The 285,556-nt window shown below is 44.0% G+C and overlaps 4 protein-coding genes and 1 long non-coding RNA gene across 9 annotated transcripts; 4 read left to right on the top strand and 1 right to left on the bottom strand.

Moving 5' to 3' along the window:
• Positions 1-70,667: 70,667 nt before the first annotated feature.
• On the top strand, positions 70,668-150,262 carry CBFA2T2 (CBFA2/RUNX1 partner transcriptional co-repressor 2). 4 transcript variants are annotated; one of them, XM_081196260.1, is made up of 11 exons: positions 70,668-70,822; positions 132,402-132,545; positions 133,774-134,015; positions 136,489-136,578; positions 137,727-137,908; positions 138,529-138,779; positions 139,462-139,547; positions 140,444-140,639; positions 144,124-144,195; positions 146,032-146,219; positions 147,197-150,262. In XM_081196260.1, the coding sequence occupies exons 1-11, from the start codon at positions 70,795-70,797 to the stop codon at positions 147,488-147,490; spliced, it is 1,773 nt and encodes a 590-aa protein (XP_081052386.1). In that variant the 5' UTR covers positions 70,668-70,794; the 3' UTR covers positions 147,491-150,262. The 4 variants fall into 4 exon arrangements, with proteins under 4 accessions (XP_081052386.1, XP_081052385.1, XP_081052387.1 ...); XM_081196259.1 differs by having other exon boundaries at positions 146,029-146,219; XM_081196261.1 differs by having other exon boundaries at positions 70,669-70,797; positions 146,029-146,219.
• A 5,646-nt stretch (positions 150,263-155,908) lies between these two features.
• LOC308588100 (BPI fold-containing family B member 4-like) lies at positions 155,909-184,687 on the top strand. Its single transcript, XM_081196376.1, has 16 exons — positions 155,909-155,918; positions 160,876-161,141; positions 170,325-170,511; positions 171,724-171,828; positions 173,383-173,529; positions 174,185-174,245; positions 175,238-175,301; positions 176,033-176,124; positions 177,089-177,256; positions 180,170-180,211; positions 180,812-180,967; positions 182,185-182,252; positions 182,421-182,463; positions 182,999-183,062; positions 183,193-183,269; positions 183,915-184,687. The coding sequence occupies exons 2-16, from the start codon at positions 160,901-160,903 to the stop codon at positions 183,936-183,938; spliced, it is 1,539 nt and encodes a 512-aa protein (XP_081052502.1). The 5' UTR covers positions 155,909-155,918; positions 160,876-160,900; the 3' UTR covers positions 183,939-184,687.
• Positions 184,688-190,847: 6,160 nt separating this feature from the next.
• On the bottom strand, positions 190,848-283,604 carry NECAB3 (N-terminal EF-hand calcium binding protein 3). The gene is made up of 13 exons (XM_081196592.1): positions 283,295-283,604; positions 251,480-251,504; positions 248,184-248,292; positions 229,342-229,367; positions 228,738-228,835; positions 206,390-206,526; positions 204,694-204,815; positions 202,271-202,350; positions 199,759-199,815; positions 198,148-198,260; positions 196,488-196,565; positions 196,124-196,215; positions 190,848-195,468 (listed from the first exon to the last, which is right to left on the bottom strand). The coding sequence occupies exons 1-13, from the start codon at positions 283,409-283,411 to the stop codon at positions 195,440-195,442; spliced, it is 1,083 nt and encodes a 360-aa protein (XP_081052718.1). The 5' UTR covers positions 283,412-283,604; the 3' UTR covers positions 190,848-195,439.
• LOC308588354 lies at positions 212,388-216,455 on the top strand. The gene is made up of 2 exons (XR_014008629.1): positions 212,388-212,835; positions 216,022-216,455. It is a non-coding gene; the product is annotated as an uncharacterized lncRNA (long non-coding RNA).
• Positions 219,053-222,556, top strand: ACTL10 (actin like 10). Of its 2 annotated transcripts, none has more exons than XM_081196563.1 (2): positions 219,053-219,209; positions 221,108-222,556. In XM_081196563.1, exon 2 carries the CDS (start codon positions 221,198-221,200, stop codon positions 222,314-222,316), a length of 1,119 nt encoding a protein of 372 aa, XP_081052689.1. In that variant the 5' UTR covers positions 219,053-219,209; positions 221,108-221,197; the 3' UTR covers positions 222,317-222,556. The 2 variants fall into 2 exon arrangements, with proteins under 2 accessions (XP_081052689.1, XP_081052690.1); XM_081196564.1 differs by having other exon boundaries at positions 219,085-219,183.
• Positions 283,605-285,556: the final 1,952 nt, after the last annotated feature.

The following is a 285,556-nucleotide window of genomic DNA, read 5'->3' as shown; positions in this document are numbered from 1 at the left end:
ATCAGTGCGGAGCCCTAAATGGAGCAGCGCTGGCCCTTTGAAATATGTGGCTAAATCGAAGGGATTTAACCTTAGCTCTAGCATCTAACCTTAAGAGCCTTTAAGACTGGAATCTACAATCACCTGACTGCACCACTGTGCAGCGCCCCAGCATTGTAGCTGCCTGGTAGGATGAAATTCAGCAGGTAACATCTCCCCCAGTTTTGCATTTCCATGTGGGGAAAGGCTTTACCTGTTGATTTTTATTTATTTATTTTTAAAGGCATGCTGGTGAGGGTTCCTCCAGATAACTAATTTATTCTGTAAGTATCCTGATTTGTTTGCACAAAGCATATGCGGAGGTTAGATTATATTTTAAGCGTTCAATCTAATTTGTGTGGTGTTTATACGACTTCGCGTTAAACCTTCATGCTACACTTTTCCATGCATTTCCTGTTTTTTTCTTCTTCTGGATTTTTTTCTTCCTAAAGCAGACTTATTGTACCACAGTGGCAGCTTTAAATCCACTTTAATTGTGCAAAGCAACATTTCCCGGTGCGAACTTAAATCCCTCTCATGCTAGCCTTTCAGAGACGCCCTGTTACTCTGGCAGAACAGAGCACCTCCTAAGCAGAGGGAGATCACTGTTGGCACACTTTGTGTTGCCTTTACACTGCTGCAGGCAGAAGCCTGTCTCTTTCAACATTTGTCAGATGAAAATAGGCACACTTGTTTTACATTACTAACCACAAGAACAGCTTTCCACTGTGCCAAAGCCAAGTGTCAAGTGCAAGTGATTTCAGTCAGGTCCCATGGCCGACACACCCTACTGAAGAATTTTTCAGTTTCAGAATATACTTTCCCCTACCATCTAAAAGGGACATGGGTGGCGCTGTGGCTTAAACCACAGAGCCTAGGACTTGCCGATCAGAAGGTTGGCGGTTCAAATCCCTGCGACGGGGTGAACTCCTGTTGCTCAGTGCCTGCTCCTGCCAACCTAAGCAGTTCGAAAGCATGTCAAAGTGCAAGTAGATAAATAGGTACTGCTCCGGCAGGAAGGTAAACGGTGTTTCCGTGCAGTGCTCTGGTTCACCAGAAGCGGCTTAGTCATGCTGGCCACATGACCCGAAAGCTGTACGCTGGCTCCCTCGGCCAATAAAGTGAGATGAGTGCCACAACCCCAGAGTCGGCCATGACTAGACCTAATGGTCAGGGGTCCCTTTACCTTTACCTTACCATCTAAAAAATAACAGTGATAGGGGGCAAAGTACATCAGAAACATCTGAGAGCCATTGTTGTGGCCACACTCCTTCTCCATAGACCACACCTCTCACTGGTCCTGTTTCCATGCTGACTGTTTTTGCCTGCCTGACATATGTCCTTCAACTCTTGGGATGCTTTGTGCTTGCCTGGATGGAGAATAGAGAGAGGGATGTGTAGAAACCAGCCTACCAAACAAAGGTGAAGTTAACATGCATTTATCTGCCCAGTCTTGCCTCTGGCCCAGCCCCCATTTGCCTCTGGCCCAGCCCCTTGAAAGGTTGCCCAAAAAGGATTGTGGCCCTCAGGCTGATAATGATTCCCCGGTCCTGTCATTAGTTCACAATATTGTGATAACAAAGGCAGGGGGAAACGCTGCTTTGAGCTCCTTCGAGGTGGATAAAAAAATGCAGTCTTGTAAGACATTGGTTTTGTTTCTAACTTATCACAAACTGATAACGTTCTTTAGCATGCTGTACACATTGAGTTTGAAGGCTCGGTACGTGCTAGTAATGTTTAGTAAGAAAGATGGCATCATATGGAAAAATGTGATGCACTGTGTTAGGTACACATTCAGGATACATCCGCAACTGGTGCTCTTTAGGCTCTGTGAGAGGCTGTATGCACTGTCAGGAGAAAGCTTCCCTACAGCAGAAAAAAAGAGGCAAGACTCAGAGGTGCCAGAATATATGAGGAAGTTCAGTAATTCCTGACCTGTTTCCATGGAAACTTGCCTTAGGGGCAGAAAAGCACTGCTTTCATTGGTATATTCTAACAGGACAACTTATAGTGTAAGATCACTTTCTCCCATATATGCCTGCATGGCCCTAGAGCATGGCTCGGCAAACTAAGGCCCGGGGGCCGGATGAGGCCCAATCGCCTTCTCAATCTGGCCCGTGGACGGTCTGGGAATCAGTGTGTTTTTACATGAGTAGAATGTGTGCTTTTATTTAAAATACACCTCTGCATTATTTGTGGGGCATAGGAATTCATTCATTCCCCCCAAAAAAAATATAGTCTGCCCCTCCACAAGATCTGAGGAACAATGGACTGGCCCCCTGCTGAAAAAGTTTGCTGACCCCTGCCCTAGAGAGCCTCACTGGGGGGCTTTCTCCCAAGTCACCCTACCTAATGAAGGGTGACAAGTACGGTAGTTACCAGGGAGAGTGTCTTTTTGGTGATGCCATCCCAGTTATTGAATGTTCTCTCCAGAGAAGCTCACCTGGTGCCCACTCTATGGACTTTCAGATGCCCTGTGAAGACATTCATGTCCCAGGCATTTTAATTACAGTGGATATATTTAACTGGTGCTTTTAGATTCTTGCACCAATTTAGTCCTTTTTCTGGCTTTATGCTTCATAGCAGTTTTAGCTGCTATGTCGTTGTTAGTTTTTTTATCTTATTTTTTGCTGTTATTTATAATTGGTTTTACAGTATTGCTATTATTTGTCTAAACCTTGGGCCACATTTCATATTTTTAATGGGATTGTAAGCCACCCAGAGAGCTAAGTTATAACAATAAATAAATATGTTTACTACCCACACCAGCAGGTCCCAAGGCAAGTAACAACAATTTAAAATATGGGCAGTTTAGAAATGCAATGGATGAAGAAATAAAAATCTCGCATTGCCATTCCTACTTCAAGAGGCAAAGCGATGCACTCAGGAAAGAGCTTCTGTGGTCCCAGGAGACCATAAGCCCAGGTGCACCATAGGAACTGTGGTGTCTGCAATTTCATCAGCAGAGAGGACCAGTTAGAACATCTGTGTCTTGGGGTAAGGTCCATTAATACTGCACTCCATGTGGGTTCTCCCTGACACTGCTTTTCAGGTCACTCCGTCCCAATGCTGTGGGTTGGGGTTTTTTGCTCTTACCTGTTTTGTGGAGACTTGTGGAGTTTGCATAACTGAGAGCAAGCTCTGTGCCACTTTCCTCATGGCTGCTGCCTGCCCACTAATATGCTGCTTTTGTCTTTTCAGCACTTCACATTGCATGACAGAGTGGCGATAGATTTATTGTCATGGCAGAACATGAGCCATGAACCGATTTGCTATTATTGTGCAGTAAGGTAACTTTAGACTCTGGGACTAAATAGGCTGGGGAGAGGCTCTTACCTTAGGTGCCCCTCAAGTCAGCTGCCTCCATATTTACACAGCCTTTCCTACCTTTAAATGCACTTTAAATGCAGCCTTAGACAGGAATTGCCATCACAACATAGCCTTGCCTTCACAGGTGATTGTAGTTTACCCCTCACAGAGTTACAGCTCCCATCACCCTTAACAAATTACCGTTCCCAGGATTCTTTGGGGGAAGTAATGTGCTTTAAATATATGGTGTAGATGCGGCCTAGCATTTTAAATCAAAGCTGGAGCTCTTCCCCTGACTGCCCCACTTCTCTAAGGATAAAAATATAAATAAAAAATGCCACATAAGCTTCCAGTGAGCTCCTTCAAAACAAAACGAAATCTGGTAAGCCTTGCACCCCGGAACTTCTCTACTCAGAGATGTGGTGTAAACATCTCTGTTTCTACAACCCCAGAATTTAATGGAGGTTCCTAGAGCTAGGATGGGGAAACTGTGGCCTTCCAGGTGTTGTTCGACTATAGCTCACCTCATCCCTGACCATTGGTCAGGCTTGCTGGGTTTGATGGGATTTGGAGTTCAACAACCTCTGGAGAACCACACGTTTTCTGTCCCTGTCCTAGAGCAATGGTGGTCCTCCATTCGTTGTAGGAAGTGGTTCAGGAGATGAACGCAGGTATACAGAATTGTAGGTGTGTGGGATGGGATAGGGAAATATTGGCCCCTAACCTTACCCCTCTGTCTTGTAGTTGACATTCCTCTATTCCAATTATTCCCAGCCTTTTCAGTATGACAACCCACAAGTCCAAATTTACTTGATATGCTTACCCATTGATTTATTGTCACGTGAATTCTGGGTCTTGCTGGGGCCTCATGCATTTTAACTGCGAGTTTCCCTATTTTATAACCAAGCACAAGTTTACTTAAGAACAAATTTACTTAACACCCCTATTAATGTGGAATTTGTTGAAATATTTATAGTACCTACAAAGTTATTCACAGTTTTGTTTATGGGAATGGAAGAATACCAACCATCTAATTGCACAGTATTGCTTCATAAGCTATAAATATTTATTCCAAAAACATACTGTTACACAAGCAGTGCTAGATATAACAAACTATAGATATTTTTAATGTTTTGATTCATGAGGAAGTCCATTTTGGCAAGTATCAGTGGGATGGTGGAATTTGCATTTTGCCAACGAGTAGGTTAAGTGTGGGATTTGATGCTTGTCAGACAAAGTCTCAAGTTTTTATTGATACATAGCCTGCTTTTCCATGTTGTCCTCATAGCAGTCATTGCTGAAAAGACCGTCTTGCAAAGATATGTCAGCAGCACAGGTACTTCTTCATCAGCAAGCTCAGACTATTCTGTGGTCACTGAATATTTGAAAAACTCACTTCCAAAAAATTTTCTTTGAGAGGCATAACACATTTACTGTTGTTGTTTTTGTTGTTGTTTAGTCATTTGGTCGTGTCCGACTCTTCGTGACCCCATGGACCAGAGCACGCCAGGCACTTCTGTCTTCCACTGCCTCCCGCAGTTTGGTCAAACTCATGCTGGTAGCTTCGAGAACACTATCCAACCATCTCGTCCTCTGTCGTCCCCTTCTCCTTGTGCCCTCCATCTTTCCCAACATCAGGGTCTTTTCCAGTGAATCTTCTCTTCTCATGAGGTGGCCAAAGTACTGGAGCCTCAGCTTCACGATCTGTCCTTCCAGTGAGCACTCAGGGCTGATTTCCTTCAGAATGGATAGGTTTGATCTTCTTGCAGTCCATGGGACTCTCAAGAGTCTCCTCCAGCACCATAATTCAAAAGCATAAATTCTTCGGCGATCAGCCTTCTTTATGGTCCAGCTCTCACTTCCATACATCACTACTGGGAAAACCATAGCTTTTACTATACGGACCTTTGTTGGCAACTACTTTTATATACACACACACACAATTCATACACAGCTTAATAATAATAATAATAATAATAATAATAATAATAATAATAATAATAAACAAACCACCTCAAAGCAGCTTACGATGACAATAATAATAATAATAATAATAATAATAATAATAATAATAATAATAATAATAATAATTATTATTATTATTATTTATTTGTACCCCGCCCATCTGGCTGGGTTTCCCCAGCCACTCTGGGCAGCTTCCACAGAAACCAAGAATACACTAAAATCACACATTAAAAACTTCCCTGAACAGGGCTGCCTTAAGATGTCTTCTGAATGTCAGGTAGTTATTTATTGCTTTGACATCTGATGGGAAGGCGTTCCACAGGGCGGGCGCCACTACTGAGAAGGCCCTCTTCCTGGTTCCCTGTAGCTTCGCTTCTCGCAATGAGGGAATCGCCAGAAGGCCCACAGCGCTGGACCTCAGCGTCCAGGCAGAACGATGGGGGTGGAGACGCTCCTTCAGGTATACTGGACCGAGGCCGTTTAGGGCTTTAAAGGTCAGCACCAACACTTTGACTTGTGCTCGGAAACGTACTGGGAGCCAATGCAGGTCTTTCAAGACCGGTGTTATGTGGTCTCAGCGGCCGCTCCCAGTCACCAGTCTAGCTGCCACATTCTGGATTAGTTGTAGTTTCCGGGTCACCTTCAAAGGTAGCCCCACGTAGAGCACATTGCGGTAGTCCAAGCGGGAGATAACTAGAGCATGCACCACTCTGGCGAGACAGTCCGCGGGCAGGTAGGGTCTCAGCCTGCGTACCAGGTGGAGTTGGTAGACAGCTACCCTGGATACAGAATTAACCTGCGCCTCCATGGACAGCTGTGAGTCCAAAATGACTCCCAGGCTGCGCAGCTGGTCCTTCAGGGACACAGTTACCCCATTCAGGACCAGGGAGTCCTCCACACCAGCCCGCCCCCTGTCCCCCAAAAACAGTACTTCTGTCTTGTCAGGATTCAACCTCAATCCATTAGCCACCATCCATCCTCCAACCGCCTCCAGGCACTCACACAGGACCTTCACCGCCTTCACTGGTTCTGATTTGAAAGAGAGGTAGAGCTGGGTATCATCTGCATATTGATGGACACCCAGTCCAAACCCCCTGATGATCTCTCCCAGCGGCTTCATATAGATGTTAAAAAGCATGGGGGAGAGGACGGAACCCTGAGGCACCCCACAAGTGAGGGCCCAGGGGTTTGAACACTCATCCCCCACCACCACTTTCTGAACACTGCCCAGGAGGAAGGAGCGGAACCACTGTATAACAGTGCCCCCAGCTCCCAGCCCCTCAAGACGGTCCAGAAGGATGCTATGGTCGATGGTATCAAACGCCGCTGAGAGATCCAGCAGAACTAGGAAACAGCTCTCACCTTTGTCCCTAGCTTGCAGGAGATCATCAACCAGCGCGACCAAGGCAGTTTCAGTCCCATGATGAGGCCTGAATCCCAATTGGAAGGGATCCAAATGGTCTGCATCCTCCAGGTGTGCCTGGAGTTGTTCAGCAACCACTCGCTCAATCACCTTGCCCAAGAATGGAAGATTTGAGACTGGGCAATAGTTGGCCATACTGGCCAGGTCTAAAGTGTTGGTTTAAAGCAGAGTCTTGTGCCCAACGGAAGGATGAGGAGTACGTGCTGCATACTCTATATTGCTTTTATTTACAGTTCAAAGCTGATATATTACAGAAAGACATCTTGCCTCTGCCGGAGCAGAAAAATGCATCCTCTCTCCTCAACAGCTCGGAGAGAATCACACAGAGAAAAACAGGAAACCAGTGTACGTCACATCCAGCTTCCCTTTCCCGTGAGAAACTCCAACAGTACAGACTGTGGAATGTAAACACCTGTCTCGTGACAAGCCCTTTCGCTGCACAGTGAAGGAAAGCAGAAACCAACATCCTCCCCCTTTCTGTGAACATCACTGGGCAGCGTGTTCGTACAATATCAGTACAAACCCAACTTCTGCACATAGGTACAGTGTTGATCCCTTGATACAATCTTGGACAATACATCAGCAGGAATTTCATTACCTGGCATATAGGACACCGTTACGAGTCCCTTCTGAATACATTCCCTAGCATGTTGCAACTTTAATTGCAAGTGCTTTGTGCTTTGCTTACAACCTTCAGACTTCAGCAAAGCCAAACATGCTTTGTTGTCCTGGTAAACCTGGATTGGACATTTGACAGGAATTTTCATATCTTTGCACAATTGTACTAACCATTCACAATCTTTAAGTGAATAAGACAGTGCATTCAGTTCAGCTTCACAAGTACTTATGCTAACTGTTGTTTGCTTCTTGCATGACCAATCAAACAGACCCTGATTGTACATGTAGCAAACTCCAGACGTACTTTTCCTGTCTGTAGTGTCACTTCCAAAACTTGCATCTGCAAAAATCTCAAGACCACCAGACTTCTGATTGTTAAATCTCAGTCTGTAATGCATAGTGCCTTTCAAATACCTCGCTATGTGTTTCAGAGCTTTCCAATCCTTGACACTAGGATTGTTGACTTGTCTGCTTAGCAAATTACAGCTAACAGCAATGTCTGGTCTTGAACATCTGGCAATGAAGTTTAGCTTGCCTAGCACACTTCTGTACAGTGTAGTGTCAGAAAATGCTTCTTCAGTGTCATCTACCTGATAACCTGTTGTCATCGGTGTGTCTACAGGGTTAGCATCCATCAGGTTTAGTTTGCTTAACACATCAGCAATTTTCTGTGACTGGTGTACTAGAATGTTACCATCTTGATCTTTCTCTATTTCCAGAGATAGGTAGTTGTTTACCTCACCAAGATCTTTCATGTCAAAGTGCTCTTTCAGTTGAGCTAGGGCGTTATTGTACATTGCGACATCTTTCCAAAAGAATAATAAATCATCAACATAAAACAAACAGTACAGTTTCTTTTGCCCTTCCTCTTTGACAAATACACATGGATCAGCTTTCCCTTGCTGAAAACCTAGAGAAAACAATACTTCAGTGAGTTTTGTGTGCCAACACCGTGCACTTTGTTTGAGACCATAAAGGGATTTCTTCAGAGCACAAACAAATCCCTGTTTTACCTGTACGCCATCAGGTGGAAGCATATAAAGTGATTCATCTAGAGATCCGTACAGAAAAGCTGTATTGATATCATGGTGACTTATGTGTAGATTTTCCTCTGCAGCTAGCTTGAGCATAAGCCTAATGCTCTCATATCTCACTGTGGGTGAGTAGGTCTCGTGATAGTCTTCACCTGGTACCTGTGCAAAACCTCTGGCTACCAATCTGGCTTTGTGTCTGACTATCTTGCCATTTTGATCTGTCTTCGCTTTGAAGACCCATTTGCTTCCAAGCAGTTTCATTCCTGGAACTACTGGAACTAGTTCCCATGTTTTGTTCCTTTCTAAGGAATCAAGCTCAGCCTTCATGGCATTTAACCATGGCTCAGCTTCCTTTGAATCCAAATCCTGGATTTCTTGGAAACTTGAAGGTTCAAATACCTTCTTGGAGCTTTTAACAGCTGTTACTGCTATCGTAGCAAACTCATCAGCAAATCTCTTTGGAGGTTTGCCTTTTGTGGCTCTTTGTGACCTACGAATTAGCCTTAAGTCTTCAACACTCTCCTCTTCCTTCTTAGGAGAAAAACGACCTATTGTGAACAATGGTTCCTCCAATTCTTGATCAGAGCTTTCAGAGGGTCGCATAGAGGCTTTCGCACTCTTGAAATCCTCTGAATCACCTGATTCAGTTTCAGATTCAGACTCAGAACCTTCATCAGTGGGTGTGGGTTGTTGTGGTTGCTTTTGACTATCCTCAGTCTCATCACCGTCATCAGGATAACATTGGAAAATTCCCACATTCTCCCCCCACTTTGCATTGTACTCAACACTTCTCGTGAGCTTAATTGTCTTGGAGTCAGTCATCATTATTCTGTAAGACCCTTTCTGATAACCTAGAAAGATACCATGCAATCCACGCTTGTCTAACTTGGAGTTTTGTGGTGAGTGAACCCACATGTCCGAACCAAAAATTTTCATGTGTTTGATGTATGGCTTCTTGCCAAACATCTTCTCATAGGGGGTACAACCAATCGCTGAAGATAACCTGCGATTGTAACTGTAAACAAAACACGAGAGAGATTCGGCCCAATAACTCTCTGGAAGATTGGCATCATGCAGCAAGGTTTTTAACCCTTGAAGCAATGTCTGATTTGCCCGTTCCGCAAGTCCATTCTGCCATGGCGAGCGAGGACTAGACAAATCGTGTTGAATTCCTTTCTCAGTCAGAAAAGCTTCAAACTGCTGAGAAGTGAATTCTCCCCCGCGATCACTGAAAAGAGTCTTTATCTTCTTACCATGCACATTTTCCAACCAAGCACAGAATTCCTTGAACCTAGGAAAAGCCTCTGATTTCTGCTTGAGATTGTACACAAAAATATACCTAGAAAATGCATCAATGAGAACCATGAAGTACCTATTTCCACCCAAAGAGGGCGCTAGTGGTCCAACCAAATCAGCATGAACAACCTGGTATGGTTCCGTAGCTTGCCTACTAGACACCTTACCTTTCGCAGCCATTTTCACCTTGTTTGCTGCGCATGCTTTGCACTTCATGTGGTACTTGCAGGGTTTAATAGTCATACCTTCAACCAAGGCAGGCATTTTAGATACTGCCTCAAAATGTAAATGACCAAATTTTCTATGAAAATCATGAATACATCCTGCATGCAAACTTTTGTTAGAACCTGCAATGCAACAAGTGTCATCCTTTTCAACATCATCATAATACAAAACAAACAAACGATCAACATATTCAGCATGCAATACATAATCATTTTTCTTTGTGATGATGCACTTCTTGTTCTTGAAGGACACGTCAATGTTCCGCTCATTCAACTGTCCAACGCTGAGCAGATTATGTTTGGCGTCTGGCACGTAAAGCACATTCTGTATCGATAAGTCCAAACTGTGAAGAACAACAGTTCCGTAGCCTTTACTGGGAATAGTGTGGTCATCCGCCTGGTGAATCGCACCTTCCTGCGGTGTAAAAGACACAAACAGTCTCTTATCGTTGCACATGTGGTGGGTTGCCGCTGAATCAACAACGAAGAAAGATCTAGACGTCTTCTGGACCTCTGCAACCTTTGGAGTGAAGCGTGAAACCATAGCCTTGTGCTGCGTTGTCCTAGACACCGGACCTTTGCCTTTGCCTCGGCCTTTTCCACGTGATGAGCTTTCGCTGCGCTGCTCTGTCTTGGCCCTGGGATATCTGCATTCCCTCTTCATATGGCCTAGACGTCCACAAGAGTAGCATTTCACTGCCTTCAAAGCTTTGGCGCCATCTGGTGGTTCCACTGCACTAAGGGACGACGTCTGTGAAGACTCCCCCTTGCCCATGCAGCTAGCACCCCGGCGATCTGCTTCATTCTGGATCACGGCAGTAACAAAGTCCACTGTCAGCTGAGCGGTTGGCTGTACAGCAATCTGGGTTGCAACAGACTCCCAACCTGAACCCAAAGATTGTAGTATCATGAAAGAATACACAGCCTCTGGAAAGTTGAGTCCTCTCTGTTGCAGCTCATGTCTCAGATTTTGCATCTCCATCAGATGTAAACGCACATCTGCACCTTCAGCAAGAGCCATAATATGCAGCTTGTTAAAGTAAAACATGGTAGATCCAGCTTCTGTCCTTAAGTGAGCCTCTCTCAAAGCGTCCCAAATTTCTCTGGCTGAGGTCTTATCACGCAATAGACAGAGCTCTTCTGGGGATACTATCAATGTAAGCGTTCCCCTAGCTTTCGAATCCTTAGCTTCCCAAGCATCTGTAACTGGAACTGGGGGGGTTTCTGTAATCACCTCAAACAAACCCTCTTTCCGCAGAATTGCCTCTGCATACAGTACCCAGTCGGCATAATTTTTCTTGTTGAGCTTAGGAATCCCACAAGCATCCTGAAGTGCCATCATGACTCTGGCATTAGCCTTCAGCGTCATATATGCTGCTTTAAATCTTGCTGCGTCACTGCTGCAGCTGCTTCATTCCAAAAGCGCACTTAAAAGTTACTTTCGATTTCCCCAGCATAGTAACTTGAGCCTGGGAGCCTTTTGCCTATTCCCGGCAAAAACGGCTTTAAAAGTTCAAAGCCCAGCCATAAAGTCATTAACTAGAAGCTGGCAGGCTGCCCGGAGCAGTAGCACATACCTCATCAATCACTTTTACGCGCAGAGCAGATACCGTTCCGATCTGTCCCTCTGCATTCCGATCCTTTGCCGGCACTCCGATTCGACTTCTGGAGCCCATAACCACGTGTTGGTTTAAAGCAGAGTCTTGTGCCCAGCGGAAGGATGAGGAGTACGTGCTGCATACTCTATATTGCTTTTATTTACAGTTCAAAGCTGATATATTACAGAAAGACATCTTGCCTCTGCCGGAGCAGAAAAATGCATCCTCTCTCCTCAACAGCTCGGAGAGAATCACACAGAGAAAAACAGGAAACCAGTGTACGTCACATCCAGCTTCCCTTTCCCGTGAGAAACTCCAACAGTACAGACTGTGGAATGTAAACACCTGTCTCGTGACAAGCCCTTTCGCTGCACAGTGAAGGAAAGCAGAAACCAACAGGTGTGCCTGGAGTTGTTCAGCAACCACTCGCTCAATCACCTTGCCCAAGAATGGAAGATTTGAGACTGGGCAATAGTTGGCCATACTGGCCAGGTCTAAAGATGGTTTTTTAAGAAGCGGTTTAATAACCGCCTCTTTCAGCGGATCTGGGAATGTTCCCTCACAGAGGGAAGCATTCACCACCCCGCAAAGCTTTTATTAGCCAGGATGGGCAAGGATCAAGGAGACAGGTGGTTGGTTTCACGCGTCCAAGCAGCCTGTCCACATCCTCGGGGGTAATGGATTGAAATTGATTCCATGCAACTTGACCAGACAGGCTCTAGCACTCTCCTGCCCCAGCCCTGCTCCCACGGTGGTGTCTAGCTACTTCCGAATATGAGTGATTTTGTCTGCAAAAAACTTTGCAAAATCGTTGCAGGAGATCTTGGGGTCTTTACAAGGCCCCGGTGGTAAAGGTGGTTCCGTTAAATTGCGGACCACCTGAAAGAGTCTCCTGCTACTATTTTCTGCAGATGCAATAGAGGCGGTGAAGAAAGTCTTCTTCGCCGTCGCTATCGCCACTTGGTAGGCTCGACGTTGAGCTCTAACCTGTGTCCGGTCAGATTCGAAATGAGTTTTCTGCCACCAACGCTCTAGCCATCTCAGCGATTGTTTCATCGCCCTCAGCTCCGAAGAAAACCACGGGGCTGTCCAGGCTCCATGCAATCGGAGAGGGCGCTTTGGAGCCAGACAGTCGATAGCCCTGGTTAACTCCGCATTCCAGCAGGCCACCAGGGAATCAGCTGAAAGGCCATCAACATGGGATAAAGCATCCCCTACCACTCTCTGGAAACCATTTGGATCCATTAAGTTGCGGGGGCGGACCATCCAAATTGGTCCCACCTCCCTGCAGAGGGGAAGGGTCGCGGAGAAGTCCAGTTGCACCAGGAACTGATCTGACCATGGCACTTCTTTTGTTTCACTTTTACTTGGTGTCAGATCACCCACATCACTAGAGGTGAACACCAGGTCTAAGGCATGTCCATGACTATGAGTTGGGCCATGGACGCCATGCTTTCCACGAGGTCCCGAGTGGCTCCTTGTAAGGTCGTGTCGGCATGGATGTTAAAATCCCCTAGGACAACCAAACTAGGTGTCTCCAGGAGAACATCCGCCACGACCTGAAGCAGCTCGGACAGGGAATCCTTGGTGCAGCGGGGAGGTCGGTACACCAAAAGGAATCCTGTACTGCCCGTATTGCCCAACTTCCAGAACATGCACTCAGAAAACTGGGTCTTCCCAGTAGGACGCCTGATGCAAGCTAATGACTTCCTAAAAATCACTGCAACCCCCCCTCCCCGCCCATATGACCTGGGTTGCTGTGTGTAAGAGAAACCTGGAGGGCAAGCAGCGGCAAGGACAGGCCCATCCGCTTCCTCCAACCAGGTCTCTGTCACACGTGCCAGGTCAAATCCTCCATCCACAATCAGGTCGTGGATGGCAGTGGTTTTATTCATCATTGACCTGGCATTACACAGCAACACCTTCAGGTCATGTGGGTTTCCCCTGTTGATTCCAGTATCCATCCGGTCAAGGCCAGACAGTTCAACAAATCTGAATGCCATCACTCAGACTTCTCTGTTCCTTAAGCTGAAATGCAATGGATAAATTTTGACCATGCAGGCTTCAAATCTCCTGTGGGTTAACTATTAACCCTGGCAGCAGATCCAGTGGCAATGTGCCACAAGGTGCTTGTGCAGGGAGTTGTTTTGGGTGATTATTACAGCTTGCCTCTGATGCAGAGGCTCCTCAAAACAACTCCCTGTATGCACAGCTTGTGGCAAACTGTCACCAGAGAGCAGTTCCCAGGTGTTAATATGTAAGACTCAAGCCTTTCTGACATTCAGTTACAAGTGTCAACACAGCATTATGATATGCCAGCAAAGCAAATAGTTTTAAGAAGCATTCCTTGTGCCAGTTAGGAGCAATTAAGATAAAAATAATAATTTTGGGTTTACTTATAAAAATCCCACAACCCACTTTCACAGGATTTGAGGCCCACATGTTAGGAAGTACTGCCCTGTTCCACACTGTAACACACAGCTATATTATAAAACTGTACGTTCCAAACTATATAGGCAGCCAAAAAGTTTTGTTTTGCAAGTAAACAAGGTTCTGCTTTTTATTCATCCTCCTCTTTTGATCCAGAGGTTGAGAAATCACCAGCTTGCTTTTAAGATTCGTGATTTTTCTTTTCTTTTCTTGAAAACTAGGGATGCCAAAATAACTGGTTCAGTGTGAAACAGTGCAACATGCACAAAGCTCTTTTGAAATTCTGCCTTCAGTTGAGATGATCACTTGAAAGCCTGAACTGTGATCTCTTTTGAAAATCTAGTCCCACCTCCCTCTCTCTTCCTCACTCAGGTGACAGCAAGAGACCTTTCAAAGGGACTTAGATGACTGCAAAGTGTTGATACCATGGGGATTTTAGACTTAGTGTCAATGCATTAAAGGAAGAATGTTTCTATGAATACTGTCATTCATATGGTGAAAGCAGAGGGCTGTCAGCTAACATATAGCAAAGCATTTAGGATAATGCCTTCTTAATGTTCAAGAAATGGAATAAATAATTTTGATAGTGAAGGTAACAGCTAGGGGATTCCTATTGCATTGGAAATTGTTGGTCCTGGTGGCGCTTTTTCTTCTGGATTATTATCTACAGTGCAAGCCTGTGCAGGTCTACTCAGAAGTAATGTCCATAATTTTCAGTGGTACTTGTTGTTGTTTAGTCGTGCCCGACTCTTCGTCACCCCATGGACCAGAGCACACCAGGCACTCCTGTCTTCCACTGTCTCCTGCAGTTTGGTCAAACTCATGCTGGTAGCTTCGAGAACACTGTCCAACCATCTCCTCCTCTGTCATCCCCTTCTCCTTGTGCCCTCAATCTTTCCCAACATCAGGGTCTTTTCCAGGGAGTCTTCTCTTCTCATGAGGTGGCCAAAGTATTGGAGCCTCAGCTTCAGGATCTGCCCTTCCAGTGAGCACTCAGGGCTGATTTCCTTCAGAATGGATAGGTTTGGTCTTCTTGCAATCCATGGGACTCTCAAGAGTCTCCTCCAGCACCATAATTCAAAAGCATAAATTCTTCGGCGATCAACCTTCTTTATGGTCCAGCTCTCACTTCCATACATCACTTCCATACATTCAGTGGTACTTACTCCCAGGTAAATGGGGATAGGGTTGCAACCTAAAGGACTAGGCTGGGTCCTGGCCTATATATTTCCCAGCATTCTTTTTCATTAGCATAGAGAAGGGGAATGTGTGGCTCCTCAGAAGTTGGACTCCAATTCCCATCAGCCCCTAGCCAATGTTCAGGTATGACAGGAATTGTAGTCTTGCTATGGCCAGAGAGCCAGAGCTTCCTCATCCCTGGGGTAGCAGGTAGTATGACAACCTTGTTAGATGCAAACGAATTATCAGAACTTTAAAACACTTTTGAAACGGTTACTGCAGGGATTGATGCCAGTTTCCCTAGATCAAAGAAATAATATATTTTCATGCTGTCACGTGGACAGGACAGAAGACATTTGCCCTGCGGCCCTGAAAACTACTTATTCACAAGAATTACTGTTGACGTCAACTAAAAAGCAAAATCACGAGGGCAGAGAAGCACTCCTGTAGTACTTTGGCCATTTGTTTTATCAATTACAAATCACCATCAGTGGAGCTGCTTCCAAGTAATTGGCTTTGTTTCAAGGCTGCTGCCATAGATTGAGGAAGATGAAGATGAAACTGGGCAATTGCACCACCACCTCCTGACACAAGAAACTGACTTACGTTGAATGAAACTACTGGTTTATCTAGCGCAATATTGTCTACTGCAGGGATGCAGGAATCTGTGATCCTATAGAAGTTGTGGGACTCCAACAGCCACAGGCCAGCAAGCCTATGGTCAGTGGTCAGGGTTGATGTAGTTATTCTCCCAACAACATCTGGAGGGCCACAGGTTCCTTAAAGGTAAAGGTAAAGGTACCCCTGCCTGTACGGGCCAGTCGTGTCCGACTCTAGGGTTGTGCGCCCATCTCACTTAAGAGGCCGGGGGCCAGCGCTGTCCGGAGACACTTCTGGGTCACGTAGCCAGTGTGATGAAGCTGCTCTGGCGAGCTGGCACCAGCGCAGCACACGGAAACGCCGTTTATCTTCCCGCTATAAAGCGGTACCTATTTACTTGCACTTAAGGGAGCTTTCGAACTGCTAGGTGGGCAGGAGCTGGGACCGAAAGATGGGAGCTCACCCTGCCGCGGGGATTTGAACCACCGACCATGCGATCGGCAAGCCCTAGGCCCTGAGGTTTTACCCACAGTGCCACCTGCATCCCTCCACAGCGCCACCCGCGTCCCTACAGGTTCCTTAGCCTCGTTCTATTGTGAGGAGCAACTGTTCTTCAGGCTGTCAGGCAAATTTGTACCTTAGATTATTTAAGCGTACATACCTAAAGATGTTTCATGGGGATAAAATTAGTGGTATTCAACTAAATTTTACTAAGAGGAATTAATTGACACAACTTAGTCATGTTCGTTGATTTCCATGGGTCTCCTTTGGAGTGAAACTTATTGGACTGCCACCCAATGTATTTATTCATTTTCTCTTTGGTTTTTATATTGTTGAAATCCGCTGTGATACATTTTTTATGATGCAGCAGTAGATAAATATTTTTATAAATAAATAAATATCTAGTCCAGCAGGCTGTTCTTACAGTGGCCAACCAGATGCCTGCGGGAAGCCCCAAAGCAGGGCATGAATGCAGCAATGCTTTCCTGCTCATGATTCGAAGCAACAGGTACTCAGAAGCACAACACTTCTGCTGCTGGTAGTGATATGGAGATAGCATGGCCTTGATGACTAATAATCACTGGAGGCCTTCTCCTCACTTATGGCCATTTCAGACATCATGCACACCTGAGGTGGCTTTAGATGAACTCATGAAAGCAGGTGGCATGTATTTGGAGAGTTGTGTTTCATCTACATTGGCTGCAGCTCCTCTACCAAATCTGTATTCAGTGGCGAAGTCAGTGTTGAATAAGGTGTGAGTGAATGGCCCTTGCTTTGCCCAGACAGAAGGGACCTGTGCTCCTGTCACCTTGGAGGAAGAAGATGCAAGAGATGGCTGTCATGTTGCTCAGCACATTATTAGAAGGTACTGTTTGTCACCATTTTGACAGGCGGGATGGGAAAGATGCATAATTACTAAATCCTCTTTCAGCTGCACGTAGAAGCAGCTTTTATTTTTCTTTCTCTTATAGTTAAAAAGCTGGGGGAGAGGGGGGGAACTGGCTATGCTCATGAAGCACATCTTGCTAACAGAAAGGCTCCCTTCTGCATCCTCGCTTCTGCTGTGTATCTTATATATCAAGCTAAAAGATCGTTCAGGCACTTCAGCAGTGACATTTCATTAAGCTCCATTTCTCCATATTAACTCAGAGCTCTTTTGCCCTCTGATGCGATTGCGGTGACTCTGCTGAAGTGTTTGTCATAAGTTATTCGTATTATCCGCCCAACTCTCCTATCATGAAATTGCTCTGCCACGCTAATCCAGTGAAATGGATGCATATCTTTTTTAGGATGGGAGAGCATTTAAATGCCAAAGCTGGCTGACAGATTAGCGGAAAGCAAACACGGCAAAGAGTCTTGAGAATCTTACAGAGTAACAATATCTACTGAGGCATAAGACTTCATGGGCTAAAGACCACAGCATATCCCTCTTCCCTCCCATTCCCTCTTTCTTCATGAGTCATGTCTTTTCAGATAGTGAGCCTGAGGGTAGGGACCATCTCAGAAATGGTAAGCAGCTCTGAGAGTCTTTTTGGCCACATGGTGGAATATAAATGCTGCAGATAGATGATAGATAGATAGATAGATAGATAGATTCTCTGCAATGCATAGAACAAGTTACTTTTGTGGTTAAGCACAACTTAAAGAAGGAAAGAGGCTAGATCTATATTTGACATCTACAAGACCACCACTGTCAAGTTCAAGATTATTCCATGGGCTCTGTTCCCCACCTGCCAATGTTTTTTTGCTTGGAGCAAAACATCTTCTTTCAGGCTAGACTAGAGGTGACTAATCGGAAGCTCACAGCCCAGATCTGATCCTCAAACCACCTTTGGTTTTGGGTTTTATTGTATATTCTGAGAAGCCAAAGGATCACTACACATTGCCTCTTCTTGATGTACCCCTGCAATCATTCCTAGCCCCCACAAATTAATAACCTCTCAACATCTGAACATCTGCACTCCCTGCCTGAGTGTACTTTGCTTCTAGCTGACTGCCAACTTCATTACACAAACCTCGGTGCTCTGTGAGAGGGTTGGATTGTTCAGCCCCATAAACCAGTGGTGCCGTCAGAACAGGGCTTTAGGACAAAGGTCCAGGGCCCCGCTCAGTGGGGTGAGGTGGAGGGGAACAGGGCTGGCTTCCCACATTTTGAAGCAAAAGCATTACAATCAAAAGATTGTTAAACCATTATGCTCAGAGTATAATGTTACCCAAGGGACGTGGGTGGCGCTGTGGTCTAAACCACAGAGCCTAGGGCTTGCTGATCAGGTCGGCGGTTTTAATCCCGTGATGACGTGAGCTCCCGTTGCTCGGTCCCTGCTCCTGCCAACCTAGCAGTTTGAAAGCACGTCAAAGTGCAAGTAGATAAATAGGTACCGCTCTGGTGGGAAGGTAAACAGCGTTTCCGTCCGCTGCTCTGGTTCTCCAGAAGTGGCTTAGTCATGCTGGCCACATGACCCAGAAGCTGTCTACGGACAAATGCCAGCTCCCTTGGCCTATAGAGCGAGATGAGCGTGAACCCTAGAGTTGCCCGTGACTGGACCTAACGGTCAGGGGTACCTTTATCTTTACCTTATAATGTTACCCAACTGCAGAGTTGCCCCAAACTGGTGTCTGGAGCACTGTGTGGAACTATTGGAAAGTAGGCCAATAGATAGAAGCGAGTCACTTTTGGGCTAGACTAGAAGCGAGTCACCTTCTGGCTAATTGTAGTACTTGTAACAAAGGCTGCAAGATTGCGGGGGGTTCCAGGCACACAGCTGTCAGGGATTGGATTCAAGAGGGCGAGAGAGAAGGAGGAATGGTGGAGATGACCCCCTCCCCTTTTCCTGATGCCACTGGAGAAGGCGAATGCAGCATTGATTTACAGCAGGGGTTTGAGGGAAGTCACAGCTCAGATAGGCGAGGAGAAGAGTTGGGAAGTGTTAGAAGAAGGAGGGGTGGAAACTCTGGCAGAGCAGCCAGCTGACACGTTGTCACTGGAGAGTATTTCTGATCCCCCTTCTCCCGGAACTCTGCGTTCGTTAAGAGTGCAGGAACAAAGGAATCAGAGACATTTGGCCACGAGTGGCCACCATAAAGGGAGATACTGTTGCTAGGAAGGAGAGAGGAGGAGCCCAGTTTGGAGCAACGCCATGATTAGGGTAGACGGAGTTCTTTTGTCTCTTGCTGTTATGAATGAATAAACTCATTAAAAGGGCCTTTATCTTGTTTCTCTGCTTCTTGCTGCCAACAGGAAGGAGTGGAATTCCTGAAGCCCTGACAACACCCAGGGTTGTGTTTCCGTTGGGAAGTCAAGGCACAGTGGAGACCAGGGGCTTTAAGAAATATGATTTGTTGCACACGTGTTTACACCTGGGTCTTCTTTGGAGAGAGTTCAGAGCATCACATCTCAGGAGGGTTTTGTTCCCCACAGCAGGGCAGCATTGGAGTTCAAGGCATCCTGCACGCCAACTCTGTGCCTCTGTCCCACCCAGCCAGGATCGTGGTTCTGCCTCATGTGGCCTCTGTCTGGAGTCCTGGCTCTACCCCCTTCTTCCCAGAAACACTTGCTAGGAAAAAAACCAAGCCTTGTGTAATGCAACCCCTTTTTCCCCTGTGGGCTCAGCCTGCCCCCTCCCCTGTTTTCCTAGACTTTGGAGCTGAAATCCTAAACCTTTCTCCTTCCACAGTAACCATGGGAACTCGCCCCTCTGTCCACAGGCAGAGAATTTCTTGCCCTCATCATGGTTTTCATTGATGTGTTAATGACTTGCTTCCAACACCTTTTGTCACTGTTAATGACTTCTATTGCAGGTAAGGCTCTGGCCAGACATTTTTCCTTCAAAACTCCAAATCTTATCTAAATTCTACCCTGCATTAATTTCTAACATTCACTAACGCTAGCAGTTATGAATGCCCTTGCACCCCTAAACTCTGCTACTCCCAGATCTGTTATAGCACCTTGCTTCTTTGCAAGACTCCAGGCATAGAGAAGGAGCTGTGTTCAAAACCTCATGTGTATTTATAGAAAAAGGGCTAGACATTTCCCCCTAGTAACATTAATTAAATTAACTGCTACTGACATGAAATGAAGAGCTTGTGATCAGAGAGTGGAAAAATGTTCCCACTGAGAAGAAATTCTCAAAAGTCACAAAACTTTCAAGGGAGTTTTGTGCATTCAGAGACCAAATATTCTTCCAGAGGTCAGGGGATGGGGACTGCATTACTGTATTCTTATGCCTGGTGGGGCTATCAGTTCACGTTATTATTTGTGTAAGGCAACATCAGTTGCCATTATTTCTTGTGAATGCTCCAATGTGTGTCAAGATCATTAGCATAAGAAGATAAGAACATAAAAGTGTCTGCTGGATCAGGCTGTTGGGCAATGTAGCCCAGAATCCTGTTCTCACAATGGCCAACCAGTTACTTATGGGAAGCCTGCAAGCAGTATCTGGGTGCAGCAGCATACTACCTCCGACAGGTGAGGGCAAAGATGTGCCACCTCATCTCAAAGTCTGGATGTTTTCGCATTACTAGTGAGCAGTGATCTCAATGTATTTCCTGATGTACTGTATGTTGAAGTATTCACTGGGTCAGTATCTGAACCAAAACATGGCCACTTGTGCTGGTTTCAGATTCGCAGTATCACCATTGTGAATATCCAAATTAGCTGTTAGCCAACATGCCTTTTCAATACCCGTGAGCTGAACATGATAGTAAAGCAAACTGATATTAATCAATGGACAGACGAGTGGGACGGACACACAAAATTTGAGCAACGAAAACATTGTGTGAATTTCCTACTGGCACCCAGCTAGGCAATTCTCATGATATTTTGTGTGATGAACCACTGATGATGATTTTACTATTTATACCCTGCCTATCTGGCTGGTTCTATCTGGCTGGGTTACCCTGACGGCACCTTTAATAAGTGTGGGAGCATTTTTAAAGGGTATTGACATAATCTATAGAAAGACCATTGTTATCCAGATGCTTTATAAAGAGTGTCTGTGTATCAGGTGGAATGTCTCCATGCTCTGTTCTGGACAAAATATGTTCAGGATGATGTTCAGGTGTGGAAGCATTCAATAACCCATAAAGTTTCGCTGTAGCCTTTAGGCTCCCCCTGCTGGTCAAAAACACAATGTTTAACAGAGAAAGATAGGCTTGAGAAGAATGATTGATTACCCAGTATGATTTGGATGTGATTCTTTCCCTATGTTGTTCATCATAATTGATACCGGTAGAAATCTGGGCAATTATAAAATATATACATCACATGCCTAATAGTTTAATAATCCATTGGGGTTTGTGCAGAACATCATGTTGTTTTCTTTGTAGGGACATGAAAACCCATTCTAAGTGTGTATTTAGTATTTTAAATAAAAGCCAGTGTGATTCAGTGGACAGAGTGATGGGGTTGAAACAAGGAGAACTAAGTTCAAATCTCACTCCATTACAAAGCTTATTGGGTGATTGTTCTGTTAGTATGTCCTGCCTAGCCAACCTCACAGGGTTGTAGTGGAAATAAAATGGGATTGTTTCATGTAAACCTCCTTAACCTCTTGGAGGAAGGGTATGATATAAAAAATAACAGGCGGCATTTGTTACAAATAAAGAACCCAGACTAAAATTGAATTGTCCAAGAAACTTTGTGGCAGATGTGAAGTTTGCGTGGTTTCCCCTCATTGGCATTGTTTGTGCTGTGCTGCTGGGGAAGGAATGGCCACTCATCCAATAGGATGTAGGAAAGCAGTAGAACCAAAATGAATATTTGCAAATATTTGAAATCCCCTCTTATACACAACCATTATAGCACCGAGTCACAAAATGCATGCCAGAGCACAGAAGGGGGTGAGATATGATAAGTTTGTCCGGGATGCTCCATACTTTTGGCATGGGGAAGTCTTCTGCTCCATCACCTGCCAAAATATCAGGTATGAGCAGAGACATCTTCCCAAGAAACAACTAATCCCATGGTGCCGCCTTAGTGTGGCTCCAAACCAGAATTCCCATGCCTGGCCTTGTTCGCTTTTTGCTTCTCTCGTGATTAACAGCCATGTGTGAGGAAGGGTGGGGCTGTACTATCACTGTTGCCCTGTCTTCTTCCATCCCCAACACTGCTATCCACACACTGGGTGAACTTCTGAAGAGAGGACTATGACTGTGTAGGGCAAGCTGTGTCAGTCTGGGAAGGACAGATTAGGTACTTTCTCAAAACTGCAAACAGAATCACATTTTCCCCCTTGTGTTTAGTTTGGTCCAGATAAATCTCTCTCTCTCTCTCTCTCTCTCTCTCTCTCTCTCTCTCTCTGTGTGTGTGTGTGTGTGTAGGGTGAAGTATGTTTCTAATTTTAATCTTGGGGGGAAAAACCTTTAGGAATCATTTAGGGAATACTGTACAACACACACACTTTGAGTTAACACACACAAAGAATAAGAAAAACTTCACAGTTGTTGGATTTCATAGGATAAAGAAGCAGGGCCTGTTGTCGACTTAATTCTGCATTGGATTGTGGCCTTTGCAAATGTTTCAGACATTTACACCAGAGTTTAATGGCCAAGTGACTTGGTAAATTTCTTTTTAGATTTATTTACACAGCTAATCATGCGTGTGTAACTGGCACTTCCTCTCTTCTTGTCTAGAGATGGCTGTTGGGCATAATTACCCTTTCGAGCTACCAGTCAGAATGCGAGGGATGTCATAACCTCTTGTGGGATAGGATTAATTTGACATTATCTAGATTATTAAATTAGAAGGCCTTCATCCCATTACTGGCATAAATACTGAGTGGGATCCATTTGCTGGTGTTCAGAATCAGAACCAGCTAATCCCTTCAGGGATCTCTAATGCTTCCCATGTTGAGGAAATAATCTTTTAACCACATTTACCGTAAGAAAAAAATGGGAGCCATTTCCATGTGTGTGTAAGAGAATAAAAGCAGGGAGGGAGACATTTAAAATTATGATTTTATGCCCTGACTTTTTCCATCATGGAAGTTAAGATGGCACACCTGGTGTTTGGAGAGTGAATCCTATCCAGATACTCACTAAAGCTAGACCTGCTTAGTTTCAAGAATATGCTTTCAGGCTATGGTCTGTGAATACGTAGAGTTATATACTATTGATGCTTCTACTACCTGCCATTTTTTTGCACTCAAATTTTAATGAAATCAGTGGATAATTTCATTCTGCCTTTTTTCCTGCATGTTGTATTACATTTGATTTTTATTCTATTGTAATCAGGGCTTTTTTTCAGGGGGAGCTCACAGTTTCAGCACCTCTCAAATGGGCACTTTTGCCATTCTAAGAGAGCGAGGGAGGTGTTCATGACAAGTTCCAACACCTCTTTTTCTAGAAAATAGCAGTGATTGTATTGTTTTATATTTTATTGATATAAAGCAGGCATCCTGAAACTCGGCCCTCCGGATGTTTTGGGATTACAACTCCCATCATCCCTGAGCACTGGTCCTGTTAGCTAGGGATGATGGGAGTTGTAGTCCCAAAACATCTGGAGGGCCGAGTTTGGGGGTGCCTGATATAAAGCATGTGGGGACAGTATATGAAAAGGACATCAGGCGTCTAAGGTTGAATGAAAGTTGTAAAGATTTCTCAACAACTGGTCATGCCCCTCCTGCCAGCTTTTAAAGACAAGATAGGCACACTATGACCTGTGCTTTTGGTGGCATGCACTTCTGTGGAGTCCAATGCCAAGAGCAGAGGCAAACCCAGTTATTGGTGATGAAACAGGAGTCAGCTCCTCAGGGTCCTTCTCCTCCAGCTGCCCAGCCTCCCCCCCCCAGCTGGTTGATGCCCCATTGCTAGGAAATTTGTCTACTCTGTGGCTCTCTAAAGGTAAGGGGGGGGAGGTGCTGTCCCTTCTCTTGGGCTGCTCCCCACCTATGTACTTCACACTTTCCTCCTCTTCTTTCTCATACGAGAGCAATTGCCACCCCTGCCCTGAGTCAGTCAGAATCCCAGGGCTCACAGCAGCAAGCTAGAGAATTAAAGGGTGCTCTCACCAACCCTACATTAATGCTGTAGAGTTTATTGGCAAGACTTATACATACTGTAATATGTGTTTGTGTGTGTGTACCTGCATGTGTTGCCTTGAAAGCAGAACTTTGAAGCAAAATGGGATCGCTCTTAGAATTCAAACAACCGAATTACAATCCTGGGATGTTGCCAGATTTTGAATTTGTGTGAAATTTAATTTTGTCTCCAGTAATAACTGAGATTGTAGGACTCTTGGTATGTTGGGCTGTAAGTGATCCCTAGAGTGGTGGTGGTGGTAGTACCAGGTACTTGGAGAACATGAAGCGGTGTAAGAGGTTGTCTGCAGCCTGCCCCTTTGCTGTGTTAAGATCCCAGAGAAAGAACCCAGATAGGGCCAGGAAATCCTGTGGGCCTGGCTAGCGAAGGCAGAGTAAGAGAGCTGAATTCTGCTGCATCTTCCCTTCCCTGGTTTGTTTATTTATTAATTTTCTATAGGTAAAGGTAAAGGGACCCCTGACCATTAGGTCCAGTCGTGTCCGACTCTGGGGTTGCAGCGCTCATCTTAGGCCGAGGGAGCCAGTGTTTGTCCGCAGACAGCTTCCGGGTCATGTGGCCAGCATAACTAAGCCACGTCTGGCTAACCAGAGCAGCGCACGGAAACACCGTTTACCTTCCTGCCAGAGTGGTACCTATTTATCTACTTGCACTTTGATGTGCTTTTGAACTGCTAGATTGGCAGGAACAGGGACCGAGCAACGGGAGCTCACCCCGTTGCAGGGATTCGAACCGCTGACCTTCTGATCAGCAAGTCCTAGGCTCTGTGGTTTAACCCACAGTGCCACCCGCGTCCCTGATTTTTTTTTTCTATACCACCCTTCATTTGAGGATCACAGGGCTGTTTGCAATATTAAAAGCAGGAAAACGTGCCACATAAGGATAAATGAAAACAATATCGCCCCCTGTGTCCCAGTTTAAAAGGCCATAGATCGTTCAATTAGCCAAAGGCCTGGGAGAAGAGGAATGTTTTTAGGAATGGCACCTAAAAACATGGAATGAAGGTACCAGCCGAGCATCCCTGGGGAGGGCATCCCACCAGCAGGGAGCCACCGCAGAAAAGGCCCATCCTCTGTTGCCACACCCCAGAAGAAGACACACAAAGAAGGGCCTCAGATGATGATTAAGGAATCATAGGATTGTAGAGCTGGAAGGGATCCTGAGGGTCATCTAGTCCAATGCCCTGCAATGCAGGATCACAGGGTCCTGGTTGAAATACATGGGGAGGTTAAGGAGACTAGAGGGACAATGATCTAAAACCTATGGGTGGTGCATAGGTATGGTTGGGTGCAGTAGAGGGGGATCGTACCTTGGAAATGACCTATGTAACACGCCAAAATGCATCAGTGCAGCGAGAGGGAGGCAGGCAGGAAGAGAGAGATCGAGCGCACCATTTAAGGCTGCCAGCAGAGGTCGGCCAAGAGCTATTCTGTGAGTCAAGAGGGAAAAGCCTGTGTGTTAGATTGGAGCCTATTCCTCTGGGAATAGTGATGTTTGTCATTGCTGGGCACTCTACTACAGAACAATGTGGGAAGAGTTCTGTGAGTGCACAACTCCTGAAGAGAGAGTACAGATTTAGAACAGACCTCCAAATAATGCAGAGGCTTTTTTTAGCAAGGATGGGGAACATTAGCCTTCCAGATGTTGTTGTTGGACTACACCCCCTTGACTATTGGTCATGCTGGCTGGGGAGGGTGGGAGATGCAGTTCAACAACATCTGGAAGACCAAAGACCCTCGTTTAACCACTCTGAGAACAATAGCTGTCCTGTGCAATGAGCAGCACTCCTCCAGCTTCTCAGGAAAGAACCCTCTAGACTGACTCCACCCAATGGTCATTGGCTCCTCCTGGGCTGGAAGGAATATAAGAGGTTTCTTGGCTCAGGTGCTTTGCTTGAGCAACAAGCTCTACCTGCGCTCTAGGTGTCTCTAGCCTTGCTCTGATCCTGATTGCTCTTCGGTTCTTATGCTTGGCTTGTTCTGCTGGTTCGCCCTCTTTGGTTCCAGCTCTTGATCCACTCCAGCCTGCTGTCATGGGACCAGGCCCTGATGGACAAATACTACGTTTATTGCTGGGGGGCAGAATTTATATCAAAATGATAAGAGAAAAGTCTCAGCAGACTTCAGATGCTGAAACACCTGAGACTGAATGTTAATTACTGAACATAAATTGATTACAACTTCTCAGGGTTCTTGAAAAGTGCTATTACCAAATGTGAAGGCACCTAGTAGCTGAAAACCCAAGTTTTTTAAATATCTATCTATCTATCTATCTATCTATCTATCTATCTTTTATTGATTTTGTTATATAGTTATATAAATGGAGAACAATAACTGTGAGAGAATAGTTCACCAAGCAGGCATAGGCAACCTCTGCCCTCCAGATGTTTTGGGACTACAGATCCCATCATCCCTGACCACTGGTCCTGTTAGCTAGGGGTGATGGGTGTTGTAGTCCCAAAACATCTGGAGGGCCGAGGTTGCCTATGTCTGCATTGCTGCTTAGTACATAATCAGGTTCACAGATGCTGAAAACCCAAGTGACTCTTCTGAGGGTCTGCCTGAGTCTCACAGCTCGTAAGACTGGCAGCAAAGTTAAACCACTCAGATTGGCGTTTGTTCCAATCAAGTTATTTGGAAGCCCTTCAGATTTAGAGATGAGTGACTGATTACCTGAGCTACAGATGTTTCAACAGTGCTGATTTATTTAACTGTTTTAAGCAAAAGGGAGTTGGGTGGGTGTTGTCATTATATAGCTTAGTTATTAGGCTGCACTAGACTTAATTATATTGGAGTCAGATGTTTACTCTCGTCGTTCAGTTCTCGTTAGAAGGAGATAATAATTAGGCCACTTGCGCACTTTACACTTAAAGCATTATACCATGGGCCCCCCAAAGAATCCTAGGAATGACAGTTCCTACAAATTGCATGGAAACATCATCGGTCCTCCCCGCCTCCCCATAAATTTCATTGAGGTTTGAACGAAATTATACAAAACTTAATCTAAATAAAAACACAAACTGAAAGGAGGAAAAGAAAAATGAATAAGAAAGAAGAAAGACAGAAGGGGATTAAAAAAGAAAAAAAGAATTTCTGATTCTTCACCTGTCAACTATATACACGCAGTGAGCATTTTGGCGCATCCAAATGACGCATGATTGCTGACGTGCAGGTCCTTTTAGACCTGAAAGAAGGCCGAAGGGGGGCAGAACAGGGGGCATAATGGGGTGGGGCATAATGGGGTGAGGCCTGCTTATACCTGGCCTACCGACACACCTGGGGGCCCGGGACGGAACCCTCATGCAAAATGGTCACCGCCTGTGTAGAACATGATTCGAAACATCCACTTCCAAGATAACACCCAATAATTCCAGTTTCTATAGACCAAGGAAACACCAACAATCTTGAGGATCTCATTTACATGGCAGCATTTTAATACATAAGAGGGTTGGTTGTTAAACTACTCCCACACTGTATCTCTGTGAGGGGAACAGAGGTTCCTAACAACCCTTAACAAACTATAGTTCTGAGGATTCTTGGGGGGAATCTAGGACTGTAAGAGAGGCATCACAGTGCTTTAAATGGTTCTCCTCTAACTTCCTAACTGGTGTGTCCTCCAAGCCCTGTCTGATGCATCCCTGCATTGTCCTTGACATGTCCTGTTCCTGTAGAGTAGCCTATGCAACAAGGCAGTGCAGTTGTCACAGCTCCAAGGAGATCTCCTAATGAGCAACTTGCTGCCCAAACATCTGGGATCTGGCTGGAGTCTTTTATGCCTAGACATCCAAATGCCCCTCTCAGTCTTCTCCATCCCTTGAAAAGTGGAAGGTATGAAAGGTCTAGGCCTCTGGCCTAGCACTCTGTCTGTCATTACTCTGTCAGTCTCTCCTACCCTGGCTCCCTTCATATATATATATTTTGGGACTACAACTCCCATCATGCCTCACCATTGGGCTATGGTGGCAGGAGCTGATGGGATGGGAGTTGTAGGCTGAAACACCTGAAGAGACTAAGGTTGGGAACAGTTACCTTATAAGGTTATGCCGCATGCACTGCCTGCATTGGATCCTGCACCTGTGCTCCCAAACTCCCTCTCAAAGGTGTCTCTGACACCTTGGTTCAGGGTGGTGTCTGTCTTTTGGAGCTTGGGGCGTGCCCAGTTCACTGGTGGCCCTTGGGCCTGGTGACTTCTGCATTAACACCACTCAGCTTCGGTGTCCAGGTCACTGCTGACTGTCAGTTCCAGTCAGGTACGGGAGTACAAAGGGTTCAGCACCATTCCCCCTTCTTCAGCATGTGCCACTCTCCACAGAGATAATATCAGAGAGGCTGAATGTGTTATTCCTTTTAAAAAGGAAGAATGGAATTTGGGTGGGGTGGGGGAGCGAAAAGTCCCTCTTAAAATATTCTTTTGTTCCTTTGAAAACAGATGTTTTCATTTGCTGCTCACTAGATTTCATCCAGAGCAATTCCCTAGTAATTTCTTCAAATCACAGTAATTACCTCATTACTTCGATATTAATAGAATTCATATGGCACAGAGCAGCTAATTGAAATTAGCCCACTGCTGTCTTTGCTAAGGAGAGATTTGCAGGCGCTGAAAATCAAGGCTTAGTCCAGATAATGAGGTGCTGTCTGCAAGCCTGCAGTCGACTCCTATTCACACAGCAAGGGCTTGGAAAGGTTATGCCTGGGACTTGGAAGGTGATGTGTCTCCTGCTTCATGAGGGGGAATTATTTTTAAAATGCTTTCTTCTTCAGGGAAAGCAAAGGGGTGGATATGTGGGATTAGCACAGTTTGAGCCACTATTCTCAAAATAACGAGGCTGGCTTAAATAATGATATATATGAAAATAAAATATGTTTACTTTTGTTTAAGGGTGCCTTTTGAGTTTTCACCAATAACAGTTTTCCAGGCTTGGTTTAGTAGCAGGTGGTATAAAAGAATAAAAGCTGCAGTATGCACAATCAGCTAACATTTGAGAGTTTTAAAACTTTAATGTCTGTGTATTAAACAAGCAGAACAGAAACAGAACAATGCTCTAATCCCCATTGCTGTTACCCACCCCATCCCATTTTTTAACAAGTGATTTACCATCTAAACATCTTTTGGCCCTCCAGATGTTGCTGAACTATATTTCCCGTCAGCCCCAACCAGCATGGCCAATAGTCAAGGCTGGTGGGAGTTCTAGTCCAACAACATATGGAGGGCCAAAGTTTCCCCATCCTAGGCATAGGTCTGTTTACACAAACATGGGGTGGGAGGTTTAAGGTAAACCAATAGCATGAAGATGAGGAACTTCTAGCCTAGCCCTAGAGTCCAAATGTGACCCTCGCCCAAGATTCTCTTTCTGGGTCCCCTCCCCAGGCCACACTTAGCAATTATCGCTTTGTTTTCTCCTTGAGTGCTTTTGCCTGGTTGTGTGGTGTCCTTGAACTTGGATTAAGCCTGTTGCTTGCTTCAATTGAGAATAGAGAGGGTTGTGTGAACCTGTGTAGCCAACTTTACAAAGGTAAGATGTACATTCGTTGCTGCTCCCAGTTTGCCTCTGGCCCCACCCTCTATTAGATTGTGGATGTGGTCCCTGGAAGGTTGTGCAGAAGGGAATGCACTCCTTGAGCTGAAAAGACTTTCCCATTCCAAGGTTACTATAATACTGAAGCAACAGAGTATTGCTCTAGGCTGGAATTTAAGAAGTATAAGAGAACTCAAAGGGTATAAATCAGCCTTTCTCAACCTGTGGGTCCCCAGATGTTGTTGAACTACAACTCCCATCAGCAAGGCCAGAGCTCAGGGATGATGGGAGTTGTAGTCTAACAACATCTGGGGACTCACAGGTTGAGAACCACTGTTATAAATGAAGGCTTGTGAGAAATTGTCCAGGCAGGGACAAAGAGAGAGGAAGAGAATCCCTGATATTCCTCTTTTCTTCTTCACTCAGTCCACAGCCAGCTTAATCTAGGAGATGCTTCCAGAAAAGGCACAAACAGAAGGAACCAAGGATGCTCAGTTTTGGATACCTTCAGACTAGGTGCAGGGCAGGGTGGGGATCAAAGGTGGTGTAGGGCTTGATTGCCCATTGCTTCAAGTTACCATAAGATGGACCAACCACCCCAGAAGGAGCACGGCGTGTTCCCCACCAGAGGTACCACCCCTCCCCTAACACACCATAGATGACAACTCCATTATTGACCCTTGGCCATGCTGGCTAGGACTGATGGAATCCAACAACGTTTAGAAGCCTATGGGTTCTCCATCCATGACTTGGGGCAATAACTGTATTTTGCACAGCTTGAAGCATTCTCGGTTCAAGAACTGCCTGGGTTTGAGTGCCCATGGTAGCATCCAGAGATCAATGGATGGCAGCAAGAAGGTGCCTACTTCCAATCTTACACACGTGATCCTCTCCTTCCCTAGCCATGGCATTTACTTGTACAAGTGGCACTTGCATGTTAAGAGTGTCAAGGAGCATGCTTCATTTACTGTATTCAGGATCTTTTTGTCATTTGAGGAAGAGAGGTGCAAGATTCAGTTGCCCAAACATTCTCAAGCCTATAGGGCAAGGGCAAGGAATTTTTAAACCTCCAGACTTTTTGGTATGCAGCTCCCACCAGCCTCAGCCAGCATAACTAATGTTCACAGGCTATGTAAAGTCACAGGTTCCACACCCTTGTTATAAGTTCTCAACACCCAAGGCCTGCCACCCCACTACATCCTGCAAATAGCCTCTTTGGTCACTTGCATCTGGGTGATGTGATTGCTATTAACATAAAGCTTCTCATGCTGGGTTAACCACAGAATAAAATAGCTATAGGGTAGAGCCCCAGTTAATCGGAGAGATTTCTTCTGCGGCTCAGACTATGGGCACCCAAGACAGATATTTTAGACTTTCTGAATTTAATGCTACACGGATAATTAATAGTTATTTTCCAAGATGAAAGGGAAATAGAATTACAGTGTGGTGAGTGAGTGTAGACAGATATACATAGGTACTATTATCATGCATCGTGTTATTTTTGTGGCTTAAAAACATCCATAGTAAAATGCTGACATGTTAATGAGATCCTAAACACTGGCAATGTTTCCACGTGCTTCCTTGCAAAGTTATAAACTAGCTCTCACTGTAACATCTCTAGAGGAAAGTCTTGTTTCCTTAAAAAACAACAACCCCAAAACCACCACCCTTTTTATTTGAGCCATTGCAGCCAAAGATCTGCTTTATCTGGCATTGGCTGACATCTTTTATTTATTATCAGCTTGAAGAAGAGCCCTGGCGCCTAATCGGAATAAAGAGTGTCCTCCTTCTCCTCTCTCCTTACGGGCAGCCAAGTGAGAGCTCCATTCTTCACAGGAAAAGATTCATCTGGTGGTTATTGATTGCAATTGTGTGCGCTGCTTTTCCGCCCTCTGCCAGGGGCCCTGGGTTGATAAGAGCGCTCATGGCATTGCGAGCTGGATCAGGAAGAGGACACTGAGTGTGCATAATTGGGAAGATCCTGCTCCTTAACACAAATTTATTCATTATCAGCCTGGGCAACAAAGGCAGCACATTCACCGAACATGATTGTCCAGACGTCCCCACCTCCCCGGAGACTGTCTGCTCCCCACCCCTTTACTTCCAGAGCCCTTGATTGAATCCTGCATTTCCCAAATCCCTGCCAAGCTCCAGCAGCTTCTAGGTATCTTCTGGAGTTAAAGAGGATCATGCTTGGAATAGGTTTCTCCCCACCTGCTCCTCTAGTCAGATGGCTAATGACCCTGGAGACAAAGGGTCTGGTCACTCTGCCACCCTGCTTCCTCGGTGCTTTGCCCCAACACATGTCTCTTTAACCTCTTTCTCGGGGCCAGCTGCTAGGAAGGCACCCTCCTTTGTTGTGATTAATAGGGGCCTGAATCACATGATTAAACAGACACATCTCCCCATCTGGTCAATGGCCCCTTGTTTGTTTGAGACCCTGTGCCCTCTATGAAAATGATATTAACCCCCAGCAGTATAATGCAACCTCCCACCCCTCCTTCAATCTGCCTTGCTATTGAAGATGGCTTTCGGGAGCAGGAGACCCAAACAGCCGCCATTCAGATATTGACTCTGCCAAAGTTCATGGCTAAACTTCACCCTGTCTAGCACTAGGCAGAGAGAGAGAGATTTATCATTGCCACTTGACACGGTCTCATTAGGTCGTCTTGAAAGCCTTGCATTCCCTTAGCTTTACTATCTGCGTGGTTACCCTCTGCCTTATTCACATTGCCTTGCAACTGGTTTCATCAGTTTTGTTCTGTGTGTCTGGAGTACCTGACTTAAGTCAGAGGAGACCCAGATTCAAATCCCTACTCAGCCATGAAGTTCGCTTGGTGGCTTTGGACCAGCCACTGTCTTTCAGGCCAACTTCGCAGGTTTGTTGGGAGAATAAAATGGGCGTTGTTGTTATTGAGGGCGGGTATTGCTGCTTGGAAGAAAGCCAGGATATTGATGTAATAATGTACAGTGGTACCTCGGGTTAAGTACTTAATTCGTTCCGGAGGTCCGTTCTTAACCTGAAGCTGTTCTTAACCTGAAGCACCACTTTAGCTTATGGGGCCTCCTGCTGCTGCCGCGCTGATGGAGCCCGATTTCTGTTCTCATCCTGAAGCAAAGTTCTTAACCTGAAGCACTATTTCTGGGTTAGCGGAGTCTGTAACCTGAAGCGTATGTAACCTGAGGTACCACTGTAATTTGTTTTAACAAGCATCTGTACACATGTAAAACTGATACTTTCCCCCTAAATAATTGTGATACTGTGTTATTGAACTGCTAAAGCCAGCTGTCCCCAACCTGGTGCCCACTAGATGCTTTTGGTGACAATTCCCAATGTGCCTGACTATTGGCCCTGCACCTGGCCCTGTTGGGAGTTGTTGGGGAAAGCTGAGAACGGTATTAACAAGAGATGTCACTGACCTATACGTATTATCTTCAGGTGTTTGGAAATATGACACCAAATCACCAAATAAACTGGCATGTGAAAGGCTAGTAGCTTGTTTCAGTTAAGGCAAACCTTCAGCTTTTAGAAGTCCACAAAAATATGATGACAAATGTGAAGAAATAAACTGATAGTGATCATTTAGAAAAAGAGACTAATTAAATTTTGTGTAGTGTTCCTTGAGTTTTGTCCCCCCTCGCCTCTTTTTCTCAGCTCTTTATTATTCTTTATTGTTACAAATTCAATTTGTAATTATTCTAGGAATAAACTGTACTTTTAATATACCAGACATGACATTTCCATGGTATACCAAGTTATACATAATACATCTTTTGTTTGTAAAGTAGCCGAGTGACTGTCAATATGCAACAAATACCAAAAAAATGAGTATTGCACCCACCCACCCAATATTTCCAACCCTCCACAAAAGCCCCATAGCTTCAAAATGTCCACACATTTCCTGAAGAAACAAAGGGGCTTTGGATGCCATGGATACAAGACCACCTCTGGGCCATCCCTGGAATGTTCTGTTTCAAGGTGAAATACTGGCAAAGACTCCACTGGCAGTAGTTCTATGTCTGAGGAGGTTTTCATGGCCACACCAGGGTGCTCTCCATCTTCCACTTGATCCTCTGATTGGGATTGCATTCTTAGCCTATAAGTATGACTAACTAAAGTTGTCTTGTATTCTTCCATTGTTTAGCCCATCTCCATATCTCTTCCTAACCTTAGTCTACTGTAGACTGTACACTTCACTCTCTCTCTTTTTGTAAAATGCTATAGTTATTGTTATTGTTGTGAAATTTATTATTATTATTATTATTATTATTATTATTATTATTATTATTATTATTATTATTATTACTTCTGCTACTAGTACACTGCGGTGATCTGGGACATTTGTTATTCATGAAAGCAAAGCCAAAGCGATCCCCCACAGTCTTCCGGAATCATCCGTCTCCAAGCTGCCAAGCCAGTCACATGGGAGAAGTGTGAGTGTCCCATTGTCAGTCTGCAGAAGGGAGCCTGTCACTGAGGCCTGCTTTGTTTGGACCTCGTGCAATGGCTCAGGAAGCAGAAGGACGGGAAGCTGCAGTGGGGTGAGCTCACAGTGAGAGCTTGAAATGAAGTGGCGATGGATAGAGGTGGCAGCAGCTGCCATACCAGCAGATCTGCTCTTCCTAGCCAGGCACTTAAAAGGGAGCCTGCAGAGAATGGAAACATTTCCAGCAGGGGCAGCACCTGTAAAGACGACATCCTGAATACTGAGGGAAAGGGGAAACTAAGGATCACACACGGAAGTCTGTCCCAGGGACCTCATTGGGGTTAACTCCCTTATAATAGTGTTTAGGACTGTAATCCAAGTTCATGAGGAAAGTTTCTAAAAGCTGGAGAACCTAACTGATTTAAGCTGATCAAGTCTGAAAGACAAGGAGAGTATCTTGACATCTAAGCTGCATACACACATTTCAAGCACATATTTCCCCCCTCAAATAATTCCAGGCACTGCAGTTTGCTCCTCACAGAGTTATAATTCCCAGCACTCTTAAAGGAGAGTGCCTGGAATACTTTGAGGGGGGAAATGTGCTTTGAATGTGCTTTAAATCTCTCTTGTTTTACAACCATTCTTAAACAGCCATCATGGAGGAGAGCTGCTCACAACAGCTAATCCTTCCTTGGTAATGGGATCCCTAAACTGGTATTTGTTCTTTGTGAGTAGGAAACTTAAGAATGAGAAGGGTTTCCTCACTATGATCCTAAATGGGGACATGCATTTTAACTCCCTGCCCTCCGCTCCACCCAACACACACACACACACACACACACACACACACACACACCAAGGGTTACTTTGCAAGCTTCATCCCTTCCACTATTCCATCTACCTGCTGTATGCTATAGTAGCCATGTGTCAACTTGACTTGATTTAAAAGTCAAGAAGTGTTTTTGCTGATGGCACCCTAAGACCCATAATTGTCCTGCAATACGTTATCAGCTCCTGCAAGTATGTGAAGTGGTAGTCTGTGTGCTGCATGGTGCTGTAGTGTTCATGTGCATCTATTTCCTTACATGTTCACTAGAGGAAGATACATCTATTCATCTACTCCAGAGTTGGACAATCTGTCGGCCTACCGAATATTACTTGACTAAAGGTAAGGCAAATGACCCCTGGACTGTTAAGTCCAGTCAAAGGTGACTATGGGGTGCGCTTCAGGCTGAGGGAGCAGGCATTTGTCCACAGACTGCTTTCTGGGTCATGTGACCAGCATGACTAAACCACTTCTGGTGCAACAGAACACCATGACAAGTGCCAGAGCGCATGGAAACACCATTTGGTCATGTAGTTCGGATGCCTGATTATCGTCTTTCAAAACAACTATTCTGTTCCTAACTTAAAAATGGAAAGTGCAATACTGGTGGTCAACAAAAGTGGTTGAAAGACTCTCTCAAGGCAAATCTTTAAAAATGTAGTATAAACACTGACAATTGGGAAACACTGGCCTGCGAGTGCTCCAGTTGGAGAACAGGCTTTATTAAAGGTGTCATGGACTTTGAAAATGCTCAAAATCAGGACTAAAGGGAGGAACATGCTAAGAGGAGGCACACTTGGCAAACCCTCACCATGATCAACTCCCGCTAGGAAACCTATATCCCCACTGTGGAAGGACATGTGGATTCAGAATTGGCCTCCACATTCACTTACGGACTCACTGTTAAGACCATGTTTATGAAAGACAATCTTACTCGATTATGAGTGATTGCCAGAGAAGAAGAGATAACTTGACTACAACCTCCATCATCTTTGGCTGAATCCAACAACATTAGGAGGGTCAGAAATTGAACTGAATTGAATTGAATTCTAGCAAATTCACATTAACAAATTGTAAACAAGGCACCCACAAAGGCAGCAATAAGGGCAAAATAGGGTCACTAATCATTTACCAAAGACATGGACCAAGGAATAGGGATCATCCCTGGAAATCAACTGCACCATGTGGAAATCCCTTGAAGATGTGGAAATCTGCCTGGAGACAGACAGTCAGTCAGGTCATGTATCTGCAGCAGTGACCAGCGGAGGAATGACCACTGGAAGGAGCACAGAGAGAAGAAATGCCATGGTACATCTGCAGCAGCACAACCAGACACCTTCATCTGCCCAAGCTGCAACAAAACATGTCTCCTGTATCAGCCTCTACAGCCACAGCAGGTGCTGTAACTCTCTGGCGGTTTGACGTCACCCCCGAAAGGCGCATTCCTCCATTGTCTCTTGAGACAGATGGATGACAACAACTGGAGTCTATGCCTCTGTGAATTCTATTTCAAGAGATAATACCTGTAGCCTAATTGATTTGTATACAGTACGATGATGTAAAGGTTGATGTGTTATTGATGAAAATGGAGGCTGGTTTATTTGGGTCAATGGGGCATTGCCCAGCCAATGTCCTTCCACTCTTTACCAGGCCCCAACTTCCTGTCTCACACAACAAGTCCAAGGGGTGGCTCTGCCTGACAGCTTCCTCCTCCTTAGTCCCTGTGTTGCCCCTTGTAGCAGAACTTAAGCAGGGAGAAGGGTGAGGGTGAAACTAGAATTAGCTGACTCCGTCTTTCATTGATTGTAGCTCCACCTACCATCAGTGAATTCTGCCCTACCAGTCCCAAGGGCACCACCCACCACTGACTATTTATTTTCATAGATTTGTTATCCCTACTGCCCTAATAGTTCACTGTTTGCCTATGAGTTCTGAATACTTTGGACATTATTTCATAGCAATTCAGTTCCACAGCTGATAGTGGAAAGATGTTATTTTTTTCTTTTCACCTGCTTTCCCGCCCCCCAGGGCTAATGAACACCACCAAACTTCATTTGGATCCAGACTCCCTAGATCAAAAGTTGCCTTCATTTTTTTCAAAAATTCCCTTCATTTTTGACATTTTAATCATGCCACCCTGGTTCGGGAATAACAGCAGAAGACAACATTGTGCAAACACAGGCACATCTCTCCGGAAGAATTTATTTGCTTTGTGGATTTCATCCTGCACACATGCTTTTTAAGGAGAAAACAATCTGGGCTAGTGGCAGATTTAAGTGACAGCAGGGTCAGCTGGACCAATCTGTTCCCAACCTCCATCTTCCATCTGTCACAGGGCTCCAAACGCGCTCCAAATGCAGAGCAATCCTATACGTACTCCCGTTACACTGTAGAGGGATTTGCTGGAAGAGTGGCTGCTGTAGCCAATGTGTGTACTGCTCAGGAGGGAAAAACACAACACATAAAATGCAGAAATGGCATAAAAATGATACCCAGGGCTGCAATGCCCATAAAAATTCTGCGGCGCACCAATCAGGGTGTGTGCTGGTAACAACACACACATGTGACCACACATGAGCAAGCACAGCTGCACTTGCTGCAATGCCATTCTCTGTGCAGCTCTGGTGCATACAAGAAGAGCCCTGCCCTCCTTTTGCTTCTGTCCACTTTAGCGCCTTGCAAAATAAGTCTCTGCAAGATGCATTATAGCCAGATGAGGATCCCACCTTGCCGTGAAGACATCATAATTGCTTGCCTGGGGAAGTAACAGATTTAACTCTCCATTCATGCAAAGGCTTGTCCACTTTAAAGTAGGCAAGGAGTGGAGTCTGTGTTACTAGAATGACCTTCCTGGAGAGATCTGTCAGGCTCACTCTTTTTGGAATCTCTAAGTTGCTGTAATGAGAGAAATGACTTCTGATCCTACAACAGAAATTCCTCTACCTGTGTCAACCCCCTTCCCCTCGAAAACTGCTCTGAAGGGTCAGGAAAACCCCAGAGCAGATTTGGGAGGGGGGGAGAGAGGGGACTTAGTTGGATACAACCCCTCCCGCTACACCTTTATAACTTTATAAATCTGTCATGGTCCTCCTTAGCCATATTTCCCCCCCCCCCTTTTTTTTTAATTGCAACTTTTAAAGTTTTTTTATTCATAAGAAAGGTGCTCCATCCCTCAGATAATTTGAGTTGCTCTTTTCTACACTTCCTCCAGTGAATCCTTCCAAGAATACAGTTGTGTCTTAACTGTTTGATAGCTGGCCTACAAAAAAACATTCCTGACACAGGTTCTGAGGACCGTTGCAGCCCAAATGCGTCTGAAATCTACACAGTACTTGTGAATTACATTTGCAGCCAGATTGATAGCAAAGGCATTTCTGCTATACTATGGCAGGAAATTGTGTGTGTGTGTCTTGAACTTCTGTTGCTTAGACAGAAGAGTCAACAGGGAAGTGTACAGAGGCCTATGGAATGTATAAACTGAACATTTTAGGCTTGTTTCAAAACTGTAGTTTGCCCACATTTGGTAGGAGACATTTTGAAAGCAGGCAAGTTTCTAGGGGGTTGATTTGTTTCTCTAATTTTTATTCTTGCCAGTGTCCTTTGTATGACATACATCATTGACCCTGTTTCTGAAGGCTTTATCTGATCTCACTTTCATCCAGGTTGGATAGCTAATCCATTGTGTGTGCCAACTTAATCATGCCTATAGCAGAAAACTGATGTCGCAGGTAAGGGACTGTGATTTCAGAAAAAGAAGTGTGATAGATGCCTGGGAAACCAAGAGACTGCTGCTGTTTTGTTTTGAATTATTTTTAATAAAATTTTATTGGTTTACAAAAGTATATGCATTGTCTCTTTCCTCAGGTTGTAAAGTTTTTTTCTATATGTCAGTTACAATGAGAGACATTGGTGTTGTATGCAGAATAAGGTTGGAGAAAGAGAAAAAGGAGGTGGGAGAAGTGTGTATGTGGGGGTTGTATGTCAGCGTCATTTGGGTAGGTTCTCTTTCTGTTTATTATATTTCCTTGGTAGTGAGAGAGGTTGAGTTTGGGGGTCCAGGGTGTGGTTGATTGTGTTTAGTTGACTGCAGTGAGATGTGTGTGTGTGTGTGTGTGTGTGTGTGTGTGTGTGTGTGGAGGGGAGAAATTGTTTGGTCAAGTTAGCCAGATTGATTAGTATGCTGTCGGTGGGTTCTTGTTCTTTTCTTGTTGGGCTGTATATGTGATAAAGGGGAGCCATACTGGGGTGAAGGCGTCCTCTTCTATTTGTTCCCATGTCAGTTTGTCTGTTGGTTAGCTTTTCTAGGAAGCTAACCAACGATTTCCCCATACGATTTGGTACCAGTTGTCCATATTCACTCCTGTCAGGTCTCTCCAGTGTCTGGCTATGAGGCTTCTGGCTGCTGAGAGTAGGTGAGTTATAAGCTCTTTATAATGTGAGTGGTCATTATGATCTTGGAAAATGTTCAGTAGGGCCAGTTCTGGGGTGAGTTCTAATAGCTGTTTAGTTATTTTGCATATTTCTTGCAGGACTGCTGTCCAGAAGGGTTGGATTTGGGGGCATTCCCACCACACATGGAGGTATGTGCCTGTGGAGCTGCAGCCTCTCCAACATTTTGTGAGGTTCCTGGGCATATCATCGCGAGTTTCCATGGAGTTAAGTACCATCTGTAGGTGAGTTTCTGAGTGAGTTCCCTTCTTTTGGCTGTGATGGATTTAAACGGAGGTTTAGACCACATTCTGGTCCATTGGGAAGGGTTTATTTCATAGCCTATGTTGTCTTCCCATTGCTTTTTCAAGGGGTTTGTGGGATTCTGGAGCAGTATTTTGTATATTATGGATACCACCCCTTTGCTGTGCCCCTCTGCTGTCAGGAGAAGATTTCTGAAGGTGGTCAAGGGCCTAGCGGCTGCTGATTTTACTGCTGGTTTGTTTAAGGTGGTGTATAGTTGGTGGTGTGCTATCCAAGGTATTTAGGTGTCCCCTAGTTTGTCTTGTATTTCTTGTGTTGGTGTGGGTTTGTGGTTTTTGTAGAAATCTTTTAGATAGTGTAGACCTTTGCCTTGCCAAGTTTTTATTTGGAGGTTTTGTGCTGCATGTTGGAATAGTGGGTGATAAGCCAGGGCCTTATTTTTCCTTCCATGCTTTAAGCGTGGACTGTGTGAACCTGTTTAGTATTGCGGGGATTTTCTTTAGTTTGTTTTGGAGAAATGGATATGCTGTTGTAGGGGCGAGACTGCTGCTGTTACAAATGTTCTTGTATATGATGAATGCAGAAACCAAGAATGTAGAACAAGCCCGATAAGGAAACAACCTGAGTTTGATATACAGTGCTTTTCAAACTTGCTTTGTGGCTGCACTTTGTCATGTACCACACAATTAGGAGAAGTGAATGTTTGAAAGCCTTGTTCATAGTAATCGTAATCTTGCTTTTCGGCTAACAAAATAAGCATGACCCATGTGCCCCTGCATGCATATGTAAAACCTGATGAATGAACACGCACAAACCATGAGATAATTTAAACCCAGTTTAGAAAAATCAATAGCTGCACAGACACTACTCTTCTTCTCATGTATGGCCAGATATGGTAATGAACTGTATAAAGCAATCTGTTTTTTAAAAAAATGTTTGTACATGGTAACAGCCAGCTGTGCATGAAAATACCCAGACTTCTTAAACCATACACTCCAAAGCCATATTAATATCATCTGTAAGGGTGCACACACCCAGCAGCTCTAGGAAAAACTGTTTTGTGAACCATTTGCTCATATATATTTTATAGAACCCAACTTTGCAAATAAGAGTTATCCCAAGTGAGTGATCCACATATTAAGCTGAGCTTTGCACAAGCCTTTTGATCCTGACTGGGTCCCTTCTAATTAACCATGGTTTCCCATTCTATCTGAGCCTGGAAGCCATGGTTACCAGCTCTGGAACAAGCCACAATATCTACCCAACTTCACACCATGGTTTACCCATGTCTGAAGCGGGTAACCATAATTTCCCAGTTGAGATGCAACAGGAAACTAATTATAGACTTCCTGGTTTAATTGCAACTCAAAGCAAAGGCAAAAGGCTTGTTCTTGTCATAGCTCGACAAATCAGTATATAATTGTCTGAAAATGGCCACTGACTCTACACGCAGTAGCGGGGCAGGGGGGATATCTTTCAACTTGTCTGATAGAACAATCTCCCTTCTCCTCCTCCTGCATGGTTTTTTTTTGGGGGGGGGTTATCCCATCCACCTTCCTGAGGCAATTTGTGGGTGCATGGGGAGAAAAGAGAGGAGCCTTATTGTGCTAGTGGAAGTCATAGCGCAGGCATTTGCTAGCAGGACTGGCCAAAGCTCTAGATACCTCAGTCATTTCAAATAGTATTTATCCAAAATCTTCACAGGAATCTTAACAATCTTTGGAGAAAATAATAAAGCCTGTACTTGTACAAATGGCCATTGCGGCCATAGTTTTCCAGAGTGGTAAGGAACAACTTTGTACCAGAAGAACACTCTGCAAATAAATAAATTCAGCTTGAGGGCATCTTCCAAAGCCTGCTGTGCCTGCAGTTGGTATTTCTTCAACATCTCATTCTGAAACCTGTGCACCTGGCTCACCTTTTGATCTTTAGCAGGCCTGGGCTCATTAGCACCTGTTCAATTGTGAGTGCTTTCATTATCCAGCTGGCTTCCCCGCTGACACTCATAATTCTCACAAGGTTAGGCACTCAGTTCCAAGCACAGTTCCAGAATTCTGGCTGCTGAAAGCCTGGACTCTGGGATTTCTTAGGCTCTGGACAGAAACCTTGCCTCCTTAGCCTTCCTCCCTCAAGCTTCAAACATTTTGCCTCCTACACAGACCTGACCCAGCCCCACTTTTATCCATCCAGCTCAGCCCCAGCCCATTGGTTGTGCTGATTCTGCTTGTCACAGCAGTTTTGCAACCAGGACAAATGGGCACTTTAAAGAGATTGGTTCAGGTGTAATGTCATAAGCAAGATTGTGCAAACAGGGGACAGAGGTTCTGCTTTGCTGCAGAAGGTCCCAGGATAAGCTGCTGGCATCCCCAGACAAAGTAGGGACCCAATAGCCAATGATGGGAAAGGTTGTTGCCCAAGTCTCTGGGGAGCTGCTGCCCACCTGTGTGGACCATGCTAGGCTAGATGAACAAACAGGTTGACCTTGCAGGCAGCTTCCCATGATCCTATGCATGTTTCACATCTTAAGTAATGAAAGGTGTACTAGCTAAAGCAATGATTCAGGATGTCCCCTGTTCAAGGCTCACCTATGCCACCAGGTAGCCTTGGCAGGGGCAGATTTAAAGCTGTGTGAGCAGTGCTCATGCACTGGGCACTGATTTGAGGGGGGCGCCTTCTCAGAGCCTGATAAATGAAGTGCTGGGTTTTGGGAAGAAGGTGTGTGGTTCTGACAGGGTCCTAGAGTCCTACATTCTTCCCAAAGCCTAGTTAGCACTTCACAGGGAATCCAATGTAGGCATCAGGCGTACCAAGTTGAATAAAATATTGGGGGACCCAAGATAAGCCCTGCCATAATTGATCACAAGATGCAGCACAAGCACACCATTTGAATGGCAATGCGCATCAACTTGGGGGGTGGCCCCCTTGAATATTTTATTGGGGAAGCTGAAGGGACCTTGGGCCCTAGGAGCTGGCTCCTATTGTAGGCATCCAGGCCTCTCTATGCAGCCATCCAGACACTCTCTAAGTCACACAACCTCCCAGGCGACACCCCTCATCAGCTGTGCCCTGGTCCTCCTGCAGCACTTTAGGTTGGTGGGGGTGTCCTTGAACTGCGACAATGCCTCTTGCATTCTTGAAATGAGGAAGGAAATGTGTGCTCGCATACACACACATCCACAAAGCCTCTAGCCACTGGCATGCAGCCCCCCCCCCAAGTTTCCGCATGAGGGAGTTCCACCTTGTGGAAGCCCGTTTTCTCTCTTTCTCTCAGTCCCCCATGTGCAATATGAGGGATAATAATAATAATGGCTTACCTTACAGCATTGTTTTACAACTAGGTGACGCATTGATGCTGCCCATCAGACAATAGCAGACTGAGCTGCTGGCTGCCTGGTCCCAATTTTTCTCACTAGGGTGAGGTGCACTGTTTTTCTATTTAAATTCTAGCAATTATTTCTAAATTGGCTGAGAGACTTCAAAGAAGTGTGACTAGCCGAAGGTCACCCAGCAGCTGCATGTGGAGGAGCAGAGAAGCGAACCCGGTTCCCCAGATTACGAGTCTATTGCTCTTAACCACTACACCACACTGGCTGTGTTTTGTAGTTGCTGCAATTCCCAGGAAGGGAGCTTAGAAGATGGAGACCTGTTGCTGTTGTGCTACTTAGGTGAGAGCTGTGATTGATGATTTAACTGCCTTCGGTCATCAAGATGGGCATTGGGTCCAGATGGCAGGACAGACGACTAGACTTTTTCTAAAGCCCTTCCAGCTTCATATATGCTGCATTCCACCACAGGGATACCAGCTGTGCATCTCAAGAAAAAGAGAGAGAAAAAGATGTGCTGCTCAGACATCTGGCAGCTGCATCCCACATGAAGCAAAGCTAAGGACTGGGGTAAACAGGATGCGTTGAACTTCGAGCTCCCTCCCCCACAGGAAAGTGACATGAGCTGAAGTGACATTGCCCCATATGTGGGCACATCAGCAAGCGCCCTCTGCATCTGCAGATTTCCTGAGACCAGAACACAAGAGAGCTTCTTGGAGCAACATGGATAATCTGCATCATCAAAAAATACAGAACCTGGAGTTGAAATGTTTTCAACGTCGTAATGTTGTCCACAGCAATCCTACCCCTGCAGAAGTGTCTTGCCTGGTGGGGCAAAGCCGCCAAGCTCACTTCCCTGGCGGGGTGTCACTGGTGCTTACTGGAAGGGAGAGGGTGAAGCGTTAAGGTGGTTGCAGTGGCGCTCCTGCCAATGTACCTATTAACTTATTTTAAAATAATGTTGTTGTAGTTTTAGTGTTCCTTTTAGCTTCCTTGGTGCTAATACACCGAATGGAAATAAAGTGTTCATTATTTTATCTAGAGTAAAAAAATAATATTTTTATTTTTTTTAGAAAAGCAGGTTATACATTTAATTTTAAAAGAAGGGGGAGGAAGCAGGTGTTCTCCATTTTTATCACTGCTAGTCCATATGAACCAGAATTGGGAAAGAACATCTATTGCACTTAAATGGCACCAGTAGCTCACCTTTCCTCTACCCCAGAACCTCTATCATTAGATAATTTTTTTGGGGGGGGGCCTTTCTTCCTAGCCCTGACTTTGGGAAGCACCCTAATAACAGATCTTTCAGCAGCATAGGAAGAACTTCTTTTAGCATCCATTTTAGAACTGGACATATATAAACTCTCCAAGTCAAGAAGCCTCTTCAGCTGTAGTTGCAGCTTTGCAATAAGCTAGAAACTTCCCTCCGCCATTTTTAGACAGCTGTAGATTAAATGTCAGGTTGTGTGTGTGTGTGTGTGTGTGTGTGTGTGAGTGTGAGAGAGAGAGAGAGAGAGAGAGAGCTCAAACCAAATTTTCAGCTTGCATGAAAATAGGGTTTCCAAATTATATATTACAAAATCCCCAGAAGGAAATTGATTCAGAGATGTATAAAGCTGAGTGACAACCCAGCTCAGGAAACTCTCGTACCATATGGCAGCCCTGAATGGTTATTGCAGTGTTGAGATGGAGCTGACCAGCTGGGGAGTTAGTGGTTGTTTGCAATGGTAATAATGGATATCAGATGGTTGGTGTGGAGGAGTTTGTATATGAGAATAGACAATAAGCCACACTGTTTGTCAGGAAATCATTTTTTACTTGGTTGTTGCTGAATAAAAATAATTTTTTTTAAAAAAAAACCCTGCTCTCTTCATCTTTATTCACCCTCAATCTGTTGCTGTATTTCATACAGTAGGAAGCATGTTGCAATTAACAGAGCTAAATGTTTTCGGTAAATCTGGTAAAATTGAACAGTGGAACAACTGCTAAGGATCATTTTTGTATAAAAGAATATCAAGAGACTCTCAAAGCAGACTTGAGCCAAATTACCAGATTGGTATATGCATGAGCTTTATAGGATTAGGAATTAAACCAATTTGGGGCAGGGAATTTGTGGGTGGGGAGGGGAGAAAGGCTGAGTTGTTATTGTATCCCAGAGACTCTCTAGCTTCTTGGTGAAGGAAGGATGTTTAGCCATTTCTCAGAATAGCAAGTAAATGTCAGATGCTTCTCTAAACCGTAAGCTTCTGCTGAGAATCTGGAGGCTCTCAAAATGCCAACTCTTAAAAAGTGAGGGATTTTTAGTAGTAGTAGCAGTAGTGGTAGTATTTGTAATCTACTGTGCAGCCGGAAGATCCCAGGGCAATAAACAAGCAATTAGTGAAAATACAACACAGCAGTATTGCGTAAAACCCATAAAACCAACATCATAAAACAGCACTCCAAGCATGGCACATGGCAAATAAAGATGTGAATCATACAAGACTACTATCTGAATGGATACTGCTGCACCTTTTACACCTAAAGCCATCTTTAGCCCATGGTCTCAAGTAGTACTACTCTGTGCCTTCTGCATAAAGCTACCAAATGCCTCTTATTTTAAGGGAACCTTTTATTGATGCTATTATTTCTCATTTCCATGATACAGTGGTACCTCGGGTTACAGACGCTTCAGGTTAGAGATGCTTCAGGTCTCCTCTAACCCAGAAATGGTACCTCGGGTTAAGAACTTTGCTTCAGGATGAGAACAGAAATCGTGTGGCAGTGGCACGGCGGCAGCAGGAGGCCCCATTAGCTAAAGTGGTACCTCAGGTTAAGAACAGTTTCAGGTTAAGAACAGACCTCCAGAACAAATTAAGTTCTTAACCCAAGGTACCACTGTACCTCTCCGTGTGTAAACTCAGGGGCATAGCTAGCTGCTCTGGCACTCGGAGCAGCGGGGGCGGGGCGATCCACCCACAGGGGTAGCAATCTGTGCATGGGGGCGGTGATCCGCTCTGGAGGGTGGCGCTTCAAGCTGCCCACAGAGTCCGCCTGGCAGACGCAAGCCCCACGCTGCAGTTTTGGGCACCGTGGGCCCGAGCTACCGTGTCACTCCCAGGAAAGACGCGTGGCTTGGGCGCACTGCAGACCAGGCCCCACAGTAAGTGCTGCCCCCTGTGGTGTGCCATTTTGTCACACCCCCCCTCAAGGATGACACCCATGGCGGACCGCACCCCTACACCCCCTTTCCTACGCCTCTGTATAAACTGCTTCACGGTAATAATCTCAGTCATATTTAGAGGAAATAGCCCTTATTTCAGGTTATATTCCCACAGGTCCTAAAGGATGTTCCTTATTTTGAAACTATTCATCTCAGGTTCCCACTAATAACAGACTCCGAGCAGCCTGCCAGGGCCTATGTGCCAATTTGCAAAGTTAATACCAGTGTTGACTTTTAGGCCAGCCCTACTATTTGGGACACAGAGATGGTTGCTTCAGGCAACTGATTTGGAGTGTCACGGAAGGGACACAAATTGCTTGCCAGACAGAATGATCTCCCCCTCCTTGTATACTGTTCTAGGTGTTCTCTTGACTCTTCCAAGCACATTTGGGGAAGTTAGAGGAGCACATAGGGGAACAAGAGGTGGCAAAGTCTCAGCTCTTGTGCAAGAGAGACTCATTGTGCTGGCTTAGTTGTCTCAGACCCTATGATCCTGAACTAGGAGCAGTGCCAAATGTTGTTCTTCCTTAAGTTGCAAAATGACTTGGGCTGATCCTAGTTTTTACTATGGAATCAGTTGAACGAGGTCTCAGATTAGAGTCCATAACATGTAGATCTGCAGGGACATGGTGCAGTTTATTACCTCCGCCAGAAACCAGCTGCAGAGAAAGTATGAGTGACTCACACCTGCTTTCCAAGATACCAGGTAACCCCCTTCTTCAACCTTCCTACTTGAGGTCCTCTCCAGCTAGAGAAGATTTCAACCTGGGACTTCCACTCTTCGTTTGGGCATGAATCAAAAGGAGCATGCAGTGTTGGACAGCAATTTTATCATATACATCAGCGTCCAAATCCAAACTTAGTGTTTAATTGGTAGCGAATGATCTGAAGTGTTCTGCTGTCACACCTCGACTGCCCTAGTGTCCTCCATAAACATGAAATGGAGCATTCTCCTATTGCACTTGGTCCTGGCTTCTACATTTTCCAAACTGCTCTAATTCAGACTGCCATGCAGAGGGTGTTGTCAGCAGGAGAGCTGGTGAACTCTGCCGACAGCCTGTCAGAAGCCAGATGTCCAAATAAAAAAATTCCTTCCTGTAGCACCTTAAAGACCAACTAAGTTAGTTCTTGGTATAAGCTTTCGTGTGCATGCACACTTCTTCAGATACACTGAAACAGAAGTTGCCAGATCCTTCTATATATTGAGAAGGTGGGGAGGGGTATTACTCAGAAGGGTGGTGGGAATCGGAGATTGGCAGATAGCTGAGATGAGCCTGTTGACGACTCTTAACGACTGTAATAGGTCTTACAGGAAAAGGCAAGGGGTGAGGAGGTGAGAGATGGCTTAGTCATGTATAATGAGATAAGAATCCAATGTCTCTATTCAGACCAGGTCGCTCCATTGTTTTAAGTTTGGTAATGAGTTGTAATTCAGCAGCTTCTCTTTCCAGTCTATTTCTGAAATTCCTTTGTAGTAAAACAGCTACTTTGAGATCTTGTATAGATACTTATAGATTCTTATACCAAGAACTAACTTAGTTGGTCTTTAAGGTGCTACAGGAAGGAATTTTTTTATTTGGACTATGGCAGACCAACACGGCTACCCATCTGTAACAGAAGCCAGATGGTACGTGAAGTAGTCATTTATCTCATTTGCTTGACTGCAGCCTGAAACACAGTTTGGAAAATGGTTAGATCACCAAGGTAATCAAGACTGTGTAAAAAAAAACCACAACACTCTTCAGGACTTATTAAAAAAACTAGAAGGAAAATTTCTTTCTTTCTTTCTTTCTTTCTTTCTTTCTTTCTTTCTTTCTTTCTTTCTTTCTTTCTTTCTTGGGGTTGTAGCTGCCCCTTTCTAATAAAAGGGGATAATTTGAGGTTCAGTGGTTAGAGTACAGGGTTGGAATGTCTTAACGCAGCCATAAAGTTCACTAGGTGGCCTTTGGAGAACTAGCAGAGTATATAGGGCTGGAAAAATTAAATATCATTTTGTGGCTAAAATTATGTTGACCTGTTGGTATTCCTCAGAATCCTTGTGAAAGAGCGGGGAATAGATTTTTGAGCTTTACTTATCTCTGATAAATGATTCCAAACCTTATCTCTAATGAGAAATAATACTTTAGGGGTTAAACGAGAAACAAAGATTTGCATTTCAAGAATGTTTTCAAGTGAGTTGCCAAGGATTAAAATGGACCAGAAGTAGGAGTGTGTGGTAACAGACAATACCCAGGGAAACATCACCACACATGTAAAAAGAAAACTCTCTCACACAATGCACTCCAGCACATCCACAGTTAGATAACATGTGATTTTATATTGGATTTTTGTTTCCTTTGGGATTCTCAACGGATTGGGGACATCTGCATTTAGTGGTGTGCAGGGGCTGTCTGTCACCTGAGGAGGCTATTGTGTGGACTCTGCAAAATAAATAAATAGAGAAACAAGCAGATTCAAACCCACATTGAACTCCAGTGTGGATGGGCCCTCACTTTCTGTAAGTGAAAAGCAGTCATGAGGAGACCCAAATCAAATCAAAAGCTGCAGCACTGGGCTATAGGAGGGATGGTTTGTGTAACTCTTTTCCCGGCGCCAGATTCCCCAGCCTAAATTGCCCTCACCCCATGGAAGTTCTAAGAACTAAATAAAATTCAACTAAAGCCCAAGGTAAGAAAGGTAAAAGGTAAAGGACCCCTGGATGGTTAAGTCCAGTCAAAGGCGACTATGGGGTTGCAGCACATCTCACTTTCAGACCGAGGGAGCCAGCGTTTGTCCACAGACAGCTTTCCATGTCATGTGGCCAGCATGACTAAACCACTTTTGGCTCGACGGAACACTGTGACGGAAACCAGAGCGCACGGAAACACTGTTTACCTTCCTAACGCAGCGATACCTATTTATCTACTTGCACTGGCATGTTTTCTATCCTGCTAGGTTGGCAGGAGCTGGGACCATTGCAGGGATTCGAACCGCCGACCTTCTGATCACCAAGCCCAAGAGGGTCGGTGGTTTAGACCACAGCCCCACCCACGTCCCTTAGCACAGGGTCAGCCAATATGACAAATACAATGTGACAGGATACTTAGATATGATCATCTCTTTGCTCCCGAATATTAATATTATTAGGTCACTCTGGGGGGGCAAGTGACTGTCCAAAGTGACTTACAATCAAAATGATAAAATAAAAAAATTTCTTCCAGTAGCACCTTAAAGACCAACTAAGTTAGTTCTTGGTATGAGCTTTCATGTGCATGCACACTTCTTCAGATACACTGAAACAGAAGTTGCCAGATCAGTCTGTACCTGTGCAAGTTTCTTGGTGAGGTTGATGGACTTCCATTTCAAAATGGTGAGGTTGATGGACTTCCAAATCAAAATGATAAACTATCACTCAACAATGAGGTTGATCCTAGTTTTTACAATGCTCCAGTTAACAATACATAGTTGTAAAAAACATAATTTATTGTGATCAACAGCATTTATGGAGAAGTTTTAGTTCAGGACAGCTGCCATACAGTGGAAGCTTCAAATGGCCAATTTATCACTTGGAACTTGCAGTCGTCACACAAACACACATAACAGCAGCCGTATGATTCCAACTCAATGTGTATTTTCAAGGAGGGGGCCTGCTACTAGAGTGAGTAGGTATAAGTTTTATAGGTAGCATGCCTCACTGAAACAGGACAGGATATTTGTCTATAGGGTTAGCCCCCTTCCCCTTTAACTTAATTGAATCTGGACTAATTCCAACACACTCTTCTCATCTGTGGCTCCTTGAAGCACTGTTTGCATACAGGCACCACACCCCTGCACATATACTAACCAGCTGTTTTGCCCTGTTTGGTCTTTTCTTTCTGAGTGGCCAGAGGGGGTCCTAATGAGTGCTGTGTACACAGCAATGATGTCAAGAGATAGCCGGGTGCAGGAGCAACAATGGGTTCATTTTACAGCTCTGCATGATACGTTTTCCAGAAGGTTTTGTATTTCTTGGAATTACCTTGACCAAAAGCCATGTGCTTAACCCTGTGTCTCAGGGCAACAATCCTCCACAGGAAACCAGAAAATGCGTGCAACTGCTGGGCAATTAAAAAGTGCTGAGAAACCCTGAATGTAAGTATTAGGAATGTAAGTATGCATCTGTCACTGATCAGCTGTGTTGTTCCATAGTTATATTTCTTTTTTTTTCCAGCCCAGCTGATTTTCCATTTCCAAAATAGCATCATTTTTTGAATCTGAAGAAAGAAAACAATACATTTTTTTTGGCACTTATAACATTTCCCATTTAAAATGCAATGTAAAAGAGTTGGTGGTCTAAGGCTGCAGTTCTATACTCACTTACATCTGAGTAGATGTGTGTATAACATTACACTGCCATGCTACAGTGTGAAATATACTGGTCAAGATCCAAAGACTCTGCAGTTTGAGAGAGGGGCTGGCATCCTTACCAGCCATCTGCAGCTCCTTCTGCCCATTGGAACCTGGACAGTCTCATCAGCTGCCAGAGGGCAGGACTCTGCTAATCAGCAGAAGGGCTGCTGCTGTGTGCTGACATCTTCACTGTTGTGGAAGGCTTAAAAGACACACCATCAGGAAGTGAAACGAGAACTTTATTGTCTCTGTTCAACAAGAATTGAACAGGGACAGGAAACTGACCAGTGGCACCTAGTGGCTAAACCTTATAATGACAGTATCCACACATCTCTCCCTCCCCTTTATTTAGAGAAACAATTACAGAACAGCAACAGCAAACTGCTTACTCCACCCAGGTACAACTAAAACGAATGCCATCCTGCAACCAAACAATTGAGATTTGCATCCACTTTGCACTACGCTTGAATACTGAACTGAAGCAGGATGATTTGGAGGTATTTTGACATCATTTAAAGCAAATAAATGGTCCAAGTTGAAGTAGAGTGGTCCAGAAACTTCAGACATGCTTCAGAACAGCTCCCAAAGTAGATAAATAAAGACGGCATCCTCCTGAAAATGGCTGGAAGGAGGGATTTTACCCCCAGCAAGGACCTTATTGCCCCATGAATCCTTAACAAGAAGCTCCCTCACCCCAGCCATTTTTGGGGATGTCACTTTCATTTCCCCCCATGCAAGTCTATGAAGACAGCATTGTCTGAAGTCTCTAGGTGAGGCAACTGTTAGGATTTTAGACACAAAATTGTGGGCAATATGCTGAGGTTTCCATGTGTGTCATGAGTCCAGGCTCTTTTTATAGCTACAAAGTGCTCCCTGTTGTGTAAAGTGCTCATTCTCTATGGTTTCCCCTTGCATACAGTGTGTATGCAATGAGGACGCCAAGATATTGCCCCGTGTCATGTGCCCTGTCATCTGACTTGTGGTCTTCATATATGGGGTTTATATACTGTTGGCGATGTGCTGTGATTGGATGTTGAATCACACCATGTCCTATAGTATGTCATGGCAATGGGGGTGAGGTGGAAGATGGGGGGGATGACTATTTTTTATTTCCCCTTCACATTGAAACCAAGGAAAAGGAAATTCATTATACCATATCCAAGGGTGGTGCAAAGGCCTGCTCTCAATGTAGTCTGGAATAAGTGTGCTCTTCCTCCATGCTACCCATATTCTGCCCATGTCTCTACCCAGTTCTCACTACTCCACTAGTGTAAGGAACAGTTCTGTCCATGGAGTTTGTTAGGGGATGACATGTTAGGGAAGTTTGGATGGAGGAATTATTTCCAGTTTTGCCCGCACAGCTGGCATCTGCCACATTCCAGGACCCCCCCCCCCAAACTGGTGGATCTTTAGTACAAGATTGCACCCTTAAAATCTAAATCAGGAAAGATGGATTAGCCTAACAATAATGTACTGAAATTTTCCTGGGAAAACTATTTGAAGGCTTAGAGAAAAGCTGTCAAAATATGCACATTATCTAATTCTATCCAATCTCATATGGAAAAAGCTTTTCAGGCATCTGAGTTATGAAGTAGCAACTGAAGAGATGAAAGGAAGAAATAATGTAATTATCCCACCATCAGAAACTAGCTCCACATGGGCTGATGATGCCCCCAGGAAGAGCGGGCTGGAAAATATTCTGAGGCTCCCAAGTTGTTAAAACAGTATTGATTTAACAAGGCTGTTTCTTGTTACACCATCTATTTGTGCTGATGCCTCTGACACCAGCTAATGTACTGCTTTGCGGTTTCAGTGTGATTTATGCCACCTTTTGAGCACCCAACAGCAAAGGAAATTGGATGCTTAACATCGCACCTTCCCACTACCAGCCTTTGTTACCTCTGAGTAACTGGGCAGCCTGATCAGATAGATCACTGCTACATTTTGTTTGCACCAGAATAACCTAGTCACACCAATGAAGCAGAATAAATGCTTTGCTGCAGCCTCCGCAAATGTATATGCAAGTCTTGTAAGAAATTGCAGAAAACATAGTCTGTGTTCCTTCCGTGAAACACAAACTATATCGAAGCAAGCTGTCTAAAAACAGCATGGTGAAGAAAGCATAGGTCTGGTTGCCACTATGATTATCAATAATGAGATCCCAAACCCAGTTTCTGCTCAGCAGACTACTGGCTGAAAGCAAAAGTTAATAAGCTTATAAGGATAAAATGTCCGTTCTGAGTCAGACCGTTGGTGCATTTGCACCAGTATCATCTATTCAGATGACAAACAGTTCTCCTGGGACTTGGGTCAGTGGTCTCTTCAGGCCCCTATGATCCTTTATTTGGAGATATCGGTGACTGAAAATGAAAAAAATCTACATACAAAGCAAGTGATATACCATAATGGAGATACAGCAACTCACACTTGGATTCCTGAACATTATTTGCATAGTACATTACAGGTGTCTTCCCACTAAGGTGCGACCACGTATGTGCACTGTGGCAGAAAATGAATGAAGTAATTTAAATTGCAAAAAGGCATGAAAATAGCAGCAGCAGCAGCAAGTGAATCTGATGGTGAGGGTCACATGACTCAAGACCAGATGCTGCAATCAGAAAGCAAGGTATAAAAGGGAAGCAGAGTTGAGGTGCTGTGTCTGCTCAACTGCCCATGCTGGATGCTGCTGGACCTCCATGGGACTTTAGATGCATGTACTTTGACATACTGACTGGCCATCAGGTATGCCAGGGGTTCAGGACAGTCTCAGCCAAGGACCCAAACCAGCACTCCTTAGGAGCTCAGTCAGCAACCAACCCTGATCAGAACCAGTTGTCTCTTCTCTTGGATCTGTCCAGAGTACTGAACAATAGTTCAGTTATCTCATGCCATTCTTGTTTTCAGACCTTTGACTTTAAAGGGGATGCAACCACTGACAGGAACATGGCTGGAGTCTATAAGATTTGGCCTAATCTGCTCTTCCCCATCTCCCAACTTGGGAGAAAGGCGGGATAGAATTTGCAATCACCATAATTTCCATCCTGCTTGGGTTGTTGCTGCATATTGCAGCAGGGTTGTATCAGTGCTACCAATATACTGGCATAGCGGTGTGCCAACACATCCATGCAGTTGAATCAGTTTATTTTCAGTGTGTAGGCATAATTCAAGTTCTGCCATTGGAATGGGGCTTCTGCCACGCCCAGAAATGGGGAATCAGTGGCCATTCAGATGTTGCTGGACTCCAGCTCCCATCAGTCCAGGTCACCATGGGCAGTAGTCAGGGATGATGGGAGATGCAGTCCAGCAACATTCTGAGTATGTACAGGATTGTGTCTTATGTAAAACAGTCAGAATGACAGATGATGTGCAAGTATTACTCCCTCTGGCTTCTTAACTAATTGCTTATGTTGCAGTGATTCTGATAAATTATTCATTTTTCAGGCAGGCCTATTCAAAGCTTAACCTATTTTAGGAGATGTGCTAGCTGCCTACCTTTCAGGCTAGGAGCCTAGTAAATTTTGGAAGGAGGATTTGCCAGCTAGAGCCTACCCATTTTGCAACAAGAACCAATTTGCAGTTCCAAGAGCTAAGTTTAGACCAGATCTTTAGCACAATCAATCTACCTCTTCTTCTGATAAGAGAGCAGAGGAGCTTAGTGCATTGCAAGGGAATTCCATTCCATTTCCAGTTGAAACAAGTCCCCTCATTTGTCTGGAATCCAAGGCAGCTTTTACATCATTTGGCTTGTTGGGCGAGAATGCATTCCACAGCACTGCCTTCCCTAGTGCCTTGGGGAGGCTTTCGCCATTAAAGTGCTTAAGGCAAGGAGCTGCACAAAGGATAGCTATTGTACCACATGTGAAGTTATCAGCAATTCATAATTCATATGGACTGTTCATAGTTCGAGAGCTCGAACATAGAGAAAGCTTTTTACTGATAGCAGCCTCTCCATACTTGGGGAGAAAACAGAATAATGAGTTTGAATAAACTTCAATAGCTGGTGCCTCCAGCTTTTTTATTTTATTTTAGTGACGTATTGGGAAAGGGGTTTGTTTATTATTACATTTATATCACACTTTTCCTTCAAGGAGCTCAAAGTGGTGTACATAGTTTTCCCTCTCCTCATTTCAGCCTTGCATTATCACCCCCCCCCCATAAAATAGGTCAAGCTGAGAGACAGTGACCCAAAACAGGTATTGAGGGATGCATGTGGGGTTGGACTACCCTGCTCTAGGGTCTATGCTGTTTATGCCGACTGGTATGAGTTTTCCAGGGTTCTGGGCAGGGTGTATTCTCAGTTCCACCCAGAGACCTGCCTTCACTTCAACAGGAACAGCCCCTCATTCCAAACAAAACTCCACCCATCCTCTTTTGAGTTAAGGAGGGAGACGTGCAGTTTAGTCCTATTTTCTTACGGATTCGTCTCTTTACTTTGTAGGCCTAGATAAACCGCTTCCGGGTCCAGTGTTTATTTTATTTTATTACAGCTGGTCTAGCAAAATTGCCCACTTCTTGAAGGCTTGTATTTCCTCTCAGACTCCCAGCTGACACACTGTCCCAGGTTAATAGGTTTACTTTGTCATGCCTAGTAGGTAATGGTCTCTGCAAGTGGGTGTTAATTTGTTATTCTAAACCAGCAGCTGTGGGGTGGGATAGAGAGAGCAGGTGGCAGCCCAGCAGCCAAGGGCAAGGCATTGGAGGGGAGGCAGGACTATGAGAGGAGGAGGAGGAGGTTACTCATGAGTTCACTATGTCCTGCATTGACGGATTAAACATCATGTGACACCAGACCTTGGATTCATGCCAAGTCTGTTTATTCTATTTAAGAGGCATGTTTTTCCAAGGAATTCCAGTAACTAAATTTTGCACCTAATAAGTTGTTTGATGCTTAACTTGTTACTGAATCTTTTTGCTCCAGGTTTTGCTTTGCGCTCTCTCTCTCTCTCTTTTAAAAGAACAAGTGTTTGGGATTTCATTGAAGAGTTGGAATTTGACAATTACATTCTGGAATCCCTACGTAAATCTTATAGTCGAAAGCCAACATAAGAAGGCTATGATTGGCCAAAAAAAATAAAAAAAATGAGTCAAGGGTGAGAAGAGACAAAGAAGAAGAAATGAGATTCACACAGAAGTCATGAATCAAATAACTACAGAACAAATTACAAAACTGCACAGACAGAAGTTTTCTGTTACTAGCAAGGTTTTTTACTTTTAAGCAGGTCCAAATAAGCCTTTATACTCTCAGGCTGTCAGTCTTTCCCCCTTAACCTTTCCCATTGCTGGGCTGAGCAATAATGAAAATGAAGGAATTGACAGAGGTGCCAACTTTCTTGGATTAAAAACTACAGTGAAATCCAGATTAGAACAGGCCTAGGAAACCTGGAATAGTTTAGGCCAGTGGTTCCCAATTGGTGGTCCACAGACCCCAGGCAGTTTGGGTAACCCACTCAGGGGGTCCATGGCACCATTCACATAGCAAAAACTACCATAGAGATATCAAAATTTTCAAAAGTCCATGACTTTGCAAAATGGGGGGTCTGCAGTATTTAGCTAATTGGGAACCACTGGCTTAGGTCATGCACCAATTCCTAGATGATAAAGAGATTTTAAAGGGAAAAATAAAGCCAACAATGGCATATTGGTGCTTTCATTTTTAATATCCTGGCACTGATGAACAGAATCTTGACCTGCATATGGAATATACTCCACTTGTAAGAACAAAGCAAGTACAAATGATAATTACACCCAAGGCCAGTCCTAAAAGCATTGGTAACAAAGTAAAAACAAACAAACTCTCCCCCCCCCAAAAAAAGAAACCTGGCTGGATTGGCAGTTGAATATTATTTCAACATTGCTGATAGGATATATATGAATATTATTGTTCCTCTGCAACATCATGACCTGTGACATTGTGCCACCATCGCAAGTCGACAGAGGATGTTGGTGCCAGTGGTAGCAGATCAGGATGGGATGGCCACATTACAAAAGACAGCCTTCAGTACCCAGAATTCAAGGGCAGGGCACAACATGAAGTAGCGCAGAAATGGGGAAAGCTGAGCCAAGGCAGGAGAAGGACAGTTGAACAATGACAGATCACAGGTTTGCCATGCAGGTCTCTGTTTAAATCTCTGATATCTCCACATAGGGCTGGGAGACGCCCCTGCAGGGAGAGCTGCTGCTAGTCAATTAATAGTATAGAACTAGATGAACCACTTGTCTGACTCAGTATATTCCTATTTTCTTGGATCATTCATTTATGGGCCTTCCCAAATGGACTGGGACACTGCAAATTTAACAACGATATGCAATATCTGGTAGTGACTTCTTTTAAAGGACCGTCACAACTATGCGGACCTTTAGGATTTGAGTGACAAGCAAGTGGTTATACCACCCACCTCTTGTAATGAGTGTGGGTAGTGAAGATACATTTATCTACCAATGTGTTGGCATAAATAAGTAGTAGCATTTCTATAATTTTTGGTTGGGTAAGAGTTTCTTCCCTTTCACCATCAAGCAAGGAAAAACACTGCTGGGAAATAAAGAAATATATGTAAAATATAATGACCAGTCATCACCAGAAATAGAGAATACACTTGTAAATCAGGTTTATTGACTAGCAGGAGGGAGCTATAACCTTGCTCACTGATTTGCTGGCTTTTACTATTTTAACCTTTGCTCACTGGCTATTTAGCTTCACTGCCCATCACCCTTTGGAAGTCTCAGCCGGCAGGCAAAGAGGGCAAGGATATAAACTGATCAGCTGATTAATGAAACAAACTGTCTCTGGGCCCCAATCTGGAGAGCAGAGGGACTTCAGTTCCCCTCGGGTCATCAAGCAAATTTCCCCCCAGGAAAGAACTGTTGTTCCCACCATCTGCTAGGCAGAACACTCAGAATGTCTATTTACTTTTCAAAAAGCAAATACTAATTTCAGGATGCTGTTTATGTAACAAAGCCCATATAGCTTTAAGCCATTGCCTTCTTTTCTGGGTGTCACATGGCATTGCTGTGTATTTAACATTTAACTGTATGTTGTTTTGCTGCTGGCAGATGGCAAGCAGTCTGCTAGGCTAGGCACTGAGATAGGTTGCTGCCATTCTGAAAATGAGAGACTGGGATGCAGCCTGCTTTTGAACAAAACCGATAAACCTGTCTGTTTGCAAATGTGAAGATGGGTACCTGAAGGCTGCTGATTGTGGTAATGGAAGCCAAAGGCAGTTATCTTCGTGGTGCAGGGATGACCTCCAAGTCCAGGCAATTACTAAAAATCATCAGGCTGTGCTAATAGGCTGATCTCAGAGACTCAGCAAGTGTCCAAAGCAAAATCACATGTCTGGTCTGAAGGGAGTCATCTTTCTAACAGTCCCTTAGCACCAATTAGGGAGGGCACGTGTGTTAAATAAAAAGTGGAAGTGCCTCACCTGAAAAGGAGAGAGGTTTGCATAAAATTGGCCTATACTCATTTATACATAGGGACGCGGATGGCGCTGTGGGTTAAACCACAGAGTCTAGGGCTTGCCGATCAGAAGGTCAGTGGTTCGAATCCCCACAACGGGGTGAGCTCCCGTTGCTCGGTCCCAGCTCCTGCCAACCTAGCAGTTCGAAAGCACGTTAAAGTGCAAGTAGATAAATAGGTACTGCTCTGGCGGGAAGGTAAACGGCGTTTCCGTGCACTGCTCTGGTTCTCCAGAAGCGGCTTAGTCATGCTGGCCACATGACCAGCTGTACGCCGGCTCCCTTGGCCAATAAAGCGAGATAAGCGCTGCAACCTCAGAGTTGGTCACGACTGGACCTAATGGTCAGGGGTCCCTTTACCTTTAATTTATACATATTGATGCATATTTAGAGATAATTAATGTAATTTAAAATATAAATTATCTCACCATAGTAAGGAAGACCTGGAAGGCTGTGTGTCTGCTCATGAACATCAGAACATAATGAGAGCCTGCTGGATCATGCTAGTGGCCCATCAAATCCAGCGTCTTGTTCTTACAGTGGCCAACCAGACACCAAAGGGAAGCCCACGAGCAGGACCTGGGTAAAACATTGCTCTTCCCTCCTGTGGCTTCCAGCAACTGGTATTCAGAAGCATACTGCCTCTTGGAATATTGATACATGCTGCCCCATCTCCAAGTGGTGTGAGATTCCAGGGGTTGCAGGAGCTTATCCAGAGTTCATGTTTCCTTCAGAAATTAGGCACAGCAGAGACTGTGGTGTCTTTATGATCTATGGTTTTATTTGCACATATATACAACCCGCACCTAGAAGGAGGGATTGCAGAGCATTCAGATCCTATGCAGGTCTGGCTTCCCCCTTAAGGGCAGCATTGGATTCAAAGGACAGCAAAAAAACAATCTCCTGTGTCTCTTAGTTCTAGCCTGTAAGTGCCAGGTCCCATGAAGTTCTGCCCCTCCTTCAGTTTCTCACTGTTAACCGACTCCAAGGATATCCCCCCAGTCTCAGTCATTCAGTGCTGAAATCCTAAACTTGGCCTTTGCCTCTGCTCACTATCACCCAGGAAAAAAGGGGCCCCACTCCCCCTTGATGTCACATTGCATGCTTGCCGCTGAGCACCCATGGGCTGGGGCCCAATCAGCACCTTTGTCGTCAGCTATATCAGAGATCCTGTTATATCATCTCAAGACATAATTTCATACTCCAAGCTGTCTTGACAAATGCAAGGTGGTTCTTTCAAAATGAGATTCAGAAGCAATACAAAACACAGGTGAGTGAGAAGATTAAATATTTTAATACTGTATTGGCCCGATTATGAGACGCACCTGCAAATAAGCCACACCTTTAAAATTAAACCCCTTCCCCTTCCTCACAGAAGCTTGCGTGCCACTGCCCCTTGCTCCCAGGCTGCTGGGGGGTGGAGCCGCGTTGCTTTGCCGGTGGCCTCCCCCCCTTCCCCCTACCTTAGGCAGCTGGGGGAGGCTTGGGAGTGGCGGGCGGGTGGGGCGCCACTGCCCTGCACTCCTGGACTGCTTCCTTGGGGGGGGGGAGTCATGCAGTAAAGTCACGAATATAAGCTATACTTTTCACGGCCCAAATTTAGGGGGGGGGGGAGTGTGGCTTATATTCGGGCCAATACGGTACATACCAAGCAAGCACTTCCATCTGCCACTTGGAAGCCCTCAAAAAGTGGTGAAGCAACTCCCCCAGGTAGCCTCAGTTTGCACGGCCCTGCAGCCAATCAGTCCATGCACAAGCTTCAAAGAAACTCTGCCCAAACCATCCGATTTTATAGATAGCCTATGTGGCTTGCCAGGCTGGCTACGTGCAGATCATCCATTAGCCACCCCCTCCCAATGCCTCACTTTCTCAAAACAATGCCCAACATCAAAGAAGGTAACCGGCACTATCCACAACTGATTAAGGCAGCTGTGGGGGGGGGGGCTTCACCTTCTCCCAACGTTCTCAGGACATTAAAGACTGTTCTCACACCATCAAAGAACTTAACAAGAGTGAGGGAGGGGGAAGGAACAGAGGCGGGAAGGGTAACTGTGTCAGATCACTAACTCCGCAATACATTTTTGTCTTCTGGGTACATTTCCCATACACAAGCTAATCACAGATATGGGCTGCTTCTGTTCAGCTAGTCTCTTGGAAGCCACCTTCATCCTCCTTGAATTCAGGAGGAATTCTAATCTCACTCAGATCATCAATTGAAGCCTTATAAGTGCTCCTTTGGCAGAAATAAATCAAGCAAATCAAGATATTGTGCGTAAGTAACATGCTTTATGTTGGCTGAGTGACATTTGTGCAGAACTTAGAACATTTAGAGAGCGTAGCACAGCTTGAGGGAGAAGCATCTCAGTGGGTTATTCAGAAGGTGGGTCAGACAGGAAAACACATGAATAGAGATCATGTATAGGATCTAGAATCTAGACTGCATATTTCCTGTGTAAGATAATGCCTCAGAAAGAGACACATATTTAGAATGCTTAGAATCAATTGTCAAAAATGCTTCCATTCAACCACGAGAGCAAGAAAGTTACAGTAATATACCACATCACCATGAAAATATTGGAGTCTACTCTACAGTGAGTGTTCTCTTTGCTTCACATTGTTATTTTGATTATGTAGATTATTGACCAACTGAATATGGGTAAGATGCATCCAACCAAGCTGTGAAAAAGCTGAATGTTATATTCTGGCTGCAGTCAATGTTAAAAAAAAAAGTTAATAATATAGAGCACATGTGAGAGGGTTTTGTGGGTTTTTTTGGTTTGTTTTTTAAAGAGAGAGTTGGAAATGTTTCTATTCAGTTTTATTTTTATCCTCAATCTACCTTCCCTCCTCCTGGGTAATTCTGAACAGATGCACGCTTACAGAAATAAAAGAAGCCCCACTGTGGGTCTCCCACTCTCGGCAGGAACCCTCAGAACCTTTTCACCCCTATACTTAAGGGACATTAGTCTCAACAGAGATCGGCTCCTCCTCTTTGGTCGCTTGGCCTCATTTCGCTCCCTGGAGAGCAATCTTTGCCAAGATTAGCCTACTTACCTTCCCTGTTAAGATTATGAGTTATGAATTTTCACAAGCCCTATAATGAACCAGGTGTGCAGTTTCCAGAGCCAAGGCTGTAGTTGTGAAGTACTGCGGCTTGCGGATGTGCCATTACTGTTTTAGCAAACAGCAGTCACCTGAACTATTACTGATATTTTGGTGGTGGTGGGTGTTTTTTTTAAAGTACCCTCATACTATAGCTAGCACGATTGCTCGCTAGCCAGAGAGAGAGCATCCAAGTCAGGGGTCAGCAACCTTTCTCAGCCGTGGGCCGGTCCACCGTCCCTCAGACTATGTGGTGGGCCGGACTATACAGTGGTACCTCGGGTTACATACGCTTCAGGTTACATACGCTTCAGGTTACAGACTCCGCTAACCCAGAAATAGTACCTCGGGTTAAGAACTTTGCTTCAGGATGAGAACAGAAATCGTGCTCTGGTGGCGCGGTGGCAGCAGGAGGCCCCATTAGCTAAAGTGGTGCTTCAGGTTAAGAACAGTTTCAGGTTAAGAATGGACCTCCAGAACGAATTAAGTACTTAACCCGAGGTACCACTGTATTTTGAAAAATAGTAATGAACGAATTCCTATGCCCCACAAATAACCCAGAGATGCATTTTAAATAAAAGGGCACAAGCTACTCATGTAAAAACACGCTGATTCCTGGACTGGATTGAGAAGGCGATTGGGCCGCATCCGGCCCCCGGGCCTTAGGTTGCCTACCCCTCATTCAAGTGGATGTCCTCGGACATGCTCTGCTCTCAATTTGCCTATGAAAGTCAAATATGGCATTGAAATGAGACACGCAACAAAAAAGTTGCAGCGTCGAGCAGTTCTGTTCATGGAACTCTCTTGCAGGATTCACAATCAGGAAGATTCAGCATTCTATGCTCACCGCAGAGGCAGATTTAGGGGAGCACGATCGATTTGGTTACACTGAGCACCAAGCCTTTGGGGTGCTGCAGGAGAAGCGGAGAGGGCACTCAATTTTGGTGTCCTACAGGCCGCTGCTGAAATTTGGGACTCCAAGGTCTGTCACCGCTCACTGAGCATGGGGTCTGTCTGTCCCCTCTCCCGCCAATGGTTCCACCCTGAAGATTTGTCATAATTCTGCAAAATGTAGTTTGCCCTGAAGCCTGCTGATGTCTGGATGGTGCTTTTTTTGTCTACTGGAATTGAGATTTTCGGAAGCCTTTCCCACAGATTATCTCAGTAATCTTTAGGACAACAATCTCGAGAGATAGCTAAGTATTATTAGCTCTATACTCCAGATAGGAGAGGACAGCTGAGAGATAAGGACTTGCCCAAGGCCATCCTATAAGTTTGTCATGTGATGTTTGAAGCACGTATTTCCTAGTTCACAGCTCTTAGACACCACAGTGCCCAACTCTTTATTTTTTAAAAAATAATATTTATTGAAACTCAAAAAAATTTAAAATTACACAGAAAAAAGACAACATTACAAAAAAGAGAAAAAAAGACAAAAACACAAAAAGAAAAAGAGAAAATAAAACCATCACTTTCAAATTCTACAATTTCCGTTACCTTCTTTCCATGACCACCTCCTCCTCCTCCCATCTCTTGTATCTTATTAATAATTGTCACAGCAAATCCTTTCCATAATTCATAATATTTTATCATTACGTTACTTTACACTATTATCATCTTGTCTTATAAAAACGACCTTAAAGCTTAAAACTTAAATCTTTTTTGCCAACTTCTCATAACCATTACCTTTTTGCCAAATTCTTTAGACATTTTTACAAGAGCCAAGTAATTTCATCTCAACATTTCCCCAAAATTCATAAAACATTTCTAGTAGTAATAATTTAAAAAAGATACAATAAAATAAAAGCAATCCAATCTTATTCCAGCGTCCCCTCCCCCCGGTCCCGGGATTGTCAGTCTTTTTTTGTCCCATTAGTCTGGCACATTAACCTGGTGCTCTTATATCCGAGGCCTTTAAATCTCTTCCATGTCCCTTTCGCAGCTCTTCTTCATATTTTCCTTTCACTCGCGGGAACTCCAGCTTAATAGTGTTTTTGACCCTTTTCAGCAAATCAACCCTTTTCTCACAGTCCAGATTAAGCTCCATGTGATGTTTAAAAACATATTTCAAATTCCCTCCAAAATTGAAAGTCCCAACAACTCCAAACCTCTGATGGCCCATTACCAGACTCGGAAAGTCCAACCATCCCTGCAAAGGGGGGTCAGTCCAACCCCCCATTTCCAGTTCAATCCAAACTTTATCTTTCCAAATCTGTTTTTTTCCAAGTTCATTTATAAGATCCAAAGGCTCATTTTCCTGCTGGGCCAAAAGTCCCTCCATCCCTGGCGTCCCAGATTCAGCAAGGTGTCCCAGAGGAACACAGTGCCCAACTCTTTAACCAAGCCTAGTAAAAACTGTTTTACTCACTGCACTTTAGTCTGTGCCTCTACCTGAAACATGCAACTGCCATGACAAATGATTTGCATTAATATATTATTGGATTTCATCCCCAGCGGAGAGCATTACTTTCTGTCCAGTTCAATGCAGAGTTACAGTCACTGAAATAAATGGTTTTAGCAGCTGCAGGTACAAACAGGCTTATGACTCTTTTAAAGAAAACGAGGCTGCGATCCTTTACCCACTTACCCGGGTGTAATGCCAGGACTTAATTTTGAGTAGACACATACAGGAATTGCACTGTAAAACAGCCCAGTATTTACTGCTGATTGGTTACTGTGTTAATGATAATTTCAAACAAACTTTGAGTGGAGGGAGATATCTCAGCTGGTTAGAGCATGGTGCCAATAGCGCCAAGGTTGCAGGTTTGATCTCCATATGGGACAGCTGCATATTCCTGCATTGCAGTGGGTTGTATTAAGTGATTCTCAGAGTCCCTTCCAATTCTCTGATTCTAAATCCCAATCAGAGACTATGCTTGAATAGCTGGCCAGAACTAAATATAATTATGGATCGGGCTAAATAAAAAGGTCAGTGCTTCGAGATGGGAGTTTGCTTTGGGATTGGTACTCCTCATGCAAGGGGTTTTTGGGGGGATATTTTGCAGCAAATTAAGTCCATTTAGAAGCCACCCCCTGCATTAATATTACATCTGTGTTTCTAATGCTATCAACAGTGTCCAGAAGAAATATGCAAATTACAGGCTGGTCTTCACTGACCCTAATTCAATTCATTGACGCTATCCCTTTGATGTGTTTATTTATTTTAAAAACACTATAAAACTATATTTTTATATAAAATATGGTAATGAAAATAAAACACATCCCTCAAGCTTTTTGTGGGCCAGCATTTCCTTGTTTAAACAGGCAAACATGGTTTCATTATCAAGCAAAGCAGAACAATTTAATGTGGTTGATTCAATACAGCAAAATATCAGTTTAATAGCCAGCGGAAAATGTTTAGCTCTGTCCTATTATTATTATTTGTTTAAACATGTATACCTTGCTTACAATCTCATACTGATATGACTCTTTCTGCAAAATGCAATAAAACAGATAGTGAATATAATGTTACTTTTACTTCCAGCAATTGGCCAAATCTCCCCCCACCCCATAGTACTCTCTTATTCCTATGAAGGCAGAGTATCCTTTTAAGTGAGTTTATTTATTTATTTTAAATTCTGTGTTTGTACTAGCAGAAAACTAGTGTTCTATTATATTTCTGAGAGCAGGGCTATCAGGTGTGGCTTGGCTTGCCTGAGAGGACACTTGGCCAGTATCTAGGACTTGACAAAAGAGAGTTAACAGCACATCATATTCAATTGATATGTCTCTACGGGGAGCTAAGACAGTTGAAAGAGAGGAGGCCAACACCTTGACCCCATTCACCTGGTTAGAAGGGAAGGGGGGGAAAGGTGTGGCCAAGCTTTCTGACAGTGAAAAAAACATAGGGATTGTTAAAGGTCACAGCCACACCATCTGTTTAAAGCACTATTTACTCCTTTAATAGTCATGGAGAATCTGGGGGATATAGCTTGTTGTTGTTACTAATAATTATTAATTACCCTCCCTGTGCTTTAAGATCCCAGGGCAGGTTACAACAATTTAAACCCAATGTTAAAAACAGTTTAAAACAACCTACAATCAAAAATAGGGTGCATCCTAATATATATATATTTCAAGTGTCAAACGCCAGGGTAAAGAGGTGACTTCAGCATTCTTAGAAAGCTGTATAAGGCCAGACACAACTCTCTGGTGAGGGCCACTTAGAGGATGCCGCAGAGGGTGCCCTTTCCTGGGTCAGGCCCCACCCCAAAGATTCTGAGGCCAGTGGAACAAGTCCAAAACCTACTGCACATTGGGTAGACATCTTCACTGAGCTAGCCACTACAATGCTGTGACATTGTTCCTGGTCAGTCACTTCTGGTTCAGATCCCACAAGTATATATGTGAAATTTCCCCCCACCAACATTCATCACTTTACATTGAATTGCATTTGCCATTTTACCACCCATTCACTCAGTTTTGAGGAGCTCCTTTTGGAGCAAACATTTCTGAGCAAACAGGCAAACGGATTGTGCTATAAGACTGTAATCATATGCGCAATCGCTTCCAGGTAAGCAAGATAAGATTGAACTGCAAGGATGCCAGCTGTTTGCCTTAAGGAGTTAAATGTTACTCGCATATCAAGACTGGTGACCATAACAGCGACTTCTCCAGAACACACTTTTTAAAAGGAAATGGCAGGCTTGGAGGTGGGAAAGAAACAAGAATAACAAAAAAAGGAGTTAATGGTTATGACCAGTGCCGGATTTACGTATAAGCTAAACAAGCTATAGCTTAGGGCCCCACACTCTCCCCATGCCCAATATACTTCTTCTTAATTGTATTTCATTATTAATACACTTCTTCTTAATTGTACTTCAGTTCAACAATTACCGTATTTTTCGCCCCATAAGACGCACCGGCCCATAAGACGCACCTAGTTTTTTGGGGGGGAAATAAAGGAAAAAATTTTTATTTCCCCCCCAGGTGCGCTGCGCTACACCAGGAGCTTGGGGCGTGCGGAGCTCAGCGCGCCCCAAGCTTCTGCGTGCAGGCAAGGTCTCCGCTAGCGTGGGAGAGCTGGGCGCCTCTCCCAGGGCTAGCGGACCCCTGCGCTAATCCAGAAGCTTGGGACGAGCTGAGGTCAGCGCGCCCCAAGCTTCTGCGTGCGCGCAAGCAGTCCGCTATCCTTGGGATAGCCGCGGGGCTCTCCCAGGGCTAGTGGATCGCTGCGCTACACCAGGAGCTTGGGGCGTGCTGAGCTCAGCGCGCCCCAAGCTTCTGCGTGCGCGCAAGCAGTCCGCTATCCTTGGGATAGCCGCGGGGCTCTCCCAGGGCTAGCGGATCGCTGCGCTACACCAGGAGCTTGGGGCGTGCTGAGCTCAGCGCGCCCCAAGCTTCTAGGTGCGCGCAAGCAGTCCGCTGCCGCCCTAAGCCTCGCGCACCCGGTGGGACCTCCTGCCGGGTGCGCGAGGCTTGCAGACACTCGCCCGAAGCAGGGAGAGCCCTCCGGAGGGCTCCCCGTGCTTCGGGCGACAGGCTGCCTCCCCAAGCCTCGCGCACCGGGCGGGACCTCCTGCCGGGTGCGCGAGGCTTGCAGACACTCGCCCGAAGCAGGGAGAGCCCTCCGGAGGGCTCCCCGTGCTTCGGGCGACAGGCTGCCGCCCCAAGCCTCGCGCACCGGGCGGGACCTCCTGCCGGGTGCGCGAGGCTTGCAGACACTCGCCCGAAGCAGGGAGAGCCCTCCGGAGGGCTCCCCGTGCTTCGGGCGACGGGCTGCCGCCCCAAGCCTCGCGCACCGGGCGGGACCTCCTGCCGGGTGCGCGAGGCTTGCAGACACTCGCCCGAAGCAGGGAGAGCCCTCCGGAGGGCTCCCCGTGCTTCGGGCGACGGGCTGCCTCCCCAAGCCTCGCGCACCGGGCGGGACCTCCTGCCGGGTGCGCGAGGCTTGCAGACACTCGCCCGAAGCAGGGAGAGCCCTCCGGAGGGCTCCCCGTGCTTCGGGCGACAGGCTGCCGCCCCAAGCCTCGCGCACCGGGCGGGACCTCCTGCCGGGTGCGCGAGGCTTGCAGACACTCGCCCGAAGCAGGGAGAGCCCTCCGGAGGGCTCCCCGTGCTTCGGGCGACGGGCTGCCGCCCCAAGCCTCGCGCACCGGGCGGGACCTCCTGCCGGGTGCGAGAAGCTTGCAGACACTCGCCCGAAGCAGGGAGAGCCCTCCGGAGGGCTCCCCGTGCTTCGGGCGACGGGCTGCCGCCCCAAGCCTCGCGCACCGGGCGGGACCTCCTGCCGGGTGCGCGAGGCTTGCAGACACTCGCCCGAAGCAGGGAGAGCCCTCCGGAGGGCTCCCCGTGCTTCGGGCGACGGGCTGCCTCCCCAAGCCTCGCGCACCGGGCGGGACCTCCTGCCGGGTGCGCGAGGCTTGCAGACACTTGCCCGAAGCAGGGAGAGCCCTCCGGAGGGCTCCCCGTGCTTCGGGCGACAGGCTGCCGCCCCAAGCCTCGCGCACCGGGCGGGACCTCCTGCCGGGCGCGCGAGGCTTGCAGGCATTCGCCCGAAGCAGGGAGAGCCCTCCGGAGGGCTCCCCGTGCTTCGGGCGACGGGCTGCCGCCCCAAGCCTCGCGCACCGGGCGGGACCTCCTGCCGGGTGCGCGAGGCTTGCAGGCATTCGCCCGAAGCAGGGAGAGCCCTCCGGAGGGCTCCCCGTGCTTCGGGCGACAGGCTGCCGCCCTAAGCCTTGCGCACCCGGTGGGACCTCCTGCCGGGCGCGCGAGGATTGCAGGCATTCGCCCCATAAGACGCACCCCGATTTCCCCTTCATTTTTGGAGGGGAAAAAGTGCGTCTTATGGGGCGAAAAATACGGTACTTTCATAAAATACCTATTTTGTTATGTGCAACTGGCTTTAGATATCTATTAGGTCCATAAATTACCATATAGCATATATTTAACACAAAAAACAGCAACAATTTGTTGTTGACAAAGGAAAGCTGGACATATAAAGGGCTCCATTACCTTCAGTAGCTTAGGGCCTCATCAAACCTAAATCCGCCCCTGGTTAAGACTGCACATTTAAATACATTGAACCTAATAAGTGTTCTGCTGGAACAGACCATATACCCATGTAAACCACCATTCTGTCCTCGGCTTCACTACAGTGGCCAATGGGCTGCTTAGGGGAAGCCCCAAGCAGGACGTGAGTGAATTAGCCCTCTCCTGCCGTTTACCCTCTGCCCCAGCAGCTGGTGATCAGCAGCATATGGCCTCTGATACTGGTGGCAATATATATTCATTATGACTAGTAGGTGTGGATAGCCTTATCTTTCTAATTCCCCTTTCAAGTTGTCAAAGCCAGTGGCTATCACTACATATTGTGGTAGGAAGTTCCATAGTTTAACAAAGCGCCACATAACTAAGAAGTTTCACTTCAAGTTTCACTTCCTCCTCCTTCCCAATCATTTTTCCTTTTGTGCCATGTAACTCTTTGTATAATGATGTAGCGGTCTGAACAGACAAATGGTTTCCTTCCCCTCTAAAGATGTTAACTAACTCAGCACTGCCATTTTTATTTTATCACTTAACACTGCTTCTGTGCTTATTTTCAATACATTCTGGCTCTAATTGAATTGTCACTGTCCTCCCTGCATTTAATTTAACTCTGACCCCAGTTGCTTACAATCCCCCTCCTTACAACCTTGTGTGCATGCATGTGTGCATGCATGCTGGAAGAATCAAGACAGATAAAAGAAAGTACATTGCTGGAACTTGGCTACTAGCCATGATATGTTCTGCCTCCACATTTGGGAGGCTGCAGTGCTTCTGAATACCAGGTTGCTGAAAAACTCAGGAGGGTAAGAGTCAGGGACGCGGACTTAGAAAAAATATTGGGGGGGCCCGGGAAAGCTCATGAATAATAAATAAGCTCATGAATATGCAAATAAAGTGGCTCCGGCCCTAAATAGGGCAAGCTACGCCCCCCAGCCAGCCGATTGGCTGGCTGGGAGGTGTGGCCAGTCGGGATTCCCCTGTTCTCGCGGGATTTCCGGCAGTGCCTCCGATTAGGGCGCGCGGCTGGCTGGCTGGCGAAGGAGCAGGCGGAGGGAGGAGGAGGCGGGGGACGGCGGCGGCGCTCTGCTGAAAGGGCGCCCGCCCGAGATTATTGGGGGGGCTGAGCCCCCCCAAAAATTTTTTTGAGGGGGCTCGAGCCCCCTCAAGCCCCATGGAGTCGGCGCCTATGGTAAGAGTGCTCTTCTGGTCGAGTCTTTCCTGAGGTGATGGTTTCCCACCAGCATCTGGTTGGCCTCCTGTGATAACAGGATGCTAGACTACATGGGTCCCTGACTTGATCCAGGAGGCTCTTCTTACATTCTTCTGTACAGTGGTACCTCGGGTTCCATACGCTTCAGGTTCCATACGCTTCAGGTTACAGACTCCGCTAACCCAGAAATAATACCTCAGGTTAAGAACTTTGCTTCAAGATGAGAATAGAAATCGTGCTCCGGTGGCGCGGTGGTAGCAGGAGGCCCCATTAGCTAAAGCGGTGCTTCAGGTTAAGAACGGACCTCTGGAATGAATTAAGTACTTAACCCGAGGTACAACTGTACATACACAGATAACGCTTGACGAAGTGGGCTTATGCCATAAGAAAACGTTAGGTCTTTAAGGTGCCATACAAGGCTCTTGGTAATTTTACCTGGACTAACAGGGCTGCTACCCACCACACATTAATATTATTTATCAATTATTATTATTTTCATCTGAGGATCACAGGGTGTTTTACAATGTAAAAACACAAAAATACAGTCATACCTCAGGTTACAGACGCTTCAGGTTGCGGTTTTTTTGGGATATGGACTGCCGAAACCTGGAAGTACCGGAATGGGTTACTTCCGGGTTTCGGCGGTCGCGCATGCACAAAGCACTAAATTGCGCTTTGCGAATGCGCAGAAGTGCCAAATCGCAACCCGTGTGTTCACGTTCGCAACCTGAGTGTCCACTGTACATACCATAGGAACAAACAAAACAACATTCTCCCTATAGTTTAATAGGCCATGGATTGTTTAATTAGCCAAAGGCCTGGGAGAAGAGGAATGCTTTTGCCTAGCGCCTAAATATATGCAACTAAGGGACTAGGTGAGCCTTCCTGGGGAGAGCCTTCCACAAGCGGTGAGCCACCACAGAAAAGACCCCGTTTTCATGTTGCCACCCTCTGGACCTCTCATGGAGCGGGCACAAGAAGGGCCTCAGATGATGAAATGGTCGGTTTTATTTGGGATGCTTTTTCTTAGCGATTGCCAGCAGCAGCAGCAGCAGCAGCAGCAGCCGATTTCGTCTATCCAGTGGGGCTTACTTCCGAGTAAGCATGCCTCGGATCGCGCTGTAAAACTCCGGCTGTTACTTGAGGGTAAGCCCCAGTGAAAACTCCCCTAAAGAAGGGAAGGGTGGTGCCGATGCGGCGTCTGCAGCGCACATGGCCCGCCGCCTCAGGCCGCCCCCCCCCCGCTCCTCCCTCCTCCAAGGCAGCCCTCCTCCCCTTCGGTTCCTACGGAGGGAGGAGCCGCGTGACGTCACGGCAGGGGGCGGGGCCGAAGCGGAAGGGCCTAGCGCGGCGCTGGCCGCCCTCGCCGCCTCCCCGGCTGCGCTCCCGTCGTGGCCGCGCCGCCTTCGTCGCCCCGAGTAGCACGGAACAAAGGGAAGGAGCCGCTCCGGCTGCGCGATGGTGGGCATCCCGGGAACCTCCCAGTGTAAGGCGCGCCTCTTCTTCCCCATTCCGGGGGTTGGCGGGCCCCTCCGGCTCGAGCGAGCGAGCGCCGTCCCACCCGGGAGAGCTGCCCGCGGGGCCCCGGGCGGGAAGGGAAGGAGGACTTCGAGGGATGGGGCGCTTTCCTATTACAGTTCCGTTATGTCTTTCCCCTTTCTCCTTCTCCCAAACTCCCTTCTTGCAAGCGCTTCCTCTACCCCTCGCACACTCTTCTCCCGTTCCCAAGTCAGATCCTCCTCGCCTTCCCCTTCCTTATCACGCTTTTCCAGGAGGCTCCTTTGCTTCCCATCTGTGGTTTCTCCTCCTCCCCATTTCTTACTCTGTGGGCTTCTTATCTCCTGCAAGGTCTCGGGATGCTTTTTTCTCCACCACTCCCGTTGTATTTAACCTGGGGCCTCTTATGCTTCTCTTATTCGCATTTCGCTTATTTTTCTTAATTTCATGTACGGTACTGATCGTTTCATTGGGATTTAGAAGTGGCGCTTTCTGGAGGAGACCTTTAATTTCTTTCCATTTCCCTCTCTCACTCTCTCTCTGTGCATCTTTGTGCGTGTGGTGTCCGTCCGTTCCATAATAGGGGTGGTGGTAAGGTTAAAATAAAAGTTATGTTTTTGAGAAATCTTAACCATTCCCCACGCCCCTGACTCTTAAAGACTAGTAAAGCTGCCCCTTAGTACTTTGTCTGCAATTTAAAGGATTGTTGATGAATTTTTCTTTTTTACTATGATTGCATCCCAGAATTAGAAAACTGGCATGTAGTGGTGTTCTAATAGCTCTGTATTCAGTGGAACAATGTGTGCAGACCCAGCCGATGCAAAGTAGTTAACTAAAGTAATCATGGTAGCATAAGTGGGTAGAATCTGCATGTTTTTACAAATGTATCCTTAGTATACAGAAATTGCATATGTGCTTTGGGGAAAGAAAAAGTATATTCATCACTGTACTGCCTGTCTTAATATAGGCTGTAGAATGGCTTTGCGATAGAAGTCATTAGAAAAAAGTAAAGTGTTAGATGTTGGATGTGGGACACACACAAGAAATGTGTTCTGCTTACAGTGCAATTTACACTGTAAACCTCACTATCTCATGCTATGGGTTAGGCCAAGGCTCTGATTTTTAAAGTTTGAATGTCAGGGATGGGGAACCTCTGGTCCTCCGGCAGTTGATGGACTCCTAGTCCCAGTCCCATCAGCCTTAGCCAGCTTGACCAATGGTCAGGGATGTTGGGAGTTGTGTCTATGGGATGTCAGGGGTGCAGCTGACCCCCTAGATAAAGTAAAACAGTAGAAATACTTAACTGACCAATTCACATCTGTTTTGCCCCCTCCAACAAAAAACCTGGCTACGCCCATGGTTGTGTCCCTTCAGGTGATGTTGGGCTACAGCTTCCCCATTGCTGATGTATATGGTTACATTAAATATTTTTTAGTGGCTCTCTGTGTATATGAGTGAGTATGTGTGAGTTTGCACTACTGAGGAACCGAAGAAGGTCAGTGAATGAGCAGTTGTGGAAAACAGGCAGGTAGGAAGAATACTCCTTGGTTTGGAAGGAACATGCATGTTGTTCAATGTTTTAAGGCCCATGTGTAGAATTGGGGGCTATGCATCAATATGTTTTGGGCCTTCCTCTTGATCCTTTATCTTTGTCCCCTACAGGAAATTGCTGAACTAGAATTTCTCAGTAAACATGAAGCTGTTTGCTTAGGTCTCAAGTCAAATGAGTGCTTTTATTTCTCCCACTACAGGTGCTAATAAGCATAACAAATCTAGGATGATCACCTGTTATGACTTTGAAATAGTAGCTGTTCATATCTTGTATGCCAGGGTTAGAGTCCATGCTAGACTTTCAGGATCTACTTTGGCTTTTTTTTTTTTACCAGAACTGTAAGATCCACCAGGTAGACCAGGTGCAAAATAGTGGTTTGGGCAGGCAAACATGCTCTTAAGAATGAAGGAATAGGGTGACTCTGAACACAAGCTCAGCCTGTGAATTCACTCCTGGTTTTCCCCAAGTGTTATCTCTTTCAGCAATTTTTTAAATAGTTTTTTTTTAAGTTTTAGTTTGTTAGTTTTTGTTAGACCATTGGAGTCAGAAATCCTTGCCTGTCTACTGTAAATTGCCCAGAGATTTGCCAGTACATCGACCCCAGTTCTCCACGCACTCCTCTTGTATACATTTAAAGTTGCATAAAATTGTCATAAACCCTCATGCACACACACTATCTGACAGTTGATGGTAACACTTCACACATCTGAGGAATGAGCTCTAGTCCATGCAAGTTTATGCCACAGTAAATCTGTTTGCCTTTAAGGGTACAGCTCTACTCTTTGTTTTTGCTACAGTAGACTTAACACAGCTACCCCTCTGGAAGTTCTTAGACACATTCCTAAGCACTGCTTTCTGCAATGCATTTTCAGTTCAGTCAAGTCACATCTGTTTCTCACTACCTTGCCTGTTCTGTCCCAACATCCACAAAAACATTCCCATTTCTGTTGTGGCTTGCTTCACCATAGTGTTTTTCTTTGTCCAGTATTCTGATCCATATGTTTTAAAATAGCCCCCCCCCCCGCCCCCATGCTATGCAGGAGAAATGTGTGCAAAGAGAATTCAGAGAATGGTAGTAAAAGACGAAGTGTGAGAGATCCAACCATCTCTTTTTATCAGCAAATTTTCTTTTCAGGTTTGTGGGTGCTTCTATTATCATCCTAGTGAATTCATTTCACTTAAGGTGTGCACAAATACATTTGATGTTACTCTGTAACCCTCATACATTTGATGTTACTCTGTAACCCTCTTGTCACGCTTTTTGCGCCACGGCTGCATTTTCTATATTCGTGTGCTTTCCACATGAATTCTAACAGTTTTATTTCTTGTTAAAAAACGGTTCTCTCCCCTTTCATAAGTGAGTGGCTTGAGGCTCTCAGAGGTCTGATTATGCGCCAGTTTCTCTGTGGCATAGAGGTCTGGCTATTCTCTGGTGTTTTGTTTCTGTTGGAAACAAGATAGTGAACTTAAACTGTGGGTTTGATCCAGCCCTTCCTGTTGACTAGCAGATGGCTCCAAGTCTTCTTCGATAACCCCAGAAATATCTTCTGCAAGGACCATAGCCTAGTTTACTTTCTTAACCAACATATTAAAAAGTGTATTTGCAAATGGTTCTAAGATGTTGGTGGTGGTGGTGATGATTATAATAATGTTTAAAAATGCCGCAACCCCCTGAGTTGTTTGCCAGTGTGGAGCTCTATTTCTCTGTGTCATCTGCGTTGGGTGAGGCTGGGCACATCCCGGATTACTGCTTGGACACATTGGTAGGCTGGATGAGGGCCAATAAACCAAGTCAATAAACAAGTCAATGGTCCTGTGGTTGAGGGCTTCATAAACCTGGCCAGAGGTTTTTCAACCTTTTTGGCTCCCTTGACCAACTACATTCTTTCTGCGGCACCCCTGTGGGACTCAGGAGCCCAATTATGTCACCCCTTGCCTGCAGAGCTTGCAACCTCTCACCCTTTTTCGAACACCCTTCCTTCCCTCAGCCTCCCCTCTGCTTGGGAGTCCTCTGAGCAGCCGCAGCTGTCGCCCCTGTCTCTGAGCTGCCCCTCTGCCCCAAAGAGAGTTGCCTCCTGACACTGCCCCACAGGGGCCTGGGCAGCACCCCTGGCCAGCCCATGAGGCACCATTTGCCTGGGGTGCAACAAACAGCTGTGCAAGCCTTTGGGAGGCAGAGATGCGAGAGGGCATCAGAGGAGGGAGGGAAGGAAAGGGGCAGAGGCACACTGGTTGAAAACCACTGACATAGGCTGTTCTACATGAGGTTGCACTGCCTCTGAAGTGGCAGATGCATAGTTTGGGAGTACTCCTAGATCGAGCAGTATTACTGGAGGTTGAAGTGGCCTCTGTGGCTAGGAGCATCTTTTGGGATAACAGTTTTGCTAACCATGATCAGTAAGGTAAAGGTACCTCTGACCGTTAGGTCCAGTTGCAGACGACTCTGGGGTTGCGATGCTCAACTCGCTCTGTAGGCCGAGGGAGCCTGTGTTTTCCACAGACAGCTTCCGGGTCATGTGGCCAGCATGACAGAGCCGCTTCTGGCGAACCAGAGCAGCGCACGGAAACGCTGTTTATCTTCCCGTCGGAGCGGTACCTATTTATCTACTTGCACTTTGACATGCTTTCGAACTGCTAGGTGGGCAGGAGCTGGGACTGAACAGCAGGAGCTCACCCCGTCGCGGGGATCCGAACCGCCAGCCTTCCGATCGGCAAGCCCTAGGCTCTGGTTTTGACCACAGCTCCACCCGCGTCCCTTGATCAGTAAGGTTTGCACATTGTATCTGTGCAATGTCTTTCTTCCCTCCCCTTCCTCCTCCTCTTCAAATGGGCTGTGCTGCTTTGAGGAATGGGAAGAAGAAAAACCAGTGAATCTTACTGCACTGTAATGCAGCAAAGGACATCTTTTTTGCGTTGTGTTTTCCTGCTGAGGAAAAGGAAACAATGTGCTATTTATTTATTTACATTTATATACCACCTTTATCTTCCAAGGATCTCAAGGTGGTATACATGATTCTTCTCCTCCCCATATCATCCTCACAACAACCCTGTGAGGTAGGTTAGGCTAAGAGACTGTGACTGGCCCAAGGTCTCCCAGGTCAAAGTCCAGTACTCTAACGATTATGCCACACTGAACCCTGAACTGAACAGAAGTTGGGAGGTAGGTTAAGCTAAGAGACAGTAAACTTACCCAACGCTATCTAATGGGCTTCAAAGCAGTGTGGGAATTGGAAATTCGGTTTCCTCTATCAAAACTCAACATTCTATCCTCCTCATCAGACTGGCTTATTTATGAGCCTTTTTCTGATGACTTATTACATTGTATTTTGGAAGAGATATGGAAATGTATTGTCCTCCCTTAAGAATGTGGGAGTAAGTTTGGAAGAACAAAGTAAATTACATTCTCTTAGGAGATCTGCTTCTTGATTACAATGAATCCTTATGCACTTGAAAAGATAATGCCTCTGGGCTCAGAATACTGTCCTTTGTAAAATATTCAGAGGAATATAGAGGAAGTTGAAATGTGTCTCACTTTGTGATGGTTGTGCTGATTGTAGAAACAGAATCATAGACTTAAAGAGTTGGAAGGGTCATCTAGGTCAGACTCAACCCCCTACAATGCAGGAATCTCAGCGAACCTGCCTATCCCTTGAATAACAATTTGTGGTTTAGATGCAGGACCATCATTAGGATCTAACTGTGTTCTTTATTGAAGGAGATTGGCTACTTAAGCACAATAACTTTTTAAAAAGGTGTTGCAAGTTCCTTAAGTGGCATGCTGAGTTCAGGATTATACCTTTCTTGGGTGGGATGGAGTGGGGAGGGGGGTGATGACCGTCTCCAGGGTTGGGAAACTGTGATGCTAATTGCGAAAAGCCCCTGAATTTCAGTGGGTCTACTCTGAGTAAACCTTAGTTGGATAGAACCCATATTGTTGAATTATTTATAAGAAAAGCCATTTGATTTCTTCTGCTTTTCGGCTGTCTTCTTCTTTTAATCCGCACTCCAAAAACTGTGAAGGCTGTCAACTCTTTATAACAGAAGGCTTAAGTCCTATGAGTAACAAAGAGCTTTCCATTTAGCCTTTAGGCTAAATGTTGCTTACCTCTTGGTAGCCATTTTTCTAAACCAAAAATTGTAACTTTTTCTGGAAGGATCTTTATTCCAAACTGTGATCATTTTGGTCAGTGCAATCTCATTTTAAGTATATATAAAGTTTAGCCAAAGTTATAATTCTAACTCCAGAAATGCAGTGAGTGTACATTATAAGTAGGGATGTTGCTTCAACTTTTAAGATCTAATAGAGTCAATACATTGAGTTCATGCAGTTCAGCTGCTTGACCTGCTGATATTGGTTCTGCGCTAAGATAAACCTATTGACTTTAACGTTTTGTTGGTATTGATAAGGTGGGGAAAAGAGGACAATTAAACCTGGCTTACAGGTTCGAAGAGCCAAAATATCAATTTTGTACAAAGGTCTTGTCTTCTGTAGAAAGGAGCAGCAATATGTACTAGATTAATATTCTTTAGATCCAGGAATATTCTTCTTCTTGAAGGAACAGGACTCCCTGATCTAGCTATGGTTCCCCAGCTATGACCACTCCTGGACACAGAAGATCTGGCCACAAGTTAGTCATCCTCTTGTAACATCCCAACTGCATAGCTGGCAATGTTTTCCTTTTTTTAAGGGAAATTCCCTTCTTCGGAATAGGATTCCTCACAAGAAAAGGGAAAAGTTGACAGCTATGTCCATCTGGGTTATTGCAATGTGTTATATATAAGGCTCCCTCTCAAAATGGGTTGGAAGCTTCAGTTAGTGCAGAATGCAGCCACCCAAGTTTTGACTGGCACTACATGCTTGGCTCACATCTAGCCTGTTTACAAAGAATTTCACTGACTGCCCATTTGTTCCTGGTCCCAGTTCAAAGCCTGGTGCTTAACTATAAAGGCCTAAATTGGCTTGGGACCATAGTACAGTGGTACCTCAGGTTACATATGCTTCAGGTTACAGACTCCGCTAACCCAGAAATAGTACCTCGGGTTAAGAACTTTGCTTCAGGATGAGAACAGAAATCGTGCTCTGGTGGCGCGGCAGCTAATGGGGCCTCCTGCTGCTGCCGCGCCGCCGGAACACGATTTCTGTTCTCATCCTGAAGCAAAGTTCTAAACCCGAGGTACTATTTCTGGGCTAGCAGAGTCTGTAACCTGAAGCGTATGTAACCTGAGGTACCACTGTACTTGAAGGAGCAATTCCTTCCATACCAACCCTCCTGCATACTAAGGTCGTTGACCAATAACTTTGGCCCCATCTGTACTATACATTTAAAGCAGGATCATACTAATTTCAACAGTTCTGGCTTCCCTGAAAGTATCGTGGCAACTGTGCAGTTTGTTAAGGGTGCTGAGAGTTCTTAAGAGACCCCTCTTCCCCTTGCAGAACGTCAGCTTCCAGGGTTTCCTGAGAAGAGGGATTGATTGATAAACCACTCTGGGAATTGTAGCTCTGTAAAAGAAATAAGAATTGCCTACCAGCTCTCAACAACCTTAATAAACTGAAGTTCCCAGGATTCTTGGGGGAGGGGGGGAGACATGACTGTTTTAAGTGATATGAATACTGCTTTAAATGTATAGTACACATGGGGCCTTTCTCTATATAAACATCTCTGCTGGAGATGAGGCTTGCATAAAAAGGGGCTCTTTTGGTAGTGGTGTGTCCTCTATGGAATTAAGTATGTGCAGAACCACATTGCTATCTTTTAGGTGTTGGGTACCCACTTTTTATTATTCATGCGAGCATTTAAAAACATTTCCACTATTTTAGGTTTTTTAGTACTTTTGTAATAACTTCCCCCCTGCTACTTCTGGCAAACTGTCTTGAAATATGTAGCATTTCTTTTTATTTAATTTGTATACTGCCCTGTCTCTGGTAACAATTTCTTGTTCATTGAATAACCCTGGTCGGTTGCCATTATCCTCCTTGGAAATTGCAAACTGCATTGGGCAGGTTTGGGTTTTACAGTACTTCTAAAATACTTAATTGATTTCAAGCAGTATAAAATAATAGCAGACGCAAGGTGGTGGTGGGAGATTATTTGCCTAGGCTTCTTACTAAAAGTTGATTCAGGGAGGTACAGAAAGGAGCAAGTGAATCATCTAGTCCAACCCCCTAAAATGCAGGAATCTCAGCTAAAGCATCCATGATGATGAACAGTTGCTCTGACTTTGGGTCTTGGCACTCCACCTACTGCCATCATAATATTATCTTACTGGGTGTTGGATCTGAAATCTAACTGGCAGATTAAAATGTTAGTATTTTCCATTTCTCCACTGATCCTTTAAGAAGTAGCTAGCTTGAGTAAATGTTTTGCATGCTTTACTGAGCCGAAATGTTTCATCTGAAATACAGTGGAGAAATCCTCCTGGCACTCTAAATGCCAAGATACAATGTCAGCAGAGCCGTCTTAATGTTGGGCTTTATTGGACAATATATGTTCACTCGATATCATCAGTGTGTTCTTCTGCTCCTTGCTTAATCCGTTTCTCTTTATGGTCCCTTAGGAGGAGGTGGACTCCTCCTTCATTGCCCTGCGGATCACAGGAGCTTGATACACTTCACAGGAAACACTGACTTGGTTCACATGCCGTTCTAAGCTAAACTATGGCTTACTGCAAACCTGAATGAATAGGCTCCCAGGGAGGAGGTGATGGCCGCTTTGCTCCTCCCTGGTGATCCTGCTGCCCTGGACTAAGCCTTTTGGAGCAAGCAGAACATGAGCTTAATCATCTTCTCCCAGTTTCATCTCCCAGCAACTGGTATGCTGAGATGTAATGCCTCACACCCCTGATACTGGAGGTAATATATAGCCACAAATGACAAGTGGCTATTGATAGACAAATTCATGGAGGATAAAGCTAATTCCTTTTGAAAACTGTCCAAGTTGGCAGCTATCACTGTATCTTGTGGTAGCAAATTCCACACTTTATTGAACCTCATCAAGGCTGTAGACTAGCTCCTGGCTGGCAGACTTTTCACAAACCCCATGGAAGCTGCGTTAGGTTTGCCAAAGGAAGCGTGAGAGATAATTATTCTCCCCCTTCTTCCTTCCTTTTCTGTCACACTTGGAAAGGTAACAGTACCCATTTCATCCCCCCTCTTGTCTCTTAAGCCATTTCCATGTGTGTCTCTGGGCTTTGGGGCCTAAAGGGTCTTGCCTCACCTCTTTTAATCCTAGAGCAGACCATAATACTCTCCAGGGTGCAGAACTGAGGTTTATCTGGTGACATCACTGGCTTTTCTGGCATTCCAAAAACCGAAACAGTAACTTGTGCTAAGCTTGTTTTATCTCTGGCCATGTTTTTTTGATTAAAGACAAAGCTCAGTAAATATTTTTTAAATGATTGAATTTTGAAACTATGGAAAACACATGTTGGTAGTCGGACATGCTGAACGCCATGTGTGATCAGCCCCATGCCCTGTTTGTGAGCTTAGGAGTGTGAATGTAGATCTGAGAGCTGTGGGTGACAGGTTTATCTGGAATGATTGGCAAGGATTTATAAAGCAAGAGGGGATTTACTTACTTATGCACCCTCCCCTCCTTTCCTCTTCCCCTGCTTTCCTCTTATTCTCAGAAAAAGGAAATTGGGATCACATTAAAGGCCTAATTGGTTTGGCTCCAGCAAATAGCTCAGCGGCTGCCAAACAGTTAATTTATTGTGTGAGAGTTTGGCCATGTGTTGAACAGCAAATTTGTCCTGAGCAAAAAAGATCTTTGTACACTGTACATGTATTCATTCAACAGACCCCCTTTTTACAAGTGGACTGTTGCACAGGCCACAAGGGAAATGTAAAAGACAATACGTGGGCCTGTTTTACATAACACTTAGAATCTGACAAAACCCAGTCTTTCAATCTTCAGCAAGGCTTGTTTGACAGTGGGCAAGTAGTCACGGTCTTCTTGAGCCCTGGGCTCCTTGGAAATATACCCTTTTCTAACAGGTCAAAGAGATGGTGATTCCATCCAACTAGCTTAGAGAGAAGATTTATGCTGCTGAACCATTTACAGGTTGCTTGTTCTTTGGAGCAAATTCTGATTCTGACATGGATTTTGACTGAAATTCACTGGGGGAAATAATATATCTATGCTGAAAACAACAGGATTCTCCAGGCTGTCACCTCATGGCAGAGCCAGGTGGAGAGATCCTCCACCCAACTCCTGCTGGGCATTTTCTCTCTCTCAGAGTTTTGAGGAAGGGCGAATTGGAATGTACTCTTATCTGGCTGGCTTCCTGCATAACTGTGCTTTGTTCTTGCCAGCCATCCTGTACTTATGATGGACTGGTCGTGGTGTTGGTGTGTGCTAATGTTAGGTTGCAAGCATGAGTTGTGTTCTGTTGGATCTATTCTCAGTGTCTGATGCCACAGAATTTTGGAAGAAAGGCTCAAAATTTCGCAATTGCTCTAATTCTTGAAACCCCTATATACATAAAATGTAATTTTTTTTAGCTTAGTTTTCAGCATTAAAACACAGCCATCTGAAAATATATTTATTTCTCGTTTGCCTGTGGATTGGATATTGTGTTGTGGAAATATTTCCAAAGTGCTAAATTATGTCTGAGATGTAATTTATGGTTTTTCACTGGTGAACAGCTAACATTATGTTACAAGGCTGCTTCCAGAAAAACTGAAACGGTATCTTTGCTTCTGAGCTCTATAGCATTTGTGTGTCAATGGCCATTTACCCTTGACTTGGCACAACTTTTTAAAGATCAGTGATCTGAAAGTTCTCAGGATTATATGAGTTCTTTAAAGCCCACGAAAAAGGCACTTGTGGCTGTGGCGAATAGGAACTAGGATTTGCAACTGTGTGGCAGGGTATTTGACAAACTATAGTTGCATCTGTGTCATAGCACTGCTAGAGTGTGTCATGAATTTGTTTGATACTCAGACTCAGTGGGATTGCTTAGCAGATGTAGGTCTGCCTACTTTCAACGGAAATTGTGTACTGCCCATTGTGTGTGGTGTGGCACTTCAGATTGTTTGGAGCAGCTTCTATGCGATTCCCAGATGGTCTCTGTCTTAGCAACTCTCAGAGCCAGGCTTGTATAGCATGGGTAGGCAAACTAAGGCCGGGGGGCCGGATGTGGCCCAATCGCCTTCTAAATCCAGCCCATGGATGGTCCGGGAATCAGAGTGTTTTTACATCAGCGTGTTTGAACTCTTTTGTTGGAATTCTAGTCATCTTAAGTTGAGCCGCTGAGGCAAAATAAGCCCCTAAGACTTATATCTAATGAAGCCTTGATTTTTGTTCAAGTCTAGTATTTTGTTCAAGTCTGCTGAATCTGGAAGTCCCAGTGTTCTTACGAAATCATTAAAACGTTCCTCCCCTCCCCTGTTTCCTCTGGAGGTGCTGTTACATTAGCATTAATGTAGCTGAATGCTAATGTGGCTGGATGCTAACCATCTTTTGTGGGGAACTGTAGGGAGGAAGATGAGATCAAGCTGTTGAACTTCTTTGTAGGCAGGCAGATTTTGCTGGAGGCCACCTGGGGCTGCCACATGTTCTTCTGACACACAGGCTGACACACTCAGCATGCGCCAGTTTTTAAGTTTGCAGCAACGCCATGCAGAAGTCATTTCTTTGTCCAGAAAGGCTGAGAGTGTTTTGAGGCAAGCAAACTGATGATCAGCAGCATTCACACATAACAGTCCTCTCCAAACTTCCTCCTTTGGTTCTACTCCAGAGCTAAATGCAATTAATTAAAAGGTTTTAATGTTCATGGCTGAAGAGGGGGGGAAACAACTTGTGTTGTCAGAGAGCAACCAGGTATAATGCTTCTACACCTGTGAATCTTTGAGAGTTGCTTCTTAACTGGATTTTTTACTGTGACAAGTTATATTCTCGAAGTCAGGAATTTCTTCAGATTCTTTCCCCCATGCTCTTGAAAAGAAGGTGATATACGACCAAAAAACCCCCCAACATTGAACAGAAACAACTGCCTTGGTAAGTAATAAAATGAAAGCAATAAAGTAAAAACAGGATTTTTAAAAAGATGCTAGAAACCTGTCTCCTCTTGCCAGTTGTGTTTTCTGGCCCAGATGTTAAGCATCCCAGTTGCTTAACTTTGGAGAAAGGAAGTGACATGCATCAAGCTTGTTAATGGCAGTGCCAGCAGTGTTCATGCCCCTGCTTCCCTTTCTACCAGAGCACTGTTGTAGATATGGCTCCCTTTAGGGTACAATGCTTTTTAATTAGTGCCTCTGCCGCTGTAATGCATTAATGAATCAATTGATAAGTTGTTGCAATTGATCGACTAATTCCTCCCCCCCCAGCTGTATTTAAACTGCATTTTTGACAAGAAATGGAAAAAAAGCTTGACTAATTATTTGCAAACGCTAAATGGCTTATAGGAGATTAGGAATGGCATATGGAGCCTTTCACTTGGAGGTCACTGGATCAGCTGCAGCCCAGGTTGGCATTGATGAAGTTATTACCATCTGACAGCTGTTTACTGGCCTGTGTGAAATGAATGGCTGGTTTTAGTCTATTTCCTATCGGACAGGTGTCCCTGCCACAGTTGGTCCCCCTACTTGGCAGTCTCTGCAGTGATACCAGGGATGATTAGGCTGCTCAAGCTGGGCACTCCTTGGGCTCCTTGAGGCAGAACGCTCCAACTGTATTACTGGTGCCATCTGAGGCGTCGCAGTGCTAGACTGTGCTATGCTCCGTTTTGTGCTGTCAGAGAGCAGTGTGGGCCTTGCACACTTTTGTAAAAGACTGAGGATAGGTAGAAATAGGCAGTGAAACGGCATGCCACGAGCGCAAAATCGCTCGGAAGTCAAGTAACTTTATCCTCAAAAGTGCATAAGCTTCTTGGTCACTGTGGGTCTTCGAGTGCTCAAGAGGTTCCTTCTCCCATGCTCAGAGTCAGTAATCTCCAGACCATTGGACGGCTGGCTGGTAGAGGATGCAATGTGAGCTGCAAGACGAGTCTTTTTCACAGCCTCCACTGCCACATGGTAGGGACGATTACCGGTATATGTTCTTACCAGTGTTCAGAGCAAGACTTGTGCCTCTTGTGCTCCTGTCTTGACCCAGCCAAGGAGCTTCTCAGGCTCCAAAATGCCAGAGAGGACACTCAGGAGCTCGTGCAGAGTGCCATTGCCTGGTCGTTATCAGAGGCAGCAAGGTGGGGATCCTATTACCCTGATACTCCAATTTTTGCACTTGTTGCCTATGAGATACCTGGATGGTGGCATGCAAAAGGGCATTTTTGGTACCGGCCACCAGATATGGAAGGGATGCGGGTGGCGCTGTGGGTTAAACCACAGAGCCTAGGACTTGCCGATCAGAAGGTCGGCGGTTCAAATCCCCGTGACGGGGTGAGCTCCCGTTGCTCGATCCCTGCTCCTGCCAACCTAGCAGTTTGAAAGCACGTCAAAGTGCATGTAGATAAATAGGTACTGCGCTGGCGGGAAGGTAAACGGCGTTTCCGTGTGCTGCTCTGGTTCTCCAGAAGCGGCTCAGTCATGCTGGCCACATGACCCGGAAGCTGTATGTCGGCTCCCTCGACCAATAAAGGGAGATGAGCGCCACAACCCCAGAGTTGGCCACGACTGGACCTAATGGTCAGGGGTCCCTTTACCTTTACTTTACCAGATATGGAACTCTCCCATTTTTTTCCTTCAGCTGTTTTAAAACTTACTGTAAACACTTCTTATTCTGCCATGACCTTGGGCTGCACAATTTCCCCATGCTCATTCTGTTGCTTGTTATGATTACTTTGCATATCAGTGGATTTGATTGTTTTTATAATTTGCATCGTTAGGTGGCCTGTATTCCCATTGGGAGGATAGGAAGGATATAAATTTGTGGAAATAAATAGAAATAGCATTGATTAAGTCAACCTGTCTCTCAAAAGCAGCTTACCCAATATAATTAAAAGGCTGGTATGAATGAGGAAATGCTGCTGTAAACACTGAAGGTGAGAGAAGGTGCAGGAGCACTTTTTTAAAAAAAGGCTATCTAGGAAATACTGCCACAAAGTTGCCTGGGTCACAAATGGTCTTCAAGTTGCCATGGGTCTGAGTTGTGGTTATATTGTATGGTTTTACATTCCATAGAGGCTTGTCATTTGAAAGTTGTTTTGTCCTAGAAATGCTAGTTTCTAGTTTGTTTGATATGTATTTAAACCTGCTGTTTGTTTTAAAAATATAGAAGTGCTGTAGTTTGTTTTGCAGGTATCTGCATCACTGCTGCAACAGAATTGTTGTGTTCTGTCAACAGATAACATTCATTTATATATATATTTTAAATAATATATATATATGAGAGAAAGATTGAAAGAGTTGTTGGAACAGGATGGTGTAAGGAAAGTCAACATGAAGTTACTGACACCTACTTCCTATGGGGAAAGGAAAGAGAATGGCTGCAGAGGAAAAGCGAGACTGCAGACAAGAGTGGCTGATCCCCAGATCTATAAACAGAAGGGAGAGGTGGAATAAGGGCAAAGAAGGAAGGACGAAATGCACATTAGTTTACATTGAACTAAGCTAATGGATGGGGATGGTGCCAAATCCTCCCAATAAATTGCACATTAATTAATATCTCCTGTGCCAGCGACGCAGTCTGGAAGAGATCCTGTAATTCTCCTTTTGACCTCTGCTCCCTTCTCCCCTGGCCATTCTGGCTTTTGATTGGTTTCCTGTCTTAAGTGAAAACCACAACCTTTCAGGCCTCCTCTAAGGCAGAATGAAAGGCACATGGTGGTGGTGTAAGAGGAGCCCCTCGCAGTCCTCTGCGCTTGGGTGGGCGTGCTGGTCCTTCGTAAACTAATAGCTCCCAGCACTGTTGCTGAATCAGACTTCATGGAGCCACGAGTGGAGAGCTTGGAATGCCAGGCCAGGCACAAAAAGGTCTGTCTTTTTTCCTCCCCTGGCCATATTCATTCTCTCTCTCTCTATATATATATGCACACTTATATTTGGAGATATTGTACAAATTGGAAGGTTGTGATCAGTGAAAGGATGAGAGGGAAGCATTCCAGTATTGAACCTGCAAATTAATTTTTGTTTGTTTGAATAATACAGTATTGGCTGCAAGGAGGATCACTATGTAAATTGTTGGAAGAGCCCCTTAAAACCGATACTAACACACTCATAGCATAACAGTTTAATCCTGTACTTAAAGTCCTTTAAAATTCAATGGGGCTTCATCCTGGGTAAGTCAGTATAGGGTTGCATCCTAAGTTGGTTTTTGTTTAAATATAAATACAGGATCTGCTTAACAAAAGCACTGATCAAGATGTAATTCAACAGCAGTCTTCTGGCACCTTAGAAATTAGCAAATTCATTATGGTGTAGTAAGCTTTCTTGAACAGCACTGCATGCATGAGGCGGTACCCTGAATACACAATTTGGGTTGTTTTTCCTAGTGGTGGGGGGAGAAGAGAGAGCTACCTTTATCTTTACTTTCCTTATTTCATTTTCTCTGAACTTTTTCTATCTATCATTCCCACCTCCCTACAACCATGCATACGTGTGCCTGCCACCAGATAACACTTCATGCCTCCGATGAAGTTGATTATAGAGTGGTACCTCTGGTTATGAACTTCATTTGTTCCGGAGGTCCGTTCTTAACCTGAGGTACCACTTTAGCTAATGGGGCATCCCGCTGCCGCCACGCCACTGCCGCACGATTTCTGTTCTCATCCTGAGATAAAGTTCTTAACCCGAGGTACTACTTCCGGGTTAGCGGATTCTGTAACCCAAGGTGTTTGTAACCCAAGGTACCACTGTAGTCCACAAAAGCTTATGCCGCAATAAATTTGTAGGTCTCCTGGAGCCAAAACAGTAAGGACTAAGCACGTTTACTTATTTGTACCAGTACACATTCTGATTCTCTTCTGCATTACAGCTCACGTGAAGACCATCTGCACACCTCAAAAATAATGTAAGGGAACCTTAGGTGTTATTTTTAATGTGTGTGAAAAATGTATTTAGGTTTAAAGCTAAAAATCTGGAGATTCGCAACAAGGTTTTTGTGTTGCTAGTAGTGAAGGCAGCTTGAAACTAGAATTTTATAATTCGTACATTCAAAACACCTACTTCAAGCCCTCCAGTTGTCATTGGACTCTAATTCTAGGAGTCCAGTGGTGAGAGTTCAGAGGGGTTGTAGTGCCACCAACATCTGATTCTTCACTCCTCTCCTATCTTGTTCAGACAGCTATTCAGCCAAAGACTTTTTGTTGCCTTGTTTTGTAGTTCCACAAAGGTATGAACTCCCTATTGTCATGCATAACAAATTGCTGCATTGGAGTAATTAACCTCAGAAGCATCTTTCTCACTACTAACATCCTCTCCCAAGTAAGGTCTTAAGCTGTTCGTCTGATCACTCTCCCCCCCCCCCCCCGCTTGATTTAGGCACAGGTGGGACTGAAGTTTGGAACTTACCATAGTTAAAAAAAACTCTAATATTACATTTCCCTGTTATTTTTGTTTAACAAAATTTACACACCATTGTAGCAAAACCTCTCAACAGTTTACAAGATATTTATAAATTACGATTCTATCATCGTAGTTAAAAAGATTTATACATAACTAAAAGTAACAGCAGAAAAGGGCAAAATATGTCAATGTTTGCATGTTGTCTAAATAAAGTTTGGCAGCAAAATATAAGGTTGCCTAAATGAAGAGTGTTTTAAGCTTACACTGAAAAGGGTTGTAGAAGATAGGTTATTCATATATCTACATGAATATGCATACAGGTCTGATGAAATGAACTTTCTTGCTGTGAGCTCATCAAAAGAGGCCCTGTTTTATCTCCCTTGTTTTATCTGAAATAGAGTAAATGTCCTTGGAAGTTGAAGCCTTTTTGATAGGGGCACCTAGGCTCTGCAAAGCCTCCCTTTGTGGAGCTGTTTGGTTCCCTCTGTGCTAAGTTTTAGACATTACTGCTATTTCAGAGGATGTTTAGGATCAGTGATTTATATTCAGTTTCAGCCATGTTTGGCGTAGACTTGTAATTGTTGCGCGTGACAAGATAGGTCCATCAATTTCAGTCGGTTTACTCTGAGTAAAACTTAGTTGGATACAACCCAATACTGTATTTATTTAATGTGTGGTTAGTTTTACAGGTCATCAGTTTTTTTGTTTTTGCTTTTTCTGCTGTTTTATTGTTGGCTGGCTTATTTATTTTTTAATTGGTGACAATATTTTTTTCCTTGGGGATCCTTATTGGACAGAAGAGTAGAACATAAATATCTAATTCAGGTTGCAATTTTTAATATTTCTCCTTTTCAAGTAATAGTTCAGGAGGTGGCTGCTTTCTTCCCTCATATCCTGCAGCTGACACGATTCTCTGGCAGTATTGAGGTTCGAGAGTAATTAATTTGTTTGCTGAAACTTCAAGTGTAAACTGATCCCAGTTTAATTGATGGTATCCAATATCCTAAGCAGTATGACAGACCATTTCCAAATTAAAACTGTTCAAATGTTGAACCAATGCCTGGAGGTGTGAGACAGACATGTTGGAGGCAGATTCTAGAATAGGGTTCCAAACTGCTTCTTTCAAGGGGAGCACTTTGTTCTTTTCTATTATTATTATTTTATTCCCATTTCACAGTTCTGATTGCAGCGAGAGGGGTCAGTTGGCATTTATTCATTAGACCTTATTTGGCCTTCGGTAGCTGATATAAGTAAAAAAAACCTGCTCCTTTTCCCTTATGGGGTACCCAAGAGCCCATATAGAGTCCTTTTGTAGGTTCTCTATCAGTAGGAGAAAATAGCAGAGACCAACTAGAGAATATTGAGAAGCAAAGCAGCTAGTGAGCCTGATCTTTATTAACTGTTGCAGCAGGTTGCTCCCCCACATGCAGGAGAGTGGAGGAGGACCCAGAGCCATGTGTGCAAGCCCTTATATAAATTGCCCAACCTGGAGTCCAAGACCACCCCCAGAACCATCATACATCAAAGAAGGGGTGTAGCCCAAGACCACCCCCCAGATACATCATACCCACATCACAGAAAAGGTGGTCTACAACAGAAATCTGAGTGTGTTGTTTATCTCCTGTCTGGCAGGTTACCTGATTGCATTATCTGGATTTTTGGCCACTCTTGTTAATATAACTACAGTGGTACCTCGGGTTACATACGCTTCAGGTTACACACTCCGCTAACCCAGAAATAGTGCTTCAGGTTAAGAACTTTGCTTCAGGATGAGAACAGAAATCGTGTTCCGGCGGCAGCAGGAGGCCCCATTAGCTAAAGTGGGGCTTCAGGTTAAGAACAGTTTCAGGTTAAGTACGGACCTCCGGAACGAATTAAGTACTTAACCCGAGGTACCACTGTACTTAATTCCTGAATCTAGGTCACAGGTCAGAGGCTCGCACTCTTCATATCTTGAATGTTCCCTTAAGACAGGATTTGTGAGGAAAGAGACAATGGGGAGGTTTCCCACTTTGACCTTGCAGAGAAATATTTGAGGTCAATTTGTTCAGGACCTAATCTGTGGGGTTTCAGACATGTGGTTTTTATATACAGTTATGAACATTTAATTTTTTAATATATGACCTTGAAATTCTTATAACAGTAGCCCTACCAAATCTTAATTGAAATGTAGAGTGGGGTGGCAATTCAGGAGTTTTGTTTAGAAGCAGTGAAATTGTAGAAATTTATTTGTAGAACTCTTACTGCAAGATGGTCCCAGCTATTGCACAGAGCACGAGTCTTTTTGAAGAGGTCAGTTTGTGTAGCAAATTATACTTTAGGTGCTGGATCAGGGTCAGAAGTGTAAAAATGCCCCCTCAGCATTTGATTTATGTTGTTTAAATACTCACAAAAGTTATAAAGGAGAGACCTACTTGAGCTTATGCTATGAGGAGAGGAGTGGCTATCTTACCACAGCAAAATTGACCCTGCATCCCTAAATCAGATCGCTTAAGAAACAGTCTGACAGCAGCTTGTTGTAAAAGTGTTGAGAGTATTCAGTTACATTGCACACTGTCTGAGTCCGTTAAAATCAATGGGGCATGGATTTCATTGCATGCTTACTTGAAGTTAGGATATACTCTCCAGTAATTGCATAGGGCTGCAGCCTTTTTTCCTCTTAACTGCTGCTGTGCTGGTATTAACATATTAATAGCATGCTGACTCATGCATACTGAGTAATTATACCTGTACAGGTCTTCTGATCTGAGGCATTCGTACTGAATAGAAGTTATTTCCCCAGGCAGAAAATACTTCTGGTCTTTCACAGGGAACCATTTGTGGGCAGTGTTTTCTATTTGTGGGCAGAAAGTGAGGAGAAGCTATTCCTTACATGACCTTACACCAGATCTTCCTGTGTTTGCAGGGTTTCACTATCACAATGAGGCTTCTAAACATGTTTACCCAGTGCTCTTAAAACTCTCCTTCACACCCCCGCTCTCAACACAGGAAGGTCTGAAGTGCAACTAGAATGGCCAGGGTCTCTGGAGATGGGGTTTGCATGCTTGCCCCATTGGGTTTGCCCGAAGAGGACTAATGATTCATGCATTCCAAAGAAAGAGGGCAATAAAGGTGTATTTAAAGCTCATCAGCCAGGAAGGTCGTCTCTATCACTTCCCTACTGGAGTGGCATGGATCCTAATAAATGCCTTAAGTACATCAATGGCACACCAATGTTGCCTCTGCACTGGGTCATCTTGTGCTTTAGCTTTAAAAAAGAGTGAGAGGGAGATGCGGCAGGGAGGGGTGAAAGGAAGTGGGTACCATTTATCTCATGATATGGAAAGTCCTGTAGACCCCACAGCCTGTTTATAGCATGGGAGAGCAAAGGACAAGCCCATGCTAGGCAAAGTGCTGGGAAGAGGTCCAATGAGTGTTTGCTATTGCATTCCTAAATAATCTCCATGCCAGGGCCAGCATTTTGATAAATGCTAATAGTTAGAGACCTCTTTCCAGGGTAAAAGCTAGCAACAAAAGGGGAAGGGTTGTATGACAACATCACAGTTAACAAAAGTCAGCACAAGTTCAACTTCTGTGGAAATTGTGGAAATGGCCTGTGATAGGTACAGAAATTCTGGCTTAAAACTCAGAAACCACATCAAGGATGCAGATATGAATAGTCTTCTGTGCTCAAAACTTTGGTTTTCCTAGCTTGTTGCATGGAAATTTCTTACATGAAGAAAATAAAGCAGCTTCAAAGCATTTTCCCGGTCATTGCAGGCAGTATTATTTCTTTCCACTGAGCTGCTGCTGTCTGGGTTGCAAAATCCTGGCATTGGCTGCTCCTCCTCCAAGTTGGTTTGCTGCCTCGTTTTTTCCCCTGTCAAAAAGCTTGCTGTTTTAGAAAGTTCATATGCCGAATGCCCAAAATCTGTTTCCTCTGTGGGAGGTTTGCTGATGAGGATAACCGTTTAGGACTGAATCGGACCAACCTCAAGCTTGTAGGATCTACCTTTTGTTTTTCAAACTAGAACTCTAGGATCAGCCAATTGGAAGTGGTACCAAAAATGGCAGCTGGAGAGGGGAGGAAGAGCTGATTACAATGGATTCCTGTACCTTGTAGACCATAAATTGGGGAAACCTTGCTATAACAAGTACAAATTCATTTCTGAGTTGCTGCAGAAATCTTAACATCAGACCTAAAAGGGCACCAGAAGAACATAAAGATGTGATCACAGGTAACCTACCAAGTAATAATTACTATTTTATAGATGAGGAACATTGATGCTAGTGCAACTAAGCAATGCCATATACCAGCGCTCCAGAAAACTGCTGGAGTCCAACCCCCATCAGTCCCAACAAGCAAGGCAAGTGCCCAGGGCTTATAGGAATTATAGTCCAACAACATCTGAAGGAGCCACAGGCTCCCCATTCTTGCCAGACATTAAGGACATTTATTCACTAAAAGAGCCTGCGGTAATCAAGTAAGTGTGAATCCTTGAAGGGAAGGGTAAACTCACATAATTGTTTCTGAAGGCTGTTTCAGATGTTACTCAGGTATGCCACCTTCACAACTTGGAGCTGTGGCCGCTACCAGCTGCACTATGAGTGTACCTGCAAGACGCATGTATTTGCAGTGTGTGCATGTGTGTGCTCAAATTAAAACGTCTAGTAATTTATAGGTTCGTTTGAAAACAGGAGTATGTGAAGCCGCCCAAAGAATCAGCTATCATGAAGGAGATGAGCCCATCACATTTTGACGGGCACATGAACATTGCTCATGAACCCTCAAAAGCTGCCTGACAGGCAGAAATTCAACAGATGCAAGTGCTTTATTGCAGCTGTATGTTGATGGAAGCAACTGTTGGATGGGGGTAGCTACTTAAGCTATTTAATAAGGAGCAATATACCGTAATTCCCAGTTTGCTTGAATAATCCAACCAATAGATTCTTAGTGTGTTGCAGCTTCATATTTTTTTCATATATGTGTAAGAATATAATACTTGTGTCAGAAAAAGAGTGCATCTTTATTCTTGTATGAGCAATTTTCCTGAAAAAAATGTATTAAATATTCACATGCAGTTCACGACAGCTATAACTAATGTCTGCTTTTTGACTTAGAATATGCTCTTAATCATTTTTCTCACACAGTATTCTTAACAGCACTGAAAGTAATTTATCAGGGAATACTATTTCTCTGATCCAAGATCTTTTTTAAAAAGGCCTGTGAGTGCTAGTGCCCATGTCTCCTATGAAGCCTCATTGATTACACTGGTGTGTGAATGCAGATAACAGAATGTAGGATTTCAGCCCCATGCCATGTATACTGGGATCTCTAGAAATCTGGAGAACTTGGGGATATTGCTACCTTGTTGGGAGTTTTTCACTTCCTGCTTGTCCACAGGGTTTTTAAGCACTCTGGTTTAGCTTTTGGAAATCTCTTCAGCACCCAGTAGAATGATTTTGACTCTGAGAATTTTAAACACCTACTTTTTAAGCATTGGCATACATCTTTAAAAATATGGAGGCCAAATCATTCTCATTCATGACACATTTTCTGCAACAGTTCAAGAACCACAGCAATATGTACTAGGCAATTAATTGAAGGCTTTTCTGAGGCTGCCATCTGAAGCACACTTGCATAACTTAAAAAACCATGTGACTTCTTACTGGCTTCCCCCCTCCTTTGATCATTTCTTCCATCTTGTGAGAATTCTTGCCTTATAAACATGCACTTCCTGTGTTGGGGATTCGAGATCTAGTTTAGCACTCCTGTAACATCAGAAACCTATCATTCTTTCCCCCCCCCACGCTGCTGCTTTCTAATTGCTAACAGATGCCACATTTTGTATTGTTGCAGACCCTGTGGCCAAGATAGGAGAGACACTTTATAGGGAAGTTTTACATGCTGTTGGAAAGCTTCAGAAAATTAATGTGCTAATTTATCAAACAATTTCTCCAAATTCAGTTTAAAAATAAATAAATCAAAACTGAAAGTTAAGATGAAGCTTTTGATGAACACTTCAGTAGTCCGGTGAGAGGTTTGGATGATAACCAGATTGGTCTATATTACAACAACGGCAACAACAGCAACAAGTCTTGTGGTAGCTTTAGAGATTTAGCATAATATGATGGCATAAGCTTTCAACAGACAGGGCCTATTTTGTCAGATTCCTGAAATAATTGCCCAAGTTAGAAGCCCCCTTTGTACCCCTCCTATACTAAACACATTCAGTTGAATGATGGGGAACTGTGATTAATGCAGATTTCTTGATGTGTGGGGAGGACTGTAAGGACTCACACTTATAATCTTCCTTTATATATTCCCACTTGGAAAGTCATACTTTCCCACTGTGCTGTCATACTTTCCCACAGATTGTTTAAGGAACACCTGAGGGGGGTAAAATTAATATGTTCTGATTACTTAAGGCTGGGCAGCAACCTGTGGGCAGCATTCTGTGCCAGTTGAAGTTTCAGAATACTTTATGCAGCAGCCCCACATAGAGTGCATTATGATAATTAAGCGCAGAGTTAACTAGGGCATGAAAGAAGGAGGCAAGGTCTGATTTATTCAGAAAAGGGTATTTTTGGCAAAATTAAGGGGGAAGGCTTTTTAATTTTTTAACATTGGAATTTGCACAATGTAGGGATTGGGAGTGGCTTTTGCACTGCTAAAAGGTATTGTCCCTCTCTAGATGTTTGATTACACTACTTCATGGCCATTAATCACAAGTGGCCTCTGCCGGGTGCAGGTCATACAAGCGCAGTGATGGGGATCCATATTTACTTGATTGGCTTTTTGTATTTGTTTGTGCTCTGCATAGTAATGTGGCGTAAATCCTACTCCTTGCATTCATTGGACCCCACTTAGCAAAAACAACAACCTTGTGTTCTCTTGCTACCCATTGAGATGACCAGTCCATTTGTCCCAAGGAAGCTTATGACATAGTATATTAGTCTCCAGTGTGCATGTTTCATAAAAGGCAAGAAGAGCTGGAGGAGGATAAAGATGAGGCTTTTGACATGGTCAGTCCCGCTGGACATGCAGTGTCATCGCCATTGCCGTTACTCACCAGGGTTGATCTTGGATAGTTTTAGCACGACGCTGTCTCCCCCCTCCCCCTGATTTGGCTATAAACAAATTACAAGTCTTTAACATATTAATGTCAGACTTAATGTGAAAGCCACCAGTAGGTGTGTACTTAGTGACATCAGCTGGCAGAGAGTCCTGGTAACAGAGAGCAAGTGACAGGGAGGCGGGCGGGCGGGGGGACGACTAGAGAGAGAGAGACGTGTGTGAGAGCAAGAGCGAGAGAGCGCATATCTGGGTATTCTGGCAAGGTAAAGAGCTGGTCTGTTTGGCAGGACCTTCCCATCTGGGATCCATCTGTGTTTCTCTGGAATCAGACAGGCGGCTCCAGTCAGTGAGAAATCGCAGATGTGAGGAAGCTGACACATGTCCAGCTAATGAAAAGAGAAGGAAGGTTTGTCACAGACTCCGCTTGAAGATTAGGAGCTGCAAAAGAAGACCCATTTTTATTTATATTTTAAAGAAATCGGGTGTCTTTTGGACAGCAGCCTGGTTGTTGTTGTTGTTGTTGTTTGGCCTTTGGGTGCATACGGTAAGTGAGCTCCTCTAAATAATACTCATTTTAAAGAAGGCTGTTCTGATGTCAGTTTTACTGGTGTTTTTTTAAAAAGCTGTTTTGTGGCCTAAATTGCACCAGAAGCACAATTTTATTCATTAGGTTGGTGCCTGTGTGTGTATGCAAGAGAAAATGTTAACCGATGCAGTACTTTGCTACAGCTCCCTCCCTGCTCCCTAACCAACCCTCAGTTTGACTGCAGTGCCTCTGCTGTGTCAAAACTTCATTAGATGAGCAGATTTGCTACATGGATTTTTGTAGCTGAGAGAAATAGCAGTGCAATGCCGTATCTTTCTTTTGTCATGAGGAAACATTATTTCTTAGGAAGGATGCTAGCTTTCAGTAATTCATAGTGTAATGGGATGTTTTTTTAAATAAGTATATATGATGCCATAGACTTTACACTACAATAATTTTATTTATTTTATTATTTGCATAAAAATGACAGTCATGCAGTAATGGGATAAACTCAAGCAGTGAATTCCAGTTTTCATTTCAAATAATTTTTAATGCTTTTTTTTAAAAAATGCATATTGTTCTGTTTGCATTCCTGTCAGTGCGTACACTTCAATCTCCCTCTCCTGGAAAAAGCAGCAGTTAATGCTGCCGGTGTTTAACTCTTTGGTGCAGTTTATGGTGCAGCAGTGTGCACTCATTATAAAAGTCTTCATTGTCAAGGTATATTTGTGTGTAATGGGTTGCTACAGGACCTTGGATTCTGTTTTGCGCACCCAGGAAGTGCCAAATCATTGTTTGCCCCAAATTATTGTTTTGTTTTTTGTGTACAGGATTCAAACTCTTGACCCACTATCGTTTTTATTTTTCTGTGTTTCCATTAAATGCTTCACCCAGTTACTTAAGAGATCAGACTGGAAAGGTTTAAAGATGTGCATTCGTCCTTTGGGACACCTAGACCAAGGCAGGTTTATTCCCTAATTCCCACTTGCTTTTGTTTGGTTCATGCAAAATGGTGGGGCTTCCCTTTTTAGCAAAGTGATAAATAGTACTATGCATGTGTTCACTGCTAACAGCCAAATCCCCCAGTCTGACATACTGCATTATAACAATGCCTATGCTCGCATCCCAAACAACATTTGCTTTCCTAAACCTGAAAACATAGGGACTTGAGCAAGCTTTCTCTTCTGCTTAGTTGTGGTTATTCAGAGCTGAAAGCAATGACTGCAACTGTGAGCTTACCCTTTGCTCCCACCTCATTTTTGGTCCTTTCTTTCAATTTATGTTAGTGTGCTGCTATGAAATATTTTACAGAAGTAGGCAGTGTTGCTTTTTTCCTCATCAGTAATGCACATACAAAAAACATAGTGGGTGTTGCTTCATGACATAAAATGTCTTGTGTCTCTAGCTTGATTTCCTCAAAGGCTCATGCAGTGGTCAGTGTTGCTAATGAGCTCCTTGGAAGTGTGAGGCTATATAGAGAAACCAGCAGTAGTTTATTGTGAGTGTCTCTGTGTGTGGTGTACTATTCCTAATCTAGCACCAGGAGTTTGATAAGTGTGTCATCTTTAGGAGATACAATGAGAGTTAGGGGTTGGATGAATGTCATTTACTAGAAAGTCCCTGTAGAAAGCCATTTGACTGAAGCATGTTGGTCTACCCATAGATATTTATCAGTATCTTCAGATATGAATACTTGAGGTGAGGTCCTTCAGTAAGTTTTTGACCATAGGACTGGGGGTCTCATTCTTACGCTAAAAGCATAAAGCTACTTTTAGAATTCCAGACACTCAAGCTATTGACAGAGAGCTTCTCAGTAGCTTTGAGAAGAATTTCCGTAACTTGAAAGGCTAGACTTCAGAGAAGAAAGACCTCAAACTCTGTTTTGAATAACATAAGAAGAGAGATGTGGTCCTTCTGGTCTCTCTAGGCCACATCTCTCATTGGCCCAGCTTTTACCCTTCTTGGTGTTTTTGCATGGCGGGAATGTATCTATGAACTCTGATAAGACTTCATGGTTGCTTGGATGCGTGAGGGTGTATCAAAACTCGCATAACATTCACATTCATTTCTCTCCGCACTTTTGCCTCTGACCCCGCTAACCAGTGGCATACCACCCCCAGAAGGTTGTGCAGAAGGAAGTGTGTTCTACAAGCTGAAAAGTGTTCCCCATCCCTCGATTAAAGTAAGCCAAGAACTGTTGCTCAATTGAGAGAATGCAGTTCAACAAAGAGACCTGAGTATTTTCTTTACTGTAAAGGCTGCAGCATGAATACTTCTCATTGTAAAGAACTTACCAATGTGGCTTTTGTTGTTCTCATGCCCCCTTTCCCTCTGCAGATCTAATTGTTTGACAGATATCATTAGTAACCCAAAGTCCACTGATCATAAACACCATATTATTGTATGCTATTAGCTCTGCACAGTTGAATATCAAAAGACTCAAAGTTGAATTTTGTTCCTATTCATTTTCAAGTTGTTTGTAGCCTATTTCAAGTTTGCATTGGTGTGAATCTGCTGTAAATGCAAGAAGTGCCATGTCTGTTGGTTTGCAGATATTTTGCCACCTGCTTGCGGGGTGGGGATGGGGATGAGAGGTTAAATATGGAGAAATTGGTTGAATTCTGAATGGATACAGTTAAAGCTGTCAAACAAAATTTTGAAATTACACAGCCCAGTAATTGTAAAGTTTCCAACTTCCTGATGACTTAGGGTGGTATTCAGCTAGATCCTATGCAGAGTAGACCCATTGAAAATAATGAACCTAAGTTAGTCATGCTCATTAACTTCAATGGGTCTACTCTGAGTAGTTGAATACTACCCCAGTTGCCTTAAAATGTTGATGTTGGTACTCAATAATTTGAATCCAATGCTAATTCATTTCTTGCAAGTGCAATCATATTAAGCACATCCTACAGAAATATTAACACTATTTGTTTTATAAGGTGGTATAGCTTCTGGTTGTGTTCATTAGAAAGGGGCTGTGCCAGTTTGGGGTACTTCTGTACCTGAAGTCAAGCTTAAAGAGTGCCCTCCCCGGATCTGAAATTTTAATGTTAAAATAAATAAATCCAGGTGTAATTTTGGTGGAGGGCAATGGCAGCGTCTAAGATATGCTGATTGAAATACATTGCTTCATGCTAAATTTCAATTTGTATATGGTAAAGGTAAAGGTACCCCTGCCCGTACGGGCCAGTCTTCCCAGACTCTAGGGTTGTGCGCTCATCTCACTCTATAGGCCGGGAGCCAGCACTATCCGCAGACACTTCCGGGTCATGTGGCCAGCGTGACAAGCTGCATCTGGCGAGCCAGCGCAGCACACGGAACGCCGTTTACCTTCCCGCTGGTAAGTGGTCCCTATTTATCTACTTGCACCCGGAGGTGCTTTCGAACTGCTAGGTTGGCAGGCGCTGGGACCGAACGGCGGGAGCGCACCCCGCCGCGGGAATTCGAACCGCCGACCATGTGATCGGCAGGTCCTAAGCGCTGAGGTTTTACCCACAGCGCCACCCGCCTTCACTAATTTGGTACCCTCTAGATGTTTGGCCTACAACAACCCAGATGTGGGTTGTGGTTCAAAACTTCTAGAGAGCATCAGGGTGGGGAAGGCTGTCCTTGGATAAGGAAGGTGGTTTCTTTTGACTGGATCACCTTTCTGGGCCATTCTGGGCAGCTACATTTTTCACTCTTTCAGCAATGGAAGGTATGATCCATTCAGAAACTACTTTTGAGACTAAATAGGAAAAAATGACTTAGCCAACTGTACTGATTCAGGCACCCTAGAAGTTGAATAAAAGGCAACAAGATAAAAGGAACTGCTAGGAACAAGTTTTTTCTCAGTCACTCCAAATATTTTAACTTTACCACAAGTTAAATATTAACATATTTCATGTTTCTCAAGGGCTAGATGTGGCAGTGACTTCGCCCTCTCGAATCTCTGTACTGTATGAGAGGGAATTGGATAAAGCTTTGATGGTCTGTCCACAGAATAAGTTTTCTGCTATTCTGAGATGAAGTGGATTTAAATATAGGCTATGGGTGTGGGTTTCTGAGCTGAATCTTGAAACATTCCCACTTCTGCTTTTAACAATAGTATGCTCCCAAGATCTCATAGCCTCCTGACTGTAGCATAGACCTACCAGGAAAGAAGTTTCTGAAGGGACCTTTTGTGGACTTTCCCTTGCTGTGTACATTTCCTCACTAAAGGCTCGTGCTCCGAGTGGCATATTTGCAGCATGAAGCTTAACACGTTCAGTCCAGTTGCGCTGCCAAGTCCCTTTGCAAGTTAACGATAGCTCAGTAGGTGATTGTCTTCCCAAATATGAAGCGAGTCTTTTAGAAATGGCACATATTGGGCAGAGTTCTGCTATGTCACTCTGTTGCTTGGCTAATGGCACAGATTTGTGTGGGGTGGGGTGGAGAGACAAAACCTGTGAGATCCTGAAAAAAACCCCACGCACCCTGTATACCATGGAAGCAACTTGATTCACAGACTTTTGGGCTTTCCATTTAACTTAATTTGACTTTCTCCTGCTTTTTCAACGGGTCTCTTTGCCCTGTTCTGTGAGGTGAATTGCGATCGCCTTCTGTCATTCGGCGCACTCTGGTAGGCTAGACAGAGAAGGGACCACTGGAGCCTTTGAAAGAACTCAAACTTGTTGCTTGTACGGCAAGCTGTGAATATTTAAAGGCCTCATATGGCTTTCGCAGGCTGGTGGAGAAGGAGGGGGATGGGCTACTTTGTGAGGGTAACAGATGTGCCCTGTGCTGTTGACGCGTGCCAGCTCTGTTCCTCTGCTCCTAACACCAGGTGCAGCTATTGTTCCAGCCGGTCTCTATTCATCCCATCTCGTCTGTTACTTTGCTCTTTCTAGCTCATTGTTTTGGAGGGGAAATTAGCATTAAAAACCGATCCCCAAGCCCCTCATGTCCCTCAACTGCAGGTGACTGTTATTGGCCCCAGCTGCCACCCTTGCGCTTGATTACATCCATATGGGCTTGTGGTGGGAAGTAGTATCCACTTACCAATTTCTCCACCCTGAAACACACACACTTTATTATCTGCAAGGAACAATGTCCTGAAATCTATTAGGCTCCCCCCATAGGCTTCCCATCAGTCAGCATTACAACTACGGCAAACATTTTACAAGTGAAGCTAATTACACCCTCTCCTCTCCTCCCCTCTTCCTTCAATGCTTCCCAAATGCGCAATAAGCGTTGGCTAGCGAGGGAGTGCTCTGAAATAGCCAAATGTGTGAGGATTTTTCACTAGCTGGAAGGACCCTGCCAGCGGTTAGATGATCATCAATGGAAAGTATTTAGCCAGTGAACTTTTTTGTCCAGTTGAACCACTCCTATAAATGACATGAGGGAAGTGCTGCCTCAAGAGGAAAGTGGTAACGTTTACATACGGCTTGTTAGTTTGCTAAAAATAAGTCTGTGGAGCCTGAAAGAAAATTTGTATTCTTCCCCGTATCAAATTCCACCTTCATCTAAAGGCACAATTTACTTGGATGTTTGCCAGCACAAGCACCATTGAAACAAATGACTGATGAGTTTCAGCTGAGATCTTGAAGGAGAACCCTGTAGGTTTGCCTGAGCTCCTCTTAAGATAAGTTATTAACATTTAATCAAAAGTGTTGTGTGTGCCCCCCACCCTTAGATATGTTTCTGTTTTGCAAAGTGGAGCCTAGCTAAAATGCACGGTTAAACAAAAAAATAAATAAGAGGATTTCTGTTTTGTTTAGAAAGAGCTAGAGGCATCCTATAATTTGAACAAGGAAATGATGTGGTATCAGGATTTGCTAGTGATCGTGAAATCATTTTGTTTGGTTCCTAGCCAACTTGTTTTTCTGGATAGCTGGTCCACTAGATATTATGCAGCTTGACATCTTAAGTTTCTTCCCACCCCTCAATTGTGTGTGTGTGTCAGCACTGTGCAATCACAACATAGGAGGCAAGTTTTTAAAAGGAGGGGGGGGAATCTGTAGTTTCTGTGTTCAGATGAAATGGGAAACAATACCTGGTTTCTCTGCAAACTCCTGCAACAAGTGTAGCAAAGCTGCAGACGGTGTAGCCACCAAGTTCATTTATATCTCTGCTTATTAAGCAAAGGTATAATCATTTTGATCACAGCCATTGTCTTCATGCAGGAAGAAGACTGAAACCACTCATATCACTGATAATATGCACTATCCCTCACATGACCAGCTAACAGTTTCGTGGATTAGTAAGAGGTGGATATTCTTTTCTTGAAGGAAGTAAAATATGTACCCTTTGCCAAAACAGAACTTACAATTTCTGTAACAATTTTGTTGTGTCACATATGTTTTAGGAGTTTCAAAGAGAAATAGTTTGCTCAGTATTGTTGTAACGCAGGATATTCTTGGAAAGGTTGGCTTTAGCTATTGCTTTGTTTGGGGTTTGGTTCTTCGATGCAGACAGAGGGTGTGTGAGGGGTGCATCTGTCTGTCTTGCATTCAAACTGTACCTTGAGATCCTGTGGAGAAAATGGACATCAATTACTGAGAGGTTTAAACACACGAGTATTTTGCATGCAGAGCAGGTGGAAGAAGGAAGCTGATTAGGCTCATGTAAATGGGAGCCATTATGTTCAAGGCTAATTCTTCAAAATGAGCATCTTAAATCACACATACAGATCCTCAATTTTATCGCGCACTGTAGCACTTAGCAACCTACTTCCTGTGTACTGTGCTTAAGTGCATATTATAAAGCATAGTGGCCACTTAGAAAAACTAGGTAGCTTTGTGTTTTGAACACATAGCAACATTATATTAATATAATAGTTTTGCCTGGTGGTTAATCCGGCTGTGAGCTAAATTGTAGGCATTCTATTCTTGCAGATGGGCTTGCAACTTTCGGTAATCCTTAATTCCTCTGTTTAGCCAGCCCATGAAATACTGCTAATTCCTGTCTCTAACTTTCAGGGGTGTGGACAATTAATACTGTACTTTGGTTTTCCACCAATGTCTAGCAGATGTTTTGATTTTTCTCTTTCTTGGAGAGAAACTCCTCTGGATAGCGTATAGAGGCCCCAAACCTCAGGACTCCGCTTGTCCAATTTTGTAACGTGTTTTAGAAAAACATTGAGACCCTTTAAGCTCTAATTTTTGTTTCTTCTGGGTGTTAAACTTACAGTCACTTCAGAGTTCTCTCCCCCCACCCTCCGGTCACTTCCCTGTCAAAACGAGAAGTAGCTTCATTGCATTCATATCTTGGTGAGAAAAAAATTCAATGTTCTGGCTTCTGTTGTTGAATGTGTGGGTGGGTGGGACAGAATTGATTTTTCCTGCTGTGTTTACAAATTAATGGGACAAACCTCCCAGCTGGTAGTGATCAGGAAAGTTGTTTCCTTCCAGCTGCTGACATAATCATTTAGCTAATGTGGGCTGTAGAAGAGTAGAACTTGTTTCATTTTGGAGATAGCACACAGTGGATTAGGACATTAGAAACAAGCATAGAAAGAAGACGCTCTAGTTTTGTGTTTTTGTTTTGGTGGCGCTTATGTAAGGTGTAAGTGAGCTGGAACTCTTGCATCTTACTGCATAGGAGACATGAGAATTTTCTGACTTTTATATTACAGTGGTACCTCGGGCTACATACACTTCAGGTTACATACGCTTCAGGTTACAGACTCCGCTAACCCAGAAATAGTGCTTCAGGTTAAGAACTTTGCTTCAGGATAAGAACAGAAATTGTGCTCCGGTGGTGCGGCAGCAGCAGGAGTCCCCATTAGCTAAAGTGCTTCAGGTTAAGAACAGTTTCAGGTTAAGAATGGACCTCCGGAACGAATTAAGTACTTAACCTGAGGTACCACTGTACACAGGAAGTGCAAGTCACTTGTTCATTCTGTTATGCACTTTATTTGTAGCATCCAAAGTTGCCTACCATCAACCTCTGCAATTGCTAGTGATCTTGTAACAGGGGAAAGTGTTCTCAAAATAGCTTCCACCTGGGGTCTCTGATTTCTCCAGTGGGCATTGTAGACTATGTGACTTTGAGCTTATGGTTTCAAGTCATAATGCTGGGAATATCTTAAAGCACAGCAGCAACACTGAAACCTTCAAGTAGTTATTCAACAACAGGAACAGCACAAACCTGGTTCCCAGTATTATAGAAGAAGTGATGCTAATACAGTGGCACCTCGGTTTACAAACTTAATCCGTTTCGGAAGTCCGTTCTTAAACCGAAACCGTTCTTAAACAGAGGCACGCTTTCCCTAATGAGACCTCCCGCCGCCAGTGCCCTTCCACCGTTCGGATTCCGTTCTTAGACCGAGGTAAAGTTCTCAAATTGGGACACAATTTCCAGTTTTGCGGAGTTTGTAAACCGAATCGTTCTTAAACAGGACTGTTCTTAAACTGAGGTGCTACTGTATTGCCATGAAGGCAAAGCTGAAAAGCTTATATTGCAGACAATTAAGTAGGGCACACCACATTGGAAACCAAGTTTCAGGTAGGTACCTATCATACTATTTGGGCTTGTGGTGAAAACACTATCAGATTGGGACATGCAACAGCTAATCCCAACTAGGGGGCGGGCCTGGACTGCAATCCGTAAAATTAGATAATAAAATTAATGTAATAATTAATGAAATTAATTAATAAAATTAATTGGACCCTCTGGCCAAACGCTGCCTGACCCAAGGCAATTTTTTCCACATTAATGTAGTGTCTGATGGTGACACTTAAGTAGCCACTTCAGCACAATGCAGATCTGCATTCCAGCTGTACTTGTTCCACCCACTTTCTCCAGGCCATGCATAATCTTACATATTTCTGTCATTTCACCTCTTACTTGCCTTTTCTCCAAACTAAAAACCGCTAACTAAAAAAAAACCCTAATGGTAATGCCCCTACTGGGGGTCAGCAATGGCTGTCAGCAAAGCATGCTCCTCTTGAACCTCTATCTCCCTAGCATCCCCCCCCCCAAATGACACTTGTTCGTCCATGGCAACTGAGAATGCTGCCACAGAATTGTAGAATTAGAAGCGACCCCAAGGATCATCTAGTCCAACACCATGCAATGCAGGAATTGCAGCTAAAGCATCCCCGAAAGATGGCCATCCACTCTCTGCTTAGGAACCTCCACCACTTTCCTCCATTGGGCTGTTTGGGCCTTTTTGATGGGGGAATGCCTTCTTCTTTCCCCCTCTGTCCAAGCATGCTGATATATCCCTCTTGTTTCTCAGCGGTTCCATTTTGCCTCCATTTCACTAGAGCGTTTTCCATAAGCATATTCTTTTTTATATACCTTCCAACGTTTTGCTTGTTGCTTGCTGCATGAGGCCACCACCAAAAATAACTTTTGGTGAAGAAGCTCCCCTGGTGGACCAGCCTGCATTTTGGAGGCAGACTTGCTTGCAGCACTTTGCTTCACATCTGGGATTTTCAAAGAGCACGACTTTTCCTTGATGTTTAGTGACTCTCTGCTGGTTCTCATCAAGGAAAGTTGACCTTGTAGTGCAACTTTTTTCTCATCCCAGGTCAATACCTTTGCCTGTAATTTTCTTGACTGTGTGTTCTCTGGTTAATTAAACCTGACTTTCTAAATAGTTGTACATTTAAAAGCTGTGTTGTGCTTTTTCTCTCTCCATTTTTTAAAAAGAATACGTTCTCTGTGGGCATGTGCTACTTCTCAGCTTTTCATACCAGCTTGAATCTTCAAAGAATAAATAGCACCTAGACCAGCGTTTCACAAAATGGTGTTATCGACCCCCTTGAGTCAATGGGATTGTGTATGGGGTGAATAGACCAGAGCTTTCCCAACTGTGTGTCACCACACGTTAGTGTGTAGGTGTGTTGCGCGAACGCTACCTGTATTCCTCCTGGAAGGACGTTAGTTTAACCTCTGTTTTGCTAGTAAATCTGAATTACTGTGTTGTGAAGGGATGCATGTCTAAAAAGTGTGTCATCAACATGAAAAGTTGGAAAAGCTGTTGCCTAGAGGCTGAACGGGGGTAAAAAAGGTAGTAGAAATGAAGTTTACAAGATACAGTGCAAAGCATTTAATTAGGAACCATGAGGCTCAGAATAAGGGACACGAGCATGTTCAGAGCGCATACCTCTTTTGCCAGTGAGCAATTTCTGTACTTAATAAGGGGATCCCACAATACAACAGTATTATCAGACCATATTGCTTTATTGTTTTACTTTTTTTTTTACATTTTATCATTCCTAGTAATGATGACTGCTGATCAATAAGTGCTGATTATATATTGATATTTATTGATTTTTTTCATTTACAACCCTAAGAATCTGGGTTGGGATCGATGACAACTTTATAAGCTCATTGAGGGGTCAAAGAATTCAGAAGTTTGGCAAATCCTGATCTATGTGCTATTACCCTCATTTTCTGAATAGTATCTATAGTGTTCTCTTTCCGTCTCAGTCTTTTTTTTTAAATTCTAAAGCGAGGGTGAGACTGGGATGAGACTTGCCATATTGAATATGAGTCACACAGACTTTCTGAACTTGAGGACTTCAATGCTATATTGAGAGATCCTCTGCAATGACTTCTTTCATGAGTCTCCTAGTTATTAGATTATAGTTAATTGGGTAAATACCTCTTCTAGCTACTAAATGAGGACCTTGTCCCCAACATTTTTGAACTTGGAGAGGTCATTTTCTGTTGGAGAACATCCAGATTTGGTGTCTAATTGCTTTTATTTCATAACTACTGCAATTGCACCAAATGGTAGCATCTTTTCTCCTGGCTTCACTGAAGTTTCCGTCATCCTGTGTCTGTCTTGTCTTAAAACTTTTGTGTGGGTTGCCCGTGTTCTGCTGTTCCCCACCCTCCCTCGGTCCCCAGCAAGCTAGCCATTATGAAATATTATTTTATTGCCTGTTAATTTTGCTAGCTTTCTGTAGTCTTGAGGAAGCCTGAGAACCTAAATAAACAATTTTTGTTAGTTTCAGTTTACTTTTCCATATAGTGTTTCTCAACTTTGAATACAGGTTCTTTAGGGCAAGCTACTGCAAATCACCCAAAGATCTACCTGTAGATTCCATTTTCACTTCTGACCATCCTTTTTTTTAGAGGAATTGATCTAGGGTGAGAAGGGGCAGATGACTGAGTTAAATAGAAAGCATGGTTTTGTCAAGCTTGAGAGGTAGTGGCCTTGGCTAAGTTTGGAGGCTAAAGCCTTCTTTGTGGTGGCTGGCACCCTGTTTATGGAATGCCTTCCTTTTACATGCATGTCTGGTAGTGACGTCCTTGTTGTTCCAGTGCCAGGTTAAGGCATATCTGCTTTACTTAGCACATTTTACGTCTTTGTATGAATGACTATTTTTAGCTTTCTCAGCTGTGTTAAATAACTATTAGTTACCTCGGTTCATTGATGTCTTTAAGGATATGAATATTTTTATTGATTGGGTTGTTTATAATTTTATGTTGTACTCTGCACTGGAATTGGTATTGATCAATAGCAGACTGATAATCATTTAATAAATAAAAACTATTCTTGTGGGTTTCATAGAATACCAAAGAATCTGTGTTCATCTGTTAACAGTCATGCTTGGAAATACACCTTTGAAAATATGATTGGAATAATTGGCAAGATTAAGAAATAAGGAGCTAAGTGGGGGGAAATACAAAATCCTTCCTTTTCATTTTGGGATTTCTCAGGCAATTTTAATTCAGTATATTCAAGGTGGTGTTTTGTGAATTGAGAATAGTGAGAATGTGCACCTTGGTTCCACTTCTACATGTATAAGGCATCGTCTAAATTTGTTAAATGGGCTGTAACCAATGCTAATCCTACTCAAAGTAGACCCATTTAAATTAATTAATCTAAGTTAGTAATGCCCATTAGCTCCAATGAATCTACTCTGAGTAGGATTAGAATTGGAAACGACCCAATGTTTTCAGTATTACTAGAATCATAGAATCATAGAATCATAGAGTTGGAAGAGACCACAAGGGCCATCGAGTCCAACCCCCTGCCAAGCAGGAAACACCATCAGAGCACTCCTGACATATGGTTGTCAAGCCTCTGCTTAAAGACCTCCAAAGTAGGAGACTCCACCACACTCCTTGGCAGCAAATTCCACTGTCGAACAGCTCTTACTGTCAGGAAGTTCTTCCTAATGTTTAGGTGGAATCTTCTTTCTTGTAGTTTGGATCCATTGCTCCGTGTCCGCTTCTCTGGAGCAGCAGAAAACAACCTTTCTCCCTCCTCTATGTGACATCCTTTTATATATTTGAACATGGCTATCATATCACCCCTTAACCTCCTCTTCTCCAGGCTAAACATGCCCAGCTCCCTTAGCCGTTCCTCATAAGGCATCGTTTCCAGACCTTTGACCATTTTGGTTGCCCTCCTCTGGACACGTTCCAGTTTGTCAGTGTCCTTCTTGAATTGTGGTGCCCAGAACTGGACACAGTACTCCAGGTGTGGTCTGACCAGAGCAGAATACAGTGGCACTATTACTTCCCTTGATCTAGATGCTATACTCCTATTGATGCAGCCCAGAATTGCATTGGCTTTTTTAGCTGCCGCGTCACACTGTTGGCTCATGTCAAGTTTGTGGTCAACCAAGACTCCTAGATCCTTTTCACATGTACTGCTCTCAAGCCAAGTGTCACCCATCTTGTATTTGTGCCTCTCATTTTTTTTGCCCAAGTGCAATACTTTACATTTCTCCCTGTTAAAATTCATCTTGTTTGTTTTTGCCCAGTTCTCTAATCTGTCAAGGTCGTTTTGAAGTGTGATCCTGTCCTCTGGGGTGTTAGCCACCCCTCCCAGTTTGGTGTCATCTGCAAATTTGATCAGGATGCCCTTGAGTCCATCATCCAAGTCATTGATAAAGATGTTGAATAAGACCGGGCCCAAGACAGAACCCTGTGGCACCCCACTAGTCACTCTTCTCCAGGATGAAGAGGAACCATTGATGAGCACCCTTTGGGTTCGGTCAGTCAGCCAGTTACAAATCCACTGAGTGGTAGCATAGTCAAGACCGCATTTTACCAGCTTCTTTACAAGAATATCATGGGGCACCTTGTCAAATGCCTTGCTGAAATCAAGGTAGGCTACATCCACTGCGTTCCCTTCATCTACCAGGCTTGTAATTCTGTCAAAAAACGAGATCAGGTTAGTCTGACATGACTTATTTTTCAGAAATCCATGCTGACTATTGGTGATCACAGCATTCCTTTCTAGGTGCACACAGACTGTTTGCTTAATGATCTGCTCCAGAATCTTCCCTGGTATTGATGTCAGACTGACTGGGCGGTAATTATTTGGGTCCTCTCTTTTCCCCTTTTTGAAAATAGGGACAACATTTGCCCTCCTCCAGTCTGCCGGGACTTCGCCTGTTCTCCAGGAATTCTCAAAGATGACTGCCAGTGGTTCTGAGATCACATCTGCCAGTTCTTTTAATACTCTTGGATGCAGTTCATCTGGCCCTGGAGACTTGAATACATCTAAACTAGCCAAATATTCTTGTACTATCTCCTTAGTTATTCTGGGCTGTGTTTCCTTTGCTGAATCATTTGCTCCAAATTCTTCAGGTCGGGCATTGTTTTCTTTATCGGAGAAGACTGAGGCAAAGAAGGAATTGAGGAGTTCAGCCCTTTCTGTGTCCCCTGTTTGCATTTCACCATCTTCTCCTCTGAGTGACCCAACTGTTTCTTTGTTCTTCCTTTTGCTACGGACATACCCATAAAAGCCTTTTTTGTTGCTTTTAACCTCTCTAGCAAGCCTGAGTTCATTCTGTGCTTTAGCTTTTCTGACTTTGTGTCTACACGTGCTGGCTATTTGTTTGAATTCCTCTTTGGTGGTTTCCCCCCTTTTCCATTTTTTGTACACATCATTTTTTAATCTTAATTCAGTTAAAAGTTCTTTAGATAGCCACCCTGGCTTCTGTAGGCACCTTCCATGTTTCCGTCTCATTGGTATTGCCTGACGTTGTGCTTTTACTATCTCCCTCTTAACAAACTCCCAGCCATCATGAACTCCCTTTCCTTTTAGTATTGCTGTCCATGGGATCTCACCCAGCACTTCCCTAAGTTTTATGAAGTCGGCTTTCTTAAAGTCAAGAAATTGAGTCCTAGTATGCTTGGCTGCTCCTTTCCGCTGTATAGTAAACTTCAGAAGAGCATGATCACTCGCGCCTAATGATCCTTCCACATCTACCCCACTAACTAGGTCATCAGCATTGGTTAGGTCCAGATCTAAAATGGCTGTTCCTCTTGTTGCTTCTCCCACTTTCTGGACAATGAAGTTGTCTGCAAGGCCAGTGAGGAATCTGTTTGACCTTATGCTCTTGGCTGAGTTTGACGTCCAACAAATATCCGGGTAATTGAAGTCCCCCATTACTACTATCTCCCTTCCTTTTGCATGCTTGGCCATCTGTTCCAGGAAGGCATCATCTATGTCCTCCGTTTGGCTTGGGGATCTATAGTAAATTCCCACAATGAGGTCTCTGTTATTCTTCTCTCCCTTAATTTTGACCCAAATGCTCTCACTTTGGCTTTGAGGTTCTAAATCTTGGATCTCTTCACAGGTATACACATCCCTGACATATAACGCCACTCCTCCTCCTTTCTTGTCTGGTCTGTTTCTCTGAAATAGATTGTATCCCCCCATTATTACATTCCAATCGTGGGACTTATCCCACCAGGTTTCAGTGATGCCTATTATGTCATATTTAGCTTGCTGTACCAAGAGCTCAAGCTCATCTTGTTTATTTCCCATGCTTTGCGCATTAGTGTACAGACATTGAAGTCCATTAATCATTCCCCTGTGTCTCTTATTTAAGGATTTTTTCCTCCCACCACTAGGTCCGCGTGCTGTTTGCTCCATTTGGTCTATGACATTTGGATGATCATCTTCATTAATTGATAGACTCATACCTTCAGGAGCACTGTCTCCCTCCCCCACATTAGTCAGTTTAAAGCCCGACTGATGAGGTTTCCGAGATTTTTGGCAAAAACATTTCTCCCAACCGTTGTGAGGTGCAGCCCATCACTTGCCAGAAGTCCATCTTCAAGAAACTGCAGTCCGTGATCTAAGAATCCAAACCGTTCCTGTTTACACCATTTGCGAAGCCAGCTGTTCACTTCCACTATTTTCCCCTCTCTCCCTGGGCCACGTCGTTCAACTGGGAGGACAGACGAGATGACAATTTGTGCATTTAGTTGCTTCAATTTCCTGCCGAGAGCCTCGTAGTCTCTTTTGATCTTCTGGAGGCTATTGCTTGCAGTGTCATTGGTTCCCACATGAACCAAGAGGAAGGGGTATTTGTCAGTGGGTTTTATGATTCCTTGCAGTCGTTCAGTTACATCTTGGTTCTTAGCCCCGGGGAGACAGCACACTTCCCGAGACATCTTGTCAGGCCCACAGATCACTGCTTCTGTTCCCCTCAGTAGGGAATCCCCTATTACCACTACACGCCTCCTCTTGGGTTTGGTCGGGGTTCTTCCGTGAGCTGTCCGTTCCAAGGTCGCCTGCACATTCCCTGAGGACTGACTTTGCTGCTCGTCTTCATATACCTGATCGACTGTAATGAGGGAGAGATCCTCAAATGGAGTCTGCTCTTCGTCTTCCATGCTAGGGGAGAGGACCTCAAAGCGATTGTGTATTTCTAAACAATCAGAGTGAACCCTGGGCCTCCTACTTCTTTGAGTCACGTTTCTCCATATATCCGGCTCCTGTGTTGGTGAACTATCCTCCTTCTCAGGGGAGTCCCCTGTCTCCTCCTTGGTGGGGACGGTGTGCTCTGTTGCTTCCAAGAAGAGCTCCAGCTCTCTAATTCTTTGGAGCGTAGCTACACGTTCCTCCAGTTGCTGGACTTTGTCTTTTAAGAGGGCAATCAACATGCAATTGCTGCAGGTAAAGCTGCCTGCAACCTTTGGCAAGATGGCAAACATTTCGCAGGAATCGCAGGCGACTGCAGCTGTTCCCTCCCCTTCCATCTTGAGATCGTGTCGTTGGGGGTGGCTACAGAGATCCTCCATCATAAAAAGCTTGAAGACAGGACAAATAACTTCCCCCACAAAAAAAAAAACCTAGGTCTCCCCCAACAAACGTTTGAGACTAGCTCCCCTAAATCTAAAAGATGGGTATAAATGCTGCCCCTCTGACCTTTACACAGGGAAAACAGCTAATCAGCCACAAAGAAACACACACACACACACACACACAAGAAAGCCCTTTTTGCTCCTTCTTCAACTACTGCCCTGCAAACTCTGATAAGCTCCTCCCACAGCTAATCCCCTGCCTCAACAGAAACCCTGCCCCCTCTGACCTTTACACAGGGAAAACAGCTAATCAGCCACAAAGAAACACACACACACACAAGAAAACCCTTTTTGTTCCTTCTTCAACTACTGCCCTGCAAACTCTGATAAGCTCCTCCCACAGCTAATCCCCTGCCTCAACAGAAACCCTGCCCCCTCTGACCTTTACACAGGGAAAACAGCTAATCAGCCACAAAGAAACACACACACACACACACAATAAAACCCTTTTTGCTCCTTCTTCAACTACTGCCCTGCAAACTCTGATAAGCTCCTCCCACAGCTAATCCCCTGCCTCAACAGAAACCCTGCCCCCTCTGACCTTTACACAGGGAAAACAGCTAATCAGCCACAATGAAACACACACACACACACAAGAAAACCCTTTTTGCTCCTTCTTCAACTACTGCCCTGCAAACTCTGATAAGCTCCTCCCACAGCTAATCCCCTGCCTCAACAGAAACCCTGCCCCCTCTGACCTTTACACAGGGAAAACAGCTAATCAGCCACAAAGAAACACACACACAAGAAAACCCTTTTTGCTCCTTCTTCAACTACTGCCCTGCAAACTCTACTAGAATGTGCAAATTAAATTTGACCCTTTTGATTCATTATCGCTTCCCTTGTTTGCCCAGATTCTCAACAAGTACTTATCCTTGTTTTACATCTGGTTCCCAGTTGGCTGTGATTGAAATTCAGGATATTAATGCCATATTGTGAAAACCTAAATGGATCCTGGCTGCCTAAGCGATGTGGTGTCATTGGGAGTTTTAGATTTTGACAGTGTACACTGTGTCTAATCCCAGAGATCTATGCAGTTTCAGATAGATCTCTTGTAATCATAGTGCTTCATATTTATTTCAGTGGAGGGAGCCAATCTATGTGTGCAATCTTTAGCAGGCTCTTTTGGGGTGTGTGTGTGTGTGTGTGTGTGTAGGAAATAGAGAGGCTGTGGTGAGAGCTTTCTCAGCATCAGTGCTTCCGCACATGGAAAAGATTTCTGGATCGGGGTGTCTGTCTGTGGCTAGAGACATGACCTTGCCTAGGGGAGGACCACCTACATATCTGGGAAAATGTTATAAAGTGCTTTATAAATGTGTTTTAATTAAGCCTCTTGGGCATGCTTGTAACATACATGTGAGTGAAGAGCTTTATTAAACTCAGCATACAGATGGAGAAATAGTTCTGAACCCCCTCCCATGATCTTGCAACCTGACACTACAACTTACATTCATTTGTAGCTGAGTTTAAACACTTTAGCTCTCCTCTTTTCTGGCCCTTTCTCTTCTGCTTGGTCAGATCCGCCTGGAGATGGCAGGCAATTCTCAAGGGCACTCGAGAGTTGGGATGAGAGAAGCAAGTAAGCCAGTGTTTTGGTCACTAGGCAGGAAAGCCTGTTTTTCAAATTTTGGCTTAGTCTCAAAGTCATTAAATTTGGGAAGATCACTGTTTCTCAGCTCTTTCCACTTCCTCATCTGCAAAATGTAAATAATAATGCCATCATGGTACTGTGAGGCAATATACAAACGTCACTGATTAGGAACTATTTTATTAAATGTTTGTCCCATTCTTCCTCCAGGGAGCTCAGTCTTCCCCTCCCAGTTTTATCCTCTCAAAACATGGTATAGGATAATGTGCACTTTTGTTTCCCTGTGCATTTGGTTATATCCTACAATCTGCAATGTAAGCTGAAATTAATTGGTTGGTTGTGGGACGGGAGCCTGATTATAGAACCATGGTAGTTAAGAAATTGAGAAGGGAAAACTGGACATCATCCAAAATCAAATTTGACATTCACCTTGATCTATCCCCCCCCCTTTTTGAGACTCACATTCTGAGATTTGAGGGAGAAAACACTTTAAAATGCCAATGTGAAAGCTGCCTATAAATATATAGAGAGTACAAAAAGACGTGGCTTGTTTTTTGCATGGAATTGTCATCAAGACCAATATGTGTCCAACATTAAATATGCAAGTAAATCATCCATGTGTCTAGAGTTCAGCATTAAATATATACAAAGGGTTCTTTATTCAATTTTACTGTAATCTTCAGGTAAATTTTATAGGTGTAATAGTTTTTTTAAAAAAGTTAGCATTTGATAGAATCTGCATTCTTAATAATTTTGGATCACATGAACAGTTGCCACTACAGTGGTACCTCAGTTTATGAACTTAATCGGTACCTGAAGTCCGTTCTTAAACCAAATCTGTTCTTAAACCGAGGCACACTTTCCCTAATGAGGCCTTCCACCGCCGGTGCCCTTCCACCATTTGGCTTCCGTTTGTAGACCGAGGTAAAGTTCGCAAACCGGAACACTACTTCTGGTTTTGCGGAGGTCGTAAACCGAATAGTTGGCAATTTCTTCAAAATCATAGGCACACAAGTCCTCCCACACATTGGTTTAAATTAATACTAATCATGTCCCATTTGTTTATCTTAATACCATTACTGGGCAATGGAAGGGAAATCTTTCAGACAACCTGGTCCAGACTTATTTAGAGCTTTGTATTTAAGTAACAATGCATTTAAACTGGATTTGTGGGTAAGAGGGAGCCAGTGCAGATTCCTTAGCATTGGTGTGATACGTGCCCACTAAGGCCACCCCCTCTTCACCACCCAGGCTACTGCATTCTGCATCAGTTGTAGCCTCTATACTAGCTGCAAGGGAAGTCCCACATAGGGCACATTGCAGTAGTCTAAATATGAAATTACCAGTGCATAAACCACAGTGACCAGGCTATGTTTGTCCAGGAAATGTCACAGTCAAATGTCACACCAGTTTAAGCTCATGATAGGCAGGCACTCTTTTACACAAAGGCTCATGTACTGTTCAAAGATGGTAACCATATCCCTCCTAAATTGCATACCTATTCCTTCAGAGGGACTGCAGCCCCACTGAGAATAGGCAAAGTCCTCAGTTCTTGAACCTGGGGATCATTCACCTGCAGTGTCTTTATCTTAGCAAGCTTCAGTCTGATGACCCACATCCAGTCCACCAGTGTGTCCTGTTTCAGCTTGTGCATATCCTCTCTTTACTCAGATTTAATGGTGAAATAGAGCCCTAAACCTTCTGATGACTTCTCCCAAAGGCTTCATATAGAAGTTAAACAACACTGGGTTTAAAATGGTGCCTTACAACACTTTGCATCTACAACACTGCGCCTAAGTTGTCAGGGGATAAACACAGAGTCCCCAAATGCTACCCTCTGAAACCTGGCGTGAATGTGGGAATAGAGTCACCATAGAACAATACTTACAGCTCCCTATTCACAAGAGATTGTTGAGGAGAAGACCATGGTCAATGGTGTCAAAAGCTGAGAGATTCAGCAGGAACAACAGGGTTGCGTGTTCCCTGGAAAGAGTCATTCATCAGGGTGACCAAGGCCTGAGGAATCATTGGTGAGCACACTTTGGGTTAATTGAAGGTGAACAATTTTGTCCCCCATTTGCCCAGCAAACTTATCACAGTTGGTGCTAGCAATTTTTTTTTACTGCATGAAAGAGCTCTGTTAGGCATGGCACGATGGAGGCTTTTTCACTACCTTCATCACCATATGACATGACACGGTTAAACACTCTTAACTGCTGTTTGGTCAGCTTGATATTGGGCCTTAAGCCATTTCCACTTCCTCTCTCGCCATGCAGCCTGCTTCCTTGCTCATAGCTCCAAGGAAAACCAATGTGCACAAGGAGCTTCACAGTGTTGGAGCAGGCACTCCTGAGTATTCTTGTCCTAATCTCGCTGTTGCACAATGAGGTATAAAGCATATGGACAAACCAAACTTGCATTCTGGAAATATATATATCATTGTTACTGGAAATTCCCCCAATTCTGATTCAAGTATGTGAAGGGACCAGTGAACTCTTCCTGTATATGGCTTGGCTTATTCAGTGCAGGAGCAGTAAGCTAAATTATGAGGTACGTAAGCATCATGTCCTTTAGCTTTAATTGTTGGTTGTAAAAGAACTGATTCACAGGCATTTCCTAGGATTGTGGGACTGTATGTGCACCAGATCTTAGCTTTCTAGCTAGTATGAAAGCATCTTTACTATTTTGGAGCTCTGCTCATGTCCCCCTCCCACGCAGAGTGTTTTAGGGGGAAAGATGCATAGATGTCTGCCTTTCATTTGTTTCTTGTAATCATGAAGTTTTGGGCTACAGGTGTACCAAATTTTAGATTTTTGTGTGGCAGGGTAGTGTCCCTTAATATTAACCACCTTTCTCCTTCAGTCATAAACATAGTTCTACAATAGAAACTGTGATCTTTGCATTCTGTTGCACTGAATTTCATGTTAGGTGTACCTGGATTCCGTGTGTGTGTGTGTGTGTGTGTGCCACTTCTGTGCTTGAGGGACTTGGCAGAATTCACCTTTTGAGGGTTTGTGAGCAACTATCGCTCCAGAGTATTCTTAGGTTTTACTTGTTATGTCTGGGTACTGCTGGGCTTGGAGTCGTTAATCTTCCTCATGTTTTCTTGGCTGAAGAAAATGAGAAACAGATGTTCACATCTGGAAACTTCGTTCTAGGCTTCATTGTTGCAGTGAAATAGTTTAAATTGTAACGGGAACATTTAGAGTACTGAAGCAAAAGGCTACCCTTGAACACACACACCCTTCCAGCTTCCTTTTTTGCATGAAACTTAACACTGCTGCATGTTTTGTTCTTGTCAGTTTTAACTTCACTTAACACTTTCGTAGCCCAGAGGATGAATATTAATAGACCTCTTGAAATAGTAAGCAGACTTCTGGAAAAGTTTGTGTATGTAATGTTAACAAGTTAAAGCTATAGTCCCAAGTATTCCAGCTCATACTTCTGAGTAAACATGATTAGAACTGGGGAACTGGACAGTTTGATTGGCTGCAAAACTCTTTCCTGCACTAGGCGTGGATTTGTTTTGTGTGTTTTCCAGGAGGCATATTCAAGTCATACTATCAAGTCTAATTATACTAGAGAGGTGCCCTTCTTTGGAACTTAGCGGTGAGCAAGAAATCCCTGTTATATCTCACCTTGACTGAGTTCATTGTGGCTTTTTAGGCAAGCCACTGTTTCCTCTACTCATCTCTTGCAACTACACTTAATATGGATAATGCTGGGTTGTTTATAAGAGTTAATGAGATAATATATGTCAAGGAATTTATGCACACTGGAAAAGCACTTTATAAACACTGCCTGTGTTCACACTAAACGGTGGTTTAGTGCATTGTGCAGGAGCCAGGAGTGAACTACAGTGAACCATAGGCTTGCACAGCCCCTCCCTACTTTCCTCTTTCTGGAAGAGTTTGGAAGTATCCACTTCTGCTTTTAGATAATCACATAATTCTGTGTAGTTTGGTCCTAGAACTACAGCTAACATTAACTATGGCTAGCTTAAAATAAGGCCAGGTGTGGGGTGCAGTGGACTTTAATCTTTTGCACCCCATTGTGGTCCTGCTCCAGACTGAGCCCCCCACATTTGTAATTTGTATTGGGGGGGGGAGGATTCCCATTTGCTCCGGGAAGGTTTTTTTTTGGTTTTTTAAATTGAATTCCTACCCAGTCAAAATACAGTCTGCAGAGTCATAGAACAGTGTGGACTTGATCCAAGCTTTTGGAGGCAGTTTTTCATTTGTTTTTACATTGGAGCCTGTTTTCTTCAATACTCCCCACACTCTTCCTCTTTGTTGATTAAGGGTTCTCCCTTTTCTGAAGTTAAAAGTAGGAACAGCTGGCTTACTGGGGCATCAAAGGCCTGCACTTCTCAACACCCCAACTCAGGTGGGGCTTTTGGTGTTAGACCCCCTCAAAAAGAAGCATAGATTCCTTCCATGTGGATCCATTCTACTTTTGCAGAGAGACTCACTAAACTGAATTCACAGTGAACTACAGTTTGAACTGCAGAAGTTGCTTAATGACAGGCTTTGCTGTGCTTGGGCTCATTGTTGTGAGACTGCAATGCCACTTGGGCTGGCCACTCAGACATTGCACCATGCTCTTCGCAGGAAAAACAGGCAGAAGCTGACAATGCATCGTAATTGTGATAGAAGTCAACTCATCATAATGTTCAGACTGTGAATTTTCAGTGTACTTTAATGATGGATGCAGTGCTATGCTTGGATCACCTTCAAACAATAGCTATCCATTTGCAGCAAGAAAAAGCTTTGTATTCAATTTCCCCTGCATTAAATGCTTTTTCAAACTGGCTTTGAATGGTAAAATACGCTGTTATATCAAACTTTGTGCTTATTTTTGCTGCTAAATTGAAGATAAAATGAAACAGCTGTGTGTGGGAGAAGCATGTATTTATTTTTGAATTATCTAGTATCTGGCCCATGTTTCGGGGGTTCAATCCTACAAGCTGCTGAGAGCTCAGAAGAGGTGTTAAATCCCTTCCACTCCCACTGCATTCTGCAGAATCAAAACTCCAAAGGACAGGTTTTCATCAGTACTCTTAACTTCCATTTATCTAAATGTTGGTGTCATTTACATCTTGAGTGTTTTGTACACCCAGGCAAAGCATTCAAGGAAATGGGAGTGTGTCTTTTCGACATGATCTTTTTGTTTCAACATGAATGCTTGTTTCAGAGAAGGGAGCTGTTTCCAAAATGCTTCACAAGTGTCCCATTCCCCCCCCCCCCATGTTAATAACCCAGATGTGACTCAGTGGCTTCCACTTTCTGATAAAGCATACACCAGTGCTGCTCTTTCCCCCACCAGAGTTGCAGAAGAATGGAGTTCCCCAAGGGCAGAACTAGTCAAGAGTATATAGAATCATAGAATTGTGGTGTTGGAAGGGACCCCAAGGGTCATCTAGTCCAGCCCCCTGCAATGCAGGAATCTCAGCTAGATCACATATGACAGGTGACCTCCTAACCTCTGCTTAAAAACCTCCAAGGAAGGAGAGTCCACCACCTCTTGTGGGAGTCTGTTTCACTGTCACACAGCTCTTACTGTCAGAAAGTTCTTCCTGATGTTTAATTGGACTCTCCTTTCTTGTAACTTGAATCCATTGCTTCAGGTCCTACCCTCTAGAGCAGGAGAAAATAAGTATGTTCCAGCCTCCATGTGGCAGCCCTTGACTATGGCTATATCATATCATTCTCCTCTTAACCAGGCTAGGGCAGTTCTGTTGTTGGGGAACCCTCTCCACGTTGGCTTGTCTGTTGTGAATGCTTGCATGTATTATTTCCACTGTCAGTTGAGGACCTTAGTGCATGTGGGCAAAGACGAATAGGTTTGCACATTAAAAAAAAACAAAAAACAAAAAACTCGTCAGGCAGAGAAGGGGTTCAGGCAGGATGACCTCAAATTGAAATAGTTCTGTTAATTATAAAACAAGAGAGATAATCTCCCTACCACCACCTTTTCTGGTTCCCAATGTGAAAAATATTAGCTTTGTGGAGACTGAAACAGATGGCGAGCAGCTGAAGTAGATAAGCGTGTTGTTGAAAATAAGCATTTACTCAGGCTGGGGAGGTGACAAAGCCATGTTTACAATATCTCATCCATTTACAGTGATGCTACTTTTAGCTGTATGGAAATAATTAATTCACAGGATACCTGGAAAACACAAGCTGACCGATGTATGTGGGAAGGACTCTTTACAATTTTGGGCAAAATGGATCTAGTCTGTTGTCTGCTTTAGAGACTTGAAAGGGTTAAATGCCCCCCCATCTTGATGTTTGCTGCTCCCCAAATGTTTATCTTGCCTTCTTTATGTATTACATTGTATTTTGATCCTTCATTTTAAGAGAGGTATCTCCCAAAGCAGCTCACGTCAATTAAAAACAAAGCAAGAAACTAGCCCTTCCATTAGGAATACCAACTACACAGGTAAGACAGATAAGGGGAAGGCATGTGGAAGAAGGGAGAGAAGGGACACCAGTTTTTCAAGGCCAGAATAAAGTAGTGAGCTTTATGTTGTCATTAATGTCTAGCTCAGTCTAGGCTGACCCTTCGTTGCTGGCGGTTTTTGCTTGAATAGCAATTGGGGGCTCCATTATTTTGGCTGATGCATGGGGCCAGAGTGCCCTTCCCCCCCAGCATATCTAGTACAGTGGTACCTCGGGTTAAGTACTTAATTTGTTCCGGAGGTCCGTTCTTAACCTGAAACTGTTCTTAACCTGAAGCACCACTTTAGCTAATGGGGCCTCCTGTTGCCACCGCGCAGCCACCGCCTGATTTCTGTTCTCATCCTGAAGCAAAGTTCTTAACCCAAGGTACTATTTCTGGGTTAGCGGAGTCTGTAACCTGAAGCTTATGTAACCCGAGGTACCACTGTACCATGGCACCTGGTAGTTGGATCAGAGTGTCTTGAATTTGTCATTTGGTTTGTAGTGGCTTTGGATGGGAGGATGTTTTTCAAAGGAGATTTCTGTTCTAGATGCACCTTCTTAATAAAGGTGTGGTACTTTAGCAAAGTGGGTTAGAACAGGAACATTGGTTTTAAAAATTCAAATTACAATATCCACGAAAGAGGCAGTTTTCCTTTACCTAGAAACAGAATCATACTAATGGAAATGAGTCACCAACCACCATAAGTGAAACTGTAGGATCCATGTGTTCCATTATGGAGGCATGGCCTCTTCCTGCTAGAGGTTGGGATGCTGGTATAGCAACGTAGCAAGGAACCTCTTCATAAACATGCCCGGAATACAAGTGGTGCTTACAATGATTTCCTATGAAATCATCTAAGTAGGTCATGGACATTTTCATATACTGTATATAAGGGCCCCTCCAGACATCCTTTTTATTGAGCATTCATGATTTGTTCTCAAGATGGAATTGATACGATCACACGTGTTCCTTCTTTCAATATTGTTTGCACATGCAAACGTTTGGGGGCAGTCACGCTGCTTCATTTCCATTCTGTGCATATACCACATCTTCCTGCTGAAATCCTGTAGCTTTTTATACCACAAATGTTCTGATTTATTTTTGTTCCATTGGTTTCACTATAGTCCCTCTGGAGAGCAATAATGAGGTGGGATTGGGGAAGCATTGCAGGACAAACTAAAGCAGAATCAATTATTATAGAGGCAAGAACGTATGGCAGAATGGTCTGTTATTTAAGGTAGCAGCGCTGACTGTTTCTGCTTCCCTTTCTACTGGAAAAAATACAGTTCCGGTGGCAATAACCTAAGAACAAATCCTGAAAAAAGCAGATGGTAGTCTTACTAGGTGATAGGGTGTTGAATGGTATCTTTCACAAAGAGTAGAATTTCTTAAGATAGGGGACAGCTTTGAAAAGCAACAACACACATTTAGCTAGGTCAGTGTTTTCTTTGATAGTGTTATGTAAAAGGGGTGTGTGTGTGTGTCACTGCGGTTTGTAGCAGTGAAGCCTCTGTCACCGATCAGATAAGTTGATGTTGATAGCTCAGTGTTTAAGCATCTTCTAAACCCTCTCGCAGTCCTGTCTCTGCGAGGGAAAAGAAAATCGTCAGAGGGCTCTGAAGAGACCCTTCAGTGCATTACAACCTTTGGTCTTTTTGGGTGGAGTGGGAGGAAAAGAGTGCTAGGGAGACTGGTCAGGAGACAAAGGAAGTGGAGGAAAGTTGATAGTGATCTGGAAAGGAGGAACACGAACAGACAATGCTGAGGGGGAAGATATGAGGTAGAAGAACAGAGATGCAAAGGAGAAAGTGCTACTGGGACAAAGTATGTACAGGGCCTAGAGTCAGGAGCAGTTGAGATCCTGAGAAGGGAATCCTTCCCATTGTTGCTTCACTGAGAAGAAGTAAGGCCGAGGATAAAGGGCACACTTACTTCCCTTCACCCTCCCCGTCTCCCTCCTTCCTTCCTTCCTTCCTTCCTTCCTTCCTTCCTTCCTTCCATCCATCCATCTGGAAGAGGCAAGGATTTATCTCTTTACACTGCAGTATGGGGTTAAATCTATAAGGAGGTCTTAGGTAGGAGGGTCCTAATACCAGCTATCATGTGTGGGAAACAGTGGAGGCTGGCCTGAATTAAGTTTCAGAAAAAATAAACAGTGGCACTGCTCTTGGATAGCTCCAACTTGCTTAAGGATTAGTGAGGCAGAAAAATAGAGTAGAAAAGAGAATGGAGGCTTCTGGAGGGATCATTTGTGGGTTGTTTTAGATGGCAAGTCTCTTGCGCTGCTTGAGTGGGCTCTGATGGGGCTGCTGGGGGCTAATGGAGCCCTGTAGGCCCCTGAAGCTTTGAGTGGCACAGGGCTTCCTGAGAGAGGCTTGAAAGAGAAACACGGGGCAGTGTGTGTCCTCTTTAATAATGCTTATGTGCATTATTTGCTAAGCTCTTTGAGTATTGCAAGAAAGGATGTACTTTCTCCTCATGGTCAAATGTGCAATGTGTCCCTGCGTTGGCAGCTTGCACATCTGACTGCAGAGGGACACAGAGACCTTGCCCTTTAAATATCACAAACCAGTGCAAAGAACAGGAGGGATGGGAAAAGAGTCGTAGCTCAGTGGTAGTTCAACCTCCAGCTGTCTTGCACAGCACTTGGCACAGGGCTTTGCAGGCACTGCCAAACAGCTGATGGCAGTGTCTGCAACCCCCTACCTGCTTTGCGTGAACCAGGTTTTTTTTTTTTTTTATAAAATTTTTATTGGTTTTACAACATTTTTGAGAAAAACAGACAAACATTAAAAATGACAAACATACACGTATAGTTTCAAACATATTTTCATAAACCTCCTTTCTAGGACTTCCCCATACCCCCCCTCTCTGCATCCCAATGTCCATAGTTCAACTAGCAACTCCCAGTTATTACTTTCCAATCTCTATCATCTTAGTCCTCTCTTACACTCTGACCTTATGTCCCTGTACCCCTTTGTTTCTGGAAACTACGACATTTTAACATTCATTAAGTTTATAGTAGTCCTTAAGATAGCTTTTAAATTTTCTCCATTCTTCTTCTACCGTCTCTTTTCGTTGGTCACGGATTCTGCCTGTCATCTCGGCCGATGTCATGTAGTCCATCACTTTCATCTGCCATTCTTCCAAAGTGGGTAGGTCCTGTGTCTTCCAATACTTTGCGATGAGTATTCTTGCTGCTGTTGTGGCATACATGAAAAAAGCTCTATCTTTCTTTGTCACCAATTGGCCGACAATGCCCAAGAGAAAGGCCTCTGGTTTTTTAGAAAAGGTACATTTAAGTACCTTTTTCATTTCATTATAGATCATTTCCCAGAAGGCCTTAATCTTCGGGCATGTCCACCAAAGGTGATAAAAAGTACCTTCAGTCTCTTTACACTTCCAACATTTGTTGTCGGGCAAATGATAGATTTTTGCCAGCTTGACTGGGGTCATGTACCACCTGTATACCATTTTCATAATGTTTTCCTTTAAGGCATTACATGCCGTAAATTTTATACCGGTGTTCCATAACCATTCCCAGTCTGCTGACATAATGTTATGTCCAACATCCTGAGCCCACTTAATCATAGCCGATTTAACTGTTTCATCCTGTGTGTTCCATTTCAACAACAAGTTGTACATTCTAGATAAATTCTTAGTATTGGGTTCTAACAATTCGGTTTCTAATTTTGATTTTTCCACCTGGAAGCCGACTTTCCTGTCCTGTTTAAAAAATTCCATTATTTGACGATATTGGAACCAATTTTCCACTTTATGCTTCAATTTCTCCTGACTTTGTAATTTGAACTTATCTCCATCCTGTTCTAAAATTTCCCAATACTTCGGCCATCCGACCTCCATATTGAGTTTTTTCACTGCATTAGCCTCCACTGGTGACACCCATCTAGGGGTTTTGTTTTCCAATAGATCTTTATATCTTATCCAAACATTAAACAATGCTTTTCTGACAATGTGATTTTTGAAGGCACTGTTAACTTTATCATACCAAAGATATGCATGCCAACCAAAAGCGTTATTGAAACCTTCCAGATCCAAGATGTCTGTATTCTCGAGGAGCATCCATTCTTTGAGCCAGCAAAAAGCTGCTGCCTCATAATACAATTTTAGGTCCGGCAGGGCAAAACCCCCTCTTTCTTTAGCATCTGTCAATATTTTAAATTTAATTCGGGGCTTTTTGCCCTGCCAGACAAATTTCGAGATATCTTTGTGCCACCTCTTAAAACATTCCATCTTATCAATAATCTGCAAGGTCTGAAACAAAAATAGCATTCTAGGCAATACATTCATTTTAATTACTGCAATTCGGCCTAACATTGACAGTTTCAAATTTGACCATATTTCTAAATCTTTTTTAATTTCTGACCAACATTTTTCATAATTGTCCTTATACAGATTCTGATTCTTGGATGTTAGATAAACCCCTAGATATTTGACCTTCTTGACCACAGTCAAACCTGTTTCCTCTTGAAATTTCTCCTTTTCCATATCTGTTAGGTTTTTCCCTAAAACTTTGGTTTTTAGCTTGTTCAACTTAAATCCAGCTACCTGGCCAAACTGTTGTATTATTTCTAATACCTTTTTCGTACTAGTGTTTGGCTCTTGCAAAGTCAATACTAAGTCATCTGCGAACGCTCTTAACTTGTAATGTTTAGCTCCGACCTGCACACCTTTAACCTGCTGGTCATTTCTTATCATATTCAGCAACACCTCCAGAACTGAAATAAAGAGTAATGGGGAAATCGGGCACCCCTGTCGTGTTCCTTTTTCTATCTTAAGCTCCTCAGTCACAACATTATTTACAATCAGTTTGGCTTTTTGTTCAGAGTATATTGCAGCCATACCATTCTCAAAACTCCGGCCTACCCCCATCCTATGAAGATTCTTCTTCATAAAACTCCAAGAAATATTGTCGAAGGCTTTCTCCGCGTCCACAAAGATCAATACTGCTTTAGTGTTTATATTCACCTCTAGCTTTTCCAGAATGTCTATAACATTCCTTACATTGTCTGCCAGGTGTCTTTTAGGGAGAAAGCCTGCTTGGTCCTTATGAATCATCTCCATCAAAACTCTTTTAAGTCTTTTTGCCAAAATGTCTGCAAAAATTTTGTAATCCACATTGAGCAATGATATTGGGCGGTAGTTCTTGAGTTGGGTCTTTTCAGTCTCTGACTTTGGTATGAGTGAAATATATGCCTCTTTCCACGATTCAGGTGCCCTTTTTCCTTCAAGGATCTCATTACAAACTTCTCTTAATGGTTGAATCAACCATTCCTTCAGCGATTTGTAGTATCTAGAAGTCAGTCCATCTGGTCCCGGAGATTTACCCAGTTGCATATTCTGAATGGCAGCCTCTATCTCTTGTTCTGAGATTCTCTGGTTCAGGTCCATCTTACTTTGCTGAGAGATGTTTTGTAATCCATATCTTCCAAGGAATTTGTCTATATCTTCTTCATTTTGCGGGCCTTGAGTGTAGAGTTTTTTGAAATAACTTAAAAAGCAATTTCTGATTTCATTGGGTTTAGATATGTTCTTTCCATCCACCTCTAGGCTTGTAACTGTATTTAGTTTCTGCCTTTTCTTCAATTGCCATGCCAAAAGTTTACCACATTTATTTGCTGATTCAAAAGTTTTTTGCTTCATTTGCTTTATCTTCCATTCAATCTCTTGGTTCATCAATTCCATATATTGAGTTTGATATAACTTGATCTCTCTTAAAATGTCCTGAGACTTTGGTTTTGTTCTTAATTTCCTCTCTCCTTCCTTTATCATTTCCAAGATCTTCTCTTTTTTCTCATTTTGTTTTTTCCTCTTTATTGAATTTTGTTGAATCAAAAATCCTCTCATAACCGCTTTACTTGCATCCCAGATCACTCTTTTCTCCACGTCGGTCCTCAAATTTATTTCAAAATAGTCTTTTAGGGTCTTTTGGGCCTTCGTGAGAATCTCCTTATCTCGAAAGAGGGTGTCATTCATTCTCCATCTAAATTGACCAGTTATTGTGAGTTTCATCTCCATCTTCACGGCGTTATGGTCGGAGCAAGTTTTTGGGCAGATTTCCACTTTCTTAATCTTTGGAGCCAGTCCACTAGTAACCCAGATTTGGTCAATTCTGGTCCAGGTCATCATTGCTTGGGAGAAAAAGGTTCCCTCTCTCTCCAGAGGGTTCCTTGTTCTCCAGATGTCTATCAAGTCCATGTTTTCTGTCATTTCGAAAAAAGTCTTAGGGAGTCTCCCTTCTTTAGTGACTGTTAGTCTTTGTGCCTTGTCCATATTAGTGGAGACCACGCCATTCATGTCTCCCATGATTATCATATTGTAATCCAAATAGTCCGTCAAAGTTTCATGAAGTCTCTTAAAGAAGTCAGATTTGCCTTCATTTGGTGCATAAATTCCAACAACTAAGAATTTTTCTCCTTGTACTTGTATCTCCACAGCCAGATATCTCCCTTGTTCATCTTTGAATATCATTTTTGGAGCCCATTTCTCCTTCACATATATTACAACTCCTCTCTTCTTAACTTTGTCTGATGAAATAAATTCTTGTCCTAGCCTTTTATTTGAAAGTAATCTCCTGTGGGCTCTGGTTATGTGAGTTTCTTGTAAGCATATCAGGTCCAATTGTTCTTTATTCAATATATGAAATACTTGTCTTCTCTTCAAAGGCCCATTGAGCCCATTACAATTCCAACTAAGGAATTGCAGAGCCATCTTGTTATTTTCTTAAGGCTCCTCCAACAGCTCCAAGTTGTTGCTCTTCTTCTGATGGTGGTGGTTTTTGTCCAAACGAGAGATTCAGGATGTCCAGTGCTCTCCTCTGTTCTGCAAGTACGTCCACAGTCCCCTTCTGTAAATCCTCCTGGTATCTTGCCAAAAATTTGTCTTTATCTTGAATTGTCTTTATTTTCACTTTCTTTGCCTTGAAATCAAATGACAGTCCTTGTGGAAACTCCCACCTAAAGCGAATAGTGTTCTTCTTTAGCAAGAGAACCAAGTCCTTGTAAAAGTTTCTTAAATCCAAAATGTATTTTGGGATGTCTTTAAAGATCTGTACAGCTGAATTTCCAATTTGCAGGGCCTTTTCAAAGTGTAATCCTAATATTTTGTCTCTTTCCTCCTTGGATCTGAGTGTAATCAAACAGTCTCTCGGTGTCTTTCTATCTTGCTTTTTACCCAATCTGAAGGCAGTCGTAATTTTAAATTCGTCTTCCTCAAGGTCCCAGCAATCCGCAAACTCCCGTGTCAAGTATTCCACAAGGCTGTCTCTTTCGTTCTCCGGAATCAGTCTTAATTTTAAATTTCTCTCTTTCCTCTGTAACTCCCACAAGGCCAAAGTTGCATCATGCTCATAGACCTTCTTGGCAAGCGGCTCTAGCTTCTCCTGTGTCTCTCCGGCAGTGGCTTTGGCCTCCTCGGCAATTTGGCGCGTGGTGGCGTTCTCCTCTACTAATCTATTTATAGATTCTGTATTCTGGTTTAATCTTGCTGATATTTCTGTTAATTTTTGTGTGTTCTCTGAAGTCTGTTTTGTCAAAGACTCCAGGGTTTGGTTTATCTTGAGCAGGGCCTCTGTCACAGCTTCCATAGAAACGGCTGCTCCTTTGTCTTGACCTGTTGTTCCTGCTGATCCGGCTGTTGCGCCTGAGATTGAGCCTCTTTTCTTTGCCTGTTGCAGCTGCAACTGTTGTTGTTGCTGTTGTTGCTTGATCTTGGCTCTTGTGACTATCTCTTCTTGTGGGCCACTCATGTCAAGGTCAATTCCCACGGGATTTGTTCTCCCTTGAAAAATTCCACTGTCTTAAGCCGTGCCGGACTTTACTTTATCCTCTAGAGGGAGCAAATCAAAATGGCCATAGAGTGAAATTTCCAAATACCAAAACAAAGGAGACAGTCCAAAAAGTAAGAAAAAGGGAGATTAACACAGTCAAAGTCAATGTTACTAAATACTTGTAACTTCAAATTGCCACAGTTGCCCAATTTATACTGTTTCTTCTTATAATATGCAATAGTCAGGCAGTGTGGAAACTTTGTATCAAAGTATCACTTCACAGGGAAAAGTCAGTTCAGTGTACTAAGAAGGCAGACCGTTTCGTACTTTCAAGCAGATGAGACAGCAGAGGTTTTTTTCCTCCAAATAAGTCATGCAGTTAATGGTCAGATTCGCCTCCCCTCTGCCCTGCTTGCTAGAGGGGAGATCAAAGGTTTAAATGTCCGGTTTAGCTGATCAAAGGACGGATTTAAACGGATGCAGGTTTAGAGCTCCGTTGCTTTCGCTTTCATGCAGTCGGGGGGAGGCAGACTTCCTTTGTTTAAATCTCCCCCGTTTTTAGCCCAATTTTTAAAATTGAAAGAGTCCCGGTTATTTTTCAGTTCTTACTCACGGGGAATCAGTCCGAATTTCTTTTCAGGAAGGAATCGGCGCTCTCCGCTTATGGCGACGCGGCTTCACTTCGCAGGCTGGGTAGCGACTCTCAGCACCGCGCTCACTCCCGATGTCGATCCGTAGCCTTTAAAAAGGCTCTTTCACGGTACCGGGGGGCGCGAAGGTGCCCACCGAGTCTCCTTGTTCTCAGGCTTCAGCGCCTGGGATTTTAGGGGTCCCCCGCTTGCCGTAGCGGGTAAGACCCGAACTTGCGAAGCAGTCCTTCTCCGGAGCTCGGAGCTAGGACCGCCATTAAGCGCTGGCACCGACCGGAAGTCGCGTGAACCAGGTTTTTACCTGCCCAGCACTTGACAACATATATGACACTAGGGGTAGGGCAGGTGCAGGTGGCTTTGCCAGAATGGGAGGCCTAGATAGGCCCTAACCTCTGGTCTAGACAGTACTGAGCTATAGGAACCATTTGGTCTGCCTTGATGTAAGGCAGCTTCATATTTATGTTCTTACGTTCCTTTGAAATGAATCATTCATGCTTCCATTTCCACTGCCAGGAGGCATTGCTGTCAGATTTCATATATTAAATTAGTGATTATGCAGGTAAATAAATGTTCTGCATGCTGCAATGTGTACAGAAATATGCAGCTCATAACATAGTAAAGGCACCCCATATACCATGCTAAGCCCTTGATGGTACAGCTGATGCTGTTAGATCCAGAATTAGTCTTTTCAGAATGTATTGAAGAGATGGAGAAACAAACTGGTTTGATTTCTTGAATAGTGTTTCTCTTGGGTAGTTTGCAGTTGTAAGCAAGCAGCTACTTTCGGTTAGGGAACTATCTATATAGTTTGAGAGTGCCATCACTATGTATTTGTGTCTTAAGGCATCAAAGGGATTTAAAAATTCAGTATTTTCTTTCCAGTGTTCGTTCATGCAAGTACATTAGTTTGCTAGCCACTTTCTTAAAGAACCATGTTGCAGGAAGGCCAGATGCAATTAATTAAAGGAATGCTGGATTTTTTTAAAATAACTGCATAGGGTTTACTGTTTGTTGTTGTTGGGGTTCCCCCCCCCCACATTTTTTGATTTCTGTAAACTACCTTGTGATCTGCTTGTTGTATTAATGCAGTCAGTGTGCTGTTGATATGAGATGCCCTTCTTTGTTTGTGCTTTTGTAAATAACCGGTTTCCCCCATATGTGTGTGTGGCATCTGTTATATGACACAACCTTAATGAGATACTGTTGTCGCAAATACTGTCATTGGAGAGAAACCAAAACAAGTTTTCTTGCCTTGTTATCCATTCTGGGTCTCTCCCCCCCCCCAATATGGAAATTGAGTCAGCCAACTCTGGCACAGTGTGTCTGAAAAAACAGGTGCTTCAGATTTCCACGGGGGATTTCAGGTGAAGGACGGCAGAGCTCGGCTCAGCACTGTGTGCAGAAGGGTTTCTGTGCTAGTTCAGATTTTCACATGTTTTAACACACTAACACCTCCCCCCTTGGGTGAACAGATTGCCAACAGAAGTGGCTTTTGGGGGGTGGGGGGACATGTCATTGTAATTCAGCGAAAACCTGAAGTTCCTTTTTATTTGGCTTGAGGCCTTCTGTTCTGCTCACTTAACAGACTTCAGAGCTCTCTCCCCCCCGCCCCCGGATTGTAACGTGTGGCGATCTCAGGAGTGCTGTAGATGCTACCCTTGACCTTTATTCAAAGTGATACAACACTCTTAGCTGCATTGCCCATTTGTTTATGTTGCTAGCTCATAGATTCTCAGGTGAGGTCCTACTGTAGACATTTTTGCCCTCTGAAGCTTAGCTTATAAAGAAGAGTTGTTTTCTTGTTTCCTTTCCTGTGGTCCACCGAGTTAGTTCAATTGGAGCCTTGTTATTTGGGGGATTATATGGAAGCCTTTAGATAATGTTGTCTTTTTCTGGATGTGTTTGAGATTTGATATACAGTAGTATCATTAGTTTTGGATCCCTGCTTTCCTGGCTATTTTAGTTATTTTATGGTTTTATGTTGCAAATTGTGCTCAGGGCTCCCAAGTGTGCTAAAAGTTTCTTTCTTTCTAACAGTTTGTTTCTTTCTAACATAAAAGTAAATATGTCCATTGAATATGTTGGCAGTGATGCACAGAATTGCAGAAACAAGCATATTGAGACAGTGGCCAGCTATCCATGCACCTGCTTTTCCAGAGAGTGCATTTGCTCTCAGCACGTAGTGTGAACGATTTACACGTGTGTCCCTACATCCTAAAATACCAATGGGCACGTATCTATCCACAAAAAAGGGAAAACTCCCCAAGATTATGAGTAGAAGGGAAATGAAATCCCATCAATTAGAGCTGAATTACTGGAATGAAACTGAATTCATATGCACACTTGCCAGATATTAACAAGTATACATGCATAGGATTGTGCCACAAGTTTGTTCCACCTTAAAAGAGTACCAGGGTACTGGACACTGAAAATTTTATTATTCAGAATAAGAAAGTATTATGAGAATATATAGTCGTATCTATAAGAACACTTAGCACTTCTGGAGACTGAACACAGAATTACCCTACATAAGCAGGGTGTGTCTGTGTTCATTTTATTAATAAATATTACAGAATGAACTTTTTCTTGCTACATTAATTCTTCCCTTTAACCACCGATAGATAAGAATGGCCTTAGTGAAACTAATCAAATACGATGGAATAACCATATTTGCCTCCCTCCATATAGTAATCCTAGAGACACTGGGTTGGAGCCAGATTTAGCAATGCTTAGAGTATGCCCATTGATATCAATGGGCTTATATTAGTCATTGCTAACTTAAGTCCCACTGATTTTCAGATGGTCTATGACACTGTGCCAAACATGACTAACCCTGGATCCCCAACACATTGTCTTTTATAATCATGGATTTTTTGTTTAGCCACTGATAGACCTAATCTCCATGAATTTATCTAACTCTTTTTGGAAAAAATGCTACTCTAATTTATAGTTACCACATCTTACAGCAGTGAAGTCTTAACATTAATTATGGGAGTATTTGAATGACTACATCTGGGGCTTAATAAGCCAAGCTATGAATGAGTCTTATGTTGCGCATGCAGCCCCTTTGTGCTTCCGTTCACATGAGCACCCACGCAGACAAGGAGGTCTTCTACTGTGAGTTCCCATTCTGATAATAACTTTGGAACAGACCAGGAGATTAAGTTAACTTCTTGCTTGTTCTGGATCTGTGAATCATAGTTTCCCAATTTGAATGAAACAAGAACCTTTTGTCAATGAAATACTTCTTGGTTTGCTTGTTCATGCAAAGCAATAGCCCAAAGGGGCTGTGTGCATAGCCAAAAGACACGCTCATATCTTTGCTTATTAAACCGATATATGATCATCCAAACATGGTCTATGGGATTTTATGATAACTCAGTAATGATGCTCATGGAATCCAAAATTGAATGTTAGCAGTCATGAAGCAGCATCCAGTGTGCTGGGTTGGAGAATAATGAGAAAGTAACAGCTTATTTGCACTAATAGGGATAGGTTTATTCTACTACTGTGTCCAATTCTGGGTTCTTCTCAAAGTCTCTTATTGTTCTTAGCTCCCAAAGCCTTGCACAGAAGCTTATTTCAGTGGTTATGGAAGCATAGGAACTGCTAATTCTCAACAGGAGGGAGAATCTGAGAGTTTTCTGTTTAAACTTTTGAGTAGGCATTTCAGCATGCCTGCTGGTAAGCTGTACTGAATTCCAGCATTATGCCAAGTCCTGAAGGTTGCAACGTGTCTAACTGCTAAGATCTCTTCCAGGCCTCTTGGCGCCCATCACTGAAAAAGCAGGTGGTCTGAAGTGAGGGCTCCCTTTGGGCTTTCACACTCTGTGCACAACATACAAACGTGAAAGACAACTGTCAGTTCCTTCCCTTCCTAGTTGTCTCCCCCTTAACAAAAGGAGAGGTTGGGAGGCGAGCGGAGATGGGACACAGATGGATGTGTTGGAAACCTGTCAATATGTTTATGGAGACATGCTACAGTGTAGTCCCAGATTGCTTGTGAAATAATCAAATAAGACAGGCACCCCTTTATTTAGGAACTAATAAGTGGTCCGTATGTTGTTCAACGAGATGGAGAGCATATATCTTGCACCACAACATTTATAAAAATATATATGCTTGCAACAGGTTGTTTTGCACTGCAGCGGGTTGTTTTATACACATATGAAAGCAATTTATTTAAAGCTCCTGTTTATTTTTAGTAAAATAGTTAACTAAATATTTTATTTAGTATTTTAAATATTTAGTAAAATATTATACTGGTGGTTAAAAATCCTATTGGGCACCTGCACAGTTTTGTGACTCTTGGGTAATCTGTTTATTTTATTATCTACATTAGAAGTATTTCCTTCTCTGTCCTTCACTGTTGCAGAGGGAATCATAGAATCATAGTTGGGAATTATTCAGCATTTTTACACACCACCTGCAAGGTAGCTTCTTTCCCTTCCCCATTTATCCTGTACCACAGCTCACCACCTTGATTTGGGGATTCTCCAGACCACATTGTCAAGCATTGCAAATCGTTCCACCCATTTTTTTAAAAGACTTCTTAGTAGACTTCCTAATCACTACTTAACTATATTGGTAATTTCTGAACTAAAACCATTTTTGTAAAGCGTTCTTTGTGGCCATGCAGGATCCTGCCCTGCCCCCGTCCCCAGCTCACTCATCCCTGTGCTCCTTTGGTGTCCTAGCCATGATGTCCCCACAGGGCTCATGACATCTGGGGCCACAAAGATAAAGAATTACACAACCTTTAGAAGACATCTGAAGGCAGATATCAGGAGATTTTTATGTTTTTAGATATGCTATAAGCCACCCAGAGTGGCTGGGGAAACCCAGCCAGATGGGCAGGGAATAATAATAATAATAATAATAATAATAATAATAATATGCAGCTTGCCATGCTATCCAATCCCAGGCATACTACAATTGGTGGAACAAGCCAAGAACCTTCTGATCCCCTCCTTATACCCTCACTGGGCAGGAGAGGGGAGTGGGAGCATGCAAACCAGGTTGGGGGGGGGAGGAATAAGGATAAGCTCATTCTCATACTTCAAAACCATGTTTAAGTGTTACGTTTAAATGTAGCCAACTAGCAGATGGTTTTGAATAGAGCCAAACCATAGTTTAGTGTGACATAAACAAGCTGGGACAGGCCTCAGGTTTGCACAGTCCCCCGTCCCTGGCATGGCTGCAAGGAGGAGCTGCCACCGTCTCTTGACCAGAGTTTGTCATGTCATCGGAGACTGACAAACTCTGGTTAATATTTGAAACGATTGAGCTTGAAATGATGTTTCAAGAGCCACCCATAAGCCAGGACGTCCTTCCGCCCTTTAGATCTCACCTTTGCCACTGAATTGCTAATTGGATTTTAGGCCAAACTTAACTATCATCCCCCATGGAGAGAATTAATTGTGTAATTGCTAAGTTCCATTGGATTGCTAACATTCTTTCTTCTACTTTCCATTTCAGTTGCGAGTGAGAAGAGGGTGCCAGTAATGCCAGGATCCCCTGTGGAAGTGAAGATACAGTCACGATCCTCGCCGTCCAGCATGCCGCCATTGCCGCCTGTCAACCCTGGTGGACCTCGGCCTGTCTCATTTACCCCAGCAGCATGTAAGGCTGTGGCTTGTTCGGCTTTCTGGGAAAAACAAAAAGCCACCGCGAGTTCTTTCTTTCTAATGCAGACATTAGAGAAGTGAGGGACTGTTGTTTCAGTCCAGGGGAGGTGAATGGCTGGTATAGTACCTAATTAGCTGGTCACTTTTGTGGCTTTATTAGCAGCCAGGTTTCCTGAGATGCAGATTTTTACATATATATATAGGTTTAAGCTGGGTTTTAATTTAGGAAGCGATTTTAAAAAATGTTTAATTTCTCGAGAACATCAAGTTCTTTGCATCTGTGTTTTCTGTTCTCATTAATAAGAGGTGTGTTTGTCAGCACATCTGGTGTGTTAACTTTTTATTTATTCTCAGATTCTGGAGTGCTAGGGTTTTCTTAGGTCTCTTAAATTTTATTGTGTACTGTACAGGGTGGTACAGAATGCAGACACCCTGCAAGGAACAGAAAAAGAGCACTCTGGTCCCGGGAATGTAAGCTGCCTTATGCTGGTCAGGTTGAATGCTAATCTAGCCCAGTAATGCACCCTCTGACTGCCAGCAGCTCTCCAGGGCTGTGTATAGACGTCTTTCCCACCACCAGCTCCCCTACCCTCCTCCCTTTAAAAACAAAAACCAGAGGGGTCAGGAAATTAACAAGGAATCTTCAACCTGCAAAGCTTCTACTCCACCACTCAACCCCACTAGATGTTATTTCCTAAAATATTAAATAGTTTTTAACACTACCACCCAGTATCAAAAGTAAATATGTCGACTCCTGAATTGTGTTCTCAGCAATTCTGCCTGCATTTCAATATTTCCTATTTTGTGTAACTTCCTTCCAGTTGAAACCAGACAGGCCCCCCTCCCTGTTGAATTTCTGGCATGCACTGAAAACTTTTTAAATCCCAGCTTTTAACTTACTTTATAGCAGCCTTTCTCAACCTGTGCATCCCCAGATGTTGCTGAACTACAACTCCCATCATCCCCTAGCTAGCAAGGCCAGAACTCAGGGATGATGGGAGTTGTAGTCCAACAACATCTGGGGACCCACAGTTTGAGAACCACTGCTTTATAGCATTAACTGGTTTTTACCTTTTCTGTATTTTATTTATTGTACACCACTTGGAGACTATTTGTAGTTAAGTGGTATATAAATTTATGTAAAAAAGAAGCATTTGGGGGCTAAACCTCAAAATATAAAGCTAACATATTCATTGCTTTTTGCCTTCCCCTCCCCACTGTAGTGCCCAATGGAATGAACCATTCTCCACCGACGCTGAATGGAGCACCGTCACCCCCTCAGAGGTTCAGCAATGGCCCTGCCTCATCATCTTCATCTTCACTGACCAACCAGCAGCTTCCAGCTACCTGTGGGGCCCGTCAGCTCAGCAAACTCAAACGCTTCCTGACCACCCTCCAGCAGTTTGGCAACGACATTTCACCAGAGATAGGGGAGAAAGTCCGCACCCTTGTTCTGGCATTAGTGGTGAGTATTAATAAGTCAAATACAGCAAAGAAATGAAAAGCAGAAGCTTTTGCGTTTCGTTATGGAATCACAGAATCATAAGCTTGGAAGGGGAGCATGAGGGGCATCTAGTCCCATCCTCTGCAATGCAGGAATCTCAACTCAGGTGCCCATGACAGATGGCCATACAACCTCTGCTTAGAAACTCCACTGAAGAAGAGTCCCCCACCTCTTGTGGGAGTCTGTTCCACTGTTGAGTAGCTCTTACTGTCAGAAAGTTCTTCCTGATGTTTAGTCAGAATCTCCTTTCTTGTAACTTAAATCCATTGTTTTGGGTCCCTCTGGAGCAGGAAAAAACAAGCTTGCACCATCTTCCGTGTAACAGCCCTTTATATATATATGAAGAAGGCTGTCATATCTCCTCTTTTCCAGGCCAAATATACCCAAATTCTTCAACTGTTCCTCATGAGGCTTGGTTTCCAGACCCTTCTGATCCTGCTCAGACTTCGTCAGTAGGCTTTCTTTAAATGGCCAAACCTCTAACAATATTTGCTCCCCCCTCTAGGATTAGTGTGCTTCCCCCCCAAACCTTCATTGCATAACTTTTCAGAAATTGGGGTGTCCATTTTGTCATAATTAATTGCAGCATGGTGAATTAATAATTTTCTGATGCTGTTGATTTGAGTTCAAACCAGTTTTTAAAAGGAGAAATATTTGTGTTTGTGTGTAACATATTGTCAGAGCCGCTTCCAGGTCCCAGCTCACAGAGGACCACGCTAGCCGGCAGTACTGTACAAAAGTCTTTATTGAGTTACAGTTTCCATTTCCAAGCCGCAGCGCGCAGCTCTACGTCTTAGAAGCTAGACCGGCGAAGCTCCGTCTGAGTCTCCGCCTCCTGTACACCAACTTAATACTCTAGCCTTACTCCACCTCTTCCGCCTTTCCTTCCTCCTCTGGGTCCCTCTACCCCCCGTGGTCTCTTCCTTCCTGGACTCTTCTGAAGCTGACCCCCCGGACTCTTTTCCTTCCTTGCGGCGGGCTTTAGGACCTGGCTCCCTATCCGGGCTGCTTACTGTGCCGCCTTCCTGTGCATTTGAACTTGGCGCGCGCGCCCAGCCTTCAACCTTCCTCTTGACCGTTTCCTCGCTCCCCGATGGAGGTGTGGCCAATCCTGACTCATGCCCTCCCGCTTGCGGCGAGCCGCCAGCTCCCGATACCTGGGACCCCTCCCCCCTACTGCGCTCTGGTGGGGAAGCTGGTCCCGATTTCCAACTGCTGCTCTCTGAGTCCCCTCTGGTCCCTTCTTCCTGGGGTGTCCCCCTAGGCGCCCCCCTTGCTCTGACCACTGGCGCCCCTTTCTGTGAATCTTCCGATTCACTGGAAAGACTCAGAGATCTCGGGCCGTTGTCATCGCTCATATTTCCTCCGGATTCCTCCCCCTCGCTCTCTATTTCCTCCCTTTCCCGTGCCTCTGCTCCTGAACCCCTGACACATATATATCACACTCATACACACAACTGGGGTGCACTTTCATCTAATTCTGTCTCAGTGTAATCTCGAGAATTCTGTTTACACATTGCAAGGCTTTTCAAACCCTGATTATACATGGTCCAAAAAATGATTATGTGCTAGGAACTGACCTGTGACATTTCACCCATTTTTCCTGTTTTAGATTTTTATTTATTTACTTTATATTTTGGAGGTTGTCTAGCTAGCATTAGCACTCTACAATTCCAGATAACTTCTAATGACTGTGGTCACACTTTGAAATGGTGCAGAAGCAGCTTATGAAACCAGAGTAGCTATCTTTTTAAGTAATCACAATGCAGTGTGGTCGATGGATGTCAGCCCCCCCCCCTTCCTATGTCTACATCTATTTGTAACCCACCTTAAGACTGCATGGTGAAAGGGGCCTATAAATGCATGTAAGTTAAATGAATACATTCTTAATGTCAAAATAAAAAAATTCCTTCCTGTAGCACCTTAAAGACCAACTAAGTTAGTTCTTGGTATAAGCTTTTGTGTGCATGCACACTTCTTCAGATACACTGAAACAGAAGTTGCCAGATCCTTCTATATATTGAGAAGGTGGGGAGGGGTATTACTCAGAAGGGTGGTGGGAATCGGAGATTGGCAGATAGCTGAGATGAGCCTGAAGAAGTGTGCATGCACACGAAAGCTTATACCAAGAACTAACTTAGTTGGTCTTTAAGGTGCTACAGGAAGGAATTTTTTTATTTTGACTATGGCAGACCAACACGGCTACCCATCTGTAACATTCTTAATGTATAAATTATGCATTGAGTGTGAGAATTTGTAGCTCACGGTTCCTAGCCAAATGTGAGATGAGGCAGAACAGATAGGACTGGAGACTAAGGAATATTAGTTCTTTCCACACGGTACATGCAAATCCAGATTCTCAGAGAGAAAAAGCCTTGTAGAATTTCTGTTGAATTAGAATCAATAACCACGTCAATCCCCTTTCTCTTTACAGAATTCTACTGTGACAATAGAGGAATTTCACTGCAAACTCCAGGAGGCTACCAATTTCCCTCTTCGTCCATTTGTGATTCCATTCTTGAAGGTGATTGCTTAATACTGTGCATTGGCTGGTGAGCCAGTAAGGAAAAAATTCTGTGTGCTGCCACACTAGAGAAAGACTCACCAAGCAATGATTTTTGATAGGAGGAGGATTCTGACTATTTGAGAGAAAGTTATGTCATGTGCATGGGGCGTGGGTGGCGCTGTGGGTTAAACCATAGAGCTTGCCGTTCAGAAGGTAGGCGGTTCGAATCCCCGCGACAGGGTGAGTTCCCATTGCTCGGTCCCTGCTCCTGCCAACCTAGCAGTTCAAAAGCACGTCAAAGTCCAAGTAGATAAATAGGTACCGCTCCAGCGGGAAGGTGAACGCCATTTCCGTGCGCTGCTCTGGTTCACCAGAAGTGGCTTAGTCATGCTGGCCACATGACCCGGAAGCTATACGCGGGCTCCCTTGGCCAAAAAAGCGAGATGAGTGCCACAACCCCAGAGTCGGTCTGGAGGGTGTTCTGTACAGCGTGCCTCAGTCATTACAGCATGCCCCAGGCCCATGCGTTCCTTCCTTCCTTGTTTATTTTTAACCATTGATCCAGCTTGATACTTCTACACAGGGAAGCATGAGGGGGAGCCGAGCTGAATTCTGAACTTTGTGAGACCTGGCAAAAATAGGAAAGAATCAGCCCTTTCCCCACCTTCTGTTTGAAGGGACTGAATCTCCCATTTATTCATAGTAGAGTTGCATGAGAGCTCATCCCTCCAGAAGACATTTATTGTCTGGGACATGGGAATAATAATAATAGCAACAACAACAGTAATAGCAGCAACAACAATATCATCATCATCATCATCATCATCATTATTATTATCCCGCCCATCAGACTGGGTTTCCCCAGCCACTTTGAGCGGCTCCCAACAGAATACTAAAAACATCGTAAAAGATCAAACATCAAGTACTGCAAGCTATAGCCCAGCCTATCACAAATATAGGCACTGCTCGCAAATTCTACTTTCTTTTGTCTTATTTGCTCTTGAGGAGGCTCACAATGATTCTTGGTGGGGGTGGGGTGTCTCTGTGGCAAAGGAACCCTGTTTTAACAAGTAGCTTGCTCCTATGGCTCATTAGATGGTCAGCAGCAAGAGGGTATCCCAGCAGCTAAATAAATCTAAATGGCAACCCTAACCTTTGTTTTGCAGGCCAACCTTCCCCTTCTGCAGAGGGAGCTGCTGCATTGTGCGCGGGCAGCCAAACAGACCCCTTCCCAGTACCTGGCCCAGCATGAGCACATCTTGCTGAACACCAACACTGCGTCCCCAGCTGACTCCTCAGAGCTGCTGATGGAAGTGAATGGAAACGGAAAGAGGCACAGTCCAGACAGGTAGCAGGAGCTGGTTTCAAAACAGACAAATTTGTCATTAAAAAAAACCCTAACAACCTGGCGCCTTATAAGCTGCTTTCTATTAAAATTCCCTTTTGTTGTGACCTCTTCAGGCACCTGGTAGTTCAAGACTTGCCTATGTGTGGCTTTTTTAGGTTGGCTCTGTGAATATTTGACTTGTTGTGGCTTTCAGTATAGCCTGCATGATTTAGAAAAAGAGTTTTGGAATTGGTGCATCTGTTGTTTGCCACACTTTTCAGCTTAATGTCTCTCCCTTCAATAATGGGAGAGGGAAGTTACCCTCATCTTTTGTTTGTGGATCACCATACCTGCTATTTGAAAACACTGACCTGGTTTTGAATTTCATGTTCCGTATCACATCTAGTTTCTCCCTGTGTGAAAAGGATACTGGACTATGGGCCATTGGATTGATCCAGAAGCACGATTTTTGTGTACCGTCAGTGTGCATGAATTGTTTTCTACTTGATCTCTTTTCCAGAGTTCACTTCTACGTATATCTCTTTCCCCATTAATTACTGGTTTCAAACTTACTTACTCTCCTTTTCTGCATTTGGTTTCTTAGTACTAATGGAAAATTTCCTTTCTTGACTTGCTCACAGGAGGGAAGAAAACAGCTTCGAGAGAGAGCCGCTCCCGTCAGAGCCTCCTGCCAAGAGGGTGTGCACCATTAGTCCAGCCCCTCGCCACAGCCCGGCTCTGATGTTGCCCGTCATAAATCCAGCGGGACAGTTTCATCCTACTCCACCCCCACTCCAGCATTACACCCTGGAAGACATTGCAACGTCCCATTTGTACAGAGACCCAAGCAAGGCATTGGAGCACAGAGAATTGCGAGATAGACATGGTATTGGTAAGGAGTCCCATGTAGTTTTCAAATGCATTTCCCTTAGCCATTAAAGCTGCAAATTCAACGCTTTTTGAATCTCCGTAGATTCAGTTCTTGCAAAGCAAAATCAATGGCACACAAACCTACACAGCTCCTTCGTTGATCTGGTAACCCTCTGGGATTTTAGAAGCCTGGGCTGTGTTTTTTGGAGCAGGAGTGGGGCACCTTTTTGGCCTGGCGATCCAGATCTTTTATCTCTTCGTCCCTGTTGTGGGCTCACTTTGATAGGCGGGTGGTGGTGAGAGGAGATAGTGACCAAGTAGGATTGAGCTGGATTGATAGATGGCTGTGGGGTTTTTTTGGGGCGGGGGGAAGAGTCTTACAGACAAAATTTGACTCCCAGGCAGGGGATTTTTTCCATGGGCCACTGTTATAGAATACAGTGGTACCTTGGGTTACGCTACCTTTGGGTAACATAATTTTGATTTACAAACGCGGCAAAACCAGAACTTTATACTTCCGGGTTTCACCGCGCGCCTCCGGATACGGACTTTTCGGGGTACATATGGACCCCCGGGATAAATTAAGTTCGTATCTGGAGGGTCCACTGCAATAGCTCTTCTCTCCCCTGCCCCATATCTTTGTATTGCATCAAACTGTTAAGGCTCTTTTTCTGACACAGCATTTTCCTTGCCACGCATTACAGGGTTAAACGGAGGCTATCAGGATGAACCCGTGGACCATCGCCTAACAGAGAGAGAATGGGCTGATGAATGGAAGCATCTTGATCATGTGAGAGACTGACATGGGGGGGACCCCAAATAAACCTGGACTGCATAAAACCTAATTACCAGGGCAGGCTGTTTATCCACCTAGCTCAGTATAGTGTATTGTAGCTGGAGCAGCTGAGTTCTTCTCATTTCCTGCTGCCTGTTCCTTGGAACTAGAGATGCTATGGATTGTACCTGGGCCTTTCTGCGTGTAAAGTGTGTGCTCTGCCATGGAGCAGTGGAAATGTAACAGCATGTGTGCATGCAGCAAGTGTGTGTGTGTGTGTGTGTGTGTGTGTGTGTGTGTGTGTGAGAGAGAGAGAGAGAGAGAGAGAGAGAGAGAGAGAGAGAGAGAGAGAGAATGTAATTGTTTAGCCTAGATGGGCCATAATGCAGTAATCGGGCACATGCCTTTTACATACAGGAAGTCCCAGATTCAGTTCCTGGTGTCTCCAGTGGAATTTGATACAAATAAATGTACAGTTTGAGAGTCATGCAAAACAGTGTTCCGCAGCTAATTAATAGCCAGGCTGTGTGACCAGCATCATAATGTGGTACTGGGCTGTACCATTTCATGTGATGACTTGCATATTTAAATGTTTCCACTTAAAAAAAATAAATCTCAGTTATGTAAAAAACTAGCATGTCAATGACTGTACTAGACCAGCCCCCTTTCCCATAATGCTTGTATTTTTTTATATACAGGAGTTTGGGCTTGATTTCTTTTTTTAAATAGAGGGTCACTACAACATGCAACGTCACAGTTTGAAACCATTTACTGCAGCAAAACCAAAAAACCTTCACCCTGTTAATTTTGATACTGTAGTTTTGCCCCTGAGTTTCTTTTTCTTAAAGTTGCAGGAGGAAATACATTTTCTAACAGCTTCTTCAAACGCTGTTCTTTCCTCTCTCTGGAAGGCATTGAATTGCATCATGGAAATGGTCGAGAAGACCAGGCGTTCTATGGCCGTTCTCCGCCGTTGTCAGGAGGCTGATAGAGAAGAGCTCAACTATTGGAAGAGGCGATGCAGTGAAACCACAGAGCCACGGAAAGGGGGGAATGACTTAATCACGAGGCAACATAGCCCAGGGAGTTCAGACTCCATTAACAGTGGTAAGCTATGGAACTCTGCATGTTCCATATGTGTTATGAAGTGGAATAACATTTAACAACCGTGGAAGTGGCTGCGTATTATTAGTGTTTTAATATTAGTGTATTAGTGTATTATTAGTGTGCCAGAAGACCAAAGTATTAGATTGTTCCCATTCTTTTCAACAGGCTCCTTTGCTTTTGCAGCTTCGTCTGTAATCTTCAACACAAAAATTACTTATACACAAATTAATTAAGTACAATGCACCTTACTTCTGAGTTAACTTCTGCACAAAAATAGAACTATCTGAAATTGAGCAAGCTGTGCCTTCCCTGCCCCTGTGTGCCTTGGATAGTCAGAAGTTTGAACCTGAATGGATGTCAAGTAGAGTTGTATGCAAAAGAAACAAAAAAGGAATAAATAGAAATCATATATTTCTTTTATTTGTGAAATCTTGCCTTTTGCTGCTGCTTCTAGCATTTTAAGTATAAAAATGCAATGCATTCTTTCTCACTGAATCTGTCTCTCCCCCCCCCCCACTACATTCCAATGAAATCAATTAAAACTCCCATTATACTGTTAGTGACTTTCTTTATTAGAAATTCACTTGTAAAATGGGGATGGGGACAGGATGCTTGCCACACATTAATATTTAACCTGGGGCATGCATCTAGGTGGAGGATTTGTCTTGGTAACTATCTCCTGAAATTCTGGGGTGGATAGGATAGTGTCAAAAACAAGCCTATTGCAGGGAGACAGAATGAATACAGTGATACCTCAGGTTACATACTCTTCAGGTTGCAGACTCTGCTAACCCAGAAATAGTACCTCGGGTTAAGAACTTTGCTTCAGGATGAGAACAGAAATCGTACTCCGGCGGCGCGGCAGCAGCAGGAGGCCCTGTTAGCTAAAGTGGTGCTTCAGGTTAAGAACAGTTTCAGGTTAAGAATGGACCTCCGGAATGAATTAAGTACTTAACCCGAGGTACCACTGTAAATCAATTGATACAAGTTACAAATAAATATAGGCCATGTAAATTCTTTCTCCTCGACACACTTCCCCACTCAATATCTCTCAGTCTCCTGGCTCTCACTCAAGGCCCAAAGAAACTCACAAACCTCCCCGGAATCTCACAACAAAGAAGGTTTCTGGTACCAGCTGGTATCACCCTAGTCTCTCACCTCTAGGCTTGCTTTCATGGGCAGCACCAAGGTGGACAGAGCTTCCTCAGGCTGTTCACAGCTGTGTCCCATTCAGCTGTCAATCAGCTGGGCTGCACACACCCAGTTCCAGGTTTCAGCAGATTTATTTTGGTGATTTTCCCAAGGAGTTCCAAAGATGGCAACCCCTCCATTCGCAGTTCTTTCTCTGTGGCCTCTGCCTACCTCTCCCCTACCAGCTGCTTTCATGATGCTACAGCTTGTACAAAACCAGCTACACAATGCTTCTAAATCCTTACCGATGCAGCAACCATTGACTTTAATTTCAAAACAATGACGCCAGATGAAAATGAAAATGCCGTAGTTTTTGCTACAAGTTCTACGTCCTTTTTTCTTTGCATGTCCTGTCTTTTCTGGATTGTGAACCTGTGGCAGGGAACAGTAAAAAAATCTTGGTAATGATTTTTGTATTCCACCATATCCTGGTGATATGACAGGGAGGCATTTCTATACCTCTTCCTCAAAACAAAGTATATGAATTTTATTTCGTAGTAGAGGGTGCATGCAAAACCATGCATTAAACAGAATGTTGGGCCACAGGGTACTTTATCTGCCATCTCAAATGCTTTAATTATGGATTGGGGAATGGGGAAGTTCCAGTGGCAACTGGAACAAGGAAGTGTGCTTGCAAAATAACCAACTTGGCTGTTCAGATATAGGTAGAAGATTCCAAGTATGGAATAGCACTCTTGAGTGGTGAATGCTGGAGGAGGGGGGAGCCCCAAAAACTTCATGTCGTGCCTTAGACTTTTACATAGATGATTGCAACTGGAGATACTGGCTTGTAACCTTGACTCAAGCAAGAGGGACACTTGGACATAATTTGGCTGAGCTCACGCACAAAGGATGCAGCATAACAAAATAAACCACTGAAGAAGGCTTGTAAGCAGAACATGTATGGTATTGATATTGCAGTCATCCAGAAAATCTGGTTGATGGACATGAAGAACATCCTGTGATAACGAATAGCATTTTTAAATAATAATAATAATAATAATAATAATAATAATAATAATAGTAGTAGTAGTAATAATAATAATAATAAATTATTTATTTATTCATTCATTCATACCCACCCCACCCATCTGGCTGGGTTTCCCTAGCCACACTGGGTGGCTTCCAACAAAATATTAAAATACAATAGTCTGTCAAACATTAAAAGCTTCCCTAAACAGGGCTGCCTTCAGATGAAGTATAACCCATGCGATGTAGAAAGGGTTTCTGGTATGGTTATATGTTTTGAAGATATAGGTTCTGTTTATAGATTTTTCTTTTTTAGTTATTGTAGCACATAGCTTTTATATTTGGTATTCAGTTTTCTAAATTTGTGTATTTGTATATGCCTTTTTAGTTCAGGGTTATACTCCATTTTTGGTAATAAAATGTGAGGCAACACATCTGTTAGATTTTGTGCTTATATAGACTGATTATTAAGTTCATTTACGTTGGTTACCCTCTATTTTTTTTATTTTACATTGACATGACTCACTTAGGTTCATTAATTTCAGTTACGTCTACTTTGAGTAAAAAGTAAGTTGAATTCAACAAAGGCACACTCTGTAATGAATACTGCAGTATGTCTGTAAGTGAGCTATATTTATGGGGAGGGGGCAAGATGAGAATGGAGACTTACTTCTGGGTTGAGAAAAGCTGTATCCTCTGGTTTTCCCCATCTGGCGCATGAGGTTACCCTTACCATCAGGGGTGAGAAATGCATTGCTTTCAATCTGAAGGTATGCAGCATCTCATCTAACCATGCAACCGAAGACAGTGAGAATGTAATGTATGTGAGAAAAATTTCCACTGTTCATCTTCCTTGATTTCTGTGTAGCACTGTGTATCTTTGAGTTCCTGTTCTCAAAGGACTCCTTAAAATATAGCATGTGCTCCAGTGGCCTGAAATCCTTGGGAATACAAGGCGCGCTGTAAAAACGTGAGACGCCATTAGCAAGGATTAATGCTCATTACAGTAGGGCAAAGCAGATGCCTGACAAGACATATTTATAAGCGTGTAGCCTGTGATGACAGAGTATTAAAAGATGGAAATTGGCTTCGCTGTCCAATAAATTATGCAGAACACTAAATTAAAAGTGGCCATTTATCATTTTGCCTTTTGGTGAACACTGTTAAACTGCAGAAGTCTCTTGGCTTGGTCTTTAGCAATTAATCCTACCCTGTTCTCTTCATGCTACTTCTTGCTGAACAGATGCAGCCTATCAATTCTTAGAGTTTGGGTGGGAGAATATTTCTGTGTCTAATACTGTCGACACCACCCTTCCTTCTACAGATTCTCAGCGGGAGTTCAGCGGCAGGTCAGGAGCAGCCGGTTATGTCACCGAAGAGATATGGAAAAAGGCTGGTAAGTAAGGAGGCCCCCTTCAGAGAAGTGCCACACAGAGAAGCTGTGGAATGTTACAAGAGATTCTTGAGAAGATGGAAAGCCTTATGCACCACAGGTTGGCTGGGGAAAGGCCTCATAAATATGCTGCTGTCTGACTGCCTAGAGAGTGATAATGGCCAGAGCCAACCAGGGCCTCCAGCAGATGGACCCATCTGGACCCATCACTGCTTGTCCATTTGACCTAGGGATTTGAGCCAGCCAGCCAGGCAGCGCTGGCACCTTCCCCAGACGGAGTGGGGGGAGAGGGGTGCGTGAGCCTCTTTTCCTTGGAGGTAGCTGATAGAGAGTCCCACATGTGCCACTGCTCCTTGCGTGTTTAATCTGGGGGTTGTCTGGGTAAATGGCGGTAATGACAATGTTCACTTGGTTTTTCAGTTTGCCTTTCTGGCAGGAGCTGGAAGAGGGCATAGCAGAACGAAAGGAAGGGAATTTTGCCCTGCTCCTTGAGACAAAATAGGGCAGAGGGAAAGGAATCCCTTTTTGTGTTAAGGGAATACTTTCTATATCCCTTTATAAAAAATTATAGGAGTGTTTCTGTTAACAACACACTACAACTGCAAGCAAATGTTTCAGGGATACTTTTAAAGGCAGTTTCCAAAGCAGTCTGCTAATTATGAAAAGATGGTGATTTTCAAATTCTTTTTAAAAGCCCTGCTTTAATATAGCATTACAAACCATTTTAAAACTGGCAAGATCAAATAAGAAAGCTAAAAGACATGTCCCTCTGTTTATGGAGAGTTTGGCTTCTAAGGTAGACAACCTTCCACTTCCTCTTCTCTGGGGAAAAATGTTGAAAAGTGTGGCTGTGTAGTATGTTTTTAACAGTTAAAAAGATAGTTCCATAGGGAAAACACTATGGAAATATAGGTTCTACACATAGGTCACACTGTAAATTCATGGGCATAAGCATACCTAGCTCCATTGGACTTTGGCCGCTGTCTTTCATTATCAATTTTAACAGGATAACACTACTAAAAACAGGGTTCATCTTGGGGTTCTGAACAATGTTTGAAGGTTTGCTTTAAGTAGAGGCTGGATGAAACCATTTGCTTCATTCTGTGTTAATTTTTGTGCATGTTGAAAAGTACCTCCTGACTTCTCTGCGACTTTCTGAGTCTCCTACAAATTTGCATTGTTTGATACTGTTCTTTTTAGTGCTTCCCTTTCGTGCCCCCTCCCTTCTTTCATTGGCTTCTGCTTCATTTGCTGACACTGCCATTTAATCCAGTTCTCTGTTGATGATGCTGATGCAGCAAAACCACCCTTAATGTGGTGTCATGGGTGCTCGTAAACAGAATCACAAGGGTCTGTGTAGCCAGTAGAATTAAACTGCTGGATGGGCCAACAAGCAAGGTCAAGGACAGTAAAGAAGTGAAATGGCCCCAGGAAAAGAGACTGCATTAATTTTCATGGCTAGAGTTTCTACTGCCTTGCTTAGTTTACTCAAATAGCATCCCTAACTTTCTGTATGGACTGCCAACTTTGTTAAAAGGGTAACTATCTCAATGCATTTAGTTAGATTTGTAGTTTACTCAGTTCCAGAGGCTCAAGGTAACCCAAAGCATGCTGAATTCTTTGGATACAAAAAGTCTGCTGCTGCTCCTATGTGATGCAGTAGAGGGCATAAGAAATCACAGTATGACCATCAATTCAGTAGTATTGCCATAAGTTAGGCTAAAGTGCTATGCAGAAGCTTCACTTTCTTAACTCCTATGACCACTGGGTACTTCCATGCTATATACTTTGCCTTCCAATGTGAAGCCGTTTGATGAGGCTTTTGTTTCCCTTCAGAAGAAGCTGTGAATGAAGTGAAGCGCCAGGCCATGTCTGAAGTCCAAAAAGCTGTAGCAGAGGCCGAACAGAAGGCATTTGAAATGATTGCATCTGAGAGAGCCCGCATGGAACAGACCATTGCCGATGCAAAACGCCAGGCTACAGAAGACGCTTTCCTAGTCATCAACGAGCAGGAGGAGTCTACAGAGGTGAGAAGCCAAGGGAATATCTCTGGCAATCATGGAAAAAGTCCCAAGGCAAGAACTTTAAAGAAGACAGGCAATCCTTCTGGATTCATCCTTGTTTTTCATTCTGATTAATCTGATCGGAGCAAAAATCTAAAGTCAGTTAGAGTTTTGAGACACTTCCAGCTTCTCCCCCTCCAAAAGAACACATTTTGCCTGGGAATATGCAGCTTGGCTCGCTCTTCTGAGTTAGCTAGGGCTGTTTGTGCACTGACACACCTCTTATTTGTTTATTTATTTATTGCCTTTAGACCTCACCTTTATTTCTATCCAACAAGCAACTAATTCAGATTCATTGGTGCTGCCATTGAATCTCCACTGTCATTTTCAGTGACTGCATGAGGCTTTGAGATTTGCTCCCCGCCCCCCGCACACCTTGCTGTCCCCCATTGTTTGGGAACAGTTGCAGTGAGGACAATGTCAGCAATTATATTGGAGAGGCCATCTGTTGGATTTGCAGGGTGTTGGCAGTCAGTGAAATGCAGGTGAATGAAAGCAAATTTAGGAGATGCTTTGTCACGGCAGAATTCCCTTCTCCCAGTTGCTTTTCTGCCATGTTGCTTAGTTGTGGCAGGCAAAGTTATTGTGTGGCTCTGCTCAACTTCTAGGTTGGAACCCCCATGCCTTGGGAAGATTGTCCACACACTGGATGGGCTTTCAGAAAAACCTTGCTTCTTACAAATTAACCCATTTAAACCTATTGTGCGGCTAATTTGTTGTAGGCTTCTCACGACGCAGTGCTGTTCTCTTAATGGTACGGGTGGTAGTACTTGCATAGATTGCTATGAATCTCTGCATTATAGAAATGTCGGTCGATAGCACTTTTTTAGGGTGTGGGGTACCATTTGTTACCTTCCTCTGATGGCTTCAGTTGGGATGGGCAATAGCCAGTCTTGTTCGGAGCTGTGCTTAAGAGAAATGCTTGTTCTTTGGTTTTCCAGAGCTGCTGGAACTGTGGGCGCAAAGCCAGCGAGACCTGTAGCGGCTGCAACATTGCCCGCTACTGTGGCTCCTTCTGCCAGCACAAAGATTGGGAGAGGCACCACCGAATCTGTGGGCAGGGCTTACACAGCCAAGTCAAACCAGCCCCTATACCAGCAGGCCGATCCACAGCCGCCGGCACTCTCAAAGCAGTCGATGCGGTAGCAAGTCCGGCTCTAGAGAAAACATCGGCCGCCACTTCTCGATCCTCCACCCCAGCCTCCGTGACAGCAATAGACAGTAACGCACTCTAAAAAGAAGATTGCGCTCAACACAGTTTATTAGTTTTCTACATTGAAAAAACAGATGCCTCAAAATGTTGAAGAAGGTTTGTACTCCGGCACATTGGCGTTCAGGCTTATGTTGTTTTGGGGCATTTTCCATACTATTATAATGTCATCTTTAGGAGTCCATGTTAGCCTTCCTTAGTGGGATCTCAGAACGGTCTGCCTGGGACCCTGAGGACTTTGGCCTATTGTTTCATTTTATCCGAACTTTCTCAAAATGCTACTCTCACCCGAGGTTCTAACAAGATGGTTGTTCGTTTTACTACAAAGCAGAGCTTGCCTGGGCATCCTCTTCTCTCATCTTTGGTATGCAATCTGACCATTATTTGAAAATTTCTTTCTCAGGCAAAAGTGAATCAAGTGAAATGAGATGTAAGTAAGCTTGATTCTTAGTTCTAGCTATTTCAACTCCTCCCACTATCTAAGACTATATTTATTGGTTCCCCCACCCCCTTTCCATTTCCCCCACCTCTCTCTCAATTTGGACACATGGGAAAAAAAGGGGGGAGGTACAAGGATGCTATTTTTGTTTGCTGAAAGGAGGATTTAAAACTACTTCATATAATGACTCAGCAGCCATCCCACTTGCTGATCCATTTTACTTCCATACAGTTATGGGCAAGCTGCTTAAGAATCTGTCTATGGGCCGCAACAGATTGAAATGTTTCATCCAAAGATTTTTACAAAAGGGATTGGTGGTCTTTCCCTGAGATCTAATTGCTTTGTCTCGTAACACCAAGATATTATTTACTTACACACACACACACACACACACACAGAGAGAGAGAGAGAGAGAGAGAGAGAGAGAGAGAGAGAGAGAGAGAGAGAGAGAGAAGTTGTTGGCTTTTAATGTTTGAGATTCATTGATACAAAAATTTTGTAAACTGCTTTGACATGTTATATACATTGAATAAATAAAATAACAGGACCCCTACCAGACATGGTTTATTCCAACAGGTTTTCTATCACCAGGTCTCTCAGTGCATGTGAGCAAAGTTAAATAAAGTTCAAGTTGCAAATAACAGATTTCACGAACATGCAAGGCCAACGGGATCTTTTTGCTTCTCTAAGCAGTATATATCTTTAAACTGATGCCTCCAGCTAGGGATCCTGTGCACTGAAAATCAAGGAATGTGACTTTACCAACGCATTTGGCTACATTCCTGAGTTGTGAGGCCTCCCTGTTGCATCTTTAGCAGCCTGCCTGTTCACTTCAGGGCATTTGAAAGCATGTCACTGGGAGGACACTTGAAAAGAATTCAAATCCACTAAGAACTTAAATCCATTAAGTTGTGATACTAAATCTTGAGCATGCCAAATTAACTATTAAATTATATGATTGAACTAGACTGAAGTTAACTTGATGGTTGAATTAGATTAAAAAGTAAATTAAAGTTAATAAATAATTGCAGCCACACGGAAAGCCTTATTCATTTTTCCCGGAGAGCAAGGGGGTAAGGATTTGGATTGGAGAAAGACTTAAACACACCCACCCCCCAAAATTGGGGGGGCGGGTGTAGATATACCCAAAGCTGCATTCTGCTAGCAAAGCGACTGTGTAAGACTTCTGTGTTTGAAAGGTTATCATTCTGATAAGGTTGACATTGGATTAATTCAGAAGTATACCATGTGAAGCAACTCTGTGCTCTTAATTTCCTAACTCACTTGAGGTTTAGCAGCAGAAGCTTTGCCTCATTTGAAGGTTGGTTATATTTTGCTACTATTGTTGTTGTGGGAGATGAAATTGCGAGTGCGGAAGATGAAGGAGCACATGAGAAACAGGGCTTGTTCATTTAGTGCCCAAATGTGATTTAGCATTATTTCTAATGGCTATCCCGTGGTAGCCAATTTTTTAAGGTAATATTTGATCTTCTAGAACACTGCTAGGGAGCTGGTTTGGTTTTGCTCATGAGACACATCTCCATGCATTCACATTCCCAGATACTAAACTGCCTGAAGAAAAAAAGCCAAAAATTCCACGTGCGACCTATCACTTAGTGATGCAGTGCCAAAGAGGGAAGTCTTCGGTTTTATTGATGAGTGAAGAGGATCAAGGTTTTAAAATTATAAAAATGGCCACTTCTGTTGGATGCAGACCTTTCTCTGCCACATGCAAAAAAAGAAAAAGGAAAAAAGCAGTAAAAAAGGCAGCCCTGTTAATCTCAAACTTTTCTCATACTGCAAGGAATAATAAATCAGTTTTGCAGAAAAATATGGAAATCATAATTAAAGCTGTGGTGTTGAAATTACTTATTGGCTTGTAAACCCCCCACTTGCCATGTTATTTTCTGCAGAGAAGTGAAAAGATGATTTGCTCCAAAGAGTTAAGGGGTGTGGGGGGGGGAGGGGGGTGTCTGCGTGTGTGTGTGAGAGAGAGAAAGTGAGACGGCATTCTGAAATTGTGTGTAAATAGGCAGTCTTCCATAACTTTCCATGCAACTACAATGGCTTGCTATGTATTAAGAGGAAAACACACTAACTCCAATGTACATAAATGAATGCTACCATTCATGATTTTAAAACAATTTTTGAAAATGTATGTGGAATTCTACTACGGGAAGACTCCTTGGATTCTGTTTTCTATCTAATTTTTGCCATTCGATTCTATACTAGGAGTTTTTGTTACCTATTTTATGTGCATAACTTATTTAATGTACTGTATAAAGGAACCCAAACTGTTACAGATGTATTTAGTTTGTTCTACTCACAGTAGTCAATAAAAAGACTATATTCACCTTACCACGCCAGACTTTGCTTTGTTCTGTAGAATATGATTCTGCTTAAACTGACAGCTAATCTATAGAATGCACAAAATGTCCGCAAGTGATTGGAATTCTAGGGCAATGAAGCCATATGCCCATTTCAAGAGTTGAGTCACCACGACACATGTGAACCCTCTGTGTGGTCTTCAGCTGGTAGGTCACAGCCTGACCTAAAGTGGGTTGCAAGAGGAGCACAGCCACCATTGCAATGCATGGTATAAGATTAAGAAATGGGTCCCAAAATACCTGTTTGTGTTAAAGGTGGGTCCTGCATCTGAAAAGTCTGAAGACCACTTACAAATTTCATAGGGCCCAAAGTGAAACACAACTGCCCGATTCAAAGCCAAGAACATAAAAAGTACCATCCAAGGTGTGATAGGGCACTTCCGGCTCCATTCCTGGTTATGTTACAAAGTTTTGGGTTTTTTTTTAAAAAGCAATTTTTATCCATATAACCCAGATAACAAAATAGAACTGTTTTCAATGCTATTTTACTTCCATGTGTAATGTTGTGCATGTGATTTAATTGTTTGCTGCTCTGTGTGTTCCTGTTGGAAGAGCGAGACGCAAGCATGAGAAAACCATTCATCAAATGTTGGACCCCAGAGTAAAGCAGCAGGCAAAATGAGAGCACTTAAGCCTTTTCAGCCAGAGAGCTGACCTTCCTGGGGCTCTATGCCAAGAGTGGGCAGAATCAGAGCCAGCACACATATAGCACAGACATAAACAGCCTCTCGCACAGTGCATTTCAACTTGGAAGACGAGCATTTTGCCTTTACTGCATGCCTAACTGCTCAAGGTGGGTGATCTACAAGGGAACTGAGGATGCTTAACCCTTCCCTGTCCAGCTGCACTCTCCGCAAAGGTTCTAGTCACGAGGCTTAAAAACACCTTGCTGAAGTCTGTTTTCAAGCCTTCTGGGATAAGCTCATGTTGAACTTGTTGCACAATGTGGCTGGAGAGGCTGCATACTGTCACAGCCAGCTATTTTTTTTCAGCAGGGTTAGGGTTGAAACGGATAGAATCATAGAATTTAGAGTTGGAAGGGACCCTGAGGGTCTTTTAGCCCAACCCCCTGCAATGCAGGAATCTCTGCGAAAGCATCTATGACAGATGGTGATCCAACCTCTGCTTTAAAAACCTTCCCAAGCAGGAGAGTCCACAACCTATTGAGGGAGATGGTTCCACTGTCAAGCAGTTGGGGGGGTGTTTAAGCCTTCCCTCCTTGCCTGTGACAACCCTCAAACTTAGGCTCAGAATAGGAGGCTCTTTTTCTGCAGGGGCCAGGACAAGGAAAGGAGGCTCCCAAGGGCTGCTGTTTCCCACCTCCTGGTTTAAGCAAAAGGGTATTAGCATATATTTAAGTGACATATACTATTTATTCTATGTTCGTAGGCAGAGAGCAGAATAATTTTCTTCTAATTAAAAAGTTTAAAATTGCTGCCTAGGGCGTTAAAAAAACCCAATACTCTAAGAGATTTACATTAACGAGTGCCATATTTTACTTTAACATCAATAAAATGCACATTTTACTGCAGATTTTCCTTGGCTATTTTTCAAGACCTGACTAATTATATATAACAATATAATATTGGGCACAAGCAGAATAAGAAGTAAGATATCTGCATAATTTAACACAGTTTTCATAATTTGAGTTATTGCCAAGTTCTTGGGAGTTGGCACAAAATAATAATTATTTTTTTAAAAAAATACATTTTGGTACAGAGTGCTACAGCCCATGGCTACTTAGATGGTGCTGTTGCCTCAGCGGCCAAAGCAAGAAACACAAAGAAAGTGAAGTCCAAAAGCTCTTCACCAAACCTGGTAAGTGATTTACTTACTTTGAGAATGTGGCTACAGTTTGCTGGGGAAGATGCAAGGCCAGCTTCCATTGAACTTGTTGCTCTTAGTGTCTGAGGTGGCTGCATATTTCCTGACCTCTTGAAGCTGAGAAGTAGGTGAGGGTTCAATTTGTAGCTTGGGATGGAAGCCAGAGTCTCTGCCACTGTTACCAAAATTTATGGGTTTGCCAGAGAAGATCAATATAGGTCAGGGGCCAAACCTGCAGGTGAGATTTAGCAACCTCTTGGGCAGGGCCTCCATGTTGCCGGAATCTCTAATTTCCTGGATCAGGCCAGTGACCCATCAAGACAAGCATCCTGTACTCACAGTACTGCAAGCAGGATCTGAGCACAACAGTGCCCTCCACTCCTGTGTTTTCCAGCTACTGGTATTCAGAAGCATTCTGACAGTGGAAGTAGAACATAACCAATCAAAAACAGTAGCACAGGCCATGCTCGTTGTGGGAGTTGGGAATCCAACAACATCTGAAAGGCCAAAGTTCCCCCAGCCCAGGGGTCTGCAACCCGCGGCTCCGGGAGCCGCATGTGGCTCTTTTACACCTTTGCTGCGGCTCCAGGGCGGATACTAGTGAGGGGAGGAGGCACATTGTGCACCCCGACACTCCCCACTGTGGCAGGCGCTGTACTGGCTGTGACGTCGCATGGGGGCGGTGCGTGCATTAGTCACGCACCGTCCCGACGTCACCTTCTCGCACGCTGTCAGATCGGACATTAAGGTAAGTTTTAAATGTCGCAATGATTTTGCGGCTCCCAGTTGTTTTTTCTTTGGAAACGGGTCCAAGTGGCTCTTTTTGTCTTAAAGGTTGCAGACCCCTGCCCCAGCCATTCTGTAGGGAGACAGGAATCTTGGCAATTAACAGCCAGACAATGGTTAGTAATCAGGGCTGCCTGTCTTGTGCAGGGGCAGGGAAATTTCTGGCTCTCCATATTTGATGGACTCCCAACTCCCATCAGCCCCAGCCAACAGTGATGGGAGCTGTGGTCCAACAACAGTTGGAGGCCCAAGTTTGGGAAACCCTGGTCTCATGTTTGAGTGTGAGGCAGGATTTTGGAGAATTTTTGCTTTAGCACACTGCTGTGGAGTTCTATAGTCTCAGAGTTTACTCGAGCCCCACCTCCCTCCCACATCAATATATAGAATATTGCTTGTCCATCTAGGGCTTCCTGGCCCAGTGTTGGCCCCCAATATTGCAACAGAGGGCCTGCTGCTGTTTAGTATTGCCACCACTATTTTATTATATGCAGTATCCCTGCAACATACACTATCTATCAAAAGTACCTGCTTTTGTTATTCCTTCAGCATTAATTAAATAATAATAATAATAATATTCCCGTACATATTTTATCACCTACCTTAGCTAGATACAGGGCTGACAGACTGGGGAATTGGGGTTTGAAAGTCAAAACAAATGTGATTTATTAAAATTTAAACACAGAAGAACATATTTATTTGCAATTTGGTTATGTAACTATACTTTGCTTATATGGATTACTGTTGCTTTATTGATGTTACACTTAAATTTAATGATTACATTTATTTTATTTTATTATTTATTTTAATGCTTTTGCTGCTACACAAATACCTTTCCTACAGTAAAACCATTACTGAAACCTGGCAACTTTCTTCAGCATCAGCAACTGATTAACTGACTCTTGGCAGATTGCCTGCTGAACCCCAGTCAGGTCCGGCCCACCCATGAGGTAAAGTGAAACAACTACCTCAGGCAGCAGAATCCACAGGGGCATCAGTTCCCAATGTCAATCTTTCTTCCCCACCCCCCTTATTCCTGATGTAGATCTTCCCTCACCCCTTCTTTCCTGGCAGGGAGGGGGGAGTCATTGTGGGGTCCTCCTCAGATGCCAAAATGTCTTGCGCTGGCCTTGAACCCATCCAATGCATTGCTCTGGCTTCAGCTAGGAGTACAAGACCATTGTCCCCTTCACACAGTTGATGATACAAAGTCTGAGCCGTGTTTAAAATTTTCCTTGGAAATACACAGTTTCTACACATTGTCAAGAAATTTAAAGCTGTATTTATCCAATAAAGAATATAAAGTATTATGCACAATGCAGGCAAATCCTTTTTTTATTTTTAAAAGTTAGCATTCTCGGGGAAAGTGAGCACCTCTAAAACATATTTCTGCAAGTTTGCAGGCTTCCTGAAACTGGCATGTCTGACAGTTCACTTGCTATTTGTTCTTGCTAAAGAGAGTGTTCTTTTTAGTTGTTAATTGTTTCTTATAGAATGTGGAAAATCTCCTGATTTTAAATTCAACATGTCTTTGTTCTATGTTATAAACCTTGGGTAGGCAAACTAAGGTCCGGGGCTGGATCCAGCCCAATCGCCTTCTCTATCCGGCCCGCGGACGGTCCGGGAATCAGCGTGTTCTTACATGAGTAGGATGTGTGCTTTTATTTAAAATGCATCTCTGGGTTATTTGTGGGGCATAGGAATTCATTCATTTTTTTTCTTTCAAAATATAATTGGCCCCCCACAAGGTCTGAGGGACAGTGGAAAACGTTTTCTGACTCCTGTTATAAACCATGTAAAAAGGTAAAGGACCCCTGACAGTTAAGTCCAGTCGCAAACAAGTCTGGGGTTGTGGCGCTCATCTCGCTTTACTGGCTGAGGGAGCTGGCATTTGTCTGCAGACAGTTTTTCCGAGTCATTTGGCCAGCATGACTAAGCCGCTTCTGGCGAACTAGAGCAGCGCACGGAAACGCTGTTTACCTGCCTGCTGGAGCGGTACCTATTTATCTACTTGCACTTTGACGTGCTTTCGAACTGCTAGGTTGGCAGGAGCAGGGACCGAGCAACAGGAGCTCACCCCGCCGCAGGGATTCGAACCACCGACCATGTAGAGATATATAAATTGCCCAAATAAATAATTTTACTATGGGCCATAAGGTTTATAGAATTTATAGAATTTAGCTTGTCTATGAAAAGCTGGGAGAAAAACCAACGAAAAAGGGCGATTACTTCAAGCTATATATAAATATAAGAAAGCAAACATATAGAATAATTCTGAAGAACAGTTCAGAACAAAAACGCCTATGCCCCCTCCTACCACAGTGTGGCGCCTGTGGCCTATCTTTGTGAATCACAGGCTTCACGCTCCCCCCCCCCCCCAGGTTGCACAGATATTTTCCATGCATGTTTTTAACCGCTGTACATCTCTGGATGATTCAGATTAAGCTTCCCGAAAGAGTCTGGTTAGCCATGGTTTAGGAACTGGACTCTAGACTAGCCCAACCCTTTGTCTGAACTTGCTTATAGATAAGCAGATTGCAAGGAACTGCCATATGGCTTCCCTATAACAAACTAACTAGAGGAAAGATTTGGAATTTTCTGCATCCTCTGAGCACAGTTTGCATTTACAAACGCATTTCCAAATAAAAATGGGAAAGGCCCAGTCTTGAACCACAATAACTTGAGCTATGATAACTAAGAACCTCCCTAACTACAGGACTCGTTTTTCCTTCAGTTCATTCAGAAGGGCTTTAAACAACAATAAACAATAGGTTGGTATTTCCCCAAAATTTAAACATTCCATCAGCCTAAAGTGTTTTGTTTTTGAAAAATAACCACGTCCCTTTTCCCATGTAAGGCAGGCAGCCTAATTAAAGCACCAAGCAGGGCATCATCACTGATGTCTCCATTACCATTTTTAAACACACTTGTTGCAATCTGTGATTTGCTTGTTGGTAATAAATGCAGAGGATCAACAAACTGTTGTCCACATTTCCTCAATGCACAACAACACCTTTTAGGTAGGCATTTGCTAATTACTAAACATTCATTCATTTGCTGGTTGCTAAATATTCATTATTACTGTTAATTACTAGAATTTCTGCAGAGCCTGGAGGCCACAAAAGAAAGCAATGCTGTACATGAGATTACAAATGCAGATTTAAAAGGGAGTGAGGAAAGAAAATGAATTTTTGAGTGAATCGTGATTCAGCCTGTCTTTACGGTGGCTCAGTATTATGTGCTTTAGCAAAGCAGTGTTTAAAAAGCAGAGCAGTTAAGAAGTGCTCCATTCCTTGTTGTTTTCTCTCAACGGATATTTTGCAAGCGGGTTGTGAGATGGAAGGGTTAATGTTTCCATGATAAGAAGTTCAAAAGACGAATTGTATGTTTGGTCAAATCCATGGAATAGGTCTCCTGACAAGACACTCATCACTTATAAAATAGTCTTAGGGAAAAGAAACATTTGGCACATGCAGCTTCTCATTCGATAGCACTGAATTTTTGTGGGGGGAGTTAGATTTGTAGAAATTCTCCCATGTATGGAACGGGTGAAGGAACAGAAGCTCAGGTCTATGTGGAATCACATCTTCCCCCACCTGTGCCCCTTTGTAGACGCAGGTAGTGAGGATGTATCACTTATATTCCACAGGACAGGCGTTGAATGCGCTTGCTTGTGGTGTGGTAACGTTTCATCGACTGCTGTGGAATATCATAGGGTATGCTTGAAAAACCCACCTGGTCCTCATTGTGTTTCACCTCATTAACTACTTTGAAATACCATGGTAACCACTTCATCATAATGCAACCCACTGCCCCTTCCTGGTGTTCTGTTTACTTGCACAGCTGCTGTTTCTTACAACAACTTCACCATGGTCAAGCAGACCTTCCAAGCTGAAATCACTTGGTTTCCTCTCTCCCCCCCCCCAAAAAAAAACCACAAACACACAGTAGCAACAGAACATGTTGGTCTCGAAATGCAATCACCCTTGACTAGCATTCAGCACCTGTGTGTCTAGGCAAACTTCTGAACCACCCAGCCATGGAACTGGGCACTGCTTCAAGTAAGAAAGGCCCACACAGCTGGGTCATTGACATATTCTATCTGTAAATTTAAACATGCTCAGGAGCTGCTTGTTCACAAATAACTCCCATGGTGCTAGGAGAATGTCTAAAAGGCACCTGTATCTCCCCAGAAATAATGGACAAGCAATTCCACCTTTGTGTCCTCAGAATAGCAGCAGATGCCTCTGACCTGCAGACGTAGGTCCCATCTGCATTAGGTATATATTTAGAGCCATGAAAATGTCCCCACCTTGCTCTGACCTCAGCAGCTCTATACAGGCAGGCCGGCACATCATTCCTTTTCCTGCCCTGCATCTCCTTCAGTCTGGGAGATTTGTGTGTGACGCCATTTATGAGTTAGCTGGGCCTCATGCTGAATCCACCTTCCACAATCTCTTTCAAGTATTTGCTGCAGTTCTTCCTGTTATGATAAAAGGAGTTTCTGATCGTCCCTTTAGTGAAGCCAGGGGACATTTCTTTTTCAAAGACCAAAAATGGGAGGCAAAATCTGTGTGACATATTTTGCATTGCCTAATCCCCTCTCTACTCTTGATGCCTTTGAAAATCTTCCCCTAGAGCAATTTCTTTCCTGCTGCTCTGTTTCCATACCTTGTGTGTTTGCATATGCTTACATGGAGACAGATATGAAATGTGGTATGTGTGTGTCTATATATATATATATATAATCTCACTTTGAGAGGGACCATCCTGATGTCTGGCAAGCACATCCCCCTCTTAATCCATGTTTTTCCATTTCTCACATGGTCTGATGCTTTAAATGAATAGCATCCCTCCTTTAACTAAGGGGGTTTAGAGATGGCAGCCCTCATAATAAGAGCCAATAATTAGTTAGCAAAGAATAGCAGGTGATAAACAAGCTCAGTTTTGTCATTTTGAAATCAAGGTTAAAGCTTTTGTGAAGCGCAGCTCTTCTGGAAGCACAAGAAGAGAACAGAATTACAAAGCGAATTTCACTTAATGGGTACAACAAGCTTTTTTTGGTGGTGGAACTTTGGGATTTTCATCGTGAAAGCAGCTCTCAAGGAAAATCTTGACTCCTTCAGCAACATCTTCTTGCCCACTTGCTGTGGTTGCTTGTTGCTAAAACTTAGAGAACAGCAATCTCGTAATTATGGATCTCCATTATACTATCTAGTTAGGGATGTAGGATAGGTTTAGTCTATTTGAATCTTTCTTGAAATATCTGCTGGTGATTTGAGACCTACAACTGGATCTATTGTGTTTTTAAAGGGTTGTTGTCTTTTAAGGGGTTGGTGGAAGAAAAACGGGCATGTTAGGTCCTCCGTCCAAAAAGGCTAACCAGGTAGGGGCTATTTCCGTTCTACTGATCCCAACAGTGCTGACAAATGGCATACTACAGGCTGGTCTGCCACCAGCTTGTCCATGAAGAGATGGAGAACTGTGTGTGAATCCAGCAATAAGCTCAACAGGACTAAGGAGTGGATTTCTATGCTCACTGTAATGGCAGAAGTTTCACCTGGACCCTCTCTGAGCTCCTGGTTCTATGCAGCAGTGTTAAATCAGGATCATAGGCAGCCATTGGCTGCAGGAAATTCATAATATCATTGTTCCAGTCTCTATTCACAGTCTGAAGCTAAACAGGTCTGGATCTGGTCAGTACCTAGAGAGGTGATCTCCTAGGAACCACATGTATGCCACCTTGGGCTCCTGCAGAATCAATCCAGTCCACAGTCAATGCACATGGTTCATACTAGCAAAATCTAGCAAGTCTCTCAAGCAATGGCAGTGATGAGACTTAGGGCTCATCCACATTTACCTTTAGCCCCATGGGTTCTAGGCACAGGTATCCATACTTTCCCAGTCCATGTCTGAGAGCTCCACCCCACCCCACCCCCCACTCTCCCCAGGAAAACCCACTCTTTAATCAGAACAGTGGTAAAGAGCAGGTTTTCATGGGGAATACTGCAGGGTGGGGGTGGAGTGTTACTGGAGAGTGTACCTAAGCTCTTCAGGCAACCAAGTTCCATTTGATTCTCACTATGTGACTTCTGCAAAGAACAAATATTAAGAAAGTTGGGTGGTCTGCATCTACTGTTCCTGCCTCTTTTAATGCCCACTGCGTTGCTTATCAACACTAGAGTCCAAGAGAACGGAATAACCAAGTTGGCTCAAAGTCTGTAGCCAAACATAACACCTACTGCTCACAGTCAGAATATTGTATTTTACCCAATTATTTACCTTGGAACGTTGGCAGGAACATAGGTCTGCTTCCCACAAACAATCATCTTAGTGCACAACCCCTTCATTAAGATATTATTCAATTAGTATATAACAGTGAGAGCAGAGGATGGAGCCAGTTTGAGAAGCCATTGCTGGAAACTCTTTACTAGGTAAAAGCTACCTGCCACGTCATCTACTTTTGGTAAGAACAAAACCGAAACAGACTATTTGGGGACTGGGCATTTAGAAGAAAATTTCTTAAGAATGTAAATACTCTGGTTGGTGTTTTTTTTCTATCCAAAAAAAACAGAGAACAATGTGGAAACTGACACCTGTCCTTTAAAATATTGGTCTTGAACTGGTGAGTCAGGACTTACTAACTCAGTTACAGCAGCCTAACAACAGTTGAGTCACAACACCGATACAGCCACCACACAAAGACTTGGTAAAAAGTTATGAAGTAGGTCTCCAAATGTGTGTTTGGGCTAAAGGTGGGTCCCAGATTTGAAAACTACTGCCATAGAACATGTTTAAGGTAGCGATGCCCTCCCTGTGGAATGCCCTCTCTTCAGATGTCAAGGAAAGAAACAACTATCTGACTTTTAGAACACATCTGAAGGCAGCCCTATTTATGGAAGTTTTTAGGGGCTAATGTTTTTATTATTGTTTTAGATATGTTGGAAGCTGCCCAGAGTGGCTGGGGTATAAATAATAAAATTATTACTGTTGTTGTTATCATTATTACTGTGTGCTACAATTGAGCTTTCAATTTATACAGTCTTGCTTCTTTGCATTTAATTCAGTGGTGGGAAATATGCATAGCTGGTATGACTAACAAGACTGCATTTGTCCTCAGAATCCACATGGGTGTAGGTGTGCCATAATATTCACACTGAGATCTGAGAGACACACAGGGTGTCTCTGGAGGCGGGTGAAGAGCAGGGAATAAACTTCCACAGCGGAGGAGAAATAGGTGAGGGAAACAACGAGGTATAAAAGATCAAGTCTAGGAGAGCAGGGAAGAGAAGAAAAACAGAAATGGAGAGGGATGAGGAAGCCATTTAGGAATGTTTAGGTTGTGCGTTGCTCCTAGAAAATTCAGGCAGTGATACGGACCACTGACACAAGAAAGCACAGCAAGGGAAACTAGACTGGAGCATAACAGGAACTTGTAAAACATTATTTCTTACTTTCTTACTGTGCATCCAGACTGACAGTATTTTGCTGGAGGGATTCAAAAACATACTATACCTTTGGAATTTGCACTTAAAGTGGAATAAATGCTTCTATTGCCCCATCCTATCACAACAAACCCATTTTTGAGAATGATCTGTCTTTTTGCAGTTTGCAATGTGACAGGGAAATGCGTTGAAAAATGACATGGGACAAACAAAGGGAAGACATGTAAATATCCCACAAGCAAATTGGGATGCTCATTGTCATATAACTGTAGTACATGTTATTGTTGCTGGGAACTGCAGCATTGTGATGGGAAAACTACAGTTCCCAGAACTCTTTGGGGGAAGTACTGTGCTTTAAATGTATGGTGCATATGCAGTCTTAATAGGTAAAGTAAAGCGATGGCTTTCCTTTCAAACAGCCTGTATCACGGTGCAGATGTAACTATTGTCTCTTTGTGCTGGTATTTCTTGGGAATCTAAGATACGGAAAACATATTATTATTATTTGATCACTGTTTCTTTCTTTGCAAAGGTGCTTTCCCCATGTGTCAGGGGCAATGATGCAAAGCCTTTGGAATGTGGTTCTGATCTTCTTTTACTGCAAAACCAGAGCCAGTATAGTTGACCCAACTGTTGGGGAAGGAGGAGGAGAGTATCTGTTTGGAAATGGAGGCTACTTACCAGCTAGTAAAACAGTGAGACTAATCAGAACCCCGAGGAGTCAAGTCGGTTCATTTGCAAACAGAGCGGTCTATGCCTCTATCACAGCAGGCATCAGTGACACTGCATTCAATGACTGTAAGTAACCAGCAGGGCATATTACCATTGCTTACACTGCCCTAACTGCCAGAAATAAACTCTTCCATCAGAAATACTGAGTGAAAACAGGGATGTGGCATTGCTTTTGCAGTTATTCTCTTTGATGTTTCTTCCCTCTGTCACCTAAACTCCCATTTCAAGCAGGGACTGGGAACCTCAGTCCTGTGGGCCGAATGCAGCCCTCTGTCTGGCCCTTAGAACCCTCCTAGGCCACCCCCCTCACTGGTTCTATTTTGTTCAGCTTGGAATGTTTCATTGAATTCTGATGGAGGATGGAGGATAGAGATGGGGTATGTTAGTGTGCAGAAATGACGCTAGCTGCACAAAGATTTTTAAAAATTCATTCATTGCTCTGCCCACCTTTACCTTTTCACCCGATGCTGGTGTATGGACCTTGGAAGCAGGCCCTGAAGGGAATGCATGTTAATTGTTTCATGCACATTAAAATGGAAAATAACTCTTGTGGTGTGTCTGTATGCATGCATGGCATGGAAATTTCCACTGACGCTAAATTGGAGCTGAGTAGAGAGACTAACAGTTGATCATTAAGTGAGGCTGTATCTCTGCTGGGTCAGTCACAAAGTGTTTAACTTCAACCACATGAAAAGTATACTGTTATAAATCTATGCGTATGCTAATTTGTAGAGCTCCATCTTGGGTGGAGCAAGTCTTTGTTCTGAAACTGCTGAGGAGAATGTTGCTAATCTCTTTCCAGGAAAACAACCTCAGGCTAATGGAGGCTGTTTGGAGAAGATGCAGAGCTTTGATTTTTAGCTCTGGATGGAAGAGGTTTTTTATTCTAAGATATTTTACCTGTGCTGGGATTAGTAAATGATATTATGCAACTTTTTGAATGTAACTTTGTTGTTTTAAGTTTTTCTGGAGTTAAGTTCTGTAAGTAAGGCCTTTGAACCATATTTTTGGACTAGGGAATTTTTATTTCAAAGAAGAGCAAGTTTTTATTTATCCAATTTGCTTCCATATGCACAATATTAATAACCTCAATAATGCAGCCCTCAGGCTGAGAAAGGTTCCCTCTTGCAGAAGGTGAGTGTTTATTTAATGATCAAAACATGCAAATTGTCTTTCTGGATTGTGTGATAGGAATTTTATGGTTTTAGATATATAGTAATGTTCATAACTCCACATACATGGATCAGTACAGGAAGGCAGACCTGGAACCATTTTGATTCCTAAACTGACCAAATCCTTTCTCTGCAAGGTTAAAAATGGAAAAGCCTCCCCATTGTCTCTTCCTTTAATCTGTGTTTGAATAAGGTGTGAGCCTGTGACCTGGCCCAGGAAATAAGTATTTTAGCACTACAAAAGAATGGCCAGGCTCCCCAGAAAATCCAATCAAGTAACCTGCTAGACAGGAGATAAACAAGGAGAAGAGAAAAACAACATTTAAATTTCTGTGATGTAGGTGGGATGTATCTGAGGGGTGGTCTTAGGTTACACCCCTTCTGTGATGTATGCATAATGTTTCTGGGGGTGGTCCTGATCTAGAGAAGGGGAATTTCAAAAGTCTTTATAAGGCCTTGCAGGCCATTGTTCTGGGTCCTCTTCCTCTCCTGCGTGTGAGGGGGGTACCCTGTTGCAACAGATCAATAAAGATCAAGCTTACTAGCTGCTTTGCTTCTCAATATTCTCTGGTTGGCCTCTGTTATTTTCTCCTACCAATAGGGAACCTATGTAAGGACTCTATATGGGCTCTTGGATACCCCATAAGGGAAAAGGGCATATTTTTATTTACAACAGATGGCGACCACGAAGGGACTTTTGGTTACCCGGATTCTGGAAGCGAGGAAGGACTGGTTATCCAGCGCGCACCAGGCAGTTTGCCAGGAGGAATAACCAGTCTTCCATCGGTCCCAGGGTCTGGCAATAACTTGGAGTTCAGCGAGGCTAACCAGGGGAAGCAAAGCTTGATCAGGCCGGCCTTAAACAACCAGTCAAGAGATCCCGGGATCACCAGGACAGCGCTTGCGAAGTGAGTATGAGTAGGAAAAATGGGTAGTGGGGTGGGATTCTGCAAACCACAGCAAACCTATACTTCTCAAATCCTTACTTCTTTCCTCACTTTAACTCTTGACTCCTTTCTGTCCCCTCGATCTCAACACCAGCCTTAGCCCTTCGGAGTATGCCCAGGCAAAGGTTGTGTGTGATTTCTTCCACTTAACTCTGTATGCCAACCTATTCCTTCGGAGTTTTGCCCAGAAAGGTTGTGCAATTTCTTCTGCACTGAAAACTATAATTCCCAAAACTATAACTCCCAGGTGTAGCCGCACCTCTGCCATGGCGATCTTTGTTAGAGATGACCTGTGAGCGGAGAAAGCAAGGGCACCTGATTCCTTTCCTTCTTTGTCATTTCTGAGTCTCAATCTGGCATTGCAAGTGTGCAAGCGTTCAGTAGGGACTCTGAGTTAGATTGTAAAAGGCAGGGAGGTTGCTGTGAGTTGTAGAATAGAGATTAAGTGAGGTATCCCCAGGTTTTTCCCCTCGGAGATTTGTCCAGGTATCCCCAAGTTTTTTCCCTTGGATCCCCAAGTTTTCCCCTCGGAGATTTGTCCAGGTATCCCCAAGTTTTCCCCTTGGATCCCCAGGTTTTTCCCCTCGGAGATTTGTCCAGGTATCCCCAGGTTTTTTTCCCGTGGATCCCCAAGTTTTCCCCTCGGAGATTTGTCCAGGTTTCCCCAAGTTTTCCCCTCTGATCCCCAGGTTTTTCCCATCGGAGATTTGTCCAGGTATCCCCAAGTTTTTTTGTCCAGGTTTCCCCTTTTCCGGACCCTTCGGAGTTTTGCCCAGGTCCAAAACCTTTTTAATTGAAAATGGGTGCACCTCAATCAAAAGAAATGAACCCACAGACTCCTGATGGGAAAGAAGCCCAGTTGGTGCTTACTTCCTGCCTGGACTCTGACAGTCCCCTTCAATTTGTGTTTAAGAAACGTTTTTCCTGTGTTTAAATTGTACTTAGGTAACATCCAGCAGCTGCTTATCTTAAATGTGCCATCTAAAATAAAAATGCAAGCTTGCTCCAAATTCTAAATCTAAGGAAGCCATGTTGAACCTTATCAGTCTTAAAAACAAGACAAAATGGAGAATGAAGTGTGCAAATGTTTGTTATTTGAGAGAGGCTCTAAAAGAGAGTTTTTCTCCCAAGTGGTAAAATCCTGTATACGTGCTACTTGTGTTCTGAAAGGAGGATTACCCCACCTCCTTTCTCTAGTTTCAGTGGGGAGGGTGAATGGTAAATGATGATGTGTTGTAACTTTTGAGTTTGTGAGTACACCTGTGTTCCAGTCTAAGTTAACCTAATGTTTCTGCTGCAAAAGCCTAGTTGAGCCAACTGCTCTCTCAAGCTAAAATGCAGTGTATGTATTTCATTAAGCATATGCCTATGAAAGTATGGTGTTCCTTCTAAGAAAAATATCTGAGTCCAGTTTTAACTTTGATCTGGTTGGACAGAAGAGTTATTGTAAGGCTCCTGGTATCAGTCTCTATAAGACGTCCTGGCCTCTTTTCTTAGAAAATGCCCCCCCCTTGTTTCATTCTGTCTCTTTCAGGGTTTTTTCCCCTTCTCCTTCTTATTCTGTGCCAGGTAAATTTACTCCCGAGTAAGCTTCCTTTAAAGGAAACTGCAAAGGGGGGGGGCATAGATTAGGCTTACTATTCCTCTGCAAGTTCAGGATTCCTTTTAAATCAAATCTATGGCTGTTTAAACTTTGCTTTATAAAAGATCCTCTCCCTATCTTAGGAAAAATGTTAACTTCAATCTTCTTTTAAAGATAATTTCTATAGGAATTTGCACTCTTTAGTCTAAGGAAGTAAACTCTCACTCAAACTAGCTTCAAGATCTGCTAAAAGGGTTGGGTACTTTTATTTTCCTTTTCCTTAGTACATGATAGGCGCATGGTTTGTGATAGGCGCATGGCTTGTGATCTCTTCCCCAGTTGTGTCTGTGTACATAAGTATGTGTGTGTTTCTGGTAGTACAAATCTTGCTATGAACCCTGTATTTTAGGGTTGGACTAGATGACCCCAGGTCCCTTTCAACTTTCCCAATTTGTGGCTGATGAGTTGAAATCCAGCCCAGATTGCTCTTTGTTTTTAAAGGTGAGAGGTGAATGTGTGTGTTTCTGGTAGTACAAATCTTGCTATGAACCCTGTATTTTAGGGTTGGACTAGATGACCCCAGGGTCCCTTTCAACTCTCCCAATTTGTGGCTGTGTGGAAGACCATGTGTCTGCAAGCATTGGAGGGTAATTCTTAAATTCTGGTGTGGTAATGGAGTTGAAATTCAGCCTAGCTTTGCTTTTTAGTTTTAAAAGGTGAGAGGTAAAAGCCATGATGTTTTGAAGCACAACTGGTAATATCAAGCATTTGAGTGATTACAGTATTTATCATCTTGTCTACTATTTTTTTTAATCAAACTTAAAAGTCAATTCAAAGTTTAAGCACATACAAATGAATAATCAAGTACAATTAGCCTTGGCCATTCCTGTAAATTAAGGCGCAGAAAATAATAATATTAATAATAATAATAATAATTTTTTGTCTGCAAATGGTAAGGCTGAAATGACTGAGAATGTTAAAAAATCCTATGAATTCTAACGCTCTGGCCATTTTTACTCATAAATAAGAGAGCGGTTGATTGTTCCACGAATGGCCAGAGGGATATTAGCCCTTTCCTGTACATAAAGGAAGCTTGGGCTGAATGGTGAATACTTGAATTGCTGAGTTTCTCTTTTTTGTTTTAAAATCTAACCCTATTTTAAAAAAACCACTCCTTACCTGGCCATTTTTACTCATAAATAAGAGAGCGGTTGATTGTTCCGCGAATGACCAGATAAAATGACCAATAATGATAGCCCTTTCCTGTACATAAAGGAAGCAGTCTCAGTTTGCTTGGGCCGAATGGTGAATACTTGAATTGCTGAGTTTCTCTTTTTTGTTTTAAAATCTAACCCTATTTTTAAAATCTACTCCTTACCTTTCCCTTCCTTATTCTAATTGAGCCAAAAGATGCAACATTTTCAATTGTATAAAAGGTTTGCTGAGGCATGAACTCTGCACATGCACAGAGGCTAGATCAGCTTACAAAAGAGAGAGAGAGAGAAAGGAGGGGGGAGAGAGAAGGTTTGGAGAGCCTGAAACCTATACAAATTTCCTTATGTAAAATTTGGAACCATTGAGGGAAATCACCCTTAATGTCTTGCCCCAGGGGCTAACAAAAGGTTCGCCTCCCAATGGAATTTAAATTTTATAAGTTTTTGTTTTTGTTTTTGTTTTTTTTTGGTGTGTGTGTGTGTATATGCCTATGCATTTTAGGAACAGCACTTCCTGACAGACCTCTCACATGAAATAATTTTCCCTTTTAACAGAGTGTCCTTTCTTTTCTCCCACAGCACAAATGATAATGAGGGGATGCAAACAGTGATTTAAATACTCTATAAAAAGTAATTGCATTTGTTTCTCTTTTGTCTTTCTTCCCTAAAAGCCAAACAGTAACTTTCTTTCTGTTCTGTGAAACAAGTCTGAATCCCTGCTGTATTAGTGACCTCTATCTCTTTGTGCCTTTGACATTTTTTTTTAAAGTTACAAATAATCTGTTTTCATTTATTTAATCAGTTTCTCCATGATGTCTATGAAGTTAATCGAAGCACAACCAAACATTGTTTGTGGAATGGTACTTGTTTACCTTTGGCCTGAGCATTTCTTACTAATTCTGTCATTTTGGCTAGTGCAAGGTACCTGCACAACTTTAAAATTGCCATTCATTTTTATTGGTATTAACTCATTTCCCAGTATTCCGCTATTAACATTACAGCTGATGTCACATCAAGAAACACTTTTATTTTCATTTGGGATGTTAGAATGCCAAAACAGATTACTTCAGGTTACTTATTAATTGTGTGTCTTAGCATTTATTTATTTTTGGTTCCTCATAGCTCATTTTGTGTGTTTGTGTTTTACTTTGGGGACATGTTCATCACATGTTGAAAGTCAGTCTCATGAAGTTCTTTTATTGGATAGCACATGGTGAATTTTAAGTTTTCCCCATTGTTTTCCCATTTTTTTTTCCAGTCCAGTAGTAATATGTGTGGTTTTGATAATATCTTTGTACTATTTAATAATAGTTATTTTCTGAATCTGATGTCTTTGTGTCAAGTCTGTTTTCATCTAACTGGTAATCTAATTTTATGCTTTCTTTTGTATTTTTTAACCTTTGTATTTTTTTTCAGTCTAGTAGTAATCTGCGTGGTTTTGATAATATATTTAATAATAGGTCTTTTCTGAATCTGATGTTTTTGTGTCAAGTTTGTTTTCATCTAACTGGTAATCTAATTTTTTGCTTTCCTTTTATTTTTTAACCTTTCTTGTATTTTTACAGTTCTCTTTCTCTACATGTGGAGTAATTTTTTATTTGATAATATGAAAAGAACAACAACAACAAAAATTAAGTGAAGGAAGCAAACAAACTTAGCAGATAATAACAGTAATTATGTGGAAATGTGATAATAATATTGAAATAAATAAAATGCTTAATATGCTAAGATTTGTTATTATTTGCAGCTTCCCATGGAAACTGGAGGACATCCTTTTTGCCTTTTGCCTCTTTCTTGTCTAACTGTGTTTTTAAGTCTCCCCAAAACCCTGCCCCCTTACAGGATATCACTTCTACAGATGTACAATGATGAAAAGCAGCAACAACCCCTTCGCCATCACAAGACCTGCAACGCCAGAGTTTTCAAAGTGCCCACAGCTATCTCTTTCAAAGGATATAGACTGCCGGGGGGGGGGGGAGTGGACCTGACAAAGGGGGGAGGAGTTGAATTGCAAGGACATTTTTTCACTTGAACATTAAGACTGTGCTCCAGGATTCAAAAGATACATACGTAAAAGATCACAATTGTGTCAAGATATGTAACAGATATTTAATTATTATTTTTTTTGTATTATGTGTTATTATGTAAGAATGTTGAAATGTGTCTGACAGTGTGATTTCCACAAAGGGGGGCAATTTATTGTGCGTAACTGTTTTTATATTTAATGTCTTATTGCTTACACACCAATGGAGAATTCTCATGCATTTTATACTTTCTAATAGCTCACACTATTGTGTAGTCCAATGTTTAGATCAATTTATAACCACATTGTTCCACCTGGCACTCTGCCAACTTTCCCTATCCATTTTAATATGTGTTAAACCTCTTTTTGCCAATGACAAACTTCTGGATCCATAAAACACCAGGTACATGAAGGTGGATATGCTTTGGTTTAGCAGGAATGATTCCTTATAGACTTAAATTGACTTATTTGGACAACTGCCCTTGTTAAGAATGGTTTTCTTTTAACAGATTGGTTTGAAGACTTGAGAACCATGAGGCAAGATAAATTCAAATTGGACTCAGTTTGAATTGGGCAAGTGTATCCAGGCTGCAATTAGCTTTTTGGTCCTTTAAGTGCAAGTGAGCAACTTCTCATGAGCCCAAGACCACAGCCTATAATAAAATCCCATAGCTAAAGGCCAAGGCGAAGACCTCTCCCTCACGAGATGCCCAAAACCTGTGCCAGCTATGGTGAATGCCAGGCGACATGGTTAAATGAAAGCCCTGAGGGGATTCAACAGACAAGATGTGTTGCTGTAGCACTATGTCAGTGTGAGACCACAGAAGAGCTACCTTGACACCTGAGAACACAAAAATGGCGGGGGGGAAGCAAACTGCACTTTTCAGTCATTAGTGGACCTTACCTTCCTGCTAGGTGTAAAGCATAGAACACTATTGAGTAAATGGTCTCTCCCAAAGTGTTAGAATGCCACAGGTAATTTAGTAGCAAAACGCAACATGTGTTATGATATATTCATACAAAGACATCCATTTACAACATACGATGTTATTATTTGTGGGGCAAAAATTTTTAAGAAAAATTCTAGCCCCAAAGGGGGGAAATTGTGATAGGAATTTTATGGTTTTAGATATATAGTAATGTTCATAACTCCACATACATGGATCAGTACAGGAAGGCAGACCTGGAACCATTTTGATTCCTAAACTGACCAAATCCTTTCTCTGCAAGGTTAAAAATGGAAAAGCCTCCCCATTGTCTCTTCCTTTAATCTGTGTTTGAATAAGGTGTGAGCCTGTGACCTGGCCCAGGAAATAAGTATTTTAGCATTACAAAAGAATGGCCAGGCTCCCCAGAAAATCCAATCAAGTAACCTGCTAGACAGGAGATAAACAAGGAGAAGAGAAAAACAACATTTAAATTTCTGTGATGTAGGTGGGATGTATCTGAGGGGTGGTCTTAGGTTACACCCCTTCTGTGATGTATGCATAATGTTTCTGGGGGTGGTCCTGATCTAGAGAAGGGGAATTTCAAAAGTCTTTATAAGGCCTTGCAGGCCATTGTTCTGGGTCCTCTTCCTCTCCTGCGTGTGAGGGGGGTACCCTGTTGCAACAGATCAATAAAGATCAAGCTTACTAGCTGCTTTGCTTCTCAATATTCTCTGGTTGGCCTCTGTTATTTTCTCCTACCAATAGGGAACCTATGTAAGGACTCTATATGGGCTCTTGGATACCCCATAAGGGAAAAGGGCATATTTTTATTTACAACAATTGGACCAGGTATTCATTTTATCTAGCATTCTGCTGCAAATGGTGGCCAGTCAAATGGGCCTCTGGGTGTTCATAAGCAGAAGATGAAGGTAATAAGACTTCATTTGTTGCTATTTTCCTAAACATCTGGTGGTTTCACAGGTTATTCTGGATCCCTGAAGCACGGCATCAATAATCACAAGCCATTCCCCCACCCCAGTGCTAGGAGCCCTGCTCAGGTCAAGAAAACAACAACAGCTGACCTTCTCTTGCAATTTAAAAGTTTGTGGTTGAATCCAGCATTTACAAGCAGAAGAGATAACATCGTGTACAAAAGTTCCCCCTTCCCACTTTATCTCCCTGCTTTGCAAAGATTCTCTATTTATCATAAAGTAATAGATGCCTTAAATCATGGTCAGCCTTTTCTCTGGGAATTTGTCAGGTTATTTAACTGTGATGGATCATTGTGATACCCCAGCCCTTGAATTTTGTGACCTTCCACGTTCTCTGACTCCCTTAAAGCTGGTTTGTGAAGAAGTCAGTGTACCACCTCCCACTTTCAGATATACAAGGCTTACTGTCGGAGGTGATCAAGCAACTGCTGCCACTGGACATAACAAACTCACTGCCGAAGACAATCAAAGATGTAAGTGAGCTCTTAAAAGGCAGAGAAGATACAAAACTGACTGGAAGCTTGAGAAACAAGGCTGACGAAACAGAGATGCTTAAAGTGATACAAAGTATAACGCAGTAAGTATATCACTCTCTTCAGACAGCTCTCATCATGAGTGGCATGCATAGCCCAGACCAGGGCAGTATCTTTACAGATGTTGGATTATAGGCTATGCTCCACCGTCAAAGCCTTTTAAAAAATATTCAGATGCCCCTACAATAGGGGTGGGAAACCTGTGGCCCACCAGATGTTTTTGGATTCCAGTTCCCATCAGTCCCAGCCATTGTGGTCAATGGTCGGGGATTATAGGAGCTGTAGTCTGGCAACATCTGGAGGGCTGCAGGTTTCCCAGACCTGCTCTAGGGCAATGCACCATGGGATAGAATATTTGCCTGATGCAATGTCACCTAACCTCCCTGCAAACCAATCAAAATGGATGCTCAATAAATAGCCAACATTGTCTTATCTACCCACCAACAAATTAGGATAAATAGATTATCTGGAAGCAACATTGTCTTTGCTTTAGACAAGGGGTACCAAGGCACCTCCCCAGGCCTATATTTACAAGAAAGCTAGTTACAGATGAAGGTGGTTGCTAGACGCAACAATGGGCCATTGATTGTCTTTCAGTCTGGTAAGGCAGTGTTTCCCAACCGGTGTTCCGCGGCACACGAGTGTGCCGTGAGACGTTGCCTCGTGTGCCGCGAGATGCCTGGAGGGAGGCGGGCGAGTCGGGCGGCGAGAGGCGGGGCGGCGGCGGCGAGGAGAGGCCGCGCCTCCTGCTGCTGCCTGGCGCTCCTCCTCGCAGCCGGCAGCGCTGCCTGGGCGCCTCCGCGCGACTCTGCCTCGCTGGGTTTGGTCTCCCAGCAGAGACGGGTCACACGCGCACCTCCCTCCCTCCTTCAGCCTGCGCGGAGGGAGAGCCAGAGAGAGGCATCGCTCCTGCGCGGCGGGAGAGGGAGCAGCCGGAGCGATGCCCCAAACGAGCTGAATTCCGAGCGAGGGACTGAGGGGGGAGGGAAAAAACTTTCACTTTCGTGCGTGCCTCCCGGCGTGACGCTGCGCGCTGACGTCACGGGGCGGGGCTTTAATGGTGGTGTGCCGCGAGATTTTTTTTCAGTAAACAGGTGTGCCGTTGCCCAAAAAAGTTTGGGAAACACTGTGGTAAGGAATCAAATTATTCTTTCATCACTATTCACTTCTCACCAGAAGTCTGCTTGGGGGAGGAGAGATTGCAGTAAAAGACCTGCTTGACTGTCTCTTCTCAATACTCTCGCTGCTTTTTTCAGCTTGGCCATTACAAAAATTACAATTCTTCTAACTTTGATGAAGTTTTCATCTGGTGACAAGGTCCACCTTTCCCTTCCAGTTGAAATTTCCATTAAAGGTGAAAGGTAAGTGTCCAAAAAGATTGGGCTGACAGCCAGAAGAGCACGAAACACACTTTTCCATTTCTAACAGCTGGCTTGAGCTGCAAAACAGCACAGTCAGAAGTTGGATAAGACTTCCAGTCTCCATAGATACCCTTTCATGAAGTTACACTGTGGCTGATGTCAAGAGAAATCTTGCCTGAACCTTGGCAATAGGAAGTCAAAGAGCCCCAGTGTCACCTGTGCCCAGTAGCTCATTTCCATCCACAATGTGTACTATTGTGCCCTGATGTCCGTTGAAGTTTCTGACCAAATGTTCATCCCAAGATAAATGTTCAAAAATGTTTAATAGAATTATGGAGTTGCAAGTGGCCTTACTGGTCATCTACTCCAACCCTCCGCTTTATATGGGGTATGCAATGCATGACACAACTACTAGAGCATCCCTGACAGATGACCACCCAGCCTCTGATTTAAAAGCACCAGTGAAGATGAAGGGCCCACCACCTCCCAAGGAATTCAGTTTGACAGCTGAACAGGTCTTACAATTAGAAAGTTACACATGACGCTTAACCAAAATCTGCTCCCTTGCAATTTCCAGCCATTGGTTCTAGTCCTGCCTTTCAAGCATCAACCAAATAGTTTGTAAGTTGGCTCATTAGCCGCGCAAGACAAAGTACCTTTATTGAAAAGTAAATTGCACTTGCTGAAGGGGACTTTCTGGCAAATGTGCTTAGGGTTGCAGGGTATGATATAAAAATGGGCTACCCCTGTGAAATGGCTAGTTACCACTGTTTAATATGTTTTAGAGGGCAAATGAATTGTCCATAGGGATAATTATTCTCTGTGAATTCCTATGCAGAATGTGATCAGTACTTCTTGAACGAATGTGTGCATAGGTTCTAAGTCTTAACAGACTTAGTTTTATGTTGCTGGATTTTTAAAAATGAAGTTGGAGATGTTATGTTTGCTGGAAATTTTATGTTTAAATTCTGGTTATGTGTTGGGATTAGATTTGTGGGTTGTTTTGGTTTTTATCTTTTTATTTTTTATTTGTTAGCTGCATTTGGAGAATTAGGTCTATTTTTGAAGACAATAAAATAGTTGTCCAACACATTTTGCACTTCTCCAAATAATGTGACATAGTTTCCCATCAAAACACACATTTAAAGGCTAATCTTTTAGATAAAGTAAGTGTTTTGCATGCATACGTTGAGATAAAATGCACATTACAATATATACTTTGAAATGATTTAAATTAATAATAATAATAAATTCATATAAGTGCAGAGATGGAACAGAACAGAATTAAGGTTAAAACATGATAAAATGACAGAGACCAGAACTATAATCTGTTAATCCTTAATGTCTATAGTCTTGGCTCTAACTCAAATCTGATTACATTGGGAATTTCTTTGAAATGAAATTCTAAAGAACAAGAATATTATTAACACAACTGAATGGTGATGGCTTTCATAGGAATGCAGATGCAGTCATTAAGAATTGTTGTTCTGCCAACATCCCGAGCCCTTGTAAAAAAAGAGAAAAATTGTTTATTTACTTTTCTTTGGAGTTTAGCACCAAGAGTGGTGTCTTCAGTTCTGAAGTGAAAGTCAAGATTGATGTTGTATCCAAACTACTCTGGGATTCTTCCAAGAATCAGATATTCATCATTGAAGCTTCAAGGATCTTTATCAACGATATTCAAGTCAAACAGCAAAAGAGGTGAGTGGGGAAGATAATTCATATCCTGGTAACTGAAGAAGGTCATGAGCAGAGAAGGATACATCTCAAATACAAATCTGAGATAAAACTAAAGAGTAGAAATAAATAGCTGGCTCGGCTCTTGCTGTTAGTGCCATTTTTCTGCGTTAAACAGATAAGTTTCAGTCTAGATTTTAAATGCACCTGTGTCTGTTGAATTGTCCCATGAGTCTAACCCAAAGTGAAGAATAATGGCAAAAACTGCAGCAATTTTGATAATGATAAAATCTGATTGAACTTTTTGGCAACATTTTTGGCTGCAACCTAATTATATTCTGCAACCTTGCTAATTTGCTGTCAAACAGGTATTTTGTCTTCAGTTATGGGTTTCTGCATGTGTAACTTGAAGACCATCAGGCCTCTTCCAAAGACTGAAGTTAAAATTATTTTTCAGTGTTTGGGCGTGTGGAATACACCCAGCCATTTGCCAGCAGCATATATTCTCTAACATTTTCATGATATTCTTCCTTTATATCTGTATTCCTGTTTTGTAACCAACCTAGGTTTAAGCTTTAGAATGTGAGCTAAGAATTGCAAAGCAATAGGAATACTGAAATTTCTACATGCTTATAATTGCTCCTTATAATCAGTGATGTCAATAATTCCTTTTGCTCAGTGTGGCTGGACCAGATGAGAACAACATGCAATCTGTGGTATGGACAATTTTGATTGATGTGGTAAGCTGGGCAGCTATGTACATTGTTTTCACAAATACATGTGTTTTTGTGCTCAATTTCCCCTGAAATAATGCATCTTTGTACCCAATTTTTTGCTGGAGAACTGCATCATGAAATTTGGTGTAAATTTCAAAAGACAGCTGTCTTTAAGTTTGCATATTGATTTGAGAAATGTGAATTATGTAGGTTCACGTGAACCACAAGAGTTTCTTCCCTATCAAGAGCGTGCAACTCACAGTGGAGTAAAGTTGACAAAGTTCTCCAGCACTACATTTTCTCTATTTGGGGACAAAAGTGTGTCTCCTTTGCTTTGGGTTTACTATTACAGGATACACAGAGAAATTTCTGTGTCGCAAACACATAGGACATTTGGATCCTGATTTGTCTGCGGGGAGATTAGATGACCTTGACTATTTAAGGAGCATTTGTTGCTATTTGTTTGTGGGGAGGCTAGACAATGCTGTGTCAAAGCAAGTGTTATCTCACATTTCCCATTGCATTTCCCCAACACTTTCCTTCTTGCAAAAAGTCCAGTGTTTGGGGGGAAGTGGGGTTGTTGTGCAAAACCTCCTGTTCAGCTATGATTGTGCAACCTGGATTTGCTGGTATGTGATTGAATCCCACCCAAAAATCGCTACAGCCTAGAAGTGTCTGCAGATATTCAGCCCTGATCTGAGTGAAATTCAGAAATTCCAGAAGAAATTCCTAGGATAGCTAATTCATTGTGTAGTTCTATACCAAAATATGCATTTTACATGATTCTTAAAGAAGTCTCTCAGCACCTTGTTTCAGGAGGACTTGGTAACAGTCCTTTCCATTCCAAATTATTCTCTTCCTGACTTTGTGTGTTTGATTCTTTACTGTGTGCTCTGGTATCTGAAGAAGTGTGCATGCACATGAAAGCTCATACCAGTAACAAACTTAGTTGGTCTCTAAGGTGCTACTGGAAGGAATTTTTTTATTATGCCCTCTGCATTCACTCTTTTTTACAGATCCGTCACTGCATCCGATTGGTGGCTGATATCCTTAATGTGTCACTTCTGAGTACATTGGCTTGTAAGTTGCTGATGACATCCTCTTTTTCCAACCACCTTTGCTTCTGCTGGGGAGACTTTGTGGAACAGCCTAGCAGAGCCTAACAGATAACCTTGTTCGGAAACAGAAGATAACAAATCAGCTGGTAACTCTCCAAGCGTTCTATGCCCTAAATTAGGTATGGTTATCTCACAGTGATTCTCCATGGTTTTATTAAGTCAATCCATCAATGGAAGTGGTCTGTATTCAGGGACACCTATCTGGTCCCAGGAATTACTGCCAATTAACTCATTGAGCATCATAAGCAACAATTGCCCTTGTCTGATAGCCTGCCCTATTTCTAAGGCTTGAGGCAAATGGTTGAACTGGATGTACCGTATTTTTTGCTCTATAAGATGCACCAGACCACAAGATGCACCTAGTTTTTGGAGGAGGAAAACAAGAAAAAAAACATTCTGAATCTCAGAAGCCAGAACAGCAAGAGGGATCGCTGTGCAGTGAAAGCAGCAATCCCTCTTGCTGTTCTGGCTTCTGGGATAGCTGCGCAGCCTGCATTCACTCCATAAGACGCACACACATTTCCCCTTACTTTTTAGGAGGGAAAAAGTGAGTCTTATAGAGCAAAATATACGGTACTTTTACAATTACAATTTAAAGGAGCAGCTTGAAAGAGGTGGTTCAGGTCCCAATAGCCATATGCTCTTTCATGGCTTTTGCATGTGATTCAACAATCTCTTTGTATTTCTCTGCAGCTGCAGTTCCTGTTGGGACACTTGGGACCATCCATTATCACCTAATAGGTTCCCCTAAAGTAAACGATAGGTATTTCCTGATTCCTTATCAGGCAAGTATTATTCTTGGCTTTGGAGAACAGGTTGCGTTATGAAATTCTGACTAATCCCCATATCTATAACCTCTTTTCTTGCCTTGTGATTGTGGCAATGGAAGTCAGGCGTAGATGTAGTTGTGGTATGGCTTTCTGCTGCTGTTCCTGTTTTATTTCTCAAGACCTGCCTTTATAAGAAGAAGCACATGACACAGCTCTCTTGGGAAGGTACCATTTCAGGATATGTGGGGGGAGCGGAAGTGCATGACCCAACACCAGAAATTCCTAACACAAAGAAAACTAGTAGGTTGAGGGGAAAGGTAAACAAGAGGGAGAGAATGTGTGTGTGTGTTGGGTGAGAGGATAATCAGCCCAGCCTTAGGCAAAACTCCCCACCTGGGTCCATGGCCTTAAGTCTAATGACATCTGTAGGACTAAAGAGCGCAGAACTTGACTGAGGGTTAGAGTGTTGGTTTTATTTCTGTAGTTCTGTATTTTCCTTACCCATCCTTCTCCACAAGATCCCAGGGTGGGATAAAGCAAGAAAATATACAATCAAAACACAAATGAAACAGTTGTGATCTTAAAACATTTAAAGATAATTCCACGTGTAAAAATAGTTCCAATACAGATGGGGATTGGGACAAGATCTCCACTTAAAAGTCTTCCCAAAAGAGGAAGGTCTTCATTAGGTCCCCAAATGATAACAGATGGGGTCTGTCTAATATGTAACAGGAGGGGAAACCAGCATGCTGAAGTCCTGATTCCTGCAGAATCCTGAAGTTATCTGCAGGAGACCCTCTTCTGCAGAGCGCAGTGGTTGGTTGTGGATAAGAGGATAAACTGGGTTTTTGAAATACAAGATTCTCAAACCAGCAAGCAGAGTTCCTGCAAACAATTGGGAAGGAACCTTAAGGTTGACTTACTCTCTTTAAAGGATTAACAAAGATGTCCTGCATTTCCCCCTTGGATCTCCCACCAGGCTACATTTCAGGTTTCTCTGCCGGGAAGCCCACCCAGCACCACACTTTTCCAAGCAACTCCACAGTCTGGCACCAACTTCCACTTGACTCTGAGCAAGGATTTCATCAGCATTGGGATTGCTGCCCTGACTGGAGGCTGCAGTGCCAACCTTACCAAAGGAGCAGGGGTAAAGTGACCATAACTTTTGGGTTTCCGTGCTTCTATATGACAGTGTTGGTCTATACATTTTGTGGCAGTAGACAAAATGTTGCCAAAATGATCTATTCTTGGCCATACATGTGCACCTGTGACTCCCCACACCGGTGATTCCATATTTTAGGAGCAGTATGGGGGGCAACAACAGGAAATGGATTCATATCTTGCTTGTGGGCATCTGTTTGGCTGCTGTAGAAAAGAGGATTTGCTCTGATCAGCCAGCAAGTCTATTATGTTCTTGTTCCCCTTTCTTCCTTTACCTCTCTTATGCCCCTCCCCCATCCTCTGATGGATCCATTGACTTTCTCATGAAAAGTGCCCCTTTTCATTCTAGAATCTGTTCTTTACCAAGGGTTGATAATTTTTTTCACTGGCCTCTGTGGCTGTGCTTTTAACAGTAGCTTAGTGTACAGAAACACTAGGCAAAGCTTTTATCAACCTAAACTATTTAACAGCTAATTTCTGTAGATTAAGCTGTTGCCCAAGAGAAAAATGGGCAACCCTGTCTCTATTACTTGCGCTTGCTTAAAGCTAGGTAGGGATGGTTGACTCTGTCATTTTTGGCTTCTCTTGAGTTCTCATTTTTCCAGTCTTAAATTCAGTTTATGACATTTCTGCAGCTATTTGCAGCATATATATATATATATATACTTTCTGAAAATTCACCAGCATTTTACTGCTAATTTCTGCTAATGAACCCAGTTTGCACCAGAGAAATACTTTCATTACAAGCTTGTTTCCCGCAATTGCTTTGATTATGTTCTCCCTCCATCATTTAAAAGCCTCATGCAAAGCTTAGAGCTAACACTAAGAAGAACACTTCAGGGAGACAGAAAACGGCAGCAAGCCCAAACAATGGAACAGTAGCTACAAAATCTATATTATAGTAGAGGTGGGGGACCTATGGTCCTCCAGATGTTGCTGGACTATATTGTCAGCTTCGCCTTTGAGCCAGTGCCATCGACTGGGCTCAACCATTTCAGCCCCGACTGGGCCAGGCAAGCTGGGGCAGCACTTCCAGAGACCTTCTTCTGCAGGAACAGGTCTAAGTGCTGTGGACTCACAACTCAGAGCTGTGAGCACCGAACTCACTTCCAGAAGACAGTTGTGCACAGCAGAGTACAGCAGAGCATAAATCACTCAGACGACAGCGCTGAAGAATATCTTCTTTTATTCACTACAGCTACTGTACTATGCAAACTATATACAAATGGAGACGCTGGACTGCACTGAGTGTTACAGCTGCTTTCTGCAGCGACCTTATCTACACAGAGATAGCATTCAGTCTCCCCCTTTGAAGTGAGGCTGGAGCGGAATAAGTAGCAAGCACAATCCGCCCCCTCCTCTCTGGAAAATCAGCAGATTCTTGCAATGGGAGGGGTGAAATCTCCTCATATATTGCCCATCATCCTTGACGGTTGGCCATGCTGGATGGGGCTGATAGGAGCTGGAGTGCAACAACAGCTGAAGGACCACCAGCTCCCCTGCTGTAGAGGACTGTTCCAAGGTTATCCTTGATAGATTTAGGGCAGGATGACTGGGCATTTCCTGGTTTTGAGGATTGCTTCTATTTCTAGAACAGCGTAGCTTCATAGAACATAAAAGGTCATCCTCAATCCAGAGGATGCATAATTGGCTGTGCATCTCCTTCCTTCTATTGTAATTTCACCAGATCATTTTCAAGCACACTTTCTCTAAAAATAGCATGATGAATGGAAATGGTTTGCTCCTCATCCCCTGTCCTATCACTGATTGCCCCTAATTAGCTTTCTGCTTCCTAGCTTCTCCCTCTGAAACAGACTGTCTTGTTAAGGAAGTAATATTGTTTCTGTGGTCACTTTGAACATATGTCTTGCAATGTCCCTTATTCCTGCCCTCATCTTTCATAATCAGATGCTTCTCCTTCTCCTTGCCTTTGCACACACCTTTCATCTTGTTTGAGAGAGGGAGATTGCTTCTCCCTATGCTTTGTGGATGAAGTTTAGTGCCAGGCTTATCAAAAAATGTATGAAGTAGAAAAATCCTGATTGTTCCAGCAAGTCTCCTCAACACTGGACTCCTAAAACCCATGACAATCAGGCAAAACAAAACCAAAACAAATTGTGCTTGGACACAGACAGCAGCCGATGACCACTGAAGCCAGTGGGGCAAAGGACAGAGCAGAGGCCAAGGCAACTAACAGCAGGTAGAGCTAGTGGTAAGTGGAGCCAGAGGTCCCAGAAGGAAGAGCACACTTGACACAGAGAGAAAACACTCAGAATTGAAGCAGCGGGACAGGGAAAGAAAAGATGAGGCTAGACGGTTAGGTGGGGGAGAAAGCGGTTAAGGGTTGGGTTCTCTTGGAGACAGGAGAAAGAGAGAGAGAGGTTAAGTGGCAGGAGAGGGCAGAAAGAGCAAGGCCCAAGAGGCGAAGACAGACCAATGCAAGGGGCTGGGAGAGAGGAGAAACAGAGAGTAAGGGGAGGTGGGAGCTTTTCTGTGCTGCCCTACAAGAAATGAAGTCCTTTTCACACAGCACAACACAGAAGCCAAACTCTCTTGTCAGGGTTCCTTGTCCCTGCTTTAAAGCAAGGCAACACAGTGTCCCTTCTGCTGTTTCCCATCCTGCCTCCAAAGTGGTGTTTTAGCTCATATTGGAGTTATTTGGTTCCAACTACCTATGCAAGCCCTTTTTGTATGCAGAGTAAGGAACGTGAAAGGAAAGAGGAAGAGAGACAGAGTGAATGGTTCGAACATGGGAGAAGGGAAGAGTGGGCTCAAGCTGCTGTTGGCGGGTGGCCTTTTTGATTTCCCCTATTGGCCTGCTAGCCCTGAATGAGAGTGTTTCAGAAATTAATTAGAGATATCCAAAGCTGATTCACTTTACTATTCTTTTTATCAACAGAAACAACTCATGACAACTGACTTGGCAAGTGCAATTACAAAGGTTAGTGTGTTTTCTTTTTATGCTCCTCTGGCAACAGGCCATTCAAATCAAGCACTTGATCTTCTCCTTATATGTGTGCATCTTTTAAAGATACCGGTATACTGTGAGTCATTAAGGCTGCAGTCCCATGACAGAAAGCTCCATTGAACTCAGTGAGGCTTATTTCTGAGAAGACATGCATAGGATTGCCCGCTTACGCAGCACAGGACATAACTAAGCCATTCAACCCAAAGTTTGCTTGCTTAAAAAAAGAAGTGCTTTATTCAAATTTGCATGAATAGAGTCAGCAGGCAATCACTGTTGTTGCATACAAAGTCTAACTAATTAGCTGCCTAGATGCACTGATATGCTTGCCTAAGTATTAGAATCTTATATGCTTATTAAGCTTGGAATCTGCTGAATATATATTTGCATTAAAAGCTCTTTTGGTAGCAGAACCTGAACACAGTGTCTGCATTCTAAATCTCATTGTCGCATGAGACCGTCCTTTAGGATAATAGCCCTGGAAATTGTGTCTTGTCCTAATGGGAATGAAGGTCTGTAGAAGTGGCAGCCACACACAGATACTAGAAGCTCATGACACCTTGCCTTCTCTTGCAGATTTCTGAGCGCTTCCCTGCTCCACAGCCTTTGGTGGTAAAGACAAGGGGCTCAAATTTTCCACTCATTTCCATAGACAGCCAGAGTGTTGTGGTGAAGCAGCCTCTTTTCTCTGATGTGTTTGTACGTGGTCAGTCTGTCCTGCAGTGGGAAGCTGTGAGTATTGAAGCAAAACACCTGCATGACCTCCGTTTTATTTATTTATCTAAAAAATTTCTCCCCTTCATCAAAAGCAGAGATAGGAACCTGGGCCTTTCAGATGTTGACTGGCCACAACTCCAACAACCTCTGTCTATTGGCCATGCTGATGAGAGTTGGGAGTCAAACAGCAATTGGAGAGCCACAGGTTCCCAATCTCTGATCAAAAGATTCCAGGAGCAGTGTAAACCAATAAATACCGCATGGCATTTGGTTGGCCACTGTGAGAACAGGATGCTGGACTTGATGAGTCATTGATCTGATCCATCAGGCTCTTCTTATGTTCCTAAATAAACTTTACAAAATGCAGGGGGGGAAACAAGAATTGCACAGCACATTGGCCACGGTACACTAATTATATTCTGCCAATGGCCAAGTTCACCTCAACTAACCCTCCCTTATACACGCAAGATTCATACACATGCCCCCATAGAGTAAATGCAAACTTGTCAGATTATCCTAGCCAGATTTTCACTGACAAAGCAATGGCCAATTCCTGTTGAACAGAATAGAAAATATAATAATAATAATAATAATAATAATAATAATAATAATAATAATACCCCACCCAATCTGGGTGGCTTCTAACAGAAAATAAAAAACATAATGAAATATCAGGCATTAAAACTTCATGATACAGGGCTGCCTTCAGATATCTTCGGAAAGTCATATAATTGTTTATCTCTTTGAAACAGTTCACTCATAATAGGATGGTCTTGTGTTGTATGTCACTTGATGTATGTAGAAATGAATGATGTTCCCTATGCAGCCAGAGTAAATTAACAGTGTCTTTTACAAATAAGAAGAAAGAAATAGAAAAGGGGTGTGTGGTGCGCTATAATCCATGCATCTATACATGCAACTCCCAGCAGTTTCTTGCCCCTCCCCATGGCACAAACTTGTTACATGATCTACAACAAACAGAACAACAATAACAACAAAGCTAAGACTTTCTAGAGAGGTAGCATTTGCTGTGCCAGTCTAGGTTCCACAATTTAATACATATATTATGGCATTAGGTTTACATCTGATGACGTAGACGCTAGTCTGTGGTGCCATAATAAATGTTCGCTCTTGAGATGCCACAACACCTTTTTTAAAAACAGTTACGACTGTAATTGAGGCTGTGCCAGTCCAGCCATTTGCAATGATACATATTTTTGTTGTTGTTGCAGCTCATCATCTTCAATGCAAAGCTCTCAGCTTCTAATGGCAAACTGTTGATCTCTTTGTCACAAAAGAGGTATGGGTATTTTTATTACTGGGTTTGTTTTCTGGTAGTAGTGAGAGATTGTGAGCAGCTAGTAGAAATATGGAATACAACCATGGCACACTGGTTGAAAACCACTGCTGTAGAGAGTCATGACTTGCATTTCCACCCTCCTAATCTGATTGCTTTCTTTCCCTGTAGCTTTGATGGTGTTCAGGCATCCTCATCTGTTGGTTCTACCAATGTAAGTCTTCTCTTCAAGGCCTGAAATATGCCACAGGCAAATCAATCTATTTTGCATGAAACAATAGGGTGTGCTGTATAGCCTGAGCCTTCAATCCACAACCTGATCCAAGAGGGTTGAGGATATTGACTGCATGTTTTATAGCCAGATACTCTAGGAGGAGGTAAAGCTCTCTCTACTCCAAGTGCATCTTTGCTTTCATGTGTTCTTGTTCCGCGCATTCTGCACAAACTTATCTACCTGGCTTAGGCACAGCTTTGTGGTTTGACATCTGAGAATGAAAGCTGAATACACCCTAGCCACCAGGCAAATGGGTTATTAATGGATTATGTGAAAAGCTTCCTGATGAAGCTGTCTGTGCATGGATTTCAATAGATCACTTGAATCCAGTTTTATTATAGTCCTTAAAAGACAGCCCAATCCTTTTAAAAAGTCTTATAGTACATGTGGTGGATATATATGGATTTAAAATGTGCACTAAATGTGGGACTCAGGCCTGTCTATGATTCTACTGAAAGAATGTCCTATATTCCAGGCCCAGAAGCTCCATGAGTACATCAACAACCTTCATACAAACAGCTTCCTACCAGCCATGAATGGTAAGCCAGGCAGCTGTTTCACAGAAAATGGAGAGCTTCAGCTGAGGGAACAGGAGCTAACATTTCATGAGGGGCTGCTCACCTAAGTAATGGCTATGAAGGCAGGTCCATTGGCTGTTCTCTGTTCTAGGCCTGCTCAGGAGAGGAATTACCTTGCCTTCCATGCTAAATGTCAAGTGGACCAAAGTCAACACTGCCCTTTTCCAGGTACAGCAAAGACACAGAACCTTATAGCAAATGCCCAGCAATGGAAGGCTGCCATCCTTCTGGCACCACCCTGGCATTGCAAGATGGACACTGTGGAGGAAGGGGACCTATTTTCTTGTTTAGATCCAATTATTTGGTTCCACGTGTATATTGTATGTGTCCTGCTTATATTTCCAAGGGAAGTGGGAGCACGAAAACAAGGTCATGCAAAGAGCAGCATCCACTAATCCTGCTGGCTAAGCCCTGAAAGGTGCTGTCTTAGGAAAGAGCTAGGCCCACCTGAGGCCTTAGGTAGGCTGGCAAGGCCTGCACTGTAGTTGGCCCCAACTGCTTGAGGAGCTAGCTGTTCTGACTCAAAGGGTCCTCCACCAATTCTGCACTTCTACAATATGGAAGGGATGGGATGGGATGTTATTGGGGGTTCAACCTGTGAGTTGGAGGGAGGCAAAAGAGCTATGTCCTTAGGTTGGGAAGGCCCATGGGAACGTACCATTGAGGGGCTCCCACTGAGTGGAGTTGCCTGTGTTTCCTCATCTGTTTCCTCCTCAAGGTAGTGCGCTGGGCTGGGTACTTCCATCTGTGATTGGAATAAATACTGGTATCTCAAAGGAATAATTTAAACACCTATAACTTCTCTCTTCTTAGGATGGTCTAGTGATTTCAATGTGACCAATCAAATCAGCAGCACCTTGAAGAGGCAGAATGTTAAAAGAGTTCATCAAATGTTCATTTCAAACTGACTGGATTATACGTTCTATTGCTCTGGGATTTATCATATTTCAGCTGCCAAACTTCTGGGTGATGGCTGTTAATTCAGTTTGTTGTAGGTACTGCATTTCTTGTATATCCTGTAATAAAGGGCTCACATGACCCTCTAAGTGTGTAAAGGCTGGGAACATCACCTCTTGGTAGGAGGGACACAAATATGCAAGAATTATAGAATTGTACAGTTGGGAGGAATCCAATGGGTTCAATCCAATCCAACACCCTGCAGTGCAGAAGTCATACCCTGATACATGATATGGTTAGTTCCCTGCCTCATCTTCTACTAGAGGCTTTTTATGGTACCTTTTAAAAAAGCCAGGTGGGCAGTGTACAAAAAAGGTCATTAACCCAAAATGATACAACAGGGATTGGCAGTACTCAGAAATACACTTTGGGCTCTGCTTATTAAAGGAACAACTTCCCAGTAGCCAGGAAAGCTACATAATATTTAAAGGTTGTGTTTATTTGATTTGTTCACTGTGATTGGAAGCTTAAATTTGGAAATAAGTTCTGTCCACAGTCCTCCTTTCCATCTATACAAGGAGTTGTCAACCTGGTCCATACCACCTACTAGTGGATTCTAGGTGGGCAGTAAGGGGTTCTACAGCGCAAGCTGAATCCTCCTTCCATCGAGCACTGGTGGGCGGTAAGGAAATTTTACCACCAAGAAAGATGCATTAGTGGGCGCTATACAGATTGTGGTAGGACCAAGGCTCCTCCAGCCTCTTCCTGCAAGTCTTGTTGCCACAACCACCACATCACTCATGCCTCTCCCTTCACTTCTGTGATTGCACCCAACCAAATGCAGGTTTTCTCCTGTGGTCAACAGCTCTTAACCCAGAGTGCTGTTATACCTGACCCTGACCATTGTGCTCCTGAAAGGTCCTGCAATGCTCTCTCTGGCAAGTCATGCTGAGCTGCCCAGAGCACAGTCGCTTTCTTCCCTTATTAAGCATGCCAGGCACCTTTCCGCACAGTTCCTGTGTTGACACGATGCCCTTCTGCTACACAGATGGAGGAGATGGTGGCTGCTCGCTGCCACTCCCAGATAGAAAACCTGGCTCATCTATTATGCAGCAAACATAACAGGGCAGGTCTGCTGGAGAGATGAGGAGTGTCAGGCACACAGCAGGAAGGAACCCCGTGGCCTTTCCCCCGCTATTGTGTCTTCCTTGACTCTGACTCAATTTCTCACTCTCCCAGCTGTGATGACCACCTGGGCAGGACCTGGCTTTGGCCCTCCTGCTCTGTGGTAGGGAAAACTGGGCTTCAAAGACACCAGGAGAATGTGTAGATTTATGCAAGTGTGGTGCCAGAAGAGTCACAAGGCAAGAGCCTTCTCAGGGATGGAAACAGAAATGCTAAAGCTGTAGGGTGTCCATGTGTCTGACTTTACAGAGGACAGCCCTCTAAACTGAAGTGCTGTCTGTCTGGGGGTCTGCCTCACTTTGAAGGGTTGTCCCGTCTAACTCCATTTTAAAGATAAAGAATGATGAAAAGGAAGGACAGCAGCCTTGAAGCTCATCAACAACATGGAAGAGCAAACTGAGCTGGCACATATTACCTGGTCACAGTCTTTCCCACTTTGGTGTGTTGTATTTCTATGTAGCTGTTTCCCAATTTGCATCTGTGCATATAAATCACCCTATGCAATTTTTATGCAGATAAATGCCCTCTTCTGCTGAATCCTTGGTGAATTCCTCTCTTTTTGGCAGTGCATCAGTCTGGGATATAAAACCCACAAACAGCAAATAATACAGATGCCAGGTGTAGTGGACGGTCACATTGTTCAATATGGAAGGTTCTAGAAGACTGGATTTCAAACTGTGTCCCGAGCACTGGTGGAGGAAGAGGAGTGGGGGGGTGAGCGCACTGGCCCCGGTAGTGCAATCCCAGAAGGGTGCCATCGTGGCTGCCCCCCCCCCCCCCGCCTGCACTGGGCACCCTGCCCCGCCTGCTCTCCGTCCCTCGGTGCTGGAGCATGAAGCTCTGCCTCTAGTCCCGGGGAACCTTGTTAAGAGAATTTGAGGAAATTTATCAGGAATAGCTCAATGGTGGGAAAGCAAAAAATTTGGACACACTTTATTAAAAATCAGTTTGGACACCATCTCCAATTTTCTCCCATGATGTGTCAGATGGAGCAACAGTGGCCCTTTTCAGGAGTTACTTTCAATTGCTTTTTAACACATAGTATGGAGAGTGGGTTAGTAGGAATGAGCAGCCCCCTCCACTGTTATTTCAGGCACCTACTGGCTCTTAGTAGGTGACTGTCTTCAGCAGGGGACCTTTTGCATCCATGGAGGCTCCCCATACATTTCTGAACCCCATTGTGTCTTCAGATGTTTATTGTGTATACTTCTAGGGTGATTTCCATGGTGGGCTACAAAAATATCGCAATTAAACTAAGTATGATTATCATTAACATATCCCATAAGTGTCCCAGAAAAACTGGGATGTTGTTTTCCCCTGTGAGAGCTGGCGGCCATTTTGGGCACCATGATCTCTTAGGGGGCACTTGACCTGCGCAGGAACACAGCTGGGAAGACACACATCCCAGTTTGGGGAGGCAACATGTTGGGTCAACATGCTTTAAGATCATAACCCCATCTCGTTAAAACCTAGCCCATAACAAATTTAATAAAATGTCAGTACAACCATGCATGACTGACACTTGAAAGTATGGATGTTGAGCAGGACTGAGTAGAAAGAAGCAAGGGAGACACATCTAGCTATGATTCAGTATTAAGTGATTCAAAACAGCATCTGTAAAGTACAAGTGAAGGTAACTAAGGTTGCAATCTTAACAATGCCTGTTCAAGTAAGGGTGGATGGATCTGTTGATTTTTGTTCTCTCAATTTCTCATTTTCCCAATCGTAAATTCAGTTCTCCCTATTTCTGCAACAATTTGCAATGTTTTTAATCAAAACTTTTAATCAAACCTCATGAAAACTTTTCAGCATGTTAGTGCAAATTCCTTACAATAAATATCTGTTTTGTATGCAGTTTTGACTAATGTATTTTAGGAACACTTTCCCCAATACATCTATTTGTGTAAACATTGGTTGGAGACATGTACCAGAAAATTTGTAAAACGTCTAATTTTAAAGGATGGCCATGTTTCATTTCTAATACTGTTTTGGAGATTAAAAATTTGGTCGGTTTGCCTTTAAATGTAAACTGAATCAAATTTCTCCCCCATCCTTACCCAGAAGTAAGTCCCATTGATTTATATACGGCTTGCTCCCATGTAAATGAGATTAGGATTGCAGTTTACCGTAATTCTCATTGGTTAGTCCAGCTGTAGCAGTGGCATAAATGAGTCCTGGGGATGGGGTGAAATTCTGGTTACTGGTGTAAAGTGACAATAATTGGAAGCAGAACTGGTGACTCCTGCTGCATCTACAAAATTATGGACCAAATCTGAGTTTCTGCATGCCTTGTTTGCATAAAATCACCTATGAGAAATCACAGATGCTCTCTATCTTTAGGTCTCTTGTCAGTTTGTGAAAGCAGATGGGGCTTGTTGCAGCAATTTCACAAATGGAAATGTGGCCTGTTTTGATTTCCCCTGCAAAAGAAAACACCGCCACCACCAGATCCCTTTTGTATGACGGATAAAGGAGTGCTGCAGAAATAGTGGCGGGTGTTAAAACTCTGTGACTGGTGGACAGTCCTTCCCTTGATCCTGAACAGTACGTTAAAGGTTCAAGAATCAACCTTATCTGATGAAGAATGCTTGCATAAATGGTAGCAACAAGCCTGGTAAAATAAGACAGGTGATTGATGTTAACGTAACAGCCATTGATTTTTCTGCCCATCTTAGGACTAGACCACAAAACGGATAGTAGGTCTTCGGGGGGGGGGGGCTCAGATGATGGCCCATTACAAACAAATACATTGATAATTCGTAGAACAACTGATATATTTTGAAGGAAGGGCAAACCATGTATCTATTCCAGTGCCAATCGAGGGGGCACAGTTTTGTAAGTTCAGTAGTCTGTATTTGAATCCTGCCATCTCTAAAGGTGCCTCTCCCCACATAACTTTAGCACAAAAGGACAAGTGAAGTGCAGTCAGTCACAAAGCAATAGAGTCACCTCTTTGGGCTAGTGTTATGATTTGTAAAATCAGCCCCAAGAGGACAGTGGTTGTTGAAGAGTAATAGGCAGGTGGATAAAATTGTTTCTGGACATTACAGAGCAAAGACAGTCAGTTAAAGCTGTCATGTGGGACTGCTTGAAGTTGTCTCTGCATGGCAACTGTTCCACATGATCGCTGCAAAATGTAGAGCAGTTTGCCGTGTGGATCACCCTGAGTTTCAGTAACCCCATTGGCCGCCATGACTAAAAATGCCCAGTGGTGCCATGTGGAGCGTCCACAAAATACAGGTGGTTCCACCCAGCAAACTGTTCAAAACATTAAGGCTGCCATATGGAGACTATTTCAAGCATCCTTCACCTGATGCCAAAATTATGCAGGGGAGGGTGGTGTCTTTATGTTACAAACCCCAAATAAGAAAGCACTCCAAGATGCCTGAAAATATATTTAATGCAATATCTTTGCTAAATTTGGGCTCAAAGACTCCATACTAATGGTTTACATAGGAACATACGAAGCTACTTCATACTAAGCCAGACCACTGGCCCATCTAGCTCAATATTGTGCTCTGGAAACAATGAAAGTTGCCATCCCTCCAATGGCTGCGTGCTAGTGTGCACATGATCTCATGGAGCATACACAGCACACAAACAAATACACCCTAAGCAATGGGGGCTGGAGTAGGCAAGCAGCTTCAGCGGAATGTAGACTCTGCCCTAATTGCCAGTTTCAGACCAGGGTACCTCCCAGTCCAAGGGTGGCGCTGTGGGTTAAACCACAGAGCCTAGGACTTGCTGATCAGAAGGGTGGTGGTTCGAATCCCCGTGACGGGGTGAGCTCCCGTTTCTCAGTCCCTGCTCCTGCCAACCTAGCAGTTTAAAAGCATGTCAAAGTGCAAGTAGATAAATAGGTATTGCTCCGGTGGGAAGGTAAACGGCGTTTCCGTGCGCGGCTCTGGTTCACCAGAAGTGGCTTAGTCATACTGGCCACATGACCTGGAAGCTGTATGCCGGCTCCCTCGGCCAGTAAAGTGAGATGAGCGACCTTACCTCCCAGTCCTACTTAGAGATTTGGATTTGATAATCCCGCCTTTCACTCCCTTTAAGGAGTCTCAAAGCGGCTAACATTCTCCTTTTCCTTCCTCCCCCACAACAAACACTCTGTGAGGTGAGTGGGGCTGAGAGACTTCAGAGAAGTGTGACTGGCCCAAGGTCACCCAGCAGCTGCATGTGGAGAAGCGGAGACGCGAACCTGGTTCCCCAGATTACAAGTCCACCGCTCTTAACCACTACACCATACTGGCTCTGGAGAGTCTGAACCCAGCAGCTTCCACATACAAAGCAGGTGCTCTCCCACATAAACCAACTTCAGACTGTGGTTTCTGAAAGCAGCTTGCTTAAACTAACCATAATTAACGTTAACCAGAGTTCAGTGTGGAAGCAGAAGCTTTTGAACTCCTCCTCCTGGCCACACAGAGGGAGAGGGGAACACACAATCCTAGGAGGAGGCCATGTTGTAATATACAGTTATTGACTCATACTTGCCTGCGTGAAAAGGTCAACTTGAGCTCTGAGCTCTAGCTACATGAGCAGGTGAGGTTTAGCAGGCTCTCAGCAGCCTCTGCTCCCCATCCTCTCAGTTTCCCCTGCTTCGTTCTTCCTGGAACAAATGAACAAGGAGTCATGTGGCCATGGCTCCCTGCAAGTGAACTGAATCTCTCTAAAATGACATTTTAAAGCCTGCATCTTTGCTAACCTGAAGATTGCAAGATTGGTTTTGTAAAGAAACCAAATTATTTTCTTTTTAAAAGTTGTTTGGAACCTTTTTTTGCTGTAACGCTGTGAGTAAAATATTCACTTGTTTGTAAAGCTAGCTGCCTGTGATTTAGTCCAGCCTAAGTATTTTTGTGGCGAACATTTGTTTAAAGGTGGGTGGTGGCAGAGGTAAATCTAACCAAGTTTTAATGGGCTTGACCCAATCGCCGATGTGCTAACTCTGCTATGAGAGAGCAAGAATCAATAGTAGCCATTAGTAATGTTGACACCTCGTGAAAGCACCACCATTAGAATTCTCAGATGTTTTGCTTACTAGAGCTGATAATGAAATATGCCCAAGTGTCACTGAAGATCCACTGACATCTGCCCCTGTAATCTTTCACATCCATTACTGGCACCCAGGCAGCCCACAAGCAATGCCCTCACAATCCATTGAAGTATCCCATCATATCATCTAAGGATTAGCTCTTATCCTGTACTGAATACCCAGCTTCTGTAGTTACCAAAGCCTTCCTTCATATTCCACTACTAAAGAAGACTACCCTGTGTTCTTTCCCCCTAAATGTTCAAATAAACAAGACTTTCCAAATGAACCTGCTAAAAATATGTATGTATATATATAAAAATCATTGAATGCAAAGGCACTACTGTACATTTATAGAGAAAATACAGATGGCAAAGCATCAAAGTGCCACTTCAGAGAAATCAATGCCTTGGTTCTGCCCCCCCCCCCAAGCTCGCTATTTTATGCTTTCCCTTGTTTTTTTTAGGTTTTTGTATGCATGTTAAGGTTCATTTATTTATAGGAGAATAAGTGTTTCTGAGTGGCCTTATTCTGAAGAGTTCCATCTGGGAACCTGCTCTCTCTTTAGCTTCGGTTATTCACCCAAATGCATTTAGGAAAATTCATCAGAGGAGGCAGACTTAAAACTCAACCAATCCAGTCCAGGAGTGTGGAATTGTTTATTAAGAGATGAGGAAAACTGGATAACACAGCCATGTGTCAGTTACTGAATACAGGCAGAGCCTTGAATATACACAAAAGGAATACTAAATAACCAGGCATTAGTAAAATAAATGAAGCTGCTTCTCTCTCTCTCCCTCTCTTGTTTTGAAAACGACTCCTTATTTTACTGGAAAAAAATATTCACAGAACATAGAACGCGCTACAGATGGCAAAGTGCCACTTCAGAGAAATCAATGTCTTGATTTGAAAAGCGTGCAATTTTCTGTTCTTCTTTGTTGTTGTTGCTTTTGTTTCAGGTTCACTTTATTCATAGCAGAATAAATTTTGCTGAGCTGCCTGTTGGCAGTGGTCCACCATCTAGAACCACAAGAGAGGAGCAGGAGGGCTTTCTGTGAATCATTTTTTCCCTTAGGGACAGAGACGTACCAGTATTTGCAGGAGGGGAAACCAGGCAGTTGCACTGGGGGACAAATTTGAGGAGGCCATGTTTGTTTGCATCATTGTCCGGCAGACCACCCTGCTCCTAGGCTAGTCAGTTTGGGATTCATGGGAAGATATGCACCACAGGCTCCTGATTAGGAGCGATTGCAATTCAGCTTGCATGCACGGACTGGGTGACATAAATTACCTGAGATTCATTCCATGTTGGGTTATTTTATGCTGAGCAGCCACTGCACATGTGAGCTAAATTGCTTTCATTTGAGAGATGAGATCCTATAGTGCTGTCCCACCAAGTACAACGTGCTGGAGGAAGCTTGTACATGGCAGCAGCAGCAGCAGGCCTGGCCTTTCTCCTGTCCCCCATGCTTTTGAGCTGACAGGTCAGACTTTGTTTCTCTTCTCTAGGAAGGTGATGCTTTCTATGTTTACATTATCATTTCTAATGCTCCACACACTTCATCTCAGTCTCTTACCTTTTTACAGCACCCTGGTAAAGTAGGTCACAATTATTCCCCACATACTGCAGATTGTAAGAGAAGCCAGATCATTTGCATGTCTACTCAGAAGTAAGACCTAGAGCATGGGTAGGCAAACTAAGGCCTGGGGGCTGGATCCAGCCCAATCGCCTTCTCTATCCGGCCCACGGACGGTCCGGGAATCAAGCGTGTTCTTGCATGAGTAGAATGTGTTCTTTTATTTGAAATGCATCTCTGGGTTATCTGTGGGGCATATGAATTCTTTCATCTCCCCACTTCAAAATATAGTCTGGCCACCCACAAGGTCTGAGGGAAAGTGGACCGGCCCCCTGCTGAAAAAGTTTGCTGACCCCTGACCTAGAGAATAGCATGGAGCAGCATGAAGGAGCAGCCCCATCAAAGAAAATAAATTTCTAGCCTCTGCATCTAGCCTCCCCCTGATTATTTCCCTCCCTTTTTGATGTCCACTATGCTGAATAGACTGCAGTTTCAGTTATCTCTGCCCCATGGCATAAATCACAGGACATGATCCAGCCAAAATTAAGCATTTTTCACATGCCATTCATTTCAATAGGGTTTTAAAGTTGATTATCTTTGACTGGAACATGCACCTTAGTTTCACTTCCCTGCACACACACACACCTGTGCCTTCTAGAAAGTTAGTCTCCTGTTAATGAGGTTTCCCCAAAATAAAAGAAAGCAAGTTACACACTCCCTTTCCCCAAGTCCAAATGCTTTAAAAAAATTGCTTTGAAACTCCAGTAGATTATTTTCATCCAAGCTGCAACACCGTTGAGTTGGTGGGGGGAGCTGTGTGTGTGTGTGTGTGTGTGTGTGTGTGTGTGTGTGTGTGAGAGAGAGAGAGAGAGAGAGAGAGAGAGAGAGAAGGAGGATTTTTGTGTTTATCAGGCAGTCTGCTTCTCTCTCCTGCCACCAAAGCTGTGTGGAGGAGGAAGCCAGCCCAGATTGATCCTATTCAGGATTCAGCACAGTTTTAGCCCCACTTACCTGTGACTGGACTTAATTTCAGGAGTCCCTTTACCTTTACTTTTTACATGAGAGCAAACCACATTCCATCTAGCAGGAATTATTTCTGAGTAGACATGTAGGATTTATTATTGAATGGGTGGAGCAAATCTCTTCTGCCCAGGGGCAGCAGCCACCATCAATGCACCACTGCTTAGGGACAAACCACACATCATGGTACAGCCATACGTCACACCCATCTGAGAAACGTACTTGTAGGGAGAGGCAGTTTGAAGCAGAGAAGAAATAGAGAGGATGGAGGGGAGTGTTTAACTCTTCAGCCCTGATGCTTTTCTTTTCTTTGCAGATTTTAATAAGATGATGTGTGAAAGACAGACATTTCAGGACCATGTTTCAAATGCCAGCTTTTAAAAAACTGAGCTGGTCCTATGATGCTTTTAATTGTTGCTTCATGATGTTGTTTTTCTTCTCTTTTTTGTTATGTTTTATATTATTTGCAGTCTTGCAAGCCACCCAAAAAATCAATGTGAAAGGACAGTATTGAGTGTTTTATATAGGACTCTGTTGATGGAGGGTAATTTAGTTGTTCAAAACCCTGGGTTATTACTCTACACTGCTGTGTTTTGAGATGAAAATGTGCTTTTATTATTGACCATGTGTGTTAAGATTGCTGGAGAAATTGGTGGGAAATGGCCTTGTGATTGCTATGGATAAAGAAGAGCAATCTTGAAATTCAGTAAATACATAAAATTAACACACCCACCCACCAAAAGACAGTTTTCACCAAGTTTTCTATTTTTAGGAAGATAATTAAAATTCTGTTGGTGATGCTCATCTATATTCCTAATGTTTCTTTGAGAATATTCTCAAAGCCATAAAGGTAGTTGAGGCTAGTCTAGATCAGGGATAGCCAATCTGGCGGGTCTCCCCTCACCTCAATGCTGGGCACTACAACTCCCATCATCCCTGACCATTGGCCATGCTAGCTGGGGCTGATGGGAGTTGTAGTTCACAACATCTGGAGGGCACCCCAGTGGACATCCCTTTTTAAGATTAAGAGTTCAATTCAGCATATTTACTGACACCCCACTGGGGCTTTCTCCAATGAAAGTATGCATAAGATTACAGCCTAACAGTGCAATTCTATTCATGTATATGCAGAAGTAATTCCTATGGAGTTCAATGGGACTTTCTCTCAGATAAGTGTTTGTAGGATCACAGCTGCCTAAGTCATACTCAGGGCCTTTTTCAGCTGGAACTCACTGGAACTCAGTTCTGGCACCTCTCAGGTAGGTGCCATTGCCATTTTAGGAGAACAAAGGAGGAGTTCATGGTGAGTTCTGGCACCATTTTTTCTAGAAAAATAGCACTGGTCATACTCCTTTGCTGCATGTATATTGGTGAGATTCTGAGCAAAATGTCTATCTTGAAACAAATAACACAAGAGGGCAAAATTTCCTCTGTCAGCTACTCATGGTACTGTGATACCATAGATGACAAAATGTGTTGTCTGTTCTGGCTCTGATGCTAATTATGACCTATTTGCCTCTCAGACATTCCTACTTTAGCACTAGGACCTGGATCACCTTTCTTTAAGCTTGTTAGTAAGGAACACACTGTCAAGGGTACTATAAATGCATCAATAAATTGAGGAAGTGATGCTCAGAAAGATCACATTAACAAGTAAGGCAGATTTGGAAAAGGTCAGGGGCTGCCATTTAACTTGAACTGAACATTGCAGATATGGCACCTAGTTCTCAGAGGTCAGACCGGGCTTTAAGTATGTATGTATGTATGTATGTATGTATGTATGTATGTGTTGTTGTTGTTGTTTCACTTCCGCAGGATCACAAAATGCACACAGACCCTAATGGAAAACATTGATCCTTACTGGAGAATCTTCTAATTTTACCCTCCTTGATCAAAGTTTCCTAAGCACTCTGCAATGACCTCAGGCACAGGGCAGGAAAGAGCTGGTTACAGCTGACCTAAAAATTGTTCTGTCTTCTCATTAATTTATCCCCAAAGCTTTGTGGGATGACAATATCCAATATTGGCCTTGCACCTCACATCTCCACAACAATCTGTATGAATTGTGCTCCCTTTGTGGCACCATCCTAAGAATGCAGGAAGAGCGTGCTAGATTGGGCCAAAGGCCCATGTTCATATGGTGGGTGGACAATCAGATGCCTATGGGAAGCCCCACAAGTAGGACCTGAGCACAACAGCACTCTTCCTACCAGTCATTCCCAGCAAACTGGAATTCATAGCCGTGCTGCCTCCGACAGCGGAGGTACATCATGCTATGCCGGATGGTCAAACCGACTGTTGTAGCACCAACAATCCAAAATAATAGGCTGTTCTTATCGTCAAAGAGGCTAGCAAGGCTATGGCATTATTCTGGGTGAAACTCCTAATGTCAAAATGGTAGGAGGTGGCAGGAAGACGACGTTCAGGAAGGATTGCAGGGTGCATTCCAAAGTGCCGCCCCATTCCCAAAGCTGCAGAAGGAAAGAAGGTAAAAGCATTCCACATTAATATAGATGAGAAAAGCAACACTGAAGAGGGTGGGAGGACAACCCTGGAAGGAAGGCTGTCTTGCAAAGAGAATGCTTGCTCCATCCACATGCTGGCTGCCTTGAGGGAATGCCATGGGGAGATCAGTTATTGTTCATGATCCACCAGCAAGCTGAGGAAACAAAAACAAGGGGTTCACATAACTCAAATGCAGGACCGGCCCACCCATGAGGCATGGTGAGGTGACCGCCTTAGGCAGCAGGGTCCACTGGGGCAGGAGAACCCAATGTCCATCTTTCTTTCCCACCCCCATTTGTTCCTGATATAGATCTCCCCCCACCCCTTCTTCCCTGGTGCAGAGGGCAAAGCACCATTATGGTGCCAAAATGGCTTGGACCAGCCCTGCTCAAATGGGCAGACTGGGCTACATTTTAGTCTAATAATTTTTAAGAATTTCTTTTGCAAGAATAACTACACCTTATTCTAAGGACCATGATGTATGGAACACAGCTCTGAAATGCCAAATAAATTTTAGACCAGAATAGAGACACACTATGTGACCTGTTTCTGATGTAATGTTAAGAGGTCTGATTATAGATGGGAAGGCCTGGAAAAAACCCCGGGAAAATTGGGGAAATAACCAGTTTCCCCCCCTTTTCCAAAGCCATTTTTTAAGTTTGGAAAAAAAGGGGGGGAACTGGTCCCCTCCCCATTTTCCTGGTTTTTCCCAGGCCTTCTCACCTCTAGGTCTGATGCACTTTAAAAAAAAAAGCAATAAAAGCAAAATTGGAAGCAAAATTGCAAATCTACATCGATCAGTACTCAACCTGGAAAGAGCATGGTGGTCAAAAGTTCTGGAGAGTCCAATAAGTCAATGATGGCACGCTGAAACTTCTTACTGTAGTTTGATTGCAGGTGGCTGCAAAGAAATGGGTAGAGTTGGGACGGTATCTATATCAATATCAATATCTATATCAGGTGGTAACAAGAGGCAAGTCTTATGGAACCTCTTCTTCTATGGGTGACTTCTGAGATTAGGAGTAGCCAATGTGGTGCCTTTCAGATGTTGCTGAACTGCAACTCCCATCATCCCTGAGTACTGGCCCATGCTAACTGGACATCCACTTTGAGGCCTCCCCCCGCCACTCGGTCTCCCCACAAATACTGCATGAATTGTCAGGAGCCACCAACCTTCTCCATGAAGCCACATCTTGCCAAAACTCATAGAGGATGAAGCAGGCATCGCTCGACAGTTTGTGGGCAGACACACTACAGGAAAAGAAGACAGGCCATGAGGGAAAATGTTATCGTTACATGTCAGACACTGTATAGTCTCTGACCCCAGGATTCACAGCCAGCCTAGCTCTTGAACCGTCTTCACAAGGATGTTTAAGAACTGCCAGTGCTATTCAAAGGATCATTTAGTTTGTTGTGACAGCCCCATTTTTTTGCACAGCCTGCATTCGGCAGACTAGCAGACATTGAATTTTTTATCTGATGCTTTGACTTTCCACGTCACCTTGACTTTAATGAAATTGCTGGACAAGCCGATATTCTTCACTCACAAGAATTGATACTAGCCTCAAACTCTACTAAATAGAATCTGTTTACAGAACCTTTTCTGAATGGAACTGGGTGTTATACTTCATACCAGGTTGCTGACAAAAATAGTAGCCCCTTGTCAAGTTTCCTTCCACTCTTCTATGAGTCTTAAGGCATATTTACCCATGTTGTTTTCCTGCCAGTGGGAGCTGCCAGTGATGTGGAATGTGGGTGACTGTGATGAGGTCAAGGCACAGATAAATCAGCCTAACATTTTGGGGGATACTGGTGATTGGGGATCGAACGATTTGTTGATTTCAGATCTCCCAGTTTCTCATTTTTCCAATCTTAGATTTGGTTCTCCGCATTTCTGCAGCATTTTGCAAATTTCATTTTTTGAATATCCTCATTAAAATGCTTCAGCATTTTAGGTGTGCCTTTCTGCTAATAAACATTTTTTGTGTACAGCAACTACCTGTTATTTTCACTAACATATTCATTTCTATGCATGCTTCCCTCCAAATATATGCATTTCTCCAAACATTATTTGGTTGGAGAACTGCAGAGAAAAGTTTATATAAGTGTAGCTTCTGAAAGATGACTGTGTTTTGATTCTCCTATAGTTTCAGACCCAGCAAGGTCATAGTCTCATGCTCCTTCAGACCATATCCTGCCTTGAAGAACTGCCATCACAAAGCCAATTCCAGCAAACAATGAAATTGTGCCAACTTTCCCACGAAGATAATTGATTAACGCTAATACCTTCCCAAAGTTTATTATTATTATTACTGTATGTTTATTAATTCCTTTCTCACTGTTTCAATGATGAATGCTTTTGTTTTTCCCCAGTATTTGGAAGTAAAATACAGGCGGTTACTAGTACATTTCCAATTACTTAATGCATTTTCCAACAGCAAAAATAATTACAGAACTAGGAAAGGGGGGGGGGAGAGTCTGCATTCACAATCATCTGAGTGTGCAATTTTCTTTCTGTGCTTCTGTTTGTTTTGCCATCTGTACAGAAAAAGAGTAATAATATTTCCCTGTAATGAGTCTGTATCTTGTAGTGCAGCATTCATCTACTTTATGGGGGATGTTAGGTGGGCAATTTAGTTCATAGATTTTTTTTTCAGGAATAACTCTAAAGCAACCCTGTATCTTTGTTCTATATAATACCACTAAGCTGTTTGGGAGAGTGAGTTAAAATTAATAGCCTGAAGATGGAGAGTTCGACAAAAGCCACAATTGCTGTTCTTAACAACATCTCTCATCCAAACAGCCTATGAAAGTCAAACTCTGGAAGACTTACTGTAGGCAGCTGCTCTGTCCGGCTGTGATTTCTGTGTAGGATTGGAGAGCTTGGCGAAATGCCTCTAATCCACTGTCTGCCACTGAGATCTGTCTCTGTGCCACCAGGATGTGCTGCAGAAAGTGGCAGAGGCAGGAGGGGGAAGAGAGATGATGAGGGGTTATAGACCCAGTTCCAGTATGCTACATGCAATATCCCTATGATCAAAGGCAGCCCTTTGTATCTAAGGACTGCATTCCACCTAGAAACACACCCACCCAAACAGGTTCTGCAACACCCACTTATATCGATTTGGCAACTTTCTAGAAGAAACCAATGACAAACAAAGAGTAACAGAGAGAAAGATAGTTCAGGAAAATGTGTGTATTATTGCTTAAGAAGCAACCATCCCCAGCATGGTGCCCTCCAGCAGTCTTGATCCAGAGCATGCAGATAACAAGAGATCTCAGAAGCATTGACAGTGCACTATAGCTCCCCGTCATATGCAGCATATCTCTAACTGGCACAGAACACTTTTTAGCATGCATTTGGCCGGCCCATCCATCCATCCATCCATCCATCCATCCATCCTTTCCTTCCTTATGTGCAAAGGCTATGGCAGATGTTTTGGAGCCCTTCCTGTGATCATACATTGATTAAGCTCCATGAATGAGAAATGCAAAGTGAGCAAAGTTCTCGGAATGACACAATTGTTTCTGGGAGATGACTTACCCACTTTAAGTATGGTTTTAGTTCAAAACTCATGCAAAAAACTGCTCATTTAAAGACACATTGTGGCTTCTGCAATTTTTGTTGGGCTCCTCCAGACAACCCATTTATTGAGCATTCGTCCTAATTTGCTTGCATCCAACTTACATGGAGGCTGAATTGTTTTTGGTCTTTATTGCACATTAGTTCTAGTTTGGTTGCAGAGAGGTTATACTACAATGAATATTCACCCTGCATCCATCCTGATGTGTTTGTGGGGCATTTAGATGTCTCCCCATTACTCATTTGTTCATTCCCATGCTTTACAATACATTTCACCATTGCTATCCTAAAGGCAAAAAGCCCATTTATTTATTTCTTGATGTGAATTTGTTGTACTGAAGCAACAGAATGCTTTAATCCACTGTAATTGTGCCAACCTACATTTCCTGGAATGTGCTTGAGTCCTTCCAGCAAAATACAGTCTGGAGTCCCCTTTTGTAATGGCACATATTTTCTCAAAGGTTGACAGCTTTAGAAATGTCAGTTTTGATCAAACTTCTGCAGAGGCTGCCATATAAACATGTCGCCACAAGCTGGAACTAGCAGCCTCCCTTGCTGAGTGATCACAAGTCCTAGAGGACTAGACTGCAACACCACTGGCAGCCCTGGGCAGAAGAGAAAGATCTGGTGGAGGCAACTTTTCTCACCCTTGTAGCCCTGTGATATAAAAAGCTGCTCTTTCTAAAATCCCTTCCTCTACGCAGCTCTCAAAGGCATAGGAGCCCTGTCCTTTACTCCATCTGGTCGTTAAATCATCTTCTTTTGTAGCCATCAGTATATTAATAGTATCCCAAGCACACTGGCTGAAGGATTTGCTCATTTTGATTATCAAATAAACGGAGCGGTCACAATTAAACTTACAGAAGAATCTCTTCCTTTGCAGACCACATCATCTTTCAGAGGTTCCAGTCTTGGACTCTGAGTAGACAGAAATGCACAATTATTGCAAAAGGAGGAAAATGAATGTGAGAGTGTGAAATGCATAATTGACTTAATGACTGCCCTTTTTTGCCAGCATTCACAGTTGCTACAAACCAAGACTTGGCTGCCATAGAAGCAGTGCTTTCTTTCTGGGGTACGCAGGGGTACGCATACCCCTAAACATTTTGTGAATCTTTGTACTTTTGTCCAATTACTGTATTTATTTTTCCCCGATTTGAACTATAAAATGGTTATTTTCTTGAGTCAAAATGAGAGTACCCCTAAACATTTTTTTAAAGAAAAAAGCACTACATAGAAGTATGCCAGAGCAAAAACCCTGGTAAGTTGGCCTGATGCAATGTAATATATGAGAAGAAGCATGACAGACTCTTCAGATTTGGAATCCCACTCCCTTTAGGGTCTAGCCTGTGTGCATCTGAGCTCTTCCCAGAAGCAAAACCAGCCATTTTTATTGGTATCCAGACATAAACCAGTGGGAGTTTTAGCAGTTGGTTATTTGATGTCTCACAGAATGTGTTACGGATGAGTGTAATGTGTAGGAATCAGGGTAACATCAGATGGTATTTCATACGTATGGAACACTCTTAAGAGACCATACGCCATAGGCAGAACTTTCCTATCTCCGGACGCAATGATTTTCAACAGAGGCAGTTCACACTTTCAGCTGCAAATGACGAGCATGCATTTATGAATCAGCTCCAAGGTAATGAGGATGATATTTCATAATCTTATCAGCAGAGAAGTCCCATCTTCTTTCATAGGCAGAATGGTAAAAAACCTGAGGAAGTGAGTCAAATGGTATATAGGAACCTATGTCATAGGAGCCTAGGAAGCCTGTCTTATACTGAGTCAGAGCACTGGCCCATCTCACTCAGTATACACTGACTGGCAGAAGCTGTCTGGGATTTAAGGCAGGAGACATTCTCAGCCATACCTGTAGAGGTTGGGGATTGCACCTGGCACCTTCTGCATGCAAAGCAGATGTTCTGCTACTAAGATATGGTCCTTCCCCAGAAAGATTGGAAAGTGGAAAGAACAATTTTTTCTGACATGTTAATATATGCATTAATGTATTGTGTGGCATAAGCTTTTGTGGACTACGGTTGACTTCACTGAGCTTATGCCATAATGAATTTGTTAGTCTTTAAAAGACCACAAGACCTTCTTTCCCCTTCCCCCCTCTCTTTTCCTTTTGCAACAGGCTAACACAGCTACCGTTCTGGAATATTTCACAGTAAACACCCTCTAGAGATGCTCCTTAGTTCTCTGTTTCATTCTAGGGTTTTGGCTAGGTTCAATTTCAGCAGAAAGAATATGGACCTTAATATAAGCTGTGAGAATGCATCACCTCCCTCTGAAGTATAAAGCATTCTTTATACATGACTGGAGACAAGGGACTCCTGGCACCATAAACAATTCTATAAAAACTTTTATTCCTTTGTCTTCGCCCTGAAAATATCCCGGAAAGGGCATAAGAAAACCATTTTGTTTAAGGACAGAACTTTATTTAGGATTTTACTGCCACTTTGTTTTGAAATATATATGATGCTGTACATTGAACAGACTCTGGGTTGGATCCAGACTGCACCTTCCACAGACAGAAAGGCTCCTTTCAGCCTTTGTGGTTCAACAGAAGGATTTTGCTGGGAGGTGGAGGGAGGCAACATTTGCCAAGTCACTCAGTCCTCCAGGGTTCACCCAAGCCTCTGAAACAGTGTGGGAGGTGGTGCTGTGGGTTACAGGGGGGTGGCCAGGAGTCACCTACCCTCTTCTACTAGCAGGAGCAATGTCTGGATCTCCAACTCATAATGTATTAGGCAGGCATTGCATGTACATATATTTGAAACACATCAGAGTCACAAAATGGGGCCCACCATATATAAGCCATTTACATTTCAGACTTGGTTGGTTAATATTGGTTGCTTTGGTTGATGCAATAAACCTTAAAAGAAAGGTTGCAAAATTTCTATTGACACTTGGCTTCTGTACTTTCCCCTCTTACTATAACTAGATATCTTAGGGTCCCTTGACTGGTAATTGTGACAGTTTAAAACTGGTTTAAAGATGGGTTTAAAGCATAATCTACTAACAAAAGGTACAAAGGTGGGGCCTAATGGATAAAATAAAAAAAATCAAATCTTCCAAACCCTTGCTGGTAGGCAAGTTGACTTTGAGAGGCTGGGAAAGTGGTGCCTGATTATAGGGTTTTATGCTCAAAGATTCCCTGGTCGAAGGATGGAGAATTCAGTCAGATATGTCTAGGGAGAACCTGAACTGCCCCAACAGGAGATGATATTAAAGTGAACTAAGTTGTATTTTGGACCAGATCCAAATGCCCTGAGAAGCAGCCAGGATCTTGGGAAAATGCATCTCTGCTCTACACAGAATCTCCATCATGTATTATTACTACCAGTTCCATCTGTTGGCCCACCTTACATTCCAGTTTGTCAATAAGCTGCTGTAGTTGGTCGATCTCAGCTGTCCACTGGCTGTCAGTTTCCACACAAACACCTGGATGCAATGGGAAAAAGGGAGAAGAAGGAGCTGAAATCATGCAGAGTCTTCTCCTGCCTGTAGTTCAGCGGATAGGGAGTACTTCTGTGGTGTCAGCAGACAGATGGATGGCATGGCAAACCTTCACTCCTTCATTTTAGCACAAATTAGGCTTGTTTGCTTGTTACTCCTCCTTGACCCTGTGGCATTGCCCACTCCAGCCCACAAAGGAAGGCAATGCTCCATTCTCTCTCTCTCTCCCCTCCCCCCTCCCCATAATGGTTTCCTTGTGGTTGCAAACTTAAAGAATAATGTGCTTTGTGCTGCAACACAGACGGGACCTCTGCCTGGAAAATAGCCATGACCACTTCTGACAGGTTTTCATTTGTGAATGTACTTTCTTACACTGCTGGTGTTGTGATGAAAACTGTAACATGGGAGAGCCCTGGCCTGTGTTGGCTCACAGATCAGAAATGGGCTTTCAAGCTACTTCCAGACTTGTTGTTAGAACAATGCCTCAGGGCCTAACTAGATGTCACATGGACTGAGTGGTTGCCACTTGCATGGTGTGACATCACACCCAGCATTTCCTGACCCTTGAAAGCAGTAGCCAGTTATTTGGAGTGAAAGGGGTGGAGAATGCAGAAAGTGATGATATCACATCAGGTGTTTCTTTTACTTGACATTACTTGGGAGATGTGGGCTGGAGGCAGTTCCCTGTAGGGTGGGGTGGGGAAAAGGATCAAGCTGGAAGGCCTGACCTAGAATTAGCCCGGCCTTGTGGGCTATTTTGATAAGTGGGTGTGGCCACCATCTGTCAGTCACCTGACTGCACAGTGCTAAGGTTAGAGATAAGCTGCTTTTTATTATCAAAGAGCACATAGGGGGCTTGTCTCCAGTCCTAGTGCTGTGGAGATTAGCACTAAGATCGGAGATTCTCCTTTGACTGTAAAAGGATAGCTAAAGACAGCAGCAGAGGCTTATCTCTGATCTTAGTGCTGTAGCACAGTCTAAGGTCTACTTAGGTCCTGATTTGCAGCAATTCATTAGAAAGAAAGGCACAGTGTTTCTTCTTATGAAGGCATTAAGTGTGCCTACCTTTTGGTGTACCTCTTGTATCCCTCATGTACACCACTTAGAAATGGCAGTATTAAGTGCTGTATAAATTATTAAAATAGGTAAATAAATAATTTGTGTCCCTCGCATGCTGACATCAGCATCAAATGGCGACCTGCATGAATAAGCCCCCGTGTATCAAACTCTGTACCTAGAATTTCCATATAACCTTTCATGACCATGTTTTTTTTCGAAACACAGCACACACCAAGTCGCCAGATCATTGAGTAATCAAGGCTCTGTTCATGTGTTCTTTCACATGGAGGACACTAACATGTAGCAACAGGAGTGGGGCTGTGCTTCAAGTCCTGCTCTCGATGCGTGGAGTCCTTATGCATGTTTCATTTGCATCAGGGGCCTCTATTATATGCATGAGACCTCTGTGCTCAAGATGCTGAAGTTCTGGTGATAGGAAGATGATGCAACGGTGGGGTGGGGAGGGGTGTAACTAGAAGCATTGTCCTGCTCTGCTGCTAGATGTGAGCACTCCAGTGGCGTAGCGTGGGGGGTGCAGGGGGGCCGGCCGCACCGGGCGCAACATCGGGGGGGGGGTACGCTCGCACTCGCAGCTCTCTGCCCCTACCTGGCTCACTCACTCTCACTCACTGCAGTGCTGGCTGTGCGAATCCGATCCGAGCCGCTGGGTCGCTGCCCACTGTGGAGGGGGTGGGTGCCAGGCGTGCGGTGTGGAGAGAGAGCGAGAGACTATCTGGGGGAGGGACAGTGTAGCGGCCGCCCAGCGCAGCGCTGAGCGCGGGAGAGAACCACACCAGACCAGACCAGGCAGCAGCAAGAAGAAGCTGGCAGCGGCGGCAGGTTAGGGGTTAGGGGGCGCAAATTACTTGCCTTGCCCCGGGTGCTGACAACCCACGCTACGCCGCTGGAGCACTCTACATGGGAGTAAACATGTAAACACGTTTTACTATGATTTTATATGTGTTGTAAGCAGCCCAGAGTGGCTAGATGGATGAGTAGTAGTAGTAGTAGTAGTAGTAGTAGTAGTAGTAATAATAATAATAATAATGTCAATAGTGCTCAAGTGATGAGAAACCAGGTGATGCTTATGGCTGTGTGCACCAGGCCATTGTTAATGGTGGCCAGGGAATTTGTACAATACTTTCTTACTGCATTCAGACATTTTATACCCTATTTTTTCCAGAAGCCAACCCTCTGCTTCTGGCAGTGAAGCAGCCAGCCTCATATCAATGTGAAGTCTGACAAGAGGGATGGGAAACCTGCCAGTACCTGTGGTGAGCATCCCCGAATAAGGATCTGTTGGAGACAAGCAGATGTTCTTCTGAGCTCTACGGCCACATCTTTTAGCAGTGCGTGGACCCACAAAAGCTTCTGATTTGGTAACATCGTTCCTGAAAAGCACAAAATGAGATGATGATGATGATGACGACAACAACAACTGTATTATTTTTTCAATGTATTACTTGCCCTTCACCATCAGGTCCCAGTTCAGGTTGCAACAATTTAAAATTCAATATTAAAAACAGTTAAATTATAGATGGGGTAAAGAGATGTATCTTCAGCATTCACCAAAAACTGTGTGATGAAGGTGGCAGACACACACAGCTGCCATAGAGAATGTCTTCTCCCAGGACACCCCCCACCCCCCAACCCCCCCTCTGAATAGGGCCTCCTCTGTTGTTCTTAACACCCAGGAGGGACTGTAGGGAAAGAGGTAGTCTTTCAGATATTAGGGGCCTAAATCATTTAGGGGTTTAAACCTTAAACTGGGCCTGAAAATAAACTGCCACCCAAAGCAGCTGTTTTAAAACAGGGGTTATAGGAGTGCTAAAGAGAATCCTAGCCAGCAATACATGGCTAAGAGTCACTTCTGCTGTGTGAGTTTCTGCAAACAAGGCCCCTCATTCTTCATGGCAGGAGCACAAAGGAGGCATACCCTAAGCACACTCTTGGTCTAAAATCTGTGGGGGCTTTTTCTAAAGCATTGTATTATTTACTAGTACTGTAATTCTGAAAACTTCAAGGATACGAAAAGTGGTATCTGCTTTGGGAGATCAGATCTAATAAGAATGAAATATTGGTTCTTCTCAGTTCCTGTGGGTTGCTTCTCCCTGGTGGCAATTACGTATTATTCCTGTCTCTGCAACTGAACTATGTGACAGCTCCTCTGACTTCCAGAACAGCACTGCAGCATTCAACCAGGCAGGAAATGCAGGAGCTGCTCCCAGAAATGGTGGGGACTGGGAGAAACCCTGGGCCAGAATGGGATGCTGGAGGTAGACTGCACAATCCACTCCAGTCCTGCCACTGTCCCTATTGACTTTGTGGGTAGATGAAATATCAGTAGCAAAATAAAATTCCACACGTGAATGGAGCCTATCCCTCTGGGTTTGAGACGTGGAGAAAAGAAAAGAAAAGGAAGGAAGGAAGGAAGGAAGGAAGGAAGGAAGGAAGGAAGGAAGGAAGGAAGGAAGGAAGGAAGGAAGGGAGTGCTCTGAGGCCATTATCACATGAAGTGGCATGCCCAGAGAACCTTTCTCCTCAGATTTTGGTGGCGCCTTTACATCTCTTTAGGGACGCGGGTGGTGCTGTGGGTTAAATCACAGAGCCTAGGACTTGCCGATCAGAAGGTCGGCGGTTCGAATCCCCGCGACGGGGTGAGCTCCTGTTGCTCAGTCCTTGCTCCTGCCAACCTAGCAGTTCGAAAGCACGTCAAAGTGCAAGTAGATAAATAGGTACCGCTCCAGCGGGAAGGTAAACGGTGTTTCCGTGCGCTGCTCTGGTTCGCCAGAAGCGGCTTAGTCATGCTGTCCACATGACCCGGAAGCTGTACACCAGCTCCCTTGGCCAATAAAGCGAGATGAGCGCCGCAACCCCAGAGTCGACCACGACTGGACCTAATGGTCAGGGGTCCCTTTACCTTTACTTTACATCTCTTCCCCACTCCCCCAGCCATTTCTTGTACCTTTCTCGGCCAGCCTGTTCTTCAATGGTGTCTGCAGCACATTCCAGTGAGACCTGCAGGGACTGCAGCTGGTTCATCGTCTCGCGAAGTAAGAAGCGGGTCACAAACTGTTCCATTTTGGAGGAGCTCTCATATACCTGGAGGAGTGAGGGCAGGGGGTTGGGGGACACAGCAAAATACTTCTGAGCAATCTTTCCCCAGAATCGCTACCATTGCTCTTGCTCTGTTCAATGCCCCGTGGAAACTCTTCTTTCCACCATCCAGCTGCATTCACCAAGGAAACCACCCTGCAGAAGGATCCTGAGCTCTGATGCAAGTTCAGAGCCTTGCGGCGAAGACACAGTCAGTATCACGCCGCTGCTGCACTCTAACATCTTTTATCCAAGGAATTCCAAATGCATAAATATAAAGGGGAGTTTTCAATACCCTCAGTAACAAAGAGAAAGAAATGCATTGAGATAAGAATTACTTTCCATAAATGAGGAGAGGGGGCCACACAAACAGAAGTGCTGCACTGTTATTGTGGGGTTTTTTTTGGGGGGGGGGCGGATAATAATTACAAATAATAAATGCTCAAAGCATTCTCACATAAAATTAAACCAGGAGCATATAATCAATAGATCTTTGAAATATTAGCAGGCACATTTGTTTGTTACTTTCTTTTGAAGTGTTACCTTCCCTGCTGCAATTAAGTTTAAGATATATATATATATATATATATATATATATATATACCAGTGGGCTTTGTTCAACGATAATGAAAATGAATAAATAAGAAGTGCTTTATCCACCAAGCTACGCTGCAAATGAAGAGCCTCTGTTTTCACACACAATGGAACAAAGGGATATATATATATGATTAGCCATGCTACCAGAGCACAGGTAATAATGCAATATTGTGAAGCTTCTGTTCCCCTCCATTTCTCTGTACAATTAAGATGATCCACATAAAATGGCTACTTCATCCACCCAGATAAAATGCTATTGTGAGCACAGATCTATTAGGCCTGACCTGATTATATAATTGTGGATTCAGTCATCTGGCAGAAAAGTTTCTGTCGAGAGACTATACTTTTAATCCAGTTGTAGGTGTACTTAGATGTAACAGCAGCTGTAGGATCCTTGGATTATTGGAACATAGGTTGTGCTGAACAGGTATAAAGTGGACAGTGCAAGTGCTGTTTAAAGCAGAGAAGCAATGGCAAAATAAAGGTAGTGTTGTTTCATAGAATCATAGAGCTGGAAGGGACCCCAAGGGTCATCTAGTCCAACCCCCTGCAGTGCAGGAATCTCAACTACAGCATCCATGACAGATGGTCATCCAACGTCTGCTTAAGAACCTCCAGTGAAGGAGACAAACATGGCACAGGTCTTGCAGGTCACTGCAGCAGCTCCCTCGCTATCCATGTCTTTTGGTCCTAACAGTGGCGTAGCGTGGGGGGTGCCAGGGGTGCCAGCCGCACCGGGCGCAACTTCTGGGGGGGGCGCGCTCGCTGCCTCTGGAGTTGCTGAAGAGCCTCGGGCGCAGGCTGTAGCTGGCAGCGGCTCTCAGCGCTTGCCGCGGTCCCCGCGCGTCAGGGCCACGGAGGGCGCGCCAGGCAGCCCCTCCTCACCGACGGGCAGCATTCGCCTGCGGGGCTCGGCCAGCGCGCTGGGCTGGCCGCGTGGAGTCGCCGAGGAGCCGCCGCCGCCTGCCATGCCGCCCGTCCGACAGCCGGCTCGAGGCTCCTTCCGGCCGGGTCTCCCGACGGGGCGCTGCGGGCGGAGGCTCCGGCACCAAGCGCCACGCCGCCCAGGCTCGGGTCGCTGTCTGGACGCGCGCAGCCCGCCAAACGCGCCATCGGCGGCGCTCTAGTGCCTGCGCGCCAAGACCGCCCACCCGCCCCGACGGGGCCCCCCCACCCGCGCTGGAGGCCTGCCGATGCACTGGCCCCAGAGCCGCCCCCTCCCCGCGCCAGAAAGAAGCCGCGTCGGGACTAGCCGGGCCGGGGAGGGAGACCGAGAAGGCTGCGCCGCGACGCCCAAAGACGCGCGTCTTGTCGTATTAATGACCATGGTTAGGTGTTAGGGGGCGCAAATTACTTGCCTTGCCCCGGGTTAGGGGGCGCAAATTACTTGCCTTGCCCCGGGTGCTGATAACCCACGCTACGCCGCTGGGTCCTAAATTCTACAATTTAGAATATTCATTTAAACATCCTTAAAATATCAATGACTTTCTTTCTTCTCCTTCCATGGTTCATTTTACATATCATAAATCCCTGCATATTTTACATAAACCAAACCATTCAGTATTCCCTTATTACATCCATCAAGACTTATTTACACTGTTGATTTTAACTTAATGCTGCCAACGTTTTCAAGTGTACACAGTTTCTCCCCATATATTCAGTAAACATTTCCAGTCTTCTTTAAACATATGTTCTTCTTGTTCTCTTATTCTATCCTCTTTACAAAAGAGAGATATTAAAGTTTGTTACGTATATCTGATTTTATTAGGAAGGGGGGGGGAATATAATATGAGCCTTCGATTCTAGCACCACATTTATTTTGCATTTCTTAGCTTATTGAAATTTGCCACCTGACTCTGAAACTCTAAAAGGAAGTACATTGTGTAAGATGCTGGTGATGGCAAGTATCCATAAATGGCAGGGTGGATTTTGAACGAGAGTGTCAATCCATCTCCAGAAGACCCAAATGCATCACATTATTAGTGCAATTAGTTGATTAGTTCCTATGGAGGTTTAGATGGATGTTAAGGGGCTCTGTCCTCTGTGAAAGGTCACTCAGATGACAAGTGCTATGACTCAGTGGCTAAAGAAGAGGTCTTTAATCCATGAGAGCTGGGCTGAAGTTCCACTCCTGCCATAGTGCAGTCTTGGCTAAGTCTTGAGCTTGGTTCCTTGTTTGTATTGCAGTCAAGCCCTTTGTGGAAGTTTGCACTGTATTTGCCAGCACAAAATGGAAGCTGAAGAATGACTGGGCTGTGTGCTTTTTACAGCCAGTCCAACAAAGCAGATGGAGAGGAAGACTAGCGATAACAGCAGCAGCAGCAGCCTTTCAGACTAGTCAAAAGCTTTCATGACTACCTGTAAAAGTAGTTTGGTATTATTAGGTATGTATTCCCAGGGCTTTTTTCAGCCGGAACTCACCAGAACTCAGTTCTGGTACCTCTCAGGCACCATTGCCATTCTAAGAGAATGAGGGAGGTGTTCATAGTGAGTTCCAACACCTCTTTATCTAGAAAAACAGCATTGTTTATTCCCATATTGCGGCAGGATGTGTGTGGGGGGGGGGTTGAGTATGAGAGAGGCTTGCCCAAGGATCCCACCCAGTGAGTTCATGGCAGAGGCAAGATTTGAAGCAGGAAGTTCCTGGCTTCTCAGTGAGCCTCCTTGCCCACAATACTATACCAGCTCTCAGTACTGGACTTTCCTGACATATCCCGATGATGCCATTTCCTTGCACAGACAAAACTAGACCTTTGAAACACATATATTAGTTTTTTGTTTTTTGTTTTCCTGAACCACACATATTTGGTTCAACCTGTTTCTTTGTCTGTTGCTCAATGGTGGTGCCAGCTATTTATTTATTTATGTTAGGGAATGTTTGCTCTTCAACCAAAAAGGATTCCTTGGGTAGCTTACAAATCACAAAACAAAACCCCCTGTCCCTGAGGTTACAGTGTAAAAATACATGACACCAAAGGAAAATGGATTGGAAGGTAGGAGGAAATAAGCAAACTCAAGTTCAAGTTCTTAGTTACATGTTGTTCTAATGAACAGCTTGAGTGGAATGAGTTGCAGAATGTACCTCTACAGAGCCCTCCAGTGGTAAATATGGGAATAAGAGTTGTTGTGGCTGATGGAAGGCCTAACGCAATGGAAGCCTTAAAATGTTGCTGAAAGACATTCCACCATCCCTGGCCATTGGCCAGGCTGGCTGGGGCTGATGGAAGTTGTAATTCAGCCACATTTTGAGGGCCACTGGTTTGTGATCTCTGGTTTAAAGGCCTCAATAAATTAAATGTAACACTACTCAGTTGGTAGAGCATGAGACTCTTAATCTCACGGCCAGGGGTTCAAGCCCCACGCTGGGCAAAAAGATTCTTGCATTGCAGGGGGTTGGGGTCCCTTCCAACTCTACAGTTCTATGATTCTACTACTAATAAAAATAGTAATTTATGGTCCACCCTTTTCCCCTTAGGTCCTAGGGTGGGTCACAACAGTTTAAAACAAAATACAATCACTAGAATAAGCTGAGTCTTAAAATATGCATCTCAAGTGTCAAAGGCCAGGTTTAAGAGGTGCTCACAGGTCAGCACACCTCATGAAGCAAACAATGTAGTGAAGATTTCCTAAAATACTATATGCCTAACTGAGGTGCTACAAAATTCTATAATCGATTGGTTGACCAAAAGCAAAACTGTTGTCTGAAACCAATCCTAAAACATTGTCCTGTTTGTGTCTGCCACCCCCAGTTCAGCTGTTCGCTGGTGGCGGGAAGTTTTATTACAGGAGCCATCATGAAGGCCGACGCAGACAGAACCATTTCTGTGTAGGAGATAAATTACCAACTAACGTAAGGAGGCAATGAATAATTAGATACCAAAATGGGGCTCATAAATTAAAGAACAGGAAAGATGCCAAAACTGCACACAATAAGCTGATAGGGGGGGGAAGGGAGGGGCCATTTTACCAAGGTAAGTATCACCCCAGTGCAATTTCTGTGAGATACTCCATCAGCTGACAGCATCTGCCTGGTTGCTGCTCTGAACAATGCACTTCCATTTCCATTGAAAGGGAGGAAGAGGGATTTTTGATTCATTAAGAGCCAGCACACCGCAGATTAGAAGGCAAACTCCAGTGTACATCCTCTGGCCACAGGAGCTTCCTCCTCGTGTTCCTTTTCGCTTCATAAATATGCTAATTTCCCCTTTCTTCTGCATTCCTCCTTCTTTCAAAATTCCATTTCATGGAGACATGATGAATCTACTTTCCAGCTATCTCTGCTTTGCAAAATTATCTTGGAGAAACAATCATGCAGTGGGGTGTAGAATCTGTCTCTGGGTGTTTCTAGTCAGGGGCTTAATATTGCAAGGATATCATTTAGATGTTGGATGATTGTTAACAGGTTTTGTTTTTTTTTAATAAAAAAAATCTTATCCTATTTTTGCTCGAAAGGGTTCATCCAGGTTAAATGGGTGAGAAATGCAGGCTGGCATTTTGGTGCCAACCACATCTGAAAGACCCTGTCCCTCATAAATGGAGATAAAGCAACAAAGAAGATGAAAAGCAAGAAAACTGCAGTGATTAGGTCAGATCTGGTCACATCAGGTTAGGTTTACTCAATTTATAAATCACTTCCCACTAAAGCGATTTACAACCAGTAAAAAAAAATCCAACAAAAACCTAAATAAAGAACAAAAAGCAGATTCAACAGCACAATACTGTTATCATTAGTGCCTCCCAAATGTCCGAGAAAACAAAAATGCCATTGCCTGTCACTGAAACAATGACAAGGTTGGTGCCACACAGACCTGCTTACGAGAGAGCTTTCCATAAATGGGGTGAATGCTACAGAGAATTCACGTTCTCTTCTTGCCACCCTCCAATTCTCTCTCAAAGGCAGTGGCGTAGTGTGGGGGGTGCAGGGGGGGCCGGCCGCACCGGGCACAACATCTGGGGGTTAGGGTTAGGGGGCGCAAATCCACGGGTTAGGGGGCGCAAATTACTTGCCTTGCCCCGGGTGCTGACAACCCACGCTACGCCACTGCTCAAAGGGCACACACAGAAAAGGACTGCAGATGATTATCTCAGGGTCCAGAGAGGTTCAGGTGGAGACAGGAAGTTGTTTAGGTATGGTGATCCCAAGTTGTGTAAGGCTTTCAGGGTCAAAACCAGCACACACTGTGAAATGGTGCAGGGCCCAACACAGACCTTCTAAACCAGAGGAGGTCGATGCAGTGCCCTCCAAACACTGGACTACAATTCCTATCACCTCTTATCACTGGCCATGCTTGATGGAGGTTGATAGGGTTGCAGTTCAATAACATCTGGAGAACTCCATGTGTTCTGCTTAATTCAAATATATTCCTGTTTCCTGGTTGTTGTGGCTCAGTGACAGAGAACAAAGGGCAAAAGAAGAAGAAGAAAGATCTCAGCCACTAGTGACTGCAAGGGCTCAGCTGTATATCTCTCAGCCATTGTAAGAGTGCCCTATGAACTTGGATGACATCACAATAGCACCTGGTGTCAATCTCCCAGCCACAGGGGCTTGTAGCAACATTATCATAGCTGCTTCCCCAGGAGGAGAGCCACTACCCTGGTGGCATGATGGGGAATAACATCTCCCACAGGAAAATTAAGAAACATAAGTGTGATAAGTCTTCAGACCAGGACAAGGACAAAAGGGGAATTTTAATCTGCTTGAAAAAAGACAAGGCCACTGTAAGTACCAGTCGATTAGTTGCTCCCCCATATCATCACCCCCCAAAAACACCAGAAGCTTTGTACAACTGCAGCCTTGTACAACTGGGTATAATACACATCCTCCCCCTACACAAGGTTTCTCTCCTGCCAAGCTATTTCTACATGCAGAGATTGTGCCATAATGCTGACAAGACTAGCAGTAGCGAAGGTGTTGCCCTCCAGATATTACGGGACTACAATTCCCATCATCCTTGACCATGTTACCTGGGACCGATCGAAGTAATTGCTCAACAACACTTGGAGAGCATCATCTTGGCTACCCGTGAACTAGACCCAGGGACCACAGTGTCACCACCATCTTAAGAGATCTGGGAGTGAGTGTTCTCAGCACTGCCATCCCAACTGTGGAAGGCTCTCCCCGGAAAAAGCCATCCGGGGCCTACTTTGCTTTCCATTCAGCACCAAAGAAAGACATTTCAGAAACCTTTTCAGACTTTTCAGACTTCACATCAGCCTTGTTTCTGATCCCAAATGTATAACTGTGGACCTTCACACACACCCCTCCATGTAGGTTGGTGGCGTCACATTCTATAAGTGGTGATGGTAATCTTCAAAAATATTGGAGAGATTTCCAGATATCAAGAGAGTGCCTTTTTGCACTTATCATTTATGGTGGCATAACTGTTCTTTCCATCAGGGTTTCTTTTCTGGCATATTGCTGAGCAACTTCATTATTACTCAGCTAGTATTTTGAAATGATGTACTATCCCCACCCCTGTGTACCACAAAAAAATTGTGAAAGATCTGGAATGGATCATCAATATTTGCACTTGTGTGGCATTGTGTAAACATTGCCTCAGTTTTTGTGTGGAAGGGTTGAGAGACGCCTGTTTTCCTTCCCTCTGACCACTGCGAGCTGTCAGCACGCAAGCTCTGTTCAGAGGAGGGATATACAGGGTGAGTCTTTTAAAAGAGGCCCCGTGGAACATGTGTACTCTGTATCCTTGGGGCCTCTTTTAAAGGACTCACCCTGTATATGGTGAAAGGAGTCAATGGTACTGAGTCAATGCACTGCCCATGACTTCAATTATTAGCTGCAGACAAAATTCCATCACATTAACAAGGTTCACCATAGTTCAGGCAGACATGCAGATCCTCTTCTAATCTCCTATCTTCCCACAATATTCCAGCACAACAGGCATTAAAATAAAAATGATAAAAGCTGTGAAACGGCTACCTCAGCGCTCACGCTCATAACTCTGACATTTGCTGAGGGACACAAGGGTACTTGAGGGATAGAACTACAGCAGTGGCACTTTTCTCATGAGGGCACAACTCACCCTTAGGTTGGAAAGCAAAACCTCAAAGTCACTCTCTAATAACTGTGACGTGTGAGCAAAAGTGCAGGCAATCAAGCTACAAATTAACTCTTTAAAAAAGCCAGATCAAATAGCAACAGTGCTATGATAAATGGCAAGTGTGGAAAGGACCTAATTCTTCTCAGTCAGCTCTCGAGAAGAGACGTCTATTGACCATCCAAAGGAATGGTCAACCAATGAAGTTGAAGGATGAGAGATTTGCAACAGACAAAAGGAAATCCTGCTTCACACAGCATTTCATTAAATGGTGTATTTGAACAAGATGTGGAGGTGGCTAACAATGTAAGAACATTAAGAAGAGCCTGCTGGATCAGGCCAATGGCCTGATATGAATGGTAACATATCTTTGCTCCTAATGAAGGTTAGCTAACTCTGGGTTATAGAGATTACAGGGATTTCCTGCTAGTGAGACCTACAGATTCTTCTGCACAACACACACACACACACACACACACACACACACCAGTTTCCTGTGATGCTAATGACACAATTTATTTAGTTTTGCAGTTTCACACTTTTGCTGCTTTGTCCTTGCTGTTCCTGCAACTATTTCTTCATGGAGCACCACATTCCCTATTTCACTCCAAGTCTCTCTTCTTTCCCAAATTTTGAATGCAATCAATCTTAAGAGGGAACACTATAAAAAGCTGAGACTAAGCTTCCCCAGTTCCACTAGTGCAGGGGTCGGCAAGGCTTACCGGGCATGGGCCAGATCACTCCCGTGGAGATCCTCCATGGGCCGGAAATCACTTCTGTGCATGTCCAGATGCCGGAAATCATGCCTGTGCAGAAGCAATTTTCAGTGTCTGGGCATGCACAGAAGCGATTTCTGGAACTGTGGAAGAGAGTCCCCGCACCATGCTGTGCCGGTTTAGTGCAGCGCATGGGGACTCGCTGAGCAGGTGGCTCAGTTTGGGGGCGGCTCGTGGGCCAGATAAATGGCCTCCATGGGCCACTTCTGGCCCATGGGCCACAGCTTGGGGACCCCTGCACTAGTGCATTAGATTTCAGTACTACTGAACACAACTGATTACAGCAAATCATCCACTGATCTACCAGTAGATCCCAGTCTACCTCTTGCCCACCCCCACCCTAGATCTGCCCCACCCTTCTAGGGCCCATGCCCCACTCAGGGCAACTTTAAAATCACTATATATATTGCAACATTAAAGATCTGTTTAAAAAAAATATGGCAGTGTTAACAGGTAAAAATGACCTTCATAGTACTTAGCAGGCAAAAATGTGCCAGAATAAAATGTCTTTACCAGCTAGCTAGCAAATCACAATTCACAGAACAAGGTGCGATATTGCTGTAGTCACTTAGAAGGCCCAATCTCTTGCTGTCATCAACTGTGCCTCCACCTCCAGAGAAGGGCAGGTTGATACGGAAAGAAGAAGAAGAAGATGATGATAATTTATGCCCCGTCCATCTGTTTCCCATGGGTGGCAATCCCATAGGTACATTGGACATTTAGGGCTTTAAAGTTGATCGCCAACAATTTAAATTGTGCCAGGAAACAAAAAAGCACTCAGTGAGGATGCTGCAGGATAGATCAAACACAGCCCCTCTGGTGCCCACTAACAACCTTGCTGTTGCATTCTGGGTCAGCTGCAGCACCCAGAGACTCTTCTGTTCAAAGGTAGCCACTGCAAGAATCACATGAGAGGAAGCCAACAGTGTTTAAATATCTGTCAGGAGGCAATAGCTGAGACTATGAGGTCCAATCAAGTGCTTGACTCAGGCTGCAGAAATGGATCAGGGAGAATTCTTTTGCTTGAGGGAGGAAAGTTTCATTTTATTAGGAAGATTCTGTTTTGCTTACAGGTCAAGGTAGTGCTGCTTCCTCCTCTTGGAAAGTTGTCTCATGGCTCCAAAGTCCTCCCCCTCTTCACTCTCCCCCTGGGGAGCAGGGTAAATTTTTGTGGCCGGCAAGAGCCAAGGGGCTACCGTGGAGACAGTCCCAGCAGCCCCTCATTGCCGTTTCCTTCAGCAGCCCGACGAGGAGGAGGAGATGGAGACCACCAGCTGCGGAGGATTCTCACAATGTTTTTCTTGGTTGAGGCTGAAAAGACAGGGGTCAACGCAGAAGGAGACTCCACGGTTGCCAAAAATAAAATCAAGAATTGGTACACCATACATCCAGTAGGCGTGAGAGGACCACCTGGACTGTGATCAGCAGACATTGCCAGATCAAGGGTACGGAAACAAAAACCTCCAGGACACAGGAAGGCAATAAACCAACCTGAGCATCTCAAAAAGGCTGGTCACCTTTAGTGTGTGCTTGAAAGTGGGGCGAGAACAAGGGTCTGTTCTCACGTGCTGCTATCGTGCCGATCACAAGGGCAATGTGAGGTTAAAGTAAGACTTAACGGGTTAAGGCAGAGATGAGGAGCCTTGGGTTTTCCAGATGTTGTATTCTGACTACCATCAGCCCCAGCCAGCGTCGCCAGCATGGCCAGTGGTCAGGGATGATGAGAGTTATAGTCCAGCAACAACTGGAGGGACACAGGTTCTGTTCCCGGGTTGGATATTTATCATTGTACAGTATTAATGCATGAGCATGCTAGAATCATTCAGGCAATCAAGCCCATCTTTGTAAGAGGCAAGCTACACAGGTTCCTTGAGGCTGTCAGCTAGGAAACAGGTATGGTGGTCCTAGAAAACCCAGCAGACACCATCCAAAAAATCCAGAAGAGAAGTAGCTGTAAGATGTTGCACCAGCAATTGCTGATTGGGAACTAACAGCTGTAACATTGCGGAATGTGCTGTGTAATAGGGAGAGGCCCTGATTCACCTCCCATGCTTAACTATAAGCTATGAGCATTTTGCTTCCTTTGGGTGTCTTCATGTTGGTGCCTCATGAGGGAATCAGGTTGTTTGTTGTGGGTTCCAAAGCCTGAAAACAGCCGAACAATTGAGGAGAATTCAGTGGCAAGTGGAAAGGCATTTCCACACACACCCTGTGGCTTTATTGGGTGTTTTGGAGGGAGAATCATATACCTGTTTACAGAGTACCTGCAAGGACGTCAAAGATTAAGAGTTTCTCAGCTCCAGTCCTAGCAGGCACTTTAAGAACAGGCCTCCCTCTCATCCTCTGAAGGGCCAGTCAACTCATTACAGTATTCTTTGAGAAATAACGATGTATTCTGGAAAAAAATTGGTATGTAGCTTGGGACTACAGGGGCACGGTGCTCCAAAACCACTTCCATAGCTCAGATACCATCAATTCACATTTCCATAGGCTTTTATAGTTTGGGAATTCTTACGCTACTGGATATTAGCCATGATAGGTCAAACAGAACTTCCAAGGTTAGAGGCGGGATATATTTGATTTTCTGGATGCTGTTGACAAACAACAGGGTGCCCCTGTTATATTATGTCTGGCCTGTGGGCTTGAAATACAGAATTTGCCATAGAGCAGGTCAGACTATTTGACATTCTAGACTAGTACCATCTACTGACTGATGGTGGCTCTCCAGGGTTTCAGGCAGAAGAGGTCTTTCCCATCATCTGCTATTTGATGGCTTTTGCTGGTGATGCCAGGGATGGAGCCCTATGCACTATAATCATTTGCTGTACCACCGATTTATGGTTGCTACCCAGAAAGCTTCCCAAAGCATCTTGCTGGCCTTTGTTGGGGACTAGGTGGACCCTTTGTCCATCTAGGCAATCCTTATGGTCTGCCAAATCATCACACGTTTTTCCTCTATGAAGAAGCTAAAAGGGTATTTGACAAATTCATGGCGGATAAGGCTATCAGTGGCTGCTATTCATGATTGTTACGTATTACCTTTGCTACCGTAGGTGGCAAGCCACCGTATGCCATTTGCCGGAGCTGGCAGGGGCGAGGAGCAAGAGAGGGCTACTTCATTTATGTCCTGCTTGCAGGGATCCCAAAGGCATCTGGTTGGCTACTGTGAGACCAGCATACAGAACTAGACGGGCCATTGGCCTGAGCCAGTAGGCTCTTCTTACGTTCTTATATTGTCTGTGTGGCTCTTTTTAAAAGGAAATCATTTCAAAATGATAAGTGCAGAAAATAAAACATATTGTTGTGACAGGTAAGTTGCTGAATGACAACATATGCAAAAATGCCATGTGTAAGAAGCCTGTAATCTTCACAAAACATACCGTATTTTTTGCTCTATAGGACGCACTTTTCCCCCTCCAAAAATTAAGGGGAAATGTGTGTGCGTCCTATGGAGTGAATGCAGGCTCCTTGGCTTCAGCGATAGCAACGCGAAGCCTCAGAAGTGCAGAGGGAGCGCTCCCTCCGCGCTCCGGAGGCTTTGCGTTGCTTTCGCTGAAGCCTGGAGAGCGAGATGGGTGGGTGCGCATTGACCCCTCTTGCTCTCCAGGCTTCAGGGATAGGCACCTATAGTAAAATTGCCCAGTTATTTCCCCATTTTTTATAACTGGTTTTCATTTGATGGTATCATTCTGCTGGGATTTATTGGCTTTATACTTATTTCTAATCATCTGGAGTTTTTGTTTATTTTAATGGTCTGAGAGGTCATGATGATGTTTCAGAAATGAAGCTAAGCAGATTTGGCTCTGGATGAGAGACCACCTGGAAACTTCGCAAACATTGCACTGAGCTTTGTGAAGAAAAGGAGGGGTACAATCCAAATGAATAAACATAGCCAATGCTACTTGGATTTGACACCAACGCAGAGCCCACTCCCTTCAAAAGCTTTTCAATGGGGCGATGTTGCCTGGGCATAATGGGAGCTGGGGCTCAGCAACGCCTGGAGGGCCACAAGTCACCCACTGCTGCATTGCAACTGCATTGCCATGGAACTGCACATAACAGAACCCAATGAAGTCACAAGAGAAAAAAATCCATGTTAGGAAGAGAAACCACAGCAGGTTCTAAGAATTCTCATCAAAGCTGGACATTTCCCTTCTTTGGCCATCTCATTCAGGACCTCCCCGTTGTCGTGCCAAAGTTTTCTAATATCCAGAGGCTCCTCAGATGAGTTAAAGGTAAACAGGAGGAGACATATGACAAGGTATGAAATCGATTCAACCAACCAACAATGGTCAATGTCAGGAAGGGTTATTATTGATTGTCCACTATGGCACTACATGAAGACATTCTAGTTTATTTTATCTGCATTATTTTGGTAAATGGATGGTGTTTTATGTACTGTATGTTCCCTGCCATGAGATCTTAGGATAAAGGGCAAGTTACAGCTATTTTAAATAAATAAAACTCCCAAGAGGGACACGGGTGGTGCTGTGGGTTAAACCACAGAGCCTAGGACTTGCCGATCAGAAGGTCGGTGGTTCGAATCCCCGCGATGGGGTGAGGTCCCGTTGCTCGGTCCCTGCTCCTGCCAACCTAGCAGTCATGCTGGCCACATGACCCAGAAGCTGTACACCAGCTCCCTAGGCCAATAAAGCGAGATGAGCGCCGCAACCCCAGAGTCGGCCACGACTGGACCAAATGGTCAGGAGTGCCTTTACCTTTACCTAAAACTCCCAAGAAGCAAGGAAGCTGGTTTTATGGGATGCAAGGGGCTCCAGCTCCCCAAATATTTTTGGGGCAGGGGGCTGCACCCCCCAATATTGAGGGGGTCATCACCCCTGACACCCCCTGCACCCCAGTCTCTGCCCAGCAACCCAGGAACCCAGGAGCTAGGTGGGGGCTGGGACAAGCAAGGGCAATCTTTGCCTTCGCTCGCCCCAGCCTCCGCCTGACAGCCCAGCAGCCAGGCATAGGCTGGGCCTAGCAAGCACAAAGATTGCCCACATGCTGGGCAACGTCACATGACCACACCCTCTCAATGTGTGGGGCAAGTTGGCGCCCCTGCCAAGAAGGCACCCACTTTCCATGCAAAACCCATGGAGATGCACCATAAGTGCAACCAAGAAAAGTGCTGGTACCTACTATCTGAGTGGGAATATCAGGATGTGAGACCTGTGGGAAGCATGAAATGCACACTGGGCAACTACAAGCTGCACACATGTGTCTGCTATGCCTTTTTGTAGGGCTGTTCATTCACAAAAAATGTTTCTTATCCTGTACATTCTAGCACTTTCCCCCCCATCACCTTTCTAACAGCCATAACGTCCAAAAAACAAAAAAACCCCAAAAAAGTGCAGTGGAAAACATGGGATAATAGCCACTGGTTGCTAGTGACATTTAACCTCCAAACAAACATATCAGGATGAATGTTCAGTGAACAGGCAACAGGCTTTATCTCAGTGTCTTATAATAACAATGTCTTTACTTCCACAACACTTTCCTATGTAAGCACACTTGGGGATCTGTAATAAACCATGAATTCTGAAGTAGACACGATACCATGTCCTTTGGAATGCATCCCATGTTAAGCTAAGCCATGGTTAACATAAACCAAGGTTTATAAACCAGCTGCAAACCTTGGTTAATACATAAACCAAAGTTAAGCTGAGGTGCAGGTATGGACAATCAGGCTTAACTGTGCTTAAGTTAAATCAGGGTTTATAAACCATGGCTTAGTGTCACATGCAAACCAGGTTGTGTTTCTACTACTGAGTGCACATACAAGCACTATGTAAGTCCTTAACATCTGTTCCGTCTTGTCTATGCAGTATTAAGGGTTCAGGGTGCTAACAAAAACAGCAATACACCAGTAGCGGTCACGATGGTCATGTCACTTGTTATTTATTTTGAGTCCATGAAGAAACACAAAACCTTGGTGTATTGCAGCACCATGTTTTATCTGATCGCTATGGACTGCAGTGCTCCAACCAAAAGGGATCCCAAAGGGACTTACTCCTGTAAGCAACAATTGTGTTGTGAGATTGCTCAGATATCCTGACTTTGATGCTCAACAGGAATCCTACTTTCACTTCAGCAGTCGACTACCAAGGGAATTCACAGCCTCATTCCTTCTTTACTTATGCTTTGGTTTTTTGGCAGGGTGACAAGAGCTTTTATCCCTCTCCAATTCTGCCAACATAATTCCACTTCCACAAAGTCAGAAGAGGGCATGAGGAAAGGTGCAACACTATGGGGAAAGTTGCGATTGTGGTAGACAATGGCAGTGCCTTCAGTCGATCAGGCTTTGCAGGAGAGGAAAAGCCAAGGATTTCCATGAAGACAACATACTTGCCTCCCACCGATCCGGGGATGGCTCAGGATAAACATCTATCTATTTCCTGTAGTGTCCATGCCAAAGGCAGCTCCAGAAGATCCCCAGACCATCCAGTTAGGCATGGCATCATAGTGGACTGGGAGGCTATGGAGAATCTGTGGAGCCATCTCTTCTACTGTGGATTGAGAGTGCCTGTTGAGGACCATCCTATGCTGATGAGTGACTCTCCCTCCTGCCCTACTACAAACAGAGAGAAGATGGCAGAGGTGTTTTTTGAGAGCTTTGGTGTCCCAGCTTTACATGTGGCCAACACAGGATTCCTCTCCCTCTGTGCCTGTGGTAGAGTCACTGGACTGAGCGTGGAGGCTGGGGCAGGGGTTTCTCATGTCACTCCGATCTATTCTGGGCAAACCTGGATGGAAGGCACCTACCGACTAGACGTGGCTGGGAGGGCTCTCTGCAAGCACATGCATGACCTGCTGCTAGACAGTTCCAATGACCCACAGCTTCTTGGGTCCTTGGATAAAAAGATGGTGGCCCGGCTTACAAAACAGTACTGCTATGTGTCCATGGACTATGAAAGGGATCTTCAAGGCAAGGCTTGCCAGGACCCTGTGAGCGTTCAGATCCCTGATGGGCACTTGTTAAAGTTAGACAAAGAACGTATTTGCTGCCCAGAGCCACTCTTCAGGCCACATCTGTTGAGCCAGAACTCCCCGGGACTTCATATCTTGGCTTTCCAAAGTTTGCAGAAGTTTCCAGCTGAGTTTCAAGGAGAGCTCATGCATAATGTTATATTATCAGGAGGCTCCTCATTGTTTCCTGGCTTTCCAGAGAGGATGTGCAAGGAACTGCATGCCTTGCTTCATGGCAGGGGGCACCCCATAAAAATCCTGGCTTCCCCAGCAAGAGGCAAGGCAGCATGGCTTGGGGGCTCTTTGGTGGCCTCACTCAGCTCTTTCAGTGGCTTTTGGATGAACAAAGAAGACTATCAAGAACATGGGGCAGCTTATGTGCATGAGAAATTCAAGTAGGCAAAGAAAATGCTTCAACTAAGATAAGGCAAAAGCATAATGGGGAAGAGAGAAAACAGTGGCTTTCCAAATGCAATTGTATTTTGTATCCAACCAAAATTTGGTGCTTTGTGTCATATTGATTTCTGCTCTCAGCTCTTTCTCCTTGAAATCAATGGGAGTTAAATAAATGGAGGTCTGATTGTGCACCTAAACTCTCTATGGAAACAGGTTTTTCTTTAGCAAATGGAAATGGAATTACGAGAAGAGAAAAATGCACGGATACCCATCATTTCTACACTCAAATGGAGATAAAAGGAATTATTATTCATTCCAACATGACCAACTTTACAAATTATACATTCTACTTATCTGGTCATTCATACCTGTTGCCAATTTTCTAAGAGAAATGAAGAAATGAAAGCAAAACAAAATCAAACAGTGAACCATTAACTCAAATGCAACATAAATGTAGTGCTCCTCTGCAATAGCAGAGAAAATCAAAAGTATTTATATTATTATATTATATTATATTATATTATATTATATTATATTATATTATATTATATTATTATAATATTAATTATATTATCTCCTTATATATGTAACTACTAGATTTATATTTGTATGAAGATTGCATTGCAGAATCATGGTCTTTCCCATCAGCTGCAAGAAAGAGGTCTCTTTAAAAATAAGGTATCTGTCTGTGTCACAAGATGTCCTAACTTGATAGCTGAGGACCAAACATAACTGCAAGGCACCTAGAGACAGTCTGCTGTGTTAGGTAACTAACAAAATAAATAAATAAATAAATAAAAATTATACTTGGTGTGATTAGCATTTGTTATTATTTATTCATTACCTGCCCTTCACCCTAAGGTTGGAACATTAAAACACAATATCAAAAAACACTTTAAACCAACTTAGAATCACAGAAATAAAGTGGGACCTAAATATATATATACCTCAAGTGTCAAAAGCAAGGGCAAGGAGGTGTGTCTTCCTTCAGCATTCTTCAGAAATTATTTAATGAATGTGATATTTTGCACACAAAATTCTGCTTGCAGAAGATAGCTTCCTTTTCCTATTTCAAAAAGTATCATGTCATTTACATCTGGGTCCCAGAGTCACCTCAATTGTCTTCTTCCAAAGCTCAGCCATCAGGGCCCACTGGGAACTGACCATGGTCCTGATTTGCCTTGCTCGCCCAATTGCTACCATTTCCCCAGCAGGCCCCAAGCCCAGGATGACTGGCTGTCATCTATTTTATATGTGAATGGGTTGGGCAACTGAAAAGAAGCAGGCTTCTGTGCCCATTCCATCTAGTTTGGTCCTATTACACTTCAGCTTTTCTACCTTATTAGTCTACAGTCATTTCTGTCTCTCAGCCCCACTTCTATTTTCAAGTCTATCCAAAACGTCTGTCGTCATAAAGTCAGATTAGAGATAGGCCCACTTTGTGCACATATGCCTTAATCAAGTCAGAGAAGTGGGCATCCCATTCAAATACCAGGCTCCCTGCTTAGATGTGACCTTTGGGCCATGCCTTTTACTATAGGGGATTTGAATCACAGGAAACAGCAGAAATCTATCATGCTCCCCTCCTGCTGAGCACTTTGAATTATCTCTCCAATACATTTGTGTCCAAAATGGAATCCAGTGATACTACTTGTATTATTGAGTTTGAATGCTTTCAGTTCCTACGGAAAAGAACTGTAATCATGAGAGCAGAGACAAAGGATTGTTAAATGCTGAAGACCTCAAAGAGAAGACACTAAGAGCCATTTTCATGTGTGAATTTTCCCCCCTCCTGCCATGGAGATTTAGTTGTACATGGCTTCAGGGCCTTCTATGTGGTAGCGCCCCTCCCCCTCCGATTGTGGATGCTTCTCCTCATGGGATTGCGTCTCTTCCCCGTACTGGCATATTTTCACCGACAGCTAAATGCAACATTCATTTGTTCAAGTCTTTGGGAAGGGTGATTGGCACAGAATAATTTATGTCTACTTGCTGGATTGGGCAAAAATTCAATAAACAGGCAAGTAGTTTGGGGCCAAATGGAAATTCAGATCTCCCAATAACTTTTTGAAAGTTAAAAAGCGGACATGGGGGTGGGCAGATGAGATTTGAGTCCTGATGCTTTGGGGTCTAATCCTTTTCCTTGCACCATTTCCCCCAATCAAAACACCCACAGGAGAAGAAAAAGGACAAACAAGTTCCTCATATCTTTTCTTTCCCATCTCCAGCAAGGTTATTAGCTCCATGTCATTTTGACCAGAGAAATGGCTGTCTCCCAGTTTAGACACTCTGTTAGGTGTTTTGAGCAACCTTCCAAAAAAAGAAAAAAAGAAAAAAAAGTTACTGGGAGATCCAGTCATGGCTCACATCAAGTTAGGCCTTCCGTTTCCCCCTATCAAAGCTTGTCTGGATGGTATTGCTCCAAATCAGTCTTTGCCAACCAGGTGGCTAGCAGGGACTCATGGGAGTTGTAGTCCAAAACATCTAGAAGCCACCAGGTTGTTCTAAATCCTGGGAACATGGTAATAAATATAACCTCCTGCTTAGCAATCAATGCTGTCTCAGCACTGTATTACATAATGGATTGCTGGAAGACAAGCAGCCCCATGTAAATCAATAAAGAACTGTTAGGTCTTAGCATTGTTTTGTTCAACCTTCCCTGAGAGGTGTGGAAGTTCAGAGTAGCCTTGATGGTTCTCCAAACAAGGCAGCATATCTTCAGGGTTCTTCTGACATCACTTGAGCAGCATGAGATGCAACTTACCCTACGGCTCAACTCCCCTCTAGCTAAATGTGACGTACCCTTCTACAGCCCCGCTATAGTGAATAATCCATAAGTGGCCACATCAATATGTGAAGAAACTTGAACAATGTAAATACCTGAGAGAGAAATTGAAAGGGAAATGGGATGGACAGAGCCAGACCAATAGTCCATCTAGCTCTGTATTGTTTACACAGCCTGGCAGTGGCTCTCTGGGATTTCAGGCTGTGATGCTTTCCCAGCTGTACCTAGTGACACCAGGGACTGAACCTGGGACTTTCTGGGTGCAAGGCAGGTGCTCACCCACTGTGCTAGAGCCCTTCCTTGAATGCACACGATATCGAATAAGGTTTGGATTAACTCCCTTTTGACAAATAGAAGGGAACTCAGGTAAAATCCATCTGAGATGCATCACTTTAGAGGACTCTAGGACCACCTGAAGAAGGACGCCTGCGTGACAGCCTAATATAATGCCTCCCCATTTGGGACCTTTAGCAGCATACATTATTGATCTGCTGTTGCATTGTTCAGCCCCTGCCATTTTCTCTCCAGGATGGAATCCTTCCAGGATCCAAATGTCTCTCCTTCCTTCTCCATCAGCACTGGGAGCTTTTCACATTGAGCAACCTTTGCAACCATACAGCCTGGCATAATGAGATGCGTTTTCTCCTCTTCCTCTGCCTACTGAGACTCCTGCTGAGGCAAGCAGAAGCTGATGCTACCTTAGCCTATTAATACTTTCCCAGATAAAGCACCTCCATACTGGGAGGGCTGCACCTGTTGAATTTTTGCCCGTCATCCTGCTGTTAAACAACCTCTTCTAGAAGAAAAGTCAGCAGCCCTATTTTGAATCTTTCATTTAATTGGCAACCTTCTGGTCTAAACATTTGGGCTTTTTTATAGCAACTAAGGAACTTTCTTTTAATTTTCTGAAATGATTTAATTTTTTTTGACACCCATCTCCTTAAAGAGTGCTTAGCCAAGCACATATATTGATGTCGCTCATACGTTAACTGAAGGAAGATCATGGAAGGAAATTTTGCAGCCTCTTTTCTCCAAAAAGTCTCTCCGGAGGGTCAACTTTGCCAGTTCTCTTCCTGTAATCCCTCCCTCCGTCCCAGACTTTTAACAGGCAAAAATTTAGCAGGTAAAGCGTTGTTCTAGAATAGGGATGAGGTGATATGAAAAGTCCAATGAACTGAACTTCTGCATTGCAAACAATAGTGCAGAAGCCCTGTGAGGAAAAGAACAGTTGGCAACACTTCTGCCCTTCACAAAGAACACAGTCCTCAGTTAAATCCACCGTAGTTTTAGGAAATATTTCAGGTCTACTTAAAACCTCATTTTCACCCAGGAAAAAAAGAAATAGCAAAAATCATTTGCTGTTTCAGGCTCTGTTGACATTACTGGCTTGAAACACAGTTATTTTGTTCATTATCTCAATTCAGAGCAAAGCTGGTTTGGGGGAAAAAAATGCATCAATGCACATTATTTCAGGGCAGATATGGATTGTGGCTCATGTCTTGTGTACACTTCTTGGTAAACCCATGATGACAGCACACTGGATGCAGAGTCAACAGGTGTGTGCACACCCAATCACAGTCTTTTTCTTTTCTTTTTTTTACAGCTAACATAATGCTTGAGGGTAAGGAGTGCCATATGAATCTTCTCCAACCATTATATATTGACCTTGAAAGACCCAGAAATATTTTCACATGCATGCATAGGCACAGGCGCACCTGACATTTCACCTGAAAGGCCAAGTCTCTGCGATTTCCTCTCATCCTAAATGAGAGAAAGCATTTAGGCACAAAAATGAAATTGTTTTGCACATTTAAGGGGGGGGGACAAAACTATTCCCAGGAAGTTTTCTCGTTCATTATTCTCTAAGATTTTCTCTCACACATCGGGTTTAACATGGAGGGCACTCAACTGCAAACATAAAACACTGGCAGAAGGTTTTAAGAGGGTTCACAGTGTTAGGTTTTGCTAAGACTTTCTGCCTTTTAGCTACAGAAATGGAGCTTGCAAAAAGAAGCTCAGTGATTAATTCTCTGCTAGGAGCATATTCAGTTAAATAGATGCCCATCTTGCACTCACAGATTATCCCTGAAAAACAGATTCTCATCTCAAACAGATTTTTTTTATCCTTATGGAATTAATGACTTTGTTTTCACCAAATCAGTTTGGATTTGTGGAGTCTGACTACAGCCATTTCCTAGGAGGCAACAACTTCTGAATTCATTGCTGAGAACAATCAAAATTGTTATTCATAATAATATCAACCACTGGGGAAAAATTAGTAATACTATCATATAAATAATGAGATGTCACAAACAAGTGAACCCAGTTACAATGCTTCCAGGGTACGTGAAACATAGGATGAGAAAAGATTGGATGTCTTGGTGTCACAGATGTTGACAATGTTGCAATTGGGTCTCAGAGTAGACCTAATGAAATTAATGAACAACTAGCTTAGGTCCACTAATTTCAGTAGGTTTACTGTGACGAAAACTAAGTTTGATACAACCCAACAATAGCTAAAGAAGGCATGAAATATAGTGGTGATGAAGAAAATAAGACGATTCAATAGAACTGGGCACCATTTATTCTGTACTGGAATCAATATAAAACTAATGAAATAACTAGTGTGGACACATTAAGTATGATATACTGTTGTGAATTGATTTAAGCAAATGTAAATGTAAATACATTTACAAATAATAATAAACAACAGACATAATATGTCATCTTAATTAGCTAGAAAATAGGATCGAATCAGAGTTTCAAAATGATTGACAACAACATCAGTGTCTGAACTTTCCTAACATTATCAGCACCTGAAAAGGGAACTTGGACCCCTGGAGGTTCCACAAACAATGCCCTTTAGAGATGTTGCACTCATACCTTTTTTGAGAACATTCCTAGTTCTGCTGGAAATGACAGAACCCAAACTGACCTGTTCCTCCACTGAGCTCACCCCCCCCATGCTGCAAAGCAAAATTGGGAGTGGGAGCGGGTGGGAGACAGGAATGATGGAGGAACAGAGCAGGAGAAGGTATGACTGCACCTGTTCTCCTACAGTGCATTTCTATATACATCTCCTCAAATGCGTCCTACTTTATTCAGTGGAATTTATGCCTAGTAAGTGTGGTTAGGATTGCAGCTACAGATGCAGAACTTTTAAAGGTGTATAAAAAACATTCGGGTTGTAAACTGGCAACTCTATTCACAAACTCACTATCAAGCCTAGAAAGTTTTTCTACTGGATATGAGGCAAAGTGACTCACAAGTCCTCAGACATTAGAGGCACTGGAAAGAACAGTGACCCAAGTGGACTGTCTCTAAAGGCCTTATTCCAGTTTGGAGAAAAATAAAATGAATTCATTATATCTATATTTTTGTTTATGAAATAAAAACTTCAGCTTTTCTCTTGAGAACCATGAGAACCATACACACAGGAATACAATTGCACTATGTGCCTCATTGACTGGATGCCTAATTATTGCCTACTTATTTATCCTGGGATATTCACACATGAACTAATGTTCCATTATAAAGAGTTGGATGCAAAGAGTGATTGAGGGCTAATTAAAGCTGTCAGTGTCAAAACATATATTACTGGCTCCATTCATGCCCATATCAGAATGAATGCACACCTACCAGTTTGGTTTTATCCATGGCTGACAGGACAGCAGTGTTGAGTTGCTCCAAGGCAGACAGGACATGCCTGTATTCTCCAAGGTAGTCCGAGAAATACTCTGCAGTAGGAGAAACAGCTTGTGAAGATTTCAAAATGGCATGCCAGTTTTGTCCCACACCTGCTTTTTAAAGAAATGTTGCCTCTACTAATATTTACATCTGTGTTGTCATCGCTGGGGGGAGTGGCCAGTAGTATCATAGAGTACATGGGAACACAGGAAGCTGCCTTCTACTGAGTCAGACTTATTGTTCCATCTAGCTCAGTATTGTCTACACGGACTGGCAGCAGCTTCCCACACATTCAGGCAGGCTCTCTCTCAGGTATATCTGGAGATGATGTGGATTGAACCCGGGTCCCTCATCAGCTCCCCCAAAGTATCTCTTCTCTACCCTGAAGTACGGAGTATTGTATCACCAGAAAACCTCTTTTTTGTCTAGTGCCCCATCTTGGGGGGGGGGAATAAACTTCAACAGAGGAGCAAAAGCCACATGCTTTGTGGGCACTTACTGAATAACATGCCTAGAAGTACATTTTTCATAGCAAAGAAGTAAATGGCCTACTTACCGCAGAACTTCTCCGTCTCTAAATTGCTGCAAGAGACCGAGAGAAAAAAAAGAAACTCAGATGAGATGATGGGTCTAAACCTTAGATGAGAAACAGGTGCTGGAATCGGATGAAAGAGGAAGCATATTTTCAGACAGCACTCTAAGCGAAGCCATGTCTCAGCTCACAACAGAGCAGCAGAGGAGGACCAAAGAGGCCACACTCTCCTCTCTGGCAGCTTGCACATTCAGACATTTGCACTAAGCAGGTCGTGGACTGCAATAGGACGGGGTAAAAATGGACGAAGTGGGGAAAAGCCACCCACCACCCACTTTGGTCACACAGCAATCCAGCAAGGCTTAGGACATTGTGTAACTCCTTCAAAGGAATCTCCACCACCTTTACCACAACAGGACCGCTTTGTAAAGGGTAAGACTTCCAGCGCTCTCATATGCCAATGCAACGTGACCGATCTTTTCTCTCCCATCTGAGCTACATTTTACATTTTTCACAGCGCAGCTTTCAACCTTCTGTCTCAGTAATGACATTGTGCCACCTTTTCTTTTTAATGAAAATAGATGCCTCACTTAAGCCAGCTTTTTTTTTTAAGGAAAAGGGCAGAAAGGTACATTATGGAGGAATTTTATTGCACAGCCAGTGGCATAATAGTAATAACAATAATGATAAAAACCACTCCATGCAGCCCTTATGCGATATATACTGAAAAGACACTGAGCACAGATGAAGGATGCAATTCTGAGCACTTCCACCTGGGAAGAAAGGCCACTGGACCTCCGGAATGAATTAAGTACTTAATCCAAGATACCACTGTAAGTGCTCATTAAATAGCATAGCCTCCAAAATTCCTCAGATGCAAATAGGGACTATTTTATTTTATTTTATTTTATTAGTTGGTAGATTTAAAAAACAACAACGCACCAATAAATAAATTATAGAAAGTGGCAAGAATAGATGTGGATGCATGAAGCATTAAAAAAAATAAATATCAAGACTCCCTGCGCTCTGCTCTGCTCTGCTCTCCCTTTCCTCCTACCCAGGGCAGCCCTGTCCTCTACCTGCCCCTCAGTGTCACATGGGTCTAGGCCTTGGCTGCAACAGCCTCTCCCCCACCTCACCTGCTCTCCAGCAGCTGCTCTGAGCTGCCCAAGAGAGGGAGGGGGGCTTGCAATGGTGGTCATGGAGAGACCGTGGAGAGGCAACGGTATACTCCCTCGCAGCAGCTGCAGCAGCCACGGCTGCCGTCACTGAGGGCAAGTGCTGGCTCATCCTCCTTCGCAAGCTGGTGGTGGCAGCACTGATGAAGGAAATAGGGACATTCCAGGATCAAATCTCCCTGCAAACAAATCAGAATGAGTGCAAGGATTTCTGCCTGCACAACAGAACTCCTCTCCCCCCACCCATCTTCCTCCCCTAAATCTGTTCTTTGAGGTTCCCCAAACCCTCTGGTGCTGATTTGGGGAGGACACAGCATATGCATGGAAAGGAAGGGATAATTTATTCGTATTTACTGGAGCAAGTTATTTACTTCCCCCCACCATTTGCACTGCTGGAGCCATTCTTTGCCTAGACCATCCTATGCCTGTTGAAAATGTTGCACATTATTATTTAACCTTAGACTTTTGGCTTCCTCTAAAATTGTGTCTGATGGCTGCTATCCAGTTAATAGTAAAACACCAGAACAATCCCCACATATAAAAACTGAACACTCCTGATAAGGCCCACTTCCCTAAGGGAGCCAACTGCACTCGGCACTTATCTAGCCCTTTTCATCTTCTGAATTTGTAACAAACATTAACCAATTAATAATTAAAATGCTGAATTATTCAATGCACAGGCAAACCTTGAGAAAAACCAGGCAGAGAGGTCTTTGCCCAGGACTTTAAAACATAACAGAATCTAAACAGAAAGATGGTTTTCACTTCATTTTGACTTTGTTCTCAGTACTAATACTAATTCTGTAACATGTTCAATGTAAAAAGTGATTTACAGTTTGTTTTTTTAGAAGACACCATTCCTAGCACAGGACATAAGTACATCAGAAGAGTCAAAGTAGCTCAGGGGGGAAGTCCTATCTAGTCTAGCATCCTCTTCTCACAGTGGCCACCCAGATGCCTGTTGAAAATATGTGAGCAGGACATAAGTATTCTAATCAGGAAAACTAGTGTGATAAGTCCCATGCTTAAGTGCAGCCAATGTCATTGCATTATGCCCTCTGGAAGCTCAAAGCAAGCAGGACCAAAAGGATACCAGAACATTTGTGACATAAAAAGCTTCCAGGATTTCAGCAACACAGCATTTGACTATTCATGGTCTACTGTGGTAAGAGCAATCAACAAAATGCTGGGTATTATAATATCTATGGATCCAACTTTTAAATTACATTACATGTCTTATACTAGCAGAGTTTCAAGACATCGTATTCAGTCTTTTAATGACAGCTCACCTGGTGTTTCATAAGCGCTGGAAAGACGATGTCATAGCTAGAGATTGGCCAAGAGTGTGGGAGACTATGAAATTAGTCACACTAACAGTTCGATCCTGTGCATGTTGACTCAGGAGTAAGTCCCATTGTGCTCATTTGTGCCTACTCCCAGGTAAATATGCATAGGATTGCAGCAGTGGCAAAGTTTGGGTTTTCAAATTTTGGAGGCGCCCTGTGTGATGCTACAATTTGCTCCTTCATCTCTCATGCTCTGTTCTATAGCATTGTTGTGGCTCCTCCTGCATTGTGGCCGAACCTGTCGTGTGACCCTAAAACCGCCTCTGGATTGCAGCCTGTTTTAATGAGCTCTGCTTACAAGCCACGAAGGATCAATCATCCTCAATTGCTCAAATAATCTTTTATTAGAGGAATATAAACTGGTGGATACACTTCTCCTGTGGCCCTATTTGTTGTAAATGGTGTAAGGGAACTCCACTGCGAAAAGCGTCTGATATATGGTACTTGTGTGAAATCTGAGAAATCCAGTAAAACAAATAAAGCAAAACAAAACATTTAAACGTTCTTCCAGGCCCAGATTGGCTTGCTAGAGGCATTTCATTTCTACAAAACCTGAAGGGGGAAGGAGAGACATTGCTGTACCTGTGTTCTTATTGCTATTCCCCTGCCAGCACCCTTGTTTTATTGATGTGTTGCCTGCATACGATGGTTTTGCTGTTCCCTGCACTGCCTTTCACCATAACCATTCTATTGCTTTTTGTATTAATTGTTTCTCATTTTTATTAAGTTCATTTTAAAATGTATGAACTGCCCTTTGTTCAAACATGGATTTCAGGGCAGCATGAAAAACTTTAAAAAAAATCTGCAGATACAGTTATACAGCGTAACCAGCAACGCAATAAATTAAGGAGGAATGAAACCAATGCACTCAAAGAATACAGTGTCGGTACTGGTCATACTTTCCTTGAGAGGCAGGTCAGCACCAGCCTTCAGGAGGCCTTCAGTATGATGCCCCAACCTGCTAATGAACACACGCCAACGTACCAACAGAGTATTCCCATCCACCACCACCTCTGCTGCTGCTGCCATGGAAGCAGAGAGGGCTCCTGTTAAAAGCTAACCTCCCATCCACTGTGGCTACCTGCCATCTTGCTTTCCCCGAAATGCAATACCCCTGCTTTGGATCTAGGCTTCATAGGGCTGGCAGGGAGCAGTGGCACAGCTGAGTCAGGCCAGTAAAGGAGTCCTTCTGAGCCCCTTGGACACCATAGCCAGTGAAGTGCCTGACCTGGCTTACTGTTAGCACGGTGGCTGTAGGCAATCCACACTGAGGAATGTTCTAAACTGTTAATTGATGGTTTTTTTTAAAAAAAACTCTTGTTCTTCTCTACCTTGTAAACTTCAAGGCCGAAAGATGGGATATAAATATTTAAGTAAACAAACACAAGAGGCAGCCCCGAGTGTAACTGCAGGTATGTGTTATGAGCTTTTGTGATCACAGTCTAAAAGCCACAAACACACACCAAAACCCTGGTGTGAATTAGTACTAAGTATATAGGATAAAATCCAACCATCTCCACCTCCCAGCAGCAGAATGTATACCCTGTCCTATTATTATTGGCATTTCAATTAACTAATTGCCTTCAAAACTACAATTTCAAGGTGATTTAAGATAATTAAAATCAGTTAAAAGCACAAATACATAAAATACAAGCTTTTGTTACCATCAGCCATAGCATCCTTCTGGGCCACCTTGCTGGGATGGGACTTGAAACTGCTGGGAGAGGTTGTCCAGAGTTTTGGGTCTGGTGTCACCAGTATGCTGATGACACCCAGCTCTATTTCTCCTTTCCATCTGGTTTTAAACAAATTTTGTACATGTATATAGTTTTGATTCTCTTAATGTTTAATTGTTTTAATGGTTGTTGTTTTTCTATATTTTTAGCGATTCTTGTTTTTATCTGTAAGCCACCTTAAGTCCTGCAAGGCGAAAAGGTGGGGTATGAATAAAAAGAAGAAGAAGAAGAAGAAGAAGAAGAAGAAGAAGAAGGGGAGGAAGAAGAAGTTGTTTGCACCAGCAGCTTTAACTTGCACCAGTAGCAAATTGGCAGACACTGTAAATCCCACAAGCAAGGTGTCAGGGGTTTAGGAGCAGAGGCAAGGCCAAGGGAGGAAACAGAGAGCAAAGGGGAGGAGGCAGAAGAAAAGATGAGTGATGACGACGACCCGAGATCTCCTAGTCTTTCCAGTGAATCAGAGGATTCACAGAAAGGAGCACCAGTGGCCAGGGCAAGGGGGGAGTCTAGGGGGGCACCCCAGGAAGATAGAGCCAGAGGGGACTCCGAGGAGAGCAGTTGGAGATCGGGACCAGCGTCACAGCCAGAGAGCAGGGAAGAAGAAGGGAGCCAGGGGGCAAGCGCTGGCAGCTCACCACAGGAGGGAGGGCATGAGTCAGGAGTGGCCACACCTCCATCGGGGAGCGAAGAAACGGTTAAGAGGAAAGTGGAAGGTTGGGCGCGCGCGCCAAGTTCAAATGCAGAGGAAGGCGGCGCAGTAAGCAGCCCGGAAAGGGAACCAGGTCCTAAAGCCCGGCGCAAGGAGGCAGGAGGGTCCGGGTCAGCGTCAGAAGAATCCAGGAAGGAAGAAACCCCGGGGGGTAGAGGGACCCAGAGGAGGACAGTCAGGCGGAAAAGGTGGAGCAGGGCTAGGATATTAAGTTGGTGCACAAGGGGCGGAGACTCAGACGGAGCTTCGCCGATCTAGCTACTAGACGTAGAGTTGCGCGCAGCAGCGTGAGAATGGAAACTGCAATTCAATAAAGACTTTTACTTAATGATCGCTGGCTAGCGTGGTCCTCTGTGAGCTAGGATCTTCAAGCAGCTCTGACAGTAAGCTCCGTCACACTCAATTGTGGGCATCTACAACCTCGAGGAGGGGAGAGAAGCAGGTGCCCACTAGCGAGCTCACGAACGGCAGACGACATGACGGCTGAGCAGCAGATAGAGGAACTCAGAAAAGCAGTGGCACAACTGAATGCCGAGGCTCTCGCATCCAGGAAGAGAGAGGAGGAGGCAGCTGCCGCCTGCAGGGATCTCCAGGTCAGGTTAGATGTGCTGACAAAGCAGACACCCCGGCAGGAGGGAATTGGGTTGGCGAGACGCACAGGCGGGCTGGTCTCTCACTTCGATGGGAACCTGCAACAGTATCCCAACTTTAGAGCAGACGTACTGTGCGCACTGCAACTGCTGCATAAAGACTTTAGAGATGAGCAAGAGAGAGTGGGATTCATCATGTCTCATTTGCATGGGGATGCTAAAGCATGGCTACGCAATTTATGGAGAGATAAGGATCCGGCACTCCAGAATGCGGATGCCTTTATTAAAGCGATGGATGGGTGTTTTTTATCAAGCATTGACGTGGATCTTGCCCGGAAGGAGGTGCATGGGCTCAGACAAGGGAGGGCCAGCGTCAGGCAGTACCATGCCCGCTTTTTCGCCTTGGTCAGTGCCCTGGAATGGGACAGAGATTCGGCCCCTGTAAGAGACCTCTTTTGGGAGGGGTTGCACAGCTCGATTAAAGATGAGATCGCGAGGGGGGAGAGACCCCGAACCACCCAGGAGGTCGTTCAGAGGGCACTGGCAGTGGGGGTGAGGCTGGAAGAACGTCCGTGGAACAGGGACGAAGGGCGTGGAGGGCGCGAACCAGCCAGGGGCCCCTCCTTCCTTCCCAGAGAAGCAGCGCGGGCGCAATCCACGCCTCCGCCAGGAGGAGGAGCCGAACCTATGGAGGTTGGAGGTGCAAGGGCTCAGTCAGCAACCAGAGCCCTAGCACCGGCAGCAGTGAAAGCGAAGCCTCCTAGAGGGAACAGGAAGTGTTACGTCTGTGAGGAGCCAGGGCATATGGCGAAAGAGTGTCCCCAGAGGCTCCACAAGCTCACTGCAGCCTCGGCAATGGTGACTGCAGCAACGCAGCAAGGAGGAACACAGCAGGGAAACGAAGCAGTCTGGCTGGAGGAAGAGGCCCTGGGGCCCAGCCAGACGTGTTAGTGCCGCAGTCCCCAGAGATTTTACAGCCCGTGAACCCCCTCCCACCCAAACCAGTGGTGAGGCTCACCGCATCTCTCCAGCTGCCCAATGGAATCGCCATGGACGTGCCAATCACCGTGGACTCGGGCAGCAATGCGGACTTTATAGGGCAGGACTTTGTCGACAAACACGCTATACAGTTGCTGCCGGCCACACTGCCCCTGCAGGTTGTCACGGTGGATGGCAGGGAGCTGCTAGGGGGGCAAGTGGTGAAGCAGACGCCGCCAATGGCGATGCGACTTGGGAATCACAAAGAAATCATCAGCTTCAATGTCACTCAACTATCGGATACGCCCATTGTATTGGGAATGAGTTGGCTGGACAAGCACAGCCCAACGCTGGCTTGGTACCAGAGGCAGCTGGTCTTCGGCTCTTCCTTTTGTGCTGAACACTGCATCGTGCACCGGCAGGAAGGAGAGGAAGAGGAGTCACAGCTGCTACTAGGCACGCTGCAAGCGATTCCCCACAAGTACGCAGAATTTTTGGAAGTTTTCTGCGAGAAGGAGGCGGACAGGCTACCCCCTCACAGACCATATGACTGCAAAATTGACCTGCTGCCGGGGGCGGCGCTGCCTAAAGGGAAACTGTATTCCATGTCGGAGGACGAGCTGCAGGAACTCAAAGAGTTCATCGATCATAATTTGGAACGCGGTTTCATCCGAGAGTCCAAGGCAGCGGGGGGCAGTCCTGTATTCTTTGTTAAAAAGCGAGACACGCCCCAAAAAAGACTGGTAGTGGACTATCGCATTTTAAACAGTGTGACCAAGCCGTCGGACTTCCCCATGCCCCGAATCGACGACCTCCTGGCGAAGGTGCGGAAGGGAAAAGTGTTCACCAAATTAGACCTGCGAGGGGCGTACAACCTCATTCGCATGCGGGAGGGAGATGAGTGGAAGACGGCCATGTTCACGCCACTGGGTACCTACGAATACAGAGTTATGCCTTTTGGACTGCAAAATGGCTCCCACGTTTTTCAAGCTTTCATGCATCACGTGTTGGCGGGACTTCTCTACAAGACGTGCGTCTGTTTCTTAGATGACATCCTGATCTTTTCGGAATCGCAGCAGGAGCATGACAGGCACGTCAAGGAAGTGCTGACCAGACTAAAGCAACATAGGCTCTACGCCAAGCTGGAGAAGTGCCAATTCGACGTGACGGAGGTGGATTTTCTGGGCTACAAGTTGTCTGACAAGGGGCTCGCCATGGACAGCGCCAAGGTTCGAGCGGTATTGGACTGGAAGAGCCCACGCAACCGGAAAGAGGTCCAAAGGTTTGTCGGCTTTGCGAACTTCTATCGCAAGTTTATCAAGGGCTTCGCTATGCAGACAGCGGCCATCACAGACACGCTTAGCTCCAAGAAAAAGAAGTTCGTTTGGACAGAGGAGGCGGAGCAGTCCTTTCAGGCACTCAAGCGTCTCTTCGCGTCGGAAGAGCAGCTGCTTCACGTCAACCCCAGCAGGCCGATGAGGGTGGAGACAGACGCCTCGGACAGAGCCGTGGGGGCGGTCCTGCTGCAAAAGGACCAGCAGGGGGCGTGGCGACCGGGAGCATTTTACTCCAGGAAGCTCAGCAAGTCCGAGCAGAACTACACCATCTGGGACAGGGAGTTGCTGGCCATTCATGCAGCGTTCAAAGCGTGGAGGCACTTCCTGATCGGTGCCAAGCACACGGTGCAGGTTTGCACGGACCACAAGAATCTGGAGCACTGGCGCACGGCACAGTTCCTAAACCAGAGGCAGATACGCTGGGCTGAGTTTTTTGCGAACTTCGACTTCCGCATAGAGTATGTCCCGGGGGACACTAACATCATGGCGGACGCCCTCTCCCGTAAGCCACAGTATCTGGAGGACACAACGCCAGCGGCCGCCATGCACATCTTCGCACCAACAGTATGGGCGTGCGCCGCGGCCACCGTGGACCTGGAGGCGGTGCGACGAGCGTTGCAGGATGACTCCTTCGCGCAAGCAAAGATGGCAGAGGTACAAAGGGGCAAGGCTGTGGCCGACGGTTTCCAGCTGCGAGATGGATTGCTCATCCGTAAAGGGGCCATCTACGTGCCGGGAGACGACCTTCGCGCCAAGGTGCTGCAGCAGCTGCACGACGCGCCCACGGCCGGGCACTTTGGCAAGGAGAAGACGGTGGAATTAGTAGGCAGGGATTTCTGGTGGCCTGGAATGAGAGGGGAGGTCGCAGACTACGTGGCGAGGTGTGACACCTGCCAGAGGGCCAAACCAGTGCACAGACCGCCGGCCGGACTGTTGGAACCGCTGCAAACTCTGGTCGAACCTTGGGAAAGGGTGGCTCTGGACTTTGTCACAGATCTGCCCAGCTCGAGGGGCAAGACGGCAGTGCTGGTGGTGGTGGACCTGTTTTCCAAGATGGCCCATTTCATTCCGTGTGCTAAGGTGGCCACGGCGGAGCAAACCGCCAAACTGTTCATAGACCACGTGTTCAAGGTTCACGGTCTGCCACGGTCTATTCTGTCCGACCGCGGGCGGCAGTTCATCTCGAATTTCTGGCAGAAGCTGATGGGCTTCCTAAACGTCAAGATCAACCTGGCGTCGGCGAGACACCCGCAGACCAACGGGCAAGCGGAGCGGGTCAATGCCATCATGCAGCAGTACCTGAGATGCTATGCGAATCAACAGCCTGCGACGTGGGTGGATTACCTGCCGCTTGCCGAGTTCGCCTACAACAACACGAAGCACGTGTCCACGGGGGTCACGCCGTTCTTCGCCAACAACGGGAGGCACCCCAGAACCTTCCCGGGACTGGAAAGAATGGGGGAGGGGGAGCCGCAGACGGCGGATGCATTCGCGTCGGAGCTGCAGGAAGTCCACGATCAGCTGAGGCGCCACCTGGAGCTGGCCAAACACGCATACAAGGTACAAGCGGACAGACACAGAAGGGTTGGCGAAGAGCTCCACGTGGGAGACTGGGTCTGGTTAGCAGCCCACGCAGTGCCGGCCAGGTCGTTGGCCAAGAAGAAACTAGGGCATAAACAACTGGGGCCCTACCAAGTCGAAGAGCAGGTCAACCCGGTTGCTTTCAGACTGGCACTTCCGGAGGGTTCCAGAATGCATCCGGTGTTCCACAGATCGGTGCTCACTCCCTACAAGGCACCGCACAGGTTCCAGGAACCCGGAACGGCGCCGAGTCCAGTCAGAGACAGAACAGGGCACGCGGGAGTGGCACAGAAGGAGCGCATCAACGAAGTCACGGAGATTTTGGACTCCAGATGGGGGGAAGAGGGGGTAGAATACTTTCTCGCCAAGGAGGGCACCCTGGCCAGTGCGAACAGCTGGGTGCCGGGCTACGCCTTGGGCGAACCTCTACTCAAGGACGAGTTTCATGCCCTCTTCCCACATAGACCTATGCCAGCAGACTTTTTCGACGACTGGCTTTTCACGCCCACGCTTTCGGCCAGCACTTTCCGGGGGTTCAACTCGGAAGAGGACCCGACACAAGACGTCCGTTCCCCGGAGGGGTCACCCTCGGGATCTGCATCAGAACCCTCGTATTGGTGGGACGATAGACCAGAGGAGCAGTTCCGCAGAAGGTGGCTGGAAGGCCCAGGACGAGCAACGCCGCCAGGAGGAAGTGAGGGAGAAACGGACATGGACGTTTTCGGGGACGACCCTGGTTTCGAGCACGGCGGCACAGAGATGGAAGCGGAGGTGACCGTCGTCGACGAGAGCAGGGAGGAAGACCCGCGAGACTTCAGATGGAGTCCCGCCACGGGAAGCGAACGATATCCGACGTTCGTCCCTTTGCAACAGCAGCACCCAGCTCCAGCACCGGAAGGAGGGGAGGGGGGAATGGGGGGCTTCGAGGGGGGGATGGATGTCAGGGGTTTAGGAGCAGAGGCAAGGCCAAGGGAGGAAACAGAGAGCGAAGGGGAGGAGGCAGAAGAAAAGATGAGTGATGACGACGACCCGAGATCTCCTAGTCTTTCCAGTGAATCAGAGGATTCACAGAAAGGAGCACCAGTGGCCAGGGCAAGGGGGGAGTCTAGGGGGGCACCCCAGGAAGATAGAGCCAGAGGGGACTCCGAGGAGAGCAGTTGGAGATCGGGACCAGCGTCACAGCCAGAGAGCAGGGAAGAAGAAGGGAGCCAGGGGGCAAGCGCTGGCAGCTCACCACAGGAGGGAGGGCATGAGTCAGGAGTGGCCACACCTCCATCGGGGAGCGAAGAAACGGTTAAGAGGAAAGTGGAAGGTTGGGCGCGCGCGCCAAGTTCAAATGCAGAGGAAGGCGGCGCAGTAAGCAGCCCGGAAAGGGAACCAGGTCCTAAAGCCCGGCGCAAGGAGGCAGGAGGGTCCGGGTCAGCGTCAGAAGAATCCAGGAAGGAAGAAACCCCGGGGGGTAGAGGGACCCAGAGGAGGACAGTCAGGCGGAAAAGGTGGAGCAGGGCTAGGATATTAAGTTGGTGCACAAGGGGCGGAGACTCAGACGGAGCTTCGCCGATCTAGCTACTAGACGTAGAGTTGCGCGCAGCAGCGTGAGAATGGAAACTGCAATTCAATAAAGACTTTTACTTAATGATCGCTGGCTAGCGTGGTCCTCTGTGAGCTAGGATCTTCAAGCAGCTCTGACACAAGGTATTATATACTGGCTTGTCCTCACAAGCAACCTAGCCACAGTGTTCATACACAGGAGATAAATCATGCTGGACCTGACCAAATCAATTTCCTTGCCCAATCTGATTGTGAAGATTGCCTCTCTTACAGTGTCAGCATCAGATAACTTATCCAGAAGAGATGCTTTTTATTCTCATTTGTGCAGCCCTTTCTTCACATCAGGCAAGGGCAGTGAAAAGTCACTCAGACATGTTAACGTTCCATTCTAGGAAATCAGCAGCCTGCCAGCTCTAGAAACTCATTAGGAATGATCTTCATTGCACAAATACAATTCCAAGCTCTCTTCTTCCTTGGATTTCCTTCGGCGACTCCCTCCGGAGCCAGCCATCTCACCACACCACCTCCATATTCTTCAGGCACCTTCAATTACCTTTCAGAGTACCCTTTGTTGCCTGAGATTAATCTAGGTTAATTTAATCACTTCAGGGAAATTGCTTCAGGCCCGGGTTGAGGCATCGTTAAGGGAAGCGAAGCCCCCCTAGTGCCCAAGGTGTGATATTTCAGAAGGTAAAGCACATTATTCTCTCGGCTCTTGGTGCCATTGACAGCAGGGGGTGGGGGCAAAAAAAACCCCAGCTCTCAAATATGCACAAAACATTGTGTGCTGTTTGTACCTCCCCAACTCCAGGCTCTCAGAGGATGTACCGCAAGAGACGGCTGCTTCCACTTCCTAATCACTTACAAAAGAGCAGTCCTAGGTACTGTTATTCTGACTAAATTTAGATCTGTATTGTGACAGGTATTTCTCCCACCGCAACATTCTGCTTCCCACCAGTTCCTCTGTCACTCTATTTCTCTGAGTACAGGGTGTCTTTTGCTTTCTCTGGGACCATGACACTCCAGTGAAGAGGTCTACGAAATGTGCAGGGTCCCATCCATGCCCCCTTCCAGGATATGCCATTCCATTCTGCCTCCCTGCTACTTTTGCATCCTGCCCATGCCCCTAGGCAGGCAGTATTCCTTAGCCACTAAGCATGCTTTGTTCTCATTAGGCTATCCCCCCCCCAGTTGTCTCCCCCCTCCCAATTTTTAAAATTGTACTTTCACAGAACAGGGGTTTTCCCCAAGCCTGCCGATTCCTTCCTCTAGTGCACAGATGGTGCTGTTTGGGCTACATAAGGATCCACACTCAGAGAACCGAGTTTGCTATTAGTATACAGTCGTACTTTGGTTGTCAAACGCCTTGGTACTCAGACGTTTTGGCTCCCAAATGCCACAAACCCAGAAGTGAGTGTTCCGGTTTGTGATTGTTTTTTCGAACATCCTGCCGGCTTCCGCAGCTTCTGATTGAGTGCAGGAAGCTCCTGCAGCCAATCAGAAGCCACACCTTGGTTTTTGAACCATTCCGAGAGTTGAACAGACTCCCAGAACTGATTAATTTCGACAACCAAGGTATCACTGTATAGGGTATGAGGACTATATTGTTGTACCGCTTCTCATCTTGCCCCTCTGTCCTCCCCTCTTCTTTTCACAATGGGTGTTTGTTCAAGGACAATGAATAACCGAACCATACATCTTTTTTAATTGGTTCAGAGATCTGCACATCTCCATGCAGGGTGAATCTGCTATGAAACTGATGAAGCTTTTTTTTTTTTTAGGGTCTGGTAGACCCCATTTGAGTGGCACGACTCAAATTAGTAAATTTTTTTTGTTCTATATATCACAACCAGGGACGCGGACTTATAAAAAATATTGGGGGGGCCCGGGAAAGCTCATGAATAATAAATAAGCTCATGAATATGCAAATAAAGTGGTGCCGCCTCCTCGTGAGCGAATAGGGGAGAGCGTGCTGCGACGATTAATCAGCTCCGAAGGAAATTGGGTGGAGCTTTTGCTCGGGAGGGAGGGCAGGAGGCATGCAGCCTGACCCTGTGCATTTTGGGCTGGGGGAGGGGCGGCGAAGGCGCTCTGCTGGAGGGGCGCCGGAGATTATTGTGGGGGCAGAGCCCCCCCAAACGAATTTTTGAGGGGGCTCGGGCCCCCTCAAGCCCCATGGAGTCGGCGCCTATGATCACAACAATCCCAGAGTTATACAGTCAGTAACACAGATGGTGTAGAAGTATGGTGATCTGTCATGGAACAACCCCATTGAAGAAGATAACAGTGGTTACCCAGACCTCGTTGCTGGTTGTGAAGGGGCCCCAAAATGTAGGTCCGCCACTGTCCCCTTGAGCTTATTGCAGGCATCCCTTGAAAATTGGAAAGGGGCATGAAGCGTGATGTTATATGTAGGAAACCTGTCAAGACGGAGTACATTATCTACCTGGGGTGTCTAGGAAGGAATAATTTCCTTTATGTTTTGTAAACCACTGGTGAGCTCATTTTTGCCTAGTCAAACTGAACTTTTGAAGAATGCTTGCTATGTTGAGTGCTGAATTTCTAACATGGGAATGGCCAGGCTTTACACCTACATGACCTCTGGCTTGAAAACCTTTTATGAATTAATCCCAAAAGACAAGATGGGCTACTCCTGAGATGTGAGAAAGGCACTCAGCGAATGGCTGCAGGCACCCTGTCATTCAGGGATGCCACATCTAGGTGATAAATCAGTGCTAGGTTAAGGAATTAAACCATTCTGAAAGAAGAAAAAGAGGCCCTGGATCCCTCAGCCAGCAAATTTTAAAACATATTTCAATTGCTTTTATTTAAAATGTTCATATGCCACTTTCCCGCTTAAAATTCTGTGCAGTGGCTTGCAAACAAACTGTAAACTTATACAAGCTGCAGATGGCAAGTGCCATCTTTTTTAAAAGGGCAGTTCCTTCTATGCAGAATAGAATAAGGAATTCACTTTCTACCCTGATACTTGTTTGCAACACTTGCATCATGTAATGACAACATAGGCTTCCCCCATAGCTCCTCATATGTAAATACATGCATTTAATTGTTTTAATCTACAACACATGCATTTAATTGTTTTCTTAATATTCCTTCAATTAGCAATTTATGTATTCATTTTAAAAATTATCTCCCACCCTGTACCTGAAGGTCACGGGGCAGATTGCCACAATAAGCAGTGTTAAGTGGAATACAACCCAGAAACACAATTTAAATAATAAAGAACACTGAAAAGTAATCTACAGTATGCTATGGTTGTCCCACATATTCCAGTGGTGTCCCTTGGCAGAGGGGAGAGGTGGCACCTCAGTGGTAGGGCATGAGTTTTGCAAGTGGAAAGTCTTAGCTTCACTCATTGGATCTCCAGTTAGGATTGGAAATGACCTTTCTGTGAAACTCTGTAGAGAGCTGCTGCCAGCTGCTATAGACAGTACTAATCTAGATGGATCAGTGGCGTGACTTAAAATAAGGCAACTTTTTACCATCACCAATTTTGAAGCAAAGCCCTGGTTATATTATGCTGTCATGACCAAGGACCGCTTTATTTCCCAGTGCTTATTTAAGAGAGAGGCTACCCAGAAACATTTCTAAGCTGAAAGCAGAGGGTTCTCCTTCCCCAGCTTAAACTGCAAGCATTGGAGCTTGTACGCATTCATTACCGTCATCTATAAAGCGCCAGCAAAGCTCCTGCTCTGTGCAGCAGCAATCTCAACCCCAAACCAGTTGACGCAAATGGGCTAATTCCTAATGTATCTTGAAAATGTGGAGGCCAGAATCAAGAGGCTCGTGCCTCTCAGGCTTCTGGCAGCAATAAACACCCAAAGGCAGAACTGGTTGCTGTTATATTACAGCAGCCAGTGAGACTCAGATCAAGAAGCTGAAGGCAGATGGCTGCTTTAATGCTGAATGTGAGCACCTCCTTGACCCCGAGACCACAAGGGTCAGAGAGTTCCTGCTTACCAGCTTGCTAACAGCATACATGGAGAAGCATATGGATGAGAGAAGCATGGGTTGTCCTGCAGATGGTTGCTTTGCTGCTAACCTCTGCATGACTCAGATTCTGGTGTTTTGCCTGCTGCAAACGACAGTATGGGATAGGCTTGCCATACATCAGGAAAATTCCTGACCTGTCCTGGTTTTCAGGTGTAAAAATCAGTGGGGTTAGGGTGTCAGGAATTTTACTTTTTGAAATATGGCAATACTAGCACGAGAGAAACTGCTTGGCAGATGATGGGAGGTGTGGGACACACGAATGCAGAGGTTAAAGCCCGCATGCACATTTCTTTGTAGTTTTGTCAGGCAACAAAGGGCGGGGAGGGGAGCTGAAATTGGTTTAAGAAAAGCATCACTGCAAGATGGGAATGGCTGTAACCTACAAAACTGGTGTGATAGGCATGGCCCCTAGCATTAGCAGATAAGCTCACGCAAACATGTAGAGTGGCTAGAGGTGAATCTACTAATCATATATTTCGGTTTGTTTTCATTTCTTCTATTAGCTCTCAGCCTGTTGGGTTTGGGTCTCCTATAGTACAATAATGTCTCATGCTGTATGACTGATGGTCTATTTGTATGTAACTCCATATATTGGTGGTAGCTGCCCACCTGTTTTGATTATATCTGTTCTATGCTGTATTTATGTTTCAAAAAAATTTGTTGTTGTTGTTGTTGTTTAGTCGTTTAGTCGTGTCCGACTCTTCGTGACCCCATGGACCAGAGCACACCAGGTGCTCCTGTCTTCCACTGCCTCCCGCAGTTTGGTCAGACTCATGTTTGTAGCTTCAAGAACACCGTCCAACCATCTTGTCCTCTGTCGTCCCCTTCTCCTTGTGCCCTCCATCTTTCCCAACATCAGGGTCTTTTCCAGGGAGTCTTCTCTTCTCATGAGGTGGCCAAAGTATTGGAGCCTCAGCTTCAGGATCTGTCCTTCCAGTGAGCACTCAGGGCTGATTTCCTTCAGAATGGATAGGTTTGATCTTCTTGCAGTCCATGGGACTCTCAAAAAAAAAATATTACAGTGCAAAAGAAAAAAGAAAAGCATTGCTGCTCCCAGTGTATATACTCATTCTATTTTTGCCCCTGGTTAACTGTAGGCTTTAAAAATAAATAAATGAAAAACCCATTTCACTAAAGACAACTTGCATCAGGGTGAGGCATTTAGGATGAGATGAGAGCCAAGGGGACCTCTGGGTGCATTCAGTCTAATGCATTTTAATTCTTTTTCATCAGGGAATATAACCATTTAATGTCATTAATAAAGCATAGTTGAAAATCTCAAAGGTGGCGCCAATAATTGTTTGCTACTAACAATACAAACCATGGAAAGGAACAAAAAAAGAAGTAACAATTTTTTAAAAGGAATAAAAAGTCCCATTCTTTCCTACAGGTTGAATTGTTTCTGGCAGGATTTGTGATAGTTTTGAGATTTTGAACACTGTTCTGACCCAGTTCTCCAAGGTCACTCGGAACTTTTATTAAAAGAAACAAAAGAAAAACAAAATCTGACCCTGACTTGCTCCATCTGTCTTCTTTTCTCATTGAAACATGTTTTATTTATATAGGCATGAAATTAGTTTGCCTGGCAAAGATAAACCTGAGACCAGGTATTTACACACTTAACTGAGCAACAAGAGCAGATGCTGAAATCAATTCTATGTTGCCAGTGGACAATGGTGGTCAAGACCCAAATCCTCCTGACAGTTGAACCCTCAGGCTCATGAGTCCTTCATCTCAGATAGCACATGTTGGTGACCACTCAGGGTCAATTCACATGACTTGTCTTTTTTTATTATCTGTGGCAGTGGCACTTTTCAGTTATCCAGTTATCAGTTTAGCAGTACAGCCACAGTAAGCAATACACATGGATTTGCTTTGGGCATCCAAACACAACTGTAGCTTTGTTTTAAAGGATCAAGCATCAAAAGCTGATCTGTGTTAAGATCAGTAAAATGACACCAGTTACAGCAAGCGCATGCTGTGGAATATTGTATAGTCTAACCCCACAAACTGCATGGAGAATTTCCTTGTTAGATATATCCTATTTGCAAGGAGATGGCCAGGTATGATAATCATGTACATGTTCATTGCACCACTTTCAGACAATCGTCCAAGCCATCAAAAAGACCAGGATATCTCTAACTAACCACAGCTTCCCATTTTGTCCATACAGGGGGGTGATTACCAGCTTTGGAACAAAACAGGATATTAAACCAGTTTGAAAATGGTTTAATATCCCGGTTGCTTCTGAAGCTGTTGACCACAGTTTCCCAGTTTGGACCAAATGGAAAATGAAAGTTAACTGTAGATGTCCTGGTTTATTTACTGGCTCACATGAAGGGAGGACTGAAGCATTTCTAGCTGTTTTCCTTTGGGAAGTTTGTTTCTTGTCTGGATGCTGTCTATTCAAAATAAGTGAAGGGGCCAAGCTGAGACAATGCAGCAGAAAGGCCATCTATCTTACAGTGCAATTGAAGTTTCGCTGTGATGGACAAAACCGCACTGTAGTGCTTAAAAGCAAGCCAACAAACAAACATCTTGCCTGCATATTTCATAGAGGGTTTACATGCCATTGAAATCTGCACTTGGACAAAAATAGTAAAGCAGATTTTGATCCATGCAATTCAAGCATACTGCTGTGAAGTTAACACACTATCTTAATTATGATCAGAGTCTGGACTATTTTTAAAACAGCTTTTAATTCCCAGGCTTACCGAGTTCCTTCTTCAAGCTCCATGATGCTCCCATATCGACATAATGCATCCTTATGTAGCTCACAGACAAACTATTCTGCCGTCTCACTGGATGAACTCCTTGATGATTTGGAGGATGACTGAAGGTCATCTAGCCAAGCCTTCCCAAGCCTGGTGCTCTCCATATATATAGGACTACAACTTCATTAGTCTCAGATGTCAACTGGAGGGCACCAGGCTGAGGAAGATTGATTCAGACTAATCCCAAGACTTAAGGCAGGTTCTTCTACATATACCAGTCATTGTATACTTCAAAGCTCAAAATACAGCAAGATGGAATAGGACTAAACCAATTTAAGTAGAATGAAATCTCATGTGGCTTAGCTAATATGTAGAACTAAGCCAACCTGCTTTAGTGAAAACATGCCAGCATGGCAGTGCCTGGAGAGGAGATTGTGGGCATTTTGTTCCTCCTCTGATCCTGCTGCTGTTGCGAGCTAAGCCATAGTTTAGCATGTCATCCAAACCCAGGCTCGTGGTTAGTCTCCTCCTCTGTAAATAAGCCACGAACTCAGTTTGGGATGGTCAATCAATAGCGTAGCTCACAGCAGTGCCGCAGCAACAGGATGAGAGAAGGAGCTAAGCAGCCACAATTTCCTCTCCGGAAATTTGTGCATTCACACTAAGCCATGGTTTGTCTTGGCACTACATGCAATCCAGGACACAATAGGCAACACCATCTATTTAGTCATATTCTTGATCCTCTCCTGGCATGCTTACATAGTCTGTATTGCCAAGAGAAAGCTTTAGGTTCCACATCAGTTAAGTCCAGTTTACTTAAGGGTACTTTCATGAGAACAAAACAAACTGAATCAGGGTCTCAAACAAGGATCTTGCCCAGGCCTACCTTGAGATGCCAGGGATTGAATATGGGATTTTCTGTGTACAAAGCAGATACTCTGCCTCTGAGCTACAGCAAATGTCTGCATTGTATATCTGACAACTCCAACATAGAATATTATCTTTGTTATCGCACCCATTTGCTTTAAGTGCATGCTAATCTGACATAGTGCAATGGGTGTTGGGGTGTTGGGAGGGGGAATTGACTCTGCTTGAAATTTCCTTGTTGTTAACTTAACAGGCGTCTCCTTACCCTGACTGACGCCTGTCAATGCCACTGAACAACTCCCACAGTTCTTCAGAGTTGAGGATGCCATCGGCACAACAGTTCTTAAATTCTTCAAATGACAACTTCCCATCATCTACATTTGAATGAAAGAGAAGGAATAATTATACCTTTGCAGAGATGAGAGCAACATGAGTCTCTGTATGTTATTTTGTCTAATTCAGCAAGCTGTGCAACAGGAAGACATTATGGTATAACACTAGAGCCAGGAATTCATAGAAAAACAACAAGGAATCTTGTGGTGCCTTGAAGACTACCAGATATGCTACGGCCATCTTTAGGAAGGTGCCACAAGATTCTTTGCTGTTGTGTGACAGACTAACAGGGCTACTCCGCTAGGAATTCATAGGTCTCTGCTGAGCAACATCAGCAGTGCTGAAGACACAGGTTTTCACTGAGATGGCGGAGGCTGATGCAGATGAGATTCATGGGTTCCTGGCTGACATATCACACTGTTCATGCTTGGAGATCACTCCCACTCACTTGGAGATCAGTTAACTGGACCGCCTCTTCCCATATGAACCTACCTGGACCCTGAGATCATCTTCTGAGGCTCTTCTTTGTGTGCCTCCTCCTTGAGATGTCCAGATGGTGGCAACATGAGAACGGGCCTTCTCAGCGGTGGCTCCCCGTCTGTGGAATGCTCTCCCCAGGGAAGTTCGCCTGGCGCCTTCATTATACACCTTTAGGCGCCAGGCAAAAACATTCCTTTTTAACCAGGCCTTTGCCTGACTATATCCTATACCCTTTTTAAAATGCTGGCTCTTTGGGGAGAGGGATTTATTGGGTTGCTATTTTTGTTTTGATTTTATGTATTTGATAATTTATGTGAACTGCCCTGAGACCTTCGGGTATAGGGTGGTATAGACATTAAATAAATAAAATAAATAAATAAAATGATGACTCTGCTCTGCCTCCATGGTTGGAGACAATAGTGATTCTGAATACTAGCTGCTGAAAACCACAGGAGGGGAGTGTGCTCTTGTATTCAGGTCTTGCTAGAGGGTTTCCCACAGGAACCTGGGTAGCCAATGTGTGAACAGGATGCTGAACTAAATGGGTCACTGGCCTGATCCAGCAGGTATTTCTTAAGCGCTTATGCTCCATTGAGCAGCTGTAGGACATGTAGACACTGAAAACCAAAGAGTTCTGCATGTTAACTGACCACCACTGCCAAGTTGCATCTTGGAGGAAGTGCAGGTGCTCTACTGAAGTAAGACTTATGATTCTGAACCTGCACAGAGGCTTCTAGCAGCACATGCAGGTATGAACCAATCCGCAGTCTTTGCTCCTGCTAGGGGCCTGTCTACATGAACATCATTGTCAGATCCATATTATCTCCTCCCTAGTCATATCTTGGCAGTGGTGGTTAGCCAATGCACAGACCTTCTGCTTCTTTTCAGCCTGCCGTTTCCTATGAATAAAGAAAGCTGCCCAAAGAATGGACTTATGAAACCAGGGTTAAAATCCAGCCATGGGTGCAATCTGAGTGAGCCAATACAATTTGGACTCAGTTTTCCACTTGTAAACGGGAAAACTTAAAATGGCCAGTGTTGTGAGACACCGAGAAAACAATTGCAAAACACTCTAAAAGTGGAAGAAAAATGAAATGCCAAATAGACATGTGCATAATAAAAAATAAAAAATATAAATAAGTAATAAATTTCATATCTGTTTCCTGGGAGTGACAGGAGTGTGAACACAGCAGCCACGGGGGATATAAAGGTCAGAGCAGATAGCCGAATAGCAATGAAAGATCAGCATTAATAGATGGATTTGGCCTAAGTAGGAAGAATGATTGACATGCAGGTTTGTATGACAAGGGCAAGGATGCATGGACATGGGAAATAATAGACAGCAATTGCCAAAGTGATAGACAGCAGGGGGCACAGGAATGTCAGAAACATCCAGGGATTAAATTGAACCATAGGCCACAGACTGGGTCAGCAAGGCTATAGAAGAGCCTGGATGTATCCACTACCCATGAGGCCTGGAGTTTGCTTATCTGTTGAAGAACTTGGAAACTAGACAACATTGGCCTTCATTTATCATAAAGTTTCTAGCTCTCATGGTTGCTCAGAAATTATGAAAGCTAGAGTGGTAGAATGCAGGACTAGGAATGGGGAGAACCAGGTCCCAACTTCCACTCATCTGTTTTCCTGGTTGGCTTTCAAACATTAGAAGCGGGAAACTGGCTAGGAAGCTGGCTAAGCCCCTGGACAACAAGGAACCAAAGGTTTGCTAAAAAAGGAGAATGCAAAGAAGCTGAATGAATTATTTGTATCTGTCTTCAGCACAGAAGATGTAGGGCAAATCCCTGTTTCTTAACTAACTTTCTTGGGAACAGAGTCTGAGGAACTAAGGCAAAGAGTAGTGACAAGAGACACAGTTCCAGGACTTATTGACAAAACAAAAGCTGACAAGTTACTGGGTTTGGATAGCATCCACCCAAGAGTTCTTTAAGAATCCAAATTTAAAGCTGCTGAGTTTCTAACAAAAACAAATGTAGCTTGTCTCTAAGATCAGTCACCATAGCTGAGGACTGGAAAGTGATCAATGTAGCATCAATTTTTTAAAAAATATATCCAGGAGGATTTGGAAATCACAGGCTGATTAGCTTAAGTTCAGTTCTGGGAAAACAGGTGGAAAGCTTTGTTAAAGATAAAATTACAAAGCATCTAGAAGAACACGTCTTGCTGAAGAAAAACCAGAATGGCTTCCACAGATGTAAATCTTTCCCAACTGATCTTTTAGAGTTCTTTGGGAGTATCAACAAACATATACCGTATTTTTTGCTCTATAAGACTCACTTTTTCCCTCCTAAAAAGGAATGGGAAATGTGTGTGCATCTTATGGAGCGAATGCAGGCTGCGCAGCTATCCCAGAAGCCAGAACAGCAAGAGGGATTGCTGCTTTCACTGCGTAGCGATCCCTCTTGCTGTTCGGGCTTCTGAGATTCAGAATATTTTTTTCCTTGTTTTTCTCCTCCCAAAACTAGGTGCGTCTTGTGGTCTGGTGCGTCTTATAGAGCGAAAAATACGGTAGATAGGGATGATCCACTAGATATTGTGTACCAGGGCTTTTAAAAAGATTTTGATAAAGTCCTCCACCAAAGATGCCTGAGTAAGCTTAGTGGTTGTGGGGTAAGAGGGTTTGGTTGCTCAAGCCTAGTCTTTGAGATGGACTAATGTTATATATTTAAACGACAAAACATAAATAAACATAAAAGAAGGGCAAGGAAATCACATGGGCAGGTCACTCACCGTTCTTGTCAGCTCGTCGAAAAACCTGAAAAGACAAAAAATCCCATTCAGCAACACAAACTTGGGTGGGAAATTCTTTTTACACACATGTGTGTCTATAAAAATTAGTAACTCCTTCAACCAGCTCAATCCATATGCCAAGCCCTAATGAATTAAGCTCTAGTTACCAGGTATCTCCAGACGTTAGCTTCTTTCTTGGTTTGTTACCGTAAAATACGGCAGGAAATGAGTGAAGAGCCCCAGAATGAGGTAGATTCCTCTTCCATTAGTCCATTTGCACTAGTGTACATAGGGGGCGAAGAGGGGCAAAATCTCATTGTGCAAGCAAAAATCATTGTGCTGAGAGGATGAGGGAATTGGATATTGTAATCTCTCATACTGATAATGAGTTTCTCACTATAAAGCAATACCAGATTGTTGCAAATATTGTGCGTTATTGCAATCACTTGCATGCTTTGATTTTATACTACACACCCACAGCCCGTTAGGTTTAGTTGAAAATATTTAAGTTTGATACTTGTTATTTAGCTGTGATTCCTGCATTGCAGGGGGCTGGACTAGATGGCCCCTTGTGTCCCTTCCAGCTCTGCAATTATACAATTCTGTGATTCTATGATATGATTTCCCTTCTGCATTATTGCAGTTCAGGACTGGGCTAATTTGACCATAGATGGGAGTTCCGCTGTCAGCACAGACTGAGCCCACCCACTCCCCCACAGATATTGGGATGATAGACAGTTACACTAGCACAAATGTGGAACATGGCGCAGAAGGGCAAGTGCACTGTGTGTGCTGTGGTGAAGCATGTGGAGGATTTAATTTCATTGGAAGTAGCAGATTAGCAGGAGTAAAGGAACAGGCAACAAAGCCAAAACTAATGGGCAACATTTATAGGCACTGGAGTTCCACATGTTCATCCAAGTTACTGCATCAATAACTGAGCTGTGGGGTATCATCACTGGTGTTATTTCAGCACCAATATATCCACTGTTTTGTTGCTGGGCATTCCTATGTCACGCTGATTGTTTCTACCTAAATGGGGGGAGGGGGGCGGCTCTGCCATGGAACAGTTCATCTTACAAGACCACAAAAATATGGCCTGGTGGCTAGAGGGATGGTTGGGAAAGAGTTTTTAGTTGCAAATTCAGAGAGCTGTTTCTAGCCTTTACCTTATTTTTTGCTCTATAAGACTCACTTTTTCTCTCCTAAAAAGTAAGGGGATATGTGTGTGCGTCTTATGGAGCGAATGCAGGCTGCGCAGCTATCCCAGAAGCCAGAACAGCAAGAGGGATTGCTGCTTTCACTGCGCAGCGATCCCTCTTGCTGTTCTGGCTTCTGAGATTCAGAATATTTTTTTTCTTGTTTTCCTCCTCCAAAAACTTGTGGTCTGGTGCGTCTTATAGAGCAAAAAATACGGTAATTTTCAAGGCCCCCACGGAGGCTTGCCTGTGCTTCAACATAAGGCATTCAGGAGCATCCTTTCGCTCCTTTACACTTTATAGGTAAGAGCGCATAAGGGAGCCTCACAAGAAAAGAAAAACCTAGACTTCATCTCTGCTACATTACAGCTCATGTCTTTAAATTTTCAGCAGCTTTAAACAAAAGAGGATTCGGCTTAAAATGCACCCGAACAAAACTTTTAAGTGCATTGCCTTTTGCTGTCAAAGGGGAACACATCCCTGAATCTGACAGCAGGAAAGAAACGAGATTCCCCCATACATAAATGCCTTTAACAGGAAAATCGTCCTATAGCATCTTAGAGGCTAACTGGCATAGAGTTTCAAAGACTACAACTGACTTCATCAGAAACAAACGTGATACCCTCATTTGGCAGGTAGGCATCAATACATATATAGACACACACTTTGTTCAGTTATGATTTTTTCATGTTATATTATTGTAATCAGTAATGGCTGCTGGGGCAGCATAGGTTGGACTGTGTTCCTGTCCTGGCTTCACTGTGCATCACTGCTGGGAGAGGGACAAGGTGGGGGGTAGTTTGGCGTGGTGTGGGCACAGCATCAGGAACATTGGGTTGGCTCTGCAGCTGTGACACACCAAGCCTCCCACTGCCTTTCCCCCCTCCTTTCCAGTAGCTGGTAGTGGTGAAGAAGAAGAAGAAGAAGAAGAAGAAGAAGAAGAAGAAGAGGAGGAGGAGGAGGAGGAGGAGGAGGAGGAGTTTGGATTTGATATCCCGCCTTTCACTCCCTTTAAGGAGTCTCAAAGCGGCTAACATTCTCCTTTCCCTTCCTCCCCCACAACAAACACTCTGTGAGGTGAGTGAGACTGAGAGACTTCAGAGAAGTGTGACTGGCCCAAGGTCACCCAGCAGCTGCATGTGGAGGAGCGGAGACACGAACCCGGTCCCCCAGATTACGAGACTACCGCTCTTAACCACTACACCACACAGAAAGCAACACCTGTACCATCGAACATGACTGATTGCAATGATCTGGTTAGTTAAACAAAAAAATACCATTCTCGTAATACTGCCCCTTCTCACCCTTTGCACCTGTACCTGCCTCCTAGAACATCTGTACGAGGCCACCACTCTTGCTTAGTTCAGACCCTTCTGGCCTCAACACTGAATAGGCTGAAAGTTCTAAACTCACATCCAGTTCACCCTTTCCTCAGTCTTCAACTTTATTCATAACTTTAATACGATTTAAGCAGTGGAGAAGCTGTAAATGCAGTCGATCAAGTTGCAGAAGAAGGATTGAATCTGGTTGAGATTTCAAAAAAATAAATAAAATAAAAATGGAATGGATTGAGTGAAAAGACCTCCAGCCTGCAATGCAAGGCATGCCCGAACACGTGAATTCGTAAAATGTGGATGGGGGGGAGGGCACACACAGGGTGCCCACCTCCAACATCCTCATGTATAATAATAATAATAATAATAATAATAATAATAATAATAATAATAATAATAATAATAATTTGTTATTTATACCCCACCCATCTGGCTGGGTTTCCCCAGCCACTCTGGGCAGCTTCCAACAAAATATTAAAAATACATTAAAACAGCAGTAATAAAAAACTTCCCTAAACAGGGCTGCCTAAAAGTCAGCTAGTTGTTTATTTCCTTGACATCTGATGGGAGGGCGTTCCACAGGGCAGGCACCACAACCGAGAAGGCCCTCTATCTGGTTCCCTGTAACCTCACATCTTGCAGTGAGGGAACCGCCAGAAGGCCCTTGGAGCTGGACCTCAGTGTCCGGGCTGGACGATGGGGGTGGAGACGCTCCTTCAGGTATACTGGGCTGAGGCCATTTAGTATAGGTCAGCACCAACACTTTGAAGTGTGCTCGGAAACGTACTGGGAGCCAATGTATTTCACTCCCCCACCCTCAGGAGTCTCCAAAAGATCCGTGTTCAGTGGGGAATGTTTGCAGGGGTCTATTATTCACACTCACTTGATCAAGGACTTGTTTAGCTATGCAGCAGAGTCCAATTATATATAAGTACAAAATAACTAATTCACAACAGCAGTCACTGGAGATATTATATATTTCTATTAGCATTTGCATTAATCTTTCTCTGAAGCTTTTGTGTGAAGTATGGTCACTTTCAAGTCCTATATCTGGTGAAGGGACGTGGGTGACGCTGTGGTCTCTACTGAGCCTCTTGGGCTTGCTGATCGGAAGGTCGGCAGTTCGAATCCCCGCGATGGGGTGAGCTCCCGTTGCTCTGTCCTAGCTTTTGCCAAACAAGCAGTTAGAAAGCATATCAGTGCAGGTAGGTAAATAAGTACTGCTGTGGCGGGAAGGTAAACAACATTTCTGTGCGCTCTGGTTTCCGTCACAGTGTTCCATTGCGCCAGAAGCGGTTTAGTCGTGCTGGCCCCATGACACAGAAAGCTGTCTGTGGACAAACGCCAGCTCCCTTGGCCTGAAGTGAGATGAGCACCACACCCCATAGTTGCCTTTGACTGGACCTAACCATCCAGGGGTCATTTACCTTACCTGACCTTATATCTGGTGACTCATTAAATTGCAAATGTGAAAATGGGGAGGTGGGAGAATCTCTGGAGTCTTCTCAAATTCTTCTTTCCATGCCTTTCCATCACAGTTTCACATCTGATGTTTCACTTTCTGCTGGGGGAGACAGTAGGAAGACCCAGACCACCAGCATAGGCTGCTACTGAGACAGTAAATTAAAATCCACTCTTCTGCAGCAACTCATATAAATCTATCCTGCTGAGACAAGCTCCCTCTCATTAGCTGCTCTCGTTCCCCACTTGCGAGGTCATACTAATATTTGAATTTGTCCCAGTTGCCAGAAGTATCTTCATGAAATTGTTTTTAAAATGATAAAAGCATTCAATACAGGAAGCCAATTTTCTGGGGAAATGAGGGTCATGGAAGAATCCAGTTCTACATTTCGTGCATGATACATGCTGCAATCTATAATGATCTCTTTTGTGACTGTCAGAAGAATGTGAATCATTAGAAACAGGAATTTAAAAATAATTTGGTGGCTGGCTCTCCTCCCTCACTCTCACATCTTCAAAGCAGATGGACCATATTACCCTTATCTCTCCACTTGCTGGCATGGACTGATATAATCAGGACACACTTGGCTTTCTTCAGTTGCACTGAAAAGATAGTAATGTATCATGCTCATTTGTAAAAAGCTGACACAGACACTGCAGTATTATAATGGACAAAGCTTCCAAGTTGCTTTTTCGCTGGTGCGCATTCAAGAGACTCAGTGTGCTGCACTGACGGACTTGTAGCCTACAGAGTCATGGCTGTTCAGGGATGACTCACAAGAGCTGCCGTGGGGGTGTTCTGTAGCAGATCACCAGATAAGTGCTCTTCTCTTCTCTTCTCTTCATTTATTATTTTTATTTCTTTATTGCTCTTAAAAAAACAGTATCAGTTCCACAACTCCATTTCCATGTGGGGATGTGCAAGGCAAGACCTTGATGCAACAAAAGAGTTGCATTATGTGGAAATGGGAGGCAATCCCAGGGGTAGCAGGTCAGGGCTGTCTTAAGCATATGTGGCGCCGGGGTGCAAAGATCCGCCAGGCACCCCCCCCCCCAGTTGCCCAGTCCCATGCGCACAGGAGGGCAGAAAAGCTCACCATGGACTCAACTCTCGGGCCCCGGACTCGGTGTGGCGCCCCTGAGAGCCCGGTGCCCAGGTGCCCCCCACCCCTAGTGCCTATGGGTAAGATGGCCCTGTAGCAAGGTCCCAAGCCATGAGCTTTATAGGTTAGAACCATAACTTTTAACTGATCAAGAGGCAGTGAAGGTTTTAGCATTGGTGTAATATGTTTGTAATGCCCAGTTGCAGCTGGAACTCTTACCACTATACTCTGCACTAAACGATGTTTCTGGGCTATCTGCAAAAGCAGCCCCACATACAACATGCTTTAGTAGTCCAGATGGGAGGTTACCAGAGTCAAATCTGTCAATTTCAGTTGCTCTTAGTTTCTCATCTTTCCAGTCTTCTCTACATTTCTACATTTGTTTGTGATATATGTATCTTTATATCACAATATAATCCACTCTACCACAATATATATCCAGTCTTCCTGGAAATTCACCAGCATTCTATTGCAAATTTCTCCTAATATACACATTTGTGTATGGAATTAATATGTCATTTTTTGGGAGTATAAGCATTCTTAGACACACTTTACTGTAGGATATGCATTTTTGTACACATTATTTGGCTAGAGAACTGCATTGTAAAGTTCAGAAAAGTGTGAATTTCAGAGGATGGATGTTTCCCCCCAATTCATATAGTTTATCAGAAAGTGCAAAGTAGGTAAGTTCAGCTTTAAGTGTGAACTGGATCAAATCTAGCCTCCATCCCTTACAAGAATAGTAAGGCTATCCCCATCAGATAGAGTCATAGTTGACATATTAGCCAGTTATTCCCTCCCTGCTAGAAGGAAAAGATTCAGAGTGGACAAGCTTACAAGCAGTCAAATTAACCCTTCCAAACACTTTGTCCACATTCTTGGGCCCTATCAGCTGAAGTTCATCCATCATCACAGGACCAGGCAGTCCTTTAGAACACCTTCACAGACTGACTGCCAAAACTACAGAATCTAAATTGTGGTGGATGCAAGTGGTTTTATCCTCAACATGCTTTTGTTTCCTATGCTAGAACTTTTGTTAGGATCTTGACACTCATGAAGTGCTCCATTTCAAATGCCTTCTGATTGGTTTATTTAATTTGGAGTTAAAGACTTTTCCAGTCCAAGGAACAACTCAGCGCAACCTTTGAAGCTGCTGCAGGAAAATAAATCTGTTCTCATCTTGCCAGTGTTAGGTAATGGCTTCCTGGGGGAGACAACCAGCAATGCTATCTTAGCACAAAAATATCAATCTGCATTCTCAAAGAGTCCATTAGCCAGATTTAAGAGAGTTTTGCATCTAAATAAGGAAACTTTTTTATCCACTAGGGATCTTTCTAAGTTTTAGAAGAAAACATTCCCCATGCAAAATGAATTTCTCAGTGGGTTTGCTTCCTTGAGTGTTTATTTCTTAATGATTTGCTCTCAAGATCTAAGGGCTGGACTTACATGCCCTATGTGTGCAGGATTGAAATTTCCCTGTGGGGATCTATGAGAGTTGGGGTGTGCCTAGTAGAGTCACTATCATTTCCCCCCTTTTTGAGAGTGGATGCCCAAGTTTGGTTAGTGTGGGTTACTATATCTACCATTCTACATGGTACCCAGCCATCCTTCCCTAACTTATACAAGTTAAATCTCTTGCATTTGGGGGCAAAGGCTGAGGAAGATGTAGCTTGACTCTAATACACATACACTGCTATGTACTTTAATCAATATTTACATGCCATGTAGTGCACACCCCAGTGAGTGGTAGAAACCCTGATTTGCAATCCTCAGTAACCAATCCCCTGTTTTGCCAGGTAAGGCTGGGAGAGTGTCTTCTCTGAACCCCTGCAGAGCCACTGCCAATCAGGGTCAAGAATACTGAGCTAAATAGACCAATGGTCTCACTCAATATAAGGCAGCTTCCTCCGTTCCTATGACAATGACATCCCTCCCACCCAGCCCCAGCAGCATCTCTTTATACAAAAGAGAAAAAACTGTTAAAAACGAGAGGGCACATAGGTCAGGTTACTGCTGAGAAAATTTATACAGCAAAGAGCAGATGGGCCGTTTTCATCATATGCGATGTGAAGTGTGTGTGGAGCTTCCGCATCATTCCTTGGTACGAGAATAGCAGAGTGACACGCAGGTCACATTTCCATTTGGGAAGTGTTAGAGGGTATGTGACAAGTGTAAGAGGGAGGCATGTACCTTTTGGTGCCCAAGTGACAAGTGAGCGTGGGTGGTAGATTGCAGTTCAATTATAGGAACTGTGAAGTGCGGGGTGGTGTGCGCATGCATGCACATGGTCAGGGCTGGCCTTGCTATTAGGCAGGGTGAGGTGACTGCTTCAGGCAGCTGATTTTGAGTGTCATGAAGAGGCAGCAAACTTTTAATTGTTTAATTTATTATTATTAAATGTTTCAGCCAGGGAAAAGGAGAGGCGCTTGTGGGATTTTCTGGCATAAGTTTATCTGGCCTTCGATACCATGCATCTTGTTGGGGGGGGGCATTTTCTGCTCTGGCTCAGGCAGCAGAATACCCTGGGCTGGCCAAGCTCAGAAGCAACATTATGAACAAATAACAACTCTACAAGCAGAGGCTAGTAGCAGCCCACGGAAAGGTGTCTCCTTCTCTTCCCCTGCTTCCTTGCAATCAAAACAACAGTAACAAACTCCTTTCCACCAAGCCCTTTCTTTCTCAGGTTCATTTCTTCTCCACTGCTCAACAAAGCCCCAGATCTGCTGATCTCTGGATATCTGCAAGATTGGTTTCTCACCAGTAATTATTACTCAGCACATTCCATTACCTAGTTGTGCATTTTGCAGCCGTTTGTGTGTTGGTGTTTAAATGAGAAACACAAAGTTTCAGGAAATTGCTCAGAGAGGCAACAACTGTTCGTTACTGAAAGCGATATGAACGTCCTGAGCCTGAGGTGAATCAAAAGTGTAGCTTTAATGTTAAGAAATATGGTCGGGAAACAGGGGGTAAGCGAATGGCACAGGAACACAGCACACAGCCGCCCTGTCCCCATGTTTGATCTTTTCAAAGCTCCCTTTCTCCTTTTGTGAAGAACCACGCAAAGAACTTCGTGGGACATCAGCTACTAAGACGCGCTTAGCAAGGAGGGGGTGCTAATAAGTGGGTCACTGCAGTTTCTGCAGTTTCTGAGGTTTTAATGAGGTATGGATTCGTTGGGGATTCTTCAGTTACAGTTTTTTGGTGTATCAAAGTCTCCCCTCCCCCTTTTAGTTTAATTCTTTCCCTGCTCTGTTATGTTTTTAGTCGTGGTCTGCTTATTGTTGCATATATCTGCTCACTTAAAGCACCTGTGATTTTAAAACTCTTAAATTCATTAGACAGTGCAGTCATTGAACAATTAACAAAGCCCATCCTGGACCATACACTATTTTTTTTTATTTAAGCAGAGATTCGTAGCTGGAAACACTTTTATTAGTGAGTGGCAGTGCTCACCTGACCTCCAATCAGCCATGTTATTGCTTAATGGGAGGCAGAGGGGGAGGACAAGGTGATGGTCAGATCATTGGGTAGCAAATGGTGGGAGCATTGGATTGACTCCACTAGTGCATTTGCACTAAACTTGCCACCGCCTTCCTCCTTCCCCTCCCAATACCAGTAAGCAGCAGCAATGCATTAACTCCAAAGAAGAATGCTCCAAGAGGGGTATTATGGCATGACTGCAATCAGGTGGTCAGGTGAGTCTGTTAGCCCCATCATGACATCCACAAGTGGGCAAAGGTAGATATCACTGAGTGATGCCAAAGATAAAGAAGCTATTGCATTGCGCTGGAAAGAACATTGCCAGCATCTCCTTAACCCATAGCTGTCAACGTTTCCCCCTTTTAAAGGGAAATTCCCTTATTCCGAATAGGATTCCTCGCAAGAAAAGGGAAAAGTTGACAGCTATGCCTTAACTGCAACTCCCCCTGTAGCTGCCGAGGTCCTCTCACAAATTCCGCAAAAACAAATTAGAGATGAGCTTGCAGTATTGCCAAATCTCGGAGAGTTGTGTACAGATATTAACCAACTGAAAAACAACAAAGCCAGCGGACTGATGGGATACCTGCCAAAGTCTTCAAAGTGGGCGGAATTGAACTTATACAACAACTTCACAAGCTCATCGGGGGAAATCTGAGAGAGAGAGGAGATCCCAGCAGACTTTAGGGGTGCCAAAATTATGAATCTCTTTTTTAAAAGGTGATAGAATGGACTGCAGAAACTATCGATGCATCTCTTTATTAACTGTGGCCAGCAAAATTCTTGCAAGGATCTTAGCAAACCGTCTCCTATGTATATCTGAGGCTACCCTTCTTGAATCCCAAAATGGTTTTCAGCCTTCTAGGGGACACTGGACATGATTTTCACAGCTTCAAGAAAAATTGCAAAAAGCAAAACCAACCCCTATGTATGACATTTATTGACCTGACTAAGGCCTTCAACACTGTAAATCATAAAGCCCTGTGGCATAGCTGTCAACGTTTCCCTTTTTTAAAGGGAAATTCCCTTATTCCAAATAGGATTCCTTGCAAGAAAAGGGAAAAGTTGACAGCTATGCCCTGTGGACTGTCCCTCTGAAAATCGGCTGCCCAGATAAATTTGTGAACATCATTCAGCTCCTCCATGATACTATGACAGCAACAATCGCAGATAACAATGGCTCCCAAAGTGAACCATGCACAGTGGGATCAGGTGTTAAACAGGGTTGTGTTATCGCCCCAACTCTATTCATTATTTTCATTGCCATGATCCTACACATTGTCAAAGGGAAACTTCCCACTGAATTAGATATCATATATCGAACAGATGGGAAGCTCTTTCATCTGAGTAGGCTGAAAGCAAAGAGTGAGGTTACCATAACTTCCGTCATAGAGCTTCAGTATGCTGGTGACAACGTAGTGTGTGCACACTCAGAGGATGACCTCCAAACCATCCTAAATATCTTTGCAGAAGCTTATTAAAAGCTTGGCCTATTGCTCAACATCCAACAAGCACAAAACAACCCCTCTGCAGCACCACAAATCCAATTCAATGGTGTAACGTTGGAAAGTGTCAATCACTTCTCCTACCTGGGCAATTATCTTTCCACAAGGGCCAACACTGATGCCAAAATCCAGCATCACCTGAGCTCTGCGAGTACAGCTTTCTCCCAACTGAAGTGTAGAGTGTTTAAGGAGAGGACCGGGACATTCAAGGGAAACCAAAATGCTTGTTTACAAAGCTATTGTACTACCAACCTTACTGTACACTTGTGAAACATGGACCACTTATAAACACCATCTCCAACTCCTCGAAATATTCCATCAACGGTGTCTCTGAAAAATTCTACATATCACTTGGGAAGACAGGTGAACTAATGCCAGTGTACTGGAAGAAGCAAAGATCACCAGTGTCGAAGCAATGATTCTTCAACATCAACTTCATTGGACTGGTCATGTTGTTTGGATGCCTGGTTATCATATTCCAAAGCAACTACTCTATTCCGAACTTAAACATGGAAAGCATAATGTTGGTGGTCAGCAAAAGAGGTTTGAAGACTCTCTCAAGGCAAATCTTAAAAAATGTAGAATAAACACTGACAATTGGGAAACACTGGCCTGCAAGAGCTCCAGTTGGAGAACAGCCTTTACCAAAGGTGTCATGGACTTTGAAGATACTTAAACTCAGGACGAAAGGGAGAAATGAGCTAAGAGGAAGGCACATTTGGCAAACCCTCACCATGGTCAACTCCTGCCCAGAAACCTATGTCCCCAATGTGGAAGGTCGTGTGGATCCAGAATTGGCCTCCACAGCCACTTATGGACTCACTGCTAAGACCGTGTTCATGGAAGACAAGCTTACTCAGCTATGAGTGATCGCCAAAGAAGAAATAAGGTTGTGCAGAACCCACCTCTGAAATACCTGCCCCCTCCCTCCCAAGGAAGCTTGCTTGCCGCCAGCTCAGTTGCCTTTGGGGCACAAAGTAAATACCTTTTTTAATTTTCCCAGGATTGTTGAAATTGCTTTTATCCTGCTGCTATCCTACTTTTTTATTGCTTTTGCAGTTTTAATTTGTTTCAAATTAGTTTCAACTATTTGCAGTTGTGCTAAAATGTGAGCCAGCCTGGGAATAGAAATACTGAAAGACAGGTTACAAATCTTTTAAATAAATTAGTGGACGATACAAGTCTACAATTTTCTCAGCGCCATCATTAGATTCAGCAATTTATTTTTGCTCTTTCATTGTTGTATATCTTTCTCCGATATTGCGCTTCAATTGCCCTGCTGTTAGTGCTGTTTGGTTAGAACTTTCCCCCTGTCGGTTTCTAGATTTAAGACTTGCATTGTTCTAATAGGAAATGGGTTTAGAACAAACAAACAAAACTAAACCAAACCACCTTGGGAGTCATTATAACTGCCATTCACTCATTTAGGCTGCAATCCTATGCCTACTTCTTGACAGTAAACCCCTCTGAAACCAACAGAAGTTACTTCTGAATAGCTATGCATGAGATTGCACTATTAGGACGCTATCCTAACCTCCTCCCACTGCCACCAGGGCTTTATGGAGTGGCGGGGCCACTGTGGCATCTGCAGGGCATCCATGGCAGAAGGTGAGGGAGGCAAAGTGACTGGGCCCAATCTGGGTTTCATCACTGGCACAGCTATCAGGCCTGAATCAGGTCCAATGACTTCACACAATGGCAGTAAGAATGGCTCAGGATCCAGCAGACCCCATGCCAGTTCAGCCATGTCACCCCTTCCCCACCTTCATCCGTCTCTATTTTGGGCAGCTGGCAGGGGGCTGCGCTAGGCCTTGTGTTGTCTCTGGCAGTCGCAAGGCCTGGAGCGGCCTTCCAGGGGCTGTGCTAGGTGATTTTGGATTGTGTCCAGCGGCCGCCAGGCCTGGCGTGGCCTTCTCATGGCCGCTCAGCCTCACGTCATCTGGACAAGCAGCATCTCATGAGCAGAAGGCCAAAGACTGCAAAGGTAAGAGAGGGGAGGGGAGAGGGGGTGATCAGGCAGGTGAGGAAGGGGTCAGCAGCAGGGAGGGGGCGAATGATTGAGATGTGGGATGGGGGGGTGTCCCGATATTTTTCTCACAAAATGTTGGAGGGTATGTCATTTTCATTTTTAATTACCATTATTAAATATTTCGCGGACGCGGGTGGCGCTGTGGGTAAAAGCCTCAGCGCCTAGGGCTTGCCGATCGAAAGGTCGGCGGTTCGAATCCCCGCGGCGGGGTGCGCTCCCGCTGCTCGGTCCCAGCGCCTGCCAACCTAGCAGTTCGAAAGCACCCCCGGGTGCAAGTAGATAAATAGGTACCGCTTACCAGCGGGAAGGTAAACGGCGTTCCGTGTGCTGCGCTGGCTCGCCAGATGCAGCTTTGTCATGCTGGCCACGTGACCCGGAAGTGTCTCCGGACAGCGCTGGCCCCCGGCCTATAGATGTGAGATGGGCGCACAAACCCCAGAGTCTGTCAAGACTGGCCCGTTCGGGCAGGGGTACCTTTACCTTTACCTTTATTAAATATTTCAATACACCTTTTGTCTTTTACTGCACACACACTATTACGACTAGTTTTCTCTCCCCACCCCCCAGCCCACCGACAAATATGTCCTCTTTTTGGATCTTTGAAATATGGCAACCCTATTTCTGGTAGTTATAAACTTCTGTCCCCAAAGGGGTGGGGGTCTTGAATTTTGCTTCTCTATTCACAGAATATCTTCTGCAAAGCATATCTTCACTACAGACTTCATAACTGGTCTTTAACTATGATGTTAATTTCATCTAATGAAAGCCTGTGAATGTTAGTTCAGTTGTAGAGGTTGGAGGGAGAGGAATCTCTAAATACGAATTCTCAGCATTTTACCAAACTAGAATTCCCAGGGTTATTTGCTGGCCAGCTGAAAACAATTTGTTACATAACATGGATAGTATGCCTTTGCAGTGCAATCTGATGAACCCAGAAATAAACCCCTACTGAGTTCAATGGAACTTAACAGTGCAATCTTAATCATGCATACTCTGAAGTCCTATTTAATAGGGCTTACTGCCAGGTAATGTGGGTTAGGATCTCAGCCTTCCTTCCTAGTAAGTGTGCATAGGACTGCAGCTTCTGTGAATGCTTTTAAGAGGACCGTTGTCCAATGAGGATTTGCTTTCCCTTGACTCTGGAACTTTCACAAGCTCAAAAGTGACCCAGACTTTGGTGCAATTCTCTTCAGTCTCTCAAATAACTCTCCTAGCACAAAAGTTCATTACCCGAATGGTGATTCAACTTTCTTTGCAGGTAGCCGAATATGTAATAATGAATGCAAAAAAGGGAGTGTTTCATGCACTGAGTTTGTTTTCTTCCTGTGTAAAATTACTGCTCATCAGTTGTTTTTCTGCAAGAGCAGCTGTTGGCAGGGCAATAATAGTATCTTGCAGTGTGTTGGCATTTCATATCCCCTGTGTGGGTACAGGGAGGTTGCAGACCGCAGGTGGGATGTATTATCCCTCATTTGCTAATTTAAAAACCCCTGTCTATTGTACACTGTCTGGCTAGGCTGAAATGTCCAAGAGCAACACATATACACAAAAAAGGAAGCACTTACAGCTGTACATGGCAGAGAGATGGCATTTCCTTACAAACTCCCACTTGTCCTTTACATTCGCAGCACGCATCCTCTTATTAAATATGAATTGGCCTGACAGCTGCTCTTCCTTTTGATTCACAATCCTTGAAATAGCAAGGCTACTAGTCAAGGTTGCTGTCCTAAGAACCTGAGCAACTTGTAGGAAAAGGCCCTCTGACCTACTTGCGCTGTAAATTCTTGAGGAAGCACCATCTGTCAAGCTAGGACAGACTGTTTGGTGGTTCAAGGGCTGTGAAGCAGGAAACATTGCCCAGTAAGGACTCTGCTCTGCCACCTCTCCCATCCTGCTTGGCTAAACGAATTGCAGATTTAGGACTCAGCTACATGTATGGAAGTGAGAGCTGGACCATAAAGAAAGCTGATTGCCGAAGAATCGATGCTTTTGAATTATGGTGCTGGAGGAGACTCTTGAGAGTCCCATGGACTGCAAGAAGATCAAACCTATCCATTCTTAAGGAAATCAGCCCTGAGTGCTCACTGAAAGGACAGGTCGTGAAGCTGAGGCTCCAATACTTTGGCCACCTCATGAGAAGAGAAGACTCCCTGGAAAAGACCCTGATGTTGGGAAAGATGGAGGGTACTAGGAGAAGGGGACGACAGAGGACGAGATGGTTGGACAGTGTTGTCAAAGCTACCAGAATGAGTTTGACCAAACTGCAGGAGGCAGTGAAAGACAGGAGTGCCTGGCATGCTCTGGTCCATGCGGTCACAAAGAGTCGGACATGATTAAACGACTAAACAACAGCAACATTTGTAAAGAAAAAGCGTTGTACAGTCAAACCTCGGAAGTCGAACATAATCCGTTCCGGAAGACAGTTCGACTTCTGAAACGTTTGACAACCAGAAACTGAAAGCGGAAGTCTCAATACAATAGGGAAACTGAAAATGGAAGTCGCGTAGCATGTTTGGCTTCTGAAAATTGTTTGAAAACCACAACAGTTACTTCCGGGTTTTTGGCGTTTGGGAGCCAAAACGTTCCAAAACAGAGGCATTCGGGAACCGAGGTTTGACTGTATATATGTTATAACACTGTGACACCAGATGGCACCTGTCTTTTGCCAATGTGATTTCCCATAATAAAGTTTACAATGTGTTTAACTGAAATAGTTTTTTGATGTGTCTAGATCCAGCCTTAGTCTCAAAGCTCCCCAGTGCCATTCAAACCATGAGCACCTACTGGATGAATGTACAGTAGTTACTTGTTCAACCTCATAAATCTATAAGGGATGCATTGTGCACTGCTGTGAGTGGTAGAAGTCGTGGTGGACTGTAGCGTTGTCAAATTTTGGAAAAGACACATTTTCTGATTCTGTGCCAAGTGTTTGGAGTACTGCATGTATCAGACTATTGGGAAAAAGTTCCCCTTCTCATTTGCCTCTCATTTTTTACCATTTCCCCTCTGACTAATTTCCAGTTGTGTTAGTCTGGGTGACACAAGGAGGAAAAAAAAGTTCAACAAGAAGGAAGCTGTCATGGCTTGAGTTAATGCAAGCATAAATTTCGACGTGTGAAATGATAACCTGCCATCCTATCTTATCTAGATTCCTTAGAACGAAGAATGCTAATAATAGCAATCACAATTAGTACTATCTTGATGCCTAAGAATGGACAACTGAATGACAGCTGCAATCCTCTCTCTACAGCAGCCAATGTTAGCCCCCTGGCTACACAATTAAATATTTGCACATAGTTGCAATATACTGTATTAGCTTTCTGTGTGATGATAAGAGCCAAGATTTTGCAGTAGCTTCTTTTAAAAAAGCAACAAGTCGCTAAATGTATTTCCTAAAAATTAACTTTTTTGTTTGCTGGGCCAGCCAATCAAAGCATTGGACTACTCCTGTTCGATCACCAGGTTGGGGGAGGGGGTGGGAATTCAGTCTGGTTCATATTTTGGAGTAAGGTTACCTAATCTGCACTTCCCAAAATAATATGCTGACTGAAACATAGTTATCCTTCATTTTTTTCCCTTCTGCATATTTTGTGCCACATCTTGTCAGTCAAATAATGCGCATCAAAATGTGTATGTTAAAAGTGTGAATAAAAAGACATAGTAGTGAAAATGCAAAAGTGCAGTATATTAGGAGAAATTGCTTGCAAAAAATGTGTACATTAAGGCAATGCTGCACACACACAAAATGTATTTTTTTTGAGAAATTCATATTAAAATGCTGACAACTTTTATTTTACTAATAAGAGGCAAATTCATTTCACACAGAAAGTTGTTTAATGATGTTCAGTGCCTTCAAACGCAGCTATGGAAGGGGACTGTTTTGAACATAGGAGTAGCAAGGGGTGCTTAATCTTTCCGCTACCTGCTAGAGTTTTAATTTTTTTAAAAAAATAGTTTTTATTAAAGATTTTCTTTGTTTACAAAAGTACATGCATTGTCTCTTTTTCAGGTTGTAATTTCTGCTCCAAGTTGACCCAAAAGTTTTTTTTCGGTATTCAAATTCCCCTTACAGGATTTCCAAGCAAACAGCGCTTCTGGAATGGGGACAATTTCAAGCACAAAAACAGGAGGAGGGGAAAGGGTTATCCACCCCTCAGCTTCTTGTTCCCCTTACAGGATTTCCAAGCAAACAGCGCTTCTGGAATGGGGACAATTTCAAGCACAAAAACAGGAGGAGGGGAAAGGGTTATCCACCCCTCAGCTTCTTGTTCCCCTTACAGGATTTCCAAGCAAACAGCGCTTCTGGAATGGGGACAATTTCAAGCACAAAAACAGGAGGAGGGGAAAGGGTTATCCACCCCTCAGCTTCTCTAGTCAAAATAGCCCCCTCACACAAGTAGCAATATACTGACAAGGTGAAGAAAAGCAGCTGTGGGAGGGGGCTATTTCAAGCTGAGGAGCAACAGGGGGAAGAGGTGATTAACCCTTTGTCCTCCTACTGCTTTTTGTATTTGTCCCTAAGACCTAGAATTTCCATTTGACAGTGTTCATTCACTTGCCGACCAGTTAAGAAAACAGGCACTGCCAAAATGCCCTTGGAAATTATTTGAAAAGTGCTGCTTCCCTGTCTAAGTTGGGTCAAATATTCTCATCTCATGCCCCCTCCTGCTATTTCCCTTCCTAAGAAGCCAACGCGTCTCAGGGATGATGAGCTGGATTCTATTCAGCTCCCTTCATTGTCAGTGCAGCTGTTCAAAAGGCAGAATTATTGGTACAGATAATGGTGGATGAGTCAGTGAGAACCCAGCATGACTCTCTGTTCCTAGGCTCAGTTTGCCAAGTTAACAGGAAGAGAAAATCTTTAAGCTGTGCCCAGGGACAACACCATACAGAAAAGGCCTATGAGTGTGAGACACAGCACAGCAGAGGCTTGCAATATAAAAAATAAAAACTGCATATGTGGATATCATCCATTCATGTACTTTTAAAAACGGAAAAGATGCACATCTTTATTTAATTGTTTTTAAATTAAATCCTCATCACAAGCCCTTTTCAAAGTGTTTTTTTTTTAAAAAATATGAATGTGCATTGGGGGGTGGGGGGTGGGGAATGGGGCACCAGTTCCATCCCACCCCAGCATTATTTTTGGAATGCCGCTGTGATTTATCCTCATGACCCTGGCACTCGCTTTGCCATCTTTGAACTCTGAAGGAAGGACGTTGTTGGAAGTAGGTCTTGCTAAAATAAGCAAATGTGCACATAAATACATGGGGAAAGGCACAAGGCACCTGGATCTCATTTTTCTTTCTACAAAACACTTTATGGATCTACAGTTTCTGCGTGCATATTTTCCAGGTGTCATAAATTATCTTGGACACAAGCTGCAGAACATCTAGTAATTTGAGAATCCCTTTTAAGAATTTGGCCTACAATATGCTATTACGCTAATGAGTTCCTGGCTGAGCAGAAGTGGGAATATTTTCCAAAGCCAGATATCATATAGGGTTGACATTTGGCTTGTTTTAAGCAAAGCTGCCCAGCTTTTCTATCACCTGGCTAAGTTTTTATTTCCCAAGCTAATGTGATATCTAAATGAAAGTCAAACACATTCAGAGAAGCAGTGGGTGGTATCCAACTAAATTTCACTCTGTGTAGACCCAGTAAAATTAATGGACCCAAGTTAGTATGTTCATTATTTTCAATAGGTTTTCTCTGAGTTTTAATAGGTTTTCAATAGGTTTCAATAGGTTTTCAAGAGGTTTTCTCTTTGGATTAAACCAAAGCCACAATTCTAGGCTGGGAAGAGTCACTGTAAGCTTAGAGGCAAGACTATGCTCATTCTATGATAAAAGAAGCAAACGAATGTAAATAATACTCTAAGAGAAACTGAATTATGAGATCTGTACTGTATCAATTAATATATTTATATCAAATAACTAGCTATTGATGAGCTAGGCATTGTCTATAACTTTCTAATCCTTTTGTGGGTAGAAAGTTGATATTTTTTAGGATGCTGCATTCTGTGCAATTTCTCTGCCTGCATAGTATAATCGCACATCATGCACATTAGAGCTCTTTATACAGAAACCTTTCTCCTGCCCTCATTTTCTTTCTCACCTTCTACAGGGCAACCCTTCACATAAAACTGCCAGCACATTTGCAAAGCTAAGGAGGTTTCAAATAAGTATGGTTTCAAATTGGATGGGGAGGACCATGTGTGGAGATTCCTGCATTGCATGGGGTTGGAATAGATGACCCTTGGCGTCCCTTCTAACTCTAAAATTCCATGATTTTACATTCATTCCATACTCTGTTGCTGCAAGCTCCTGCTTTGCATTATCATTCTGAGTCTTTTTAGCTCAAATGTACCGAACACTTTTTTTAAAAAAAGAAAGAGAAAACCCTGAAAGCATTCAAAGACAGCAGCAGAAATATTCCATCTGTTGGCACCTTTCACATTTTTCTTGTAAAAGCGCAGGTTTCTTAGAACTACAAATCAAACACTGGGGCCATCGGAAAAGGCTGACCTTAAAATGTAGCAATGATCAGAACGGCAATTCGATAAAGACAGAGCCTTACACCTGCACATTTGTTCTCTTTGCCTCTATGGCGCAGAGTACTAACAAAATCACCCTGAGCAGAGTGAACACAGTAAGACAGAAACAAAAGGATTCATGCTGAGCACATTGGGACAGATATTCCCAAGGGCTCATTCACACCATGCTAGGTTAATGAGGTGGCAGAATTTCAAAATACAACAGCATCTTAGATATGCATGGGAAACCCAGGGTTTGTTTATTTCTTGGGCATCAGGTTTTTAATGGCATTATGCTAGCTGTTTGGAAACTATTTTGTTGCATAAAAGACGTTCAGCTTTCTTGTTAACAAAAAGAGCAGAAGCCAACCCCAACCTCTCTCGCCACCAAAGGAACGCAAGCGAATAGTAAAGAGAACCTGCACAAGCGATGCTGGCACAAAACCCCACATATACATTAAGTAAAATAGAAACATCGCCACCCGACTCCCCACCCACCCACCATGGCCCCCTCCACCTCTTTCCCCCTTTTCTTCCTAATGTAACACGAATGTCTCAACAAACGAAACTGACCTGTAGAAAATGTAACTTGAAAAAAGAGACATTACAAATACTTTTGTAAACCAAGAAATGTTTAAGAAAAAAAAGTTAAAACAAAACAAAACAAAAAGAGCAGAACACATTTACAATGGCATTTAGCATTCACATAATGTTTTTTCCTAGGTGCTCAAAGTGCTCACCATATATTGTCTCCGTAACCCTTTCGACACCCCTGCAAAATAGGCCAGCGTTATTATCCACCCCATATTGCAGAAAGAGTGGGTGGAAGGTTTGAGGCCAAAAGCTGTGCAATAAGTTCGTGGCTGAATTGAGAGTTTGGGCAAATCCTTGGGAGAGCATAGCTTTGTGAGGCTGTGAAAACAGTAACAGGTGGGGTGGGGGGGGGAGACCTGTTCCATTTTGCAGCCTGGGGCAAAATGAGAAGGTGTTATCCCAGCACACCACCACCAAAGCCTCACTTTCCAAGGTCAGCTCTGGAGAAGTGTGGAGAAGCAGCGGCAGTGACCAGATCTCCTCACTTCTCCAGCAATCGCGGCAGGGGTGGGTAGGGTGCATGTGGAGGAATTTCATGCACAAGGCCATAAGACCCTGCTAGATAAGGCCAATGGCCCATCCAGTCCACCATCCTGTTCTCATATAGCCAAGTAGATGTTTGTGGGAAGCACACAAGCGAGCCCTGAGAGCTACCCATATGTAACTCCCAGGAACTGCCTCTGAATACTGCATGTGACTAAATGGGCTAGGAGAGAAAGGGCAGAGCACTCCATCCCTCCTCTGCATGCGGTATAAACAGGGTCCCTACAGGACACTTTGCTTGATATTCTCTTGGTTTCGTGCTTATATTAAACTGGTCCTTCAAGACCTACATTGGCTCCCAGTATTTTTCCAAGCACAATTCAAAGTGTTGGTGCTGACCTTTAAAGCCCTAAACGGCCTCAGCCCAGTATACCTGAAGGAACGTCTCCACCCCCATCGTTCAGCCTGGAGACTAAAGTCCAGCTCCGAGGGCCTTCTTGTGGTTCCCTCCCTGCGAGAAGTGAGGTTACAGGGAACCAGGCAGAGAGCCTTCTCGGTTGTGGCGCCCACCCTGTGGAACACCCTCCCATCAAATGTCAAGGAAATAAACAACTAGCTGACATCTGAAGGCAGCCCTGTTTAGGGAAGCTTTTAATATTTGATGAATTATTTTTTTTATATATTTTGCTGGAAGCCACCTGTTGTTGTTGTTGTTGTTGTTGTTGTTGTTGTTGTTGTTGTTGTTGTTGTTGTTAAAAGTTTATTCCCTCACCTGGGCAAGGACCTGTGGTATAGAGGTAAATTCTTACCCCAGAAGAAACCAATTGGGCTGCTACAGGAGGAGTAATGTCCTCCATCCTTCCTTTGGTATGTAGCTTCCAGCAAGCTAGTGATTTTATTTTAATTTTATGTTTTGCAGCCTAGTAACTTCTGTGGACTATTTACCAGGATACTTTAATAGCTACGAAGAAGAGAGGACCTTTGGCAGGTCTGATTTTCCCTGACATTGTACCATGATGGTAGAATGTCTGGGGGTGGGAGGGGGGGAATCCTCCTGCAAAACAGGGGCTCTGCGCCATATTCAGTCTGGCATCCCATTCTGACCCACCTAGATTGCAAAACTGGCACAAAGAAGACCAGGATGCATTTTACACTCCGATAATGGTGGAGCTACAAGCACAATGTAGATCAGGTTTAAATAATACAGACACCTCTGTCTTTGTCCCCTGGCAACCCTGCTACCTCTTCTAAACCTTCCTGCTGCTTAGTAGTAACACCTGCTGCCAGCAATAAGGCTGTTTTTGTTTGCTATATATAATGTTCTCCACAAAGCAGCACCGATGCATCAAGGGATGACAGGCAGATGCTTCTGGGCATAAGGAGCATCTTGTCCACAATTACAGGAAAGCGCAGAGGAAGTTACCATGGAAGTGGCAAGGTCAAGTAGGACCAGGAAGGTAGCAACTGCTAAGGAAAAAGTCCAAGGTGCATTATCTTAAAAGTGAGTCAGTCGGTGTATTTCATCAACTGCCCCTAGGATTGTTGGCTGCAACCTTGAATGAGCTCTTGCACCTTTAACTATTGCTTAGAAGAGAGAAATTTGCAGTGTGCTGCCCCACAACCCCATGGAGAAGTGCAATGATAAAAGAATCCATACCTGATCCAAACTACAAGAAAGAAGATTCCACCTAAACATTAGGAAGAACTTCCTGACAGTAAGAGCTGTTCGACAGTGGAATTTGCTGCCAAGGAGTGTGGTGGAGTCTCCTACTTTGGAGGTCTTTAAGCAGAGGCTTGACAACCATATGTCAGGAGTGCTCTGATGGTGTTTCCTGCTTGGCAGGGGGTTGGACTCGATGGCCCTTGTGCTCTCTTCCAACTCTATGATTCTATGATGAGATTGTCTCTCTTTTACACAGTTCTTAAAGAAACAGGCTCCTCAGGATTATGAGCTGGCAACTTTTCTTAGCTCAGTAAATTATAAAAAGAGTTAAGAGATGATGGACCAAGCTGTCATCTGCACCCTGTTGAGCCAAATCTACTCTTTTAACATTTTATTAGCAGCTACTTTCAGTTTACCCCTTGGACCCTACAATAAAATTATTTTTTTTTTTTTCAATCAGAAGTAGAGTACAGGTGGGATGAGACAGGCATGGCATTGACACCTGAAAGTCTAGAGTTTGTAACAGACTTAAGATAGAGCATTTGATGTGTCAGACAGATTTAGATAAGACCCAGCTAGGTGCAAAAAGTATTTAACTTTGCACCTAGGATTTCTGGAGCAAAGAAACAATAATGGCTGTTCCCCACATTTCTTTGTTTCCCCCCAAAAATAAAATGTAGCAGTTACTCAGATCTTTCTCCAGGACTAAGAGGAACAAACAGATCCATTGTGAGGCAGTGGGAGGAAATAATGAAAAACTTTGCAGTCTTTATATTACCAAGATTAATATATTTATATAGATTAATTTTAGATGGTGTCCTAGTTAAAAGAGTGAACAGTGGTGTGATCTAGTGTCAAGTTCTGTTAAGAAGAGTAAGGTACTGCAAATTCTCAATTTTCTCACCTATTTGCTGCTTTGGACAATATTTTCCCCATGCTCTACAACCATCTAGATCACATTCCTGTCTTCTTATCCATTGACAACAAGACCACCAACACTATTGATCACACAGAAAGTCATGGCTTTCTCTTTGACTTTCCTCCCTTCCTTTGTACCCCTTTTGTCAATTATCAAATCATATTGCTCTCTATTACAAAAATACATGTCCCCTCAGATAAAACACTGGTAAATGCCTTGATTGACTACTGCAATCTTATTGTCCCTGGTCTTCCAGTGTGTCAGTTTCATTCACGTGCATCCATTCCTCACATTACCAGTTTTGTGCTTACACACCATAAGCGGTGATCTCTCTTTTGTTTGTTTCTTTTGGAATTTTAGACCTTGCTTTTCAATCAAATGATTTACCATAGCAGCTTGCAAGCAACAGATAATAATACAACCCCCCCCCCCCGAAATCACACACAGATAGACACACCTCTTAGTCTCCTGGCTATACAGTGTTCTAACAATAATTTCATAAATATATAGAATCATAAATTCTATAAAGGTACCCTGAAAGCCATCTAGTCCATCCCCCTGCACTGCAGCAATAATTTGCATCATTCAAATAGACCATGGTATATGTAAATACGTTAGCATCTAAACTATGAAAGAAGAAGCAGTCCTGACTTGGTGTTAGTCCCTTTGCTGTAGTACTAAACATGGAGACCTGACTTATTTCCATGCATTGTTGGGCATATGTGTTGAGCCTTGCAAAGGAACTATACAATAAACATTCTCATTTCTGTCACACTTACAGTGCTCTTTACACATCAACATCTTCATCTCTGCCTTGTCAAACATATGTGCATACATGTGCAAAGGTGTCATATACCCATACAGAACATACGTACACACACACACACAGTCCAAAATGGTGGCCTTACTTTCCTAGAATGTCTTAACTCCTCAAATAGCAAATATAATTTGCATTATGGCAGGGAAGTTAGCCAAAATCCAAGATGTTCGGCACTAATTAGCAAGATAATTCTGTAGACTGATTAATTGCTACAAAGTAGAGTGCTTTCATTGTACAAGCTTCATTAACTATGTCTGAACCAAGCTGATGAGCTGTGGTGCAATCTAATGGCTCTGAGTATTTATTCTTCCTGTCAAATCTTCCCTTCTCCCACCCCATATCTCACCCACACTGGGAATGCCAAAGCTCTGCAGCATGCACTGCAATCTGGACTGGCCATTCCATCTTACCAAGGTCCTCCTACACACCTCACCCAGAATAATCCAGTGGCCTATATCCCTTCAGCAACCATATGGGGGTGGGCAGCTGTCCTATATTTACACAAGACCATTTTCTATTTGAAGGGCTGTTTGGTCCAAGTCTAGTTAAAAGATGAAGGGCTCTAAGGAGGAGCTTGGAGGTTGCCCATCAACAGTTACCACCAGGGCAATAGACTCAGGAGACTCACAGGTCACTGTGTCAGTTTCCCCCACTACTGTGAGATGTATTGTAATTTTTATTTAAATTATAGTAATTTGCATCTGTACATATACATTAGGACCTGCAAATGTCATTTTCTCCTTTTTGGTGATGCAGTTCATCTTTTTTTTGCTGAAGTACAAACAGCCACCTTACCCTGTGTGCAAATTATTCTTCTCAGCAGATAAAAATAATGTTGCATGCTAGAACCAGGAGGGACAGCACACCACTGAATGCCCAAACGCCTTGAGCTGGGAGGCATGGTGCAAAGTAGGAGGCATGGCTACCCTTTTGTATAGTACCAGTCCCAGGGACTAGTATTTTTAAATTCAAAGCATGGTCATCCCCTCTTGACTTCCCAGCTGGCACACATGCTCCTTTAAAAGTTGCATAGAAGGAGATGTCGCAGTAAATGAGGTTTCATGCATTGTTGCCAGAAAAAAACATCCACATATGGTGACATTTACCACCCATCCCCACAATACCACTGGCACACAATGCCATACCAATAAAGAAAGAAGAAGTAGTGTTTGGACTTGATATCCTGCCTTTCACTCCCCTTGAGGAGTCTCAAAGCGGCTAACATTCTCCTTTCCCTTCCTCCCCCACAACAAACACTCTGTGAGGTGAGTGGGGTGAATAGCCCAAGGTCACCCAGCAGCTGCATGTGGAGGAGCGGAGATGCGAACCCGGTTCACCAGATTACGAGAAAACAAAGAAAGTGGCACAACAAAGTAAGGCTTCCCCTGCTCAGCTGTCAAAAATGGTATCTGGTATCTTAAGGCGATTGGGGGAAAGTTGCAACTGTATGGCCATACTGCTGAAGGCTTGTTGGAGTCTTGTCCCTGTGTTACTTTTTATCATAGTGAAGTTATCACAAAATGGTTTAGCTTCCATCGCTTTCACCTGATGTCATGAGAAGACATCACTTGCTGTACTAATAAACTCTGCTAATGTTTGCCCATGGAATTGCAGCCGAAACAGGGTCCAATTTAACATCGCTTGAGACGTTGCAGAATCAGTTCCTCCGTCGCCTCCTGAAACTCCCCATGTGTGTGAGCAACGCAGCCATACGTCTGGAGTTAAGGATTGCATCATTGGAGACCGTCATCTGGAAGCGAGTCTTCGGCTACTGGCTGTCCAGCTGGCATAGGCTTCCCGACCATTACCTTTTTCAGTGCCTCTGGCGAGACGACTTTGTCAATCCGTGGGTAGGAAAAATCCATGCCAAACTTCTGAGCTTCGGAATTTCCCCAGCGGACTCCCTAAAGATGAACTTATGCTCAGCCAAAAGCCTTATAGAGCAAAGATTAGCAGACATTGAAAACCAACACAACCTCGCCTGGGGCGGGGGTGTTTGCTCCCCCAGGTATCACGGAATAACCCCATCACTCGGCCTTCCATCATACATGTCGTCTCTTTCATCTGTACCACACCGACTTGCATTTATTCGTGCAAGGTTCAATGTCCTTCCATCGAACCTGCTGAGCCACAGATTTTCCAGGGGTTCGGTGTCTCCGCTATGCGGGTGCGACGGGAAAACTGTTGAATCTCTTCCACATATAATGTTCAACTGCCCCCTACATAGCATAGCCAGGACTAAATTCCTAGGTCCTGCTTTACTGCGCTTGGTGGGCAGGCCTGTTGAGTCACACGCCGCACTACTTTTGCAGGATACAGATCCTTCGGTAACTCTGCAGGTGGCGAGATTCCTGAATGCGGTTATCTCACACACAAAACAACCAAAAAAACAACAACAACAGCAAAACTATTGGATTTTGCTGTTTGGATGATGGACTCAAGTGCATCCTGATCAAATTTGCAGATGACACCAAACTGGGAGGGGTGGCTAACACCCCAGAGGACAGGATCACACTTCAAAACGACCTTGACAGATTAGAGAACTGGGCCAAAACAAACAAGATGAATTTTAACAGGGAGAAATGTAAAGTATTGCACTTGGGCAAAAAAAATGAGAGGCACAAATACAAGATGGGTGACACCTGGCTTGAGAGCAGTACATGTGAAAAGGATCTAGGAGTCTTGGTTGACCACAAACTTGACATGAGCCAACAGTGTGACGCGGCAGCTAAAAAAGCCAATGCAATTCTGGGCTGCATCAATAGGAGTATAGCATCTAGATCAAGGGAAGTAATAGTGCCACTGTATTCTGCTCTGGTCAGACCACACCTGGAGTACTGTGTCCAGTTCTGGGCACCACAATTCAAGAAGGACACTGACAAACTGGAACGTGTCCAGAGGAGGGCAACCAAAATGGTCAAAGGCCTGGAAACGATGCCTTATGAGGAACGGCTAAGGGAGCTGGGCATGTTTAGCCTGGAGAAGAGGAGGTTAAGGGATGATATGATAGCCATGTTCAAATATATAAAAGGATGTCACATAGAGGAGGGAGAAAGGTTGTTTTCTGCTGCTCCAGAGAAGCGGACACGGAGCAATGGATCCAAACTACAAGAAAGAAGATTCCACCTAAACATTAGGAAGAACTTCCTGACAGTAAGAGCTGTTCGACAGTGGAATTTGCTGCCAAGGAGTGTGGTGGAGTCTCCTACTTTGGAGGTCTTTAAGCAGAGGCTTGACAACCATATATCAGGAGTGCTCTGATGGTGTTTCCTGCTTGGCAGGGGGTTGGACTCGATGGCCCTTGTGGTCTCTTCCAACTCTATGATTCTATGATTCTATGATTCTATGATTCTATGATTCTATGAAACTAACCGGACAGTTACGATGAGAGTGCGTGTCGGTCCTCGTCTTCAGTTTTCCTTTTTCTGTGATCTGTCCCTTGGAGCTCTTCGGGCCCCAAGCTGTTATTTGGCTCTGCTCATCTACCCACCCTTGCATCGTGGTGTTCACCCTCTGGGGTCGAATATATCGGCCCTTATGCCCCTGTGCTTTTATGTTTGTACATATTTTATGGGCTAATAGCCGTAAATAAATAAATGAATGAATGAATGCCCATGGAATTGCAGCCGAAACAGAGTCACCAGGAAATAAGAGGGAGATGTCCATAGGCTATGGGGAAGCAGAAGATTTGCACAACTATGAAAATACAACTATTTAGGAACCTCCCTTTAAAAAGAAAAACACCAATAAGACAGTATCAAGTAGCCTATAAATTAATAAATAATAACAATTAAAAATAATAAAATTGTTACCCATTTTTTTCTTTAAAAACACCCACTTAGAACTATATTTCTCCACATTTTAATGCACCATATTTCAGGGCTAATTCTGGACCTACTTTGAATTCTTATTCTTTGAGTTGAGCAAATATCTATGTCATTTCCAACAGACACTCATAAGATTTATGGCCATTGTCATAAGTAAAATGGTTAATTACTGGATGATTTCATCCTCTCTTTTCGCTTACGCTGAGTATACCAATTCAGCTTCAATGAAAAAAGCAATTTTCCCTGGGGAAAACAATTGTTTACATGGCAACATGCTTATGATAGCATCTTTGCCGCAATTGGCACTTGATTTGTTAATTCAACTATATTTAAGGCTGTAAATCCTATACCCTCTTACCCGGGAGTAAGCTGCACTGAACTTGGACTTACTTCTGAGTAGACATGTAATAATAATGAGCTCTAGGCATTTCCAAAAGGCAATCTATTGTAGAATAAGATTTGTGCTTCATTACAGCACTGACACAAGTAGGCTGAAATATTTGACTCCTTAAATTTTTATGAGCTTTGCTTTTGCACAGGAAGCTACAGGGCTTTTAGCTAGCATCTGTATTGCATTGTAGGAATAGAGGATCAAACACAAAAGACCGTTTCGAATGCTTAAACTCCTTTAAATCAGAAGCCTTCTTCTCTGTGCCCACAAGTGGAGGAAGTGTTAATAGATGCTCTGAGCTGTCTGGATCATTCAGTTCTTATGAAACCTTGTGCACATTGGCTTGAAAGGAAATCCCTTTGCGTTCAATGGGATGCCCTCTCAAGAGAAGCGTGCAGAAAACCACAGCCCTCCGGTCGCCACCAAAACATCTCCAGTTCTTAAGCTTATGAGACATGCAGTGTGTGCAATCATGGCTGGGTAATCCCTGCAAACCAGTGATAAATTTGGAAAGCAAATGTTTTCAAATATTCCCCATCTGCCAGTCGCTGTTTTAAATATAACTGCAGGGAAACAGAGGCACTTTATAATTCATTTTAAGCCCACCATTTCTGTCTCGTTTTGTTGTTATCTTAAAACTCGCAGGCTAGTAGCTAGAACATTTTCCAGTCATAATTTCCCGCAGATGCAACATGCCCAAGGCCCTCCCTATCTGTTATTGCTGATGATTGATAACGAAATAATCTATTTTTGATTGCATTTCAGAAGGACACTTAGTTTCAGATGAGCCAGTCAGAACCCACCTTGCAGTATGGAAAAACACAGTGGCCAGGCTACATTGTTAAAGAGAAAGTGTATCAAACAAATAAAATTCCTTCCTTTTCTTGGGGAAACGGTTTTTCCAAGTCTAGGTGATGGAGACTTCACCCCCCACATAAAAACAAACCAACCCACCCCTAAGTGTGTATATTAATATCATCTAGGCCAGTGGTTCCCAAATGGTGGTCCGCGGAACCCAGGGGGTCTGCGTAACCCACCCAGGAGGTCTGTTTGTGCCACCATTAACACAACAAAAACTACCATAGAGATATCAATTTTTTTTTCAAAAGTAAGGGGACCATTGCTTTGTTTTTTGAAAAACAGGGGGTCCATGGTACTTTGCTAATTGGGAACCACTGATCCAGGCTTCCAAACTCATGCATTTTGTTTTTTTTTTTTTTTAATAAATTTTTATTGGTTTTACAACATTTTTAAGAAAAACAAACAAACACAAAACAAAACAAACATACAAAATAGTTTCAAAGATATTTTCATAAACCTCTTTTCTTGGACTTCCCCATACCCCCCCTCTCTGCATCCCAGTGTCCATATTTGAACTAGCAACTCCCAATTGTTACTTTCTAATCTCTGTCGTCTTAGTCCTCCTTTGTTGTCTAACCTTGTATCCCTGTACCCTGTTACTTCTAGCAACCACAACATTTTAACATTCGTTCAGTTTATAGTAGTCCTTAAGATAGCTTTTAAATTTTTTCCATTCTTCTTCCACCATCTCTTTGCGTTGGTCACGGATTCTGCCTGTCATCTCAGCCAATGTCATATAGTCCATCACTTTCATCTGCCATTCTTCCAGAGTAGGTAAATCTTGTGTCTTCCAATACTTTGCGATGAGTATTCTTGCTGCTGTTGTGGCATACATAAAGAAATTTCTATCTTTCTTTGTCACCAATTGGCCGACAATGCCCAAGAGAAAGGCCTCTGGTTTTTTAGAAAATGTACATTTAAGTACCTTTTTCATTTCATTATAGATCATTTCCCAGAAGGCCTTTATCTTCGGGCACAAACTCATGCATTTTGGTATCTCACAGGCCACTGTTTTGAAGTGCATGCTTTCAGAACTGTCTTGCTATTACTTATCAGTAGTTTTCAGTTGCTTGGGCTTATGTTTCTTTTAAATTTAAATTTTCTTTTAAATTTAAATTTTCTTTTAAATTTATTATGAATTACTTCAGGTGGTGGGTGTGGGTTTTTTTAGTGAAAGGTGTTATAAATGCTATAAATAAATTAATATTTATGTACCGCCATATCACAAAAATCTATCAAAGTGGTGTGTAACAGTAAAAACAAGATGAAACAATACAACGAAAGCATAAAAAGTTAAGGACGAAGATCACAACAACCCAGAAGAAGAGGCCTTTGTTAGAGCTATACCGTCCAGGGGTCTGACTTTACAGAAGACACAGTCCTCTGTTTGGAGGGCTGTCTGACCCAAGACTGCTTTAAAGATTAAAAAACTACAAGATGGGAAGAGCGGAAGGGGCATTGAAGTTGCCCACCAATGCTTAGCACCCAGACGGGAAACTGAGCAGGCATACACTCACAGTCTTCCCCACTATGGTGAAATGTATTGCAATTCCATTTAAATTATAGCAATCCTTTCTAAATTTGCATCCATACATATAGATTGGTATATACAAATTTAATCGAAAGCACTGACATCTTTTGTCCCCACCCCCAAGTTTGCGCATTTCCTCTTTTTGGATGCTTAACCCCAGTTTAACCTTGATTCATTCCTTGGATTGTATCCCACGCGAATCAAACCCATTGAAATTAATGGGCGTGATTAATTTAGGTCAACTAATTTCAATGGGTCTACTCTGAGTAGGACTGAGCTGGAGGTAACCCTACCATCAGCTGCTTCTGCAGGCGATCAATTTGCTGGAAAAGTGTAGCAGCTGAGATGGGAACTCCTGAGGCAGCATGAGCTCTCTTTTGACAGCAACTTCCAGGAATGAGCAAACTTGAAAATACACCTTGCTTTTCACAGACTTGAAGTTGCATTGCATTAACTCTCCTTCATACTTTGCACATTGATCAGGTAAGATATTATTTGTTCCATTCAGAGTGTCTCCAGACCAACAATACCCTCCCCCATACACAAAATGCCACTGATCACAGTGTGAGCACAGGGAGATCAGGCTCCATTTCCCATGAAATTACTTGTCCTTCATTAAGGCAATACTATTAGGTTGAAGTGGACTCTAGTCCACAAAACCTTATGCCAAAATAAACATTGTTAGTGGCGTTTGGATGCAGCAGTCAGTATGTTCCATCTTGCACACTTATTCACCAGCAGAGCAAAACTTAGGATCTGGCCTTAATGCCTTAACAGCCACCCTTCCCTTGCCTCTTTTTATTAATATAGGAAAAACCAATGAAGAGGAGTTCCTTTTTTAAAAAAATGGAGTTACAATTCTGGTTCAGACTGTGTTCTTTATATATATATATATATATATATATATATATATATATATATATATTTACAAACAATGAAATATTTTATATTAAAGACTTTTTTTAAAAAAACCTGTTTAAATGTTTATTTAAAAATAGGAACGTTTGTATTTAAGCCCTGTTTAGGGAAGTTTTTAATATTTAATGCCGTATTGTTTTTAACACTCGATTGGGAGCCACCCAGAGTGGCTGGGGAAACTCAGCCAGATGGGCGGGGTATAAATAATAAATTATTTATTATTATTATTATTATTATTATTATTATTATTATTATTATTATTATTATTATTAACATGCTGCAAGACTCTCCCTTCATTTTGCTGCAACGGACTAATGGTGCTCTGGAAACTATTCCACAATTTCTCTAGGCAGAAATCTCACACTTCTTTTCTTCCTTGCCATTCTGCGGTCTCTTTCTCTTTCGACAGTGGACCCTTTAGTCAATGTGCAAAACATTCATTCGCCTGGACATTTTGTTAATTTTCCACTGCTAATTTCTTAAGTATAAACTGTACCAGGTTACTTCACGGCCTGTATAAGATCCTTCCCTTTTTACATCTTCCGTATAATTTATTGGTGAGATTAAGGGTACACAGGTGAAATTTCAACTTTGGCAAGCTTGAAAACTAAGCTCACAATTCCAGCAGGAAGAAATACATACAAATTAGTTTGAGGATAGGAAGAGGACTGAAAAGTGAATGGAGCAGAAATATTACTGCAAGTACTGGTCTGCATGCAGTGCGCTCTTATTCCTATGCTAGAGTTGGGCAACTTACTGATCCACCACAATTTGCCGGAGATCATGGGATACCTTTGCAGAGGTGGAACAAGAGCCCAACTCTTTCTAATCTTGTTCTGAAATCATACCATGAAACAATTTTCTCTCTACTACATCCCTGGCTCTCCAAGACACACACATACACATTTCTCTGCAAAAGTGTAGCATGAAGGCTTTCAGCGCAGAAACTCGAGGGCTTTGTATTTGCCTTGCTCCTTGGGACTTGGCAAGTTTTTCAAACCAGACCTCTGAGCATACCAAGGGGAGGTGGAAGCAGGAAGATATGAAATCCAGAAAGCTTGAAACGGGAGGTGAAGCAACGGGTAAATCAAACATTCATAGTACTGCTCTACAAACCACTCTCCATTTACAACATAGGGAAAACATGTGCCATGCAGCTACTTACATCGTGGAAGATTGCTAGTCCCTTGCCATAGTTCTGCAGGCTGTCTTTGGCTTCAGGGCTGTAAGCGTGCTTGGCAGAGAGCAAGCACATTGTCAGCATCTCTGTACATGCCATCATCTTCTCGCTGAAGATTGCTGGGTTCTTTTTTCACAGATGCTGGGAGGCTGGTCCTTCAGTTACCCTAGCCTTCCCGGATTGCTTGGCACGCTGAATGCCCTGGTTTCAGTGACTGTCAGCGAACAAGCCTGCTCTGCAGTTGTTGAAAGCAGCAACTACTGTGCACTGAGAGATGCTCTTGCCAGCCACTCGGCAACATTCAGTGTAGGTGTATCTGTCTCAATGCCCTCCCCTTGGCTGCACCGATTGGTCAGGGCCTTTGAGTGGCAGGATTTGTTATTAGACTCTCGTCATCACCTCAGAGCGGCAAAGTCAGCAAGAGATTCCTCTTCAGAGAGGAGGACTGACTTCGAGGATTGCAGGCTGCACTTCTGTAAGCAGGAATGAGTGCAGATCCTTGATTCCTGGCAGTGCACTGGGTCACACCAGTCAGTCTGAAGAGGATTGATTGATTGATTGATTGATTGATTGATTGAGGTGCAGGAAAGGAGTCAGAAAAGAACTGCTGAAGGAACTGGGTAGGGAAGAAGAATAAAGTGGTGTGTGTGTGTGTATTGACAACTAGGAGCATTTGGAAAGAATGTCAGAAGGAAGGCCTAGGAGGCTGTTAGAATAACAAGTGCCCAAGCAGTTAGTTACATAGGAAGCTGTCTTCTACTGGGTCAGATCTTTAGTTCATCTAACTCAGTACTGTCTACACTGACTGGCAGTGGCACACAACTTTCCCTCCCTAGAACAATGAAGCAAAGGGAGAGGAACTGGAGCTGGTCCAGTGTGACAGAGCTGGCTTGAGGAATGATATCCCTTCCTGCAGAGATGGCTCTCCCCCCAAAAACTGCTGGGCCAGCCAGGCTGCAACCACTGGCTGCATTCACCTAAGCACCTATAAGCAAGTCTCGCTGAGTTCCACAGGCTTCACAATGCAACCACTCTAGTTAGCTGTCCCTGCTTCACAGAAGCTGTAAAAAGGTTGGACCAGCCTGTGAGGCTGCAACCCAAAGCATCCTTTGTTTTGGAAAAGGGAAAGCATCCATAGGCGCCGACTCCATGGGGCTTGAGGGGGCTCGAGCCCCCTCAAAAAAATTTTGGGGGGGGCTCAGCCCCCCCAATAATCTCAGGCGGGCGCCCTTCCAGCAGAGCGCCGCCGCCGTCCCCCGCCTCCTCCTTCGCCAGCCAGCCAGCCGCGCGCCCTAATCGGAGAGCCCCGGCCGGAAATCCCGCGAGAACAGGGGAATCCCGACTGGCCACACCTCCCAGCCAGCCAATCGGCTGGCTGGGGGGCGTGGCTTGCCCTATTTAGGGCCGGAGCCACTTTATTTGCATATTCATGAGCTTATTTATTATTCATGAGCTTTCCCGGCCCCCCCCCCCAATATTTTTTCTAAGTCCGCGTCCCTGAAAGCATCTTTGCCATGAACACAGTGGGATTTACTTCTGAGTAAACAGGCACAAGTCCGCTTCAAGACTCAAAGGTGCTAGAATTTTCTCTGGGAGGGAGAGCAAACAAATGCTGTGAGAGTCATTAAGAAATCATTTTCCCACCTACCACAATTCTCAACCTTGACAGTTGGGGCCCCTAAAATGTTGTCACCCATGGTAGCCACCTAGTTCACCTGTGTGCCATAGCTCCCATGTGCTGTTGGCTGGAGACAGGATAGTACTTTATGTAGAAGTAGACTGCTGAGTCAAGACTGTAAACAGCAACTTGCTCAGGTTCAGATCTTGAGCATAAATGCACTTTGATAAGCAATTCATTTTGCTCTGGTATTCTGTACAAAATGTTCTCAGAGAGTGAGCAAGCTCTTCATTTCCTAGTGTCTCACAGTAGAAGAAGAACCGTTCCTCAAAAAAGACAGCCAGATTTTTAACAGAAATTATTGCCACAGCAGCGTCAACAGGACAGCTATTTCTCAAAACAGATTGGAGCTATTCTTGAGGGTAAAGGTAAAGAGACCCCTGACGATTAGGTCCAGTTGTGACCGACTCTGGGGTTGCGGCGCTCATCTCGCTTTATTGGCCGAGGAAGCCGGCGTACAGCTTCTGGGTCATGTGGCCAGCATGACTAAGCCACTTCTGGCAAACCAGAGCAGCACACAGAAACGCCATTTACCTTCCCGCTGGAGCGGTACCTATTTATCTACTTGC

This window comes from Podarcis bocagei (assembly GCF_964188305.1).
Source record: "Podarcis bocagei genome assembly, chromosome: 5".
Taxonomy (NCBI): Eukaryota; Metazoa; Chordata; class Lepidosauria; order Squamata; family Lacertidae; genus Podarcis; species Podarcis bocagei.
The sequence above is the reverse complement of the archived record's forward strand: the minus strand, read 5'-3'. Positions and strand labels throughout refer to the sequence as shown.

Bases quoted from the DNA above. Each gene is read 5' to 3' on its own strand.
- CBFA2T2 (XM_081196259.1), top strand. From the start codon at position 70,795: ATGGTGGGCATCCCGGGAACCTCCCAGT. The intron at 137,909-138,528 runs GTAGCAGGAGCT...ACTTGCTCACAG, and splicing joins AAGAGGCACAGTCCAGACAG to GAGGGAAGAAAACAGCTTCG. The intron at 138,780-139,461 runs GTAAGGAGTCCC...CACGCATTACAG, and splicing joins GCGAGATAGACATGGTATTG to GGTTAAACGGAGGCTATCAG.
- LOC308588100 (XM_081196376.1), top strand. From the start codon at position 160,901: ATGATGCAAAGCCTTTGGAATGTGGTTCTGATCTTCTTTTACTGCAAA. The intron at 174,246-175,237 runs GTAAGCTGGGCA...TCTTTTTTACAG, and splicing joins GGACAATTTTGATTGATGTG to ATCCGTCACTGCATCCGATT. The intron at 182,253-182,420 runs GTATGGGTATTT...CTTTCCCTGTAG, and splicing joins ATCTCTTTGTCACAAAAGAG to CTTTGATGGTGTTCAGGCAT.
- ACTL10 (XM_081196563.1), top strand. From the start codon at position 221,198: ATGGGGAAAGTTGCGATTGTGGTAGACAATGGCAGTGCCTTCAGTCGA.
- NECAB3 (XM_081196592.1), bottom strand. From the start codon at position 283,411: ATGATGGCATGTACAGAGATGCTGACAATGTGCTTGCTCTCTGCCAAG. The intron at 251,505-283,294 runs GTAAGTAGCTGC...TTGTCTTTTCAG, and splicing joins GACTAGCAATCTTCCACGAT to GTTTTTCGACGAGCTGACAA. The intron at 229,368-248,183 runs GTAAGGAGACGC...GGTCTCTTGCAG, and splicing joins ATTGACAGGCGTCAGTCAGG to CAATTTAGAGACGGAGAAGT.